This window comes from Myotis myotis, unplaced genomic scaffold, assembly GCF_014108235.1.
Source record: "Myotis myotis isolate mMyoMyo1 unplaced genomic scaffold, mMyoMyo1.p scaffold_m19_p_1, whole genome shotgun sequence".
Classification (NCBI taxonomy): domain Eukaryota; kingdom Metazoa; phylum Chordata; class Mammalia; order Chiroptera; family Vespertilionidae; genus Myotis; species Myotis myotis.
The window spans coordinates 49,967,817-50,256,174 of NW_023416313.1; the positions used below are offsets into that span (position 1 = coordinate 49,967,817).

At 43.0% G+C, this 288,358-nt stretch overlaps 4 protein-coding genes and 4 pseudogenes across 12 annotated transcripts; 2 read left to right on the top strand and 6 right to left on the bottom strand.

The window, feature by feature from the left end:
- The first annotated feature begins 4,603 nt into the window (after positions 1–4,603).
- Positions 4,604–99,448, top strand: SEPTIN11 (septin 11). 6 transcript variants are annotated; one of them, XM_036337210.1, is made up of 11 exons: positions 4,604–4,792; positions 56,511–56,625; positions 65,316–65,511; positions 73,682–73,868; positions 76,543–76,704; positions 81,398–81,494; positions 85,044–85,212; positions 88,115–88,247; positions 90,777–90,964; positions 96,678–96,745; positions 98,643–99,448. In XM_036337210.1, exons 1-10 carry the CDS (start codon positions 4,766–4,768, stop codon positions 96,700–96,702), a joined length of 1,299 nt encoding a protein of 432 aa, XP_036193103.1. In that variant the 5' UTR covers positions 4,604–4,765; the 3' UTR covers positions 96,703–96,745; positions 98,643–99,448. The 6 variants fall into 6 exon arrangements, with proteins under 6 accessions (XP_036193103.1, XP_036193114.1, XP_036193132.1 ...); XM_036337221.1 differs by having other exon boundaries at positions 99,301–99,448; XM_036337239.1 differs by lacking the exon at positions 96,678–96,745 and having other exon boundaries at positions 4,605–4,792.
- Positions 99,449–105,550: 6,102 nt separating this feature from the next.
- Positions 105,551–128,073, bottom strand: CCNI (cyclin I). 2 transcript variants are annotated; one of them, XM_036337261.1, is made up of 7 exons: positions 127,543–128,072; positions 120,800–120,956; positions 117,365–117,493; positions 114,265–114,339; positions 113,981–114,121; positions 113,124–113,354; positions 105,551–107,121 (listed from the first exon to the last, which is right to left on the bottom strand). In XM_036337261.1, exons 2-7 carry the CDS (start codon positions 120,911–120,913, stop codon positions 106,678–106,680), a joined length of 1,134 nt encoding a protein of 377 aa, XP_036193154.1. In that variant the 5' UTR covers positions 120,914–120,956; positions 127,543–128,072; the 3' UTR covers positions 105,551–106,677. The 2 variants fall into 2 exon arrangements, with proteins under 2 accessions (XP_036193154.1, XP_036193163.1); XM_036337270.1 differs by lacking the exon at positions 120,800–120,956 and having other exon boundaries at positions 127,543–128,073.
- Positions 128,074–189,714: 61,641 nt separating this feature from the next.
- CCNG2 (cyclin G2) lies at positions 189,715–198,349 on the top strand. Of its 3 annotated transcripts, none has more exons than XM_036337280.1 (8): positions 189,715–189,843; positions 190,744–190,881; positions 191,529–191,666; positions 192,747–192,997; positions 193,182–193,260; positions 193,349–193,447; positions 195,736–195,941; positions 197,257–198,344. In XM_036337280.1, the coding sequence occupies exons 2-8, from the start codon at positions 190,744–190,746 to the stop codon at positions 197,378–197,380; spliced, it is 1,035 nt and encodes a 344-aa protein (XP_036193173.1). In that variant the 5' UTR covers positions 189,715–189,843; the 3' UTR covers positions 197,381–198,344. The 3 variants fall into 3 exon arrangements, with proteins under 3 accessions (XP_036193173.1, XP_036193183.1, XP_036193192.1); XM_036337290.1 differs by lacking the exon at positions 189,715–189,843 and adding an exon at positions 190,392–190,632 and having other exon boundaries at positions 197,257–198,349; XM_036337299.1 differs by lacking the exon at positions 189,715–189,843 and adding an exon at positions 190,644–190,664 and having other exon boundaries at positions 197,257–198,349.
- Positions 198,350–218,555: 20,206 nt separating this feature from the next.
- LOC118673198 lies at positions 218,556–219,252 on the bottom strand (annotated as a pseudogene).
- Positions 219,253–236,357: 17,105 nt separating this feature from the next.
- Positions 236,358–240,755, bottom strand: LOC118673783 (annotated as a pseudogene).
- Positions 240,756–242,042: 1,287 nt separating this feature from the next.
- Positions 242,043–243,413, bottom strand: LOC118670217 (pre-mRNA-splicing factor RBM22-like). The gene has a single exon (XM_036337314.1). It carries the CDS (start codon positions 243,391–243,393, stop codon positions 242,131–242,133), a length of 1,263 nt encoding a protein of 420 aa, XP_036193207.1. The 5' UTR covers positions 243,394–243,413; the 3' UTR covers positions 242,043–242,130.
- A 9,235-nt stretch (positions 243,414–252,648) lies between these two features.
- On the bottom strand, positions 252,649–256,609 carry LOC118674391 (annotated as a pseudogene).
- Positions 256,610–273,769: 17,160 nt separating this feature from the next.
- On the bottom strand, positions 273,770–274,625 carry LOC118675077 (annotated as a pseudogene).
- Between the last annotated feature and the right edge of the window lie 13,733 nt (positions 274,626–288,358).

Genomic DNA, 288,358 nt, shown 5'->3' on the forward strand with positions numbered 1-288,358 from the left:
TATTCTTTCTCCATTGAATGATAGGCTTTTCAAAATAAGTTGGCCATAGGCATTTGAGTTTATTTCTGATCTGTCAGTTCTATTCCATTGATCTTTATGTCTATCCTTATGCCAGTACGACACTATCTTGGTTACTGTTGCTTTGTAGTAAAATTATAAATCTGGAAGTGGGAGTCCTCCAAGTGTTAGCTATTCTGGGTCCCTGAATTTCTATATGAATTTTAGAATCAGATTGCCAATCTTTACAAATTAGCCAGCTAAGATTCTAATAGGGATTGTGATGAATCTTTAAATCATCTTAACACTATTAAATGTTCCAATCTATGAACATGAGATGTTTTTTCATTTACTTAGATTTTTAAAGATTTCTTTCAATAGTTTTGGGTGAACATTTTACAGTTCCTTTGTTACATTTATTCCTTAGTATTTAATTCTTTTTGATGCTGTTGTAAATGAAGTTGTTTTCTTTTTTTAAAAAAATATATTTTATTGATTTTTTTACAGAGAGGAAGGGAGAGAGATAGAGAGTTAGAAACATCGATGAGAGAGAAACATCGATCAGCTGCCTCCTGCACATCTCCTACTAGGGATGTGCCCACAACCCAGGTACATGCCCTTGACAGGAATCGAACCTGGGACCCTTCAGTCCGCAGGCTGACGCTCTATCCACTGAGCCAAACCGGTTTCGGCTGAAGTTGTTTTCTTCATTTCATTTTTGGATTCTTCATTACTAGAGATGTTTTCTAAAGTGCAAATATGTCACTTCTATGCTTAACCTTCTTGATTCTTCATTTGCCACAGGATCAAGTTCTAAATCCTTAGCATGACAATAAAGGTTTTTTTAGCCCAGCCCCTAGCCTCATTTCTATTCCAATGCAGCTCAACATTTATTGATTATACCAGACTTTGTGCTGTAAGCTGAAATACAAATAAGTTCTCTTGCCTTGAGGCACTCAGAGCCTAGTAAAAGATGTATATAAGTATGATCACTTCTCAATTGCCCAACTTGTCTTGTAATAATAGCTATGGTGACCATAAGTCCTGTTTTTTGCCTATCGTCTTAATACATTAACCGTCTTTTTTCAATCTCCAAAGTTTCCAAGTTTGCGCACTAAATTATAGGTCACTCTAATTATAGCATACCTATGTTTTCTCAGTTAACTCTGAGCAAAACAATTCTGTGAAGGACTGAATCTGTTAAGGTCTTAGCAGAAATGAGATGGTACATTCTCAATGGGTAATTTGAGTAGAGTTTCATAAAATGACTATTTGCAAGGGTGTGGGATAAACGTAGCAAAACCACGAGGAGTTTACTCTGGATTATCCTAGGGAAGTAACTGACCTTTGGTTGAGGAATGCAGCCAGGCTGCAATGGTGCCATAGCAAGGGAGCCTGCGGAACCCATCCTATTCTCTTGTTTGGGATGTCCTCCTTGCTCTCCTCCCTGTTCTGCTTTCCTTGGTGAAGCCTTTTGTGTTTTGACAGGAGAGTGAATAGCTCCTTGTACTGTGCTTTTTTTTTTTTTTTTTCTGTACTGTGCTTTAAACTCCCTTAATTCATGGATCTTTTCTAGGATTTGGATTACTTATCAACGTTGTTTAAAGATCTCTCAGCAGACTGTGCACTGACTAATAGTTGAAGAGGCATCCTCATTTTAAAATGTTTAGTTCTTAGCACAGTGCTGGGTGCAGAGTTAAAAAGGGAATTTAACCCCTTAGTAACTCTACTAGGGAGGAACTATTATTAAATAGATTTTAAAGATGAGGAAATTGAAGCACTGAAAGGTTAAATAATTTGCTCAAGGTCACATAGCTATGAAGTGGTTTTAAACTTGGGTAGAATGGTTGTGGAACAGTGGTTCTCAACCTGTGGGTCGCGACCCCTTTGGCGGTTGAACGACCCTTTCACAGGGGTCACCTAAGACCATCCTGCATATCAGATATTTACATGACGATTCATAACAGTAGCAACATTACAGTTATAAAGTAGCAACGAAAATAATTTTATGGTTGGGTCACAACATGAGGAACTGTATTTAAAGGGCCAGAAGGTTCAGAACCACTGTGTAGAATGATGTTTAAATAACTTCAGAATGAAAACTGACATTCTGAAATAGCCTTTATTGCCCAACAGTAATTAAATATTTTTATTAAATATATTTATGCCTATCTGGCCCCAAAAGTCAGGGAGGTGGAAATTTAAGGCATTGCTCCTAGTTAGTGAAAAAATCAGGCAGAACCTGGGTAAACTGTAATGATTTTGTCCTAAAAGAGTTTCTTCAAACAGTTGAGATCATGGAATAGGTGACTTTAAGCTTTTATGATGAGAATAAACTAACCTACCCACCAAGGTAGGGAATTCATACTCTTACCTAAACATCTAACCAGCTGTTTTCAACATAAGCATTTACAAAGTAAATAAAACTAAAACAATTAACTGATTAAGTCCTGCAGTCTGGTCTGGTCAACAGAACACAGAATGGAGAGTTGGTTCGCGATCACCATTCCATCCGGTTGGGAGTCTGCAGAGCAGTCTTTTCATAGCGTTACCCGAGACCTCATGTCCACAAGGGCACTGAGGCTGTCTGATCCTCCCTGTGCGAGAAGGAACAAAATGCCGACATACAGAGAGCAGCAAAGGGAAGTATTTCCCTTCCTCCTCCCTTTGCATTGCAGCCATCCACGTGGTCATCTTAACTCAACACTTACTGAGCACCTACTCGCAGTGGTTCTCAACCTTCTGGCCCTTTAATACAGTACTCATGTTGTGACCCAACCATAAAATTATTTTCGTTGCTACTTCATAACTGTAATGTTGCTACTGTTATGAATCGGAATGTAAATATCTGATATGCAGGATGGTCCTAGGCGACCCCTGTGAAAGGATCGTTCGACCGTCAAAGGGGTCGCGACCCACAGGTTGAGAACCGCTGATACCGTATGCTTCACATAAAATGGTGGACCATGTCTCAAAAGGTTTGAAGGCTAGGGGGCAGAAATTGGTCAAAACGGAAGAGGTTAGTGTCTGCAAGTCTGAGTCCGCCCACAGACCTAAGAGGTCCCCTTTCGGAGCCTCTCGTCTTTCACTCACGGCGAGTCCGTGAGTCATACTCTCATTCCCGAGGGTCCCACCTGCATCCTGCCGGTGGGATCCAGCCTGGGTGGCCTGCAGCCCTTCGATCCCTCCTGGGGTAACCCAGCGTTGGCCTCCCAGCAGCTAGACCCCTGCCCGGAGTCCACTCACCGAATCCTGCCTCCCCGCCCATCCCCGAAATGGCAGGAGGGGCAGCGCAAGGCCCCCAAGAAATCTAGTTCCTGGAGGTCTCAGGTCAGACTCTGGGGCGCCCCGTCTAAAGAGGTGGTTTGCTTTGACCTAATTCCATAGGCCGTGGACTTCCCCGCGGGCGCACTCCCGTGGGCTGATCATGGTCCTTCCCCGCCTCCCCACATCCCTGCTCTTCTATCCAACTGGTTCCCTTCCCGGACCGGTCGCTATCCTGTCACCTTGTCGTGGCCCCCTCTCTGCGGGGGAATCCATAGCACCTCGGTCATACCCCGCTGCCGGGCCTTGGCCCCGGCGCCGCACCACCGGACAAACAATGGAACTGAGTTTTGCAGGGCACACGGTCACGTACCCCAACATCTGTTGGAAAAATTCCTTCCCTACGACGGGGGCGCTTCCCAGTCCCACGCGCCCGGAGTCGCGCAGACACCAGTCACCCGCCGGGCGCCGCTGCCGCAACCCCAGCCGCCACCCCCGCGCGCGCCTCCGAGTCGCCGGGTCTGTCTCCAGCGATCACATAAGGTCCGCTAAGCCCCCGCGGGTGGCCAGCGGGCCCCGTTACACCCGGGGAGGCCTCGGCCCTACGCTCTGGGCCGTCCACAGCGGCACGAATTCTCCAGCGGGGAAGTCCTCTGGTTCCTCTCCAGCCGGCGGTGTGCGCCGTCCACATCAGCAACTGCTGCGGCCTCTTCCTCTCCCTGAGATCCCCTACCCCGCCGCATGTCTCAGCGACAGCTCCCGGCTTCCAGCTCCCCGCTTTCTAGCCTCTCCCTGCAGAACAGATCTCTGTAGGAGCAACTCTTGGGGGGCTGCCCAGGCCCACCTCGGTCGCCCATGTGTCTCCCCGGTGGCCCGCACCCTTTCCGAGCCGGTTCCTCCGGGTGGCGCGCGCTTGCCCCGGGCTAGCTTTGCGCGAGACGCGGTCCCCGAGCACTTTTCTGCCCCGCGTCCCTTCCCCCTCTCGCCAGCGGCTCAGCTGGCCGCTCCGCCGAGCGCACGGCGGGACCCAGGCTCGGATCTCCGCGCCCCGGCTTTCCTCGGGCTCCAGCACGTGGTGGAACGGGTGGTGGCGGCCAGACCACCGGCTGGGAGGGTCTTGGTGGCCAGGAGAGGGTCGCTTCGGGGGGAGGGGGGGGCCCGGTTACATGCCCGGAGGGCAAGCCTCGCGGTCTGAGCCTGGGGGCCCGCCCACCACACTCCTTCCCGTCGACCTCAGCCCCGGCGCGAAGGCTTCCCCCCCTTTGTGGGGAAGCAAATGGTGCCTTCCAGGCGAGTGGCCATGTTGCTCTAATAAAGCTGGAGGGGCGGCGGCGTGCAGGCAGCAGACGCCGCTGGCCGCGCGCGGGAGCCGGGCGCGAGCAGAGCGCAGCCGCGAGGGAGGCGCGGGGGAGGCGAGCGGGAGCCGGAGCCGGAGCCGGAGCCGAGCGGCAGCCAGTGTTGGCGGGGAGCAGCCGGGCGCAGCCGGAGCCGGGGCGCAGCCGCGATGGCCGTGGCCGTGGGGAGACCGTCTGTGAGTGCGGGGGCCTCGTTTCCCTGGCCCGCTCCTCCTCCGGCGCGGGGTGGTCCCTGCTTTGGGGCGGGTGCCGGCGTGAATCGGGGGGCCCGGGCGGGGGCTGTGAGTGTGTGCATGGATTTGGGCGCGCGTCTGGGGCTGGGGCGAGGGCGAGGGCGAGGAACCCCCAGGCTTGGCCATGGCGTGATGCAACAGTGTCTCGCCTCGTTGCGTCCCGATTCCCAGGACGTGGTAGGAAAGGGACCTCTCTCCTATTTTCCCTTGAGGAAGATCCTTGTAGCCACGGTGTTCCTCGGCTGCCGCCCTCCCCGCGCGCACACCTTTTCCCTCGTGACAGCGGAGAACGGCACTGGGTGCGGGGGTTTCCTCCCGTTTCCTCCGCGTGGAGGGGCGGCCGGGGCATGGGGATGCTTAGCCCAAGCCCCGTGTGTCACTCGGTGGCAGAAGCGGGTCCAAAATCAAGGGGTGGGACTTGCGTGGTGGTTTCCCCGGTGCTTTGTGAGATCCCGGACACCCCCAGGCATCCACCCGGGTGACCGGGCCCTGCCCAGGATGTGCACAAAAGCCCTGCATTTACACACAAAGTTTTCAAAAGGCCCCCTTGTCGGGTGGGTGGAGGTATTAGAATGCTCTGCGGATGGAAGGCTGGGGGCGGCGAGCCGAGGAGGCGGGGACGCGAGGAAGAGGAAGGGAGGGCGGGTGCGGGTGCCTGGAGAATCGGCTGCCCCTCGGCGCGGAGCGAGGGAGCGAGGGAGGGAGGAGGATGCTCCAGCCCCGGGTTTGCGGGCGGGGCAGGGGCCGCGACTCCGGCCCGGCTGGGCTTGGAGGGTGCGGTTTCAGCCGGGGCTCCGCATCCCGGGTGAAAGGCAGAAGGGGCGGCGGCGGCCTTTTTCGTGAAAGGAGCCGAGTGGGGTGGGCAAGGCGGAGTCCTCTTTCTTTCTCTTTGCCCGTTTCTTTGTCGGTATTCAAAGTCCACTTTCGCCCCACCGACTTTGGGGGCACTCCCCGCGAGGGTTTTCCGGCTCTACCCGCTCTCTTTCCATTTCCATTTCCTTTTCTTCGCCTACTCGTTACTGCGTAGCTGCAGGTGGTCGCTTGAGCAATTCCGTAGACATAGACAGAAGTCCTTAGGAGATACTAGAAACTCAGCAACTCGGAAATGCCGGCTGTGCTCTCAGACACCCGGCTCCTTCTCCTAACTCCTGCTCCGATACGCACACTCCCCGGCCCTCACCGCCACCCCCACCCCGGGAAATTCGGGGGATTCCTCACTTTGGTGATTTCGCCGCCAAGATGTTTTCAGAGACATTTTCCGTGGCCAGAAAATGTTCAGTGGTCATATTGAAGTGCACCTATGGGTCTTTCAGGCATTTAAAGTTAATGACATTCTCTTAAGAATTCAGATTTCTTGCACACAAACTGTACTCTTGATAATTAGTGGTCAGAGATTACTGTTATTGAGGGAATTTGTAGTCTCTGGGCTAATCTTTTTTTTTCTCTCTTGTGAGAAAAGGGGTCCAGAGAGGTCAAGTTTGTCTGGTGAAATTACACTACTTATTTCCAAGGCACAGATTCCAATAACTAAAATAACAGTATCTACTCTAGATAATTGGAGAGCATCTGGGAATGCAATGTTATGTGTGTGTGTGGGGGTGGGGGGGGTCTTTTTTCGGAATACCTATTGCTGGTGCATTTTTGAGGCATGGGGAGGTAGAAGAAATAATTTGCTGCACATTGTCTATAAATTAGTTAGTTCATATATGCCAGTTAAATAGGAACAGTATGTGGATTTAAGATTTAGTTGTGTGGCCACAATCATATCCAACACCAGGTCTGTCAACCAGATGTGAGCTTAATCCCACAGAATCCTTGCGGAAGACCTCGCTCATGCAAATAATAGAGGTTTTTAAAAGTGTGTGCACGGAGGACGTGACTGCTTTCTCTGCACATTCCCTTTTGTCACTGGAATTAAGATTAAATTACGTGCAGTGTAAAAACAGAAGACTGCTTTCTTTGACTGGGTTGTGGTATGGGTGATCAGGAATTGACTACAAAGTTGAAGTCTTTTCATGTATTCCCGAGGAATCATTGAACTGCTTCACTGTGTTGTTCACTCGGTAAATGCCCTAAGTGTAGTGTCTGCATTTTGTCTTCTACACAACCCCAGTACGTGTAGATTCTCCAAACACAACCCTGAGAGATCTACATTGCATCCTTGTTAGAATTCTCTACCCCTTCTGTTCCCTTATCTATTCTACGATTAGAACAAAAGAAAGAGTGTGGAGAGAAAATAATCACTCAGGAAGTGGATCTGTGTGTGAATGGAGTTTCTCTAGTTATTTCTTTAGAATTTGATCTTTCACAAAAAGTTGTTTAGGAAAACATGAGCATATCTCCGTTCCCTGAAAACTGCCTTCCTCATCCAGATGGAAGGAAAGTTCATTCAGAATAATTGCCCTCAATTTTAGACATTCTTGAATTTGAACATTTCAATGTGATATCCCAGGTATAAATATGACCTTTTACTGGGCAAAAATCCTTATATGACAAATGTAATCACTTCTCTTATGAAGTGATTACAGTAGTCCCCCCCCTTATCCACAGTTTCATTTTTTGAGGTTTCAGTTACCCATTGTCAACCTTGGTCCAAAAATATTAAGTGGAAAATTCCAGAAATAAGCAATTCATACGTTTCAAATTGGCCCGCCATTCTGAATAGCATGATGATGGGCCATTTGCTCAGTCCCGCCCAGGGATGTGAATCATCCCTTTGTCCAGTTTACCCATGCTGTATGTGCTCCCTCCCCTTAGTCACTTAGTAGCAATCTGAGTGATCAGGCTGACTGTTGTACCACAGTGCTTGTGTTCAAGTCACCCTTATTTTACCTAATAATGGCCCCAAAGCATTCAGATATGCAAAGAGAAGCCTTAAAGTGATTCCTTTAAGTCAGGGAAGTGATTTCAAGTCAGGGATGGGAACCTTTTTTTCTGCCAAAGGCCATTTGGATTTTTATAACATCATTCGCAGGCCATACACAATTGTCAACTAAAAATTAGCCTGCTATATTTGGTCAAACAGTTAATTAACTCACCCCTACTACCTTGGCAGGGCCAGACCAAATGATTTCTCAGGCCTTAGTAGGCTGGTGGGCTGGACCTTCCCCACCCCTGCTTTAAGCGGAAGGATGGAAGTTTTCAATATGGAAAAGAAAAACCATCTTATGCTGAGGTTGCTAAGATCTACTGTAAGAACAAATCTACCCATGAAATTGTGAAGAAGGAAAAAGAAATTCATGCTGAGAGCTCACACTTGCATAACTTTTATTACAGTATACTATTACAATTGTTCAACTTTATTATTAGTTATTGTTAATCTCTGACTGTGCCTAATTTATAAATTGAACCTTATCACAGGTATGTATGTAAAGGGTGTCCCAAAATTCACGCAAGAAGTAATTTTGATAGAAAACACAGGTTTATAATTAAAAATTGTAAGTTATTTATTGATTCATAAAGTATACAGTATAGGGTTATGTATGGAATAGCATATCGGATAAATGGCCTCCACAGCACAAAAAAACTGGATTATCTTGTCTCGATAGCGAGCACCATTAACTGTTATTGCCTGAGCAGCCGCATTTTGGTCATGGAAAATTTCAACAAAAGAGTGCGTATGTGCCAGCAAAGCTGTGGAGGCCATTTACCTGATATGCTATTCCATACATAACCCTATACTGTATATTTTATGAATCAATAAAAAATTTACAATTTTCAATTATAAACCTGTGTTTTCTATCAAAATTACTTCTTGCGTGAATTTTGGGACACCCTTTTACTATTGGTGGTTTCAGGCATCCCTCCCCACCCCCCTCATAAGGGAGGGATTACTTTACATTTAGTTGTAACCATTTAAACCTCAAGGCTAAATCCAGATGTTTCTTAAGTGGCTTTGTTGTTGGCTGGAAAACAAAAGCTCCAGTTTAGTGTGATAGTCTTTATTTGCGTCTTAATCTTATCCCTTAGTTTCTCCATTTCCCACAGGTGGTTTTGGGCTTGGCTCTGAGAAGACCCTGAAGCACATCTGTGGTTTCCAGCGTGTAACTGACGATTAGCAAGAGCATTTCTCCCCCAGGGATGTGTCCACATTTTGGATGAGTTAGTATTTTTGCATCCAAGCCCCAGGGCGGCTTTTATTTTTATTTTAAACAGAGCATGGTAATTACTCTACCTGGGAATCAGGCTTTATGTAGCCGGTCCACTCTTAAGGTGTGGAGCTCACCCAGTTACAGAGTCTAGGAGTTGACAGGAACCTAAGAGCTCATTTGGCTCAGCTTCCTCCCCAGTGCGGAAATACTTATTCCTAGCAGAGGGTATGTGTTTAAACTTTTCCAGTGGTGGACATTCCCCTATGATACCCTTCAAGAAACATGTTTAATTCTTTTTCTGATGAGCAAGAAGAAATTGAAAACTGAGTTCATTCATTCGCTCATTTATCAGTGGACAAGAGAAATTCCCTTCTTCCCTGGAGCTATTATTTTCTGAGAGATTTAATGTCCCGTGCATTACAGTGGCGGATGTAAGCCATTTAGGGAGAAGGGAACTATTTGAGTGAGTGGATGGTGATGTGGGTAAAGGATCTCATAGGTCTGAGGATCATTACATACAGTTCCTGAAGATACGGTCTGTCTTCAGCAGGGGGAATATGGGGACTGACAACGAAATGTTATTTTCCCTTGTTGTAAAAGTGCCATTTCTAGACTTGAGGATGTGGCCCACATGGAGAAAGATTAATGGAGCTGAAAAAAGTCCAGGGAATGGCCATCCAAATGAAAAAGGGGCTGTCATGCAGGGGGAGGTTTTTAAAAATTAAAACTCTTTAATCAGTGATATAAATTATACACATTGAGGCTTTATAAGCAATTATTAAGGAATCCAAGAGGTGTTTGAGGTGCAGTGATCTCTCCTTTTAAAATCTTTTGAAAGCTGTAGATTTTTTTTGTCTTTTAAAATATCTTTTTAAAAAATATATATATTTTTATTGGTTTCAGAGAGGAAGGGAGAGGGAGAGAGAGATAGAAACATCAATGATGAGAGAGAATCATTGATTGGCTGCCTCCTGCACACTCCATAGTGGGATTGAGCCCGCAACCCAGGCATGTGCCCTGACCAGGAATCAAACCTTGACCTTCTGGTTCATAGGTCGACACTGAGCCACACCGGCCGGGCTAAAATATCTTTTTTTAAAAATATATGAACTGTGGGCTTTATCCCCAATGGGTGGCGTGCAGGAGGCAGCCGATCAATGATTCTCTGTCATCATTGATGTTTCTGTCTCTCCCTCTCCTGTCCTCTCTGAAATCAATAAAAATACATTTTTAAAAAATGATATGATTTCCTTTAACTATAAAAAAAATGATATGTCTACATCACAATGAAAAACAGACCCTAGGAATTGATTAAAATAAAATTACACATATCCTACCAGCCTGATATAAAAAGCTCTAACTAGTAGATTGTTAGTGTATTTTTATTAACTTTTGAGGTTTGTACCAGGAAGCACAACCCATTTCAAATGAACTGCTGCTTAGAAACCACACTGTGTGCCGGTGTGGATCGTGTCTGACTGTTCGAACACTCGTATAATGAAGGAAACAGATGCTTAGCGCTTTCCCAGAGGCCACCCTGTGTGTGTCCAGACAAAGGAATGAATGATTTGGATGGCCTGCTTTGATTGATTGCCAGAAGACCCAGTGCGCATACCCGATGGTGATGCCACTGCTGGTAATGATCTCAGGGTTTAGACTCCCTGTGGAGCAGGCTACAGTTAGTATCCTGTGCCTGTGTTTCTCTTTATAGGACCTTAAACTTGGTTAGAACTGAGATACGAGGTGTGGGCTGCTCTTGGATTTTTATTATTTATTGAGAACTGTTTCTTGTAGCCTTAGACCTGTGCCTATTGGGGCAAGTGAAGCTGAATCATTCTCTAAACAAAGACCCAGATATACAGCTTCTATTCTTTTCCCCAAGGAGACCTACTTTACAATATAATTGATACCCCCGCCCCTTTTTAAAATCCAGATTGACAGAAAACTCCCTTCCAACTAAACAATACCTCTCCTGACCCATTCAAGCCTGCTGGCAGCCCATCAATACAGCCGCTGTTGTACATAAAAACAATACTTGGGCTAAGGTGATACAGACCGACTTCTAAAAAGAATTTGCTGGGTGATCTAAAGTCAAATGTGCATCATCAGACCTGGCCTGTGGTGGAGATCGGGAGTCTGTTCCCTGACAGGACCAGAACCAAGGCATTAGAACTTTTTGACTCGAGGGCCACAATGGGTTCTTAAACTGGACCGGAGGGCCGGAACAAAAGCATGGATGGAGTGTTTGTGTGAACTAATATAAATTCAAAGTAAACATTATTACATAAAAGGGCACAGTCTTTTTTTTTTTAGTTTTATTCATTTCAAACGGGCCAGATCCGGCCCGCGGGCTGTACGGCTGCATTAGAGCCACCTTTATCCAGGATCTGTGCCACTGAGTCTGAAGGCCTTGTTCAAGTAAAAGGACACATTCTCTCCACCTACTGAACTCTGACCCGTGGAACAGAGTGTGCCGTGTTGATGGAGGGGACAGGCTGAGGTGGAGGCGTCCTGCTCCAAAAAGAACATCTCTCGTACCCGGATGGAAGCTTTGTTTCTGCAATTTTGTTTGTTTTGCGTTTGAAAAATTGTGGTAAAAATATGTAACATAAGATGTTATCTGCTGCTTGCTTTTGGTGATTAAGGAACATTCCTTAAGGAAGAATTTATGGTTTTCTTATTCAATTTTCTTCTTCTTCTTCTTCTTTTTTTTTTTTTTTTGCATTTTCTTTTTTCTGTTGGCTGTTTTTTTTTTTTTTTTTTTTTTATTGCTTAAAGTATTACAAAGGGTATTACATATGTGTCCATTTTTTCCCCCCCGCCCTAGACAGTCCCCTAGCCTCCCCTGTCCCCCAGTGTCTTATGTCCATTGGTTATGCTTATATGCATGCATACAAGTCCTTTGGTTGATCTCTTGCCCCCCTACCTCCTGCCCCCCAACCCTCCCCGGCCTTCCCGCTGCAGTTTGACAATCTGTTTGAGGCAGCTCTGCCTCTGTATCTATTATTGTTCAAAAGTTTATAATGGTCTCTATTATCCATGAATGTCAATTTTCTTCTTATAGAGGTATAATCACAATGATATAGGTAGGTTAGAAATTGCAGAACAAAACAACCTTCAATAGCCAAACACATCAATAAGTATTCTTGGCTTCCTAATCCATCTGCTTTATCAGATATTTCTTGTGTACTTTCTCTGTGCAGGGGCTGAGGTTATGATGTTAAGTATTTGAGAGGCTGTCATCAAATTTCTCTGCAGGACGAGTAAGCAATAGCACTTAGCAAGGAAAACAGGTGGAAAAGTGTTCCAGGCCGAGGGAACAGCATGCACACTGAAAGGGCGAGGAGTACGCCCTCCACCTTGCCCCAGGGTAAGGGCTATGCCCTTCATCTTAACTTGGCCATGTGCTCAGCAAGCTTCTTCCCGGAAGATAGTCAAGGGAAGTGCACGCCATCACTATGACCACATCCTGTGTACTCACGCCTGGCCAATCAGCAGGGCCCACAGTCCTTTCTCCTCCCCTTACCCCAAACCCCTATAAAACCTCTCTCCACACAGAGTTCTCTCTCTCTCGGCCACTGGAGCTTACCGTTGCATCGGTGAGTGTGGCAGGGGAGCCAAACCTAGGTTTGAAATGAATGACTCTTTGCTTTTGCATCGGACTCGCTGGCTCCCTGTGGGTTCTTGGGAATCATGAAATCTGGGCACAACATTTGGGGGCTCGTCCGGGATTCCCAAGACCATCGAGGGACCCCCGATCCGAAGAGTCTGACTGACCGCGGTATGTGTGTGTCGTTGTATGTTCTGTTCAGTGTGAGCTCGTTTCTGGAATCTGTAATTGCCTGAGGGGTCTAGGCGGACGCGCCGTGAACGACCACAGGCAGGGGAGAGTTGGAAGACGTTCCGCTCCCCAGGAGGGATGGATATGCCCCTCACCCCAGGAGGGATGGATATGCCCCTCACGAGGGATGGATATGCCCCTCGCGGATTTGAGACGAGGCAGGTCGCTCCTGCCGGTTTGGCGTAAGGCCAACGTCTAGTTGCTTTCATGGAGTTGGAAGCCTGTATTTTCGGGCCCTGTTTAGTGTTCTGTGTTTGTACTGGATGGATGTTATGGGATGGACTCAGACTGCACCTTTGGGTATTGTGATTGATCATTTCAAGGAGATTGGGGGAGGCTTTAGAGCTCCCTCAGGAGTTGGGAAGTTGTTAGGAATTGAATGGATTGTTTAAAGTCTGAATGAATGTCTGGTGAAAGTGTGGGAGTGTGGAGGGAGGGGAATTGCCCTCCCCCCTCCTTTGTGTGGCGGTCGGGCGGCCGCCTGAGTGAGGGTATGTGGAAACAGGTCACCCCCTCCCCAAGTAAATGCGTCTGGGACTTCTGTGCACGTGTTAGGAGAAAAGCTGGCTTAAAACTAATGTGCGCACCGTCCGTTTTTGGATAGGGTTTTGGGCTAGTGTATTTAATTTGCTACCTAAGATTTTAAAAAGTTCTGCAATATAATGTTGGCCATCTATCTTTTAGGGGTTTTGGTTTGCTCTTTCCTTGTTTATTGTGAGAATGAGGAAATCATCCTTTCTGTCAGAGAACAGTTTAGACCGCCACAATGTTGAGCTGCCTGACTTGGCAGCCGCCATGTTGGCCGCATGGCATGCCGTGCCCCTGGGGGCCGCCATCTTGGAACAGTAAAGGCCCCTCCCTCTGACTTAGTCAATCACAAAAGGAATGTCTGCTCACTGAGGCAGGATGGGATTTCAGGGGTGGAGTTTTAAGGCGGAGTTTTACTAAGGAAATGCAGATGGGGCAGAAAGTGTGCCTGCCTCCCAGATTTATTTAATACTAAATTAGCAATCATGGTCTTAATATAATTTTAGTGGTATGATAGACCAATGTTTTGAGCAGTTGGCTTTATAAGGGCCGACAATAGAGCTTGTATTTCTTAAAGGGCTTGTAGATAGAGAATTGAAAAGCTTTTACAAATTCATAAATGCATCCAGGATTTCTGTGCACATGTAAAGGAAAAGGCCAGTTTAAAAACGAGTGCGCATAGTTTTGAGCTGAACTTGACCTTTTGCTGTGTACAGAATAAAAACCCGAGACTGTTTTGGCCTTAATAGTTATGGGTTTGCTTCTTGAATTCCCCAGCAGGAAAATTGTGACCATTTTGAAATTTAGCAGCTATGCCAGGATAGCAGTAACCCAATTTCTAAAGTAAAGTACAATTATTTCAGGTAGAAACTGTGGTTTAAAAGTTCTAGCTACCTGGAAAGCATGGCCTTAGTATGATGGGAGGAAAAAGAAATGTTAAATGGATGGTAGACCAGTGAGCTGGGACTGGTCACTGATGGTGGATTATGAAAAGGGCTGGACGTGGCCTAACTTCTTCCTTGGTACCCCTGAAACGTCTGAGGGTACTTCTGGCCTTGGTTTTCCAATGTGTTAAATCTGTCGATTTTGTTGTTTCGCCGAAATCCTCTTGAAGGACATTGAATGGTTCTTTCCTTCCTCTTTAACTTTTGGGGGATTGTGTGAATGGATTACTGATGTAGATTATCAAGAATCTCTAAGGTACTTGTCCTGTATCTGGAGGAATGGCTTCTAGATGGTATTCACCATCTCTGGGACTTCCGGAGGGAAGTCAAAGCTCGGACTGGCTAAGGGTTCGGATCTGGCCTATCTTTTAAAAAGGTAGAAAAGAAGCATTCCTAGGCAGTTTTCTACTGCCTCTGTTCAGGGACTTGTTCTGTATCTCGACACAACTGAAACTGATTTGTTGGTATTTTGTGGTATAAATGTGGCATGTACCTCGAAGTTCTTAATGGGGAATGTATCTAGTTATCGTGCCTATTTAGTCTTGATTTCCTTGTTCAATATGAGTACCGTTTCTATCTGGATGAGACATAGGTCAAGAATCCTGTCCTGGGATGTGGGAAAGGGAGGCCTCCACATCTGTTCCTGTCAGGCCCCCATCAGGGGACTTGGGTGGTGTTCCTGTTATCTGCTCAAGATCCCAAGACTGTAAAAGTACTTGTTCACTGAAAGGGTGTATGTTTGTATGTCTACTTGGGTATAATTATTTGTTCATGTAAGTGTGGAAGTCTGTGGGAAAAAAAGGCACACGCTTGCCCCAAGAGCGCTTGCTCTCTGTCAGAGGTGGATTAGGCCCGCCTAACTAGTAAACATCTCTGTCTGTTTGTTTGCTGGGAACTTTGATTTGCTATGTGATATTCAGTGCTGGGTTGGGATTTTGGAATTCTGGGGTAGATTTAAAAGGTATTTGTGGCTTTTCTAGCCTGATTGGGACATTTAAGGGTGGGGCTCACAGTTCCTCAGGGCAGAGATTCCATGGGCCCTTCCCCCTGCCTGTGCTGAATTAAATAATACAGGCCAGTGTCATTTAGCTTGCTGGTTAAAGGAAACCAATGGGCCTTAGAATCTGTAAAGGTGGGCAGGAATGAAGCTGGTCAAATGTACTGCAAGGGTTTGGTACCTGTTGCTGCTAGCAAAGGAGGGGCTGATACCCACTTCTAACGCACTCCCTTGAAAGAGGCCTGGTTGCTGCTCTGCCACAAAGGGAACTGATAGAAAGGCCAAAAAAAAAAAAAGCAGAGCGCTGTAGCTGATAAACAGGGTTACCTAGAAGCCATCAGGACTTTGACTCAGAGACTGGCGAGGACTGGGTGGCTTTTCTTTAACAATCTCTGTCCTTGAGAGGGCTCCAGAGGGTGCACGAGGACATTTGGCCGCGCCTCCGCGACCAGCCCAACCCCAACTCCTCATCAGCACAGACCAGGAGATTGGGTCCACGTCAGAAGGCACCACCAGGAGATCCTAGAGCCACGTTGGAAGGGTCCCTACACTGTGGTGCTGACGACCCCCACCGCTCTCAAGGTAGACGGCGTCGCGACCTGGGTCCATCCGGAAAGACTTCATCACCAAATGGAGCATCGATCGAGATCAACGCAACCCGCTCAAGCTCAAGCTACGGCGTGCTCGACCTGCCTGATGCCGGTAACATGACTTGGGATCACTCCTGTCACCAGGAGCCCCCACAATACTGTGTAATAATGCCTGCATCTTCATGGACATGGATCCAAAGAGACAAGGACAATTTATAGGATCACATGTTTAGTAGCAGAAGATTTGGCTGCCTGAAGCGGCCATGATGCCAATATTATGTTTCATTGTATTGATATGTTATATTAACCTTTGATTCTTTTGCAGGTTTGAATGTATGTTGGCTGTCCTGGAAGGGAGCTGTGTGGGGTGACCCCCAAAAGTAAAGGGTGCCTAGCTGCCAAGAGGGCAGGTGCCCAGCTGGGCAGGGAAGGGTGCCCATCAGGTTTTGGTCTCTGTTGAGAGACAGCTAACAGTTGGCAGCCTGTAATACTGTCTTGCAGGCCTGAGTCACCATGCCCATGTCAGGGTTAGTAAAGCTGGAAAAAGCCTGTTTAGAATAGAAGGTCTGAGGCATGGTTATGCATAGAAAGAAGGTTTTATGCCAACAGTTACTGTTTTGTTTTAAATCCATGAAAAGGAATTAGCAAGGAAAGTCAGAAAATCTTAGAGTAGATCAGTATGTTTTTCTCCTTATGTAATTCCTCCAAAATCTGGCAATGCTAAATAAGTACGTTTCTTTGCATAGATTCAGTAAGACTGGTTCCTAATAGTGGTTTTATTAACGGAAAACTTTGACTGGAGTATCATGTTTCAAAGAGCCCTATCTGAGCTCTAAAGACTTGAAGCCAGTAAAAATGCCACGAAGAAAGCCTGGTATCCTGCTTGGGAGCCCTGAAGATGGCTGGCGCTGGAGCGTCAGGCTGATGCCCTACCATCACTGGCGGTTGGTAAGAGTAGAAGGGGAGCAGTAAAGATGCCTCTGCATCCCTGCAGAACCCCACACACTCTGGGCCGCAACAAGTAGGAGGGCTACTGAGATGGGCCTTAAAGCCTGGAACGTGGGCTCAGGTGGAGTTGCTACAGGTGAGGGATTCACCTAACTCAGCAGATACTGCAGGCAGGCTTGATGGCAGCTGGATGGCTTGGCTTCCTGGCCCTACGGGGCACATTAAGATTCAACCATGAAATTCCAGCAAAGGTAGTCAGTTACCATTCTTGTTGTGTGTATGCAAACATCAGGACAGTAGATAAATTAATCTTGATTTGGCTTTTTGATAGCCATGGAGGAATTTTAAGAAGAAAAATCCTGTTTCAATAGAAGTTGTTAAATCTAAAATGGTTTCTTTCCCTTCCACCGGGCCATTTGTTAAGCTTATAGGGATAGTTCAGTTGATAGTTCTGTGTGCCCAGTATGGGCCTCTAGCAATGGTGGAATAGAAATGCAGTCCGTCTCATGATTGAGCCGGAAGTTCCAAGACAAGGGGGGAATGAAAGGGCGAGGAGTACGCCCTCCACCTTGCCCCAGGGTAAGGGCTATGCCCTTCATCTTAACTTGGCCATGTGCTCAGCAAGCTTCTTCCCGGAAGATAGTCAAGGGAAGTGCACGCCATCACTATGACCACATCCTGTGTACTCACGCCTGGCCAATCAGCAGGGCCCACAGTCCTTTCTCCTCCCCTTACCCCAAACCCCTATAAAACCTCTCTCCACACAGAGTTCTCTCTCTCTCGGCCACTGGAGCTTACCGTTGCATCGGTGAGTGTGGCAGGGGAGCCAAACCTAGGTTTGAAATGAATGACTCTTTGCTTTTGCATCGGACTCGCTGGCTCCCTGTGGGTTCTTGGGAATCATGAAATCTGGGCACAACACACACAGCTCTGGAAGGGAGGCAGAGCCTCAAGGAAACCCAGCGTCGCTGTGACATCAGTGTTCAGAGGGGGCACAGGGGTGAGGCTGGGCTGTGGGAAGAGCCCGCACCATGCAGCATTCTCCCAGACGTATGCATGGGTCCCACACAGCTCTTTACATATTTTATATTCCATCCACCCCTGTCCTTCAGCCTAGGGTATCTCAGGTTCTTGGAATTGGTTGAGGGGAGACACTGGAAATCTGCAGGATTTCCAGTAATTCTCCAGGATTCAGTACAGTAGAGGGGAAGTGGCAAAGGATCAGGGAAGTTAGTGCCTTTCATGGCCACATTGGCAAATTGAGCCCTTAAACAATAAAGGAAGTGAGGATTGAGGAACTGCACAAAGAGAAGGAGGCGGGGTCCAGTGACGGGAGAAAGTGTGTGTATTAGGAGCCTAAAGGAATTGAAGGCAAAGAGTATGATTATCCCTATTGTTCAATAACAGCGAGCTTCCAGTAGTATCATCCCCACGTCAGTGATGGGTGGTGGGTGACCTTCAGGAAGAACTTCTGTGCTGCTCACTGTGGCCCCAGCTCTGGGACTGTGCTCTCTGGAAATGGTTTTGAGGCCATTAGGACTTCGAGCTGCGTGACAGAATTATTCCCCTTGGGATGCTTCTGAACCAGTCCTTTCTCAGCCGTCTGTTCCTAAATGCGGACGCATCAGCTGGCACCCTGCTCTTCTTTGTTTTCTCTCTCCTGAGCGGCTGTAGTATATAGCATTTTGGTTAAGAATGTGGGTTTTGGAGCCAGTCTGCTGGGGTTCTGGGGAATCGTCTCTGCCAATGAACCACCTTTGGGGCTTTAGGCAAGTGACTTACCTTGTGTACCTCACATTCTCCATCTGTAAAATAATAACAGTCTAACAGTACCTCCCTCAAAGATTCATGGGATTAAATGTTAGTATACAACATGCTTACAATGATGCAGGAAATATTTGCCCTCAGTGAAAGGCATGCAAATACTGAAATAATAAGGGCTTTAAAAAAAAAATTCTTATATTGACTTCAGAGAGAGGGGAAGGGAGAAGGGGAGAGAGAGAAACATCAATTGGCTGCCTCCTGCACGACTCCTACTTGTGAGCAAAGCTGAAAGGGCATGTGCCCTGACGGGGAAAGGGAATCGAACCAGTGACCTTTCAGGGCATGGGACAAGGCTCAACCAACTAAACCACACCAGCCAGGGCAATAAGGGCTTTTAACTGAAGACCGGGCCCAACGCAGGAGCATTTGCCCCTTCTCTCCCGCACCTGAAATGTGCAGTCTTGCCTTTTTTCAGTCACAGCTGACCTTTGAGGCTCAGCTCAAACATACTCTCTTCTCGAGGCCTCCAGCTCTTAAGTGTCACTCATAGTATTCTGGAGCTCCTCCCACTTTCTTTAAGTTACATTTTTAAGTAAAGAGGAATTACCAGATATAGTTGTGGATGTTAAAATATCTCATTACCATATGCAGCATGCCCTTCTAGCCTTGAGCGCACTCCTGTGTGCTTACCCTGTGTTGCCAGACCGAAGGATGGAAAAGGATTTGCGGGAGGGGACTGTGTTGTGCACCCTCACTAAGAAACATTTGACCGGATGGGTGAAGAGTGATCCTGTGGATGGATTGGATGAGACTTGTGCTGGATGAGACTTGGGCAGCCCACATCCTCGCAGTCTACTTTCTTATTCCAGCTGTTGCTGTGGGAATTTCAGGCAGGTATCTGTGGATCAACAGCGTTGGGCCCCAGGCTTCTCCGCTGTAGCCACGAGGGTTCTGCTGAGCTCTTCTGACCTATGTACATATCTGAATGTCTAAGGCAGTGGTTGGCAAACTGCGGCTCGCGAGCCACATGCGGCTCTTTGGCCCCTTGAGTGTGGCTCTTCCACAAAATACCAACTTCTGCGCATGGGCCACGAAGTTTCAATCGCACTGTACATGTGCGCCCACGTGTGGTATTTTGTGGAAGAGCCACATGTTTGCCATCCGTGGTCTAAGGGAGTCACCATCCCATGGGCCAACCGTAGACTGATGGGGATGGAAGCTGGTGAATAAATACTCCTCTCTTGTCACCAAGTCTGACAATTCTGAGGCACAATCTGGGCGTCCCACATGGGCCCCAGCCAGCAGGGGTGATTATACATCCATATGTACACCCCTAGGATGGCTGCCTGTCCTTTCCTGATACGCTGTTCCCAGTCCCTACTCCTGTTTCTCTGGATCACATCTCAAAATAGCTACATGCATGTATGTCCTTGTCTCAGGCGCCTGCATTTGGGGGAAACCGAGGTGAAAACACCTTGTTTCCTGGTTTGGGGCTCTTCTTTTCCCTTATGCAGATGAGGGAGCATGAATGTTACTTTTGTAGCATACCATGCTACTCTGGACATTATAAAAAATAGGCTCAGAATGAACTAATCTTTTACCACATTTTTACAGTTTATTGGAGGCAGACTTCAAACTGTTGTAAAAACTAGACTCAGAAAAGGAAAAGGCTGGCTATATCACCTTAACTTTTCTATAATTTTCATTTCTAGTTCCTTTGAATGGAACTCTTCACCGTCTTGTCAGGATGGAAGTGATTGTTTCCGAGTGCCTAGTGCCTAGTTTGTTCTGTAACTTACCCATTTCAAATCGATTACTTTTTATATATTTTAGAAACTAGGTACAGAGTATATGGGGGGAAATATGTTTTTGATACATGAGCTATGAACTTGTGCCAAAGCGTAACACTGCTTTGAAAAAAAAAAAAATCAGAGAAAGTTTGGGCTTACACTGTCTGATTAGATTAGGAAAAAATGAGGTAATGATTCATGAAACAACATTAATTAACTAATATTGAGCAATTTTAAGGGCCCAGATTAATTTAAGTATCTGCTTGAGAGTTTGTAGGCAAATTTTTAAAGTATCTCTTCACTTTGTATCTGCCTAGCCCAGAGGAGATTTCTAATAGCAATTTCAGAAATTGTATGAACCAAGCTGATTCATTTTTCAAATCTCCCCAAATTTGTCACCTTTGCTCTACTCTTAGAGATTTGGTTTGAGTTTTTTGGTGTGGGTGGGTAATCTAAGATTATACCTCTGCCTGATGGAATGACTTAATTATTTATCTATTACGTACCTCTTTGTTTGCAAAGCCATTTCAATCCTTAGTCAGCCTCTTAATCACTTCTGCCCTGGGGAATGTTGGCTGGTCCACAGTTGAACAAATTTATTTCTGAGCCCTCTAAAGAAATCTGTTAGTTGTTGCTAATCAAATTTGCCCCATTCAGAAACCAGAATTCCAAGGTATTTTATGACCTTAAGGCTGAAAATTAAATTAAGATATGGTTTCAGCCATTGACATGACTAATAATTAATTTGCTGCCACTAGCTGCTATTCCAAAGCTGGCTAAAAGCTGTGTGGAAGAAAATCTGAGTCTAAATTGGGTTTCATAACCTAGTCAAAGCTGAGGTGATGAGGACTCTTAGTGACTTTATGTAGTAGAGATTTATACAGGCATATTGTGGAGTTAGGGATACTGCTTAATATTACTAAGTCTTCTTTCTTGAAGAACTTGTATTTTATTCCTCAGTGGGTTTTCCTATTTCCCATTCATTTAGTCAACAGCATTGAGCCCCAGCCAGCACCATGCATGAGTGAAGATGTCTAAACCATATTCCTTCTCATTCTCCCACCAAATCAAGCCAGAACCAAAATCTATTTTTGGGTATATGGATCTCCCTCTTGCTAAGATTCAAAATCTTGGAATATGTTTTGGCTCAGGAGTGAGTTAGCAAGTTGTGTTTGTCCTTCCCACCACCCAGCCCTCTTCCCTTTCTGTAATGTAATTTGAGGAGTGCTATATAGATAACCCCAACTTTCTTTCCTCCTACGCTACCATTAACAAGCTATTCTTTTGGTTTAAGGCAGGGATAAAAAGGCCACACCAAAGGAAACTGAAAAATTGTATCAGAATCAGAGGGACTGTTTTCAAAATCTCTGCTAGATTAATACGTGTACTCCATTCCTTCAGAGCATACTGACTGCCCACAGCATTCCAGATGCCTTTGGCTTGCAGACTACTATTTTCTTTTAGGACACACATGCATTCCCGTCCCCACATGCTAACTGGATCAGTAAGCAAGAACCCATGCTTACTGGGCCAGTGGTTTGTTTCCAAACCTGCTCATGTCAGCTATAATAATCATCACAGTGGCATAATTTAATAATCCATGAGCTATTAAGTGGGAAAATAGAGTTGCTTCTAAATAGATACTTTGGGAAGATTTTTGTAAAGTTGAGAGTTTTTGCTACTTAAAACTGCTGTGAAGGTAATATGGTTAAAATAATTATTAAAAGTTGGACAAGAAAATTAAAAATCAAAAGAGTCTGCCTTTAGTTTGCATTGAAGTGATTTTAAATTCTGGGTCCACTCGAAAGAAACTAACTGGAAATCATGGATGATGCCTATGGGTTTGTACTAGAAGGACATCCCTGATTGGAATCCCTCCAGTTCATTAGGATGAAAATAATGTTGGCCTTAAAATTGGTGAATGAATGTGTGTTTATATGTTTTTAAGGTGAAATAAACTGTTTAGGCTATAACTATTATTTTTAAAATCCCAGTCTTTAAATGCTCTTTTAGATAAATTACTTAATCCCTGCTCCTAATAGTTATTTTTCTAACACACAGGCCTCTACCCTGCGCAGGTAGAAGGGGGAAAAGGTTGATTAATATTGTTCTCCTGAATTGAGATACAGATATCTCTGGGAGAGTTAACTCACTTGACTTATTTACTTCTTTTACACTTGATGTAAATGGTTATTAGGTTTCTTTGTGGAGTTTTTGTTTGTTTGTTTGTTTTTCTCTGATTTCAGAGTGGAAAGGACACTAAAAACATTGCCTGTTTAATCAGTTTCTCTTAGTCTCACATGTGATTTTGGACACAAAATAATCTCATTTTGGAAAGTCAAGGTTATCTTGTGATCTTTTACATTCTCTCTCAGGTGCACATGAAGACACACACTCAAAGATGTACTCACTCTGTCAGGGAACTGAAACTCTCATTGGATGTAGATGAAAGCTTGGACCACAGTCTTCGTAGTCAGCCTTCCGGGATTTTTGGATTTTTGTGCCTTGACTTTTTTGGCCCAAATAGTTCATTCCAGCTATCCTTGGATAATCTCCCATCAGCAATTTGATTTAATTTTTTAATCCTAACCATGAGAAAATCGTGTTAAAACACACACACACAAGTACATAGGTGCTTTTCTGTTTCAAAATAAAAGAAGTGGGAGGAGAAGACTTAACAAATTGGAAGCTAAAATGTGTGACTTCTCCATTTTTGAAACTAAAACTGGAGTCATTTTTCATGGGTTTTTTTTGCCTTTAAATATACATTTGAAATGTCGCTGCTAATTTGCACATTGACTTCACCACTAAACTCACTGCACACACTGCAGTGATGTCCTAATTGAAGTGCAATTTCACACATTTTCCCTATGATTAGATTTCAGTAGGTAAAGGTTGGTCTTCACAATAACCCTGAGGTAGTTTGATTAGATTCTTGACCCAACCCCTTCAGCACCTATTTGATGGATCTGGATTCAAACTTACCCAAGATAGAAAGTGATGATCTTAAGGCCAAGTCTTCTGACTGTTGGCTACATCCTCTGCTTACCAGATGGAGATGCTGTCCTAGCCTGCAGAATAGCACTGTCCAACGGAACTTCCTGTGGTCACAAGAATGTGTTACCACTGCCTTGTCCAGTTTGGTAGCCACTGGCCATATGTGGCTGTTGAATACTTGAAATGTGGCTGATGCAATGAAGGGATTAATTTTCTACCTTGTTTAATTTAAATTTAAATGGCTTTAGTGAAGCTTTAGGAGTATAATCTAGAAGTATTGATAATCTGATTTCTCTCTCTCTCTCTCTCTCTCTCATTATTTTAGAAAAACTGTTTTATTAAGGAAAATTCCAAATATATACGAGTAGAGAGAATGGTATAATTATATCATCCATCCAAATCTTTTTTTATTTATTTGATTTTTCAATTATAGTTGACACACAATATATTAGTTTCAGGTAAAACGTAGTGATGAGACATTTATATACCTTAGTAGAGGCCCAGCGCGTGAAATTTCGCGAGACCCAGACCCACCATGCGGGCAGGACCCAACGGGCCTGGGGGGAGGGACCGAGAGGTGCGCCAGCACCTCCTGGTGATCGGTTGTTTGGTTGTTCTGCATTATGGCCCACAGGCCTTTTATAATATAGATGAAGTGATCACCCCAATAAGTTTAGTACCCATCTGATACCATACATGTTTATTATAATATTATTGACTATATTCCCTCAACCTTCCTAATGCCGCAACCCTTTAATACAATTCCTCATGTTGTGGTGACCCCCAACCACAAAATTGTTTTTGTTGCTACTTCATAACTGTAGTTTTGCTACTGTTATGAATCGTAATGTAAATATCTGATATGCAGGATGTAATTTCATTGTTACAAATTGAACATAATTAAAGCATAGTGATTAATCACAAAACCAATATGTAATTACATATGTGTTTTCCGATGGTCTTAGGTGACCCCTGTGAAAGGGTTGTTCGACCCCCAAAGGGGTTGCGACTTACAGGTTGAGAACCGCTGCCCTATGCTATTTATATCTCCACCCAACCCAATGTTGTATCATCTATTTCTCCTCTCCAACTTCCTGTCTCCCCTCTGTACTTCTGCCCTCAAGTTATTTTGAAGTAAATCCCAGGCATAGTCCTATTTTTATTTAAGGGCTAAGGTGGTGAGCTGGCAGAAGGAAGAGGTACTCGGGGATCTTCAAATGTATTTGTGAATTAAAAAAAAAGACCTGAAGTACAGTATATGGACGGTAAAAGTTATTGTTTCACAACAGGTAGTGGGTATAGAGATGAGGGATATCTGTATGCTTGACATAGTTTATCACCATCATCCTCATAATGAAAAACCAGGCTTGAGCCCAGAGGACGGACCAGTCACTGTGCCAGGCCTTGCTTACGTGTGCTTATATTGAACTTTGGGTTCATGGATCATTTAAACATTTAAACATTATTCCTATGCAGTATTTATCATTGAGCTTTACTGAACGCCAACAGTGTTATAGAGTCTTAGGAATTTTAAGAGGTGGAAAGCAAGCTGAGGATCATTTGGAGCCCAATCTCCTTGGAGCACTTATTTCCAGAGGGTGGTACTGGATTTGAGTGCACGTTGCATGGCGCAATGCTTTCTGTCATACCCAGATTGACTGATTGGCTGAGCTAAAACTTGCAGCACTAAGTCCCTCCTACCTAGTTTTTAAAACGGCCGATTTTTCTGACCACTTTTAGAGCGCAGATGTGATTTCTAAGTCTGCTTTTGGTGTTGTAGATTATCCTTGAGGGAGAGAATTGTTTTGTAATTAACTGGTATAAAGAAGTCATTTATGAAATGGTATCTTTTGGGCTAAGGATTTATGCCTATTACTGGCAGAGATTGTTATAGAAAATGCATGTGTGTTTTCACTATTTCTGTTTATAAAAGAAACCCTTGTAACAAGCATGTTTTGGTCATGTGGATATTTTGAAGGAAATAATGCATCCATGATATTTAAAGAGCTTTTTTCCTTCGTAACATAAAGCAAAATTGTTGCTGTGCTTTTGCAGTTGAATTTAGGAGTTAATAATGATTTTTCTTCCTTGTGATAGAGTGCAGAATATATAGTCTAAATTTGGAGCCCTGTCCTTAGGATCTCAGGTATGAAGGGGAATGAATTTGTGATGGTCAGAGGATCTTGTATCATCAGAAATGCTCCCAGGCCCTGGCTCAGCTGTCCTATTGATGGAAAAGATAGTATGCTTTAGAAGGAGAGTTATTAGAAATTTCAGCAACATTCTGAACAGTGGCCTGCCTGGGATGCTATGTCTTCTCCATGGTCAAGTCTCTGATAGAGTCTGCCCTTGGTATTCCCTTCATCTGTTAACCACGGTCTTGGGAGAGAGGAAAAAGTGATGTCTAGTCTTATCTACATTGCAGCTTACTTCAGGTTGCTTTTATTCCTGATTCACGAAGATGGTGAATAGTTAGTGAACAAGTGAACACCCTACATATTAATGTTACCACGACTCAAGACGTGGGCCATTTTTGCTAATCATATTCCTGTGTAATGAGCCTTCTTATCTTCACTTGACAAGAGATATTTGAATCCATGTAGGGCCAAGAATAAGATTTAGGAAGATGTTTTGTCAAATCAGTTGCTCTGTCCTTTTCATTGCAGGGGAGAGACAAGAAACTATTAAGGCTTTTGAAATGACTGTGACCTGATTAGGAAAATATAACAACTATTTTCAGCAAAGAGGGCAGAAGATTAGTATGCATAGCAGTGTGTGTGTGTGTGTGTGTGTGTGTGTGTGTGTGTGTAATGTATTAAAAGCTTATAGATTTTGAAAAGCTTTTATAATCGATCAAATTTAAATCTAGCAATACCACATTTTGAAAAATATAATTAAAAATTCATGTCATCTAGATCTCAATTAATGCTTACTTATTCTTCGTTACAATTAGAAAAATGCTTAACTTGCTATAGCCATAACATTAATAAGAAATAGAGGTTTACCTTCTGTAATCCCATTAAGGTAGTTCATGATCAGTGGTTTATCACACAGCTTTGGAAGGCCTCAGTGTGGTTCTGGATTGGATATTTATGCCATGGAAAGGATAGTAAGGGAGGGAAATACAGAAACCATCTTTGGTCAGAGGGAGCATCAGTTGGCTCATTTATTTCAGGGAGGAAAGTATCAAAAGGGACAAGGTTCAGATCTTCAAACTGCTGTAAACGGGCAAGCACAGACCACCTCTTAACTCTGGATGGTGAAGTGAGGACCTTAGTGGTGCCATCGTTTTCAATTTTTCAAGAGAAAATGGACATTTAGAGTTTGAAGTGACATTTTCCCATCTGAAAATGTTGGCAACTAGATCAAATATTTTTAAATAGTGTGTGGGCCACATAAACATGTTTGTGGGCCGAGACTGCCAATTTGCAATCTGATTTCCACTGGAAATAATTTATTTTTCTTGTATTTGAATAAAGAAACCATTAAAGGGTTTTTTTGGGGGTGGGGTGGGGTGGGGTATGCCTTTTAGAATGTTTTAACATTTGAACACTTTAAAACACTTTTTTTTGTTTTTGAAACAGAAGTGAAACAATTGCTTAAACTCTGAGATGAGAGTGTATAGATTATTGTTTGAGGGCAGCATCAAACCTTTTCAGTTGTCTCCTTAACAGGGTGTCTCCAAACAGGTTTGAGCTGTAGGAGACCAAGCTGGGAGAAGTAGAGCCAGAGTTGAGAATTACACGGCTGTATAGGACCCAAAGCAGAGAGAGTGGAGGGATTGTGAGTGTGTGCTTGCCCCCAGAAATGTCCCTCTGCAAAGATATGTGCTATATCTAGTGAAGGGGGTGGGGTTTTTTCTTTTTGGTTGAGATCCAATGACAGTTAATGGCTGTTCCTCACAGGCTGTGAAATTATTTATGAGCTGGCAGTAGTGTGATGTAAAATGCAAGTGGATATAGGTAGGATATGGTCTGTTACCCCAAATTCCAATAAATTGTTAGTGCTAGAGCCAGCAGGGGCTTTAGAGGTCACCTGAGATGAGGAAACTGAGGCTTAAATTTCTCATTAACCTCTCCCCGCCCCTTTTCTTTCCTTGCTTCTTCCTGCCTATTGAAGAATGTATTTTCTAGGAAAAACTTGTGACAATTAGAGAGTCTCAGGAAAACGAACAAAAAAAGCAGATATTTAGTAATCAGCATATTTAGAAAACATCTTCCTAGCAGGTTGATTTAGCTTTTTTTTGTAATTGTTACAAGTTTTATCAATAAAAATGTTCTTTTTCTATGAAGTTGTGGTACCCTTACTTCTTAAAGCCTTACTCTTCATGATGTTTTTGAGAAGCAAATAAACCAGTTAGCTCATCAGAGAAATGTGGCGAAATGACCTGTAATTCTGCAGAATTTCCTAGTGGTAGGCTAAATCACACCAAGTCGATGATTTTAGCTGTTTCTGAACTACAAAACTGGAAGTTTCATATGATTCAAGATAGTAACTTGAGCAAAAGGGTAGTGAGGAGTATTGGGTATCTATCTGGGTTTTTTTAAAAAGACATCCTTGGGAAAAGCAACCAAGTGAGTTGCTCAGTTTAAAAGGAATAAAAAAGGTAATAAATAAATAAAATAAAATAAAATAAAATAAAATAAAATAAAATAAAATAAAATAAAAGACATCCTTGGCATTTTACATGGTCATTGATCATTCAGTCCTTCTCAGTTTATCCTGCTCAGACTGTTGTGTCCGAGCATTTTTACTGAGAAATGTGGAATCGAAAGCTCCGTGTGCACACGTGGAACAGTCTTCCTTCCACGTGTTATGTTTGGCTTGAAAAGCCTCCCTTGTCTTGAAGAAAAGACTACCCAGCTAAAGTCAGATGCTGGATTTGTTTCTCATTTTTCAGGCCAACAGAAGCAAGTTAGAATGGAATTCTTGGTCCAAGCATAGTACTTTGAAGTGCAGTTATATTAATATTACACCTCTTATTGAATATGTGAGACGCATAATTGCCCTGCTATTGTAATTGAACCCTAATTCTGACTTGGCAGTGGTAGTTGGGGGTGGGGGTGGGATGAGGAGGTGGAAAGGGCCCAGAGAAAGCATTGTCAACTTTAGACCTTTTCTTCTGCTTATTTTCTAAATTGAATCCACTGGTATTGGCTTTGTCAAACCAACTTCTGTAGAAGTGCCATTTTCATATTTTGGAGGTCACAAATATAACTATAAAATAAAGGACATTTGAGCTCTACTCTGATAGTTAGGGAAAAAGTTATTTGAGAGATGTTATGACCTCTGAATCATATCTAAGACCCCTAACCAAATAAAATAAATATTTTGACTTTTGGCATCAAGGGAATTCATAATAAAAGTATGCATGCTCATTTTTCTTAAGAAATTAGGAAAAAATCCACCCCAAATCAAATCCATAGGAGAAAGCCAAACCCTACCTACCAGCTATATGGCTCATCCAGATCAGCACACCACAGCTGAATAAACACAACCATCCCGAACAGCAACTTGGCAGTGGACTTTCCTACACTACTTTGAACCAGAGGGTTTAGTTAGAAATTCGTTTCTGACATTTCAGACCCCTTTTGAACTATGAGTTTAAAATTCGAGTGCTTACTCTAGTTCTTAAAAAGCATTTCATAATATTTGTTTATGAACTGTAGAACTAAAGGGCCCCTTTATTGGGATACAAGGTTTTCCAAGGGAAAAGGTATTGGAGAGGCTGAGTCTGTTTCCCTTTAATTTGTTTCTGAAAAAAGGCCCTTGGATACCCTGCTCTCGTCAGGATAAAAGCTCCCTTCTCCAGGATTTCGTGCCCGCCCTTCCGTGACTCAGTGCCTTTCCTCCCATAACCCCCTTTGTGCTGCTTGCAGGGCTGTACACATCCCCTTCTTTCCCACTCCTGTCTTTGCATCACCTAAATGCTGTTCTCCTGGCCGCTCCTCACTGCTCACACCTGCTTACTCATCCTTCCAGACTCCAGGCTTTCCCCTCACCAGGCTTAGGAGGACTAGTTTTCTGAATTCCCATTTATCTTAGGCTCCCGTGATAAGCAGCTATCTTGTTGTACCAGAATCATTTTAATGCCTTATTCATTTTTGTATCGTAAATCCAGCAGAAAATAGTTCCTGGCTCAAAGGAGCTCCTCAGTAAATGCTTCAAAAATAACTGTGCACAGGTTTCTACTTTTGCAGAAAGCCTTAACCAGTAAAAATTACTGTGGCATAACATCCTGGGAGGAATTCTCAGTTCTTGTTAGTTAATGGTTTAACACATGATAGAGGGAACTCAGGAGGGCTAAGAGGTGACCACAAATGCAGTGGGCTGGAGATTTTAATTTTCATTTCGCCCGTTTCTTGTCTCAGACCATATGGTGTGGGTTGTTCAGACCATACCAATGGGCATTGACAGAGCGTAATATAAGTTACTCCTGTCCACCAGGTATATGGCAGAGTGCCTGGGGAAGGCAGCCTGGTCAATGGTAGTTCTCTTGGATGCTGTATTCATGGCCTTCCCCTTGTTTACTCTTCCCAATTATTGAAATTACATGTATAGCAATGACTCTTGAAACTATCCTGTATGGAAATTAGTGGGCTGCTTTCAGTATTTTCATTTTTATCACTTTTATTACCTTCTAGAGAGCTGGCAACATGCTTGCTGGAAATAGTCTGAGAAGGGGTTATTCAAAGGTGTCTGTGGTTTGTGGGATTCAGGCGAAGACTAAGTATTTACATTTTAGAAGTTTATATATGATAGCGATATGTATGTCTTACATAAACATGCTTAAATGACTAGCAGAATTGACATGGAACTGATAAGGAAAACATTTTAAATATTATCTATTATGAAATTGCTTAATGTGGACAAGACTGTACCGGGTGCTTTCTGTAATCTCAGTTGTGAAACTGTAACAAACCTATGATAATAGATTACTGTCCTCACTTTGCAATTAAAGAAAAAGAGACTTAGAAGAAGCCTGCCCCAAAGTTATTCAGCTCAAAAATGGCAGAGCCGAAATTTTTACTCCTGACTGACTTGTGGCCACTGTTTACGACACTTTTCCACACTGCGTTATAGTTTGTTTTAATGACAGAGAAATTTTTCCAAGCCCGTCACTTAAGATATTGACATTTAAATATTAAATCTAAACATGGCACCACAGGTATTATGCAGACCTGTCTGAGATGCATGTTGGTGATTAGGCAACACTAGTTATTTTTTAAATTTAAATCATTTTAGCGATTGTTCTGGAGCAGAATGTTACAGGGGTTGTTTCAGCTGACTGCTTCTTAAGTATGATCTTTGAATCTTGTCTGGGTGTAGCACAACATTTATGAACATGCCGAGACTTTTATGAGCTTCTTAGAAGGGTAGAAGTTGCTTTTGGGACATTAGGGGAAAGAAAACTGCCTTAAAATGGATCCAGTGTTGGGGTGCTCAGTGATGCACTGCTCATCATTTTGTTGTTGTTGTTGTTGTTGTCGTTCTTGCTTTAATCCAGAATGCGTTTATTGGGATGGTTCCCCACCCTTCTTGGTTCGGGTGTTTTAGGGCTGCCTCCCTCTGCAGGAGCAGCCTCTGGGAGCCTTGCTTTCCCTCCTGTCGGCTGAGGAGGACAGTGGAGCAGCCAGCACAGAAACCACCGCCTGTGCTGACTGAGATGGTAGTGGGGTCACAGCATCCGCGCATTTCACCTGTGACCTGGGAACTGGGGCTCTGCGGGCGCTCCCTCTTGTGCTTCCTCTGCTCCTCTGGGGAGGGCTGAAGGAGAGCATGGGGAGGTCAGCACTGCCGGAACAGAGGTATGCTGCTCATCTTAACAGATCAGAACGAGTTCCAGCTGGTTTGGCTCTGTGGGTAGAGCGTCGGTTCGATTCCAGTCAAGAGCACATGCCGGGGTTGCGGGCTCAATCCCCAGTTGGGGACATGCAGGAGGCAGCTGATCAGTGATTCTCTCTCATCATTGATGTTTCTGTCCCTCTCTCCCTCTCCCTTCCTCTCTGAAATCAATAAAAAATATATATTATATATATAAAAAAAGATCAGAACGAACCAATGAGGGTCTGGGTGTAAAATGTCAAGTTGTCACAGTGACTTTTTTATCCAGCTTCACCTGGTCCTTTAAAAAATAGGCCTTTTAAAATATGGGGAAGTAAAATCACTTTTCTAAAGTAATTCTGAAGTAAAGGTGGCCAGTGGCTCCACGAGAGTCAGCAACCTCGACATGGCTAAGCTATCCAGCTTACTATGACGACTACGAGGTCGGACATCTTTTCATGTGGTGGTTGCCATTTGCATGTATTTCTCTGTGAATAACCTGTCCACATCCCTGCTTTGCCTCCCTCCACTCCCAACTGGACTATTTCTTTCCATCTCGTGTGCAAATAATTTCACCCAAGTCTGCCCTGTATCTTTACTTTTGTTTTTGGCATCTTGTTGTAGAGAAGCCTTAAAGGTACCATCTTCCTTTTGATTTGTGTTTTGGCGTCTTTTTTTGTTTTGTTTTTTTAAACTAGTTCACTCTTCACTGAAGCTCATTTAATTGTGTTTTACAACTGTTTTGACTTTTGCTCAGTAATTTAGTGGAGACAAGAATGCAGCAGAGACCATGCCTCCTGGGGGAGGTGTCCTGACTAATAAATTTTGGAACAAGTCAAAGTGGAGACAGAAAGGGAAGAGCTTGGAACATGAAAGGGAACAGAGCTGAAAAATCCAGTCCTTTAGAGAGGCCCTGGCATTTAATGCACTGGGATCTGAAGAAACTTTTGTGAGATAATTAACACCTAGCTTGTAATTAGCATTTGAGGACACACTGTGCTAGATGGAAGATAAACGAGGGAGCCCTTGAATTAGCAACAGGGTGGTTCACTGAGTTAGAAGTTTATTGTTTTGGAGGAGAGATCCCGGTTTAACTCATTTCAGTTGGGTTATGCCCAGGCTCATAGATCAAAGTAATGTTCTGGTATTGATAATAGTAAGTAGTATTGAACACTCCCTCTGAAGGAGCAGGTACTGTGCCTAAGCGCTTTATGTACATTATTTTATCAATACATTTATGAGAAGGTGCTGTTATGATGTCATTTTACAGATAAGAAAACAGGCCCAAGGAGGTTAAATAATTTGCCCAAAGCCACACTGGTTGTATGTAAATGGGACCAGGTTTGAAATCAGTTCTCTCTGACCTCAGAGCCACCCAATTGGATTGTTCCACATTTTTAAAAATAAAAAAATATATTTGATGATACTGAGTGATAAGCCCTCAAAGTCCATGATTGTGCCTATTCTGCTTTTTTTTTCTTTTATATTTTATTGATTTTTTACAGAGAGGAAGGGAGAGAGATAGAGAGTTAGAAACATCGATGAGAGAGAAACATCGATCAGCTGCCTCCTACACATCTCCCACTGGGGTTGTGCCTGCAACCCAGGTACATGCCCTTGACCGGAATCGAACCTGGGACCCCTCAGTCCACAGGCCGACGCTCTATCCACTGAGCCAAACCGGTTTCGGCCTATTCTGCTTTAACATCAAGTTCATATCAAGCAACGGAGGGCATGCCCGGAGCTAGCTGCTCTTAATGGAAGTGAGAAACTTTTGCAAGACTCTACACTTGAAACCCTTAAAAGGAAGAATCAAACCCCTGCCCCCCGGGTCCTTGCTTTTCTCCTCTGGCTTTGCTTCCTTCTGCCAGCGTGCAGCATGGGTCAGTCTCTCCTGCCCAGGCCTGGCCTTGCTCTCCCGCCGCCCTTCCCGGAGGCAGGTCGCAGGTAAACCGACCCGTTGCTGTGGTGCAAGGGGGTCGGGTGGACCTTGTCAGCGGGTATGTATGAGACACACACGCATGGGAGGCCACCACACAGGACACACGTGAGGGCAGCAGCATGACCGCCTCCTGGGGCTTCTTCATCAGACCACCCCAGACAGAACCTTCCACTTGAGTGAACACACGGCACATATCAAGCAAACAGGGCAGAAACAAAAGGGTGTTTATATGGAAGAAATGCTGCGGCGAGTCACCGACATGATTTCACAGTGGGGTAAAAATACCGGGTTTGTTCCATACTGGCCCTGAGACCTCGGGCAAGTTTTTTTTTTTATATATATATTTTATTGATTTTTTTACAGAGAAGAAGGGAGAGGGATAGAGTTAGAAACAGAGAGGTCGATCAGCTGCCTCCTGCACGCCCCCTACTGGGGATGTGCCCGCAACCAAGGTACATGCCCTTGACCGGAATCGAACCTGGGACCCTTTAGTCCCGCAGGCCCACGCTCTATCCACTGAGCCAAACGGGTTCAGCATCGGGCAAGTTTATAACTCTGTGACTTAATTTCTGCATCTGTAAAATGGCGATCTTACCAGGTTGTGGGGACTTAAACTTTAATGCATGTAACACACTTAGAATAATGCCATGCATACAAGAACCTTACGTATGTTAGCTAGTTTTATACATTTAAAGCAATAACTGATGGCGAACCTATGACACTCATTTTTTTTGGTTGATTTTTTTTGTTAAATAGCATTTAAATATATAAAATAAATATAAAAAATGTAAGTCTTTGTTTTACTATGGTTGCAAATATCAAAAAATTTCTATATGTGACTCAGCACCAGAGTTAAGTTAGGGTTTTTCAAAATGCTGACACGCCGAGCTCAAAAGGTTCGCCGTCACTGCAATAAGCTGCTATTTCCAGACGGTGGTCCTAGTACTACTACTACATCAGTGAAATTCATGGACATCTTTATCTTCTTATCTCTGACTGTTTTGGTGAATTGATGTCACTTTTACCCGCCCTTGTGGATGAAGGCATTTCTGTGGTCTGTGGAGAAGTGGGGTTTCTTTGAGCCCCAGGAATGCTGCCTCTGGCCTTTGGGCTGTCCTCTGCCCCCACGGCCACCTTCTCGGATCACTCGGGACCTAAAGAACTGGGTTCTCACTCTTTTAGTATCAGTGGTGATTGGAAATCTGGATTGAAACATCCTGGATGTCGGTGCTGACTCTTCCTACTTCCTCTTTCCATTGCCCTCTGCCTCCTTGCACTGACCCCTCAGCTACTTGTTGGCTGTTTGCCGCTGGGGAAACCATGGTGGGTCCTTTTACTCTGTCCTAGATGCTGGGGAGGCACAGCGAACACCACGTGCGGTTTCTGTTGCTTGGGGTTGTCATAGATTGTCAAGAAGGAGGGACTTTAACATAGATTGTTAAGGGATTTTTAATGTAGATTGTCAAGAAGGAGGGACTTTTAAAGAAATCATCTCATCCAGCTCTTTCATTTTGCAGAGACTATAGCTGAGACCCAGGAGAGTAAGTGGCCTCCTTACAGCCCACAGACTCCAACCCAGAGCCAAATCCCCTGACTTTTGCTGTTACTACAAATCCAAGGGCAGAACAACTGAGGCAGTCTAGATAGCTTGTTTGTCGGCAAATTCTTTGAGGTTTCCATTGCCCCGTGGGGAAAACCCAAACTCCCCTCCTGGTCCCTTACCTCTCATGTTTGGGACCATGGCCACTGACTAATTTGTGGTGATGAAAATCTTAACAGTTTGGGGGCTGCGCTACAGGTGCAGCGAATCAGGGTTCACCTAGGTCCTCACTGCCACTGGGTATTTGTGGTGAGCCACCCTTCGTAAGAAATGGGAGCCCTTGTAAAAGCCCCCGGAACACAGCCCAGGTTACTGTGGGTGCTGCTTGTGTGGGGCACCTCCAGCCTGTGGACCAAAGACGACAGACCACACAGAACACTGTCCGAAAGCCTCTACCGTCCCCCAGTGCTTACTGCGACCGTGTCTGTTTGGGGCATTTTTGGTTGGTCTACTTTATACCAAAGCAGAGTACTTAGCCATTCCCATGAGATTTTGTTGTAACTTCCATCCACTTCTGTTATTATTAAGCTTAAGAAATATTTCCTTATTAATCCATTAAGAATAATAATTTCATTACATGGTAGCATAAGTAACCATTTTATGAAATATAAAGTAATTACATAATGCTTCAAAAGAAAACATTAGTGAGCAATGCATTGTTTTACATTTTTCTTTTTAATACCTGATTTAATAGAAGACAGTCTTCAGATCTGCTTCTCTCCCTCACTCTGGTGCAATGTATGGTTTGGTTGAAATACCAAACAGATCCAGCTTCACAGATACGTGGTTGGGAAGCTTCCTGAGGAGGTCCCAGGGCCTCTGACCACACGTTACTCCCTTAACGGAACTCTCTCCGCCTCTGTATCACCATCCATTTCCCTCTAGGGACGAGCATTGAGTTTCCGGATAGATGGCATGGAGAAGGAAGTGGACACTAATATTATTTTGACTTTAGGACTCTGTGCTGAGAGTGGTGTGTAAGGAAACACTCTAAAGAAAGACCGAAAAAAGCCTCAACGCCGGTTTGGTTCAGTGGTTGGAGCGTTGGCCCTCGGACTGAAGGGTCTTGGGTTTCATTCTGGTCAAGTGCACTTACCTCTGTTTCTTTAAATTTATTTAAGTTTAAATGTGACTTTAAATTTATTAAAGTTTGATTTAGGCTCCATCCCCAGCCCCAGTCATTTTTCACTTCCTGTCCGTGTGTTAATGTAGAATCTGAGGCTTGTGATTCTCTCATTGCTGTATGAATAAACGAAATTGGAGACTCAAGCTCAAAGATGGGGCTAGAATCATGAGTTCTCTTGGTATGGGCATGGTCTGGTGACTGACCTGCCTCCACGCTAAGCCTTCTGTGTCACAGTGATCCAGGCCCATGAAGGGCTGGTCGGTTGTTTTGCTTTCTGTTAGGTAATAGGCTGGTTTTGTGGTCTTAAAACTATCCTAAGTAGTGCTGCTTGGACAGAGTAACCCACTGTTTGACTTGCATTGGGATCCACTCCCCTGCCTGTTGTGCCTTCTCATTTGGCTCGAGTATTTTATACCGCTGTTTTGATGACTGGGTACTTCTAGCGCGGTTTCATTTGAAGCCTGATAGCCACTCTGATGTAGGCTCTGGCAAGTTTTCTCCTCCTTCCCCCTCGTGAGTGATAAAATACCATAATTTAAGAAGCAGCGATTGTTCATGGACCCTTTCTCCACAACCCCTCTCCCCGCATCTCATCTGCGTTACAGATGGTGAAACGGAAGCCCCGAGGAGTGGTAGGGCCTGCCACTTACAGCAGAAACTGGGTTGGAAGCCCCGGAGGATGTTTCGCTGTGGAATGTCGTGGCTGAAGGAGCTTTGTGTGTATGTGTGTGCTTACTTGTTTTAAGGTGGATTGATGCAGCTACACAATGTTATGGAATTAAGTGGAGGGAAGACTGTAGTATTCTAAAATCAGAAAGCATTGGTGGGAGAGAAACTTCGACCCTAGGAAAAAGCCCAAGAGGAAGCAATTACCATTTTTTTTTTTTTAACTAGAAGAGGAGAAAGTGATATTAAATAACATGTGACTTTAAATTTATTAAAGTTTGATTTAGAATGCTTTGCCATTTGTCGGACTTACAGAAATATTACTGCCTAAAGAGATAACCCTGTGATATGTTTTCACATGATTGCGTAAACTATTTGTAATTTCCTCATAGATTATTAGGAAATAAGAAAAACAGGTATTTTGTGTTGGTGCCACAGTGGCCGATGGCTTAAACATTTGTCCCAAATTTCAAGCTGCAGAGCCCTGCACATAAAGGAATGCGGTTAAAATGCCTTCAGAGATGGGCGTCTACGTAAGTATTATATTAAGTGAAACAACGTAAGTGAAATTGCCAGCTCATGCCTAGCTCAGGACAGGCTTTACAGCTATGAATATGAATATTAGTTTCCCTGCGGATGAGAATATTATCAGCTTTAAAAGACTTACTTTTTAATATTGGCTCGGAAAAAGTGGATCATAGTATTCTGTCAGTGAATCAGTATTTTTTCCCTGGACCCAGTCAATAGTGTGGCGAAGGCTTGGGAGGGGCAGGTGCAGGGAGGAGGGGGTCATTGGGGAAAACAACAACAACAACCCAGAAATGGACATCTGTAATACTTCCAACAATGAAGATAAATTTTTTTAAAAAAGAAAAAGATAACAAAGTAAAAAATAAAAAAGATAATTCTTTCTTCTGTAGTCTAAACTTCAGTAATCTGCATGATAAAGCTCTTTAGCGTCCTGCTCTACATAGGATGAGGGAATGAATCTGGAGATGTTCTCTCATCCCACAAGATCTTTTAGAATAATTAAGTTGGTAAAAATGGCTTGCTAGTTCTTTGCACATAGTAGTACGTAGGGGTACAGGAGATATTTCTTCCTCTCTAGCCCTTACTTCTCAGTTTTGGGGTTTTTTTATGGGGCAGGGGATACAACTATTTCTGGATTTGCTCGTAGTGGTCTATGAAAAGCAGAGGAGGCAGTGATAGGAGTTTCTGATGTGAGTCCTGTGGTTTGAAGTAGTCAGGACTGCTAGCTGCATCCTCTCTTCATCTCTGATGCATTTTCTTTACATCTTCTGTGTGAGCTTTGATTTTTCTCTGCAACTGCTTTTTTATGGCTTTGCCAGAGTAAATAAGAAAGGAGGCTTGATAATCTTTGCTTTTTACACAAGTGAGAGTGATTGCTGCAGGCTGCTCAACTTTAATCTGTAATGTTTAGGTTAGATTGTGCCTTCTGTGTGAGAAATATAAGAAACCCACTCCAGTAGTTGATGGTGGAAATGCATTGCTTCTCAGGTTCTTTATCCTCTTGCTTTCTGCTCTCCCCACTCCCCTTAGCCTTCCCTTGGTTTTCCTTATGTATTCCTGCATGGTGGCTTAGGGCCATGTGCATGGTGGCTTAGGGCCGTGTGCATGGCAGAGCTACCTCTCCTGCTGTTTCCAACATTGGGAGATGATCACCTCTGTAGTGTAATGCACCGTGTGTGGCTGTGAATGTCCCCTGATGACCAACACACACATATATCACTCTGTGGTTCATAAAAGGTTGACTAGAAGTAGCTTTTCTGGGCTCTCGGGCCTTGCTAATGTAGTGGCAAGGGCTTTGAAGGCAGCCTGCCTCACTTTGAACCGCCACTTAACTTGCGGCATGACCCTGAGCAGCTCAATTTCTGAGCTTCAGTTGCCTTGAATTATAAAATGGGGATAATAGTACATACCTGAGAGGTGATGGTGAGAGAAAAGTGAGTTCAATGTAATGTACCCAGGGTCGGGCCTGGAATGAATTAGTACACACACAAAGTCATGTACAGCTTAACGACAGGGATGTGTTCTGAGAAATGCATTGCTAGGTGATTTCATCATTGTGCGAACATCATAGAGTTCACTTACACAAATTTAGATGGGATAGCCTACTACATACCTAGACCCGTGGTCGGCAAACTGCGACTCTCGAGCCACATGCGGCTCTTTGGCCCCTTGAGTGTGGCTCTTCCTAAGCCTTAGGAGTACTCTAATTAAGTTAATAACAATGTACCTACCTATATAGTTTAAGTTTAAAAAATTTGGCTCTCAAAAGAAATTTCAATCGTTGTACTGTTGATATTTGGCTCTGTTGACTAATGAGTTTGCCGACCACTGACTAGGCGATATGGTATAGACTATTGGTCTGTAGGGGAGGAAAAACAATTTTCCCTTTATCCTTCTGGGTTCTTGCTGAGATATTCCGGTAATAAAAGATTAACAGGAGAAAAACAAAATTTAATAACATGCATACAAGGAACAGACCCAGGAAAACTGAGGATTTACTTTTTTTTTTTTTAATGGCTGAAGCCACCATCTTAAATACCATCTTCAGCTGAAGACAAAAGATGGGGGTGGAAGGAGTCAGTTATGGGAGGTTACCCCAAAAAGCACAGTGAACCAGGTATGATTGTTACCCACACATTGATGGTTGTCTTCTGCATTGATAAGAGTTTCTAGAGATAAGGTCGTCCCCCTCTACCAATACAGGGAGGGAGACACCCTCACAAATGGAGATTTCTCATATAAATAGTAAAGTTACATTACAAAGGGTAACTTCTACTTGATTTTCAGAGCTTTTCCCAGGTCTACTGGTTTTTTGTATTTTTGTTTGTTTTTAATTAACCAGCGAAAGAAACGTTTTGGGGTGACAAATTCTGTTCCCCTACAGTTCCTAGGCTAGAAACCTGTACAGTATGTTACTGTCCTGAATACTGTAGGCAGTTGTACACAGTGGCAAGTGTTTGTGTATTCAGTGCTCTAAGACAGTAGTACAGTGGCTGTGATGTCACTAGGTGATAGGAATCTTTCAGTTCCATTATAATCTTGTGGGACCACCATCGTATATGCCATTCATCGTTGACTGAAATGTCATTATGTGGTGCATGACTATATATTCATTAATACATACATACATACATACATACATACATACATACATACTAACTTTAGCAGAATAATTTTCCTAAGAGCAAGTGCCACTATGATGTTAGACCTCTAACTAGGCCACGTTAGTTGCTGCTAAGTGCTGGGAAGGGATCATACCGAAGCATGCCGCTGAAACACTAGTGGCTCTGTCTCCTCCGTTCTACAAGGCCTCTTGGACTTCACCTCCTCCACCAAACACACCTTAGCATTCTAGCTCATAATGAATTCTCCCTTCTGTATGGCCGTTGTTTTTTATTAGGGGAAGGAGAGGCAGACGGTTCACTCTGTGAGAACTGAGTCTCTGTATTCATTCATCCTAAACATACAGTAGTGGCTACATGTGACATTGTGGTAAATCAAGTTCAAAGTAAATGAGTAAGATGGGGTTTGAGGAATAGAGTGAAGAAATAAACTAGAGTTACTATAGTCCAGCTGCTAGATTACTAAAATGACGTAGGTTGAGGTATGGGGAAATGATTCTATTCTTGTTTCAACCAGCCTGGAAATGTAGACTTTTGAACTTTCCAGTCCTGCGTCAGTGCCTGGATATACATCAGACCACCTGGCACCCATCACCCAGACTGCCTGACATCTGACTAATAACCATCCTGGACCAATCTGAGAGCTAAGAACGCAGGACTGATTCTTCTCAAGAATGCCCTTTTCACTATAAGAACTCCTAACTTTTCTTTTTCTTTGGACACCTCTGGGCTTTTGCCCAGTTGTGTTTCCCATTTGCAAATCCTAAGACCCTTGAAAAAATCTTTATCATTCATTTCTAGCCACAGCCTCCAGATTCTTTTGAGTTTATTTGATAGTTTCCTGCCCTCAAGAAATTTACATTCTTCGGGGGGCCTGGCTAAGTGTACTACTAGGTGCAGGATGTGACAAGTGGCCCAGATACAATGAACATTTGTAAAATACAGAGCAATGGTGTTTAATTTTAGGGAACAGGGGAGGCCAATGAAGAAGATGGCATTAATGTCTGGAATTTGAAGAATGGGTAGGATTTGACAGGAAGAGTTGAGGATGGAGGCATTCTCTGTGCAGAGGTGAGTGTGCTTTGAAGAGAATCAATTGTTCAGCTTAAGGTATGGGTGGTGATAGACTTGGAATCTGGCAAAACTGGTTTGAATGCTGGCTCTGCCATTTCCTTAAGCTTTGGCTTCTTCATCTGTGAAATGGAGCCAATAGTAATCTGCTTCATGGGGTTATGAGGGTTGAATGGGAAGATTTTTTTTTTTTAAAGGTCCAGGTATGGTGATTGGCAAAGGAGTGCCCAGTAAACTATTGTTTATATGATGGTTGTGGTGGAAGGAGGAAAGCGTTGAAACGTTTGAAGGGCAGACCAAGCATGGCGGTCTTGGAGTATCTTGTTCATTTTTTGCTAAACTGCACTTAACATTGTGTTTTTTACGTAAGTGTTCAAAGATTGCTTTTTGGTTTATTGATCCAAGAGAAGTGTTCAACCCCTGTCTTTTGACTTCTCTGGTCAAAGAAGTGGTAGAGCCTGTTCCTTCTTTTCCCTGCTCTGAATATTTTTTTAAGCTTTTAAAAAAATACGTTTTTTTGTTTTTTTTTTAAATTTTAGAGAGAGGGGAATGAAGAGGGATAGAGAGATAGAAACATCAATGAGAGAAACATCGCTCGGCTGCCTCCTGCATTCCCCCTACTGGGAATCAAGACCACACCCTGGGCATGTGCCCTGATGGGGAATCGAACCAGGGACCTCTTGGTCCATGGGGTGACACCCAACCACTGAGCAACACTGGCCAGGCCTTGCTCTGAATATTTTAACCTTCATTATTTGGGTATTTTTAAAAAATACCAATCTACTTTCCATCTCGATCCCAGAATCTAGGTGAGATATGAGGAACATTTGTTAGTGTTCTGCTCTCCACGAGGAGTGAAGCTTCACTGACTTCTCTGTCCATAGACACCTGGTTTTATAGTGGTTGTTCCCTGAGTGTGTAAGCGAGCAGCCAGATGACTTGTGGCTGTCACACTGTCTTACTGAATTATTAATATCCGGGCTACAGATATTAGGAAGTTGGACTGCGTATCCTGGAGAATAGCTGCCAAGCCTATTTCCTTTCATTGGTGGTTGCAGTTGCCACATTGCACAAAACCCACTCCTGGTAATAACCAACCTAAGTCTGTGCCGTCGGTGTAGTTGTGGCCAGCGGGGTCTAACTCTGTGCAGCCATGATTACAGTCAGATAGATGGCCTGACCCTCACTCTGTGGGAGGGATTTGAGGCTTGGATTTTTCTCAAATCCTAGTGGCCCAAGTTGTTCTTCCTGTTTTTTGCCCATATAATTATCATTTATTTCCTCCCGCCCGCCCTTCACTTTTACTACCTGCATGATAATTATTCAAATGAACCACTGGGCTTTGGAAGAGTTTAATGGCAGCTACTTGGATCAGTGCCTACGACTTTTGCTAATTCTGTTTTCTTTCACCCTGGGTCTCATTTAGCTTTCTGAGTGTCTCCTTCCTACGGAATGTATGAATTGCAGCAAGGATCTCTTGCCAAGCTATAATCTTTCAAGTTTCGATTTCAGCTTAATGCCTCCCTGTAATCATGCTGTCAAAGGCTGTCAGAGACGTAGTCCCATTCACATATCCCATAACTCTTAATCTATTAATCTAGGAGCGTTGAGGTGGAACTGGACCCCCTCTCAGTGTGAAGTCTGTGCTTTGTGGGAACAGCATGCATGAAAATGTAACCTCCGGTGTTTGTTGCACATATTTTATCATCTATTTTTAAGAGCTGCTGGGATTTTATAAACAGATGGTTGTCCATAGTAGAGGTTTCCCAGTGTCCTACTTGGGCCCTACTTGATTATTCAGAAATACCAGGATAATGATGGTAATGAAATGCCTCTTTAAGAGACACTGGACAGGGGGAAGGGACTGTGGGAACATTCTCTTGTGGCAGCATGTGAAAAGAAGGTTTGTTTTGCCTTAGCTGATGTAGACAAGAAAGCCTGCATCTGAAATCATCCATCAATAGGAAACATTTGAGAATAGAGGAAAATTGTGATACGGCCTCTTGGGCCTGCTTTCCTAAGCACACCAATATGTATGAGAAAACCCCTACACCCCGTTTCTCCTACAGCTGGGTGGATGCTTCTATGATGTGTAGTCAATCTTCTGTACGACAGCAAGTTGTCTGTTCTGCTAATGGCAGCATTTATTTCTTAGAGGTTAATTGGTTCTATTTTTTTTTTTTAGAAGAATAGAGTAAGGAAGAAATAAGAAAGCTTTAGCTTGATTAGAATGGCAGAAATTGTAGCCATAACTAATGGAGTCAATCTGTTAAGTTCTCTGCAAGATATGCATTCGGTGTTTTAATGCTGGGAAGGACGTTTGTATCAAATAGCTTACCATTTGGATCCTTGCCCAGGCTCTTAATCTGGGTTAAAACCTTGGCTAAAAGGCAATTCTATACTCGAGATTCTTTGGGCTGCTGCTCCGGTGGGAAGATATGTTCCTAAGTAAGTGCAATGGGTGGTGGGAAACAGAAAACTCGTTCATGATGTGGCTGCTCAGGGATTGTTCCTACATCTCTTCTGTCCCTCAGCACTGGGACACCCCGTGACAGGTGCGGGCACACGTGTTTAGTTATGTATTGCTGATGTGTGTCTTTAGCATGCTTCACTTTAAGGAATATTTCCAATAGACCAGCGGTTCTCAACCTGTGGGTCGCGACCCCTTTGGCGGTCGAACGACCCTTTCACAGGGGTCGCCTAAGACCATCCTGCATATCAGATATTTACATTACGATTCATAACAGTAGCAACATTACAGTTATGAAGTAGCAACGAAAATAATTTTATGGTTGGGTCACAACATGAGGAACTGTATTTAAAGGGCCAGAAGGTTGAGAACCACTGCAATAGACTGAAATGTGAATCAGTTTTGAAATCTTACGTCCTCCATTCTTAATTCTTCTTCTTCAGTTTTTCCAGTCCATTGCTGTCCATGCGCTTTAGACCTCATTCTCCTCCTGCTGCCTCCCTGACAGGCTCTCCTCCCTCCTGTCCTCCCATCTCCATTCCTCCTCTGCAGCCACCCAGATCGTCTCTACCTTCTCATGACTGGAGTCAGGTCTGACTCCCTCTAAGAAAGCCTTTCTTTTTGGCTCTGGTCCCTGTTGCTCTCTATTGTCACACCCTGATAACCTCTGTACTATATTTCATCATCAAACATGTTGCATTTGTCTTCTCTTTTGTCGCAATGACATTTCTCCCTAACAAGACTTAAGTTCCTTAAGAAGCTTTTGCATTTCCTAGAATTCTTGTTCCTCAGGACCCACCTAACTATTTGCAGTTTACTTTCATGACTTCCTCCAAAGGCAGGGTGACTCTCCAGCTGGTTAGCTGTTAGCGGCCTTATCAAATGTGGTGTAAAACAGTGTGGAAATGCCTAACTCCCAGAATAGTGAGTATGATGGGGCAGCATTCCCCGTTTAGGGTTGTTCCGGCACAGTTGACTTGAAGATGTGACTATCTTGGCTGGATCTGACCTAATCAGTACCTTAAAAGGGAATAAGGCTCTTCCTGAAGAAGGGGATTTGAAATGTGAGAGGGATTCTCTGTTGCTGCCATTGATGCTGAGGTGGCCGTATGACTAATGACTGTGGGTGACCTTTCCGGGCTGAGTGCAGCCTCTGGTTGACAGCCAACAGGGAGAGAACAGACTCAGTCCTACAGCTGCAAGGAATTGAATTCTGCCAACAACCTGAATGCGCTTGGAAGGGGAATTTCCCCCAGAGCTTTCAGATGAGAACTCAGCCTGGCCAGCACCTTGCTTTCAGCCTGTGATATCTGGAGTGGAGGATCCAGCCATACCATACCCAGACTTCTGACTTGTAGAACCAAGAGCTAACGAATAGGCTTTGTTCCAGCCACCAGGTTTGTGGTACTTTGTTACATGGCGATAGGAAACTAAGACATGCCCCAAATTTATGTCAACAGCCTCTATTCCAGCCCAGTGGTGTTTCATCCAGGGCTGCGATTAGGATGCTGTGAACTCTTAGAAAGGCCGGAGTATTTTCAGCAGGATTGTTTAGCAGTGCTGGCTGAGTGATAGCAAATGCTAACGTGTATGTTTATTTTCTAAGAATGTATTTACCGTGGCTTTGGCCATTTTTTGGTGTGGGCCCTTAATTTCCAGGGGCTAGAAATGTACCCCTGCGCTCAGCGATGTTGTTGATCAGCCCGGCTGAGGAACTGAAGATGCCTTAGGAGGAGGAAGTGGCCAGGTTGTGACATCCCCGGTGCTTTTGTTTATGGTTGCCTGAGAGCTGGTTTGGATTTGTTTCTTCTTTCTCAGAGACTATCATTACAAGGCCATTGCAGTAACTAAAAGCCCCTTCCATTTTCAGAAAGGGACAGAAATAAACAATATCTTTCCAAAAGGAAGTGGCTCATTTATATCTGTTGATAGAAATGGTGGCATCGGGAAGGAAATGTCCCATCTATATTTCATCCCTTGATGATGAATGCATGTGGTGCCTAGGAATATGTGAACTGAGCCACAATATTTCTCAGATAGGAAGCACTGAGGAATTGATGTGTGAATATGAGGAGTCAAACTGTACTTAAAAGTTGAGAAAAAAACTTCCAACTGATACGGGTCCCTTAATTATCTTTGACCTCCTATTCATCACTGTTTTGAAAAAGCTTGTCTGAAAAAAATAGACCACACCGTAAAGGCAGGGCAGACGGGACAAAAATGACCCAAAGGAGCAACTGTGAGAATTAGGTTGGTTTTTCTCCTCTGCAAGATGATAGGTGCTGTGTTTGAAATGGGTTCGGATTATTGGGGATCGTGCTGGAAAGCCAGAGGGCTTTAAACTGACGGGTGACCCTTCTTGGCTGTCTCCTTAGCTCTCCTCGGTGGCTAGCCCAGCGAAGGGTTTCTCACCATCTCTGGGATGTAGGGGTGTGAGAGAGCAGCTGGAGCATCTGTTTCTAATCGGATCGTGCCTTTATAAATACTTCTTGCCTGTTTGTCACATTGCTTCCCTCCCACCCCCGTCTTCTGTGAGTACTGCCGAGTGTGTGAGTCCCTGGAATGCACATGTGGGCCTTGTCTTCCCAAGCACGAGCCTTTCTGCTGATCAGCACTTTGTAACGTTAGGCTGTTCCAGGCATTCGTCACTTGGACTCAACAGCAAGACTGGTCCCTGGAAACGTAGGAAAATGTCTTTTGTGTTGTGGTGGTGCTCATTCTCAGCTCCCAGTTAAGTTGAACCTCTCAGTGTTTTTACACTGACTTTTAGAGAAGCATCCTGCCTGTAAGAAAACAGTGCTCCCACGTTTTACAGTTCTGGGATTGTCGCTCTTGGGGTGACAACCTGGGGCTCGCTGTTATGTGAGAAACCTGATATCTGATGGGGCAGAGGTGAACGCCGATGAGAGACACCAGCAAGTTTTCGGAGGAGGTGTGGACAGTTACTGTTTTACATGAAGGTGGGATGTGGAGAAGACAGACACGAGACAGAACTGGAGGCAGGCGTGGAAGAAGGAGAACAGAAGCAACACTGTTTTTTCAGGCCTTCGGTGTCAGGCTTCTCTCCACAGCCACTATGAATTCTTCTCTTTGAAGCAGGCCCAAGCGTAATGGAGAGAAGGGTGGACTGGGCCTTGGGGTGCTGGGTGTTGGCCGTGGTTCTCTCTCCACCTGGCCCTGTCAATGTACCTGCCTCCTTATCCTATATAATAAAAGGGCAATATGCAAATTGACCGAACAGCACAATGACTGGTTGCTATGATATGCACTGACCATCAGGGGGCAGACGCTCAATGCAGGAGCTGCCCCCTGGTGGTCAGTGCGCTTCCACAGGGGGAGCGCTGCTCAGCCAGGAGCCGGCTCACGGCTGGTGAGCGCAGCGGTGGTGGTGGGAGCCTCTTCCGCCTGTGTGGCAGCGCTAAGGATGTTCGACTGAGGGGTCCCGGACTGCAAGAGGGCCAGGCTGAGGGACCCCCCCCCCCCCCAAGTTCACAAATTTCGTGTACTGGGCCTCTAGTCTGAGAATAAGGAGGTTGGAAAATAGAATTTCTGAGAAACATCACACAGGATACAAATTTTGGTGCCGTCTTATTGGGGGCAGTGTTAGCAAATGGGCTCAGAAATAGAAGTCAGCTGGTCAGTTAAGAGGGTTGGTGGGAAAGGTTGACCACAAAGAAGGTGTGATAGGCGGTTACTGCATCTGGCTGTAGAGGAGAAAAGCTAACCTGGGGCAGGTATCTTCAAGAAGTCTTCACTCTCCAACTCAGAAGATAGTGCAGGGTGTGAGGTGATTGGTTCAAGCAGTGGGCTTTTCCTTCTGCAAGAGGAGGGGGGACTGTAAATTTATTCAGACTTTTAACAGTATTCATACCAATTGATATTATTCTAGGGCCTCTCCAACGTGTCAAAGTAGATGTTGCCATTTGACATAAATTGAAGTAGGACAGATTTGAATTGAGAATGGGGGTGGGGAGGCTGAGTCCCACTAGGAGATGCTGGCCTCGAGATGGCCTGGGCCGAGGATACACAGGAGGGAGACGGGGCTGTGACTGGGCGTTGCTAGCCCGTGGTTGGTCACTAAAGTCACCGGCAAGGAGGAGGCCATCTAAGAAAAGTGTGTCAAGTGTTAATTCTCGCAGCAGCCCCGTGAGACAGTGCTGGGAGGCTGACTTGGCCTAGGGCAGAGCTGAACAAGGGCAGAGTGGCCCTGAGTCACTGACTTCGTGTGCTAACCACTTTCCACGGTGCTGTCCCTCCTTTCTGCCTACTTTTATCACTTCAACGTGACTGGGTTCTGCTATTAGAAAAACTCATATTTTCCTCGTATATTTTATACCCACCTATTCGCTGCAATGAAAATTTCAGGTTTATCTCCTTTAAAAAGAGTTTTTACTATTTACTATTTATTGTTGTTATTAGCATTCCCTGACTTTTAAAATCTCACTCTCGCCCTAACCGGTTCGTCTCAGTGGATAGAGCGTCAGCCTGCGGACTCAAGGGTCCCGGGTTCCATTCCGGTCAAGGGCATGTACCTTGGTTGCGGGCACATACCCAGTAGGGAGTGTGCAGGAGGCAGCTGATCGATGTTTCTCTCTCATCGATATTTCTAACTCTCTATCCTTCTCCCTTCCCCTCTGTAAAAAACCAATAAAATATATTAAAAAATAAATAAAAATAAAATCTCACTATTTAAAAGAAAGTGTGAGGTAGGTGGTTTGGTTTTTTTGTGTGGGTGGGGGAGGTAATAATTCAAATATTACAGAAACATTACAATTAGAAAGTAAAATTTTTCTATAATCCTACCACCCCTAAAGAAAAACCACAACACCACATTATTTTTGCAAGGATCTGGAAAAGCAAATTTTTCCCCTCCGTTGGCAGTCTTTCAGAGAGAGTTTCTTAGAGACGGCACTTGAAATTGGGGCAGCGACTCAATATTAATCGAGATCTTTTCTGGTTATTTGGTGGTGTTTTCTCGGGTGGCTTCCTCGGTCTGGCAGTCAGAGCGGATGTCCCTGGCTCTCTGACTTGGGAGCTGTCCCCTTGGTGCCCCTTCTCAGTTGTAGCTTCTAGCTGGGCTGCACTCAAGTTCTTTCCTCATATGGTTTTCCTCCTGACTATTCCCCTCTTCTTCCTGGCTCTCTCTATTCTGCTGCGTGTGTGAGACAATTTCCTTGGGGGTTTTCTTGGCTCCAGTTTTGGGATTTCGTGGTATAGATGACAAGCAGAATAGCAAATGTTGTCCCAGTCATCCTTAAAGAACATGATCCTCATTGGTAATGAGATGCCTCAGACATTGATGTTATGAAAGTTCCCCCAGCCATGCCTAGCCTTGAAAATATCCCGATGCAGGCTTCATAGTTGTGGTTTGCGTTGATACTTTGCATTCCAGTGTTTTTGCTTTTGCATGGGAACTAAGGGCGTTTCCCTTCTTCCCTCCAACTTTCCCTTCTTTAAAAGAGACTATGAAACCAGTTCAATACTCTCTAAGACGTGCTTATGTAAGAGTATGTATTTACAAAAGTGAGCCATCAGGCACTTGGGTAAAACTTAGCTTCCTGGGCTGTTTGTGAGGCTAGAATTTCTCCAAATCCTGGCAAGTGGCCAGTGGTCAGTCAGGGATTTAATGTGAGAAGCAGCATGTTCTCTTTGCTTCTCTTCAAAAAAGGGACAACCTGCGATGAAGGGACATGACCTTTTCTCCGAGTGGGCATCGTCTTTATGGAGAAAAGACAGAGAGCAAAGGGAGGGTGCCCCACGGTTCCATCTCAGCTCCAGTTAAAATGGGACATTCATTTTCTTAAGACTTGAGTCTTCGTCCTTTCTGTCCCCTCCCATTAGGCAATGCTTGTCAGAAGGACTCTCTATTTTCATCTGAATATATAAAACTTGCATATTACCTGTGCATAGGCGTTATCTACTAAATTAATAATATTTAACAACGCTGCACACATACGTGTTTTTACATACTACATAGACTGGTGGGTTCACTGGAAGAATGACCAGTTAATCCCCTAAGTTCTAAGGTTGCATAGTACCCGGTACCTTGGATGGCTTATGGGAGCGTATTTGTGACTACTTGATTAGCACCTGTGTGTCTCACTAGCCTGTGAGCTCCGTGAGTTAGGAGTGCTTTGTTTTCTCACCATCACCTCCTTAGCATTTAGCGCAGTTATCCAGCACATGTTCGTACTCAATACATATTTGTTGAATGAATGAAAGCATGAGTAAAGGTTTACTTTTCTTCTTGAAGACAGATGATTAACTTACTCAGAAAGAGTTATTTCCTGTTTTGTTTTGAGGCTATAAACCCACTCTTCAAAAATCTTGTGGAAGGCTGCAGGTACAGCTGAAGGAAAGCAAATGTTTTGAAGCAGGGCATTTATAGAGAGTGGGTTTATAACTTTTTGAAACCAGGTCATAATTATTATAGTTAAACACGCAAAAATTAAAAAGTTGGGTGGGAAACACGGAGTTACGCACACAGATTTCTGTTAGGTTTGGAGCTTCGCAGGACAGCTGATAGAAACTCCCTTTCAAGGGTCATTGAGAAAGTGAGCCGTCTTGATCTGGCAAAAGAAAATAGACAACCAGGAATTTTTCATCCCGTGTTGGCTTTCCTCAAGCAAAATGTCAGATTTAGATTTATGCATCTCTGACTTCCAGCCTCAAGCAACCTTAGAATTCACCTTAGAGCCAAAGACTTTGCTTAGAGGTCGTTTCTTTAGATCTCCTCATTTAACAGATGAGAAAACGTAAGACCGGGGCGTAAGTGACTCGGATCAATGTAATGACCATAAAATGAGGCGTTGAGAAGAATGGAAGCAGCACCTCTTGTCAACAAAAACCTCCAGCTCTCTAAATGAATGTGAAAAAGAAGTAAGCTCTTAAAATTAAAAAACAATTTAAATTTTTTAAGGGGCAAAGATCTTTCTAAATTGTAATATCCATCTTTGAAGGTAAAGATTAGGTCTGTTGTTTTCAGCATACGTTAAAACATACATCACCTTGGTAACATGCCCTGGCTTCCGCCGGCTGATAAGGATCAGCTGCTCTCGATGAGAACCACATCTCCCGAGGCCTTCGGTTGTAAAAGTAAAGAAGGATAGCGCTTCACTTTTGAGTTATGGTGACTAGAACCCATCTGGGCACATTTAGTGGGTTAATTTCAAGAGGCTCCAGGCTGGATTAAAAGAGAAGATGGGGGTCCAGGATGGTTTCCAGCTTGAACGGCACCCTGAGCAGGAGCGGGGGGAGGTCTCTGGCTCTCCCCCAACTTTGTAAATGACTTTCCTATTTAGGGTGGACTTTCTCCTTGCTACAATCCCCATGCTCTCTTCCATTTCCTTGTTGTTCACTCTGTTCTTTCCTTTGGTTTCTCCTCCTTGGGGAATCTGAAGGCTTTGCGGATCAGCCCTGCTCCTGGCATGCCCAGCAGCCTCAGGAGAGCCCGGGTTCACTTCAGACTTTGAAATCACGGCCTTCTCCTCCCACCCAATTTAGGGGAAGGAAACCCAGGTTTCCTGAGGACGGTGAAAGGCTAGGCACTCTCATACTTGCCATTTCCTTGGCCCCTCCCAACAACCCTGCCAAGTGCTTTGTTTTTACTGATGGAGAAACAGAGAATAAAGCAAGTAGGAAGCAAGGCTGGGGTTCAAACCCATGGCTGTCTGAGTCCCAGCCTTTTGCCATCCTGCTTCGGGTTACGCAGGGTTCGGGATCGTGGAACGTATTTTAAAGCAGCATGTAAGCGTGCATGCACATTCTCATATGATTTGCTCTATCGCGATTTCAGTAATGAAGTCAGCCTGGCATCTTCTGAAACACTTGTCAGTGATACTTATCTGGAAGCCTCCCGCCAACTGGACTTCTGTTACCTTGGTAGATTTGGGAGCGCTAGCCTTCCCAAATGGCGCCTTCTGATTTTCCCTAGCTTCCCACCCCCCCAAGTATCATCCCAGAGTTGAAGTCATGGCATTTATTACTGTTACTCTGGTAGCTTTATCTTTACTTATGTCCTTCCTCTGTCACTACATCGTACCCCTTGTAGAGGCAGGAAAAGTGTTCCTCAGTGAATAACAAAAATAGCATATTTTGCTCCCTTGTGCTTTGAGCAGTGAGTATTTTTAAATGAACAAATAATTGTATCCATGTGGAGATGCTCTGAAGAGAGAAAAATGAGATTGTCAAGTTAAAGACTGGTGATTTTATGTTACCCCACAGAATTTAGTCACAACCCATTTCAAGGTAGAAGGGGCAAACAAATCATCTAAGTACAAAACTAGGTAGATAACAAGTGGAGGGAGGACTAGATCAATTAAGGTCTTCCTACTTAGTGGCTTCATGTTGGTCAAAACCAAGCCTTATATTATTGGCTTCATGTGCCATAGTTGTGAAAATCAACATCTAGTCTCAGCCTTGCCAGAACCAGTGAAAATATCCTTGGAGCTTCTTTGCCAACACTAACTCTTGACTTCCACCTCTTATAGTCACCAACTTTAGAGAATGACAAGGTTAGAATATTTTCTCCTTTCTGTTTTAACATGTTGGATTTTTATAACACTCAAATCATTGTATTGTCTGGGGCTACCGGAAACTTAGATCAGTGGTTTTCAACTGCTGTGCTGTGCTGCAAGAATTTTTTTTAAAACATGCAATACTGCCCTAGTTGGTTTGGCTCAGTGGCTAGAGCGTCGGCTGCAGACTGAAGGGTCTTAGGTTTGATTCTGGTCAAGGGTATGTACCTCGGTTGCAGGCTCGATCCCTGGCCTCTGTTGGAGTACATGCGGGAGTCAACCAATCGATGTGTCTCTCTTACATCACTGTTTCTTTCTCTCTATCCACCCCCCCTTTCACTCTCTCAAAAAAATCAATGGAAAATATCATCAGGTAAGGATTAACAACAAAAACAAATATGCAATACCTGACTATTTAGTCAGGCGCACAGACCTCTTTCCCCCTTCTTTTTTTTTTTTAATTTTTTAAAAACTATATTTTATTGATTTTTCACAGAGAGGAAGGGAGAGGGATAGAGAGCTGGAAACATCGATGAGAGAGAAACATCGATTCAGCTGCCTCCTGCACACTCCCCACTGGGGACGTGCCCGCAACCAATTTACATGCCCTTGACCGGAATTGAACTCGGGACCCTTCAGTCCGCAGGCCGACGCTCTATCCATTGAGCCAAACCGGTTAGGGCCCCCTTTTTTTTAATTAAAAAAAAAGGACAACAGCCAAGGTAACAATAGCTGTCCAGTGTGGATGATTCAGAATTATACCGTGTTTTGGTTTTTTTGTCAGATCGGCAAAAAATATATTTTTTGCTGTGCCCCACAATTTTAGTAATTAGTTTGTGTGCCGTGAGATGAAAAAGGTTGGAAATCGCTGACTCAGATTGTGAGATAGCGGTGACTAACGGCACATTTCAGCTCCTCGGTATACCAGCTGTCTGACTTTGGGTAAGTCACTGAACTTCTGTGCTCTGGTTTCTCATCTGTGAGTTGGGATTGGGTAATAATAGTAACTGCCTCATAGAATTGTTACGGTACATGAACTAGTTCATTCATGGTTAGCGCTTTTCTGGAACGTTGGAAATGGTCGATAAATGTTAGCTGTTGTGATGATCATGGAATACACAAATAGCGTGAGACACCTTTATGCCATCATTATTTTCTTTTTCTTGATAAGGAGCATGTTTACTGAAATTTCATAATGATGACAGTGATGGGGATAAATTTCAGTGGGATCTAGAAGGTTTGGTTATGTAAACGTTGGACCTCCCAGATGGAGGAAATGGTGTGCGTGAACTCTGACCCGAGAAACCTGGGATTGTCCCAGGAAAGGGGAGGAATTCAGGTGGACTGCAGTGTAATGTGCTCCATGGGGAGCAGTGAGCAATCCAGTAGGAATAGAGATTTGGGGTTAGTAGCCCCTGGAGGTCCTGAGATGGCAGGCCAGGGTTTGGGACTGTGGGCCTTTGAGTACTGAGATCCCTTTGCCGGCAAGGCACAGAGGGGATTAGAGGGAACAGGACCTGGGCCAGGAGACAGCTGGGAGGCTGTTGAATTTGTAGGACTAGAGAAGAGGAGGTGGCATTGCTAGCACTTCGGAATGGATACAGGGGGTAGGTGGGTCTCAAGCATAGGTAAGTGCCGTTAACAGGCATAGGGAACTCTGGCGTAAGGGTGGTTTAGGATAGAGGAATATGATTTCAGTTTGATGGATGTCAACTGGAGGTACATACAGATAGGACAACCCCAAAAAAAACACCCCTTTGATAGAAATTCAGAAGTGAATGCAGGCAAAGAGATCAGCTTCAGAGATAAAGCGCCTCCGTTCTGAGAGTGCTAAAGACAGAACAGAGGAGATTGCTGGAGACCACGCCCACAGGCTCAGAAGGAACCCCACATTCTTTGGACAGAAGCGCTGGAGTGCGGGGTTTGATTCCGCTGCTCTGTGCGAGTTAAACCTCTCCTCACATTTCCTACGTGCCTTCCAGTTTTTCAATCTGTTCATGGACCAAAGGAGAAATGCCAGTTTCCCTTTTCCCCATCACATACTGAGGGGCAGTAACTCCCAGGATTCCTTTAATACTGGGCCGAGAATTAAATTAAAATGGCATTATAACATTTACATATTTTTTTGTTACAAAGTTAGAAGACGGAGACTCTGAAGACATACCTTAAAATTTAAAAAAAAATTTCAGGACCAAACTGTTTTATAACCCTTCATTTTGTGTGTGGTTTTTCCGTGGATATAAAAATACTCAGTGGATGTGGGGGTGGTTTCTCGTATTTTGGAAATGGTGAGAATATGAGATGCTGAGCACTGGGTCCTGGGATGAGAGCTATAATTACTAACGGATCCTTTACCAGGATTGGCTCCTGGGTGGATATCTGAGTTTAAAAACCCAACCCTCCAGAATCCCGAGCAATGAGCCACTTCCCCTCCCGATCCCTGGAAATTAAAACTGTGGCGGAGAGGAGAGGGAAGGTAGGATGATGGTTCTTCTGGGCCTAGTCTCCTCTTGTGCCGTTTGCCGAGTGTGCGAATCAGGGATGTGACTGAAATGAAGGCTGGTGTGGCTTCTCCTAGCCTGACACACAGCAGCCACTGCACAGCTGTGATGGAAAGAGGTCTAAATATAACCCAGACTCATTTCAAATCCTCCTCCCCCAAGTCTTGGCGGATGTGGTACACGCCCTAAAAATACCTGCTGTCTGAACCTTGAGGTATCTGAAGAGGAAGGGACGGGTGAGGGTGTGGTATTTGGGGGCGGACGGGCCAGCTACCAGGCCTGCTGCTGCCTGGGGCCTGCTCCGGAAGCTGTTGGTGAGCTGCCCACCGTGCCATCCTGTTCAAGGATAAGTGCCCACTCTTGAGGCTCGTATTCACTGTTGGCAGGTTTCAAGGAAACTATTCATAGACTGAGCATCTGTTCTCTGTCCCATTGACCTCAAGCCTGCAGCTGCCACCATGGTATTCAGGCAGCATGATGGCTTTCAGTCTTGTTCAGAGAATCAGGATTTTAGAGCAGGCAAGGACCTTAGACATTATATTGTTCATAAAACAGTCCCTTAAAATCACTACGTTCAGGGAATCATATTTCTCTGCCTCTGTAGTGACCCTGGCGATTTGGACGTGGAGTCTCAGTCCCAGATTACTAAAAGAAATCCCTCCCATCGTTATCTAACACAAGTAGGCATAAAGAAAACCTGCATTTTATTTTTTTTTAATGTTGACTAAGTGACCCTGGCCAATGCTTTTTATTTATTTATTTATTAAACTGTAAATTTGAGGCTCTTTTTTTAATCTAAATTTTAGCATTTTGAATATAAAGTTCATTGGCAACATAGCCAGAACACCAGGAGTCGTGTTTTCTTTTTTTTTTTTAAAAAAAATATATTTTATTGATTTTTTACAGAGAGGAAGGAAGAGAGATAGAGAGTTAGAAACATCGATGAAAGAGAAACATCGATCAGCTGCCTCCCGCATATCCCCCACTGGGGATATGCCCGCAACCCAGGCACATGCCCCTGACCGGAATCGAACCCGGGACCCTTCAGTCCACAGGCCGACGCTCTATCCACTGAGCCAAACCGGCTTCGGCAGGAGTCGTGTTTTCAAGAAGTCTTTCAGTATCCAGTTTCTGGAATGCCAAGCCATAACTGTGGTATTGTAACTGAAGGACCATCGCTGACCTCTGCTTTCCTGGGAAGGAAAGATTTCGCAGGTCATCTCCAACACCCTTGGGATGCCTTCAAAGTCATGGAGGCAGTAGGCATCTATATATATAAAAGCCTAAGCGACTGTTTGACCGGTAGCTGTGACGTGCACTGACCACCAGGGGGCAGACGCTCAACGCACAGGCATGGAAACATGGAACAGACTGATGAATCTCAGAGGGAAGGGAGTCGGGGGAGGGCGGGAAGAGATTAACCAAAGATCTTACATGCATACTAGAGTACTGTTGCATGGTTTCGTGCACTGGTGGTGTCCCTTGGCCTGGCCTGCGAGGATTGGGCTGAAACCCGCAATCCAACATCCCCCTAGGGGTCCCAGGTTGCGAGAGGGTACAGGCCAGGCCAAGGGACCCCACCAGTGCACGAATTCATGCACCGGGCCTCTAGTCATTTTATAAAACAGCATAACTCACCCAACTTTTGAAATGTATAACTGCCTAATCCCGCCTCCTTCAGTAAACTCTGAGATGGTTGGATGAGGAGCCTGGCTAGGAGCCAGGTAGAGGAGAGCAAAGAAGCCCTAAGAAGCCTCCCCAGCTAATGGGGGAGATGGGATCAGTTCATGTGCTGAGTAGTTTTAAATATGCGACATTATGGCAGCTGCAGAATTTCCATAGTTGTAACAGGAATGTACCCTCCACTGTGAGCGTCTCGGAGCTTCTTCCATGTAACTGGAAGAGTGTTATTTAGTTTTTACTGTGGGTTGAAAGTCATTTGAAAGTTTTTCTTGAGTGTTCAAAGCTACCAGAATGGCTGGAGTTTTTTATGTCTCGTACTACGTATCTGAAATAGTCACCTCTAGAAGCTCAATTTTCCCTGGATCAGTGCACGTGTGACCGGGAGTAAGGTGTGCTTGAGACCATTCACTTGAGAGTGGATGTGATTTTGTGGAAAGAGCGTGGCTTTGGATTGTTAATCTCTTCAGTTGTGTAGAAGCCAAGGAGGGTGTGGGTAGAGAGGCCAGCTCTTTCTCCCAGGCACGCCAGGAAGAAAGGAAGGGAGAGGGTGTTGTCCGCACGTGTGGTACCCAGGTGGCGCAGTTCATGGATTCTCAGACATTTCCCCTCTGCAATTCCAGAATGAAGAGCTCCGAAACTTGTCCCTCTCTGGCCATGTTGGATTTGACAGTCTTCCTGACCAGCTGGTCAACAAGTCGACTTCTCAAGGGTTCTGTTTCAACATCCTGTGTGTTGGTAAGTGACTCATCACCTGCTGCCGGGCATGGAGTCTGACCTTCAGCTGGCAGGTGCCTGTGCGAGAGACTCATTTCAAGGAAATAAGCAGAATGACATTTTCACTTTTTTTTTTTCTTCATTAGTAAAGCAGGACAATAATACCCACTGTCTATATGTCCCACCGTTACAAAGATTCTTGTATTTGGGTACATGCTTTGTAAGTTTTGTGGTGTTACTCAAACTGTTTTTACTTAGTGGTCAGTTTAATGTTGTTATTAAATCATTTATTTTCATTTTTGATAGGGGGGGGGACTTAGATCCTAACTAGACACTAGTTAAAAGCAGGAACTGAGATGTACACACATAGTAAGACCACTCAGAAGCCTGTTAAGCATGTGTTGCCGGGGTCCCTAACTGCAGTGCACTAGTTACCTCCATTAGGGGTCTTTTAAAAGATATTCTACCTACAGTAAGTAAAATCTGAAACTACTCTAACTACTTTAATAAACGTACAGTGTTTAAAATGTTTGCTTTGAGAGCAAAGACAACTTAAAATTTTGCTTCATGTTTGAAATAAACTTTCTGCCCAGTTGTCAGATTAACCTTTCATCCTTAAAGTTGGAATCTAAAATTGACCTAAATTTATTCCTGGTAGACAAATGGCAAAGGTCAAAGAGATCTGGCTTACTTGTATCCTCAGTACATTTTATTCATAGCCTTTAAAACATCACACATTAGCCGAGGCCACTGGCTGTGGTATTTTTCTTCTTCTCTCTGGTCGTATCCCTTTTAAGCCGAGAGGAGGAAGGTAGAAAAGAAGGTGGAAAGGGGGAAGGCAGAAGTACAGATCTCCTGATGATCTGAAGCAGAAATGCTCCTGGGACAGATGATGGCCTTTCCTGCGACAGGCTGAGCCGCAGGGCAGTGGTTTGGACGGCACTGGTTTGTTGCCATTGTCCTCTGGGCATGGACCCCCAAGACTTCACTCTGAGGTAGAGCAACAGGAATTCTGCGTTTCTGTAGAGCCCAGTGGACACGGGCTTGGCAGAATGTACCAGACTCACTTCTCTTGTCCAAGGAGAGTGAAATGAATTTAGAGAAGGCATGCACTCCATGTAAGAACCACCATTTTTTAATATGATCCCCATGGGGGGGAGGGGCAGGTGTTTCCCTGTTTGGAAGTTTTTGAACATGTTGCATGCAGCTGCTGCACTGGGTGCTCATCAGCAGAAAGCCACCATTGATCGGCACACAGACCGGCTCGCTCTCTGGCGTGAGGTCCGGGACCAGGCAGCCAGCTCTCCTGCTTGCTTTCTCCTTTTCCCTACGTGAAGTGAAGCCGCTTAAAATTCAGCAGGGCGCCTCCTGAGTGGCAGCTAGTTCTACAGCGTGGCATAAATGAATTGCCTTTTCTCTTACAGTAAATGCTGCTTGCAGAGCCTGCAGTTCCTCATTAGCATAGCAATTTGTTGGCAATTTGTTGATTTTTTTTTTTCTATTGAAAAGTGGGCTGAATTGTAGGCTGATTACTATTCTGGCTTCTCTTTCCTGCCTCCCCCAGCCTCGTCTTCAAAATCAGCTTCACAAATACATGTGAGAGTTATGTCCCAGCCCCTGCAGGTTGGGGAACTTTCCGGGGGCACTGGGCTTGCTGGGCGGACCTGGTTTGACAGGGTATATGGTGTGAAGTGGGTGTGTGGGTTGTTCCTGGGCTGACCCCTTGTGTTAAATAAGTAGCACAGGTATGATGCTGGTCGGAATTCCTCCCAAGCCACGTCCGTGCTGCCCTGTTGGATTTGCAGAGCAGCTGCTATTTTGACTCACTTGGGTGGGTAACAATACCTATGATTCTTAGATTTTTTTAAGATTCTGGTTCTATTCTTAGCCATGTTTAAAATTAGTTTTTCAAACTAACAAAAATAGTACATACTTTCTGTTTAAAAAAAACAACCCCCTCCTTTCTGTTTTTCACGCGCATTTCCGTTCCACAGAAATAACACTGAAATCCTTCTAGAAACTTTCTACATCGTTCGGTACTTGGAAATTATTTTTGGAGGCTTAAGAAACAACACCAATTTATTACTATTAGTATTATCTTGTGGTTCTCTACAAGGTCAAGATGTGTCCCCCTGGGCTCCATTCAAGGCATTGGCAGGACCACAGTCCTTTCCAGAACCTCTAGGACGGCGGTTGCCAACCGGTTGTCCGCGGTTCACTGGTGGTCCATGAGGTCCGAAAGGTTGGCAACCACTGCTCTAGGGGAAACTACATGTCCTTGCTATTTTAGCTTCTAGTGGCTCTTGGAGCCTCCATTTTCAAAGCCAGCAACATTGCACTTCTCTCTCTCTCTCTCTCTCTTACTGCTCTTGTAGTAGGAAAATTTCCATGGAGAATTGCTAAAATCCAGTTTAAACTCAGTTAAGACGCTTCCTCAACCCCCAACACTGAAAAGGCCATATAGTGAATGGTGGCCTAAGTCCTCAGGGAGGGAGATGGGGTAAGCCCAGCTCCAAACACAAGGGGTTCCCATGGGGAAGAAGACTTGACCAGAAGGCAGACGGGCATGAGGGAGGCACACACTGGCCAGGTACAGCAGCTCTTTCACAGTTATATACGAACTTACTAATGTTGGTTTTAGAGCTCATGCGGCTCATATTCTTCTGTGTGTGTGTTTTTAAAAAATATATTTTTATTGATTTCAGAGAGGAAGGCAGATGATGGAGAGAGAGAGAGAGACATCAAAGATGAGAATCATTGATCGGCTGCCTCCTGCACGCCCCACACTGGGGATGGAGCCCACAACCTGGGCATATGCCCTGACCAGGAATTGAACCGTGGCCTCCTGGTTCATGGGCCAAAGCTCAACCACTGTGCCACACTGGCCAGGCTGTGTTTTCTTTTTCTCACTCCACAGTAAGTCCTGGCTGCCCTTCCCTGCCAGTATTTCAAGCCAACAGATTCTTTTCCATAACTCTTTGGAGCCCTTTGGTTAGAGCCAGCATTAGCTCTTTGGGACACAGGGGTGTCAGCATTAATATTAAGCATACTTATCCTCAGAGAGTGGAATGCATCAAATCTTTTTACCATAAATATTTTACAGCAAAATATCTGTGTAAGAAAACAACTCTCTGCCAATCAATGGTCCATCTATTTTTAAAGTAAGAGTCTGTGAAAAAGGGTTCTAGCTTTTGACAGTCCTCAGAGGAATTGGTGTCATATTTAGCTTAAGAGCATCCATGGTACTTTCTTTCCTCCTTGTCATCCTACTATCTATTTGTAATTTTTTACACAGTATGTATGTGTTTCCTGTTTATAGCACCATTAAATTATTTTCATGTGGTAAGTATGGAAGGGACTTGAGGATTTTTAAAAAAGTTATGAGCGTAGTAAGGAAACTGATGATGTTTCTCAAAATTTGTTTTGTGGCAAGGTGTACTGTGTGTCGCAAACAGAGGAAATGAACCGGGGCAGAAACTAATCCTGGCAGGAGCTTAGTCTAGTTTTAGAGGCACTGAATTAAATGTCTGTTATCAGCATCCATCTCTGTTGAGCTCTGGAAAGAAATGTAACCAAGAGTGAGAGAGTAGTGTTCACTTAACCGGGAAGAGAATTCTTGAAGCTAAACTGGGTACCAGAACACCTGGGAGTTCATAGTTCCCTCCCTCTCCATCTTGCTTGCAACACACTGAATCACCCCAAAGCTGCACTTTGGTGTAAATGAAGCCTTTTCTGTCTTCCCTATGCTGTATTACTCCAGGAATGCGTTTGCCTTTCAGCCAGCGGTCAGAGCATGGAGGAAAGCTGTTCAGCAGATATGTATTGAGCACATGCCATGTGCCAAGTATGTTAAAAGTTTAACAATGACAGATTTATAGTATCTGTGACACACAATTTCAGCTGGACAACGGTTCTCCTGGGGGCTTTCAGAAAAGATAAATCCCCACATCTAGGCCTAGGTTCCTGAGGGTCCCCAGGTCAGTGGAATGGACCCAGGCGATGCCAAGTGTCACATGCTTTTCTTTCAAATCCCTCCTGCAGGCTGGTGGGATTAGCCAAAGCATGTTTCATCAAAGGCGATTCTCTGAGATGAAATGACACAGCTTAGGTACATAGCTCTCTGGTTACCTGGCTCCAACCAAGAATAAAACGGAGACTCCTTAGAGCAGGTGGCAGACCTTCCTGCACAGTGACTTGGCTAGTCATTCCAGTACTCAGCCTTGGCCATCAGAGTAAAAATGCTGCATCGTAGAGCAACTATTTGGTCAATCTATAGTTCCCTTCTAATTAATTAATAATATATAGTCCTTCTGCTTGTTTGTTGTTGTTGGGTTTTTTTGGCTTGTTTCTTCTTTCAATGTCCAACTAAGAGCTTGTAGATTTAAGTAAGCCTGAGATGAGAACGGAAGAGGCGGGGCTGCTTTCCACTGTGATGTGGGTGTCATGCTCACCAGCATCGGCGGGAGCAGAAAAACAGAAGGGGGCGGGCACGGGACGGGGGGTGCTTCAGAAGTAAATCTCTAATTATTCTAATAACTAAGCATTTAGGTAGATGAATTTACAACAGAAACACACACACACACACACACACACACACACACACACACAAAACAGCACACTCGGAAAAACCTACCAAGTGGCAAATCTCAGTATAAAAGATCATCAGGATCATTTTTCTTTCCAATTAACTTTTAATAAAGGCCAGGTATTCTGCTGAGGAGTTTGGAAATGCTTCAACGTTGATGTTAGTCATTCATTTTCTCAAAATATTGTTACCGCTGTTTAATGCGAATTGGAATCTATGCCTGGTAGGCTTTCAGTTACTCAATTAGAATGAACAAAAATATTCTTCTCAAAGGCAGAGACAATGTCCTCCTTTTGGAGGCTGCAGAGAGGCCTCAAAAACTAATGCATTGAAAACTCTCCTAGTTCTAGGATTGCTTTTATTCCAAAAGCTGTCATTTCTTACTGAACTGCTTTTGGTGAATCACACTGCTTCTGAGTAGATGTATCTAATTACAGCTCTGAAAAGCACAGAGCATAGAAATGGAAAGTAAAGCACTTTGAAATTTAAAGGAACAGTGGTTTTTCCAAACCATTGATTAACCCTGTGCTGTAAGTGGGGCCTGGAATGCTAATTGTTCTTAATTTCCTCCCTAATGTAAATGATAAATTACCTTAAAAAAAAAAAAAAAAAAAAAAAAAAAAAAAAAGCTTGGTGTTCCTGATTGACGCGTGCTTAACTAATTCTCAGCCAAGTCAATGAGATGGTAATTTCAGTCCTGTTATGGTAACCGAGAGTCCCTACCAGGGAAATTGAAGGCTTTATTGCTGTCCTGAGGGAAAGAAAGTTGAATGGATCACTGTCTACAGACAGAACCTTTACCTTATAAGGCAGTACTGCTGTCGTCCCTTTGTCTCTGGCCTGAAAATAGGTAAACCGTGAAAAGAAGTTTGCTGCACTTGAGAAAGGTACACATGTACAGGTATGTAAAATGCCTGGAGTACCTACCGTATCAGATTGCCTACCTGATTCTAAGTATCTTAAGAGTGGGAGCCCTGTTTTGTTTCTGTATCCATTACTCAGTAACTTTGTTTTGCTCAAAGTTATTTTGTTAAGCCATGAATCATGGATATGAGCAGCGTTGAACTCTATCATGTTATGTTAGGGAGCACAGACTAGTATAGATTACTCTTACTACGGGTCTTTTTGGTAAGAACACTCAGGAAGGTAAGGAAGACAGGAAAATGTCTCAACTGCTACACAGGCAGACTTCATGGAGATCTGGAATGACATTCAGGATGTTACCGAAGTTCACTCAGTGTCTGCTGTCTCTTTTTAGTGACCATTTTATGCCCAGCACCTATCCTTGCCACATAGTAAATACTCAAGTATTATTAATGACTAGAGGCCCAGTGCACAAAAATTCCTGCACTGGGGAGGGGGGTTCCCCTCAGCCCGGCTTGCCCTCTCTCACAGTCCAGGAGCCCTCAGGGGATGTCCTACTGATGGCTTAGGCCCGCTCCCCATGGAGAGCCTAAGCCACAGTCTGGCCTCCCTCTGTGGGAGGCGACCGGGCTGATTAGGGGAAAGTGCTGCCCCCATCACCCCGCTGCTGCTGCCACTGCTGGCCATGGCAGCTGCCTGAGCCCCGGGCCTTGCAGCCACTGTGGCTTTGTCTGGATGGATGTCCAGAAGACATCTACCCTAATTAGCATATTACTAGCATATTACCCTTTTATTAGTATAGATTGAATTTCAGACACTAAGCTCTATTGTGTCTATCTGCTCTCTTTCTCCTATATTCCCAGCTAATGGTCTGTCAACATCTTCAGTTTCCCTGAAGCCTTTGCTGCCTCATGGCTTCTGCTTATTCACTTCTCTCTGTATAGCTTTTCTTGTGCCATTGTCATGTGTGCAGATTGTGTATCTCTCACTCCAACTGCCAAGGAGGGGAGTTCTGATTGGATAGACAGGTCACTGCCTAGGATGGGGCACTGTCTCAGAGCATCATGATTAGGCTTCCGTGGGTGCCTCTGTTCAGGGGGCTAGCCCTGGTTTAGTTACCTGTGGTCACTAGGTATAAAGCAGCCGTGGGCAAACTATGGCCCGCGGGCCGGATCCGGCCCGTTTGAAATGAATAAAACTAAAAAAAAAAAAAGACCGTACCCTTTTATGTAATGATGTTTACTTTGAATTTATATTAGTTCACACAAACACTCCATCCATGCTTTTGTTCCGGCCCTCCGGTCCAGTTTAAGAACCCCACTGTGGCCCTCGAGTCAAAAAGTTTGCCCACCCCTGGTATAAAGTATTGTCCTGCTCATAAGAGGAATGTGGTTATGGCGGACACTTAGAATATTATTCCCATCATAATAAATTAGAGTCTGATTGGTATTCATTCAGTCATGTTCCAGGTCAGATTCTATGGCATGGGAGAATACCACAGCAGGCTAGTTCGTCGTATTCCCAGAACGGGGCACAGAGCTTGGTGTACAGAGTAAGCAGTGGAAAAATACTGGCTGAATGAAGGCTGAAAGGAGAGGAAATGCTTTGATCTTGTATGTATCCGGGGCCCGATGGGCAAGGTCAAAAAGGAAGGCAAACATACTTTACCAACTCATTCTCTAAGTGAATCATTGTAGTCAATGGCAAACCACACAAGGCTGCTCCCTAGAGAAAGCTCACATCCAGAAAAACGCCATCCTCCTTCACTTTTGCTTTATGTTGGAAAACAGTGAGTAATATGGAACTTGTAATTAAGTGGATTTTGCCATTACAGTGGGAGACTTGCCTCAGGGCTGTAAATCCCAGAGTTCCTTTTTCTCCATGCAGTTGTCACCATCCTGACAGGCATCATCGAAACCCGTTAGAAGAGGACCTGTTCCTGGGATTTGCTGGAAGGGCTGCGGCATATTAGCATGTTCAAATTGAGTTGGAAACCTAATTGGGAGATTTTCCAAATTCAAAATAAAAAGACTTTCCTATGGATAACATTCTTTGATTTCTATTTCCCCTTTTCTGCCACCACATATTGAATCACTAACACCAGCACCATGACAAGGGTGGGGTGGATTCTTTCTCCTTGCCAACTATTTTTGACTCAGATTTAATTTGGAATTAGAATGAAGGAGAATTTTGCTTGGTTTTATGATGAAGATCGGGCTAAAGTTCTTTGTAGCTCCACATTTGTGTCTCACCATTTGATTAGTATAGTTGAACCAGGTACCTGCCACTCTGCTCTGCACATATTAGGGTCTCGGCAAACTTAATGACTTAAATTATCAAGGTGAATTAATAAGGCCACTGTCGCAGGTCATCTAACATGATTCAGTTTCATTGTTTCAGGCATCACTCTGAAACTGGCAGAACTCTCTAGTAAATGTTTACCATCTGGACTCCAGCTGAATAGGAAAAGACAATGAGGACAATATAGAGGATGCACACAAATTCATAACTATAAGCGGAAAATACTGGGCAGTCCGTTTTTTCTGTAATAGGAAAGTCAGGATGCTTTGTTGGCTCAGTGTAGGTGTTCGTCACACAGACTTGGGTTAGAACCCTGCTCTGCCACTGAATAATGTGACTGCAGGCAAGTTACCTACACCCTACCTGAGCCTTCGTGCCCGGCTGTGAAACGGAGGGGAACAGGAGCACCTGTTTGCTTCATGGAGGATTGTGATAGGGTTTAAATAGGTCACGCGTTGGAAGCTTTGGCCACAGCGCCTGGCACAAAGTCAGCACTCAGCCACTTCGTGGGCGTGTGATTGTGACTGTTACTCTCCAAAGTGTTGTTTTGAAAATGTAATTCTTTATGACAGCAGTACCTGGTATCCGATAATTCAGTATAAATGGAATATGTCTCTTCCTAGTAACAGAAGTTCAACAGCATGATTTCCTTGAGGCAACAGTTTTACACACCAGCAGTCAGGAGAAGAAGAGACACCCTTTACGTCTTTGTAATGTACACACAGGCTGTTTCTCTAGAGCCAAAGAAGAGTATCTTGATCTGTAAGTTCAAGATCTCTTCTGCTCAGTAGTTTCTAAAACTAATTATGACGACGTTGCTAGGGAGGTGTTCGATAAAGCTCACCTGGGAAGAACTGTCTTTTCGTGGAGGGATCCCTGGTGGTAGTGGCTTTTTTAGAAGTTGTACACACATGGTCATGAGGCACTGACGTTCTCCGATTCCTCCCCTGTGGTCATGTAGGTGAGACGGGCATCGGCAAGTCCACGCTAATGGACACTTTATTCAACACCAAATTTGAAAGTGACCCCGCTACTCACAATGAACCAGGCGTCCGGTTAAAAGCCAGAAGTTATGAGCTTCAGGAAAGCAACGTCCGGCTGAAATTAACCATCGTGGACACTGTGGGATTTGGAGACCAGATAAATAAAGATGACAGGTATATCTTGGGATTTTGGTGGGGATATAAATGGATGAAGCAATAACATGACCCATCCCTGGTAAATTCAAAGGCTGAATGTTCACGGATGATGGTAGTTGGTCCCACCGTATTGATGAAAAGATGACACGTTCTTGTCCTGAGACATTTTCTTAAAGTCAGAATCAGCCTGTGTAATTGATTCCAGCTAGTGTAAGCAGAAAGGGGATGTGTTAGAAGGGATAAGGTAACTTATGGCATTTTTCCAGGAGGGCTATGGAACCAGGTTTGGGGGATTTCCCGTCGGGAAAATCAATTTAAAGGAACAGAAACATACAACTGCCCCACCGGACAGTTAGCGGAAACCCCTACCGCCAACCACCTTGTGGCCCTGGGCTAGGTCCCTGGAACCTCCACCAAGTGTGTCCAGATAACTAGGGGCCTCCACCATCGCTGCAAGAACCCTTCCCCTGTGTGACTTCTGCCTTGGGTTGTTCCTGAACACCCTAAACGAAGGAAACATTTTTATGAAAGATCTGTTGGGAAAATCTTAGTTTCTGGCTGACTACTTTAAGTGTTCCATTTTATCTCAAAAGAAGTTTGAGAAAGTTAAAATAAAACTGTCCCAGGCCCAAAGATGTTTCCAGGAGGGGGCTTCCAGAGACATTTTTGAGCGATGACAGCATTGTGGGAATAGAACACCAAGTCAACAAATGATGGTGTGTTTACTTAGAGCTCAGAAACTTCATTAGCACCAGGGCTTTTCCTGTTTGGTTTTTTATTCAAAACTATGTATATTATATACATGTGTTTTGTATAAAGGAACTTGAACTATTTTTTTATCTAGAAATGCGCATTGCCTAGATAGGTGGGGGGAGGGGCAAAAAGTAGGTTATAGTTGTTTGTATGGAAAAGAATATAATAATTAATAAATAGTAATACAAGAATAAAGTCTGTTTCATGCACTCACAACTGAAAACCTACTTTTGCCCACCCTGTATTTTAACTGTCGCATATCTATATGAGCACCGCGGTGATGAAGAAGAAATACTTAATTCCTTATATAGCTGAGCACTGAGCTCTGTTTTATCTATAGAGCAATTTAAATGCTCTTCAATAAACACTGTCCGGTACTAACAGAAGAACGTGTTAGATATAGTGAGAGATGTTATTTTGCTGGTCAAAATGGACTGTCTGTACATTGTGTAGGGGTCGGGGACAGCTGAGCTCAGACCCTGCAGCTGAGCAGTTGCTCTTAACTTACGACCTCAGTGCCAAGCAATGATGGCGAGGTTACTGCCTGAAGGCTGTTGGTAATGCCAAGTGGAGTGGATGAAGAGAAAACCCTGGCGACCAGGTAAAGAGCACAGGTGCCTTGTGGGAGCCCGGGAGAGAGCTGGGGCCCCTGGTCACTGTGCAATCACAGTGCACACTCAGAGCAAGGCGTGTCTCCGTCTCCGACCCGCACGGTTTCTCCCTGGGGTTAAAGTGCGTGCACACCGTTGGGAAGGCAGCAACTGGACCTTTTCAGGATCCCTTTCTGCAGGAATGCGACTATCCTCCAGCATCCTGCGACTAAGATTCCACGTGCTGTTCTGGCTCAGAGTCATGCCTCAGTCCTGCCCCTACGTTGTTGCCCACCTCTAACCAGGGACTTTGCCTTAGGCGGGTGGGTTTGCACTCACCTGCACCGACCAGCAAGTGGCTAGTCCTGTGCCGATCCTCATCGCTGCAGCTGGAGGCCTCTTTAAGAAATTATCTGACTCATTTGGGTCAAATAGTAGTTTCCAAGGAGACTTAGAAGAGAGGAAGTATGATATTAACCTAACCTAGATACCAAATATTTTTTTTCTTCTGAAATTTCTTGACAGCTGTTGCATAACCTCTTTCAATGGCATTTAGAACTCTGTGCCCCAGAAGGCAGTGTGGACACTATGGACTGTAAACCCAAATGACTACTGTTTAAAATAGTTGTTCAGATAGGCCCTGCATCCATCCAAAAATTGGAAGTGGGATATGCATTTTTGCGTTGATACGTAACTGTATGGTAAAGGATGTGCTGTTTCTCTGAACCCATGATTATTTTACTAGTGTGGGGATTAGGCAAGCTTTTCTGCCATTGATGCAAGACCTCAAGAATGTCCCAGTTTGTTTATATAGGCTTCGGACATGTCAGCATTCCAGCAGCATTATCTGCCTGGGACCAGGCTAGCTAGAAGGAGGCAGGAAGAGAGATCTGGTAAGGTTTCCTGTTATGTTTAGCACGATTAACTCTTTTTGGATTAAGGGCTTCCTTGTTTTGTTGTCTGTGCTCTTCAGTGAAGAAGGAAAGGGGTCTGGAGAAGAAGGAAACCAAATTTTGCTGTAGAGCTGGAAATCGAATAATTAGCCCTACATGTGGGAGGTGGAGACAGACTGTCAATGGCTTAATAACTAGAATGGTAAACAGCCCTGCAAAGCATGGGTGGTTGAAATTCACTTAGTGAGAATCCTCAAACTCATCAAGTCTTCATCAAAGTTATAAAAATGGAATTGAAGTAGACTGTTTGGTCTTTGAGTTCTAATTTTTTCTTTTGACACTTTCTGGTGAAGGTAGTTGTGGGGTAACGAAAATTGACTTTGGTTAACAGATAGCAAAAAGAGAGAAAAATACATGGTAGGTGTCTGGTCATCTATAAAATGGAGAGTCAGCCCTGAATGATGGCATTGGCTATTTTGCAAGAATGATCAGTGGGTGGATAAAAAACATTGTGTGAACATTTATTCCATCAGCTTCATAGTCAAACATTTGCCCTTTTATTGTGTTTTTAATGGCTGGAGGTATGTGAAAAAAATGAGTGGTGGGTAAAAGGGAATAGCCCCATGCCATAAAAGGAAATCATGTGAAAATGGAAGGGCTAGATATGGTGTGCTCTCCCCTCCCCCCATTTCCTCTGATTTATATAGCTACAATCCAGAGATGTTAGAATTGGCCAAACAGAATATAAATAGGTGTCCTTTCTATAAGAATGGAAATGAGCAAAAGGCAAAATAGGGATTCAGCGTCCTAGTCTTTGCAACTGAAATGCTGGTAAGGGGAAGTGGAAAGGAGAGGAAGACGGGGCAGAGGATCTGTGTGAAGGGTTGTGAACCAGAGGATAAAGCCTCTGGAGCTATTTCATCACCGTAATTAAATCTTCCACAAAGGACTAGTGATTTTGGTACATAGTTCTCCTGGAGTACATTTTTTATTAGGTTAGAATGATGCACAAAATGGATGGGCTTTTGTGGGGGGGGAGGTAGGCGGGGGGACCCGAGGTTTTTGACTTGACCAGCGGTGTGGATGGAGGTGCCGTTCGCTGTGCTGAGGAATGTGGGAAAGTGTGGGTTTGGGGGCAAGATGAAGTGTTTGATTTTAGACGCATTTAGTTAGAAGAGCACCTGGAGACATCTAGTAGGCAGTCGGATGGATCCGTCTGATGCTCAGGTGAAGGACCGGGTTGGAAGTAGACATTTGTGAGTCATCATCATCAGGTGGATGGCAAGTGAAACAGAGGAAAAGCTGTGATTTTCCAGGGAGACCATTGAGAGAAAAAGGAGAAGATGGAAAGATTGGCCAGCACTCTGCAACAGGAAGTCAGAGGCGGCCCGAGTGTAAGAGAACAATAGAGTTTTTTGGCTATATTGAATCCAGGGCAGAAAGCATTCCTCACTTGAAATGGAGAGATGAAGGGCCTGACTGGCATGGCTCTGTGGTAGATCATCAACTGATGAACCAGGAGGTCACGGTTAGATTCCAATCAGGGCACATGCCCAGGTTGCAGGCTCAATCTCCAGTAGGGGGCGTGCAGGAGGCAACCAATCAGTGATTCTCTCTCATCATTGATGATTCTCTCTCTCTCTCCCTCTCCCTCTCCCTTCCTCTCTCAAATCAATAAAAATATATATATTTTTTAAAAAGGAGAGACAGTCTGTCTTCCATAATCTTGGAGCATCAGAATCAAACCAGAGGCTAAAAGGGAAATTAATAGAAAGCAGAACATGCTTGGACAATGGCTGGGGAGGAGGTGCTGAGAAGCAAATTAGGAACTGGGGAGCCAGAAAGGAGCAATTGCTGTGAGCTGCTTTTCCTCCCCTTGGGGCTTAGAGGGTGCTGGGGGAGTATCTTGATTCCCCCAACACATGCCTCAGTGTCAGGAGACTGAAAGACCAGGCCCCGGACTGACAGGCATCATGGCCCTCATTGGAGGGGCCGGGTCCCTCCCTGACTGGGTATGAGCTCAGTGGCAGAGCGGTTGCCATGGAACCAGGTGAGGGTAAAGTTCTCTTGTTTTTTTCCCCCTTGTCTTTTAAAAATGTCAGGCATGCTATTTTTTTTTAAAATATATTTTATTTTTTACAGAGAGGAAGGAGAGGGATAGAGAGTTAGAAACATCAATGAGAGAGAAACATCAATCAGCTGCCTCCTGCACACCTCCTACTGGGGATGTGCTCGAAACCAAGGTACATGCCCTTGACCAGAATCGAACCTGGGACCCTCTACCAACTGAGCCAAACTGGTTAGGGCAGGCACGGTATTTCTTATTTGTTGTTTCTTTTTTTTTTTTTTACACTTAAATTTTTTTATTTATTTTTATTTTTTTAAATTAAATCCTTATTGTTCAGATTATTACATTTGTTCCTCTTTTTTCCCCCCATAACTCCCCTCCTCCCAGTTCCCGCCCCACCCTCCGCCCTCACTCCCCACCCACTGTCCTCATCCATAGGTGCACGATTTTTGTCCAGTCTCTTCCTGAATCCCCCACACCCCTTTCCCCCCCAAGAATAGTCAGTCCATTCCCTTTCTATGTCCCTGATTCTATTATGATCACCAGATTATTTATTCACTTGATTCTTAGATTCACTTGTTGATAGATGCATGTTTGTTGTTCGTAATTTGTATCTTTACCTTTTTCTTCTTCTTCCTCTTCTTAAAGGATACCTTTCAGCATTTCATATAATCCTGGTTTGGTGGTGATGAACTCCTTTAGCTTTTCCTTATCTGTGAAACTCTTTATCTGACCTTCAATTCTGAATGATAGCTTTGCTGGATAAAGTAATCTTGGTTGTAGGTTCTTGGTATTCATCACTTTGAATATTTCTTGCCATTCCCTTCTGGCCTGCAAAGTTTCTGTTGAGAAATCAGCTGACAGTCGTATGGGTATTCCCTTGTAGGTAACTGAGTTTCTTTCTCTTGCTGCTTTTAAGATTCTCTCTTTGTCTTTTGCTCTTGGCATTTTAATTATAATGTGTCTTGGTGTGGTCCTCTTTGGATTCCTTTTGTTTGGGGTTCTCTGCGCTTCCTGGACCTGTAAGTCTATTTCTCTCACAAGGTGGGGGAAGTTTTCTGTCGTTATTTCTTCAAATAGGTTTTCAATATCTTGCTCTCTCTCATCTTCTGGCACCCCTATAATTCTGATGTTGGTACGCTTGAAGCTGTCCCAGAGGCTCCTTACACTATCTTCATATTTTCGGATTCTTTTTTCATTTTGCTTTTCCAGTTGGGTGTTTTTTGCTTCTTCGCATTTCGAATCTTTGACTTGATTCTTGTGCTCCTCTGGTCTGCTGTTGGGTGTCTGTATAATATTCTTTATTTCAGTCAGTGTATGCTTAATTTCTAGTTGGTTCTTTATCACAACATCGAGGGTCTCATTAGATTTCTTGAGAATCTCACTACATTTATCAGCGGCTTCTAGACAGTTCTTGAGAGACCTTAAAAGTGTGGTTCTGAACTCTATATCCTCCATGGACAATTTTGTCCTGTTTCTTTGTCTCCGCATTTTTTATGCTTTCTTGGTGCACCCCCTAGTGGTCTTTGTGCACAGTCTTGTTGTAGTTAAGCCTTGATTGTTGTCGGCAATAGTGGGGGTGATTTGACCTCCAGCCTAACTGGCTATGAGAGTCAGCTGTGTCTGCAGTGGGAGAGCTTCTGTGCTGGATCTCTAGGGCGGTGCTAATCTAGCATTTGTCTGAGGCTATTTGGCAAATAGCTCTGTGCAGGGCTTGGGCGGGGCGGGTCCCTGGGGATCTACAGGGTGGGCGGAGCAAGCAGTTATGGCTGCTCTCAGTTCCGTCCCTAGGGGCTCTGCCTCACAGAGTCCCAGCAACCATTGCAAACCTCGGAGAGAAAGCTGCCTTCGATTTCCGACCGAAGCCAGACAGTCTCGCTTCTCCCGTTTGAGTCTGGGTCCCTAGAGACTCGCCCGGATCTGGAGCTCAGAGTCTGAAACTCCCTCCCGTTTGAAAACAACAACCTCGCCCTCCGCCGCCAGCCTGCTCTGCACGCACTCTGCACCTCAGTATTTCACTTCAGCACTGCGCCTCCTCTGAGTCTGGGTATGATATTCTCTTTCCTCCTAGTTGTAGAATTTCCACTCAGCCAGCCTTCCTGTGGTTCTGGATGATGTCCGTTCCATCTTTAGTTGTTTTTTGAAGTGGTTGTTCGAGGCAGCAATCTCCGGCGTTGACCTATGCCGCCATCTTGGTTTTCCTGTTGTTTCTTATATGACAGTGAAACAGTTATATCTTACTTTTATGTGCTGGTCCTTCACAGATATTAGCTCACTCGTTTACCACAATAGCTCTCTGATTTAGATACCATTTTTGTCCTTGATTTATCTATGAGGAAACTAAGACACAGGGAGCTTTAGTAACTTGCCCAAAGTCACACAGCTAGTAAGTTGTAGAGTAGACTGTGGTCTGAGGTGGTCTAGCTTGAATCTATGCTTCTAACGGCCATCCTATATAACGATCCTGGAATAAAGATGAGGATTACTATTGTTATATAATGCCTGCCTATATGTTAAAATTGAAAAACAGAAGACTTATCACTTGCTCATCCTTTTCATTGGAATTTTGCTTGCCATGATTGAGAACTTTATTCCTACTACTGAGGCACATTCCACTTTTTTTTCTTTTTAACCTCTAGAGACTTGTCTGCTTAAAATGAACCAAGGGTTTGTGATAAGTTTCCAAGGAAAAGTGTCATCAAAAGGCTTTTCTGACAGTTTTGGTTTGAGTCATAAATTTGTTTGGTGTCTTTGTTTTATTTTTACTTTAGTTTTTTGTTTGTTTGTTTTTCACTTAAGGTGTCTGCTGTCATCTTCATTTTGAAAGATATATAGTTCCCTTCCAGGGATTTCAGTTAATTTATAGCCCTGGGGCTTAGTGTTGGAAGGTTTTTATGTTTCTGAAAGCTTAAATCACTCCTTAGCACCGTAGTAAGTTGGGGATAACCAGCCTGTTGTATTCCCAGGAGGCCGGTCTCGCTGCTGCTGACCGGCCTCTCCTGGGCAGCGGGTCCCCTGAGGCCCAGAGGAGCTCACGGCTTATTCACAGTGACCTGTGTGCCACCTGATGTGCTTTTAATGGCTGTGTTTACGGTCAGTTCATCGAATCACACAGAATCCCCCCAAAAAAGATTTGAATTACAACTTGGGGAGCAGAGGGTTATAAAATGTGTCTTCAAATCGTAACATTTAGAGTTGGAAAGAACCTAGAAGATCACAGTGGTCCAGGCATTTCAGTTTATAGCTGGAACCCTGGAATGTGCCCAGGGCTTTATGAGCGCACAGAGAACCCCTAACCTTTGGAGGCACAGCCAGCGGCCCAGGCCGGGGCTCCCAATAGGAGGCGTGCCATGTCCGGAAATTACAGACCAGTTTTATTTTGTGCACCAGTGTCAGTCAGTTGGTGCGCGCTGTCAGAATCACTTTGTTGGGACAGATTTGGAGGCTCAGTTTTGCCCCAAGAGGAAAGAATGCCGCCACCTCTTAGCAATATCTTCAGGGGTCCCACGGGGGAATTGACCGCATGCGACACTTGTTTATTGGCTGTTTTAGAGGATGCCTGTTAGGCGGGACGAGGATAGGATAGGAAGGAGACCGTCCCAGGTAGAAGAGCTAGTGTGAGCAAAGGCGTGGAGGCAGAGCTTGGTGTGCGAGGCTGGGCCAGAAACAGTGAGCCGGGTGGTATGGGACTGAAGACAGAAGGCCCCGGATGCAGGGAATCGGGCTTTAGCTCTCGGGGCCGGGGGGGGGGGGGGGGGGGGCGGGGGGGGAGGGGAGGGGGTTGACATTCCTGAAGCCTTGCACCACGCTGAACTGCCGGAGAGCCTTGACTAGAAGCACGCTGATTGAAAATGTGCTTTAGAAAACGTTCTTCTGCATTCCAGCTACAAGCCCATCGTGGAATATATCGATGCCCAGTTTGAGGCCTACTTACAAGAGGAATTGAAGATCAAGCGGTCTCTCTTCAACTACCATGACACCAGGATCCACGCGTGCCTCTACTTCATCGCCCCGACTGGGCACTCCCTGAAGTCCCTGGACCTGGTCACCATGAAGAAACTGGACAGTAAGGTACTCACCGCCCGTCTGCTGTCCCCCCCTCTCCTGTCAGCTCACCTTTGTTCCAAAGCCCCCATGCATTCTCTGCTTTCAGTGTACATTTTGTTTTGTTTTGTTGTAAAAACATTTTTTAAAAACAGTTATGGGTTCACAGCAAAACTAAGAGGGAGGTACAGAGATTTCCCACATACCCTCCCCCCCATGCATAGTCTCCCCCATTACCAGCATCCCCCTTCAGAGTGGTACATTTGTTACAATTGATTAACTGCGTCGATACATCATAATCCCCCAAAGTCCATAGCTGACATTAAACTTCCCTCTTGGTGTACACTCTGTGGGTTTGAACAAATGTGTAGTGACATGTATCCATCATTATAGTATCAGGCACAGTAGTTTTATTGCCCCGAAAACCCCATGCTCTGCCTGTTCGTCCCCCAACCCCATAATTTGTGTTTTCTGGTTTATCGAACCATAGGGTTGAGCAATGTGAGAAAAATGCTTCAAAACTTCTCTGGATGTTAGGAGAAAACAAAAAAACAAAGCCATGTAGCTTTGTTACAAAGCATTTTTAGTTCTTTTTAAATAGTTTATTGATTTTTTTTAGAGAGAGGGGGTGAGAAAGAGAAACATCAATGAGAGAGAAACATCCATCAGTTGGCTGCCTCCTGCAAGCCCCCTCCTGGGCATTGAGCCTGCAACCTGGGCATGTGTCCTGACCAGGAGTCGAACCGGCAACCTCCCGGTACACAGGACAACACCCAACCAACTGAGCCACACTGGCCAGGGCTATTTTTATTCTTAAATTAGCATAGTGTATGGTCTGGTGAGTTGGGAAATTACTTAGTGGAGACAGGGAAATGGTCATATGAGGGGTTAAATTTAGGGAGATTGAAACATAAACCTATGATTTCTTTATTTCCTTAAAAACTTTCACTAAATCTCTTAAAAGGTTTGGCTTTAATTTGAAGTTTAGAATGAAAAAAGTTGATTTTTTTATCTGTGTGATAACAGTCCATCGTAGATGTTGAAGCTGACTGCACCCATGAGTTGAAAAGAAGTGAAGTCCTAGTTGCAGTTTGATCCCTGAGCTTTCCACATTGATAACCTCTCTCTCTCACAACATTTGAAGGAAGGAGCTGATCTGCATTTCAGTTCATTTAATTTTCCATTTTGGGATAAATGGAAGGTAATAGATTTCTGAAATAAATCAGCAGCAGACGAGAACAACCACAGAACGAAGCTATGGTATTCTCTCCTTTTGAGTTCAATACAAAGTCTTATCAAACTGAAATTAAGACTGTGATAATTTCAGAAAAGATTTGCAAGTCCCTGGGAATGAGGAAAAAGAGACCTTAAGTCTAAATCGCCTGGTTTGCATATCTGATCAAACTGGCCTAAAAACAGTGGCCCTCTGCCATTTTGTCTGTGTGGATATTAACTGAACAGTCAATGTGTACAGAAGATAGCCCGTGTGAGCAGCCAGAGTTTCTGTTCCTTAGGTCCCGATCCCAGTGTCCCACCGTTTCTCTCTCCGCCGCCCCCCCCCCCCCCCCCCCCCCCCCCCCCCCCGTCAGTGATGTGTTTTTGTGTTTAGTCTGCCACTTGCTGGAGAGGAAGCCCAAGTGGGATGAGATTGGGAGCTGGTTGAGGAGTAGGTTTTTCTACCAACATGTCATCTCATTCTGGTTTATCAAGGATTTCTGATTTGGCTCTTGGGATAAAAGGAGAATCAAAGGAATGCAGACGGGACCTGGAAGCCTCCCTAGAGACTCTCCTCTGGCCAGGACGGCTTTCTCACGGAGTCCGTCCCTTTTCACCTGAGCTGGGTGGAGAGCAGGGTCCCAGGTATCGGATGGCAGCATCATCTTATTGAAGCCTCGGTACCGACCAGGGAGTGGAGGAAAGTTAATCTTAAAAGTGAATTTTTAAGAATGTGTGCTGTGGACAGCGCTGACTGAAGCTGGGAGACGAATGTCCCACCTCAGGGTCGGGGCTTGCCCTGCAGGACACCTTGGCTCTTCGGGGCTTTCTGCTGCTGTTGTCCAACTCCCCTGGTCCAGGTAACCGATACTCTGAAAGCGAGCCCGGCCTCGGGCATAGGTCTCCTTCTGGCCTGAAGGAGTTGTGCGATCGATGGAAGCTAACTTTCAAAAGAACTGGCTGGTGTGATTTTGAAAAGTTTAAAAGTAGGTGAAACCATGTTTGTTTTGGTTAATAGTTACGTGCTCCCCTCAGGTTATCAGAAGGACAAAAGGATGTTTCCTGCATAGAGGTGAATATTCCACTGTTCTAACTAATGAAAACTCTGTTTTATACTGCAAACTACTGCCAGGAACGTGCAAAAATCAAGGTCCTAAGGAGCTGGGAGGGGCCTGAAAGGAGTGGCTGGTTATTCAAGGATAGGCGTCCTTGTTATCGCCTGTTCTCATAGAGCAGTGTCCTGCGGAAGCGTGAGGTAGCCCAGGAGAGGAAATGGCAACTGTGCTTCCAGCGCCAAGATGAAGAGAAAGTGTTCGCAGGTGGAACTAAAAGATTATCCCATGTCATCTTAATTTTGCACCTCCGTCAAAGGTCCTGTTGTCAATATCACCTCTATTCTCCAAGTGAAGTTTATACATTTTCACTTATCTGTTTGCTATTTTTATTCGTCTATTTTTCTCACGTTGGAATTGTGTCTGTTTTATAGGTGAACATCATCCCAATAATTGCAAAAGCTGACACCATCGCCAAGAACGAATTGCACAAATTCAAGAGTAAGATCATGAGTGAACTGGTCAGCAACGGAGTCCAGATATATCAGTTTCCCACAGATGAAGAAACGGTGGCAGAGATCAATGCGACCATGAGTGTAAGTCCTCAAGTGAGAAAGGACCAGGCAGTGAGTCTCCAGCAGGCTTTTCTTCGCATCAGCATTGCAGAGCGACTAGGGCACTAGACTGGGAACTTGATGTCTTCCGTGTGGCCTAGCTCTGCCACTAGTTCCAGTCATTTAGCCACTGTGCTACTCAGTTCTCCCATCTATCAAATGGGAGAGTTAAGCAAGGTGGTCTCACATTTCCTCCCCACTCTAACAGTTACGATTTCTACAGCAGAACTTGAAGGGAAGGCCAGCCCAGCGCCGTTTCACACAGAGCAGCTTAAGGGAAGCAGATCTCTGCTCGCTGTGCCAGGGTAGGCAGACACATGGCCACCTGCCTCGCTTCGCTTCTGAGATTGGTTCCTGCCTCTTCTCCCCTTTTTTTTTTCCCCACCCTTTCCTGAATCATTAGGTAAACCGGCAGTTGAGGGTGTAATTTCCACATCACAGGGAGAAATTGGTCAGGAGATTAGTGATTAAAGCTGCAGCAATCTAGGTGTGCCTGGGAAATCATCTCTCCTGGCGAGCCCCCATCCGGCCGAGATAGCCGCAGCGTCCCCCTGCTCTCTGTGTATCTGAGCCATGGCTCAGCTCTGAGCCACAGTGGCTGTGTGTATCTTTTTTCATCGGGAAATGGGTAACTTCTGTAAAAGCAGCATTCTTTGCATACACACTGTGGATGCCCAGTAATGGTCTTTAGAATTCTTAACATTGTAGATGACCTTCAGTGAAGTGTAATTAGCAGCTACCGAAGAGCCTGGCCTTACCCAAATGCATGCTAACATTTGATTTCGACATGTGCCTAGTGGCAGAGGAAGCCAGTCTAAATTTTCAAATTTGTGGGAGGTGAAAGTATGTCATGAAAAACTGTCTAATCCCATCATTTTTAAATGTACTAGTGGCACTTTTAAAAATTCACAGGCTTATTGAGATATGATTGATATACTATACAATTGTTTTTCTAGTATATTCACAGACTTGTGCAGCCAATGCCACAAACAATTTTAGAACATTTTCTTCACCTCAAAAAGAAACCATATACCTTTTAGCTGTTCATTCTCTAACCATCCCAGCCACAGGCAACCACTGATCCACTTTCTTGTCTCTACATTTGCCAATTCTGGACATTTTCTAGAATGGGAGTCGTGCTGAGGTCCATCTAGAGCAGTGGTTCTCAACCTTCCTAATGCTGCGACCCTTTAATACCGTTCCTCATGTCGTGGTGACCCCCAACCATAAAATTATTTTCGTTGCTACTTCATAACTGTAATTTTGCTACTGTTATGAATCGTAATGTAAATATCTGATACGCAAGATGTATTTTCATTGTTACAAATTGAACATAATTAAAGCATAGTGATTAATCACAAAAACAATATGTACTTATATATGTGTTTTCCGATGGTCTTAGGCAACCCCTGTGAAAGGGTCATTCGACCCACAGGTTGAGAACCGCTGATCTAGAGGATTCAATGACTTGGTCAAAGCCAGGCCGTTAGTAGCAGCCCTGAGATTTCAACCCAGACCCCGAACCCTAGCCCTGTGTTACGTTTGGCCTCCTTCTTTGGGAGATCAGGTTACTCCACAAAACTGCCTCTTGTTTCTTTGGCTCGGCATGCGGACTTTTCTGTAGAGGGCTGTTTCATTTAGGCAAGATTTCTTCCTTACAGTAATCCCACTATGACTAGGACTTTGGAAGCAAATGTACCTTTCTTCCTCTCTGGGGCTCTTACTGTATGAATTTAAAATTTAGGGATCTCATCAACGCAGAGCTCCACGCTGCCCTGTTCTGGCCACACGCGGAGTTGTCGCCCTGGCTGTCGTCCTCCTGTGGCCAGGACAGTAAGGTGCTGGAAGAGCCTGGAGTGCAGATCCTTCCTGGGAAGCAGGCCCAGGGGGTGTGAAAGGAAGGTCGCCATTGGGAGAATGACTGGACTCATTCAAAAGACAGAACCAGAACTGATGGGCCAAAGAGCAGAGAGGGGTTTGGGCCCATATGGAGTTTGACTGTTGGCACCACCGCAACACAGCCAACACCTGATCGAAGTGGTGAGTTCCCCTCACGAGTGGTGGGTGAACAGCAGATTCCACTTCAACTCACGGAGAAGAGATAACTTGGAGGGATTCCTGTCCCGGGTCAAACTGAACAATACGTAAGGTCTCTTCTGTATGTCACGTTGTATTGAGAACTTCATGGTATTAGTAGCACCTGGCATTTTTGACATTTAGGGAGCATTTACTATGTACCAGCTACTGTTTGAGCCTTTCCATTTAATCTTTACAACAATCCCCCGGGGGGTACTATTATTTCTACCTCACATCCTGAAGACGGCAGCCATGCACCTAAGGTTGCACAGCCGTCTGTGGTGGAGGCAGGAGCTTCGCTCTGGAGCCGACATCCTCGCCCTTTACGATACCCACCACCGAGCAGAGCAGTGTGCTGTTCATGCCACTGTCTAGGACTCGGGTTGTGATGCCACGTGTGTACTCCCCATGGAACTGCGATTCGGGTGTCCGTGTGGGATTCAGGAAGGAACATCTAATTCTCTCTGTCTATCCCTCCCCATTCTTTCCAGTCGTCTTGCACGGTCAGGAAACTAAATTTGTGTTCACTTCCTTGGAAAGGAAACACCCATGAACGTTCCGCTCTCTTTCTCCCTTTATCAGGTGAATAGCCATTCCCAAATTCATCTTGCTCTTTAGCAGGCATTTTCCTTTCGGTCTTCATTGCCAACCACCCCTGGTGATGAAATGCCGTGTGAAATGTGGGAGGGGCTCCCTTGGCAGGTGCCCGGTCACTCTGCTTGCGTGGGAGAAGCATTTTCCGTGGTCGTTAACACCAAACTGTGGCCAGAAGGGTCCTGGTGCTCCTGAGCTTCGGAGAGCACATTTGAGTTCCAGACTTGGAGTCTGAGAAAGAGACGTGCTTTCCTCCTTCCTGTGCAGGCTGAGACAGATGGGAGAGTGTAACTATCTTGAGCAGCAGAAAACAAACACCACTTGGGCAGCCTGGGTGGAGGGTTACGCCAGGTTCTCTGTGGGAGAGGACTTGGCTTTAAAACATTCCTCCTTGCTCCACTTATCTGCAGTGGAAGGACCCTGGGTCAGGGAACCCTCCATCATAATTCTCAGGGCAGCCATTTCAAATGTTCTTATTCTTATATGCTAATAGAAAAGAGAGAGAATTTCTGTCCATCCCCCCTACCACCCCCAATGCAGCCGTAGCTTCCAAATGAACCACGTGGAGCAGTCGGTTGTCTTGACCACCAACCGCTTGAGGTAAGTCCAGGTGCAAGGCCTGAGCCAGTAGTTTGGGAGAGCTACGCTGTGTTTCTGGCTTGAATTTTGTGCAGCAGTCAGCCACCTGAAGCAGTGCTGTGGAACAGAAATATGAGCCACACGAGTAATTTAACCCTTTCTAGTAGCCACATAAGAAAAAACTGAAAAGAAACATAAAATTAATTTTATAACTTATTTAACCCAATATACACAACATATGATCATTACAACATGTAATAAATATAAAGATTATTAATGAGGTTTTTTTCAAAGTCTGAAGTCCAATGTGTATGTTACATTCATAAGACATTCCAACTTGGATGCGTACCTAGTGACTCCTAATATACTTAAAAGTTTTTTAAATATAAAATAGATACCCAAAGGATCATTTTTCTTTAACACTTGCGTCCACATTGACAAAACTGGTTTTTTCTCTTTGTAGAAGATTTGAGTTTGCAGCAAAGTGAAATTCCGTTTCTTGATTCCACGAGCCCCATTTCAAATGTCCGAGGGCCACATAGATGAGCAGCTACTGTATTGGACAGCTTGTTCTAAAGCTTACTGTATAGTTGCAAAGACCCATACAGTGTCCCCATGGATCTAGCTCAGATCAAATATTCAGAATGGATGTGGACAGGTAGGATGCCCACACACTCACATGCACGCATGCGTGCGACTGCAGCGTTTCCCTCTTCTACCTCCCGGCTGAGCAGGGGCCTGAAGCAGCAGGGAGAGTATAGAGGCAGGTGGAAAACCAGCCTTCACCAGAGCTGGGGAGGATGACTGCAGCAGGTCCTTAAATAACAGCACTTTGTTCACCGTCCTTTCGTATAAGTTTGATGAGTGAAGGAAAAACTGTCTCCTGACCAGGCCCACTGTCTGTGTGGAGTTGTCGTGTTCTCCCCACATCTGCGTGGGTTTTCTCTGGATACTCTGGTTTCCCCCACTTCCCAGGGGTGTGGGTGTTGGGTGAACCGTGTGTATCTAATTGTCCCGGTCCGAGTGTGGGTGCGGGTGCGCCCTGTGGTGGAAGGTGGGCGTCCTGTGCAGGGAGGGTCCCCCCTGGTGCTCTGAGCTTCCGGGAGAGGCCCTGGCCACCCTGGACCATGAACTGGAATCCGCAGGTTGGGAAATAATGATCTTACTTGTTTTTATTAATCTTTCTTCACTGTATGTGTAGCTCACATGCATTTCCATGTGTAGAAGTATTTGGGTCTTTGTAATTTCAGTGATGTTTTTGCGACCAGAAATATGCCATAGGAACTTAACTCTTATTGATGTCAATGAAACTCGAGTAAAACGATCTCATTTTATGGTCGTTTCACTTAAAGTTGCCGTTTCTAAGAACTTGTTGACGACGTTCAGTGCGGACTCATTGTACCCTCCATCCTTGTGTCGTTGGCAGGTCCACCTGCCATTTGCCGTGGTCGGCAGCACTGAAGAGGTGAAGATTGGCAACAAGATGGCCAAGGCCAGGCAGTACCCGTGGGGCGTGGTGCAGGGTATGTGTGCAACAGGGAAGGGATTCTTCACGTTCAACCCCTGTGGTGACTGACCACGTTTCTCCCTCCCCACCGTGTTTGAGGAGCTCCTTAATCGTGGGCAGGTGGAAGGGAGTGGCAGGGTTGTACACCTGGCAGTCGTGGAGGTGAGAAAGAAACAGCGACCAGGTAGGACGATGGTGACAGTGGAGAGAAGAGGCTGCAAAGCCCTAGTGCCAATGAGGCAGCCCCTAAAAAATGGCTTGTGGGAAATTCAGTATAAATTCCTGTTAGGAGAGTTCTTCCCTAGGGGTCTGAACCATTTTCATCACTAAAGCATAAGAAAGCTGCAAAGAGTTTCTTGCAAACAAGAGAATGCTTATCTTTCCATACCTGTTCATCTCTGGGAACATTGTCCTCCAATTAAATGTTATTTCAGGCCCAGCCGCCATGGCTCAGTGGTTGAATCTTGACTATGAACCTAAAGGTCATGATTCGAGTCCCTGTCAGAGCCCAATCCCCCGTGTGGGGCGTAGAGGAGGCAGCTGATCAGTGATTCTGTCTCATCATTGATGTTTCTATCTCTCTCTCCCTCCCCTTCTTCTCTGAAATCAATAACATTTATTTTGAAAAATAACAAATGTGATCTCAGTAAATATCTGAGAATTAAGAGAATGTCTGACCTATTTTTGGTGCTGGGAGACATGACCACAGTCTCTAACCTGAAGAAGCTTCCCAGACACCAGCTTGATGGGCAAGGACTCTGTCACCTGCCCTTGCCGTGTGTTCTGAGCAGGGCGTCCAACGCTGTAAATTAGCACGATGGCTCCAGAAAGGTCCTTCATTGGTTTGAGATCTGTGAGTCCTATGTTTCCTTTGTTCAGAATAAAGGCAATAAGTCTGTGAAAAGTAACAATGCCTTTGAGATCCTAGGAAAATTACGGTTTTTATGAATCTTACCAATTTCTCTACCATGAGAAAATTTTCTTCGTAGTGTTGTTGATAAATTAAAAGGAGGTAGTATATTAAAAATCCTTGCCGTAACCGGTTTGGCTCAGTGGCTAGAGCGTCGGCCTGCAGACTGAAAGGTCCCAGGTTCGATTCTGGTCAAGGGCATGTACCTTGGTTGTGGGCACATCCCCAGTGTGGGGTGTGCAGGAGGCAGCTGATCGATGTTTCTCTCTCATCGATGTTTCTAGCTCTCTGTCCCTCTCCCTTTCTCTCTGTAAAAAAAATCAATAAAAACATATTAAAAAAAAAAAAAGTCCTTGTGCAGCTCCAGACAGCATGGAGAAATAGGCCTGTCTTTTTCTTTTATTATATATATGAGGCCCGGTGCACAAAAATTTGTGCACTTGGGGGGGAGAGGGGTCCCTCAGCCCGGCCTGTGCCCTCTCGCAGTCTGGGACCCCTCGGGAGATAACGACCTGCTGGCTTAGGCCTGCTCCCGGGTGGCAGAGGGCAGGCCCAATCCCTAGGTGCAGCCCCTGGTCGGGCTCAGAGCAGGGCTGATTGGGGAGTTGGGGCACCGCCCCCTGTCATGCACAGAGCAGGGCAGATTGGGAGGTTGCGATGCCACCCTCAGTCATGCTCAGGGTAGGGCCGATTGGGGGGTTGGGGCACCACCCCCTGTCACACTCAAGGCAGGGTCGATGGGGAGGTTGCGGCGCCACCCCGTCACGCACAGAGCAGGGCCAATAGGGGTTGGGGCGCTGCCCCCTGTCATGCACAGAGCAAGGCCGATCAGGGGGTTGGGGAGCTCCCCCCTGTCACGCACAGAGCAGGGTCAATCAGGGGTTTGGGGCGCCGCCACTCTCACACTCAGGGCAGGGCTGATGAGGAGGTTATGGCTCTACCCCGTCACACACAGAGCAGGGCCCGTGGGGTGGGGGGGTTGGGGCGCTGCACCCTGTCACACACAGAGCCGCAGGGCGATCAGGGGTTTGGGGCGCCTTCCCCTGTCAGGAACAGAGCAGGGCCGATAGGGAGGTTGTGGTCCCGCCCCCTGTCACACACAGAGCCGCAGGGCGATCAAGGGGTTTGGGCGCTGCCCCCTGTCATGCTGATCCCGGTGGTGGGAGATCTCGCGGCTCCGCTGATCCCGGTGCTGGGAGGCATATTACCCTTTTACTATATAGAATAGAGGCCTGGTGCATGGGTGGGGCCGGCTGGTTTGCCCTGAAGGGTGTCCCGGATCAGGGTGGGGGTCCCCACTGGGGTACCTGGCCAGCCTGGATGAGGGGATGATGGCTGTTTGCAGCTGGTCACACACCCTTCAGGGTGGGGGTCCCCACTGGGGTGCCTGGCCAGTCTGGGTGAGGGGCTGAGGGCTGTTTTCAGGCTGGGACTGAAGCTCCCAACTGCTCCTTTTTTTCTTTTTCTTTTTTTTTTTATTCTGAGCCAGCTTTAGCTCTGAGGCTCCAGCTATTAGGCCTCCGCTCCTGAAAGCAGGTATCTGGTTTGTTTAGGTTCTACAATCGAAACTCTGTATCAACTCCAGCTCTGAGATCCCGGCTAGCTGAAAGCTGGTTTCTGGGGTTTTGTTTAGCTTCTATGTTTATAACTATGTTTCAAACTGCCAGCTCAGAGGCCGGCAAGGCAGGCGGGAACGTTGGTTTCCTCTGTCACTGAAGCAGGCAAGCCTCATGTTAGTTTCCAGCTGCCTGGCTGCCGGCCGCCATCTTGGCTGGCAGTTAATTTGCATATCTCGCTGATTAGCCAATGGGAAGGGTAGCGGTCGTACACCAATTACCATGTTTCTCTTTTATTAGATAGGACTAGAGGCCTGGTGCATGAATTCATGCATGGGTGGGGTTCCTCGACCTGGCAAGTGATCGGGGCTAGCGGGCAGGTGGATTGCAGAAGGTTGGTCGGCTGTGGGAGCTTGGCTGTGGGAGCACACTGACCACCAGGGGGCAGCTTCTGCATTGAGCATCTGCCCCCTAGTGGTCAGTGCGCGTCATAGCAACTGGTCATTCAGTCACTTAGGCATATATATATACACATACATTTTTTTAAATTGATTTCAGAGAGGAAGGGAAAGAGATAGAAATATCATTAATGATAGAGAATCATTGATCTGTTGCCTCCTGCACACCCTCTGCTGAGGATCGAGCCCGCAAACCAGGATGTGCCCTGACCAGGAATTGAACCATGATCTCCATGGTTTGTATGTGGACCACTGAGCCACACCTGCCGGGCTAGGCCTGTCTTTGACGCCAGACATCATGGTGTTTGAACATAGACTCTGCTTCCTCTGTGTGAGCTAATCCATGCTTCTGTGTCTACAAAGCAGGAGTCATTATGAAGAGTAAAGACAGTATTTGTCTGTCTCCTCCCACAGTGCCCTGCACTGGGCAGGCACGCGGCAGTCACTCCTGTCGTCAATATTCTGGTCAAAGTCAGAAACGTTGTCTTCATTGGGAAAGTGAGGTGGATCCAGTAGAGGATCATCCGGTGGCTTTGGGAGATTTCAGGAGCAGTGGTGACAATATCTTGGAAACATTCCCCCTGATTATCAGTGACTGACAGCAGCCCCACCCTCCACTTCCCCTCCCCCATCTCTTGCAGTGGAGAATGAAAACCATTGTGATTTTGTGAAACTGCGGGAGATGCTGATCCGCGTGAACATGGAAGACTTGCGAGAACAGACTCACACCCGCCACTACGAGTTGTATCGGCGTTGTAAGCTCGAGGAGATGGGGTTCAAGGACACTGACCCTGACAGCAAGCCCTTCAGGTATGCGGCCACCTGGCAGTCAGGTGTTCCAGGACAGGGGGAAGGTGGAGTGTTGTGAGTCAGAAGTGCTTGTTGGGTGTTGGGTTGAACTGTCAGAGGAAAGCACCTGGGAGGGCAGGAGATCTCATGTTGCCAGGCACTGTGGCAACCACTCTATCTGGATTGTCTACCGTCGGTGTCGTTGCTGTCACTGTCATCATCCTCATTTTACAAAGGAGGAAACTAAGGCACTGAGGTGTAAACAACCAGCCGAGGTCCTACAAGTAGGAAGTGACTGGGGCAGGGGGAGAGGTTTTGAACCCGTGCCCTTAATCGTTACACTCACAGAGGCACAGAGCCTGGCCTAGGCATTTACAAAGGCGCAGCTGCGCCCTACAGTTTGCCTCATTCATTTTTGCCAAATCGGTTTGACTTCCCAAGCTTGCTCTTTCAGAAGTGCTCTATTAGCTTCCAGTGGTTTGATGCAATTCTGACAACAAATGAGTAGGAAAGGGGATAACTTACAGAAAACTGCTTACAGTCCACATCTTTGATGGATGGAGATGAAGAGGCAAAATGTGAAGGGGGAAATATGGAAATTAACGCATAATTAGTGGCTTAGCAAAGGTCCACGCCTTGTCAGAGCCACATATGGGAAGGGGCGTCCTGGGGAGGGTGCCGGGCCTGGTGAAGTGTCAGTGGAAGGGGGGCTCCCACGCCAGGATCGCAGGAAAGGATTGCTCTGTCCAAACCGAGCCCTCGCAGTTTCTTCATGTAGCTGTGCAGTGTATCGGCTCGGTGTCTCTACCGACGGGGGAGAAGGAGGGTGTGGTACGGGTCCTCAGAAAAGACTATCTTCCTCCTCTTTTGTGGCCACTATAACTCATACTCTGATACCTGGGAGCAAGCGGGCCATAGTGCCTGAGGCAGCCTGTGTGCGGGTGGCAGGCTCCAGGCCCCCAGATCTGAGCTGCCCTGGGGCGGTAGGGGTTTTGGGATTTGCTGTAGAGGTAGTTTGGTAAAGTCTGGGCTGGTCTCCTAGTACAGTGCTACTGTGGTGCTGTGAGGTGTGTAAGAACATTGATAATAACAAATGGAGACCCCAACCAAAAGCTTCTAACCAAGAGGTTAACCTCTGACCCAGTGTGCATCATTTAGTCCCATCCTGGGGGCTTGTAAAACTGGTCTTCTTCAACCACAGGTCACTTTCCGAGTCAAGATAGAGAATGCCTTTCTGTGAAAAGTTTCATTAAGCCTTGAATTGCATTGACCAAAACGTAGTCCCTACCAAATCAGGCCTACTCTGTGGGTTTTAAACCGGATGAAATGGTTTTTGGGTTGTTGTTGTGTTTGTTGTTTTTATGAATAGAGATGGAACAAAAAAATTTCACTAAAATCTAACTCATTTGGCCCTCTCCTTCATTCAGATCCAGGCAGTGCTGGTGAGCTAGGGCAGAGGCAGTAGTCTGGGTGTGGCCCTGCTACCACTCAATTCCTCAGCCTCTCTGGGCCTCAGTTTCCTCATTTGTAAATATCACTATTAATATTAGCCAACATTAGCATTGGTCAAATTTGCTTTAGTCTCATAAGATAATGTGAAAGCTAACCATACCTCTGGAATCTCAAACACAGGATTGCTGATTAACAGAGAGTGTTGATTCTCTTGAGGGCAGGGGAACTTACTTTAATCTACCAATAAAAGCATGTATTGTAGAAGTAGAAACAATCCTAATTCAGACATTTTCTAATTGTTTAGTCCTTTGTATACCTACATGGGTGTGTACTTGCACCACCTGGATGTCCCTTTGCTCCTTCTACAGGACAAGTGTGCATGCTGGGGTGCTCTGCGTGGTGCCTAGGGTCACCCATGGGTGCTAGCCAGTTTGGAGTCAGCACGTTGGATGAATGTGGCCCACAGGTTAAGGTGGATAATCCTGCAGGCCCGTGTTACTGTGACAACTCTTGTTCCCAGGAAACTAGAAGGGAGAAGTAGCAATAGCACCTTATAAAATGCCAGCAAATACTTCTCTGTATGGGTGTGGGTGTGGGATTTCTTAAGCTGTGTTACTGAAGGTAATGTTTCCATAAATATATTTGTTCTGACTTAGAGATCAAGCTGAGGCATGGCATTTGATTTAAAATATTGGGCTCTACGGCCTGCAGGATTATCAGGGGGGGGATGGGGTTTAAAATAAAAATAAGACTCCTCCCCGCTCTATTATGATTGGTAATACAACTTTAAAAGTAGCAATTCTGTGAAATACCTTTAGGTACCCTATTGGCTCTGTAGATGGTTCGCTGAGTCTGTTTTCTAAACTGGGGACAGGAGGGAAATGAGTGGGGGAGGGTAATATTTGTAAAGCACTGAGTGCTTTGCTCACTTTGCCGCCATTCATTCCCAGAATCATTTCCCTGGAAGGTAAGTCCTGCTGTGTCCACCCACATCTTATACAGTGAGGCTTAGAGGCTGTGCCCTTGTCTAGATTAGTCAGTACCTCGCTATGGCCAGAATCCAAGCCTTGATCTGTCTGGCCCTAGTACTCATGCATTTCTCTCCCTACACACACCACCTCTCTCTCCTAAAAGTCTTAATCATATCTTCGGGGTCTACCTGGTGTGCTGATCTGGAAGATGCCGCCCAGCCCAGCCCAGGCTTTCTGTGTGTGAATATGTGCGATTAGACTTGGCCAGCAGGAGACAGCCCGTTAGTGCTGCCCGGTGCTTATGGACTCATCCTTGTTCTTGATGCACTTGTCTTTCTGGTCACCGCAAAACTAGAGGGGAGATGGTGCTCTTTTCTGTGTCTTTGACATGGTAAATGGCAGCCTTATCTAATTTTTGGAAGATGGTGGGTAGAAATTCTATGAACTGAAGTTTCTTATGCAATTTTATGACACTGTCCTTGTTTGTGACTTTTGAATAGTCTTCAGGAGACATACGAAGCAAAAAGGAATGAATTTCTGGGAGAACTTCAGAAGAAAGAAGAAGAAATGAGACAGATGTTTGTTATGAGAGTGAAGGAGAAAGAAGCTGAACTTAAAGAGGCAGAGAAAGAGGTAAGCCATCTACCTGTCCTTTTTCAAGGGAGAGAAATAAGCAAGGTATTTTATTAATACTTCACATTTTATGAGACTTCATGCTGTTCTGAGTACCTTCTACAAACCTTTTATCACTTGCATGGCATACTGTCCTAGCAAGAAAAGCAGATCAGATATTCTCATCCCCATTTTACAGATGATAAAACTGAGTTATAAAGGTTAAGCAATTTATGCAGTCATATACCTAGTTAATAGCAACGCTGAAACTAAAACTCAATCTTAGGTTTCCAGACCTGGTCCCATTTTCTTTGTACCTCTGTATTTCCTCAGTATACATGTCTTGAAATATGAGATTTGAGATTCTGTGGTTATTATTATTTTCATAGTCTGTCAGCCAATTCAGTTAGCTGAACAGTGGATGGCCCTTCGGCACTGATAGGTGATGGTCTCTGTATACCAAGTATGTCAAACTCGAGGCATGCAGCCCGCCAGCTGTGAGTTTGACATGCTTTCCACTGTACATCTGCTCACACTTCCCTCTTTGTGGTCATGCACGCTCTACTCCAACATCCTTGACTTGTCTTATTCCCCATGACCAGGCCAAATTAACTGCTTCCTAGAGGTTCCCATGGATTTCTGCTATAACACTCATCCCAAAGAGAGAGGGAGAGAGAGAGTGGTCACTCATCCTATTGAGAGAGAGAAAGAGACAGAAATATGTTTGCCCCCAGTGATAGATCATGAGTATCTTGAGCGCAATACATTTACAAATAAAACTGCTTAATTAATTTCCTCACCTGCTGGGGTCCAACCCCAGCAGGTCCAGGGGTCCCCAAAGGTGTGGACGGAGTCGGCGAAGAAGGAATGACAATGGAGACAGCGTTCAGTTGATCAGCAGCCTAGCCAGGATCTCTAGCCAAGTTCTGGTCAGGATCTCCAGTGAAGTTCTGGTTAGGATCTCCAGCCAGGTTCTGTGTCCATGTTCTCTTGCTAGGTTCTCCAGCCAGGTTCTCCAGGTTCTCCAGCCAGGTTCAGTCACCAGGTTCTAGTCAGGTTCTCTTGCCAATTTCTGTAGTCAGGTTCAGTCCAGGATCTTTTGCCATGTTCTCTCCAGCGAAGTTCTTCTGTCTTTAGGTTCTGTGTAGGTTCTATATTCTTAGTTCTGTGTTCTAAGCTCTGTATTCTAAGTTCTGAGTCTTGCTGTCTTGTTACATCTGTATTTATACCAGTTGATTCAATCCTATCAATCTCTATTACAAAGGTTAGGGCGTTTCTTATCTCCATTCCAGGGAGTAAAGATTATGTAGCTTAAGCATGATTGTTCGTAGTTAAAGTGATTAATTACCCGCCTGGCACTTAGTTGAGGGGTTTTATTCCCTCCCTAACTTCAGGGGAAAATCCCTACCTGGGGAAACAACCTTTCTCAGAGACCTTGGTTAAAACACATAGTGCCAAGAAGGTGAGCAAACATATTAAGAACAGTATGCCATATATGCCAGGTCCCTTGAAACAGCAAGCATGGACCGGCTCCCGGCACTCACCATCCCCTTTTAATTGATCCTGGTAAAGACAACTGAAACTTAGAGCCCTAGCTGGTTTGGCTCAGTGGATAGAGTGTCAGCATGCAGACTGGAGGATCCCAGGTTTGATCCCAGGCAAGGGCACATGCCCAGGTTGTGGGCTCGATCCCCAGTAGGGGGTGTGCAGGAGGCAGCCAATCAGTGATTCTCTCTGATCATTGATGTTTCTATCGCTCTCTTCCTCTGAAATCAATAAAAATATATTTTAAGAAAAGACAATTGAAACTTAGAGATTAAGAACTACTCTTACCACTAGGGTGAGTTTCTTATTAGGAGCATGGATATGCTTTTTACAATGAATATGTATTTTATTATCAGAAAACTAGAGGCCTGGTGCACAAAATGCATGCACTGGGGGAGGGGGTGTCCCTCATCCAGACCTGCGGCCTCTCACAGGCCAGGGCCCCTCAGGGGATGTCTGACTGCTGCTTAAGCCGGCAGTTGGACAACCCTCTCGCAGTCCGGGATCCCTTGCTCCTTATTGCCCACCTTCTCGTTGCTCCTTCGCACTGCCATGGAGGCGGGAGAGGCTCCCGCCACTGCCGCTGCACTCGACAGCTGTGAGCCTGGCTTGTGGCTGAGCAGTGCTCGCCTGTGGGTCTGTGGGAGCACACTGACCACCAGGGGGCAGCTCCTGCATTGAGCATCTACCCCCTGGTGGTCAGTGCACATTATAGCGACCGGTCATTTTGGTCGTTCTGCCGTAACAGTCACTTAGGCTTTTATTATATACAAATGTGCAAGGGTCCCCTTTAGCTCCGCAGGTCCAAGTGTCAAAGGAGAACAGGGCTCCACAAGGTGCTTTCCTGTCTCTGCATGGCTCTTCCCGGAGCACTGGCCACTGCTGCGCTTCTGCAGTTAGAGCACAGGCAGCAACGTGGCGCAGGCCTCGTTCTGAGCAGGTCCAAGTCACCTCACACCGGTCCCCTTGCTACTCCCTTCACCAAGCCTGTCCTGTCCTCTCCAGCTCCACGAGAAGTTTGACCTCCTGAAGCGGACACACCAAGAAGAGAAGAAGAAAGTGGAAGACAAGAAGAAGGAGCTGGAGGAGGAGGTGAACAACTTCCAGAAGAAGAAGGCGGCTGCCCAGCTGCTGCAGACCCAGGCCCAGCAGTCTGGGGCCCAGCAAACCAAGAAAGACAAGGATAAGAAAAAGTAAGCAGGTGTCCCCCGGTGCTGGGGCCTCTAACAGTTTATTCCTCTTGCATGTCTCTACTTCTCCCATTTCCAGACTGGAAACTGGTCTATTACCAGGAAGATCCACGCAAGTATTTTCTCTACAGTGCAGGGAAGAAGATACAGGTTTTTAAAGTATTTCTAAAGGGTGCACAACATTACTTTATGAGGCTTGACCACATGACCCCGCAGTCAGGACTGGGCTCACTTTTGTCTCCAGTCTCGTCTTCTGCACCAACACTAGGACTTTGGGGAAGACGGTTTATTTCTCTCACGACCCTTTGGAGACGGTCCTCGTGACTCCTGATAAAGAGCATCCTAAAGTTACGATGGTCACAGTTATTTTTCTAGTCTGCGTTGTTAGGCTTGATAAGCCGGTCATTGATCCCCAGATGAAAGATTTGGAAGAACTGCTAGTGGCCACTAGTTTTCCTCTAAATTCAACAAGATGGTTAGTTGTTTTCTTGGGGAAATGGGGTCACAATCCCATCCAGTTAAGCCCACCCGCAACAACCCTCAAGACACGCCTGTACCCACGCACAAAACAACGTTTTTAAACATGGCTGCGGTTTAATGAGCCAAAGGTCAGAGCCTGCTCTCATGTCGGTCACTTCCCGCGATGCTCCAGTGGCAGCTCCAGAATCCACCGGAGCTTGGGCCTTCCTTGTCATTCTCTGGTGATTTGAAGCTCATGTCAAATCCTTTAAAGACTAGACAGTGCAGTTTAAGGCATTGGCTGCCGGTTTGGCAGGAGGCTCAGGGTCAGTGAGATGCCTGGACAAGCTGTGTGGGGCCGGATGGCCACCCGGGGACACTGCCCTGCTTGGTGCGGGCAGTGCTCTTAGGGCAGCAAGAGGACAACTCGGAATGTGCTTGGGATTCCTGCTCTTCATCCCGAGACGCTAACGTTCTAGGGGGAAAGCTGACATGTAAACCATGAAAATGGTGGCACTTGAGCAGGCAGAGACCCTTTTTTTAAAATATAGAAGATAGGATTGAGTCTGCACAGGAATTGAGACCTGCCATAGGGACTGGTCACGTGTCTTGGTGAACAGACGCCCCCCCCCCCCCCCCCGCCCCCACTTGAGGAATCGTGTCACGAAGCCCGTGGTAGAAATCAAATGTGCTGCTCTGTGACCCACGGAGAGAGTTTTCCATTGTGCTCTGCAAACTGGACCAGCTCGCAGGCCGCAGAGAGTGCGTTGGGAGAGCAAAGGGCAGGCACGTTTTCTAAGCAATAGAGAGGCGTCAGTGTGGAGCAGGTGTGGTTCTAACGGGGTTGGTACAGATCCGAGTGATGAAAGGACTCCAAGGGCCAAAAACAGTTCTGCTAGGTGAGTTCTGGCTAGCGATGGCCTCGATCATAATCTAGTTCAGGAAAGCGCTTTGTAGCTACACACACCGCAGGGCGTCGCCCCTGGCGGTGACATTCCCGTGCAGAGCCAGTCCAGCAGCCGCTGCAGTGCAGACAAACGGAAAGCCATTTGACATCAGACCTTTGTGGATCCAAACTCACCCCAGACAGAAATAGGTATAGGGGTGTGTGTGTGTATGTGTGTATGTGTGTGTGTGTGTCTACATCTATAGGCTTGAATGAGACAGAAAAAGCTGGTGACTCACAGCTTAGGAAACCCAAAGTTAAGTCTTTCTTACCCTGAAGCACTAATGTATGTAAAGGTATATATTTTAGAACTAAAAATGTTTATAAAAGACCAGCAATGTTCTAAGGATATTTCACATATACTGGATGTGCCTTTAAGCAATAAAAATCCAAGAGCTGATCGGTATTGTGCCTCCATTAAAAAAAAAAAAAATCTATCTAGTAACAGACTTCCCAGCATAGGGAGGTTTTTCCTGTTGAGCATTTCAGGTTATTTTCTTCCCATCCGTGGACCTCAGCGATGTCTAATGCTCTCAAGTCATGTGAAGTATGTGTGAATTCTACTTTAGCCTTATGTATATATTCTCATTTATTATTCGTGTAATTAAGCTTAATTTGGTGCGCAGGTTTTGTGCCTGCCAATGGCATGTATTTTTCGGTAACTTCTAGGTTCCCACCCTCTTCCACACTTTACCATTTGAGCAGTGAAATCCACTGCCAGTTGGAGTCCTGAAGTGTAAAATTAAAACAAAAACAAAAGAAGCACCACTCCTCTGACTGCCAGCGGAGAGTTTTGGGGAGAGAGGACCACAGAAAGACAGTAGCCAGGGTACCCAGGGCAGCACTGAAGTGAATGGAAGACTCTCTTCCACGTGCAGCCGCGGGCGATGCTGGAGTCACTGTGCAGCCACCAGGAGCTGGCCTTGTTCTAGGGAGAGGACAACAAAGAGATGCTTATTTATTCACCTGCTATGTTCCCGCCTCAGAGCCTGACTCCGTGTTTCTAATAGTTCTAAATTCTGTTTCTTTCTATTTTAATGACATGCTCCCTTTCTAACGTAGGTAAGGCTTTATCCTTCTCCTTGACCTGTAGTGGCATGAGATCATATAACATTTCCTAAGATTACAGACACAGTAGAACTAACCCTGGCACTGCCATTAGCTGGACCCCACCTCCTATCATCTCTGGCCACCAAGTCACTTTCCTTGTTGGCGGCTACACCGCACGGGTGGGACTGCCCGACGGTAAGTTGTTCAGTGGACAGTGTTCATCTTTTCTGAGAAGCGTGCACAACTGCCAGCAGCCATTTGCTGGTTACGATACATCCATCCCAAAAGAAAGTTTTAAAATTCATCATTTTAAAACTGTACCTGGCTGGCATCTGATAACTATAGTTTATACAATCATCCACTCACTTTTTATTTATTTTGTATTGATTCTTGCTAAGGAATGAAGTTGCATGATTTGGACTTGCCTACAGTTAGACATGTGGATCTGGGATTTGGCACTGCCTTGAACCTAAAAGAGGGGAAGGCTCCTGGCATTGCTATAGCAGTAACCACATAATGGTTGTCCTTTTTCATTTCCTTCCCAAGTGGATTAATAGCATGTCCTCCATCCACTATATTGCAAGCCCCAAGTTAATTATTCAAAGTCATTAGTAGCAGATTTATTCTCTTACTCCAGGAGCTCAGAAATGGGAGCTGCAACTCCTATTTAGTACAGATGTGATACCCAAATCGAACACAATAGATAATGGTTTTGTGTTATTGGATAAAATGAAAATCAAACAGTAAACCCTTCCATTAGGACATGTAGTGGTTTCACAGAGCCACCTGTGAATTCTAAATTACATGCAAATGGAAACTAACCACGTGTTCTTTAATTCAGTATTAAAACGTTGCTTTTGCTTGTCATGTAGAATAGCTTACTCAGATTTTTGGTTTCAATTTCTGTCAATTCCATAATCATTGCATGAGCAGTCACCATCACCGAATGCTGGTGCTGGCGCTCCTAATTTCCCTTTATTTTTTTGTTATTATTTCTAACTTTTTTGTTTTGTTTTTTAACTTGCAGTGCAAGCTTCACATAAAGCCTGGCAAGCCAAGGATGGTCCCGCATTCACCTGCTTTTGCAGTAATATTGTATCGCTGCCATCTGTGTCCTTTTTTTTTTTTTTACCTTTCCCCAGATACCAATAACTCTTAACTCATTTTGCTGAATGTTGTTGGGTGCTGGAAAGTGATAGAACAAGGGAATGACAGCAAAAGCTCTGTGCAGCTGGACTTGGCCTCTGGAAGTAAATGAGTTGCCTTTCATGCCTGTTGTGAGTGGCGGCAGGAAGCATGCCTGCTACTTGTATGTTGCTTTGGACGGAGGGAAGGAGGGTAAATTGCTACACGTTCGTCTGACAGGAAAACTCACCGCCTCAGCAGCTGAACCATAAACCTGAATATCCATGACAACTTACTGTTCTTAATTATTCATGATGGCAAAAGCCCCGAATTCACTCTCTGTCTCTTCTCCACACCCACCCCAAACCCAAGATAGCTTTGCACGTAGGCAGGCCAGTGGGTAAGCTGTATATGACTTTTAAACTTGCATGGATTGCTCATTGTTATAATAACATTATTTGGTCTGGGTTGTGGGTCTGTTCAGACTGACTGTCTCTGCTTATGGCTTTAAAAATGTGTCTGAACCCCTAACTCTCAAATTCTGGCCGAGTTGAACTGTAAGCGGATCAAGGCTACACTGATAAAAGTGAACATAATCATAGTTTCATAATCAGCAATCTCAAAAGTCGGATAAAGCAACATTGCTTAGCAGAAGCTACTAACGGTGATAGAATTAGCAATCTTTCATAAACACCGAAATCTGCTCTCAGTGGGCTGAGAGGAGGACCTAACACCTGATGTCAGGGATTCGGAACCTCCAATAACATTTTTCAGTAATCATGAGAAGAAAATTTTCAGAAATCCTTCAAATAAAAAATGTGTTGTAAATTGTGTATCATCTGGAGCACAAATTTGAGGGTGAATTGTCAATTTCAGGTAGAAATGGGAAGGAATATCACACAAACCCACAAGTCAAAGAAAGTAGAAACTCAACTTCACCACCAACCTCCTTGCATAGGGTCCTTTTGCTATTTGGCAATAAAGGGAAGAAAAAATATTACAGGTGGTCTTTCAAATCCAGTTGTCTTGAAGGAATTTCCTCACCTTTCCTTTCACAATTAGCTCACCTCCCTCTTTATGCCAATCAATGAAGGTTAGGACTAACCCATATGCCATGACATAGGCTACCCCCCATTGTTGTATGGAAATGGGCATATGTAATCTTTTTTCCATACTGTTCCTTTATAAGGCTTATCCTTTCATCTTGATTTTTCCCCCTCCTAATAACAAGATCCTACCAGCTTTCCCTCTAACTCTGTAGTCTCCTGTTCTTACATGAAAGACTGCATTTCTCATGAACTCGATGCTTTAGTATTTCCTTCGGCATTTTCCTTCTGGACTTACTCGTCCTACATAAATAGCATGGAGTGCACTGCACCTCCCCTGACACACACACACACACACACATTTTTAAGTCTATAGATGATTCCAGTGAAGATTATTTTTCCCTTCTCTTGGTCCTCAACCATACTCTTAGGGGAAAGGAATGGTCTTCCATGAACTGATTTTGGCTTATTTAGGCCACGTTAAGAAATTGGTTTCATTGAAGCACTAACGAAGCTGGGACAGAAACTGCAAACTAGGAGCAGCATTAGTGATATAGGGACAGGTTTCAGGGTAACTGGGCCAAGGTTTCTGTTTTTTTCTTTTTTTTCTTTTTACGATTCTAGTGTGATGCTGGCTGTGGAGCAGCGGCTATCGGATAGCTTGCTGATTCTAACCACGGGCTGAATTTGCTCATTTGCTTGCACCAGACAAAAGCTTGAATCCTTGTGTTGTATGCTTGTCCCAACCGCTGCTTGTGTGAGCATTTTTGTGCTTTGTAACAGAAAATACACTTCCAAATTCTCAAAATGCATCACTTTAAAATCATTTTTAGAGCATCACTAAACCCTCTTTAAAGCGAGCCTAGCCGTGGAAGGCATCCAGCTGACTTTGATTCCAAGATTATTGATTGATTTTTTCCATTAAATTTTCACAATAAGATAAATCATATGGAGAGTCAGAGAATAAAAAGCCAAAAGAAATATATAGTCTAGAGAAGCTTTTTAAAAATGCGTTGCTTCTGAACTTTCCCTGGCCCTGTTTGGTTTGTTATTGCTGTCCTTCTTTCTGTATCTGTGCCTTTTTTCACAGTAGCCCTTGGCTCTGCACGGAGTAAATGATACCCTCCAATCTAATTGGATGTGCTTTCGCCTTTGCATGTAAGTACGGTAGTAAGAAACCTTTGAGATTTTTCTGACTTTAAAATTAGAGAAGCATATGGGATAGGTGGATTTTTTTTTTTTTCCTTTTTGGAGGGGGAAAGGGAGGTAATGGTTTGAGAAGCTTTTGGTTTAAAAATAAAAGCTAACTATATTTAAAATGGCCAATTTTATATCTTTTTTCATGAGAAACACATAAATTCAGTTTTTCTTTGATATCAGTATGGAAGCCAGAAATTACTAGTCCCCCACCACACAGCACTGTGGGTGTCAGCAGATATATTACAGAGGGCCCTCGGTTCTATGTAAATACAGTTAGAATGAGAAACTACCACCTTCCACTGGAGAAAACCAAGAGGAAATATTGCTTACGCTAGGCTGCCTCGATGGCTGTTTAATTTTTTGTGATCTTGCTTGAATGGCCTGGCCCTCGTGCTAACTGCGGCAGTGATCCCCTCTTTTGTTTAAGCCAGGCGGCCCCAGCTGGCCCCTCCCCACACCTCCTGTTCAATCATAATGGCCAACCTTGTGCCTCTCCTGGACTTTAGATACCGTAGTAGCTGTGCACGCAGTAGGATGTGGTGGGAAAACATGTATGAGAATTTATTGGGAGGTCAGACTGTGTTTTCCAGCTTAGGCTCTTTATTAATTGGTCAGGATTCTGTCCAGAAAGGGCACCTCCAACGGGGACAGTTAATGGAAAGCTGGGCGCAGGCTCCTTATCTTCCTCCTCTGCTTTGTAATCAATAAAAGCAATAAAAATATTCTTCACGTCTGTGCACCTCCAACAAACAGACTTGGTTTCCTCGCTTCCCTGACATATCCATGTGTTTCACATACAGTCTGATTGGGCTTTTCAGCTGTTATCACCCTTGTCATACTGTCTCTGTGTGGTCCGACCAAAGCTGTCCATTCAGACCATCTCCTGTTTCATTTGCAAGTGTTTGACACTGCCAAGTCTCAGCTTCCAAAAGTCATGGTTCCATTAACAGAATATGTATGTATGACTCCTGAGTGGAAATTATGACCTACAAAGTCTAGATTGTATGTAGGTATGAAGGGAATTTTTTTAATAAATTGGAAATTAAGCTGTGAACAGCATTAGAACTTTGTCTATTTCTTAATTTTAAAATATGCTGATATGCCTTAAACTGTAGTTGTAGATCATTGTCATTTTGCTATTTGAAAATAACCAATGTGTTTCTAAAACTGTTGTGTAATCTACTTTCAGTGTTAATGCAAAATTGTCATATATGTAAGCTGCATGTTTGCCTTGTCTTTTTTTAAAAAAACTAAAATAATTGTATCGATGTGAAGCATATCATTTTTTCAAGTATGAAGGTAATCACTTAGCAAACATGCCCAGTAATATGGTGTCTGTTACGGCAGGAGAGTGTGGCCAGGTAATCTATGCATATATCACTAGTGCCAACACACAGCGTGGGGGGAAATATATTTTTACCCAAACATCGTGTGCCCTTTTGTGAGTTCTTTTAGTCCCTGTTTGATATGCATGTGCACCCATGCTGATTACACGGGAAAAAAAGAACAGGGAAGAGGCCCCGGCTTCCCTGCCTCGTCTGGTGGGCAGCACCCATTTTGCCAAGATACCATCTGGTGTCCTGTGCTTCAAAGGCCGTCTCTACCACTTTCTCCCCCATTCCCAGGCCCTTCCGTCCTGGCCAGTGTCCCCTGGTGCCCACTGCCCAGGCCCAGCGGAGGCACCTCTTCGTGCCTGGCCTTTGCTGCCGGCTCTGCTGCGCTCACACCTGTGCTCGGGGAAGTGGTCCCTTTAACTGACACTGCTGTCCTCTCCCAGTTCGTTAGAGAGACACTCTTATTTTTAAGCCTTTATGAACCACATTTGAATCTGAACTTTCTTTTTTCTCTTCTGTAGCTTCTTCTTTATGTAACCATCCTGTTGACAAGCCCTACTCTCTCCTAATGGACATAGAGCATTAGAAGAGCAGGAGCTGTCTGTTCACACGTGTTGGGGAAGAGTTACCTCATCTCCACCATCGCCTCCTTTTAAAGTCTGGGTTGAATATTTCACTGTTGTTTGTATTTGTCAATTTCTGTTTACAAGCCACTACCCATAGTGGTTACTGAAGTGACTTATCACTACCAAAAAGTTATACTATTTACCAGGAAATCGAGTGAAACAGAACTGGGGCCAAGACCCAACGTGGCCCCGTGTTGGGACTCTCTTGCTTAACAGTCAGGTTCTTGACGTTGCTGTCCAGGAATTCACAGACTGAAGACAGCATGTGCCCTGACCTGAGGCGGCCCCACCTGCAGGGTTCACAAACTTGACCTCATGTTAACGCCATACCTCTGCCCCATGAATGACATTCTGAACAACCCCATTAGGACCTTCTCAATCATAAATCAGGCCATGAGATCTGGGCAACATTTTTCTTCCCTTTGTTAATTTTATGGGTTGTTTTGGAGTTTGGGTGGGTTTTTTTCTTAAATATTTGGTATTGCATGAACAGAGATGGCTGCATCTTTTTTTAGTTGGTGTGTTCTACTGATACAATGTTTTTATTTTTCAGCTGACCATCTGCCTCTTGAGAGAGAGAAGTGGGCATCCTTCCTTTAAATTCACGAACTTCTGTTGTTTTATTTGACTCTTTTTCTGTTACCTGCATCCCTTATTGTTTTGGGTTTGGGATTCTGTTTTGGAAAAAAAAAAAAAAAAAAGCCAGTTCTGCTTTATGTATTGGTTATTCAAACTTAGGTCTGGTATCAAAATTAAGCTAGTTTTAAGCTCAAGGAGAAATTTAAATGAAGTCACAGAATTCTCTTAAAATGGTCTCATCTCAGACATGCATACACAAAAAACCTTTTGCTGTCAGAGGTTTGGACCTACATGTTTCAAATGTGCCAGTCCTGGGTAGATGCTTTCCTGCCTCTGGGACTCAGTTTATATTTAAAGGGACCTGACAATAGCGTCCTGGTCCATCCCTGCCTTTGTATTTATGTGAGGCTCTGCTTTACCTTCTGTCCAGAGCTATGTCTTGGGCCCTGGGGAGTGAACCCTGAAAAAGCACCCAGCCCGTCCCAGACAACAGCCTCGTTCGCAGTGGTTCTGATCCGGTCTTCTCAGAATTACCAGGTGGCTTTAAGTTACCCTGTAACCTCACTACTCGTCTATAGTTTTTGCTTGTTTCCATCATTTTTCAGCCCCACAGTAGGCAGATCACAAAAACGTTGTTGGTGGCACGAGTTGCGTGCGAAGATCCTTTGGAATGTCCCCTCTACTTAAGGATGGTGACACAGGCTTCTGTCGGAGGGTGAGATGAAGGAACAGCCCCTGCCTCTCGAATCATTGAATTCTTGGAAAGAAGTTTAGAGCAATTAGATGAGCATGTTTTTTTTTACTTAGACACTTATTAAATGCAATAGTCAGATTCATCTGAGTCACTAAATGATCAAATTTTGAGTAAAGAACCATCCCTTCAAGTATAACCTGTAAGGATAGAAATCTGCTAGGGACCAGGAGCTGGAGGGGGAGGATGGGTGGTACTCATTTAATGCTAGAACATGACAAATTAACATACCAATTATATGGTAAACTATTGCCTGTGAAACCACTGTTGTAGTCACTAAGTACAAAACTTTAAACTTTTAAACTTATTTTTAATATTTTAATATCTTTACCCTAGCACTCATTTTAAAAACAAATTCTGCATTCGGTTGTAGACATTCATTTTTTTATTTTTTTAATATATATTTTATTGATTTTTTACAGAGAGGAAGGGAGAGAGAGATAGAGAGTTAGAAACATCGATGAGAGAGAAACATCGATCAGCTGTCTCCTGCACATCTCCTACTGGGGATGTGCCCGCAACCCAGGTACATGCCCTTGACCGGAATCGAACCTGGGACCTTTCAGTCCGCAGGCCAACGCTCTATCCACTGAGCCAAACCGGTTTCGGCTGTATTCATTTATTGACCAATATTTAAAACTCAAATTAGGCAGGATATTTTAAGTAGAGAGATATGTAGTCTATTGTTGCTATTCCTTTTTTTCCTTTTTAGACCTCCGATTAAAGGGAGTGTAATAGTAATCATCTTAATGAGAGGGATTAGGGAACAAGCTATTATAAGTAGACTAGAGACCCGGTGCATGAATTTGTGCACGGGTGGGGTCCCTTGGGGTGGCCTGCAGAAATGGGCCCCAGCTCACACCCACAGCCTCGCAGCCCCGCAGCCCCGCCTGGCACCCCACCTTGGCCTGATGCCACCCCCTCGCCTGCCCCACCATCCCACCTGCGGGGCGATCCCCTGCCTGGCTCCCTCAGCGCCCCTTGCCGCTGCTGCTAGTCACTGTCTGTGGAGCAATCGGTGGGGCAATCAGGCCCCCACTCACACCCGCCTTGACCTGGTGCCACCCGCTCATCTGCTCCACCATCCTACCATGGTCCTGCTCTCATCGGGGCCCATCGGGGCTGGCAGTGCCTCCACTGATGTCTGCTGCTAACGCTGTGTCACCTGCCATGTTCTGCGCAGCCCCTTGGTCATCAGCACACATCATAGCCAGTGGTCGAATGACTGCCCGAGGGGATAATTTGCATATTAGGCTTTTATTCTATAGGCTTGGCCTCTGCTCAGTTACGGAGGAAAAGCTGATCACGGACACACACCACTGGTTTAATGCACTGCCATCTCTCCATTTAGCCGGCATTTTACTTCAATGGAATTCCTTTTCTCAAGTGCTGATAACACTGGTAGGTTCTCAAGTTCTGGCTATGAAACCATCGCAGAGCTAATTATCAGTAATAAAAATTCACTTATTCCATGGTATACTGAAAAAGCAAGAATTGATCCCCAAAACCTATTTGCATTGGTAACAAGCTATTCCCCATTCAATCTTAAAAAATATTACTCAGTTTCAGATACAGCCTGTGCTTTATTGCTCCAGGTGTGGCCTGGATGGTCTGCCAGATACTGCCACAGCATTAGTAGAGATTGATTTCCTGAATCAGTATGTGCTGAAGTTGGGCAGATAAAATTAGGTCATCTTTCTAATATGGTTGGCCAAACTTTTTCCCATCAACTATACCTTTAAATGAAACTTCCTTCTTAGTTTTTAGTTTTTTGGTTTTATTTTTGCCTATCGTTGGCCCAGCTTATGGGTAAAAAGTTCCAATATCTGAAAAAGGACATAATTTTCACTATTCAAATGATGTTTCTACACAAAACCTTTTGCTTAGCAGATGACTTACCTTTCCACCCTGGAGATCGGCATTGATGGCATGCAGCTCACTTTGAATACCCTTGTACTTGAATTCTGAAGGCCATGGTGTTTAGTCCTTGTGATTGACCCATTGGGCTTTCAGAACAATCTCTAGCAGGCAGCTGGCACCCCCAAGGCTGGTGAGGGGCGAGGATATGTTCATTGTGAGTCTAGGTATCCACTCACCCCTCTCTCCAACATAACTGTTCTGACAAGTAGCTATATACAAGTGAGATCTTTTGGTTGTCAGTGGGACATTTAGGTGAGATACACATGACTCACATCTGGCTCATACTCAGCGCCGTGAGTTGAATGACATTTTCAGTTCGCTGTGGAAACTTTTCAAAATTATGGCATCTTGATAGATCAGAGGAGGCAGAGGCTATTACATAACAAGGTTGGTCCCTGTCCCACAAGACAAGTGTGTATGGCGGGGAGGGTACAGAAAAACATTCTGTATAGAGCTTGGCTCAACCACACATTCTCTGTACAATACTTTTAGACCTCTCCTTGCCCTATTCCCATCCATCCACCCACCTTCCCCACACCCTCACTCTTTCCAAATACTTTTTTATTCTATATTCAGCATTAGGCCTACATCAGGTGCTGGAGATATAGTCAGGAACCATGAATTGCACTCTTTCCGTATACCTTATAAGCAAACTTCTCGAGTAAAAAGGTAAGCCCTTTCTATGCTAAATTGCTGGATAGATCATATTCTGAAAAGCAAAAGCATACCACCACCAATTGCTTTTCAGTAGTTGCTTGTTTAAGGTTGCCTTTTATTTTGCAGTGTCCTCTTGCCCAAATAAGCTGTTTCTGAGAAGCCAGTTCACTAGGCCTATGCTATTCTTTGTCCCTCTGCTGTGTAACAGAGGTCAACAATTCTGGCATATTGTAACGTGAATTTGTAACTGCAATTGATGTTGAATATTGCCTTGCAACAAGAGATGAGTGTTCAACTACTCATTCCCATACAGTAAACCAAACAACTCAATTTCTCCCAGAAATTTAAGATGTTTCATTTTCCTAGAAGCACCATCTAGTGGCCAAAGCTCAAGACAGTAACAGGTGTAGGAGACACTGTATTAAACAGTTTAAAGCAGGGGTGGGCAAACTTTTTGACTCAAGGGCCACAATGGGTTCTTAAACTGGACCGGAGGGCCGGAACAAAAGCATGGATGGAGTGTTTGTGTGAACTAATATAAATTCAAAGTAAACATCATTACATAAAAGGGTACGGTCTTTTTAGTTTTATTCATTTCAAACGGGCCGTAGTTTGCCCACGGCTGGTTTAAAGGCTAATTTAAAGAATTCTGGAGGCTTCAGAAGTAATTATATTAGAAAAAATTTAATGGTATCAAATATAAAGGCTAAAAATTTGAGATGAGTTGGACTTTGAAACTTGTTAAAAAGTCTTAGCTATACGGCATTGGACAATCATCCAACCCTCAACTTGATAATGTGCACAAGGCATACTATCTCCCAGGATGGTTGTGGGAACATTTGGCACAGTATCTACCCTTTCCAGTTGAAAATGTACAAACTGCTTAAGGATGAAGATAGCGAGCTCCCACCATGTTGGCCAAGCATTGGTGACTGAATCACATTTTTAGTGAAAGGCCACTGTGCTGCTTTCTGGTTTCAGGAGCTCTAGACTGAGTAAATGAGGCAGCTTGAAAATCCAGGTATGCAGAGTGCAGAGGACACGCACACATGTTGGTTTAACAGCACAGGAGAAAAGAAAAAATACTTCTTGGGGTGGGGGGCAGAAAGCAATGTCTAAGTTCCCTCAATGGTGGGAATGCAGGCTTAGATGCTCATATCAGCTTGACTGAAGAGCTATGCTCTAGTTCCTTCAGAGCCAGAGGCATAGTTTCAAGAACATTTCTGACAAGTCAGTTGTATCTGACATTTGGGGCACCGCCCCTTCCCAAACCTCCCCTCCCCTTCCACACTAATATTAGACATCACCTGTAGATAAACATTTAGTTCTCCACGGATAACCAACTTTATACCAATCTTGCAAAAAGAATGAAGTACATATTTAGCTTCTCCTAGTTTGATCTTCGAGGTACAGCATGCACTTTTCACTTTTTCTATTGAATGATTTACGCCCATCCAGTTTATTCCCTTACCTTTGCGCAGGCTTCAAGGAAATGACAGGTTTTCTAACCACCAGGAGGCACCTGATAACTATGAACCATAAAGGTAGTTTTCAAATCTTGGAAGAGAATAGTTTATGATGTGATACCAAGATTTAAGTCAAGTAACCTGGGATAGGCTAATGAGAATAGTTTCAGGTAAAACAGGATCTAATTTAATATAAATGTTAATGGAAGTTCCACATTGTTCAAGAATACTGTGCTTTTTTGTCCCAATCCATGAGTTCAAACCCAAAGTTCTCCAAGAGCCCAGGTTTATGGGAGAGTGCTCAGAAAGGTCTGGTCTCCAAAGTACTATCATTTAATTGACTATGGATTAAATAAGCTTTGAGGCGTAACAGCTAACCATCCCTATTTAGTTACCCATGAAAGCAATACTATATTCCAAATGAATTTATCAGCAATTTTTTAGTAAGATTAGAAAACTTCAAAATCAAGTAATTAAAATCTTCTTGTCACTAACTTCTGTTCAAAGTAGCTACTGAACTACAAATGAAATATTCTGACCCTAGACACTATGTTATCACTAGCTTTTTACATAATAAAAAGGTTACTCATCTGTTAAGTAGAGGTGGGGGGAATTTAAGTGCCACTTACTTTACAGAAATGGTGAACATGTACTTGTACACTTCTTCAAGCTCCCACAATTAAGAATTAAGAAACACAACAAGAGATTAGGAAAAATGGGATATTTTAATGTGTATCTGCCAGTCTCTTGCTATTTTCACCCAAACAGTTCATTCTTTTATCTTCCTTCCTCCCTTTACTTACACATAAGTAAGTTTTCACTTTGACTGAATTGTAAAGTCATAAGCAGGTAGGGAGCCAACCCTATCCTAAGAATTTGAAGAAAGTCAAATGCTGACCCGAGAATAATCGTTCTCTGCTAAACTGGAACAAAATCAATAGGTTAAAATGCCATATTATCTAGATGTGGATCTGTGCCTGCTCTCGAAAACAGTTCCATTAAGATGAGAATTTAATGTCTGGAAGGTCCACAGTCCACCAGTGAGAAAATAACATAAAAGAAAAATTATGTGTCAAAACCCTACATCCTGCCCGGTGGTATGGTTCGGTGGTTGAGCATCAACCTATGAACCAGGAGGTCACAGTTCGATTCTGGTCAGGGCACATGCCTGGGTTGCAGGCTCAGTCCCCAGTGGGTGGTATGCAGGAGGCAGCCAATCAATGATTCTCATCATTGATGTTTCTGTCTCTCTCTTCCTCTCTGAAATATATATATCCTGCATCCTTCATATTTAAATCCCTTCCTTCATGTATTATTTTCTATAAAACACATTCTTAGGACTTTTATCATTTTCCAGTTTAAATAGCAGTGCCTAAGCAATCAAGAACTTGCACTTCTTCACAAGCAGAAAAAAAAAGATGACAACAAGGTTAAGGACAACGTTTTATTGCTACCAGAGGCTTTTATCATCATCAATACATGGCTGGTTCTGGCTGCAATACCTTCTTCAGACTGCACAGGGAGCTCAGATTATAGGAGTCACTAAGAGAAATATAGGTAGGCTTGGGAGGCAGGGAATAACTTTTATCCAGAAAATCCTAATAGCTTAACATAAAACTAGGGAACTAAATTCAGTTATTACATGTCACAGACCCAATCATAGAGCTGCCCCAACATCACGACAGTCTCCCTTCTGATTATAGAGTGAAAAGGAGCTGATAAATTACAAAAAAATAAAATCTAAATTTTAGTTGTTACATGTTTCTTTGATAAGTACCTCAACATATTTATCACAAATTTCTTATCCAAATGTCAAAAATGCTTTTGCAAATCTAAAAGTATCCTAATTATATGACACTTTTCAGTTTAAGATCATCAAAAATAAAAATAATTTTTTTTCCCAAATCCTAGAAACTGAAATGAGACAAACACAAAAATCAATGTGGCAATGTGAGTCCTTTTTCTATTATCATCTCTGATTCATTTGGGGCAATTTTGAAGTACCTTTTCAGATTAATTTGAATTTGAATCATGGATTAAATATGGCTGTCAATCTGAAATAATCTGTTCACTGAATTGCTAAAAAAATAATTTTGAGGGTTTCCTAATCAGTGGAAGTCAGGCTATAGATCAACATGCATAAAATTCATTAAGTATTCAATAAGAAAGCAAGCAAAAGCAAGAGGAAAATTAAGTCAGGACATGGGACAGGGTTTGCTAGCTATCAATTTTGGGACTTAAAAAAACACAACACTGAATATGAATTTTTAACCTGGGGAGCCTACATTACATTTTAGCAGAGTAAATGGCAGAACTGACAAATACTACAAAAAAATTTTTTACTTAAAATTGTTGGATCTTTTGAATTTTATACTTTTATTTGGTCTTTAAGTGCTTAAATAATGTTGAATTATAATTAGCCACACTAATAAATGGTTTTGTTTCTTTTCTGGCTCACTTCAAATCAGCCTGACTCAGTATATACCTTCCCTGGTCTTCCATGTTCCTGCTCCCAGAGTAGTAGACCTCAGCTTGCACTTAAAGGTAACACCTGAAGCTACATGACAGACACAGGCTGCAGAGGAGGACAAGGGGAAGCATGTCCCTCCTGCCTTGACAAATCAGTGCCACACACAGACCCCACATTTTCTGAAGCATTATCTTCATTATAGAGCCGTTTGATTCCATCATAGAAGTCATCCACTTCCATTTCCTCTACTTTGCGTTTGGCAGAGGCATGCTTGCACCCACTGGCAGCTGGGAGATGATGATAGAAGGCTGCTGTACCTCTGACTGGCACTTCTGGTTTGCTGTTGTCCTTGGAGAAATCTGGGCCTGGGACAGAGGAGGGATGTAATCTGTACGCTCCTTTGTCACAGTTCACCAGGGTGTGCTTGAGGGGACGGTAGACATAAACGGAATTTAGAGGCAAGGAAGACTGCAGAGTAGAAAGGTGATGTGCCACAAGCTCCCGACAGTGGATCAACTGGGAGCTATCCATCTGGGATGGGGGGGGAGGGAAAAAAGTTGGTAATTTAATTAATAACATCGGCTGCTCCATCATCTTTGCTGGCTGCGTTTCTATCCTGTGCCCTCTGCACCCCAGCTTCCTTTACTCACCCAGTATTTTCTACCTCAAACCCATCTATTCCTCCAGCTTACCTATCATCTTAGGAATCCTGCCCAAATTCTGTATTTTTAATATAAATATCTTTGAAACTTGAATTCTGTATTTGCAATTGTATGCTGAACATCTTCATGAAAGTAAAATCGATTCTCTCCTGTTCAATGCTACATATCCACAACTGCTTTTGTCCAGTCCACTCCCCTGCCTCTTCTAATCTCTTCAGTGATTAAAATTAAGAATTTAAAGAAGAAGCCAGAGGCAAGAAAAAATTTAAATAAGAAATAGGAAAGGCTTCCTGGCCTTGAGAATAATTTAAGTATTTTGCTTTTTAGACAGTAAGTGAGAACTTTTGACAAGTCATATTTTTGTAGAAAAATAGCAGGCTTGACAACACTGGGAAGAAATGATTTTGTTTAATTTGGAGTTACACTAATTCCTTCTTACCCTTCAGGACAGTTCAAATATCAATCCTTCCTGAAGCCACCCTTGACTCCCCCCAGCCTTTTACACACCCAAATTCCAGAAACATCTGTTTCTATATCAACCTGTCATCAAACTCAACCACATTGTATCAGCATGATCTATTTAAACATTTAACTTTTCTATTATAGACTATAAGATTCCAAGATCTTTTGGAAGGCCTTCAAAATCTTACCTCTGGTAAAGAGTCATTAGTCTCAGCCCTCTGTTCTCTGTAATTATAGCTGTACTCAAAATAATCTTCCTCTAGCAACATATATTTCTTCCCTATTCAAAGTTCTTTGGTGGCACCCCAATGCCTACCAGCAATAAGCTCACTTCTTTAGCTTGCTATTAACAAGGTCTCCACAATCTGACCCCAGCCTTCTTATCCAGCCTTATTTCCTAACATATCCCAATTTGTGCTCTCCATTCCTGCCAATGGGCCTGCTCTCTATTCTGTACAAATCTTGCCCTTTCTTACTTTACTCTTACTCAGCCTGTTTCTACTTGTTGAAATTGTATTACCTACCTATTACCTTCCAGGTCTGGCTAATTACCACCACCCTCCTGGAAGCCTATTTAACTATCAAAGGATCACTTTCTAGTCATATACTTCATAAGCATTTTTGGATATTTCTTAACCAAGTTTTATTCACATCTATATAACCTGTAGCACACAAGCATGACTGTTTGCAATACCACAGAAAAATAACGAAAAATAACATACTCTGCAAGAACACATTTGGTCACAGATTCTTTTTATCTCTAAATACATTCATTACTTGTTACCCAGGAAAACAGTGGAACAAAGCACACAGAAAAGGGATGGGATTTCAAAGTTCCTTAAGATGATTGGTACCCTAGCCAGTACTTCAAGAAGCCAACAAAAAAGAGGTGATAGAAATAAAAGAAATTGGAAAGTGAAAAAAGACTATATGTAAAAATGATTTCCAAAAAATAAGTACCTAGCTTAATAAATTGTGCTTTAGCAAATGAGTGATACTTAGTGGCCTAGAAAAGTAAAAGTACTATAAATATTCTACTGCTTTGATCATTAGGCATAATACCACAGCAGAATTAGGAAAAGAGATGAATTTCAAGTAAAAGGAAGACTATGTCATTATAATCTTTCACTGTGAAAAAAAAAGTAAGTAAATGGGTTGTTATAGAGATGAAAACTAGCAGAAAATTATACTATTAGCCCTAGCTGGTGTGGCGCAGTGGATAGAGCGTCGACCTATAGACTGAAGGGTCCCAATTTGATCCCAGTCAAGGGCACATGCCATGGTTAAGGGTTTGATCCCCAGTAAGGGACATGCAGAAGGCAGCTGATCAATGATTCTCTCTCAACATTGATGTTTCTCTCTCTTTCTCTTTCTCTCTGAAATCAATAAAAATATGCTGTTTACTAGTAAAAGTGATACAACTAGAAAGATATGAGAGATTAAACACTGAAAGTTTACAGGATAGACATCCAAATAGTTTACTGCTGGAAAGGGGGAACAGAACAGAAAGACATAAGTAATAGGTTCAGACGGATCCAGGTTCACTGCACAGCATGAAGCTCTGAGAAATCCTACCAGAACAGTCTGATCTTAGACACCTTCAAGAAGAAGTGGGAGACCCTAGTAAGTAAGGGGGGTCTGCTTCTTTAACTCACTACTCTAATTTTTATATTATACCACAGCAGGGAACATCTACTTTGAATTTGGGTAAGTTTTAACATCCTAAGATTATCAAGGAGGGCCAAATCAGTCAGGAAAAGGAGGACACTGAGGATAGCCACAGAATTAGAGTAATGAGAGAAAGGGTATGAAGAGAAAAGGGTTTAGGCATCTCAGAATGTTGACCAACAGGTAGCATATGAGCTAATAGGGGTGGGGAAACTAGGAGGGACAAGAGGGAGCTTGTCTTTCAAACCAGGGAACACTCACTGTACTTTTAAGTCTGGAAGGAACACAGGCAGAGCTAATGACAGTGGCCTCTGCATAGCATGAGATATCTGTGATGGGCCACTGGCAGTCCTCTCAACCCAGAGCAAAGGGAAACATGTCAGACGTAATTCTGGCATGATCTCACCAACATGAATTTCCTATACCAGAATCAGAAATCCAGAAGGAATATCTGATATTACTATGGCTTTGTCCCAGGTCTAATCACAAAGATTACCTAAACACAGGCGAGTGTAGCAAAGACAGAACTGAATCTTGAAGAATCAGGAGCCATCAGGTTTGGGCCACAAGGGTTGGCCACCAATCCAAGATGGTTTTAGAGAACTGCTAAGATCAAGTCCCAAAGTCTCTAAAAGTTTTCTGACCTTGTGTTTAACTATCTCCCCCATTGTTACTTGAATACTACATGGGGCAGACGTTCTTTTTAGAATCACTGTATTCCCAGTGCCTAGATCATAGAGTTCCCAATAGATGTTTGTGGACTATAACTATTTATATTACATAAAAGAATGAAACAGTGGTTTTCAAATTATGTTCAAACAGCTTACAGAAGGGAAGAGGCCATACTGAGTAGGACTCTGGACCCAACAGGTCTCTGCCCTAAACACATATAATCAAGTGATACTTTTCTATTTTGTATTCTGGGATTGTGTGTTGGGGGTGCTGATTTTGTTGGGGGTGAGGGAAGGGGTTCTAGTTCTGAAAGAAACTCTAAAAACCACTGGACTCGAATCTTTAAAGTTTGTGTGGTATTGAAACAGCACCATGTTTCTGTCTACTTTACTACTAAGGAGTCCTGTGTATCTCTGAAAAAGTCCCATGTTCCCTGGACTACAGGATAAAATAAAGGAGTTGAATGAAATTATTTCTAAGAAGATTCCTTCAATTCCAAGCTTATGATACTCCTTCAGTAAAGGGGGAAGCTAGACTCAGCGAACACTTCCTTCTTCCAGCACCAGACTTATGAGAGAGAAGCAGCAGCTTCTCCAGTGTTCTTCAGTAGAGAGCAGCCCTCAAAGCTATGGAAATACACATGCTGTTTACATTCTTTTTATCTATGCTTCAAAGTCTGTCCTTTCTCTGTGACAGTAACACTTCATATAGCAAATTTTCTGTGTGCTAGCTTGGGAATAGGCACAGAGACCAAATCAAGTGGCATTGAGAAGGATGTCACTTGTTCCAATAAAAAAAACCCTATATAATAGAAGCTCAATATGCTTAGTGTCCGGTCGTCCATTCAATCTAAGCATCATATGCTAATGATATGCTAAGGCCACTCAACCACTCGCTATGCCATGCACTGACCACCAGGGGGCAGGCAGTTGACCAGTTGCTATGAGGTGCACCAGGGGCAGACGCTCAGATGGGTAGGTCAGCTTGCTGCTGGGGTCTGGCCAATCGGGACTGAGCGAGAAGGGCCGGACATGCCCTGGAGCCCTTCCGCAGACCCTCCCCCACTGGCCAACCTCCTGCATCCCTCCCCAGACCCAGTCATGCACTGGAGGGGTCCCTCGGCCTGGCCTGCACCCTCTCACAATCTGGGACCCCTCAGGGGATGTTGGAGAGCCAGTTTGGGCCCGATCACGAAGGCCAGGCCAAGGGACCCCACTGGCGCATGAATTCATGCACCAGGCCTCTAGTAAAATATAATATAGGCGGCTTTCTATTAATGCCACTTCCCTACTGCCACAGCCTAACGTAATGTAATATAATGTAATGATTTAATATTCAATTTCATTTTTCCAACACTCTAGGTAGGCAAAATAAATTTTCTGTGCTACACTATTCATATATATGGTATGATTGATGGTTTATGATAGTTTCTAAAACTTCTCACAAAATAGCAACTTTCTCCTAGGATTTACTTTCATTATAGCATTTATTTCAATAGAAATGAACACTTCTCAATTATTTCAACCTAACATATGCTATTAAAAGAATATATCTCACTTGTAAAGAAGAAACACCCTTGTTACACTAACACCACATGTCCCAGAAATGAAGAACAAGCTGAGCCATGCTAAAAACAGTGGAACAAAACACACAGAAGAATGGTGGTGCTCTGGCTAATGTGTTGCTCTGATCACTACCCTTTTCATAATGTCTTTCTCTGCTCACAAACTAGGGCCTGAAATTCTCAAAGCTAAGAGGTAGCCCTAAGGCACTTCTTGTATGTCTGCTGACTTCTACAGCTCACATCTATAACATCATTAGTTATAACTAATTTACACAAAACACCAAACTCAAGTATTACTCTCATTTTTCTTTTATAATATTCTTATAAATTTTATTAACACATTGTATGCGGGAAACGTGTTTACACGTTTTACGTATTTATACGTTCTACCAGTGTAGTAGAGCGCGGGACACGTATTAATACGTTTTTTATAGACTAGCGGTAGAATGCGGGTAACGTATAAATACGTAAACTAAAGTTATCGTTAACTTTACTGAACGTTGCCATTTGCGCAAAAAATTAGCAAAAATGGCCCGCGCCACCTGTTGGTAGTTTTACTACCCGCAAACAATGTGTTAATGTAACTGTAGCCTCTTTACTAAAATTAGTTTCTATATTAAAAATGTTTTTAAGCTCAGAATTTAAGCCTTTTCTCTAAATAAAATCCAATAAAACAAATCAGAGTAACCACTGCCAAATGAGAACAGGGACATATAAAGGGAAAGTAAGTTCATAAGTCTTTTACAGATTCAGTTGACAGGAGTAGGTTTACAGATCTAAATTTGTAAGTTCTACTTGGTCACATGAGTAGAACTAAAAAGAATTCTCTTGAAGTAATTAGTAACATATAGCACCATTACTAACTTTCCACTGGAATGAGAATTTTCCCACTAAACCGTTACATTTTATATAGATGCCGATAAAAATTTAAATGACCCATAACATTTTATACCAATTTGCAAATACAAGTGATGGACTAATCTCAGGCAACAACAGGAACTACCAGGACTAAACCTCTTTCAGAAAGAGAGCTTCACCCTTCCAAAAACTCTGGTACAAATACTTCCCTCTCTAACCAACACTAAATTATGTGCTTGTCTAAAAAAACAACTTCTTACAATTTATGTTTTTGATGCATCTTTTATAAAATGAGTAAAGTACTGTAATGAAACCTACAAATGCAGCTAGAAAGATTTTTCATATAAAACTAAAGGAAAATATATAATTGAAAATCATATTAACTTTTTCAAGATTCTTAAAGTTTTAAGTAATCTAGAAGAAGGGTTTAAAGTTTAAAAGAATCAAGAAAATACTATATATAAGTTTTACAGGAATAAAAAAGGCTAGCCCATAAATTGAAAGTGTAAATTACTTTACCTTTATCTACTCTTAAAAATGGTTTGCCATTTTAAGATTAGAAATGCCTCTTAGTGTTATAACCATCTGGTAACCCTATTTATCCAAGTAAGAGATATACTTGAAATGAACACTATTTAGACACCTACCTGTGCTTTTTGAAGCAGTTCAATTGTAAGAGGAAGCCAATCAGGAATGAGTTTCTCCATTTCCAAACTAACCATGGCCAGAGCAAGCATGGATCCTTTGAATTGTAGAAATTGGTTGCAGGCCATACAGTGAAGTAGTTGCTTGGTTAGGATTGCCAAATGTTGAGATGGGCTCAGTTTAGGCAAACTGAAAAGTAACTGAGGCCTAGTTGATACTGCAATGGCATGGAACTGGTGGGAAAAAAAAAAATCACAAGATCATCATTCTAGTTTTACTTAAATGTCTAGGTAAATTATGTATAGAAATTGATGAAACTTTTAGTGTTACTCAATTTCAATTTTGATGTTAGCTTCAGTGATTTGACATACACCTAATTTCTAATTTTTCCTTAGCTATTTGCAGTAAGTTCGCTTTTCCTAAAATTCTGAACAAAACAAATGATCAGGCAATCTACTTTTCTAGTTACTAAAATAGGATTATATCCTATATAATAAAAGGTAATATGCAAATGGACTGAACAGTGGAATGACTGGTTGCTATGACATGCACTGACAACCAAGAGGCAGATGCTCAACGCAGGAGTTGCCCCTGGTGGTCAGTGCACTCCCAAAGGAGGAGCACCGCTCAGCCACAAGCCAGGCTCACGGCAGGCGAGCATAGCGGCCCACCTCCGTGGCAGCGCTAAGGATGTCCGACTGCCGTCAGTCAGACATCCCGAGGGCTCTCGGACTGCAAAAGGGTGCAGACCAGGCTGAGGGACTGCCCCCCACTCTGCCGCCCCGCCCTGAATGCATGAATGTTGTGCACTGGGCCTCTAGTATTCAAATAAGAAACTAAAAAACTTAGGTATATTTACAATGTGAAGAAAATCCAATGGTGTGGCTGTGTGAAGGTCCCAATTCAACTTATCCAAAATAATTCTCTCCATCCTCAGAATTTCAGATGAAGAACATCCGCAGAAACTGTCTCTTGCCAACACCTTCAGTACTGGAATTCTCTATCCAAACCAAAGAGGGACAGGGAGGAGAGGACAGAAAGTTTCATTTTCAACTTTCATTTTAATAAACAAAAAGCAGGTGAACAAATGGAGAGAAATATTCAAAAAAGAGACATAACTAATTTTTAAAGAAAAACATTTACCTCATCTTCCTCAACAGTCTTGGCAGCTAGGAAAAAACAGCTGATTGCAATACAATTCAAATATTTTGGATGGGCCTAAAATTATAAAGAGCAAAAAAGCAACTTCAGTGATTTTTTCAAAAGTTAAGAGTTTATTTTAAAAAACTAGATATGCAGGTAAGACAAGTATGCATATATTCGATGGAAAGCAATCCATTTGATTCCCACCCATTGCTTTCTAAGATCAGTTCATTTTTAACTTCACAACCCTAGCCATTTGATATTCTATGGAAATACCAGCATCATTCCATTGCTGAAAGTTCAACCAATGTTAGTTAGCCTAAGTTCAATTCTGTCCAGCAGAGAAGAGCTTGATTTTAGAAGACAATTTTTAATTTAATAAATAAAATTCTCCAAAATAAAAATGTTTGTGTATGTGTATTTTTAAGCTAGTTTTATTCTCTTTACCTATCCCATCAGTAAAATTAACATACAAGGTGTTAGGAGAATTAAACAGAAGAAAATATAAAAAGAAGGTTATTAATAAATTTCAAGTGCTTTTAAAAAATTATAGGATGATAGCAGACAAGTAGAAATGTTTTAATTATTAATGTGCACACACACAAAATTATATATTCAAGTTCCATAAGAATGAAAGGATCCTAAATATATATAGAATCAATCAGTGGGTTAAAAAAAGTTCTTAGGTTTGACACCCATAGTAGGGCTGGAATTTGCCTGTTTTCCATATCTACAATAAAGTTGGTCCACTTTCTACCTTACTGATAGAATAAGGGTTTGCCAATCCAGCATCAGAATCTAGTTTTAAATAACCAAAACAATTTAGTACTAATTATATTGTATGACAGAGGTAAGTTACACAACACAAAGAAAGCCTGTGTCACCGTGTATTTTATACTTAAACATTACATTCATTTCTGTGAAACTGGGGAAGCCTTCTGATGACCATAGTACAACCCTGATTAACTAACTTTTTAACAAACATGCCAATAACCATTGCACCTCAGTACAAGTGGCATACTGTCTAGGAATCTTAGAATCCTCTGCCTGTATGAGATAATAAAAGATGGTTCAATACTATCAATATTTTAAAATAATCACTAATACTAATCAGTTAATACAGTTCAGAAAGTACTTCCATAAATACTGTCATGTCTATTACATCTTTTTATAGATGAGAAAACAATGTCAGAGGTTAGAGACACCAACAAGTGGTCTAGGAAGTGAGCCAGATCTTGTTACTAAGATAGTTTTCCAGGTTCCCTCATTTCCCCATGTGTACAACATATCAAACCCACATCTATGAGGTAATTGGAGTTCATTACAAAGATCCCAACAGTTACTAACTTCAAGTAGGCAATGCAACCCCTAAATCAAGGGCACCAAAAATAAATTTAGAAATAAAAAGAATCCCAGCAGCAAACGTGCGATTTTATTTTTCAACTAACAGGTCTCAGTCCTGGATGTACATCGGGATGTATTCTTCACATACAAACATGCAGATCTCACTTACTAGAGATTCTTTTAAACATACTTTTAAAGAGCTTCATAGCACTTTATTCTGCACAGCTAGGATTAAGGCTCCATTCTTTGCTGTAGCCCTTTTATTTAAATTTTATTTAAAGTTTAAGTGCCTTTATTTAAACTATGAATACATTTTAGATTGTTTCAATATAGACTAACCATCTAAATAACAGTACTATATCTGATGCTAACAACATTGACAGGCCCCATTAAATAAGAAATATGAAAAAATCAGATTATACTTGGCAAAATTCTGTTTTAGAAACTTGCCCAAATCAGTTTAAAACATTTAATAAGGTCAGTAATAATCTTTTCTATAATAAAAGCTACAATAAGTTCATGAATAATTTTTGAAGAATATATGACCCAAGAAAGGACACTGACCTTAAAAGCATCTTTCTCTGTGAAAGGGAGGTTAGTTGTTATAGGGAACCAGGATGGAGGGGTGGGGGACTTGATACTGAGAAAAGTAGGCATCTCAGATAACCCAGATTTTAGGCAATTAGTATCATTGTAATTAAGGTTTTTTAAAGTCTCTTAGGAGTATTAGTTTGAAACATAAAAAGGTAACTGAATAGCCATCCAAATGGCTTCTATGTTGCATACCTAATAAAAAAGAGTATAGAACCCTCAGTACTGAATTCATAGTTCCCCCAGCTTATATAATCCTAGGCATACACATAACAACTGAATGCTTTGTAAATTTTTTTATGCCTTGCCATTAAATAAATGCTAACTTTCTGCTTTGAATCTGTTGAGGGCCCACTATGACTGATTCTGCATAATATAACCAAAGATATACCAACAGGATCAATATAAACCATATTCATATTATTTGCCATTCAACAAAAATACAAGTTACTTTATGGCAGTTCAGTTCATCTTGTTATGCTCCAAATGTATGCCTCTAGAAAGTACATATTGTTCAGAAAACCAGACAATATTCAGTAAACAAGAAGTGACAAAGAAAAATGTGTAATAGGCTTATACTTTTCTAGTTTGATTCACTGTCCACATTAGTACACCAATATGTTAAAAGATGACTAAACATTCTGCCAATGCTATATGGTTTGCATTAAAATCAGGAGATCAAAAATTTCATAGGTTAAGCATAAGTTAGGAATACCTGTAGCAAAAAAATTACACAATTAGAAACATTCCTGAAAATTTAAAGCAATAAAAGACAGCATGTCGCCAAAACCGGTTTGGCTCAGTGGATAGAGTGTCGGCCTGCGGACTGAAGGGTCCCAGGTTCGATTCCGGTCAAGGGCATGTACCTGGGTTGCGGGCACATCCCCAGTGGGAGATGTGCAGGAGGCAGCTGATCGATGTTTCTCTCTCATCGATGTTTCTGGCTCTCTATCTCTCTCCCTTCCTCTCTGTAAAAAATCAGTAAAATATATTAAAAAAAAAAAAAAAAAAAGATAGCATGTCTTCGTACAGGTACACATATCACATCCACGAAGATTTTCCTATTCCTTTCCATCTTACAGAATGTTTACTAATACCCCCAGTTTAGCATATAAAGCCTCAAACAAGAGGCTGCGTTTAAGTGTATTCTAAAGTATTTAATTACCTTTACAGTAGCTAAAAACCTGTCCAAAAGACTGCTAGCCAGAGCAAATGTTTCTGGGTAAAGGTTGAATTGGTACTTGAGTTTGGCCAGCCACTGAATCACTTCATCTCTCTGGGATGGAGAAACATTCTATAAGGGAACAGTGAAAACATAAAATTAAAATAAAACAAGTAAAGTTTCAAGTTGTCATCAAGAATATGTTTAGAATTCTCTCTTATAAAAGGTTAGCAAGTGCTATGGAATAGTGTTTATATATTAAAAATGTTTTTAAGTTTTTTCAAAATCTAGCAAATAAGATAAATGAAGATAAAAGTTTATATATTAGTTATAGCATTTAACATCAATTTCTAATATTCTAATTCTTTATTAAATAAAATATTCACTATGTTATCTCACCATCTATTGATAATTAAATTGAGGTTTTCAGGTAATATAACATTTTTAGTTTAGGTAACACTTATTCATTTTGAAATTAAGTTTTTCCAATTCTTGAGAATAATGTAGTGAATTTTTAAGACAACAAATAGTCATTAAATTATCTTAGGAAATATAAATAGATTACAATAACAGAATGATAGCCCATTAAAAACAAAGCTAGCCCTGGCAGGTGGCTCCGCTGGTTGGAACATCGTTCAGTAGATCAATTGTGAGGCAACCCATTGATGCCCCCCCCCCCCCCCCCCCCGCATCCCCTCTGTAACATATCCTCGGGTGAGGATTAGAAAAACAAAAAACAAAGCTAAAATCAACAGGAATAAATAAAAGACATGAGGGACAACAGACAAATTACATTTTAAAATGATAAAAAAATATGAAAGAAGAAAAGTCACCTGAACTAACTTACCACTGGAGAGATTACACAAACACAAAACATATTGTTTCAAACCTCCTATATCTTATTTTTTAACTGCTGAGTATAGGCTTAATTTTTAGAAGGTACACACTTTAAAGCAGTAATGGTCTAGATGTCTTTACTCTTAAGTTTTGAAAGCACAACAAAAATAAAACAAAACAAGCCTGGCAACACTTAATCTACTAATAATAAATAAAACAACCATGAGTACTACTTCTGCCAGGTAAACACAACCAAGTACAGAAATGACTCTGAGATTAGAAGAGTATTTTCAGTGAGTATTCCAAACAAGTAAAGGTTTAATCCAACCTTTTGCTTTTCTCCAATTCCCTCCTTCTACCTTTCTCTTCCCCCACCTAAATCCTACTTCAAGGATCTCTCACAATTCTCTTAATTTGCATCCCCTAACCCTCAGTTTAGGATAGTGGTTACACAGAATGTTATAGACTTTTTTTTTTTTTTTGGTTATAGACTTGTTACTCCCTTTCTATGTGCTCCCATAGCACTCTACTTTCCTTATGAGATAGCATTACAGTTTCTTGGTGATTTGGCTGAGTTCTCTTGGGGTAGGTTTGTATCATTTTTGTTCACTGGCATATAATAGGCTCACAGTACACATTCATTAAATGAACATTGATGATCATTTCTTTATAATTCATCCAGGTTAGAGACATTCTTTTATATAATAATAGCACTTTTAGATATATGATAATTTTGTCACATGACTTTTGAGGGGATTAAAGACTGGTCAAAGTGACATACACTTTTTTTATTTTTTAAATATATTTTATTGATTTTTCACAGAGAGGGAGGGAGAGGGATAGAGAGTTAGAAACACTGATGAGAGAGAAACATAGATCAGCTGCCTCCTGCACACCCCCTATTGGGGATGTGCCCGCAACCAAGGTACATGCCCTTGACCGGAATCGAACCTGGGACTCCTCAGTCCGCAGGCCGATGCTCTATCCACTGAGCCAAACCGGTTAGGGCGACATGCACTTTTAGATATTTCCAATTTATTTTTTCAAGTGCTTTTCTTTTTTTTTTTTTTTTTTTTTAAATATATTTTTTATTGATTTTTTTACAGAGAGGAAGGGAGAGAGATAGAGAGATAGAGAGTTAGAAACATCGATGAGAGAGAATCATCGACCAGCTGCCTCCTGCACATCTCCTACTGGGGATATGCCCGCAACCCAGGTACATGCCCTTGACCGGAATCGAACCTGGGACCTCTCAGTCTGCAGGCCGACGCTCTATCCACTGAGCCAAACCGGTTTCGGCAAGTGCTTTTCATATACAAACATAAAACAGCTTCAAGTTGTTTATATAAAGACGGTTACCATTATTTTGGAACTCTTAAGGAATCTTAAAGGCCATCTAATTATTGATTTTCAAATACAGGATCTCAAACCACTGGGCTACCAGGCAAATCAGAATCATTGAGGAGGCTCCTTACAGTGCTTCCAGGCCCCACCCACACCCACTGGGCTTGCAGTGGCATCTGTGGAAATTTGTATTTTTAAAAGCTTCATAGTTTTATTAATATGCATTCAGTTTATTAATATAATTCAGTCTAACCACAAAACTTCAAAGTTCTAACATCTCCGATAAGTGATCCTCTGCTTTGGATATTTGTTCATTCCACTGTGGAAAAGCTACATAAATTATTGGAAAGTTTTTCTTCACTATATTCACAATATTGTCTTAAATTGAATCTTAAACTGCTTCTTTCTAGTGGTCACTTGGATTGGTTCTAGTTCTAGCCACTGGAGTAATATAGAATAGAGCCATATCTTAAACAATAGCCCTTTAGTTAATGACGGGTGTTACACCCACAGAGTCATCTCTTTTCCTGATTAAACATCCCTTGCTCTTAAACCGTTTTATGTTTGACATGATTTCCCTTTTACCATTCCAGTTTTTCTTTTTCTAGATATATTCTTTTTAGTGTGTTTCTTAAATTGAGACATTTCAGTTGTTGTCATTAATGAGCAATAAAGTAAAACTATTACCTCACTTTGTCTTACTAGTAGATTGGTTATTTCATTAATCTAACCCTAAATTTTGTTTTGTTTTGGCAGCAATGTCATGTTGACTTATACTGAACTTTTTTTTTTTTTAAAGGGTATATAACCAACAGTAATTGAGAGCTCGACTGGCTATCTCCCTAGAAGCTTCCAACATTGTATTACCTTAGTAGTTTACTCAAACTCTTTATAAATATTCAAGAAATATAGTGCAATTTTTTTGTTCCCTAAAGACAATGATATATACTCAGCTTCCATGGCTAGCTATATATGTAGAAAAAAAGGCAGCTTACTACTGTAGGTATTGACTATGAGGAAAGAAAACAGACATACCTATCTTCCTAAAGCTGTAATTCGAATAAAAATAAAACAAGCAAACAAAAACAGTTCGTTCTTGTTTCAGAATAAAACAAGGAGATATTTCTAAAATAAAGAATAGAGCATTTCCTTTAACGGTACATATTTCTCCAATGCATGTCAAGACACTATATAGGACAGCAGTACACTTATTTCTAATAAAAGTAATCTATCTAGAGTAAAGAGAAATATCATTACCTGGTTTGTAGGCATTTTCGGCACATTTACCTTCCACATCTGAGCTTCCCTAGAGATTGCCTTTTCCAAAAGGAAAGACAATCTCTGGTTTTCCAAAGGCCCTGGAAACTTCATGATATCCTTTGGTTCTGCCTGGTTCCCAGCTTGATGTAGCTACCTATAAAATAAAAGACAATACTCTTTATGTAATTATAGAATAAGTATAACAATGTATAAATATGCTGGTTCTTATTAAGCAATTCATAAAACAAAATAAGAATATTATGAGGCAGTACAGGATTTTATAGCTCTTTAAAATATATATTAAAAATTTACAATAGTTATCTAATGCATTCTCACCTTAAATTGGAAACTCAGTTATAAAGAGAAAACATAACATGGCTTTATGATTGACAGAACCCCTAGAGTCTGATCAAACTATAGTATTAATGTGTCAAACTGTGACGAAGAATTTTAAGTCGAGTTTTTTATACTAGGAATTCTTAGAAGTAGTAGTCCCAAATATTCCTCTTAAAAAAAAAGTTACATCAACTACATTAAATCCAACCCACTGCCACTTAATCAGTATGAAACCATCACTTAAGTAGGAAACTATCTTTTTTAAAATTTTTTTTTAAAATATATTTTATTGATTTTTTTACAGAGAGGAAGGGAGAGAGATAGTTAGAAACATCGATGAGAGAGAAACATCGATCAGCTGCCTCCTGCACATCTCCCACTGCAGATGTGCCCGCAACCCAGGTACATGCCCTTGACCGGAATCGAACCCGGGACCCTTCAGTCCGCAGGCCGACGCTCTATCCACTGAGCCAAACCAGTTTCGGCCTTTTTTTTAATTTTAAAATTTTTGTTTTTCATTAATTCTCATGGTTCAAAAATACATACAAATAGCATAGAGTAAAAAAAGGCATTATGAAACCATCTTGAATTGAGCTTCCAATACAGTGTCCTAGCCTCATATGTGAATATTTAAATTAGAACTGAAGTTAAAATATAACTCCTCAGTCACACTAGACCAGGGGTGGGCAACCTTTTTGTGAGTGCGTGCCAAAACCAGAAAAATCTGACTCAAAATTCTTCTGCGTGCCAACCCTAATTTTCTGAGAACATGTTACACCTACTTGATATCTCTTAAGGTGTACATATGTGAAGAACCTTGAAGAAATAATAAAATTCATTCGAGCGACAAAAACACAGTATATGACAAAAATACATTTATTTTTTAATGTATACATGTACACTGATAGTCCGACAGAAAACTTTATGACTCCGTTTGACATTATCAGTGGGACTTTTGCTGCTGCATCACTGATGACAGAGATTTTACATCAGGTTTATATTTTGTGACCTTCAGAGATATGCACAAGCTACTACTTTCATCCGTCAGGCTACTCCTACTATGAGACTTAACAAAATTCATCACTGAGAACAAAGATTCACAAGCGTATGTGGATGAAACCGAAAACACTGGTCGGATCTAGGAAGGCAAGGAGAGTTAAGGCAGAGGCATAGAAATTGCTCTTCCCCTCTCTCGTCAATCCATGTCTATGGTCTTTAAGATAACTTGTTATGTAAAATTATTTATTTATCTAAGATGCACCTACACTGAATTTATCCAAAAAATAAAAAAGTCAATATTAAGAAAAACATTGTAAATGGAAGACTAAGAGAGGGTTTCGCATGCCAGCAAAAGTTACTGGCGTGCCATGTTTGGCACGCATGCCAGGGGTTGCCCACCCCTGCACTAGACCCATTTCAAGTGCTCAAAAACTCCAAGTGACTAGCAGATATTACATTGGACAATACAGAAAAGGAACATTTGTATCAATGCAGTAAGTTTTATTGGGGAGTGTTGATCCGAAAACTCAATAGTAAGGTGACTGGCACTCTAAATCAAGCAGCAAGTTTAAAGAGCCACAGTCTAAATCAGTGTAGGGCAACTGACAGTCCAAGAGAAATGTCTAAAAAAAATTTTTTTTAAGAGAAACTATAGATTTGAGAGTTATGACTGTGTGTAGATAACTGAATTGAGAATTGCTTAAGAATGAGAAAACTTAAATAGATTTGATGAAAGCTAACAACTGGAAAGATAACTTCAGAAAACTAAAAAGATTATGCAAGAAGGTAAATGTAACTATATGCCACAGTATTAACATAGCAATAATAATGAAAACACTAAACAGGATTTTAACAAACATTAAAACTATGTTGGGAGGATAAGGGGTGCTGAAAGACAGAATGAGAGCTATATCTTTATACTAATCTAAAATGCAAAAAATAGCAGTAAGGCAAGTTATTTGAAAACAGGATCTTAAATACCAAGAGAAACAGGTAAGAACTAATAGCAATTAACCTTTAGAGGAAAGTGGGAGAAGCCCTGCAGCAGGGAAATGCTGGTTTTCATTATAAACCTCATATAACTACTTCAGCACCTCAACTATGTACCTGTATTCTGTATATGCTTCAGGGTTTGTTTGTTTTCTAATTTCAATGTCTAGAATTAACACATGGAAAGTTACAAACTTTTTATATAACTAGAGGCCTGGTGCACAAAATTCATGCATGGGGAAGGGGGGTCCCTCATCCCGGCCTGCACCATCTCCAATCCTGGACCCCTAGGAAGATGTCTGACTGCCTCTCGCAATCAGGGACTGCTGGCTCCTAATGCTTGCCTGCCTGCCCCTAACCACCTCTGCCTGCCTGCCTGCCCCTAACTGCTCCCCTGTGATCTGATCGCCCCTAACCGCCTCTGCCTCGCCCCACACCCCAGACCCAGGCTGGCCACAGCTGCAGGGGACCGTGGGTAGGTGGCTTCGCCCGGGCCTCAGCCACAGGTACCCAGGACCGCGGGGCAGGTGGCTTGTCCCTCTCCTGGGCTGCAGACACTGGTGCTTGGGACCGTTGGGGGGGTGGGGCGCTGGCTTGTCCCTCTCCCAGGCTGGAGCTGCAGCCACTGGCGCCCGGGACCACAGGGCGTGTGGTTTGTCTCTCTCCCGGGCCGCAGCCTGGCTGGTCCCCATTTCTCTCTCCCCAGTGTTGAGTCTGAGCTGTTATGGCGTGAGGCCATGATGACCATTTGCACATTAGCTCTTTATTATATGGGACTAGAGGCCCAGTGCAAGAAATACACGAGCGGTCCCGGACTAGGAGAGGGCACAGGCTGGGCTGAGGGGACACCCCCCACCCCCCACCCCCACCAGTACATGATTTTCATGCACTGAGCCTCTAGTTAGGTTATGTAATGTCTGGTCACTGGGGTGTATACCTGAAATATAATGATCTATGTCAAATGTAACTGAAAATAAAAGATGATTTTTAAAAAAGTAAATGTAGCATTGTTAAATTTACTAAAGTAAATAACTTTACTGTGATTCTGTAAGAGAATATCCCTATTCTTAGGAAATACACACTAAAATTTAGGAGTAATGGGCCATCATGTATGCAACATACACACACATACATGGGGGAGGGGTGACAAATGATAAAATAAATAAGGTAAAATGTTAAGTGAATCCAGGTAAAGCATTTCTTTTTGAAATTACTTAAAAGAATGTAGAAAAGCGGAAAAAAAAAAAAAAAGACAACTTATGTAAGTAACTTATATTAGCAGGCTATTGTTTACATTCCTTTTTTTCTCTTAATCCTCACCCGAGGATATGTTTTTATTGATTTGGGAGAAAGAAACATCAACCAGTTGCCTCAACCAGGGATTGAATCCACAATCCCTGACTGGGAATCCAACCCAAAACCTCTGTTGTATGGGATGACGCTCCAAACTGAGTCATGAGGCCAGGGCCTACATTCCATTTTTAAGTCTCTAGTAAGACAGATAATACAATACAATGGAGAAAGCACTGGCTTGAGTTTTCTTTCTTTTACTGGCAGAACGCAGACTATTTTCTAATAAGTAAAACAGATTGAGTTAGATCAGTGGTTCTCAACCTTTCTAACGCTGCGACCCTTTAATACAGTTCCTCATGTTGTGGTGACCCCCAACCATAAAATTATTTTCGTTGCTACTTCATAACTGTAATTTTGCTAGTTATGAATCGTAATGTAAATATCTGATATACAGGATGTAGTTTCATTGTTACAAATTGAACATAATTAAAGCATAGTGATTAATCACAAAACAATATGTAATTATATGTGTTTTCCGATGGTCTTAGGCGACCCCTGTGAAAGGGTTGTTCAACCCCCAAAGGGGTCGCGACCCACAGGTTGAGAACCGCTGAGTTGGATGAATAATGAATCCTGCTAAGGAATAAAATACAAACACTTAAAATATAATTTTATTGTTTTAAGTAATAAAAGTTATCGTTGTATCTTGTTATATGCATACTGTTGGTTACAGCCAGAATTCTGAATGCTCAGAAAGAAAAGTCTCAAGGAACTAAAAAACAAAAGACTATATTCTGGTTGGCATATTACACTTCTAACTTTATGATAGTTTCTTTCACATTTCTTCTCCCATTCTTTCAATTGCTACTTCTGCTTCTTTCTCCATATTTATCAAATAGCTTACTGTCTAAGTGCAGTTTATAAAATCCTTATTTTACAGCATAAACTAAATTATAAATCTATATATGGGGCCTCCCGCTCATCTGAAACTATTGCAGTGATGGATATATAATAGAAACAACTTCTTTAAGAGAGAATTATATTTACTGTCATTATAACACCAACCCTATTAATAATTCTGTACTGGTGCTGACTTCTGGATCTTAAGTTCATCTTCTAAGTTAGATGGACTTATTAATGTAACTTATACAAGAACCTCATGTTCTAATATACCGCCTTGACTTTATGCCCTTAACTTAATGAACTACATTACCTGTAATTCCAAAACAGGCTGCTCCCTTTCCCAATCTCCATGCTTTTCCACAGTTCTTTCAATTTACACTTGTTAAGTAATTAACAAGTAAAAACAGTGAGGGCACCCTAGCCGGTGCTCAGTGGTTATAAGCCCACAGGTGAGGGTTTGATCCAGGTCAAGGGCACAGGCCCTTGATGATGTACCTCTGGGCAACCAATTGATGTTGTCTCTCTCACATAGATGTTTCTGTTTCTCTGTCTCCTCTCCCTTCCACTCTCTCTCAAAATCAATGGAAAATAATATCCTCGGGTGAGGATTAACAACAAAAACAAAAACACTGAGTGCTACCTGGCCAGGTATTATTCAAAGTACTATGCCATATTAACTGATTTAATCCTCACAAACCTTATGAAGTTGGTAGTATTATTAAGTTCATTTTAAAGATGAAGAAACATGCAAAGACATGTGAACTCTTTTCATTTTTAAAGTCTTATACAATCAGAATAAACCATGTACACACACTGTGAGCTTCTAATCTTGACCAAAAAATGTCTTAGCGCTCCATTCTAACCTACTGGGATGTCACACTGCCACATAAACTCAATCATCTATAATGCAAATCACCTTTACCGCGCCTTCCCAACACCCTAATTCTACCAGTCTGCTCTTCGTGAGTATTAAGGTTTTCCTGGTCCAGAAACTCAGACTCGCTCATCTGGTCCCAGGTTAGCGGATCTAAATCCTGCCCATTCTTTCTTACGCTGTGTATCCATCCCCTTCGGCTGGGCTGCCACAAATGACCTGCAAAGCTAGAAACAGGTAACACTACTGGTTAATCTTGTCGACAGATTCATTTTCAGAGCAGAGACTACCAGATGGCTCGGGTTTAAACTGTGGCCACTGGGTTCTAGCGGTGTCATCTACGGAAGAAGTTACCTCTTTTGGGGAAGCCTCAGTGTCCCTCATCTGTGAAAGGAGACTCCTCAGTGAAACCTGCCTCCAAGAGTCCTTGAGGATTCAATGAGCTGCAAACCACTCAGAACCGTAACTGTCAGGTAAGCCTCAACAAGTGTTACTGTTATTAACATCGGATCGCAACCTCACTGCTGCTGAAATGCTGTGGCTCCTCAACCACAGGACAAAGGCTAAACGGTTGAGCGTAACATTCCGAGGTTTTCCATCTGCGTCCATCCTGCCTCCCGGGATACTTCCCGCTGTTCTGCTACCCAATTCTCAAGTCCTTCCAGGGTGACGAGCTATAGAACCTAGAGCTTGGCAGTGGCCCTTCTTCCCCTTTTTTCTAAATTTCGCTATTTTTATCAGCCCTTCAGGGTGCAAGTCAAATCTCACCTCCTCTTCAAGTTCCCCCGCCCACACCCTGGGTAACGTTCCCGTTCCCCTTCTTCGTGTCCCGGCAGCACCGGCGGTCCACCCCGCTCGCTTGGCAAGCGCCCCGCTCGGCCATGGAAACCCTTGGCACTGTAGGCGCCGGGGTCTAAGGGTGGGAGTGGGAGTCCCCGTCTTTGTGCAGGAATGCAGGCTCGCGGAGCCTAGAAAATGAGCGACCGGGCAGTCCATCTGCAGTCCTTACAAAAAAAGTTACTCGGTGACAAAAAAAAGGGGGGGGGGCAAAGGGGAACAGAACAGGGCTGTTGGCAAACTGGGCAGGTGCCGAGTTGTTCTTGCGTGGAAGCGGCGAGGGAGCGTCCGGAAGGTCCCCGGGGAGGCGCAGGCGAAAGAGGGGGGCTGTGGCTGGCGCGGGGACTGGCGAAGGGGCGGGGGGGAGGATGTGGAGGGAGGGACGATGTTATGAGCGGGGGGCGGGGAGGAGGACCTCGGCGGGCGCAGCTCCGGGTGCTTCCCGGTGGGCGGCGCGCGCGCGCGCGGGTGGCGGAGACCCGTGCAGCCCCCAGCCCCGCCCGCTCACCTTCTCCTCCTCTTCCTCCTCCCGGGCAGAGCTCTTCGCCTCGCAGTGGTGACGCGGGGTCATCCGGGGTCCCGCTACCACCTCATCTTCCTCGGCGCGCGGCGGCGGGGCGCGCGGGACCAGGACCGGGCCGACGGAGGAGGGAGAAGAGGGGGAACCGGGCCGGGGGCCGGGGGCACTGGGATTCGAGCAGGACGCACGGCTGCAGCCGGTGGGTTGGTCAGCGAATCAGTTCCATGACGACCCTGGACCTGAGGCCGCCAGCGCCGGTCTCGCTCCTCCGACGGCCACCGCTAGTGCCCGGGTGGGGAGGGGGCTCCCTCTCTCCATAGGGCGGCGGGGGCCGGGGAGAGGCGGGGAGGGAGACCGGCTCTGCCCCTGCCCGGGGGAAGCGCCTCCAAGGGGAAATGGTGAAAGGGAGGAAGGGGAAAAAAGGAGAAAAAAAAAGGAAGGGGAAGGGGGGAAAATAAGAAAAAGCGAGACCGAGGCGCTGCCGCGTCCGCTCGCGGGGAAGGCTAGGGAGGGAGGAGAGGGAGAAAGAAGTGCCGGCTCCCTCGGCTCCGCCCTCTCGCGGACCGATCCCTGAACAGCTCCCGCCTTGTAAACAACACTGTATAGGACTCTCTTTCTACCCTCCTTTCCTTCCCCGTGCAGCGAACAGAGGAATCCGGGAAAAAAGCTAGGCCTTTGGAAAGGATCTGGGAAAGCTTTGGCACTGGGGCAAAAGGCGAGAGAACATCTCCTGTGGGCTGGGGAAATCCCAGGTGCGCGGACTCGTTTCCTTGGAGGAGCGGGTGTTCCTCCGCGCGGTGACGTCAGCGCCCCTTTCAGCTCCGCTGGCGGCGGCCGGGGAGTGCGCTGCGCACGCGTCCCGGGAAGAAAGGAGCTGCGCGCTCCGCTGGGGGGTGGGTTTGCTTCGAGCAGAAGCTAGAGCTGCCTGGGCTTTTCCGAGCTCGCTTGTCTCTGGGGCGAGTAGGAGAATATATATACTGTGTAAGGATATTGTGTTCTTTGTTGACCTCGCAAAAACAATTGTGTTCTCTTCTCATTGGCGTGTTGAAAGAATTGCGGTGTTTTCTCTGCCACATCCTGGGTGGGGGGAGATTCTCAAGCGCTTTAGAAATGGGGAAATTTGGGTGATCATATCCTTAAGCATCTTTTTGCTTAAGGCCTCTTTGAAGACGGTAAATTATACTGCCGAAGGCCGGGAACCTACTTGGTAATGCGCCAAGGAAATTCTATCCACGTAACCAACCCATCTGAGTATTTCAGACTGGATTTTAGTGCCAGGCGTTTAACAAGTGTGTGGCGACATATCAATGTGTTTTTATTTGGGGCTCTTTTACTCACCTATGGTAATTTTGGCTCATCTTTTGTTTTAATTATAAAAATATTTAGAATTACAGAAAGTTTTGAAAAAGAAAAGGGAAAAAGACTCCTACTCAATTACTTACGGACGTAGTCTTCGTTGTGTTTGTCATATGTTGTCTCTTATATGCCTATTCGAAGGCATTGAACAAACTTGTGTTGAGCTTATTCAGCGGGCCAGCCTCAGTGCTAAGCTCTACCAAACTGGAAGTAACCGAGACAGAAATAGAAAGAGCTCCTGCCTTAATGGTGGCTACAATCTAGACGTTGAGCTAATTATCACTATCTAAAATTGCCCAGTATATTGATTTGTTTACGTGTACATCGTCCTCCCTCCTTAGAATATAAGGTCTTGGATGGCAGGGACCCTCCATGCTTTCCACTCTTTATCCCTGCATGGAAAAGGCTCTCCGTGTTTGATTACTGGCTGAATAAACCATTACAAGTATCAGAAGTATTAAGATGGAAAATTGCAGGCTGCTATGGAAACACTTCAACCTAGCCTAGTTAGGGATATAAGAGAGTGTTTCTTTGAGGAAGTGACATTTAAGAAGAGACTTGAAACCACTGGGCAAAGAAGTGGGGAAAGAGTGATACAGGCAGAGGAAACAACATTTGCAAAGGCTCGGAAGCTGAGACAGTCTGAAAATCTCTGAAAGGTAGTATAGCTGGCCCTCAGAGAACCGAGGGGGAGAGAGCAGAGGTGTATAGGGCCCTAGGACAGAGCAGGGAGTGGGCAGCCCAGGAAGGATTTTAAGTGGTTGTACATCCTGCTTTTTTCACTTTGTGTAGCCTTTTTTCCATTTCACTATGTGCTCTTCTTTCTACAAAGCCAACATTTTACTGCGCAATACTCTTTGAGAATGTGGCATTTCTGCATAATACCTCTGAGAGTGTAGCATAGTTACATTGTTGGGCCATGATTTTAACTCCAATAAAAGTAATATAAAATACACTCTTAGGCATGTAGCCAAGAGGAATGAAAACATGTCCACATAAAAACTTGTACATGAGTGTTCACAACAGCATTACTCATGATAACCAAAAGGTGAAATAGCACAAATGTCCACCAGCTGATGGATGTATAAGATAAATGTGGTATATCTATATAATGGAATATTATTTGGCCATAAAAAGAGGTACTGATATATGGTATAACATGGATGACCATTGAAACATATAATATACAGTCTTTTGTGATTGGCTTCTTTCACTTAGCATAATTATTCTGTTTCCATGAAATGTCCAGAATAGGCAAATCTGAAGAACAGAAAGTAAGTAAGAGTTTAGGACCTGGGGCAGAAATGGGATGGGGGATGATAGCTATAGGTGTTGGGTTTCTTTCTTTCTTTTTTTTTTTTTGGTTAATCCTCACCCGAGGATATTTTTCCATTAATCTTTTATAGAGAGTGGAAGGGAGGGGAAAGACGGAGAGAAACATCGTTTGGTTGCCTCCTGCATGTGCTCTGACCAGGGCCTGTGCCAGGGAGGAATCTGCAACCAACCTATGTGCCCTTGACCAGAATCAAACCTGGGGCACTTTGGTCTGCAGGCCAGTGCTCTATCCACTGAGCCACACCAGCTAGGGCTATTGGGTTTCTTTTTGAAGAAAATGTTCTGAGATCAATGTGGTGATGGTTGCATGATTTTGAACATACTAAACCAGCGGTTCTCAACCTGTGGGTCGCGACCCCTTTGGGGGTCGAATGACCCTTTCACAAGGATCGCCTAAGACCATTGGAAAACACATATATAATTACATATGGTTTTTGTGATTAATCACTATGCTTTAATTATGTTCAATTTGTAACCATGAAAATACATCCTGCATATCAGATATTTACATTACGATTCATAACAGTGGCAAAATTACAGTTATGAAGTAGCAACGAAAATAATTTTATGGTTGGGGGTCACCACAATATGAAGAACTGTATTAAAGGGTCGCAGCATTAGCAAGGTTGAGAACCACTGTACTAAACCATTAAGTTGTACACTAAATGGGTGAATTGTATGAAATGTCAATTATATATCAGTAATGCTTTACCCTAAAAAAATGAAAGAACAGAAAAAAATACAATTAATATATTTAGGTATAACCTTTTTGGATTACTTCTGGGTCCATTGGTATTTACAGTTTTAAGGCTTTTGATGACTACCAATTTGCCAAATTACTTGGCAGAGGGGTTGAACCAATTAAGATGTAACTTGGAACATTTAAGAGCTCCCACTTCATTACATAGTTATCCTTTTTGAAGTTCAGGTTTATTAAAACTGTCTTGCTGTCTGTGAGATTGCCAGTGACAATATAATCTGCAGTGCTATAAGTATAATTACAAGTAATTAATAGGTGGTAAGGAACAAGTTCCAGTTGTCCTAACCAAAAACATGGACATTATTTTTCTTCACTGTTCACTCATAAGATCTTTTAATCAACATCTCTTTTTTCTTAATAACTGTAAGATTGCTTTTACAATGAATTGTAGTTTTAAAAACATAGAAAGCCTTTGCAATACCCTAAGAAAATAAATGAGGTATATAAAGAAAACATTTATATCATATACTGGTAAAGAATTCATATTTTTTTTCATTTTTAAAATATGTTTAGGAATGTTTCCCTTATGTCCTACATAGTAAAAATAAACTACATTTTTACATAGTATTTTAGAATAATAATAACTAAAATATATTGATTGCTGCCCTGGCTGGTATTACTTAGTGGTTAGAGCACCGGTTCTATTCTCTGTCAAGGGCGTATGAGAAGCAACCAATTGATGTGTTTCTCTCACACTGATGTTTCTGTCTTTCCTCTCCCCCCCCTCCCTCCCTTTCACTCTCTCTAAAGATCAATGGGGAAAATATCCTCACTCCTTGGGTAAGGATTAAAATGTGTGTGTGTGTGTGTCCTACATGCCAGGCATTGCACTACGCACTTTTATTGCCTCCTCTCCTTTTATCCCCACAGCACTCCTCTGCAGAAGGATTTTTGTTGTCCCCATTTTACAGAAGATACAGAGATCAAGTAAATCCACACAGCCTGGAGAACCACAGCCAGGATTCAAACCCAGCTTGTGCTTTCAATCACTACCCTTTACCGCTTCACCCGTGGGTATTTCTGGCTTGCATTAAATCTCAAACAAAAATACCCTGTGGTTATTTAATCTTAGAACCAATGTTAAAACACACACACATTTTTAGTAAGCAATTTATATTTGTGTTGCTGGAGAGTTGAACTTTGCTTGGAAAGGGGTTATTAAAATATTCTTAGTCATGTTTTTTTTCATGACTGGAATATTGAATCTTGATGTATGAATTGCCTTGCCTCAGTTGCGGAGTGGGGGAGTGAGGAAGCACCTGAGAAACAGTGTGCTGTCAGAATGAGGCTCTGTTCTGAAATGCAAACCAGGGTAAAGTGACACCCTTCAGAAGTCCAGGACAACTAAAGGGAACCAAGTTGATGGGCACAAACAGGTTTGCTAGCCCTAATCTTTCAAGACACTGCTTATATTTTTATGACTTCAGAAGACCAGGCTATTTAATTTTTAATAACAGAAATTTCTAATCTCAGTGGTCTTAAATGAAATTTTTAGGGTAATATTTCCAGCAGACACTCTGTGAAGGTAATCTCTTGTAGCAAATACTAAGGCCCACAAGAACAAAGGAAGTGATTTATCCTATATAATAAAAGGCTAATATGCAAATTATCCCCTCGATGGGGAGTTCAACCTGGAGTTCGACCAGGGGGTGGGGCCAGCTGGCCAACTGCCCGCAGCCCCTTCCCCCGGCTGGCTGGGCCAATCACCCCGATCCGAGCGGGCCAGCTGGACCCCATCTATGCATGAATTTGTGCACCGGGCCTCTAGTTATCATTATAATCACTTACCTTTAGCATCTGCCAACAGAGAGGAAGGGAAAGGGAGAGAGAGAGAAACATCAATGATGAGACAGAATCATTGATCAGCTGCTTCCTGTACACCCCACACTGGGGATGGAGCCCACAACCCCAGCATGTGCCCCAACTGGGAATCGAACCCCGGACATCCTGGTTCACAGGTCAACGCTCAACCACTGAGCCACTCTGGCTGGGCAAAGATCCTTCTTACAGCTTTCAAAATATTTGTTTTCATTAAACTCTACTGAGACAGAATGTAAGAGGAATAAATCTCCCAAATAGATACCAAAAGAAAAGGAGTCCCCATTCACCAAATAATATAAAGACTTCCTATTTACTCTTAGGAAGTTTGCAGAGCAAACAAGTCAAAAATCTAAAATAGGAAATCTCAAGCTGCTTTCCAGACTTTGGCCAGCTCTGACTGTAAACTGGCTTTGGGCTTCTCCTATTTAGGTTCTTATTTAGACAGACCTCCCTTGGAGGGGTCATTGGTCACATGCTTTATTAAGAGGAGCCCCAGAAGTCAAATAGCAGCCACCTATTTGAATTTGTAAATCTAAAGCCTTCAGTAGAAATACTTCTTTTTTTGGTGCTGTTGGAAGAAAAATACAGCATTGAAAAAACACCATTTACTTTCACAAATTGTTTTAATTCTTGAGCCACCAAATTTAGCAAATTCAGAAAAAAAGAATTTTTTTTTAGATATTATGTAATTAAACTACCAACACTATTTCTTGTCGAGTATTTATGGAGAAGGTGTGGAGAGAAAGGTAAACATCTTCCAAAGTGTATTTTTAGTCCCTTCACAACATGTGTACTATCAGTGAAGGAAAATAATTATGTTTTGGGAATCAATTTAAATTATCTATAATCAAAGTTTCCAAGACTTCTTTCTCACACAACTAAGCTGTTTTTATCACCAGTCAATGATTTATTAAATATTTGAGTCCCAATTGCATCCTGGGCCAGGCACTGTAAGAGATTCTAAGGTGATTCATATATGGTTCTGTTTATAGGAAACTTATTCATCCACTCATTCTTTAATTCAGCAACATTTACTAGTTGTATGACCATAATCAAATTAATCAGCTCCTCTATAACTTGACCTCAGTTTCATCATCTGCAAAATAGGGGTAATAGTAAATCTCCTAGGTTTTTATGAGGATTAAATAAGACAATATTTATAAAAGGCTTAGAACAACATATAAGACATAGGAAAAACTGATTGTTACCTTAACTATTGTAAGAGTTCTTTATGTGCCAGGCTTGAGTTTGATTTTTTTTTTCTCCACTTAATACAATTGCAAAGGAAACAAGAACCCAATAAAAACATTGTTAATATAACATGAAAAGTTTTATTATAGTTATATGCAGGATGCTAGGGGAAACCGAGAAAGGAGACATTCAGGGTGTTGGTGAGGGAAGTCTTTTATAGACTTGAATTGAATGTAGCATTATTTGCTGTGCAACAAATTGCTTTAAGACTTAAGCTGTGAGGCTCACTGTTCGTCCCAGGAGTACCTCCGTGCCTCCATCCCCCTGCCCTTCCCCACAGGCATGCATCTCCAGTGGAGAGTTGGTCCTGGGCAAACCCCCTGAACCTGTCCCCAGGCCCCTTTTGTTTGACTTAAGGCCCTTTTGTTAAAGAGCCCTGCCCAGGCTCTCCTGTGGCTGCTTCTATGTCAAGCCCTTTATTTTTTTTTGTTAATCCTCACTGCAGTACCCCAACCCCCCCACCCCTGCCATTGCTTTTCAGAGAGAAAATGGAGGGAGGAAGAGGCAGGGAGAGAGAGAGAGAAAGAGAGAGAGAGATTAGGTGGCATGTAATATATAGCTAGAGAATTGAGGGAATTATTGTTATACTCATTTTAAAGATGAAGAAACTGAAGCTTAGATAAAGTAGCTTTTCCAACATATACAGTTAGTAAATGGCAGATACCCTGAGCCCATATTTCTGATTATAGAATCCACTAGAGGCCTGGTGCACGAAATTTGTGCAAGGGGGGGGGGTGTTTCCCCTCAGCCCAGCCTGCATCCTCTCCAATCTGAGACCCCTTGGGGGGTGTCCAACTGCAGGATTAGGGGATCAGGCCTAAACCAGCAGTTGAACATCCCTCTCACAATCCAGGACCACTGGCTCCTAACTGCTCACCTGCCTGCCTGCCTGATCGCCCCTAACTGCCCCCCCTGCTGACCTGGTCAACCCCAACTGCTGTACCCTGCCGGCATAATTGCCCCCAACTGCCCCCCCCCCCCGCTTGCCTGGTTGCTCCTAATTGCCCCGCCTGCCAGCCTGGTCACCCATTACTGCCCCCCCTTCCGGCCTGGTTGCCCCCAACTGCCCCCCACTGCTTGGTTGCCCCTCAGTGCCCCTCGCAGCTGGCCTCGTCATCCCCAACTGCCCCCCCTGCAGGCCTGGTCAACCCACACAGCCTGCTTGTTCAGTCATTTGGTCGTTCCTCACTAAGCCCCCTGCCAGCCTAGTCGCCCCACGCAGCCTGTTTGGTCATCTGTTCGGTTGTGATGGTCACTTAGGCTTTTATTATTATAGATGATATTATCACTACCTGTATTAGGTGGGGTTTTCCAGAGAAATAGAACTAACAGGATGTGTCTAGATCTATATCCATATCTATATCTTTGTGGAGAGAGATTTATAAGGAATTGGCTCATATGATTATGGAGACTTAGTAAATCCAAAATCTTCAGAGCAGAGTGACAGACTGGAGACACAGGGAAGAGTTGCAGTGTGAGTCCAAATGCAGTCTTCTGGCAGAATCTCTTCTTGTTGAGGTCCAACCCCAGCAGGTCCAGGGGCCCCCAAAGGTGTGGACAGAGTCGGCGAAGAAGGAATGACACAGAGGCAGTGTTCAGTTTTCAGTTGATCAGCAGCCTAGCCAGGATCTCTAGCCAGGATCTCCAGCCAAGTTGTCTTTTATTGTCTTGTTACATCTGTATTTATACCAGTTGATTTTAATCCTGTCAATTTCTATTCCAAAGGTTAGGGCGTTTCTTATCTCCATTCCAGGGAGTAAAGATTATGTAGCTTAAGGGTGATTGTTCGTAGTTAAAGTGATTAACTACCCGCCTGGCATTTAGTTAAAGGGTTTTATTCCCTCCCTAACTTCAGGGGAAAATCCCTATCTGGGGAACCAACCTTTCTCGGAGAGGTGACCTTGGTTAAAACACATAGCACCAAGAAGGTGAGCAAACATATTAAGAACAGTGTGCCATATAGGCCAGGTCCCTTGAAACATATGCTGTGCAGATGTTTCTTCCCTGCAGCGACTGTGTCAAGCAGCAAGGATGGACCGGCTCCTGGCAAATTCCCCCTTTTTTATTTTTTAAATGATAGCACATGTAAATGTTTCTTCCCTGATGCTGGGGTTGGACCCCAACATCATCTTGCTGAAGGGAAGTCAGTCTTTGTTATATTAAGGTCTTCAACTGATTGGGTGAGGCCCACCCACATTATGAATGGTAATGGACTTTACTCAATGAGCACCAATTTAAATGTTAAATCTCATTTAAAAAAATAAACATGATGAACAAGAGTAGATCCAGAGATACATGTCAAGGGAGGGGGGTTTAGAGAGCAACCAAAAGACTTGTATGCATGCATATTAGCGTAACCAATAGACACAGACACTGGGGCAGTGGGGGCTTGCCCAGGATGGGAATGGCTGGGGAGGGGGATGGTTAATTGGGGAAAAAGGAGACATATGTAAAACTTTAGGCAATAAAAAAATACTAAAATAAAATAAACAACAACAAAAAACTTCACAGAAACATCCAAAATAATTATTGACCAAATATCTGAGCACCATGGCCTAGCCAAGATAACACATAAAATTAACCATCATACACCCTATACAATAGTGACAATTTGGGGTGGGGATTGCAAAGGGCCCTGAATGCCATACTTAGCAGTTTCTTGGACTTATGCAGATTAACTAGTGGCTCTGAGAGACATTACCTTGAATATCTGATATTGGCAGAGGTCTCTCCATAGAGTATTGTAATTCCTTTAGAGAAAGTATCTTAGAATATTTATCTGTTGTGCTTGATCGTCAATCCTGTTTGATGAATGCCAAATCTGGTTTTTATTAACATTATATTTAGACTTTCAGTATTTTCCCTTTCAGTCCATATATTTTTAGTAATTTTCCTTTCACATGTTTCAAAATGATGAGTTTCATTTCAAAAATATTTTTCTCTGCTATTATTCTCATATTTGGACCTTTTCCTCTTTGCTTCTTCTTTCACATTGATGCCTTCTTTCAAGGCTTCCTTTTAGCCATGCCTCCTACCAGAGTGAAATGTGAAACTAGGAAGGAAGACAACAGTATAGGTGGGGAAAAGTACCCAGTTTGTAGAACAGCTGGACTTGGTGATTTAAAAGATATAAATATTGTTTAAGCCTCATTTCTTTGCAGACAGTACAAAAAAAAAATAAAAAAGCTGTTTCAACCTTGCTGGTGGAAATATTTCTCTTTGTAGCTAACATAGAGCAGGAAACTTCACATTTTTCTTGTAACCTCAGAATTAAAATTGCACTGGTTCTAGCATCCTTTTTTAAAAATATTTTTTTATTGATTTCAGAAAGGAAGGGAGAGAGATAGAGACATCAATGATAAGAGAGAATCATTGATCGGCTGCCTCCTGCACACCCTCCACAGGGGATTGAGCCTGCAACCTGGCATGTGCCCTGACCAGGAATTGAACCGTGACCTCCTGGATTATAGGTCAATGCTCAACCACTGAGCCACACTGGCTGGGCAGGAAGCTAATCTTTTTTTTTTAATTAAATCTTTATTGTTCAGATTATTACATTTGTTCCTCTTTTTTCCCCCCATAACTCCCCTCCTCCCAGTTCCCGCCCCACCCTCCGCCCTCACTCCCCACCCACTGTCCTCATCCATAGGTGCACGATTTTTGTCCAGTCTCTTCCCGCATCACCCACACCCCTTTCCCCCCCAGGAATAGTCAGTCCATTCCCTTTCTATGTCCCTGATTCTATTATAATCACCATTCCTTCTGTTCACCAGATTATTTATTCACTTGATTCTTAGATTCACTTGTTGATAGATGCATGTTTGTTGTTCATAATTTGTATCTTTACCTTTCTCTTCTTCCTCTTCTTAAAGGATACCTTTCAGCATTTCATATAATCCTGGTTTGGTGGTGATGAACTCCTTTAGCTTTTCCTTATCTGTGAAGCTCTTTTTTTTTTTTATTGCTTAAAGTAATACAAAGGGTATTACATATGTGTCCATTCCCCCCCCCCCCCCCGCCCTAGACAGTCCCCTAGCCTCCCCTATCCCCCAGTGTCTTATGTCCATTGGTTATGCTTATATGCATGCATACAAGTCCTTTGGTTGATCTCTTACCCCCCTACCTCCTGTCCCCCAACCCTCCCCGGCCTTCCCGCTGCAGTTTGACAATCTGTTTGAGGCAGCTCTGCCTCTGTATCTATTATTGTTCAAAAGTTTATAATGGTCTCTATTATCCATGAATGAGTGAGATCATGTGGTATTTTTCCTTCATTGACTGGCTTATTTCACTTAGCATAATGCTCTCCAGTTCCATCCATGCCGTTGCAAATGGTAAGAGTTCCTTCCTTTTTAGAGCAGCATAGTATTCCATCGTGTAGATGTACCACAGTTTTCTAATCCATTCATCTACTGATGGGCACTTAGGCTGTTTCCAGATCTTAGCTATGGTGAATTGTGCGGCTATGAACATAGTGGTGCATATATCCTTTCTGATTGGTGTTTCTGGTTTCTTGGGATATATTCCTAGAAGAGGGATCACAGGGTCAAATGGGAGTTCCATTTTCAGTTTTTTGAGGAAACTCCATACTGTCTTCCATAGTGGCTGCACCAGTCTGCATTCCCACCAGCAGTGCACAAGTGTTCCTTTTTCTCCACATCCTCTCCAGCACTTGTTGTTTGTTGATTTGTTGATGATAGCCAATCTGACAGATGTGAGATGGTACCTCATTGTTGTTTTGATTTGCATCTCTCAGATGATTAGTGACTTTGAGCATGTTTTCATATGTCTCTTGGCTTTCTGAATGTCCTCTTTTGAAAGGTGTCTATTTAGGTCCTTTGCCCATTTTTTGATTGGATTGTTTATCTTCCTTTTGTTAAGTTGTATGAGTTCCCTATAAATTTTGGAGATTAGGCCCTTATCAGAAATGACATTGGCAAATATGTTTTCCCACACAGTGGGTTTTCTCGTTGTTTTGTTGATGGTTTCTTTTGCTGTGCAGAAGCTTTTTATTTTGATGTAGTCCCATTTGTTCATTTTCTCTTTAGTTTCAAGTGCCCTAGGAGCTGTATCAGTGAAGAAATTGCTTCGGCATATGTCTGAGATTTTGTTGCCTTTGGATTCTTCTAGAATTTTTATGGTTTCCTGTCGTACATTTAAGTCCTTTATCCATTTTGAGTTTATTTTTGTGTATGGTGTAAGTTGGTGGTCTAGTTTCATTTCCTTGCATATATCTGTCCAATTTTCCCAACACCATTTATTGAAGAGACTATCTTGGCTCCATTGTATGTTCTTGCCTCCTTTGTCAAATATTAATTGAGCATATTGGTTCGGGCCGATTTCTGGGCTCTCTATTCTATTCCATTGATCTATATGCCTGTTCTTGTGCCAGTACCAGGCAGTTTTGAGAACAGTGGCTTTGTAATACATCTTGATATCTGGTATTGAGATCCCACCTACTTTGTTCTTTTTCAGGATTGCTGCAGCTATTCGGGGTCTTTTTTTATTCCAGATGAATTTTTGGAGAGTTCGTTCTAGATCTATGAAGTATGCCGTTTTAATGGGAAGTGCGTTGAATTTATAGATTGCTTTGGGTAGTATGGACATTTTAATGATGTTGATTCTACCAATCCATGAACACGGTATGTTCTTCCATCTGTTTATGTCTTCCTCTATCTCTTTTTTCAACGTCCTGTAGTTTTCTGAGTAGAGGTCTTTTACCTCTTTAGCTAAGTTTATTCCTAGGTAGCTTAATTTTTTTGGTGCGATGGTAAACGGGATTGTTTTTATAATCTCTCTTTCTGAAAGTTCACTATTGGTGTAAGGAAGCTAATCTTAATATGTTATTCATTTGAACTGTGTGATAGCAAAAACTAAGACCCAAAGGTCTAACCATACAAAATACTCTTTTGCTCAATCCACAGAGAAAATGGGCTCCTAATTTTGACCCAAATCTTATTTATACTTATAACCACTTGCATTTTAAAGCAAAAAAATTTACATACTTCAAATTCACAACTCTGAAGCATAATATAATTACATTTCTGAATCTAAAATGTCTTATGAATGTTTTGAGGATAAGGTTGGGTAAGGAGGAAAGATAATGCTGGAGAAATACGATGAAAAGAATTAACCTTTATGCTAAAGAAACTGCAGTATTCTATGGGACCTTCCTTTCCTCCCACAATATCCGATATAGTCTATCATACCTCTCGGAGAGGGCTACTGATCAATATTTATAGATCCTTTGAAACTTGCCCTCCTGACCACGATCAGGAATTTACAATATACATATAAATAGGTAATGAATATTAAAGGACTGATTTGAATGCCAAGTCATTTATTTTCACCCAGAGAATTGTTGAATAGAACAATAGACTTCCTTTGACAGCTACTCCCACAGACATTATAATATACAGGTGGAGCAGAAGTATGTTTACAGTTGTGAGTACATGAAACACAGAGTTTATTCTTATGTTATTATTTATTGCATTATTGCATTATTTATTACTTATTGCATTATTTTCCAACAACTATAAACCTCTTTTTGCCCCACCCTGTATGCACCATATTCCTTACTGTAGAAAGTTACAGTTAAGGTCATGAACATCGAATCTTATCCATATGAAAACAACAAGGCTATGTTACTAATAGTATTGCTTTTATATTTATACATAATATCTTGCTATTTGCCTTTACCTTTAAAATACATTACTGCTTTAGTTTCTAAAACTGTTCAAAAGTCAAGTAGTGCACAAAGTTCTCAATCACTGAATTCAAATTGAATTTATAAAAATGATAATGTCAAGTAGGTTATATCAAATTTTATAAGTTTGATATACACTAAACGGAACCAAGGCAAAGTATAATTTCCTATGCTACCAAAGTCAGGAACCTTTATCATAATACTAAAATTATTCCTAATGTTAGGAGTTAAATTAGAATAAAATCCAACATTAGGAAAGATTTTTCAAAAGAAATTTTTGAGTAGGGGGCCTTCTTGGAGTCAACCATTTTACACTTAAATATAGGGTGTCCCAAAAAAATGTATACACACACTTTGAATAATTACAAAGGCAGTGTTTATTAAAACACATTTCATTTTCAAAATTGAGCTACCAGCTGTTAAAGTGTATACATTGGGGGGAGGGCACACTATATTTAGTAAAGTTTGCTTTACTACATATCCTCATCTTCCATAGCAGCTGGAGAGGGTTTTTTGAGCCACTAAAAAAATTAACGAACTTTCATTCAAATACTTATTGAGCACCAACTTTGGGCAGGGCCTGACAACAAAACCAGGAGGTAATATTACAAACACAAGTACAGTGGGGCCTTGACTTATGAGTGTCCCGAATAACGAGTTTTTTGAGATACCAGCTGTCTCTCGACTGATTTTTTGCATTGAGTTGATAGAGTAATTTGAGTTAACGAGCTCCTTAACGAGCTCCATCTCGGCACGAATTAAACTCGTAAGTCAAGGCCCCACTGTATGTCTTTTGGGAAATACTGTATGCACTGATCATAATGTTAAGAAAAAACTGAGCATAACTATGCAAATATTTTATGTAACAAAATTAGAAATTTCTGTATACTAGTGCATCTGGAATGAAATTACTCATGAAGTCATAGAGCTCTTAATTCAGAGGACATTTTTAAAATTTGTTTTAATATCTGATTGGGTTTGTGCTAATTTTCTGGGATTGGACAAAACTAGATAGAAAGGAAACAAATGCCCTAAAACTCATAGGCAACTCTACCATTTTCCATTGATCTGAGATGAAATTTTTCTGACATAAGTAGGGCAACTGCTTCTCACTGCCTTTTAAATAATGAGGATCTTGGCCTTTAGGCTCTACTAGGTTATACATTTTTGGAGACCCCCCAAAATATTTCTTCCCCAAGGGAGACAAAACGCCTTCATCATTGGGAAACTATCGCTTGTCAACTATTTTGTGCTTTTATTCTTACTTCATCTAACAGTGAACTTACTTACAATTATACCTCTCCTCACACTTTCCTAGGTATCTTAAGAAATAGAGTTCCCACTTTTCTACATAAATGCGCTCCTTTATTCTAAGATCCTATTAAGATGTTAGTGGATCCAGCTCACCCCCCAGGCCTCTGTTTATTGCTCATGTTGTGGGTTCATTGTGTGGTGGTATATCTATCATCGCTCTAAACGTGTTCTGTGTTATTCTAGATTTGGGTCAGGTTTCAATATTTGTGGAATTATCTGAAGGGTCTGCATAATGATGGCCTTATTTAGGATACTGGCCAGACAGTTGAAGCAGCAGACTCAAAAATACCGAGGTACCAAAGTGGTGGCTCTCTAGAGAATCCAGCTCCGTCCATCTTGCTGCTTCCCCATCCTTAGGGAGTTGGCTTCATTTTTATGCCAGAAAACGGCTCACATCCTGATTCCAGCCCACTTGAAGGGAAAAGAGTGAAGGAAGCACCTGACTCACAACCTGCACACATCACTTTGCCCACATTCCGCTTACTATGCTATATTTGGATCCAGCTTACACTATTATTAGTACGGAAGATAAAGGCTATTGAGAGGATAGTTAGCAAGCTCGACCACACACTAACATGATCCAGATCTCTTTTAAAAAGGCTTTTAAAAGCAACAGCTTGTAGTTGGTGCTTTGGCTGATGTATCACTTCCACCCTTGTTCCCTTAGGATCCTGTCTAGTATTTGGAGCAGCAGGTGGAGAAAAGTAAAGAAAAGCTTTAAGATCTGATCTCAGTCTGCTGTACAGTGGTACACCTGTACTGACTGTCACAGCAACAAGTGTAACTCTGCACAGAGGGTTACAAAGAGCCAGATTATTGCTCTTTCACCACCATACCTTGAATGTACATGAACACTATAACGTGTTAAAATTGTAACTTATAGCCCAGCTGGCATGGCTCAGTGGTTGAGCATCAACCTATGAACCAAGGGGTCACAGTTCTATTCCTGGTCAGGGCACATGCCTGGGTTGCGGGTTCAATCCCCAATAGGGGGCGTGAAAAAGGCAGGCAATCAGTGATTCTCTGTCATCATTGATGTTTCTCTCTCTCTCTCCCTCGCTCTTTCTCTCTGAACTCAATAAAAGTATATATATTTTTAAAAGATATAACTTATACAAGTAGGACAGTGAAGCTGAATGTACCCCTTTCCCATGTGGCTAAAATCACAATAATTTGAATGGCCTTCACTTAATGCATTGTAGGTAGGGAGTCTTCTTGTTTGGGGCCCTTATTACCATAGCTCAATGCCCTGTTGACTTTGAGCCTCCTGCTTCTTTGATGCCCACCAGGCTGACCTTCAACACTCTGCTTGCATCCCACAGGAAGCCCTGTAGTCTCAGCACATTTCACAGGATGTGCTTCCTTCCTTAACTGCTCTGCACACTGTGGCTGATAAGTATAGTACACCATTGTCTTGATTGGGGATCTCTGTGGATAGAAACAAAAACTGCCTCAACTCAGCTGTATGGGTGTAGCTAGAAGGATATTTACTAAAGGATATATAAAATAACATGGATATTTATCACAGGGATATCAGGGAATCTAATTTCAGAATGTAGTCTTATTTCATAGAAATGGAAAGCCATTAGACAGGTACTCTTTCTGGGATCAATCAGACGATCTCTCATCTCTGTTTCTCTAATATGTCCACTTGTTTCTTCTCCTCTTGCCCATCAATTTCTAATCTTTCCAAGGCTTTTGAGGTTCACCCAGTTCTCCGCTGAGGCTTTCATTTGCCGTGATGCCATGTTTGCCTCAATGCTCCCATAGCTGAGAGCTCCTCTGCACAATGTGAACAGCCTCAATCTCTGTATTTTGGTTCATCTTCTGAAATGAAAACATCTAATTGGCTCAGCCTGAATCAGATGCCTAATCCCTGGTTCAACCAGTTGTAGCCAGGAAAGTGGAGTCACCAAGGCACGTATAACCAAAGGGTAGAAGGCAGATTCTCTTAGAATGGGCTGTGAATGGAAAGATGACTGATACATTTAGTATTTAGATATATTAATCCAAATTAATACATTTTTTTTTAATACTTTTAACCCCAGCTCAAACTTTCGGCAGAGTTAGTGAAATAATCTGAGAGTTAAACGTGATTAGTTACAAAATACCATCTAACTAAATACCTTAACTGTGATTCCCCAAAGGGCACTACAGTTCCCATGACCAGATAACTTACTGCCTCCCGCCTTCATCCACTCACACTCAAGAATTGGCAACTGCAGCCTCTTCTACAGTGGTATCCGATTCTGGAAATGGGGGTGTATCTAAACCCCTGGGCTCCTTTTTATTTTGGACACAGCTTCTTTTGAAATCTTTCATGGTTTTTTAAAATCATGTTCCTTTAAGTTACATAATCTGTGAGTATTATTTAGAAATAAAAATGTACATTACAGATTTCCCTAGAGCAGGAGTAGAATGAAGTTTCCATGGGGCTTAAAGCTCATATAGTTTAGAAGACTTTTTTCTTCTTTCTTTCTTTGTTATTGTTGTTAATTCTCACCAGAAGATATTTTTTTCCATTGCTTTTCAGAGAGCATGGGGGTTTGCCAGAGAAAAAGAAAGAAACATGGGTGTGAGAGAGACACATCGATTGGTTGCCTCCCACGCATGCCCCGACCAGGGTTGGGGAGTGAACCCGAAACGCAGGTATGAGCCTTTGACCAGGAATTGAACCTGAGATCCTTCGGTGAGTAAATCAATGCTCTAACCACTGAACATACTGGCCAGGGCTACAGACATTTTTAAAGAAAGAAAATGAAATTATCAAGACAAAATTAGGTATGAAATTGATTCTCTATTTCAAATGAAAAAAGAAACATGAGAGGTATCTTTTTAATAAATGGTTGTTAAATTTCACTGGGCATAAAAATAACATGGCAGTCTTATTAAAATACAGATTCCTACACAAGGAAGCTCACTTTCACCACTTTTTTTTCAACATAGTATGGAATTTCTAGTCAGAGCATTTAGGCAAGAAAAATAAATATCCAAATAAAAAAAGAAGAAGTAGGAAAATTGCGTTACGGAGAAACCAAGATGGCAGCATAAATAAACACCTGAAATTGCTGCCTCGCACAACCACTTCAAAACTACAAATAAAAGACAAAACGGACATCATCCAGAACCACAGGAAGGCTAGCTGAGTGGAAATTCTACAACTAGAAGGAAAGAGAAAAGCACACTGAGACTCAGAGGAGGTGCGGAGTAAAGTGCAGAGGTATGGAGGCGCATGTGGAAAGGGCTGGCAACTGAGGACACAGTTGTCTTTTTCATTTGGGAGGGAGACACATGCTCCCGCTCTGAACTCTAGTTCCCGGCAAGTCTCTGGGGACCCAGACTCATACAGGGAGAAACTGGACTGTCTGGCATTGGTCGGAACTCGAGGGTGGCTTTCTCTCAGAGGTGCTTGCAGCGATTACCGCAGGATACTGAGACACGGGGCCCCTTAGGGCAGGGCTAAAGATCAGCCATAGCTGTTTGCTCTGCCCTGTTGATTCCCTGAGACCCCGCCCCACCCAAGCTGTGCGCAGAGGCTTTTGCATATGAATGACCTGGCCCTTTGCAATCTAAAATTACCTAACAAACTGTAGCTGGGTCAGAGAGACCCAGAACATCCGAAAGAAGGCCCAAGGCCCTACAGCAGCTTGCATTGCTTCACAGCTGGGCCTCATCTGGGCACCTCCAAACCCCAAACAAAGAAGAGGAATCTGCAGATCTCTCCATAGCTCCTGCTGGGTAGCCTCAGACAGAAGCTAAATTAGCACCTCCTTAGAGATCCAAGAGCCAGTGTACCCAGTGGTCAGAGTGGGACCATCCAGATTACAACTCCTCAGATCCATAAGGGACACACTCAGGGGGCAGACTCAGTGAGCCCCAAAGCCCCACTGAAGCAAGTCTTGCCCCAGAAGGGTGTCTCCAGCACAGAAGTTCTCCCACCGTAAACACAGTTGATTCTCACAGCCAGTTGGCCTGGAGGTCAATTCCTCCCAGTGATACCTACAACAATCAAGGCTTTATACTACAACAAGACTGTGCACACAGCTCACAAAGGGGTGCACCAAGAGTGTCCACCTCAGGTAATTGGGGAGGCTGAGCCACTGGGCCCTATAGGACACCTAGCACAGAAAGCCACTCTATCAACACAGGGAAGCAGCTAAAATGTGGAGACAAAGAAACAGGTCACAAATGACAGAAATGGAGGAAAGCAAACTATTGGATATAGAGTTCAAAACCATGGTTATAAGGTTTTTCAAGAATTTTCTAGAAACCGCCGATAAATTTAGTAAGACCCTCGATAAATCTAGTGAGACCCTTGAGGATATGAAAAAGGACCAACTAGAAATTAAGCATACACTGACTGAAATAAAGAATAATATTCAGAGGTCCAACAGCAGACAAAAGGATCCCAAGAATCAAGTCAAAGATTTGAAATATGAAGAAGTAAAAAACACCCAACCAGAAAAGCAAAAATAAAAAAGAATCCAAAAATATGAAGATAGTGTAAGGAGCCTCTGGGACAACTTCAAGCGTACCAACATCCGAATTATGGGAATGCCAGAAGAAGAGAGAGAGCAAGATATTGAAAACCTATTTGAAGAAATAATGACAGAAAACTTCCCCTACCTGGTGAAAGAAATAGACTTCCAAGTCCAGGAAGCGCAGAGAACCCCAAACAAAAGGAATCCAAAGAGGACCACACCAAGACACATCATAATTAAAATGCCAATAGCAAAAGACAAAGAAAGAATCTTAAAAGCAGCAAGAGAAAAACAGTTAGTTACCTACAAGGGAGTACCCATACGACTGTCAGCTGATTTCTCAACAGAAACCATGCAGGCCAGAAGGGAATGGCAAGAAATATTCAAAGTGATGAATGCCAAGAACCTACAACCAAGATTACTTTACCCAGCAGAGCTATGATTCAGAAGGTCAGATAAAGAGCTTCACAGATAAGAAAAAGCTAAAGGAGTTCATCACCACCAGACCAGTATTATATGAAATACTGAAAGGTATCCTTTAAGAAGAAGGAAGAAGAAGAAAAAGGTAAAGTTAAAAATTATGAACAACAAATACATATCTAACAACAAGTGAATCTAAAAATCAAGTGAATGAAAAATCTGATGAACATAATAAACTGGTGAATATAATAGAATCAGGGGCATAGAAAGGGAGTGGACTGACAATTCTCGGGGGAAAGGGGTGTGGGGGGTGCGGGAAGAGACTGGACAAAAATTGTACACTTATGGATGAGGACAGTGGTAGGGGGGATGGTAAGGGCAGAGGGTGGGGTGGGAACTGGGTGGAGGGGAGCTATGGGGGGAAAAAGAGGAACTGTAATAATCTGAACAATAAAGATTTAATTTAAAAAATATAAAAAAATAAAAAAGGAAGAAGTAAAATGGTCCCTATTTGCAGATAAAATACTATATATAGAAAACTCTAAAGTCTCCACCCAAAATTGCTGAACTAATAAACTAATTCAGTTAAGTTGTAGGATACAAAATCAATGTACATGCCTGGCCAGCTTGGCCCAGTGGTTGAGTGTTGACCTATGAACCAGGAGGTCACGGTTCGATTCCCTGTCAGGGTTGCAGGTTTGATCCCCAGTGTCAGGGGTGCAGGAGGCAGCCAGTCAATGATTCTCTCTCATCACTGATGTTTCTATCTCTCTCTCCCTTTCTATTCCTTTCTGAAATATATATATATATATATATATATATATATATATATATATCTCAACAAAATGAGGAAGCAACCTATAGAATGGGAGAAAAAATATTTGCAAAACACATATTCAATAAGGGGTTAATATCCAAAATACACAAAGAATTCAGCTCAATAGTGATAAAACAAATAACCTAGTTAAAAAAATGGGCAAAGGACTCAAACAACACATTTTGAAGACCACATTTTGAGATTAACTAAGTGAACACTGTAGTGAATTAAGAAATTTTAAAAATATGTTTTTATTGATATCAGAGAGGAAGGGAGAGGGAGAGAGAGATAGAAACATCAATGATGAGAATCATTGATTGCCTGACTCCTGTACGCCCTCCACTGGAGATAGAGCCCACAACTCAGGCATATGCCTTGACCAGGAATCAAACTATGACCTCCTGGTTCATGGGTCAACACTCAATCACTGATCTTCACCAGCTGGGCAATTAAGATTTTAATTTTATATTTTTTGTACATTTACTAAGAATTCCAATTATCACTGTGGGGAAGAATACAAATTTTGTATATAAGCTTTAAGTGGAATTTGTCATCAGCTTATATTTTTATTTAGCTGTTTTACAACCAGAAAGAATAAGTGAATGAAGAGAAGAAAAATCAGAAGCTTTAAAAGATAATAATGAATATCATAATATTTCACAGGATATTTATATTATTTGGGGGGAAATGCCCCAGAAATGTCATTTTTCCTTATCATGAAATAAGAAATAAGCACATTAATACTAAAAGTAACTTTTAAAAAAATGAGATTTATTTTTTTAAATGACTCCTAATACCACAATGATTGTATTTTATAACATATTTTATATGTGGTTCTTTATACATGCTTATGATACATGTATAATGCATGTATGTACACAGATTTAATAATAATATAAACAAACTTTGGTTAATATTATGAGTTAATAGGGGTTTTTTTTAGTGATATAATGGTCAGATTAACTTATTGCTAATATGCATAAAGTTCAAAACATGCATATCTGAAGAGCTTACTTATACTAGTATATTTATTTGTGATAGAAAAAATCAGTTAATGGAGTTAACTGAATTAATATACAAAACTAATTTGACAGCCTAAATTGTGGTACTCAAGCAAAATCTTTGTGGAATTCATATTTGCAATTAACGAGTTCCTAAGTTAAGAAAAAAACCACAACAGCCTGACTGTATAGCTTCAGGGAATGTCTGTTAGGTAAATTTAGGGGACTTCCAGAGGTAGCAAAAGGAGGTGGGGAAAACCATAGAATGATCACACTTTTCTGAAAAGTGGAGCTCAAACACTTGAGACACAGCCACGTCAGAGACTGGTTCCTCCAGAGTGACCAGGTCCTCCTGGACCGTGAAAATAAAGGGCAAAGGTATCACCTCAGAGTTGGGAATCAGAAATCAGATTCTCAGGGGGTTGGGAGCATAAGTCAGCCAAGGATAAGAGTTCACTAGAATAGAGCTTTCTTGGAACATGAATCATGCTTACTTTAGACACAAAACTTTCCAGCCCCAAATGGAAAAAAAAAGAATCGTTCTTACTTTATAAACACTACCTCTCTGCCAGAAAGTTAGGAAACCACAGTGCGGTCCAAGCCCGGAGGCTCAGTGGCTCATTTGCAAAATTTCCTTGTTTCACTTGCTATCAGTTTCTCCCTGGCCCTGGGCCAAGCCCAGGTTCTCAGCCCTACCACTGTGCTAAGGACAAAGGCACTTCTGGAGTGTAGGCTGCATTCTCAAGTGAGTTGGGTTACCTACTCCAGGTAAGTCAGTATGTCCCCAGAGAGTCCTTGGGACACAAAGCGTAATGTCTCAGATGAATGCAGCCCTGCAGTAGGCCTGCTTCAGAACCTATCATTAGATAATCCCATAGCTCACTGGTTCCTGGAAAGGTTCCTGCATGAGTTTTAAAGCTATAACAAGATTTACAACCTTATTTTAATTGCAAACTTGAGCACCTACAGAACGCTCTGTTTAAATCACTAATAAACCCTTGCTAAACTGAGTGGGATTGTGTTCATTCCTGCAGTTGCGCTTTTCCATAGTGTGGTCAAGTGAAATTCTAGGCTCTCAAATATAAATTTCCCAATGTGGTGCCTATTCCTGCAGGCTTCTTTTAGACCAAGCATGTCAAACGCGCGGCCTGCGGGCTGCATGTGGCCCACAACGAATATTTTTGTGGCCCAGCCAATATAACGGTATGTAAGAAATGTTTTAATAAAAATTTCATAACTTAATTTTTACAATATCCTGTTATACATAATTATTAACAAACTACAATGTTCACTAGTGACTGATTACTATAATCATGTTACATTCGTTTCCCTTACGTACATTTCTCTCCATTAATACTAGCAGCGAATATTTAGCAGCTGATTGCCACGTTATTAATAGTCTTGAACTGACCTGTTTGGTGTGTGCAACAGGAAATATTTCGCTTTAGGAGAACAAGAAAAATAGGTTTATTTGTGTTATGCTTATTAATTTGTGCAGTTATTCAGTGTCTGGTAAGTTAATGTTCAAGAAAAAAATATTAATTTTTATTAAAATGTTCTATTATTTTATGTTAAAGATTATTCATTTATTTCAACCCTTTGTATTCAGCATGTCTCTACTGAAATAAACCTACGTTTCTATGAGAATTGAAGCTTTTGTTTTTTTTGCGGCCCACATAAACTTAAACCTTGTTTATTTGGCCCGTGTTGGCCTTTGAGTTTGACATGCTTGTTTTAGACAGTACTCTTGTATTTGCCACTGTTATTTAGTGGTAGGCGGTTAGACAGACATGAGCAGAGCAAGGACGATGGGCCAGGTACAGAAGGTCACCAGGGTGGAAAAGCTCCAGGTGCATAGCAACAGACCATCAGTTGTAGGGTAGACCTTGCCCCCAGGGTGACCTTTCCTCCCCTAGCATATCACTGGTCATGCGGTTTGGGCCCACCCTTCCTCCCTAGCAATAACATCTATGCCTCAGTTGTATTTCAGCTCCAGGCCCAGCTAAGCAATAAAACCAGCCTGGACTGATGTCAGGACAAGCTGCATTGAATAATGACACTCCCCAACCTCCCCGCCCCACCCCCTGCCAAGGAGACACCTGGGAAATTGTTGAATATTCTATTGAGATCTCCTGGGACATCCCCTAAAATCTCCACCCTTAAAACCCTTAGGACAGAGGACCCAGGGTGTGTGTGTGTGTGTGTGTGTGTGTGTGTGTGTGTGTGTGTGTGTGTACTTTCATTTCTTTTTGTTTATTTTTATGTTTGTTATAAATACTTGAATATACTTTTAAACTTTTTCTGTGATTTATTATCAACCCTGTTATTTCTGTGTTGGTTTCTATTGACTGATTATTTCTCTTGATTATCAGTTACATATTTGTTTCTTCACATGTCTTATATTTTGTTTGGGTACTGGACTCCATGGCTGTTTGTTATTAGGTATTCACATTCTGATATGTTTTTATTATAGCTTGAGTTTTGTTTTTATTGATTTTAGAGAGGAAGGGCAAGGGAGAGAGAGAGAGAAATATCAATGATGAGAGAGGGCCCGGCTGGTATGGCTCAGTGGTTGAGTGTCACTCCATGAACCAGGAGGTCACGTTTGATTCACGGTCAGGGCACATGCCTGGGTTGCAGGCTCATTCTCTGCTATGTGGTGTGCAGGAGGCAGCCAATCAATGATTCTCTCTCATCATTGATGTTTTTATCTCTCTTTCTCTCCCTCTTCTTTCCTCTCTGAAATCAATAAAAAATATATATTTTTTTATATTGAACCGTGACCTCCTGGTTCATGGATCTATGCTCAACCACTGAACCACACTGGCCAGGCACTGTTGTCTTTTTTTTTTTTTAACATCTAAAATAGATTACATGTTGCATAAGATTCATGAAGGTTTTAAATTACTCAAATAACATAGCAACTTAAAGCAGCAACAGGAAAACCATCAGAGAGTCTATATTCAGTGGTTATATATTAGGATATTTAAAATTAAAAGACCACTATTAGTCTGTCTAATTTTTAGAATTTTAGTTAAAAAAATATATACTTAGAAAACTTAAAAGAATCATTATTTGTTACTCAAATTAGTTCAAATTTTTTAACGTAGACAATGAATTGATTTTCCTCCATGGAAATCTTATGGAGGCTTTTCTAAATCTTTTGAATTATTTTTGTAGGTAATAAGATATACTACAGAAACAGATGGAGAACCAAAAATAAATATGGTTTTATCAAAGCACGTTGGAATTTAGGAAGTCAGAGTTTCTGTTCCTTCAGACAAAAATTTACCTTCATTTATAATTTACCCAGGTTGAATGAAAAAGTCCTCACAATATGTGTGCAACACTGATTTATAAGAAATCTATATTTGGTCATTCAGATGACCAAAATGTATTTCTCATATATATTTGGGCTTCATCCACAGTTCAAGCTACAGGTCCCAGAACCCTAGGAATTTTCCTAAGTGTGAGTGACAAAGGTGTCTTTTGTTATGTTAAGGAGGTAACTTTGGAAAGCAGGTAAGGAGGGGTGCTGGTGGCCAAGGGAGCCAACCTTGTGATTACAGGGTTGGAGATTTCCGTTGTTTCCCCACTCCTACCTGGGGTTGGGAAGAGGACAGGACTTTGAGCCAATCACCAATGGCCAATGTTTTAATCAATCAAGACCATATAATGAAGCCTCCATAAAAACCTGAAAGGACAGGGTTTAGATTGCTTCTGGGTTGGTGAGCACATGGAGACTGGGAGAAAGTGGAGCCTCACTACAAGAGTGCAGGAGAGCTCCCCACCCTTTCTCCACACCTTGCCTCATGCATCTTTTTCATTTGGCTGTTTCTGAGTTACAGCCTTTGATAGTAAACCGGTGATCCAGTAAATAAAATGTTTCTCTAAGTTCTGTGGACTACGCTAACAAATTAATGGAATCCTCTCTGGGAAAGTTTGGAGGCTAAGAAAGGAGAGGGTTTGGATAGCGGGTTTGAAATATGGACAGGAGCTAAATCTTTCAATGGGTAAGATTCTCATGCTTGAGAAGGGACAAGCCAGCAGAAACCAACTTTCCTTTCTATTTTTTTTTATATATATATTTTATTGATTTTCTACAGAGAGGAAGGGAGAGAGATAGAGAGCTAGAAACATCGATGAGAGAGAAACATCGATCAGCTGCCTCCTGCACATCCCCCACTGGGGATATGCCTGCAACCCAGGCACATGCCCTTGACCGGAATCGAACCTGGGACCTTTCAGTCCGCAGGCCAACGCTCTATCCACTGAGCCAAACCGGTTTCGGCCAACTTTCCTTTCTTCAAACTTATTCACCATCCCTGCCATGGTATGAGAGATGGTCTAGTGGAGTTCTCCATCTGGCTCTGTCACTATATAATGATAGGGGTTGTGCAACTCTCTCTCAAGAGCATCAATTTTTTTTTTTTTTTTATTTTTTTTTTATTTTTTTTTTATTTTTTAATTAAATCTTTATTGTTCAGATTATTACATTTGTTCCTCTTTTTTTCCCCCCCATAACTCCCCTCCTCCCAGTTCCCGCCCCACCCTCCGCCCTCACTCCCCACCCACTGTCCTCATCCATAGGTGCACGATTTTTGTCCAGTCTCTTCCCGAATCTCCCACACCCCTTTCCCCCCCAGGAATAGTCAGTCCATTCCCTTTCTATGTCCCTGATTCTATTATAATCACCAGTTCATTCTGTTCATCAGATTATTTATTCACTTGATTCTTAGATTCACTTGTTGATAGATGCATATTTGTTGTTCATAATTTGTATCTTTACCTTTTTCTTCCTCTTCCTCTTTTTAAAGGATACCTTTCAGCATTTCATATAATCCTGGTTTGGTGGTGATGAACTCCTTTAGCTTTTCCTTATCTGTGAAGCTCTTTACCTGACCTTCAATTCTGAATGATAGCTTTGCTGGATAAAGTAATCTTGGTTGTAGGTTGTTGGTATTCATCACTTTGAATATTTCTTGCCATTCCCTTCTGGCCTGCAAAGTTTCTGTTGAGAAATCAGCTGACAGTCGTATGGGTATTCCCTTGTAGGTAACTGAGTTTCTTTCTCTTGCTGTTTTTAAGATTCTCTCTTTATCTTTTGCTCTTGGCATTTTAATGATGATGTGTCTTGGTGTGGTCCTCTTTGGATTCCTTTTGTTTGGGGTTCTCCGCGCTTCTTGGACCTGTAAGTCCATTTCTTTCACCAGGTGGGGGAAGTTTTCTGTCATGATTTCTTCAAATAGGTTTTCAATATCTTGCTCTCTCTCATCTTCTGGCACCCCTATAATTCTGATGTTGGTACGCTTGAAGCTGTCCCAGAGGCTCCTTACACTATCCTCGCATTTTTGGATTCTTTTTTCATTTTGCTTTTCCGGTTGGGTGTTTTTTGCTTCCTCGCATTTCAAATCATTGACTTGATTCTTGCGCTCCTCTGGTCTGCTGTCGGGAGTCTGTATAATATTCGTTATTTCAGTCCGTGTATGCTTAATTTCTAGTTGGTTCCCCAATATAAGATCGAGGGTCTTATTAGTTTTCTTGTAGATCTCATTAAGTTTATCGGCGGCTTCTAAACAGTTCTTGAGAGACCTTAAAAGTGTGGTTCTGAACTCTATATCTTCCATTGACAATTTTGTCCTGTTTCTTTGTCTCCGCATTTTGTTATGCTTCCTTGGTGCACCCCCTAGTGGTCTTTGTTTGCAGTCTTATAGTTAAATCTTGATTGTTGTAGCTAATTCCAGGGAGGGTTTGACCTCCAGGCCAAGTGGCTATGAGAATCAGCTGTGTCAGCAGTGAGAGAACTTCTGTCCTCTAGGGAGGTGCTAATCTGGCGTTTGCCTGAGGCTATCCGACAAATGCCTGTGTGCAGGGCTTGGGCGGGGCGGGTCGCACAGGATCAACAGGGTGGGCCGGAGAGAGCAGTTATAGCGGCTCTCAGTCCTGTCCCCAGGGGCTCTGCCTCTCTGAGTCCCAGCACCCGCTGCAAAGCTCAGAGAGAAAGCTGCACTCGCTCTGACCGAAGCCAGACAGTCCCGCTTCTCCCGTTTGAGTCTGGGTCCCTAAAGACTCGCCCGGATCTGGAGCTCAGAGTCTGCGACTCCCTCCCGATTGAATACGCCAACCGCGCCCTCCGCCGCCAGCCCGCTCCGCGCACTCCGCACCTCAGAATTTGACTTCAGCACTGCGCCTCCTCTGAGTGTCCGTATGCGTTTCTCTTTCCTCCTAGTTGTAGGACTTCCACTCAGCCAGCGTTCCTGTGGTTCTGGGTGATGTCCCTTCCGTTTTTTGGTTTCACTTTTGAAGTAGTTGTTCAAAGCAGCAAACTCCGGCGTTAACCTATGCCGCCATCTTGGTTCTCCAAGAGCATCAATTTCTAGAGAGGAGAATGTGAGTTCTATCTAGTCCTTGAGAGAATAGACAACAATGTAAGAAAATCTTTGAAGTACTTAAGATTTCTCTTTAAAGGTCTACAGACTTTCTGTTTACTTACTTCCAAAGTAGACTATGCCTTTTACTCCTGCCTCCTAACCCAACTTTCCCTCCCACTTCACACATTTAGTTAATCTGCACTCACAGTGAGCTTCTAGCCTCCAGAATCAACCTCAAAAATTCTCTCCTTATGTCAGTTCCCAAAGCCCCTCTTTCCTTTCTTCAAGTCCAACCTTCCTCAGCTCCGGTGGAGTCAGATGATTATTCATGAGGTAAATACCTGGTATAATTTGTGGTTATAAAAAGACTTTATTAATGCATAATTTAATCTAGATGTAATTTATGAGCAAACGTTTTAATTAGGCTATTAATCCCATTACAGTGTTTGGGTTTATATATCGTTCACAATAAGACCTTTGTACTTTCCTCATTGGTTCTTACTCCCCAGTTTTCTATGATTTGATGCTTTCAGTTACATAGTTTCAATACCAAGATACTTTGGTCAATTTATCTCTATCCTTTCAAAAAGTTAGGGCTTTCTTGGACATGGTCCAGCCTTCTGCCCTATGGCATGCATGGTCAGATGATTGAAAATAGGAATAAAGGTTGTATGAAACCTAGAGGAGAATTAGAGAGGCATTTCTTTTTGTACTGTTAGGGAGTCCAAATGAGAATTAAAGAGGCACTTTGAGAAGCCCAGGGCCCTCTCTATTGAGGGAGCAATGTCCCTTTGCTAGTAGCCTCATCAGATTCCACCCCTTAGATTCCCCTTGCCTACCCTCTGATAGACACATGCAGAGTGAGATCACTTTGCCCATGTGCATTAAGATGATCGTAGCTCTTCTCTATCCATAGCAGAGTGTACGAGCCCAGTATCTCAGGATTCTAAGATTCCAGGAATGTGTTCTTTTCTCCAAAGAGCAGAACTTCCAGACTCCCATCTTCAGCAGGAAGGTGCTTTAGATAATTGTCACAATGTGTAACATAAACAGGCTTCACATAAAAAGAGAAGATGAAAGATGTAGCCACAGGTGAAGTAAAACAGACCATCTTAAGGATTTACTCCTCTCCTTTTCCAGAACTGGAGGCTTTGAGAGGTTCAGTGACTTCACTTGGGCATCTGATAAGAGAGCAATAAGGCTAGGATCTCTGGGTCCTCAAGCTGTCCTTTTGACCACAAGACCCGACGTCCTTTCTCTCCTATTGATATGCAGAGAAAAATGTCAAATATAAGCAGGTGGGGTGGTGACAAGAGCATGAAGGAAAACACCATGATGTTACTTAACAAAAGTACGAAATAAAATCTAAATTTAGAAATCGCTTTGTAAACTCAATAGGAGGCTCTCGTTGTGTAATTTAAATGAATGAAACAATTTATTAAAAATGTACCATCTGCTAGGCACTGTGCTAAGTGCCAAGAACAGGAAAGTGTACAGAATGAAGTTCCCCCTGTCGTGTGTTAAAAATCATCACTGAAGAACAGTGAAGAGTTGTGTGGTAGACATTGTTGCCAAGCTCATGTCCCTTTTGTAAGCTGGGGCAGCCGTTGGTCAGCCGCTGCCAGTGCCTTGGCTAAGAGCTCAGACTTGTGACTTTCTCCAGAGACTTGACCTTGGCTACGTGGATCCCTTTCCTGGAGACTCCTCTCCTATCCAAGGGGAACCAAAGACTGACTCCTCTTCACTCTTCCATATGCTTCCCTAAACTTTTACCTGGGACCATATCCTCACTCAGCTCTTTCTGATCCTGCTTCTTCTCCTCCTCACGGGTTTTTCCTAAAGAGCATTTACTCAATAAAGTACATACACTGGAACCCCTTTCTTAGGCTCTACTTCCAAACCCAACCTAAGACAACTGGTGCTGCTTTAGGTTACTGAGCAGTTTCCTACATGCATTGTCCAGGGTAGGATTGGTAACATTATGCAGGCCTATAAAAGTTTTAATAGGCCCCAACATTTTCTACCATCTATTGGACATGTAACGTGCTACCTCACATTCCCTCTGTTTTTCTCCTAAAGACTATTTTTCTCCACATTTTTCACTGTGACCTTTTAGTTAATATTTTTGGCACTTAAGAGATTTTTTTTTTGGGGGGGGGGGACTAAATTAACATAATAGGACAATAAATATGTATGTATTTACATGAATTATATGTGTTTTAGCACTTTCCCACAATTATGTGGCCATTAAAGCCATTTTAGTTAAAAAATGTTTTTCTATGATTCTTATAGAATAATAGAGTAAAAGCCATCTTGCGGAAATGGAGTCATCCTTAGTAAAGTTCTAACAAGGTGCTGGGAGATTCAGCTATTGTATTCCTTATTACATCTGAACAAATGAGCTTGTGACTGTATGATAAAGAACAGTATTAAAACAAACCTTATTAAAATTAAATTTAGTTAATATAATGCCAGTTTTTATGGTGGACAACTCCTGCTGTTCATTTTGCTGAGTCTCACAGGCTGGTTCCTCTAAGCCAGTGGTTCTCAACCTTCTTAATGTCGTGAGCCTTTAATACAGTTCCTCATGTTGTGGTGACCCCCAACCATAAAATTATTTTTGTTGCTACTTCATAACTGTAATTTTGCTACTGTTATGAATTGTAATATAAACACCTGATATGCAGGATGTATTTTCATTGTTACAAATTGAACATAATTAAAGCATAGTGATTAATCACGAAAACAATATGTAATTATATATGTGTTTTCCGATGGTCTTAGGCGACCCCTGTGAAAGGGTCATTCGACCCCCAAAGGAGTCGCGACCCACAGGTTGAGAACCACTGCAAGCAATCATATTTTCCTTTTTGACTCTCCTATGTAGTTAAGTCATAAATATTCCACTATCAAATTCTTAAATATTAGTAAATTGGGTTAAATTATTAGAGACAAGATTAAAATATTAGAGTCATAATATCTCCAAAATATGCTGCTTCCCCCACTCTGCAGAGAGTGAATGAGTATTTAAGACAGAGACAAGGCATGGTAAAGAAAAAAGTCATGGCCATTTTGCAGGCAGAGGCGGTGGCAGGAGCCCAGCGAGCGGTAGCTCCCTGTCCAGTTTTGAGCTTGGACCTCGACAGCACAAGGAAATGGAGCTCAGTGGCGTGTAATGGAAAGCATATGGACAGGGCCACGTCCTGGCATTTAGGTGCTAAGAGATGGTGCTTGTGCGGCTCATTTCTGCCTGAGAATCAGGTGCTCCAGGCTCCAGAGAAGCCAGCTCTGATCCCTGGCTTCCTCCTTGAACAAGCTTTCTCTTCCAGTCACTGCAGCCCAAGGACCACACTGCCTGCTTTCTCTTAATAATGGGTATTGATAAGAACACTACATTCAACCTGTTAACATAAAAACATTCAAACCTGTAAAGAATTTCTGTGAGTTTATTTCAGCCAATCTGTCGACATATGCCGGAAAGCAGAATCTCGACAGATTTGGGATAATGCTCCGGAGAATGGCGGGTTACGTCTATTTTTATACATTGCAATCAAAGGAAGGGACGTAGGTGGGTTACATGAAACCCATTGGTGATAGACCAGAAAGGTGGGAGAAAGCAAAGAGGGGAAACCCCTGGGATTGGATAAAAAGCAAAATGATAGACACATACTTAGGTGGGTGCAGGAACAATTAACATGATAACAGTGAAGGTGTCTGTCCTGGTGCCCATGCACATTGGGTTGTGCCCCACGGGGTCCAGAAAAAGGGAAGTTACAAGTTACCCAGACATTTCAAGGGTATGCTATTATAGATACAAAAAGACAGATAGGCTCAGTTAAGGTAAAGGTTGACCTTGTCAGTGAAGATACCAACCTAGGATGTAACTACCCACCATAACTGCTTTTGGTTAAAGTTTAATTTCAGACCATCCTTTGTGGTTACTTTAGGTCTCTGAGTTTGCCAGACCACCATGCAGGCCTTCCCTGAGCTTGTCAGGTCAGCATGTGGCCCCTTTTGTCCACATACTGAAGGCAAATATGAAGAAGTGAAGCACCCCGCTTTCCTCACCCTTCGGGTAATAGCAATCCCTGTCTTCCTTTCTTTTTGAATCACTCTAAAGTAGTTTTTGTATTGAATAAACATAGGATTAGCTTTAACATTCATGTTTTCCGTGAAGGTTAAGGCACTTGAAAACCAAATGCTTTTCCCGTGAGTCAGTCTTCAGGAGCCCGTTGGCCAACTCCAGTTTTGGCCCTGCTCTCTGCCGGGAGTCACCTGGTGGGATTAACTCCAGGAAGGAAGCATGTGTTGTGGTGAATGAAGTAAAGCTGGCCAAGTGCTTACTCTACACCGGAGGATGTTGAAGGTTAAGTTTATCTCCAAAAATGTGTTCTTTTTTCTTTTTTAAAATATATTTTATTGATTTTTTTTTTACAGAGAGGAAGGGAAGGGATAAAGAGTTAGAAACATCGATGAGAGAGAAACATCGATCAGCTGCCTCCTGCACACTCCCTGCTAGGGTTGTGCCCGAAACCCATGCCCTTGACCGGAATCAAACCCGGGATCCCTCAGTCCGCAGGCCGATGCTCTATCCACTGAGCCAAACCGGCTAGGGCAAAAATGTGTTCTTTTGAAATAGCCTGTAACCCACCATCAGACTTGTATTGTACGGTGGAATATTGAATGATAACTTATTGTTTGGAACTCAAATGCCTGTGCTGTACATTATGGCAGCAGTGTCCAAGACAGAGGTAGTTTTATTGACTGACAAGTGATATCAGTCAGCTAAGGCTGATGACATACATTCATTATATTCAGTGCTAGTATTTTCCAGATATAAGATTATGACTTGATGTGTAGAAACTTACCTAAAGTGTTGGTTTAAAAAGAAAACCACTCTTGAAAGGTCACGATGGTGGTGTAAGTAACCACAACCACATCAAAATTACAACTACACTACAGAACAACCATCATTCAGAACCACCTAAAATCTGACAGAATGGAAGCTCTACAACTATAGAATTAAATAAGAAGCCACAATGAGACTGGTGGGAGGGGCAGAAAGCAAAACGGGCTGGGCTGATACCCACGTGTGGCATTTTTTCATCGGGAGTTATATCTTGGCCATGGAGATCCCCTGGGAAGAGCAAGGAGTCCGAGCCCCTCAGCACAGGGTTCCAGTGCCAGGAAGAGAAGTCCCTGTAACTTTGGGCTATAAAACTAGTGGGGATTGAGGCTGAGGGAGATGGAGGGCTGCTCAGATTCCCAGGCAGTACCTCTTAAAGGGCCCATGGATAGGCTTACTGGGACTCACTCCTTTTGAGCTCCAGTGCTGGGGCAGCAGCTTGAAAGGATCCAGGGACATACATGGAGGAACTAATTGTCTGGCATCAGGGAAAAAACTGGGCATCAGCTTTCCCCCAGATAAAAGTGCTGGCAGAGGTCATTGTTCCTTTGCTGAGACCTCGCCTCCAAAAAGACGCCAGGCAGGTGCCATATCTGAGTCTCCATCAACCTGGCCTACACTATTCGGCCTGCCCTGGTAATTTCCTGAGACCCTGCCCCATCCAATTTGCAGCCTCATCTAAGCTGTTTGCAGTGGCTTTTACATATGATTGGCCTATCCTGGCTCAGGCTTCAGACTTTCCTAAAATCTCTCAAACAAGTAGCAGCTGGACTCAGTGTGCCCCATACCTCTTGATAAGTGGTTGCAGGCCTGGCACTAGCAGCAGCTTGCCAAGGTACACAGCTTGGCCTTGCTTGGGCACCTCCAAGCCCAACACAAGTAGCAGCCATCTGCAGATCACTCTGTAGCTCATGCTGGGTGGCCCCAGGCAGGGTACAGGCAGTAGCTGTCTTTGCACCTCCTGGGAGGCCCCAGAGCCAGTGCACCTGGTGGTCAACTTCAGACCATGTCAGATTACAGCCCTACTATATCCATGGGCAACACACTCAAGGGGTAGAGTTGGTGAGCACCAATGCCCCACTGAAGCAAGTCCTGCTTCATAAGGGCATTTCCTGCACAGCAGCTCTTCCTCTGCAGTTGCAGCTGGTCCTCACAGCCAATTGGCCTGGAGGTCAATCCCTCTCAATAATGCCAACAGCAATCAAGGCTCAACTACAGTAAGACAGTGCACACAGCCCACATAGGGGCACAATTAGACTATCCAGCTCAGGTGACTGGGGAGGCTGAGCCACTGGGCCCTATAGGACACTTATTACACAAGGCCACTCTACCAATTCCAGGGCACATAGCAGCTTTACCTAATACATAGAAGCAAATACAGGGAATTAGCCAAAATGTGGAGACAAAGAAACATGTCACAAATGAAAGAACAGAAGAATCTCCAGAAAAATAACTAAATGAAATGGAAGCCAGTAAATTACCAGATACAGAGTTCAAAATAATGGCTATAAGATATTAAAGAAACTTAATGAAAACTTCCAGGAACTTAGTGAGAACTTCATGGAACTTAGTGAGAACATCAACAACAACAAAAAAGCACTAGTCAGAAATGAAGGATACACTAACTGAAATGAAGAATAATTTACAAGGAATCAACAGAGTAGAGGACACCAAGAATCAAATCAGCAATTTGTAATATGAGGAAGGAAAAAACACCCAATCAGAACAACAAAAAGGACAAAGAATACAAAAATATAAAGATAGTGTAAGGAGCCTCTGGGACAACTCCAAGTGTACCAACATTCACAGCACAGGGGTGTCAGAAGCAGAAGAGAAGGAACAGGAAATTAAAAACCTACCGGAAAAAATAATGACAGAAAAATTTACCTACATGATGAAAGAGATAGACTTACAAGTTCAGGAAACTCAGAGAGTCCCAAACAAGATGAACCCAAAGAGACCCACACCAAGAGACTTCATCATTAAAATGCTAAGAGTTAAGGACAAGGAGAAAATCTTATTTTTTAAACAATACATTTTTATTGATTTCAGAGAGGAAGGGAGAGGGAGAGAGAGATAGAAACATCAACGATGAGAGAGAATCATTGATCAGCTGCCTCCTGCATGCCCCACACGGGGGAATTGAGCCCACAACCCGAGCATGTGCCCTGACCAGGAATTGAACCATGACCTCCTGGTTCATAGGTAGAAGTTCAACCACTGAGTCACGCCAGATGGGCCAAATAGAAAGTCTTAAAAGCAGCAAGAGAAAAGCAGTTTAGTTACCTACAAGGGAGTGTCCATTTGATTGTCAGCTGTTTTATCAACAGAAACTTTACAGCAGCGGTTCTCAACCTGTGGATTGCAACCCCTTTGGGGGTCAAACGACCCTTTCACAGGGGTTGCCTAAGACCATCGGAAAACACATATATAATTACATATTGTTTTTGTGATTAATCACTATGCTTTAATTATGTCCAATTTATAACAATGAAAATACATCCTGCATATCAGATATTTACATTACGATTCATAACAGTAGCAAAATTACAGTTATGAAGTAGCAACGAAAATAATTTTATGGTTGGGGGTCACCACAACATGAGGAACTGTATTAAATGGTCACGGCATTAGGAAAGTTGAGCACCACTGCTTTGCAGGCTAGAAGGGAATGGCAAGAAATATTCAAAGTGATGCAAAGCAAGGATCTACAGCCAAGATTACCCAGCAAAGCTATCATTTAGAATTGAAGGTCAGATAAAGAGCTTCACAGATAAGAAAAAGCTAAAGGAATTAATCACCACCAAACCAGTATTACATGAAATGTTGAAGGGTCTTCTTTAAGAAGAAGAAGGAAAAAAAGACAAAAAATATGAACAATAAAATGGTAATAAATACATATCTATCAACAATTGAATCTAAAAATCAAAATAGACAAACAAGGAATCTAATGAACAAAATGAACTGATGAATAAAATAGAACCAGGGGCATGGAAACATGGAACAGACTGATAAATCTCAGAGAGAAAGAGGGTGGGATGGGAAGAGATTAACCAAAGAGCTTATATACATACTAGAGGCCCGGTGCACAAAAATTTGTGCACTCGGGGGGGGGGGGGGATCTCTCAGCCTGGCCTGTGCCCTCTTGCAGTCTGGGACCCCTCGGGAGATAACGACCTGCTGGCTTAGGCCTGCTCCCAGGTGGCAGAGGACAGGCCCAATCCCTAGGTGCAGCCCCTGGTTGGGCTCAGAGCAGGGCCAATTGGGGAGTTGGGGCACCGCCCCCTGTCATGCACAGAGCAGGGCGGATTGGGAGGTTGCGATGCCACCCTCAGTCACGCTCAGGGTAGGGCCGATTGGGGGGTTGGGTCACCGCCCCCTGTCACACTCAAGGCAGGGTCGATGGGAAGGTTGCGGCACCACCCCCTGTCACGCACAGAGCAGAGCCAATCAGGGGGTTGGGGCGCTACCCCCTGTCACTCACACAGCAGGACCCATCAGGGGGTTGGGGAGCTCCCCCCTGTCATGCACAGAGTAGGGCCGATAGGGGAGTTGGGGCACCGTCCCCTGTCACACACAGAGCGGGGCAGATCAGCAGGTTGGGGCACCGCCCTCTATCACCCACAGAGCAGGGCCAATGAGGGGGTTGGGGTGCCGCCACTGTCAAACTCAGGGCAGGGCTGATGGGGAGGTTATGGCTCTACCCCGTCACACACAGAGCAGGGCCCATGGGGGGGGGGGAGGGTTGGGGTGCCGCACCCTGTCACACACACAGAGCAGGGCCGATCAGGGGGTTTGGGTGCTGCCCCCTGTCACGCTGATCCCAGTGCTGGGAGGCCTCGCGGCTCTGCTGATCCCGGTGCTGGGAGGCATATTACCCTTTTACTATATAGGGTAGAGGCCTAGTGCACGGGTGGGGGCCGGCTGGTTTGCCCTGAAGGGTGTCCTGGATCAGGGTGGGGGTCCCCACTGGGGTGCCTGGCCAGTCTGGGTGAGGGGCTGAGGGCTGTTTTCAGGCTGGGGGTGACTGAAGCTCCCAACCACTCCTTTTTTCCTTTTTTTTTTTTATTCTGGGCCAGCTTTAGCTTGAGGCTTGGCTCCAACTCTTAGGCCTCCGCTGCTGAAAGTAGGTTTCTGGCCTTTGCTTACAATGTTGTGATCCTGCTGGCTGAAGCCTGGCGGTATTTGTTACAGAGTTTCTTAAACTGCAGGCTCAGAGGCCTGCAGCCGCAGGCGGGGAACGTTGGTTTCCTCCGTCACTGAGGCAAGGAAGCCTCATGTTAGTTTCAAGCTGCCTGGCTGCCGGCCGCCATCTTGGCTGTCAGTTAATTTGCATATCTCGCTGATTAGCCAATGGGAAGGGTAACGGTCGTACGCCAATTACCATGTTTCTCTTTTATTAGTGTAGATATGCATTACCCATGTACATAGACAATAGGGTGGTGAGGGCCTGAGCTGTGGGGGGCCTGGGCTGATCCAGGTGGAGGAGGGAATGGGAGGAGGAACATCTGTAATACTCTCAAAAATAAAGATTAATATATAAATAAAATTACAACTTAAAAAAAGGGAAAAAGTCATGACTTACTAGAAACAGTATAGTAGACTTTATTCAAGAGGGGCTACTTCAATGGGATGTTTGTATTAGGGGAAAAAGATCTGACCTCCAACTCCAACAAGGACAAGTGGGATTTATAGCCAAGGGGGGGCTGGGGTCAGTGGATAAAATAATTACTAGGAGAAAACATCACGATAAGAAGGATTCTTGGTGGAAGAGTCACAGAATTCTTGCTGAAGGCAGGCCAGGGTGATAAGATATTAAGGTTTGGGAGACTTTTGCTAAACTGCTTTAACAGGATTCTTGCTCAAATGGATTTTACAAAGACAAAGAGGAAAGCTCAAGATCTGGCCTAGTCCAACAGAGAGCTCCTGTGAGCTCCTGGTTAAAATTAATTCAAGAAGAGAGTCTTTATCAGTAGTAACCAAAAGTCTATCAAGTTAGTGCAATAATAACCTTTGGTATGGCCAGCTGCTGTTCTAAGAGCTTTGCAATGTTACTTTGTTTAATCTTCACAACAATCATACGAGCAGATAATGTTATTATCCCCATTTGACAGGTGAAGAAACTAAGGCACAGATAGCTTAACAACTCTCCCAGAGTCTCCCAACTACTGACTGAAGGATTTAAATTTAGGAAGTCATTAAATCCATTGTCTAATCACTAAGACATACTGCCTTTTGGTGTGGAAGACAAGGAAAATTAAAGCCTAAGATCTGGCTATAGATGTTATAGCTGAGAGAGTGAGCTGGAATGTCTGACAGAATAATTTATAATCTCGTCTCACTGGTTACTGTACCATAGTTACAGACAGAATTTTAAATTAAGTAGGTCAGTTTCTAAAATGATTTGTAGCCCCTTAAGTGAAAAGGGAGCTGCAAGTACAAGTAATACTTGTTACAATGTATGTATACACCAATGTTTCCTTAAAAAACACACCAAAAAACAGTTCTTACTGGACACTTGTAAATTTGCATTTTGAGGAAACAGAAACTGCAAATATTATAAAATTCTCATCTTTAAAAACTCTCAGGGCTTATTAAAAAAACAAACTTGTTTATTCTTTAGGGTGTTAGAAGGCATTGCACAAATAAAGACATCTTGATATTCTGCATTTAATGTCTGTTTTATTTTTTTAAATATATTTTTATTGATTTCTTTTACAGGGAGGAAGGGAGAGGGATAGTGAGTCAGAAACATCTATGAGAGAGAAACATCAATCAGCTGCCTCCTGCACACCCCCTACTGGGGATGTGCCCACAACCAAAGTACATGACCTTGACCAAAATCGAACCCGGGATCCTTCAGTCCGCAGGCCGATGCTCTATCCACTGAGCCAAACCAGCCAGGGCTAATGTCTCTGTTTTATAATGTTATTTGTTATGCAAAGAACAGAGTACAACTATGATGTGAAAACCCAGTGACAACAGTTACACAGCAGATCTGCAGAACAAGATTGCCAGTTTGGAATGGAAACCGAAGGAAAGGTCAGGTCCCACATCTTAGAAGAAATGGGTTGCGTGGCAAGGAGTACAGTAGTAGACCTCCTTTCTTAATGTACCTTTTCCTTTTTTTTCTAATCCGCTCAAGGTTGTTGCTGTCATCAGAATCCCTCCTCTAAAATACGAAATTATATCTAATTAACATTTCTCTTTGGTTAACAGTATCACAGGCCATTAAAGCTCAGGCACAGGTGACTTTTCCAGCTGTTATCATGGAGCAAAAGACTGTGATAGATTTTGCTTGAGTGAAAGGAAAGTAACAGGTCTGGAATGGAGACATTGCATGGGGGTGACCAGCCCAAATCTAGTGACAAATTGGGCTCTAAGAAGCATAGGCACATGGTAGAGGGACATCAGCAAAGGGAGAGATTTCTCAAAACATATTTTGACATCGCTGCTGAAGGTCAGCATTTATTTTTTATTTTCTGAGGGTGGTGAATCTGGAATGTTATTTTCCAAGGTCATGAGATGGAGCATCATCCATTTGGGATCACTTAAGAGTTGTTTTGTTTAATGTGGCGGAGGTATATGGTTCATACTATCAGTGGACATCTTCTGGAATCAGCTACTATTAATAAATAGCCTCCATCTAACTGCCCCAGTCTAGGGATCCAAGGTGATTAGACGAGCTCCCAAATTATTATTCCACCATCATTTCCATTTTTATATAAGGTGGTTCCTTGACTCTGCCTCTCAGCTGCAATTCACTGCACCAAGGATGAATATTTAAGCAAAGTTAGGCCAATCAGAGCACTTTCCTTATGAATTTGGAATGGAGATGGATGAAGAGTAGGGGGAAGAAGGAAAGGAAAGGAGATTGATTCAATTTCCCAGCGAGGTAACCCAACGGGACCTGCAGACTCAGGAATTGCAAGGAGCCTTATTCTGCCAGACAGGAAAACAGAGGACGCGAGGGTGCTAGGAAACTAGGACAGAAGCTAGGACAGAAGAACGCAGAGGTGACTCGGAGAAACATAGAGACACAGAGGAAATCCAGATGTGGCTCTTTCTGAGGCTGAGCATTTCTTAATGCTTCCAGGAGATATCCCTGTGTCTTAGAATAAATTCTCCTTGTTTGTTCCATTTAATTCAATTGGATTTGTTTTTGTAACTAAAAGAATCCCAACTGGATACACCCCTTTCTCTTATCTCCCTAATGCTATGTAGTTCAATTGTTCTCTATTTGAACCAGGAAGCAAAAGTTAACAAATTCTTCAACTACATAGCTCCCTCTGACTTGTGGCCTCTATATGAAAATCATGTCAACCTTGTCATTTCTCATGGCATCTGACGTGTGGGAGCATAGTTGGTGCATATACTTAAATCTAGAAAGATGGTAAACATTGAGATAATGATGTGAAAGCACCTAGCACGCCTTCCCCGGTAGAGTTAATTAGGCTCCAAGGGAAACAAGGAACAGAGACTCATTACTTTAAACAAAAAAAAAGTGGGTTTTTGGAAAGGCATACAAGACAAAAGGAACCTCAGCTAAGAGCTGAGGCCTGGCAGAGCGATTCTAAGAACTGGATTTTCTAGTTAGCCTTTCAGCAGCAGAATTTTGTTGACCCTCCACCATCATGGTGACTTGATTCCTCTGTCTCTGATTTTACTGCTTCTGCCTCTACTGACCCACTTGCTCACTCTCGTTTCAGCCCCCTTTCTCTACCTCATTGTTACTCCTAAGTCACTGTGTCTCCTTTCTTGTAGCTTCAGCTTATTAAAGCTTTTTTATGCTTGTGACCTATTATCACCCTGACTACCTTACCTGGGTGTCATTTTCTCTCCAAGCTTCTTCCCCACCTACACTTGACAGATTCTTTTTCTTTGGTTTCTTTAATTCCCCCAAAACTTGGCAAGAAGGAGTTTGCTTTCTCTGTTTCAGAAGAACTCTTGCATTAATGTCCTCATAACATCCCGGTTACTATGAACCTCTCTGTTGCATGTCTCAGTCCAAAGTCATAGCTGGATGGTAATAAGGATGATGGGTGTTATGAATGAGCCATATGGTCTCATAATAAATCATGACAGCCTAGAGCTGCCTCACCAGGGGGGAATATGAATATGATTCACTTGTTCAATATAGCTCTCAATAAGTTTTTTTCTTTCTTCCTTTCCTTCTTTCTTTCCAGTGTAGTGACCTGCAGAAATAAGCTTTCCAGACCTGTACAATCTTTCACATTTGTATGGTCCTTACAGATATTGCAAACTTCCCAGAAGAGGACTTGTGGCTAGATATTTTTTTTCAGTTGTCTTGTGCAGCACTTCTCAAAGTGTGGTCAATGGTTTCCTGGGGAGATCCTCTTGAGTCTGTGAGGTCAAAATTATCTCTCTATATAAAAGCCTAATATGCAAAGTGTCTCCTTGGGAGTTCCACCAACCAGGAGTTTGAACGCTCACTATGACGTGCGCTGACCACCAGGGGGTGGCGCGGAATGAAGGAAGGCCCCAGCCAGCAGCTGGAAGCTGGGAAAGGGAGGCCCTGGTTGGCAGCCAGCAACCACTAGGGACCTTATCTGTGCATGAATTTTATGCACTGGGCCTCTAGTTTTTATTATAATACTAATGCTTATAATACTGTTTCTCCATGTTGACATTTGACTAGTGATGGAAAGCCATGGTGGTTAAAATTGCTGGCATCTCAGTATGACTCAAGGCAGTGGCACTGAATTGTATTAGGAGTCATTTTATTTTTCTCACTGTCATGCACTCACAGTAAAAACCAAACCATAGGAGGGAAAACAAAGCCAGTTTGCCCTGAGAATGTCCTTGATGGAGCAGTAAAAGTATTAATTTTATTGAATCTTGACACTTGATTACATACTTTTAATATACTATGTAAAAAATGGTAAAAATACATAAGCATTTTTGTTGCATACTGGAAAGTACAATAGTGGTCTTGAGTAAAGCACTTGCAATTGAGGCACAAGCTGAACTAGCTGCTTTTCTCATGGAACATGATTATTTTAATAATATATTTTATTGATTTTTTTTTTACAGAGAGGAAGGGAGAGGGATAGAGAGTTAGAAACATTGATGAGAGAGAAACATCAATCAGCTGCCTCCTGCACACCCCCTACTGGGGATGTGCCCACAACCAAGGTACATGCCCTTGACCGGAATCGAACCTGGGACCCTTCAGTCCGTAGGCTGACGCTGTATCCACTGAGCCAAACCAGTTAGGGCTGGAACATCATTTTTACTTGAAAAACTAGCTGACAGTAAAACTGTGGTTACTCAGATTTGGGCATTTGAAAGACAGACTTTTTATTTAAAAATGCATGGCCCTGGGGAGAAACCAAGATGGTGGCATAGGTAAACACTGGAGATTGCTGCCTCGCACAATCACTTCAAAAATACAACTAAAAGATGGAACGGACATCACCCAGAACCACAGGAAGGCTGGCTGAGGGGAAATTCTACAACTAGAAGAAAAGAGAAAAGCATGCCGAGACTCAGAGGAGGCGCTGTGCGGAAGTAAAATACGAAGGTGCGGAGGTGCATGCGGAGCGGGCTGGCGGCTGAGGGCGTGGTTGTCTGTTTCAATCGGGAGGGAGTCTCAGGCTCTGAGCTCCAGTCCCGGGCGAGTCTCTGGGGACCCAGACTCAAATGGGAGAAACGGGACTGTCTGGCATTGGTCTGAACTCCAGGACAGCTTTTGCTCTGAGGTTTGCAGCGGTTGCTGGGACACTGAGAGGCAGAGCCTCTGGGGACGGGACTGAGAGCAGTCATAACTGCTTGCTTGGCCACCCTGTTGATCCCCTGGGACCTGCCCTGCCCAAGCCCTGCACAGAGGCATTTGCGGGATAGCCTCAGGAAAATGCTAGATTAGCACCTCCCCAGAGGACAGAAGTTCTCCCACTGCAGACACAGCTGATTCTCACAGCAAGTTGGCCGGGAGGTCAAATCCCCCTCAGTATTACCTACAACAATCAAGGCTTAACTACAACAAGACTGCGCACAAAGACCACAAGGGGGTGCACAAAGAAAGCATAAAAAATGCGGAGACAAAGAAACAGTTCACAAATGACAGAAATGGAGGATATAGAGTTCAAAACCACACTTTTAAGGTCTTTCAAGAACTGTCTAGAAGCCGCCGATAAACTTAGTAAGGCTCTCGAAAAGACTGGTGAGACCGCCGATAAATATAGTGAGATCCTCAAGAAATTTAATGAGACCCTCGATGTTGTGATAAAGAACCAACTAGAAATTAAGCATACACTGACTGAAATAAAGAATATTATGCAGACTCCCAACAGCAGACCAGAGGAGTGCAAGAATCAAGTCAAAGATTTGAAATGCGAAGAAGCAAAAAACACCCAACTGGAAAAGCAAAATGAAAAAAGAATCCAAAAATATGAAGATAGTGTAAGGAGCCTCTGGGACAGCTTCAAGTGTACCAACATCAGAATTATAGGGGTGCCAGAAGATGAGAGAGAGCAAGATATTGAAAACCTATTTGAAGAAATAATGACAGAAAACTTCCCCTACCTGGTGAAAGAAATAGACTTACAAGTCCAGGAAGCTCAGAGAACCCCAAACAAAAGGAATCCAAAGAGGACCACACCAAGACACATCATAATTAAAATGCCAAGAGCAAAAGACAAAGAGAGAATCTTAAAAGCAGCAAGAGAAAGAAACTCAGTTACCTACAAGGGAATACCCATACGACTGTCAGCTGATTTCTCAACAGAAACTTTGCAGGCCAGAAGGGAGTGGCAAGAAATAGTCAAAGTGATGAATGCCAAGAACTTACAACCAAGAATACTTTATCCAGCAAAGCTATCATTCAGAATTGAAGGTCAGATAAAGAGCTTCACAGATAAGGAAAAGCTAAAGGAGTTCATCACCACCAAACCAGGATTATATGAAATGCTGAAAGGTATCCTTTAAGAAGAGGAAGAAGAAGAAAAAGGTAAAGTTAAAAATTATGAACAACAAATACTCATCTATCAACAAGTGAATCTAAGAATCAAGTGAATAAATAATCTGATGAACAGAATGAACTTGTGATTATAATAGAATCAGGGACATAGAAAGGGAATGGACTGACTATTCTTGGGGGTTGGGGAAAGGGGTGTGGGTGATGCGGGAAGAGACTGGACAAAAATCGTGCACCTATGGATGAGGACAGTGGGTGGGGAGTGAGGGCGGAGGGAGGGGTGGGAACTGGGAGGAGGGGAGTTATGGGGGGAAAAAAGAGGAACAAATGTAATAATCTGAACAATAAAGATTTAATTAAAAAAATAATGCATGGCCCTGCCCTAGCTGGTGTTGCTCAGTGGATAGAGCATCCCAGGTTCGATTCTGATCAAGGGCACATGCCCGGGTTGAGGTCTGGATCCCTGGTAGGGGGAGTGCAGGAAGCAGCGTATCTTGATGTTTCACTCTCACATCAATATTTCTCTCTCTCTAAAAAAATCAATAAAAATATTACAAAAAAATAAAAATGCATGGAGTGAAACTCTCACTTAAAGAAAAACAACTGATGATGTTTATTGCCAATGGAAAAAAATGATATGAAATACATGTTTTGGGAAACTTGCATTCACCACTGTGAACTTGATTCTTTACTAATGAGATTTGTGATAATATTAGTGAATATCATTTTTGACATTATATAATGAAGTATGTCAACCTTTGGAAGATCTGCATAACTTGATGAAGGAATAATTTCCAAATGACCAATGTTTTATGTCACAAAATCATGCTGGGTAAAAGTTCTATGCAAAATGGAAGATAGGCCAATGGACTTAATTGTAAGAGAGTTAAAAAGCTCATTATATAGTTTCAGATTCCACATTATAACTAACCTTTAAGAAACTTCCACTTTTTGCCTGGCCGGCATGACTCAGTGGTTGAGCATTGAACTATGAACCAGGAGGTCTTGGTTTGATTCCCAGTCAGGGCACATGCCCAGATTGTGGGCTCGATCCCCAGTATGGGGTGTGCAGGAGGTAGCCGATCAATGATATTCTCTCATCACTGACGTTTCTATCTCTCGCTCCCTCTCCCTTCCTCTCTGAAATCAATAAAAATGTATTTTAAAAAACTGCCACATTTTGAATTTTAGTGTAGTATCAAAGAAAATATTCATAGTTATATGGAATGGCTATTAAAATACACACTTTTGTCCGGCTGGTGTGGCTCAGTGGTTGAGCGCCAACCCATGTACCAGGGGGTCGTTGGTCAGATTCCTAGTCAGGGCATATGCTTGGGTTTCAGGCTCCATCCCCAGTAGGGGGTGTGCAGGAGGCAGCCAATTAATGTTGATGTTTCTCTCTCATCAATGTTTCTATTTCTCTTTCCCTCTGCCTTCATCTCTCTCAAGAATCAATACAACCTTCTGTTCTCTGCCACTGTAAAAAAAAAAAAAAGAATCAATACAAACATAAAAGAAATATACTAGTACACTCCTTTCTTTTCTAATAACATATTTTGTGTGGGGCCAGATTTTCTTCATTTACTATACTTAAATAAAAACAACATACTACAACAGAATGAATTTAGAAAGAGAAATGAGAATCCAGACATTAAAAGATTTGCCAAAATGTAAAACGCTCCTCCTCTCTCTAATTGTTTTTTATTCAGGAAAATACAGTTATGTTTTATAAAAGTGTTATTTATGCTAACAAGTAGTGGGATTATCATTGTTGTTATCTTTTTAAAATATATTTTTATTGATTTCAGAGAGGAAGGGAGAGGGAGAGAGAGATAGAAACATCAATCATGAGAGAGAATCATTGATTGTCTGCCTCCTGCACAGCCCCTACTGGGGATCGAGCTACAGCCCAAGCATGTGTGCCCTGACCAGAATCGAACTGTGATCTCCTGGCTCATAGGTTGACACTCAACCACTGAGACACACAGGTCAGGCATCATTGTTATTTTTAATGGAACCAATAAATTAAAATTTTAAGAATTTTTTCATTCTAATTTCTAATGCTATAAATATTTATAGATATAACACACATAAATAAAGTTCTTTCAGGTCCTCAATAATATTTAATAAGGCAGTGGTACGTTGGACCTGGCTGGCACTGGCTCATGAGAGCAATTGTGTGGATCTCTTTCCAGCTCTGTGTTCAGTGACAGTCAAATGTGGTACATATTCCCTCTAAAATCCAGAAAAGATCTACCTAGTGCTTCTTTAGCAGTAGATTGAATAAAGAGCAGCTTTATCTTTCTCTTTGGAGGCGATATCTTGAGATGTTCCATACCATTTGATTCCCAGGAATTTCATGTGGATAATGAGCCCCTGAATTGTCACAGGGTTTATCTCCTATTTTCTGGTTCACATATGTCTTACTGAATCATAGAAAATACTACTCTCTGTTCAGGTCCTGATGAGGTCCAATTGATATAATGCCATTAGTGCAAATAAAGGAAATTGATTATCACAACAAACCCATATATGAAAGGAAATACATTGTTCGATCTGAAACAGAATGACAGTGTATATTTTAGAGTCATTGAAACCAAATAATCGGGCTTCCTCAGTTGCATTAACAGATAAACAGGTGTATGGTTCCCAGTACTTGTACAACTGGCTGGGATAAGATCAGCAGTTGTCATGATTTAGTGGCTTCTGGGAATACACAGTGCTATGTACTTACTGGTAATGGACAAATGAAACAATACTACTTGGTTTACATTACTATTGTTCTGTGCACTACACACTACAATATAACAAACATTTTGAACTTTTCAACTGTGTCCCTTTAGTTTTTTTTTATTTTTGTTTTTAATGGAATCACATAAAGGGTTAGCATCATTTGGAGCCAGAATTGTCCCATACAGCTGTCTGGTTTCTCTAACATGTTGCTGATCTGAATTTGGGTCATAAACATTTTGGAGATGTCTTACCTCAAGGCCTGTAGGGGAAAGTGAGTTAAGCCTGTGAGAGGTAGCATGTGGCTTTTCTCCATGGTAACCCACTCTGTCCACCTCTCAGAAAAACATAGAAAAAAAGACAGCTGGGTGCAGATAGCCAAAGGCATTTGGTTGTAGAAATGGGTGATAAGGAAGTACATAGTACAGATTTTCAAGGACAGGGTGATATGAAAACCAAAGCAAAGAGAAATAAATAGGTCATATGATTGAAGTTGTCCTTGTAAGAAATAAACAAGCAATGTTAATCCTTATCCAAACATTTTATAGAGTGTAATATTCATCAGAGTATACTGATACTGATCCCTGGGCTTTGCAACAATATTCTTTGCATGTGAAATTTGCTTATGTAATTTGTGTCCAGGTTGGTTCACCCAGTTACCTAATAAGGACAAGGGTCAGTTTTCACATTGGTTAGCTAGCTCTATACAAGAAAAGATTTGTACCTTTGCCATAGCTGTGTGTTATCCAATTCAGGACTCTCCCAAGTTTGGTATAATCTATTATTATTATTATTGAAAGAATTATTTAAAGCAATTTTTCTCTTTATATGGGTAATAAGATAAGTAACAATAAGAAATAATAGTTACCCTTACCAAGCCCTTACCATCTACTCTGTGCTAAACCTCTCAATATGTATTGTCTCATTGAGTTCTCATAAACGACCATTTTCAGGTAAGGAAACTGGCTTTAAAAAGTTGCCATATAAGCCATTTTATTCTCAGAAGCAAATATCTAAGGAGGCACACACACTCATACACACATGCACACACATGTGCCCCCCTACTACATGCATATGTGTGTATGTGTGTAAGGAAAAAAAAAATTCAAAATATTTCTTTGTAACTAAAGAAATACTATTTCCTTGCTCCCACTTTTTGTGTTAATACACAAGCATTATGTATTTATGTGCTTCTGTGTACATGCATGAGTCTGAATATAGGTTTATGTCTGCATGTATTAATTTTTTTAAAAAGCAAAGCTTTCTCCTATATGTGGAAATAATAATTGTATGTTTAAGTACAGTATAGTCTTTAACTTTATAGAATACTAGAGGCCCAGTGTGTGAAATCGCACAGCCCGCCCACCTGCCCGCTCGGCTGATAGGCCGCCAGCCTTGCTGCGATCGGAGCTTGTGGACTGCAGGGGAGGGACTGAGAGGTGCTCCATGCACTTCATGGTGACCAGTAGTTTGGTCGTCCCGGCGTTCTGGCGTTAGGGCCACTGGCTTTTTATAATATAGATATCCTCCAAAGTCACGCAACCAAAAGAATTTTTACTGTGCATCTGCTCTGTATTTAGCTTTATATAAAAAGGAGGATAGAGAAGTGTGTCATTCTGGCCCTTGTTTTGAAGTATTATGAAAATAGGTAACATGTGTTGGTAAAGATGTGTCATATAGAGCAGAACTCTTGCCAAGAGTTGATGGGAGTGGAAATTGGTTCAAGTGCTCTGGAAACCGGTTAATGCTGCTCAGTCCAGTTGAAGATGCTCATGTTCAGAGACCCAGAAGTCCATTCCTAGGCATTTACTAGAGAGAAACTCTGGGATGTGTGCACAAAGAGATGGGGAAAACATGAATTGCTGCATTTTTGTAATAGCAATAAATTGGAAAGATTCCCGAAGTCCTTCTACAGTAGAATGAACAAATAGAGTGACATACTTGTTTACAATGGAACATTACATAGCAATAAAAATTGCTATGGCTGTTGGCAAACACAGACAAAGCTCCGAAATATAATGCTGAGCTGGGGAGGGCAGCAAAAGCTGACAGCACCCGATATTTTCAGGGGGCTCCCATTCAGGTCCTCTCCCAAAAGGCACAAACAAACAAACCATGATGCTGGGGTGGGGTGGTGTGGGGGTGGGGGGTAAGTCACAGGCCCAGGCCAGTGTGGCTCAATTGGTTGGGCTTCATCCCATGCACTGAAAGGTTCCTGAATTTGGGTGCATGTGGGAGGCAGCTGATTGATGTCTAGATGTCTTGCTCTCACATTGAGTTTCTCTCTCTCTCCCTCTCTCCCTTTTCCCCTCTCTCTAAAAATAAATTAAATATTTTTTAAAATAGGGATTATTATTTTAAAATAAGTCACAGGAAAATATATTCAATGCAGTTCTACTTATATAAAATTATAACACTAAACAATATATTATTTAGGGATATATACAAAGTAATCTATTTTAATTAATTTATTTATTAGTCCTCATCCAAAAATATTTTTTGCATTGATTTTTAGAGACAGTGGAAGGGAGGGAGAGAGAGAGAGAGAAAGAGAGAGAGAGAGAGACAAAGAGAGAGAGAGAGAGAGAAAGAGAGAGAGAGAGAGACTGATTTGTTGCTTCCCACACATGTCTATATTGGGGCTGGGATCAAACCTGAAATCCAGGTACATGCATTTGACCAGGAATCCAATCCATGTCCCTTCAGTGTGGGGCTCTAACCATTGAGTATACCAGCCAGGGCCAAAGTAATCTATCTTTAAAAGAAAAGGAATAATTAACTGAAATTTGTTACCAGGGCTACTTGTGTGTGGGGGGGCAGATAGGGGGGGATGTGGTCTGAAGAAGGCATCCGGAGGTTTCAAAGCTAAATACTATATATTATTTATCACCTTGGGTGGTGAATATACAATTACTTGTTTTATCAATAGTCTTTAAATTGTTCATAACCTGTATATATATTTACTTTTATGTATATTGAAAATGAGACTAGAAGATTTTATATCACCTCAATAACATTAGTTGTGTTAGATTCTTTGGTTATAAGGCATCTCTGTCTTCCACGTTTTCTGTAATGTGTTTTGATTATTTTCACAATTAAAATATATTAAAGTAATTCATTTATAGGGAAGTGGCAATATTCTCACTTAGCCTAAATAAGTCACAAAACATAACTTGAAGTAGTTTTATCTTTAGCTAGAAAATGAATTTCACAAATATTTGAGAAACGTAGGTGTTAAAAGAACATCCTGAAAGTGGAAGTTCTACTGACACCTACTTCCGAGTAGCTCAGATGCTACTAATCTGTTCTTAGGACAGAAGCTGTTCACTTTAAAAAATGAATGTAACATTCTGAATTGAAGGGAAAAGACAAAGTCACATCGCAGAAGTAACTTTTTCAGAAGCAGCCAAGAATCACCTCCTCTATACAGACTTCCCTAATCTCCCTCCCCTCCTCCTGAGATAACTCTTCGCTCCCCATCTTGCTGCTGGACTTTGTTCACGCTCCTGTGATGGCCCAGGTCACATAGCAGCGTTGCTGTTTGCTGACTCAGCTCGCCCCCACTCGGCTCTGAGCTCCCGGGGGGGCAGGGTCTAACCATAGCCACCGTGCATCTCCTGTTTCCACCGCTGCACAAGTAGCTGCCAAGCCACTGTTTATTAAGCTGGACAAAAGAAGCAGCAAAGATTTCAAAATGCAGTAAGGGCTGTGTTTATGAAACATGGCTACGGAAACCTGCTTATTCTTGGAAGCGAATCTTTATGCAGAGTGATTCAGTACCTTTCTACAATACTTAAAGATCTAGAGATGATATTATGTCCACCATAAAAACTTACAAGCATTGCCCAACACAATAAGCACAATAAATTGGTAACTTCTGGGTACATGACAGGAGTATTCTCTACATATCCAATTTCTCCCCGTCTCTATCAGCACAAGCTGTAAAGCTCAAACCTGCTATTTTAATTTTCTTTATTTTTTTAAAGAATGATTATATATATATATATATATATATATATATATATATATATATATATGTTGATTTCAGAGAAGAAGGGAGAAGGAGAGATAGAAACATCAATGATGAGAGAGAATCATTGATTGGCTGTCTCCTGCACCCCCCACACTGGGGATTGAGCCCACAACCCAGGCATGTGCCCTGACTAGGAATCAAACTGTGACCTCCTGGTTCATAGGTCGACACTCAACAACTGAGCCAGCCGGCTGGGCAAAATTTTTAGCAGTGAGTGATTGGAGGGTCTTGACTTCCACTTAGCATGATGGTATGCATGTTCTGCAAATAGGAGAGCAGAACAAGCCATGGTAGGGCAATCAAAAGATTTGCTGATTACAATCTTCTGTAATAAAGACAAAAAATGCTTCTGTGTAATAATATGGAAAACAGCTCAAATGCCTGCAAAATAGCCCTTATCAGGGCCAATAGCAGCACAGCAGCAGTTTCTCTCAGGCACCTAAATATCTGCAAACTACTAGGATAGCACACTCACATGATGTTTCAAACACCCTTAAGAGCTCTCTCTGTGATATCTAAAGAAAGGCTGAAAAGACAGAGCCTCTTTTTTTCTTCTGCTGCTGCTTTCCTGTGCTGAAATAATTGGCCTGCTTTGTTAGAAACATGTTAATCCAAAACTTCAGGCGAAGGCAGTTAATCCTGGTAGACCTGGTCTCGAGCTGGACAATGTCTTTTCAGATTAGTTTGATAGAGAAAGTCAGATTTTTTAAAAAGTATCGCCACTTGCTATTGAAGAAAAACAAAAGAACACACACACACACACACACACACACACGAATGCAGGTGAACAATTTATTGATGAAATTTCCTAATGAAACATCCAAATCCAAATTGCCATGGTTTAGGCTCACCTAAACTACTGATACACCATTCTGCATGAATTTAACAGAAGGGATAACTAAATGGACCAAGCTTATGCCCAATTTGGAGTTTTATTTTCCTTCTTCCTGAATACCAGAATCATAGTGGTTGAGAATGCAGGTCCTAGAGTCAGATTGCCTGTGCGTGAATGCTGATTCCACCACTGTCTGCCTGTGGATTAAGTTACTTAAACTCTCTGCATCTGTGCAATAACACCACTTGTGTGTGTTATGGGCATTAAAATTATGTCAATACCTATAAATCACTAAGCACAGTTAATTATTGATTACTAAGTGTGGATTTATTGGGAAGCTAATAAAATTTAGTTTCAGGGCCCCTCACATGCATTAAGTTCTTTCTTTTTTAAAATATATTTTTATTGATTTCAGAGAGGAAGGGAGAGGGCTAGAGAGATAGGAACATCAGTGATGAGAGAGAATCATTGATTGGCTGCCTCCTGCACACCCCACAGTGGGGATCGAGCCCACAACCTGGGCATATGCTCTGACCGGGAATGGAACCATGACCTCCTGGTTCATAGGTCGATGCTCAACCACTGAGCCACACCAGCCGGGCATGTGCATAGATTCTTTCCAAAGTCTCAGGATGAGCCCTGGCAGTGTTCACACATAAATTGTTTTGAGTTTTGCAAAAGTAAGACATTTTAACTGCAATCAGTTAAAGCTGCTGTCTCTCTCCATGTCAAATTCTACTGTACCATTTTCCTCTGTGTTTGGAGGGGCTTAAGTGCCTGCCAGTATTTTTGGGATCTGGCTAAGGGGAAGCTGAGTTGGGGACATATCATTTTAACTGAAATGTGGAAACACATTTTGGGATGTTTCAAGAAAACAATTGAGAAATCATAGATTCCTAATTTGAATGTAATAGAAAGGTGCATTTTTTGGGGTCATTTATAAGTACTCTTATTAAAGAACTAAGAAAATTCTGATAAAAATATAGGGGGTCTCCCCAAAATGTACACACACACTTTGAATAATTATAAAGGCAGTGTTTATTAAAATACATTTCATTTTCAAAATTGAGCTACCAGCTGTTAAAGTGTGTATACATTTTGGGGGAATACCCTGTACATGATGAAATCAGTGGAATGGTTGGACATCAAGAAACTAATTGTAACAGATCTCCCCCCTGCCCAGATCATCCAAAAGCAGAATTTCCTTAAAAGAAGAGAGAAATTTCTAGTAGAACTATAAGATAGGCTCTTAGATAGTTTGATACTCTAGTTAGTGAAGAGAAAGGAATTGTGTCGGTTGGAAAAAATAGAGATTTCTTACAAAATACTGACATTGACAAAGATAAGATAGAACTCAAAATATGCTTCTGTAATAAAGAAAGAGACAACTAGCTACCTACTGAATACAGCCAGTTTTCACTGATGCCCTGAATTTTTACAACTTATATATGAAAAAAACTTGATAAAGGTTTTCTCAAATCAGACATCAATCATAAAATATAATTTTTCATAGTTATAAAACTGAAAGAAATATCTTTAGTAAATATCAATAGCCATGCTAGAGGAAAAACTAAATTAAAAAACTTTTTTACTCTATAGAAAACTATATTACAATATTGTTATCTTATGAAGAATTGATCATGGGGATTTAATGGGGGGGGGGGGGATGAGGACACATTTGTAATACCTTAACTAATAAAGAATTAAAAAAAAAAAAGAGTTGATCAGAGATTTTTTAGCCAAAAATATTGGCAAAAGTTTTACAGCCATGTGTCAGGCAGCTTATCAATAAAAAAAATATCATGACACTTCCTAGATTTTTTATTGTTGTTTTGTTTTGTTAATCCTCACCTGAGGATATTTTTCCATTGATTTTTAGGGAGGGAAATATCAAGGGAAACATTGATGTGAGAGGAACACATTGATTGGTTGCCTCCTGCACGAGCCCCAACCAGGGCCTGGGCTGGGGAGGAGCCTGAAACCAAGGTACATGCCCTTAACCATAATTGAATCTGGACCCTTTGGTCCACAGGCTGACACTGTATCCACTGAGCCAAACCAGGGCCATTCCTAGATTTTTAATGTTTGTGAGTGTAAAGATTTTATTTTCAGAGATAATCCCTTTCATATGTCCCATCTGACAGACTGTTTTTACATGGTGACTGAATTCCTCTCACGGAGAGGTGGAGTCTGTGTTTCTTCCCCTTGAGCCTGGAGCAGCCATGGGCAAACTACTGCCCGCAGGCCGGATCCCGCCCGTTTGAAATGAATAAAACTAAAAAAAAAAAAAAAAGACTGTACCCTTTTATGTAATGATGTTTACTTTGAATTTATATTAGTTCACACAAACACTCCATCCGTGCTTTTGTTCCGGCCCTCCGGTCCAGTTTAAGAACCCATTGTGGCCCTCGAGTCAGAAAGTTTGCCCACCCCTGGCCTGGAGCCTGAGTAGACTTGTGACTGTGACTGAAGGAATGGTGAAGATATCCAAAGATATCCATGTCATAATCCCCAGAACCTACTAATATGCCATGTTACATGGCAAGGGGGAATTAAAATTGTAGATGGGATTAAGGTTGCCAATCAACTGACCTTGAGGAAGAGAAATTATCCTAGATTATCTGGGTGAGCCAATGTAATCACAAGGATCTTTATAAATGGAAAAGGAAGGCAGAAGAGTCACAGTTGAGAAAGATTTGAAGATGCTGTGATGCTGGATTTGAAGATGAAGGAAGGAACCATAAACCAAGGAATGTGGTGGACTCTAGAAACTGGAAAGGTAAGAAAATGTACTTCCCACAGAGCTTTCAAATGGAACGCAGCCCTGCTGACACCTTGCTTTTAGCCCAGTGAGACCCATTTCAAACTTCTGTCCCTTTGAACTAGAAGATAGTAAATTCATTTTAAGTCACTAAATTTGTCATTTTTCTAATAATAATATGAAATTAGTATAGAAGCTATGTGACTGCTGAAGCTGGTTCATAAAAGGAGATACAGTGGTCAGCTGATTTTCTCCGAGCCTTGTCACCATGCCATGAGGAAGTGGAAAGATCACACGAAGAGGCCACATAAGTAGGTGTTCCGGCCACCAGACTCAGCTGAGGTCCCAGCCTGTGGTGAGCATCAACTCCAGACACGTAAATTGTCCACAAGATGACTGCAGCCCCAGGCACCCTCTGACTGTAACTTCATGCAAGACCCTGAGCAAGGATTGCCTAGCTGAGCTCAGCCAACCCCAGGACTGTGATGCTAATAAATTATTGTTGTTGTTTTACGCCACTAAGCTTTGGGTGATTCATTACACAACAATAGATAACTGGAGTGAGTACAGGTCAAATCTTGAGAATTTATCATTTTTCTGGATTTGTCTCATTTAAAATAAATATTCACTTTCATATCTAATTTTGTATTTGTAAATTCTGCTCTTCTCCCAAGATAGAACCAGACCTGCTCCAAATTTAAAGCTTCAACTACCCTTATTCCCCTCCCCCAAATCTGGTTTTGCTCCTTCCTGTAGTCACAATTTCTTCTTCAGAAGGTGGTTGAAAAACATAATAATATAAAAAAATTACAGACCTGAGTATTGATCTTTGAAATGAACCAATCTTTCTTTTCAGAAGTTAAGAAAACTTCATTTTGAAGACATTTTAAGAAGTTGTTTTTCCCTTTTTATTGAATTTATCATCACTTGTTAACAAAATTATGCAGGCTTCAGGTGCACAATTCCATAACACATCATCTGTACACTGCATTGTGTGTTCACCACCCCAAGTAAGAAAAATGTTAATGAGAGCAAAATTTAAGCTTTTATTACTTACTCATATTACTTTAAATGTCAATTGCCTTTTCATTTGAGATCAAAATAAGATATAATTACTTTCACAGAAAATAAAAACTTCCTTTAGGAATAAGATATGTTTAACAGATGTGTCCTAAATGACTCTTTGCCAACAGTGTCAACTTCCCATAGCACTGTGATGTCAAGATAGAAAATATCAGACTTAGGTTATAGTTCTTGGAACACATCATAAAAGAAGAATGTGCTGGAACACATCATAAACGAAGAATGTGTTATGTAAATAATAATGTACAGTGTCCCAGTCTGGGCCACTTAAAGCATATTTGCTTTGGCTCAGACCCATCATTTTGAGATAATCAGCTGATTTCATACCCTTAGTTGCACTCTTCTTTGCCCCTCTTTCCACACCATTTCAGAGCTACTCCATGATCTCAGTTGATTTTTAGCATAACAGAAAAAGCTCTGGATACTGAAGTAACGAATTGGGCCACAGAGTCTAATGAGCATTGAGTTCCCAGGTTTCAGAGAGAGTTTGCATAAATCTAATTTACTTGCAAGGCTAGTAGAAGTGGGAGGGGCTAAGCTGGCTGGCTGGAAAAACTCCTGCCATGGTCATTCACTTAGCTCTACAGCAGTGTGGATAATTCCCACAATTCCAAAGCTGAGCACATCCATCTCTGGGAATTAACTGTGTTGTGAATATCACTAACCTTTGCACAGATAAATATAAGCTCTCCTGGGAAAGATACAGGATGTTCCATCATTAATAAGAGCAGCAGCAGCAGCAGCAGCAGCAACAATCCTATCTAATAGAGAAACATGGTAATTAACCATAACTTCGCTACCCTTCCCATTGGCTAATCAGTGAGATATGCAAATTAATCACCAGCCAAGATGGCGGTTAACCGCCAACAAAGATGGCGGCTAATTTGCATCCTGCAGGCAGGGTGGGAGAGCGCCATCCTGCCTGCCCCGCTGCCATCCGGGCCTGCTATTTGCGACCCGGGTGGCAGGCGGCCCGTATGGGAACAGGCCCAGGGCTGGTGCAGAACCCTACCGGCCATGCCCACAAACGGCCCTCCAGGGGGATCCCCAGACAGGTGCTAATGCACTGATCTGCCACTGGCCATGCCCACAAATGGCCCTCCAGGGGGATCCCCGGCCAACAGGTGCTAATGCACCAATCTGCCACTGGCCATGACCACAAAGGGCCATTCACTGGGATCCCAGGCTGGCAGGTGCTAATGCACTGATTTGCCAAAACGCACACCTGGGCAGCCTTTGCCCTGCATGAACTATGCAGCCGGGAGAGGGGAATGGGGCCGCTGGGAGCAGGGCAGGAACTTCCTGGGGTTGGCCTCAGGCAGCTCAGAGCAGAGTGCGAACTATCCCCGCTGGTAGCTGCTTGCTCATTCACTTACTTGCTCATTCATTCACTCATTCACTCATTCACTCATTATTCACTCACTCAGCAAACCCACTCAGGTCCATGGCAGCAGGCCAGGCACTGAAGTTGAAGCAGGATAAGACAGAGCTATGTCCTCAAGATGTTAGTAATTCATTAGGGTGAAGCAGGCACATGAACGAGGCAGTTGTATGAACAGATGCAGTGTACTGGGTTCGGTGAGGGCTATAACTAACACCGACTTTGTTCTCTTGATAAAATGGGGCCTCGGGAGCCAGGTCGCCCAAGCCTGTAGGCCTGTGCCTAGGCCAGGAGTGACTGGGGTCCTGGAACATGACAGAGAGTGCAGGTCGGGCTGAGGGGTCTGGCCCCACTCCTCACCCTCACCCCCGAGTGCACAAATTTTTGTGCACTGGGCTACTAGTCCTATATAATAAAAGGGTAATATGCAAATTGACCCTAACAGCAGAATGACCAGAACGACTGCTGGACCAGTCACTATGAGGCGCACTGACTAACTTTTGGTTCCTTTCCCCGGCTGGCAAGCTCCGATTGCCTGATGGCCACCTGTGGCGGGGGTGTGGGCCAGTGAGTGGGTGGGAACAGCTGACCTCTCAGTCCCTTCCCCCAGCCATCAGGCACTAATCACCTGATGGTGAACGGGGAACCGGGAGTGAGTGACGGTGGGGGGTGGGGCTGGCTGCAGGCAGCTGGGGAAGATGGCCCTGATTGCAGGGCAGGCCTAGAGACCGTACCCGCACACGAATTTCGTGCGCCAGGCCTCTAGTGTGTATATATATATATATATATATATATATATATATATATATATATATATAAAATTGTAAAATGTTGGATTTGCTAATTTCATCAGATTTGAGGTCCTGTCCAGGAGTAAGTCAGAAAGAAGTATATATGAGATGTTCACTGATTGCTGGAAGAAAGGGATTGGTTTTGCAGGTAAATTGTCTCATTCTTTGAAGTTCAGATTTAAAAAATGAGTTCTTAGTTGAAAAATCTGAATCACTTCAAGATGGCACCCTGGGTTAGGTTATGCCTTTCCTGTTCCTCACCCTCCAACATAGTCCTGTTTCCTGTGCAGGTTCTGTTAGCAACATTAATCTAAGCAGGAAGTGTGGGTGGCAAACCACCCTTACTGACAGAAAACAGCCGAGGCAGGGAGCCAGAAATAGTACAGGGAAAGGTGGAGGTGGGACTCAGGTCAGCTTTACCAGCCTTGATGCAGAGGTTCTTTCCTTTCTGGGCTGCTTTGTATCAGATTCCTCTGAGAGGTCAGGACGATCCCTTTTTCCCCCTCCTTGAAGTCACAGCTCTGTCAAAGCCTAACAGCCCCCGTGTACATAAGAGCACCTTTACGAATGTTTGCATTTCATCTTTACACGTGAAGTAGAGACAACTACCCCCTGGGGTACCCCCCCCCCCCCCCCCCCGCCATTTGTTTGTTTGCTTTTTCAGATTAGAAAGCTGAGGCTTCAAGCAATTAAAATTACTCAAGGTACTCAAGGTACTATTTCCAGTGAGTTGGAAAGCTGGGACTCAACTTCAGGCATTCTGATCCCTCTGCTAGAGCTTTTGCCCTACACCTCAGAGATACCAGGGTACATTCTGGGACTGGGTTTTATTTATCTAGTTTTGTATCCCTGAGGCCTAGTACCATGCCTGGCATCTAGTGTGGATTCATTCAATGTCTGTTGAATGAAAAGATAGGATTTATTGTCTAAAACCACCACCTGTGAGGAGAAAGATATCTCTGGAAAGTTGTGAGGGAGCTGTGATGCCTCGTGAAGTTCAGGGAAGCTGAGTACAAAGCATTGAGGGAGCACTGTAGCAGCCTTTGGGAACGCCCTATTTTCTCTTCTAGGTAGAAGCAGGAGTGTGAGTAGATTGAAGGACACTCCTCAGAGTCAAGAATTCGCTGAAAGAAGGCATTGTTTTCTCCTCTGTGGGTGTGCCGCTGTTTGTTTCCTGCTCTGTGCCCACCTTCTGTTTCATAGTCTCAGATGTCACTGAGGACAACAGGGTCACTGTCAGGCCTTCACAGAGTTATTGGGGGCAGAGTATCACCCAATCCTGCTGCACCCCTATCACTGTGCTGCAGACCAAGTATCTTATAAGGAAACTAGAGGCTCGGTGCACAAATTTGTGCACAAGTGAGGTCCCTTGGGTTGGCCTGCAGGGATCAGGCCCCAGCTCACGCTCCCAGACTCACAGCCCCAGCTTGCACTCCCAACCTCAGAGTCCTGCAGCCCCTCCTGGCACCCTGCCTTGGCCTGGCACTGCCCCCTCATCTGCTCCACCATCCTGCCCGCAGGGCAATTGATCAGGGTGCCCCCTCTCCCTCCCCCTGCCCAGTTCCCTCAGTGCCTAAGAGCCGGGTGGTGGTCCCGCCCCCCGCCGCCACTGCTGGTTGCTGTCTACCAGGTGAGTCTGTGAGGTGATGGGCAGGGGATTGGGCCCCCGTTCGCACCCACCTTGACTTGGTACCGCCTGCTCACCTGCTCCACCATCCTGCCACGGTCCCGCTCTCCTTGGGGCCAGCAGCACCTCCACTGCTGCCTACTGACAGTGCCTTGTTGCCGACGCCTGCCATGTATTGCACGGTCCCCTGGTGGTCAGTGCACGTCATAGCGAGCGGTTGAACTCCTAGTGGAACTCCCGAGGGGACAATTTGCATATTAGGCTTTTATTATATAGGATAAATCCCCTCAAAGTCCTTTCTGGGGACTGCCAAGTTTCTGATCCTTTATTTTGTATGTGTGTATGTTGCAGGGAAGTTGCCCTCAAGAAAACTTAGGGAAGACAGAAAGGTAGTTGACAGGTAAAGGCAGATTAGCCTAAGGGTAAATGCTTATTTAATAAATAACACCTAGAGCTGCAGCACAATAAGCAAAAGTGATAAGGACAGACAATAGAGCCTGGAGAAAGACTGTCATTAAAAAAAATTGAAACATTTAAAAAATTAAAAATATATTAAAAATAAATAAAAATCAGCAGAGTAAAATGAGAAAACCAGCATCATTTACTACCCCAAAATATCATAATTGTTAAAAAGAACTGTTTGGGGAAAGAAATAAAAAGGATGATGTAATTACTGAACCAATATTTTTCCTTTTTACTTTTAAGAGATTTATTTTTTTTATGTTTTAATATATTTTTATTGATTTCAGAGAGGAAGAGGGAGGGAGGGAACAATAGAAACATCAATGATGAGAATCATTGATCGGCTGCCTCCTGCACAACCTACACTGGGGATCAAGCCCACAACCTGGGCATGTGCCCTGACCGGGAATCAAACTGTAATCTCCTGGTTCAGAGGTCAACACTCAATCACTGAGCCACCCTGGCCGGGCTGGACCAATATTTTTTAATGATTGCTTTTCTTTACCTTAAGAAGATAAATGGACAAAAGTGGAGATAGGGCTCCATACTGGGCAATTTAACTAGTCTTTTCTGTACTGAACAGGGCCTACCAGGAGCAGGAAATTCAACATCATTTGCAAAACTTTCTTGTCTTACTCTTAAGAGAACTGCTCACCATGCCAGAGGCTGGCTGCCTGTGAAAGGATATATAAAATACTAGCTATGCAACATGCAGTATACATTTTGTATAACTTTGTAACATTTAGTGAACCAAACAAAGGACAACTTTTACATCATCTCTTCCTTTTTGTCTGATATGTTATTATTTTAGAAATCTTCTACCACGTAATTTTAATTTCTTCTTTCACATCACTTATTTTATACCTTATGTTCCTTTTCTATCTTTGCCCTCCTACTTGAAAAAAAGTCCCCATCTCCTTCATGTTTTGGTCACAAACTGTGTTCTCTCATGTTTTCCATCCAGCTGCTTTCTGTCTCTCTCTGGACTCTGTCCACTGAGCCTCTTTACACACTGTACAAGGAGGCCTCATCTATGTAATTCTAATCTTAGCTCTATTTTCCATCTTGGTTGCAGCCCTCATTTATGTTTTTCAGCACAGATTTCCAGCAAGAGGTTTGTGTCAAATAAGAGTCTTAATAATGTTTAAAAGATTAAACGAGTATTGAACAAAATCACGCAAGCTGTAAATCCCTTAAAAGCAGTCTTTTAATGTAATTTTATTTCCCCAAACCCTGAACAAGGCCCCAAGTCTCTGAAGTAAGAGGATTAGCTCTTGAGCTCCCCTTCCCCCAGCTGCTCTGAGCTCCAGATGTCTGCGTCTAGTTCCAGCTCACAGGCAAAGGGATCTATTCCTAAAATTCCTTTGCCGCTCGGGAAAGAGGAGAAAGCTGCTGCTGTCTTATGTGACTTCTCCTATTTTACAAGCAATGAGACGATTCACAGAAGACATGCAGGAGAGCAGAAGAGAGGGCTCTGTTCCTAGGGGCTTTCTGATTATTTAGATTAGAACTCAGAACGTGCTATCTTCTGATTTGTGTGTTTGGCTGACCGCGGTGGAGACCGGAAGAGGGAGAAAATAAAGAGAATTTACTAACGATGTTGAAGGGACGTCTCTCACATCCCCCCAAAGATATCCCGTGTGCAAATGTCTCCAGTCTCCTTTGCTTTGCTTTTTGCACCGCCTCAGGAGAGGACACGTGTCACCTTTTAATAACGCTAATCATAATGGACAATAAATGGTAATTTATGGGTGACCAAGAACCTCTCAGAGCCTTCATTAAAACAGCAGCGCAATTACCACCTCTGGGGGTACACTATTACAATGATTACACGTTTATGTGCCCTAGTCAATGTGCACCGGTACATTTTTTTTTAAAGTCCCCTCACTGAACATGTATTTTTTATTACGGAAAAATTTCCAAGGACACACGAGTAGAAACCCTCTTGCACCCATCTATCGCCCACCTTTAACAACTCTTTGTGCAACCTCGTTGCACCTCTCTTCTCTCCATTTTTTTCCCCCTCTTGGTCCGAGAAACTTTAAAGCAAAGACCAAAGTGATTGCATTTTACTTGTCAATATTTCAACAAGCATCCTGAAAATTCTATACCAACTTGATTGGTTATCGCAAAATGGACCCACACAACAAAATAAAGAAGAAACGTAGAGAACCCTCCCCTAGGTTCCTGCAGCTCCTGCAGCCGTCCAGGCTCAGAGCCGAGCGTGGCCCTCCCGGGGGAGGGGGAGGGGGGGCGGGCGGAAGCGCGGACCCCATGCACAGGCCCACGCATTCCTCCAGAGCTGGGGGGGCCCCCTCCGCCGGGCATGCGCATTCCAGACTCCAGCGTTGCTAAGGCCCCAGGGAAGACTGAGGAGCAGAAGACGGCGAAAGCCAATCAGAGGCCTCCAAGACGAATCAGTCAGCCAATCTAGATTCGAGAGTGAAGCAGGTTCTCGGCATTCGGCCAGCATCCAATCAGAGAGCCGGCCACTTTGGGCGGATTTTTCAAAACAGAGGAAACAAAACAAATCAGGGACCTTTAAAAGGTGCAAAGCGGTTAGAAAGGATCTCCTTCCGCGCCTCAGCCCTGCCTCTCCCTTTCTTCCCCCACCGGGTCTATCGCAGAATAAAGCCGACGCCCACATTCCACCCTCCGCCCAGGAACCGAGGGGGAGGGGTGGCTCGGGAAAGCAAAGGAGAGCCTCGGCGGCCCCCAAACCCGCTGGGGACCGCGGCTGAGAGGCGGGATTATTTTTCAAATCCTGCTGAGAAGCGAAGAATCCCTCCGCGGCGCGTCACGTGCCCCGCCCCTTGGGGGCCTGGAGAGCCCAAAACAAAAACAAGGGGTTTGGTTGGGCTTCGCGTCGGCCGTGGCGGCTGTGCCCGTGGAGGCTCAGGGCTGGGGGGTGGGCGCTGCGCCCCTGGCGGGTGGGCGCGCTGGGAGCAGAATGAAGCCGGGGCTGTAGGGCGGCGGTGACGGGGGGAGGGGTCGGATGCGGGTCCCGGGCCTCCGCTGAGGCGGCGGGTCCGCGGAGACAGGTCCGGACGCCCCGCCGCACCCAGTCCCCGACGGACCGCGACGCCCGGCCGGTGGAGGCGCGTCTCCGGCACGGTGAGTGCTCCTGCCCGGGTTTCTTTGTTCGCGGTCGGGACTCGGCGGGGGCGGGGTGCCCAGCCCTCGGCCCCGGGAGCGACTCCGGTCCTGCCCCAGCTCCAGCTTCGGGGCAGTGGGCGCCGGACTGGGGCAGATGCTGGTGGGACGCACGGAGAGTCCGGGAGGGTCCGGACAGTCCTTTGGTGCGCCTCCCCCCACCGCCCGTTTTGTCACCGGCGTTCGCTGGGGTGGTGCTTCTTGAATTGACAGCCCGGGGCCCCGCACAGTTGCGGAACCGGGGCATCCGTGGTCGGACCGCTGTTGTCGGGACGCGGGTGGGCTGGGCTTTTGTCTCCCCCTGGGTCTTGACCCCCCTCGGGTGCCACCGGCGCCGCCGTCGCGGACGGGGAAGGCTCGGGCTGGAGTCCAGCTAGAGGGGCTCGGCGGCCGGGCCCCCGGGAGGGGAGGGCGGGGCGGGGCTCCGGAGTCTCCTCCCTCCGCTTCTTTGTTCAGTCGCGAGACTTGCTCTCCCTGCCCCCCTATTGTGCAAAGCTGGCACCCCGGGGCCCGCGGCAGGAGCTGTGCCCGGGGCATCCCACCGGAGAGAGACCCCGCTCCCCCGGCTTCGGGTGGGGCGGGCCCTCGGGACACCGCCGCCCGGGGACGTTTTCCTGGTGGTGAACCGGCCGGGCCGACCCAGACTGGCCGGCCGACGTCACCGCGCCCCTCCCCGTGCCACACCCCCCGGTGGGGTGGTTGGATCTCGCCGGGGCCGGGCCGGGCCCCTCCGCGGCTCGCTCTCGCCAGGTGTGTGCTCGTCCGGGCGCCTCTCGCTGGAGGTATTTCCTGCCCTTTCCCCCTGACCCCCGTTCCCGCCTCCGCAAGGACCCGCCTAACTGTGTGCTGTCTTCGCTGCAGATGAAGGATTTGGGGGCCGAGCACCTGGCAGGTCGGGAAGGGGTCCGGCTCTTCGGATTGTTGAACCTCTACTTGGAACAGGAACAGCGGTTCCAACCGCGAGAGAAAGGGCTGAGCTTGATCGAGGCTACCTCGGAGGTAAGTCGCCCGGGAACTTGCTGCAGCTGCCGAGAGGGTAACGTTTCTGTTGTTGTTGTTAAGTGGAATCAGGACTGAAGACGGGCAAGTTTCTTCAGACCAACGTCGGGCTTCCTGGAGGACGAAGATACATCTTACCCCGGGTCAAGCGTTTGTGTCTTAGCAAGAATGAGAGTGATGCTGACCCCGGAGAAGTGTTTCTGCAGATGTGGCGCTCCAGCCTCAGCTCCGGGGTGGGAGACTCCCTGGGCATCCTGCAGTTCCCTTGTGGAAATGCCCTTTGCCTGTGAAACACTTGTTGTAGGTTCTCAAATAGTTAATAAACAGACAACAAAAACCCCATAAAGCAAGCAAGTAACCATCTATGTCCATTACAGGGAATCGAACTATATTTGCTATGACCCTCTGGACGTGTGGCACCAGTTCATTTGGTGAACTGCCTAATTCTTTTGAGATGTACATGTTTAAAAAGCAATGATATTTACACTTTTTGTAGCGGAAAAGTGTATTGCTTTAGTTAAATATTACCCTTTGCCCCGTATTCTCAAAGGTTATGGGAAAAAATTACCTTATTTGAGTTGAATCTGTGTGTATTATCCATTTAGTTCTAAGAAATAGTAAACTTGGGCTCTTGGTTTTCATTGCAGAATGATAACACTTTGTGTCCAAGATTGAGAAATGCCAAAGTAGAAGACTTAAGGAGTTTAACCAACTTTTTTGGATCTTGCACTGAAACTTTTGTCCTGGCTGTCAATATTTTGGACAGATTCTTGGCTCTTATGAAGGTATTTAATAATTTTTTATAAATCTTGATTTTTCTATACCCAGTGCCTACTACAATGGCCAGCATAGGAGGGTTCGATAAATATTTGGCAAATGAATGTACTTACGTCACCATACATAAACACTTTTAATAATTGGAACTATGATCTTTAGTGTCAGATTAAGACTACAAAATCAAGTGTATTGTATTTTAAGTTAGGTTTTGCTGTACGTCTTACATGCCTTCCCTTTGAAGGTTTAACATAGTGAAGACTACTGTTTTTTAGGTAGTCTCTATATACCAGTGTGTATACAGTCCTTACTGTAAGGTTTTCATCTCCCATCATGTTTTTGTTGGAGCCTAGATGTTTTTAATACTGAAACATAAGTGGAAGTATAACAGTCTATTAAAGGTGACCAACTGCCTCTCCTGTAAGTCTGCTCGGAGCAGGGAGTCACAGTCTTACTAACAATTACCAGCAACTGTTAGAGAAATGTGGTGATTTTTCTGCCAATAGGATGCTGTCAGCTGCTGGGTCAGTTTTTAGGGCACTGAAAAGAAAAGGGCAGCCATCTGCCCATGGCAGCTTTTACATATGCTTCACTGCACAGCTGATGCAATGTTTCTCTTGGGCAAAGTTTCATTGAAGTATGGGATGATTCTTAGAGATAAGTAGATAAGAAGATTAAAAGATAAGTGGATATGTTATTTTTATATCCAAAGAAGTAGTTTATTTTCTAGGAGTTGAAAGCTTCATGTTATTTTGGGAGAGAATGTACTTTTACGAATTTCATGAGTTTGAAAGACCAAGTATAGGCAGTGTTAGAAACTTGGCTTTTGAACTTGTATTTAATTATTTTTATCTGCATTTAAATAAGTTAATTTAAATGCCCAAAATGCCTTTTATTTTAAAGGAAGGTTAAGACAGTTTAAATTGTGAAAATGACTAAATATAATTGTGGGTAAAAAAAAGTACAGGGATGCAGCTTGTTTGTGTTCTGTCTTAAAAGTAGGGGCATTACTACAGTATTCTTAAGTGTCTGCCTTGCTAAATCAAGTAACAATTGTTTAGAAGAAGACTTTTGTTTTTTTTGTTTTTCAGGTGAAACCTAAACATTTGTCTTGCATTGGAGTCTGTTGTTTTTTGCTGGCTGCTAGAATAGTTGAAGAAGAATGCAATATTCCATCCACTCATGATGTAATCCGGATTAGTCAATGCAAATGTACTGCCTCTGACATAAAACGGATGGAAAAAATAATTTCAGAAAAATTGCACTATGAATTGGAAGCTACTACTGCCTTAAACTTTTTGCACTTATACCATACTATAGTATTTTGTCAGACTTCAGAAAGGTCAGTGGGATTAAAAATAAAAATTTTATACTTTAGATTGCTATAGCTAACAGTAACGAAGTAGAATGCCAGTGAAGTTTATAGTTTTACTTCCTCCAAACTTTTTAATGGCAAGTCCTTAAAATTGTTTACGTCTTTGGAAGTTTAGTAAATAAATACATTGTTTTTTCTTTTCATTGTATAGGAAAGAAATACTGAATCTTGATAAACTAGAAGCTCAGCTGAAAGCTTGCAACTGCCGGCTTACCTTTTCAAAAGCAAAAGTAAGTCAATTTCTTGCTTATATGATTCACAGTTTCTGTTTTGAATTAAAAAATGTTTATTTTACTTAACACTTTTTTTTTCTTGTAGCCATCTGTATTAGCTTTGTGCCTTCTCAATTTGGAAGTAGAAACTTTGAAATCCATTGAATTATTGGAAATTCTTCTGCTTGTTAAAAAACATTCCAAGGTAAATATATTCAGTTCTTATTCTTTAAAGCAAGTTTTCTTCCTAATATTTCACTTTGTTTTTTTTCCCCTGTGGTGACTTAAACATTAAGTAATACTTTATGGGGCTCTTAACTTTTACACTCACTTTTTAAAACATCTCAAGTGTTGAAGTTCTCAAAATGCAGTTTTGACCCAGACAGTATTAAACTGGAAGGGAATCCTGTCCTTAGCCTAGCTTCTTTCTGCATTCAGATGTCCCTTCTGTAGTATTCTTGCAAATTGGTAATACAATGGTCTGCTCTAAAATACACACTAGGAAGTAGACTTACTAAATACACTGATGGCATCCCATTACATCTTTAGGGCTGATTCATCCCATTAGTAGCATTTCCAAAATAACATTAGCTTCGTTTTTCTTTTTAAACTCCTTAGGCCAGCCCAGTACATTTTTGGCAGTCATAAAGGTGTAAAACAACTATAAAGGCACAGTCCCTTTTCTTAGACTTAGAGTCTAGTTGGAGATATATGGAACTTAACATGTAGTGGTATGTTCTGTCATTTATTCTGTGTCTGAGATAATACTGAACGTAGGGAGTACTTTGGGGTTTTGTTAGCAGAAGAGTAAGGTATGCCAGGAGAGGCACTATTACTGGGAAGGTGTAGACCAAAAGAATCTTAGTAGTGATAGTTTGGGCAGCAAAGGCTTATTATAGCCAGGAAGCTGGTGGACTATAGAAGGTTTGGGAATTACGTTAGGGTAGGCTTGTAGATAGAATGTCTAGGTGATAGTCACAGGAAGCTGTGAGAATATCTAACTTGAGTGGTTTTGGAAGTCAAGCATGGAATATGAGGCAAGGAGCCACAAATGATCAGTATTTGGAACAAATGATAGAATGTTGGTACCAATGGAGGAAATTTGAGAGAAGTTAACTTGTGATCAAAGAAGTATGATTTTTACCTTCCAGGTGGTAGATGTCTAGCAGGTATTTAGCAGTCTGGAATAAAAATTCAAGATAGCCCTGACCGATTTGGCTCAGTGGATAGAGCATCAGCCTGCAGACTGAAAGGTCCCAGGTTTGATTCTGGTCAAGGGCATGTACCTTGGTTGTGGGCACATCCCCAGTAGGGCGTGTGCGGGAGGCAGCTGATCGATGTTTGTCTCTCATCGATGTTTCTAACTCTCTATCCCTCTCACTTCCTCTCTGTAAAAAATCAATAAAATATTAAAAAAAAACACACACAAAAACTCAAGATAAATCATAGTTGGAGATCAAGAGTTGAAATTTCTCATGAAATAATAAAGCCTTAAGAAACTTGGAGTCTTTTGCTTAGAGGTTGGTTGAAATTATGTTGGTTGAGCTTTCAGTGTTGGCAGTTTCACCATTAGGAGCCAAGTGAAGGAAGGTACACCTGACAGGTAAGAGCACTATCAGGTTGGGAAGAGGTTTTCAAGAAGAAGGTAGCCAAGAGTATTGAATTTTGATGAGAGGCCCATTATAATGGGAATTGAAGGAGGTCATTGGATACCTAGGAGATGATGTTAGTAGAATGAGAAGGGAGTGGTAGAAGCCAGAATGCAGGGGGGTTAAGATGTAGCTGGAATGGTGGCCAAGATGCTATAAAATTGTCTTCTGTTTGTGCTAAAAGTATTTGTGAAGTATTTTGTTTTTAACAGATAACTTCTAGCTTGTGTTTTAGTCAGGAATTTATTAGTTTTAATGTAAACCATTTATAATTTATCTGGAAATATCCTCAGTGAAAATTGATTCCGTGAAATAAAGTGGGGCACTCCCTGGTCGTGGAGAAACTACGCCCTTTTGGGGAAATTCCTCTTCTGTCACACTGCTAACTTCTTCATTAGCATTTATCTGGTATCTTAGTGTAAATGCATATTTTTAGCAATCAAAAAATGCTTTGTTACAGAAACCTAAATTATTAATTTCCTTTGCATTGGGACTGTTAAAGAATATACTTGATAATTGATTTAGTAACAGACAAGTGTTTTTAGATCAGTGTGTGTTCTTAATAGGCAAAACTTTCTATGTATTGAATCCTATGTAAATTATCTATACCTTTGGTGCTCATCTCCTAAACCAGTGGTTACCCATATTTGACTTCACACTAGTATCACCTGGAGAGCTTTAAACAAATTTTTGATTCCCATGTTATACCCTACATCGATTAAAGAAGAATATCTGGGGTGGGAGCCAGGCATCAGTATTCTTTTAAGGCGTGTAGGGCGACTCCACGGCACAGCACGGCTTGGGAACCACTATTTTAACCTCTTGATTAAAATATTTTTTTCAGGTTAATGACACTGAATTCATTTACTGGAGGGAGTTAGTTTCTAAATGCCTCGCTGAATATTCTTCTCCTGAATGTTGCAAACCAGATCTTAAGAAATTGGTTTGGATTGTTTCAAGGCGCACAGCCCAGAATCTCCACAACAGCTACTATAGTGTCCCTGAGCTGCCAACAATACCAGAGGGGGGTTGTTTTGATGAAAGTGAAAGGTAAGCAGATTCCTTAACTGATTAGACTTGCCAGACAAACTATACTCAAAATGGGACCCGGGAATATTATAAGGCATCAGAGAAAGTCCCTAGTCTAATAGCATCTTTTCTTCAGGTGAGAAAATTAGCCAGAAACAGTTAATTATTAAAATAGGCTAATAATTTAGAAGTGTGCTTCCCCTCCCTCCTTTTTTAATAGTTTACTTACTTTTAGAGAGAGGAAGAGAGAAGAGAGTGGAACATCGATGGGCTGCCTCCTGCATACCCCCTACCGGGAATTGAGCCCACATCCTGGGCATGTGCCCTGACCCATGATCGAACCAGCAACCTTTTGGTGCATGGGACAATGCCCAACCGAGCCACACCAGCCAGGGCCCCCATTTTTCTTACTAAAAACAAACAAAACACCATGCTGTACATTATATTCCCAAGATTTAAAACTGGAAGTTTGTACCTTTTGACCATTTTTACCCACCAAACCCCTCTTTTTGCCAACTACCAATCTATTCTATTTGTGAATTTATGAGTTCTGTTTTTTTCGTTTTTAGGTTCCATGTATTAGATTAAATAGAATGTTGTCTTTCCACTGACGTTTCGCTCCTCCCCTTTAAAAAACTGGTTGTTTCCCATCTCCTTTGCTCTTTGAAATATAGTTTTAGTTTTTTAAAAAAGTGAAACAACATTCTGGGCTTTTCAGTGTTAGTAAGTATGAATTCCTAATGTGGTCTGTGGGAAGAGGCTGTGGTTAAAGTGCCTGGGGGTGGGGTGGGGGGGAGGAACCACCACCACAAAGGTGGCAGAATTCTGTAGATATTTTTACAGTTTTGTCAAATGCCATTGTCTTTTATTAAGTTAGATTGTTTTATATGGTAGGGATAAAGGACCAGAAGTTCCATTTCATAGTTTATTGGTTTTTTGGTTGGATATTGAATTTATTAGTGATACAATTATTAATGCAAGAAAGATGGCGAAATCATGCCATAGGAGATATGTTGTCCTTAGCCTGCATTTATTGGATCTAACTTACTTAAAATTGTACAATTAATTGATGATAGAGTTATTGGTACAAGAATAATAGCTTGGCAAATAGTAATTTGTTGAAACCTGTTAAGAAAATCTGTATTTTCTAAGGAGATTATAATAGAGTTCAGTTTAGGAAGTCCTTATAAGTTAAATTTTCTCACTGTAAAGCTTAAAGTTTGAATATAAAGATTCTGAGACTAGAGATACTTGTTTAGCAGTTTTATTTTGTCTGTAAAACATTTAAGTATATTTAAAATAATGGACTTTGCTTTGTCTCTTCTTTTCTCTTTAGTGAGGACTCTTGTGAAGATATGAGTTGTGGAGAAGAGAGTCTCAGTAGCTCTCCTTCCAGTGATCAGGAGTGCACTTTCTTTTTCAACTTCAAAGTGGCACAGACACTGTGCTTTCCATCTTAGAAATCCTACTGTTCTGTGTCAGAATTTAAAGTGTGTGTACAGGTTTCCAAGCAATAAATGGGGGAGTAGGTAGTTCTCTGGTCCAACCCCCATCTAGGCAGGAACTGCATAGACTGGAATATACCTACTTTCTATTTATTATTCAGATCAGATCTGGCCTATTTTCATATTTAATCCTAAGCCATCAAATGGGTTAGTGCCTCTTGAACAAGTAACAATACTTTAGACATTGGCACTTTATTTTTCTCGTTGATCTTTAGCTACTTGGGGGAGGAGGGAAGGTATTGATACCTTCAATTTTATTACTTTTCAAGAATTTTTGAAGATGAATAGTATAGGTAATCTTAAACTTTTTATAAAGCCTTCAGGTGTCTTTATTTAAACAGATTGGGAGTGGGCCAGTACTTCCTTAGCAGGGAAAATGGATAAACCTTTAATGGTTTATCTTAAGTCACTCCCCTACCCCCATTCTCAGAACAGAGAATACTAGTATACTCTTAAATGTCAAACACCTTCTTTGTTTCTTTTTTTAAATAATCACTTACCTGTTGCCGACTCTATAAACTTGGGAATTATAATGTTGCCATATCTGTAAATTTTAGTATGTAATGTGTTAGTTGAGGTTTCTGCCAAAGCAGAAATAATCAACAGGCTATGGTTATTAGGTAATTGCATTCCTAATGCCTAAGTATTCTCAGACTGTAGTATTATTTTAATGTTATTAAAACAATCCATAATCTGATAGTTTTGCATGCACCTGTGTTAAAACAGTGCAGAAGGTTGATCAGAACTAGGTAACTGTGGAATTGTTAAATGTTGATCAAGTAGCACATTTTATCTCATTTTCATATATTAAAAAAAGTCTGCATGATTACATTTTACTTCCTTTGTAATTTACATTTCAAAAATAATGGTATTAGTGTATGGGTGCCAAGATTGAATATAGAGTAAAAAAAAAAAAAAAGGAAAACTTAAGTGTGTGTAGTGTTACAGTTTTGAGCATATCTGTGTGGTGGTACAGCCATAAGAATAGGGGACTTATAAACTCTGTACACATGAAATTCTGTACAGAGAATTTTTAAATTTTATAAATTGTATATGAAAATGTAAATCTTAAAAAAATGTACATAAAAATACTGTATTTTTTTACCTTGTGTGTGATAGTCTAGTAATTGCATGTAAATATAATTTATTGTGTATTCTGTATTATAAATCAAACATTGATGACTTACTTTTAATGGTAAGTCAACATCCATTGGATGTTTCCTGAAGTGGATCTTAAGTAATAATGGATTACAACTCAAAATAAAAATATTAATGAATTGTACTCCTTGTTTGCAATCATACCTTAATTTTTTGGTAAAAGAAAAAGTGCTTGCCTTATTTCAGTAGGGAGGCTTGAAGTGAGGCTGGCGTGCCTTCAGGATAAGCCCTCTCTCTGTCTGGTAACCAGAAGTCCTCTCGGTAAGATTTCCTTATCACAGTTTGGCCCATAGCCTTGGGAGATACTGAAAGTGAATCTGTCATTTGAGAATTGACCTCTCTCTCAGATGGACTCATATTAAACAAAATGCCTGGTAATTTATAGTGAAAGGCAACAGGTATCAAGTAGACCAGAATACTCAGGTTGGCAGATTAGTACAATCTCTGAAGACAAACCAAATTCTAATCAGGTTTCTTGGTGAATCAGCATGTAGGGTTGGTGGTGGCTGTGACTGAACCCTGCCAGCCTCTGGCTCTGGACCTCTTTTTCTAAGCCTTTGGGCTTGGCTTGTGTTGCAAGTGGTGGTTTTGGTTTTGGTTTTGTTTTTGCATAGGTTTCCCATTGAGTTTGACTATAGACCTTTGTTTTCTCTAGTTGATTAGAGAATCATATTCAATGTAGTTTTCATGTGATACCTCTTCTTTGGAGATATGGGCATGTTTTCCTACTCTGCTAGTGGAGAGTCCCTGCTTACATATTTTGGTAAATAGTAAACAATATATTCTGCTTTCAGGTGTTTTTTTAAAAATTCTCACTTGGGGTTACTTTTCCATTGATTTGTAGAGAGAGTGGAAGAGAGAGGGAAAGACAGAAATATTGATGTGAGAGAAACACACTGATTGGTTGCCTCTAGCATGCGCCCTGACCAGGGTTCGGGCCGGGGAGGAGCCTGCAACCAAGGTACATGCCCTTGATCGGAATAAACCTTTAGTTCCTCCAGGGTTTTGTTACTTTTCGTACTAAATTCTCTTTCTGTGTGACTCTGTCCACACATAGCTTCATCTGTTCTCCTTTCTGGTTTTTAGTTCATGTTGTCTAGAGCTCTTTACTCTCAACCTGCTTAGTCACAACTGGCCATCCAACTTGGAGGTTCTGATTACTCCCAGACCTGCTCTTCCTGTATAATCTATCTTGGTGGAAATGTATTCTATCTACTCAAGTAGGAAACTTAGATGATATCCTAGTCTCCTCCCACCTGTTTACTGGAGGTCACCATTGGTACGATTTCATTTATACTTTACTGGTATAACTGTCTTTTTTCTGCCACAGGTTTGATTTAGACCTGCATACTTTATCAGCAGGGTTGCTACAACTTACTGATCTCAGCCTCCAGGCTTACTCCCGATTCCTTTGTTGCCTGGGTATCATTTAAAAATATGCAAATATGTCTCTCTGAAAAATTGCTCAATAGGTACCTCAATCAGAATAAAGTCTGTATGATGATATACAAGTCCTTTCCTCACCAGAACACTACACCTGTCTTTGGCCTTTTTGTTTTTCCTCTTCCCACAAGGTAACTGAAAGCTCTGTGGAAGATGGATTGGAGCAGGTAGAGGTGAGTAGGAGGGCGACTGGTCAGGAGTTGTGCACAAATCTAAGAGGTGATAAAGGACTGAACTAAGGCAGTGGCAATGGGAATGATGTGAATGATCCCACGTCCCGCGTGGTTCTGGGTTTGGGATCTGGAGAAGGGGCTGCACGCAAATGAAAGGGACGAGACAAGAAATAATAATTTGGAAATATTGGGGCCAGGCGGGGAAGCCCAATGCAAGAGAAAGTACTTCCACTGGTGCCCAGCCTTGCCAACCTTTTATTCAATTTTGGATACACATCTAGCTCTTAGGCAGATAATTGCGGTAATAGACTATCTTAAAGGTCAGTAAATATTAGATGTACTCTGATACTATCTGGTCAGGAGATAGCTTGACCCCCATTGTCTGGACTAAACCATCAGTGCATAGCTTTGGCCCTTGCCATGGGCTCAAGGTTCACCAGCATTCAGGGATCCTTGTTTACACTTCTCTGATAGTGAAGACAATGGGTGGCTTCCTGCAGAATGAGGAAGAGGGAGGAATTGAGAAGCACTGTCTATTCTCTTGAGGCATTACTGGGAGACTCAGACAAGTCTAGGAGCCTGGTTATGCCCTCCTCGGGGCATTCAACCAAGTGGCTTTCCCATGACTGGTGAATAAAATAGAGATTTCAGACTCCTGCACCATTTAGAGTAGAGGGAGCGAAAGCTACCATTTTGGTCTCATATTTGCTCCTTGACTTGGCAAGAGATTTGGCTTTCCCGGTTTTGATTATGTCATTTCCTGGGATGTGGTGTGCACCCTTTGCTGCTTTTGCTCTTGTACACGCCGAAGTATCACTGTCTAGTCCAGCCGTGGGCAAACTACGGCCCACGGGCCGGATCCGGCCCGTTTGAAATGAATAAAACTAAAAAAAAAAGACCGTACCCTTTTATGTAATGATGTTTACTTTGACTTTATATTAGTTCACACAAACACTCCATCCATGCTTTTGTTCCGCCCTCCGGTCCAGTTTAAGAACCCATTGTGGCCCTCGAGTCAAAAAGTTTGCCCACCCCTGGTCTAGTCCCTGGTCTCCACCAATTTGACGTTCAGAAAGTGAATTTGGACAAATAATGTGTTTTAATCCCCTGCCACACTCAAGTGAATACTCAGGCAAAGTATAGAGGCATTGGTTGCAGAATACTTCTCACATTTTAAACCATTTTCTTTATCTAGGATCTGACTTTTTCCTTCAATTCCTTTCACTTCAATATTGGGTTTAAAATAGGACGTTCCCCTCTGCCTTCCACCTTCCCTTGTGCATATGCAAATTGTCAGCTTATTGAGATAACCAACTTGTGTGATTCTTATATCGACAAAGACCATGTATTTTTCATTTCACTTTTGAACTCAGGTTTTCTAATTATTTGTACCAGAAATGGTCAACAATGTACCATCTTTCTATGTAACAAATCAGGTTGTGTGGTCGTTTTCCCAACAGTTAATGAGCCTTCCCATCCCAGTGCATGAAGAGTGCGCTTCCCATCAAGAGGCGGAGTCTATTCCCCTTGAGTTTAGTTGGCCCTCTGCCTGCCTTGCCTACTACAGTGCAGTGGAAGACGGTCCGTGCATGCCCAAGCCTCGGCTTTAAGAGGACTGGCAGCTCCCTTTATCCCTCTTGGCAGCCAGCAGAGTTGCTCAGGTTGGATAACTGAGAAGATGAGAGGTCGTGTGGAGAGAGGCTCCTGACATGCGAGGCCATCTCGCATATTAAAGCCTCAGCTAAGCTCCCAGCTGAAGTAACCCGCAGAGTATCCTTAACTACATAACACAGAGAAGAGGAGCCATCAGCTGATCCCAATCAACCCAGAGACTCATGAAAAATAAGTTGTTTTAGGCCACTAGATTTTGGGATGGTTTCTTACACAGCAACAGATAACTGAGACAGGTTGCTTGTTTACAGTCAAATGATGGTCATATCTGAGAGGTAAGATTAACAGATGATTTTTTTTTCTAATGATGCTTATCTGTGGTCTTCATCCTCCCCTGAAATGGATTTGAATTATTAGTGTATTAACAGAATATAGAATGAACTTTTAAAAATACTGATGATGTCTTTTCCTTAATTAAAATCTTTAATGGCTTCCCAGTGCTCCTAGGCATCAAATTCAAACCCCGTACCATAGCTTACAAGACGCTGTTTGATTTGGTCCCTGCTCCCTTCTCAGGCTCACTCGCATGGCATTCACATACACACACACTTTCCAGCCTAATTGTATTTTAGCTCCTCCCACTCTCCATGCTTTTGCTCACTACCTGACTTCATGCACACTGTTTCACCTGCCTGGAACATTTTCCTGTCATCCCCAGTAGGTAAAATCCTACTTATCACATTAGGAGTTACTTCATTCACTCATTTATTCACTTTTCATTCACTTACCAGATATTTGAGTGCCTTTTCTGTGCCAGGCATCACACTAAGTGCTTAAAATATAAAACCAAACAGAATGCACAGTGTCCCTGTCCTCATGCAACTTACATTCTGGTGGCAAATAATTAAATTCTCAGGAAATAATAGAATTTGTTAAATCCTCACCCAAGGATATGTTTTTTTTTTGGTTTGATTTTTAAAATATATTTTTATTGATTTCAGAGAACAAGGGAGAAGGGAGAGAGAGAGAGAGAAACATCAATGATGTGAGAGAATCATTGATTGGCTGCCTCCTGCACGCCCCCTACTGGGGATCGAGCCTGCAACCCAGGCATGTGCCCTGACAGGGAATAGAACCATGACCTCCTGGTTCATAGGTCCACGCTCAACCACTGAGCCATGCCGGTCAGGCGGAAGGATATGTTTTTATTGATTTTAGAGAGAGAGAGAGGAATGGGGGGAGAGAGAAAGAGAAAAAGGGAGAGAAACATTGCTCCATTGCCTCTCATGGGAATTGAACCCATAACCTTTTGGTGAACGGGATGACGCTCCAACCAACTGAACCACTTGGCCAGTAAATAATATAATTCTTAAGGTTGTGATGATGTTTTCTTCCAAGAAATCTTCCTGGAACGCCCCAACTTTCCTCTTCTTGTCAGTGCTGCATGTCTTCACATAACTCTATATTTTCCTAGCAGCTAATACCATGTCTGTCTGTCTCCCATGTCTGCTTACCTTACCTGTCTGCTCTGGGAAGGCAGGGGCTGTTTTGTCTTTCTTGTTCATTGTTGAATTCCCAGCTCCCAACATAGTATCTGGCCCAAACTCCTGCAGTTACTGGTAGCAGGTAACTTCACTGACCACTTAATATGTTCCAGGCACCTCACATGAATTGTTTAATTCTCACCACAAGACAAGTACTACTATTAGTTCCATTTACATATGAAGAAACTAAGAATTAGAGAAACACTTTAGCACAGATCTGGTAGGTAACCAGGCTATAATTCAAACCAAGCCTGTCTGCCAAACCCTACACTTAACCACAATGCTAAACTACTACCCAAACTTTGATGGTACTCATTAAACAGTTGTATAATGCATGAAACAATAAAAGTTCTTATAAAGAATGTCCTACTCATAATACCTGTAAAATAAACCACAGTATTTTCCTGCTCAATTTTCAAGTGCTCTCACTCATAGAAAGAAAAAGTGGCTAAAATTTAGAATTAAATATCTTTAACTACCCAGGAGTCAAATACGCTCATGAGCAAATTCTAGGTAGAGAAGCCCTAACTGGTTTGGCTCAGTGGTTAGAGCGTCAGCCTGTGGACTGGGGGGTCCCGGGTTCGATTCTGGTCAAGGGCATGTGCCTTGGTTGCAGGCACATCCCCAGTAGGGAGTGTGCGGGAGGCAGCTGATCGATGTTTCTCTCATCGATGTTTCTAACTTTCTGTCCCTCTCCCTTCCTCTGTGTAAAAAATCAATAAAATATATTTTAAAAAAAAAATTCTAGGTAGAGAAGATGAAGCCTCATCAAAAGCTGGGGATTTTAATTTGCCCTGGGAATGTCTTCGTACTCAGGCTTTTGGGCCCTTCCCAACCCTTGTGTGTCTAATTCCTTTACACTTCGGTAATAGTTTATACTTTATCATTATCTTGGGTCCCAAGGCCCATAGTCATTTGGTGATAAGGAGGGTGGAACTTTGTAACAATAGAGGACTGTTTTGTTGAACCCTTACTTGCCCTTTGCCTGTTTTACTGTTATCCAACATACTCCTTGACTGCTCTGGGATTTTGCCAATAATTATTTCATACGTTTGCAGATTACCCCTTGTCTAAACTCTGAGCTTCTCATGAGAAGAGACTGTGTCTTCTGCGTCCTCTATATCCTTTAACATGCCTAGCATAACGCTGGGACATATGCCAACGTTTTTTTACACGTGTCACACCTGACTTTCTTTTCCATTCTTGATCTCAGCAATTCATAGTTGGGAAAGGTGAACTTCCATGCATGCAAGGACGAATTCACCCTCTCCAGTGTTAAGATTTCAAATCATTACTAGGGTGTGCAGGGGGACATAACCCACCGCCCCTCTTACGTGTACCTTATTTGAGAGTATGATGTAGTGATCAGGAACACAGGCTCCTAACTGGACTGTCAGGATTTGATCCTGGCTTGGCCACTCACTATCTGACTTGACTGTTAACTAAAGTGTTTCTGCCTCAGTTTCTTCATCTGTAAAAGGGGTCAATAACATTAGCAACCTGTGCTGGATACGGAAATTTGCTACCTAAACGCCTGACGACTGGGAATGTGGTTGGCACAGAGCCTTCCACTGACAGCCCCTTTAGAGATGCCCACCTAGGGAGCAGCCTGACCCAAGGTCATGCTCTGTCCAGGAGGGACCACATCTAGTGATCAGTTAAGGTGGGAAGAAATCTAAAGGCTTGGTCACTTTGATATAACACAGGACCACCTAGATGGGTCATTTTGGTCTCAGAGCTCCCTATGGGGTTGGCTGAGGATGCTTCGTGGCTCAGTTCCCTCCCAACCTTGCTTCCTTCCCCTCCTTGCCATGGCTGTTGATCCTAAAGGCATTTCATAATGAACATCCTGCACCCTAGCCTTTGTCTCACAATCTGCTACTCGAAAAACATCAACTGCAGGACTGACTCGTGGGGTCACTGTGTGTATTGAATGACAGGACAATGATTTGGAACAGTGCCTGATATTATCACCAATAAATATTAGCTATAATCATTATTACCTCACTTTTGTCTATATCCTCTTACTTCCCTGCTGAGATAAAACTCAATTATTTATTCCACTATTAGTGAGCTACTGTGATATGCTGAGTTTTGTTTGAAGCACTGAGGATGCATAAAGGAATCAAAGCATAGGTCTTACACTGAGGAAAGGCAGACACATCAATTACCAAGCAGTGGAAGAAGCACAATAATAGAAATATGTCCATGGCCCTGTGCTAGTGTCCTGGCCTTGTTTCTGCATGGATTCTCTAATCTTCCAGGAGGAACTAGAAAGCCATTTGGTATGATGTCGGTCAGTCCAGGGAGGTCCTCTTCACAGTGCCCCTCACATCCCTGTCCCCCCTAGTTCATTCTGTCATCCCCATTTCTTTTAGCTAGAGATGTTGAGTCTGGATAAAAGGTAAATATCTCCAACAGGGTTTCAGAAACTGTGGTTTGGGGCTGAGCACCCATTCGCAGTGAATGTAGTTTTGTTTTTTTTTTTTAAAAAAATATATTTTATTGATTTTTTACAGAGAAGAAGGAAGAGGGATAGAGAGCTAGAAACATCAATGAGAGAGAAACATCGATCAGCTGCGTCCCGCACCCTCCCCACTGGGTATGTGCCCACAACCAAGGTACATGCCCTTGACCGGAATCGAACCCGGGACCCTTGAGTCCGCAGGCCGACGCTCTATCCACGGAGCCAAACCGGTCAGGGCTGTGAATGTAGTTTTGGGCAAGCACATGTGTTATTTTGGATACTCCAGAAAGCAGATGGAGTCAGAGTGCAATAGATTTATCGGGGGGTGACACCTGTGAATGAGAAAGGAGGAGGAAGGAGGGTTGGGCAGGGAGAGCCTGGGACTGTGATGCAGGTCTGACAAGACTCAGCCAATCTGGGACGTGGGAGCACAAGTCGCCTGTTAGAAGAACCCCATGGGGATGGAAATGGCGAGGCCCAGCACCCCCAGTGCTCAGGCGCTGCCTGCGGATTACTCAGGAAGAGTGTGGCTTCAGCTGGAATGCTGAGGTGGCTCTTGCAGGGCTGCAGCCGGAGGCTGATGGCTGCTGCCCTCTGGTGAAATGGCAGGTTCTCTCTGGAGGGAGATCCGTGCGGGGATCCTTGTGGTGCACCTCCATAAGCCCTCTGAGAACTCGATTTTTAATCCGAGAAGGGGAGATACTAAGAACTGCAAAAATTCTTGACAAGAACACTCCATTCAACCCCTTGCACTAATGGACTTGACCAAACGTTTACACGGCTTCTAGCAGCCCAAGGTGTTATCCCTGGGGCAACCCAGCCTCCTTCTGAGTTCCTGTCTGGAAAAGTTCAGGGCTGTCAACAGAATTGACTGTTTGTTCTAGCCAATACCTGACAGCCCTTTCCTAGAGCATTTACCAAAAAGGGCTTACAATTGTGAAACCTTTTTCTGTCCCTCACTGATGAACATGCAGTTCCTGTAACTTGGGGTATCTTTCTTGAGGATCTGAAAGCCATGCCTTTGAAATATAATCATCAGGAAGGATAGGGCCTCTGTCTCCTAGTCTCCGTGGGAAGATAGAATTCCAACTTCCATAATTGCCAGCTTGTAGACACAGCTGGCCTATCACATTGACACTCACTGGCTCTGTAATTTTTCATGGAGCCTCTGCTTGCTTCCCCTCCCTTAGCTCTCATTTCATCCTCTTTATGTTCCTTTGAAACACCCAGTCATCTCTGCCCCAAATCTGAAAGGAGCTTAGCTCTCTCCTTTGGTCTTTGACAATTCTAAGACCTGCCTTTCCTACCTCCCAGGGCTAGGAGGACTGAACAAGTTAATGCAGAAGATAAAAGTATTTTGTAAACGGCAAAGCTTTTTACAAATACAAGTGGTTGTCTGTGCAAAGACATTGCATATATTTTCCCGAGAGAGTGTTTTGAAAAATGCATCAAAATATTTTTCTGGCCCTGGCTGGTTTGCTTAGTGGTTAGAGAGTTGGTCCGAGGACCCAAGGATCTTGGGTTCAATTCCTGGTCAAGGGCGCATGTCTTGGTTGCAGGTTCAATCCGCAGCCCCGGTTGTGGCTTGAGCAGGAGGCAACCAATCAATCTCAGTTGATCTCTCTCTCTCTCTCTCTCTCCTCTTTCTTCCTCTCCCCCCTCCCTTCCATGCTCTCTAAAAATCAATGGAAAAAATATCCTTACTCTGTGAGGATTAAAAAAATTTTTTTTGTTAATATATCTTTCCTCTAAAAATGTAAACAATATAGAGAAAGTGGATAAGGCTTACAATGCTACCCCTCAGAGATACTACTCTCAACAAAAGGATATTTATCATTTCATTCTCTTGATGCAAGTATAAACACTTTTTTTTTTTTTTTACATAAGTGCAATCCTACTCTATATACTCTTCTATAATCTACTTCCCTCATTTAACAATATATGGGGCATATGTCAGTGTCAATCGATATTATTTTAATGGCTACAGATTGGTTCATTGTATGCTTATGTGATAATTTATTTAAGATCCCCTTCTAATGGATGCTTACATTGCTTCCAATTGTTCAGTATTTTTAATCAAAGCAGCAATAAACATTCTTGTACATACACTTCTGCTTACCCATGCAATAATTTCTTTAGGATACATTTCTAGAAGTGAAATTCCTGGGTCTATTCTAAGGGAATAGACATTTAAAATTTATATTTGTTGACCTGTTCTCCTGAAAGGTGATACGGATTTGCTCTCCCATCAGTAATGCATGTCAGTGAGTTTTCTTATTTCTAAACCAGAGGACTTTGCTGGGGATGGGGGAGAAGGGCTCAGAAAAAGTGAATAAGATCATTAGATTCCTAAAGGGTTCAGAGAAAGGTGTCATTAAAGGGGATGGGGAGGGGACGGGGGAGAAGCATAGACCCCAAAAGCTGGACTCAGAAAGTAACCTGCTCAAATATTTGAGTCTGCCTTCTGTTTGGTCCCAGGTCCCAGCTCGCACTCCTAAGCCACCAAAGCGCTGGCACTCCTTTTCATAGGATGCGGCAGGCAAGCAACAGCAGCGGCATCCCTCGGCCTGGGCAAGCAAAAGCTTTCTGCACAGCCTTGGAGAAAGCCCTGCCTGCAGCTATGCCTGCCTGGCCCAAGCTCTTGTCCCATCTTGCACATTAAAGAGAAGCAAAGCTGACGTGTCCATGAAGGCAAAGTGCTCAAAGGCTAGACAAGCTGCCAACCCTCAGAAGTGGTGCTGTGCCTGAACTTGGGGCCTGGCTTCAGGAGCAGACATTTATCTTGGTTGCTCTAGGGAAGCCTTTAATGCTACTTCTGGGTGGGGCATTGGGGAGGAGGATAACAGGGAGCCACATTTTACCCGCCTCTGTTCCTATGTTGCACCAGCTGCCAAGACTCTCCCCTTTCCCTCTCTCTTTCCCCCCCTTATTAATTTTTCTTAAATTGAAAATATTTGAGTATATAAGTTTTACCCTAAACTTAAAATCCTAATTGAAAGCTCATCCGTTATGTATTCATTCTAATGCCACAAATGTCTTTATGATATACATTCCCTGTCAGCTGTTGTCACAGGCGTTTCTATTTTTCACATTCCTCCAGAGAGCGAGTTCCCTTTCCCTTCGCATCTCACACTAAGCAGCTTTAGAGCACAATCGCGCAGCTGCTGAACAGCTGTTGTCTGGACTCAGGGCAGGAGCCCTGTCTGAAGTCCAGTGACATAGCTCCTTTATGCAGCGTCCAGGGCTCTGAGTTCCAGAATAGACAGGACTGCTCAAGCAAGAAGTGAGGGGGTCCCCCAAGAGGTGCTCTCCTTTGTGTGGGGAGTGGAGAGAACCGTGTGTTTGCTTTCCCAGGGCCAGGCCCAGGCCCAGCAGATTCTCAGAACTGTTTTATCTTTGCTATTAGAACAGTGATGCTATTAGAACAGTGATGGCGAACTCCATGCTATTAGAACAGTGATGGCGAACCTTTTGAGCTCGGTGTGTCAGCATTTTGAAAAACCCTAACTTAACTCTGGTGTCGTGTCACATATAGAAATTTTTTGATATTTGCAACCATAGTAAAACAAAGATTTATATTTTTGATATTTATTTTATATATTTAAATGCCATTTAACAAAGAAAAATCAACCAAAAATTGAGTTCGCGTGTCACCTCTGACATGCGTGTCATAGATTCGCCATCACTGTATTAGAGGAACATGAAAAAAAGATGGCATTGAGAGAAGTAGGTCTCATTACACATTTCCTCAACTCATTAGTACCCACTACTCCTGGTGTGTTTAAATCAGTGAGATTTTCCACTCTTGAAGGGCAAGTTCCCTACCATAGTCAAAGCCATGCAGTTATGCTCAATAGATAGATATTTGTGATTTTATTGCTTGCAGAAGCTAGAGAGGGCCCTGAGATGCTAAAGAGGGAAGCTAGCTGGACATTAGGGCAGAGCTCATGGTGACAACACTCTTGTGGGGTCACCAGAGTTTAAGGTTAGAACCTCATCTCTGCAGGCCGAGAGCTGGAATCTAACATAGGGAGTAGAGGAGATTTTAGTGAAAGGAAGTGTGTGGGGGGCCGGATACCAACTAGTTAATTTATATGAGAGGATTTCCCTTCCTTGGATCTAGAATGTTAATGTCTGCCATCAAAAATGCTAACATTATGCCCTTCCTGCTAGCGGAAGAGATGAGGAGCTAATCCTATCAGCAAGCCCATGCTTGGAATGGACTGAGAACAAACAGTGGGCTTGGCTCTGTGCATGGTGCCATCCAGACCTGATGAAATACAGCGCACCAAACAGCTTTCTCCAGTTATTCTGATGGGACTTTAAAGAAAAAAATCTGTTTTTATTGATTTTTTTTAGAGAGGAAGGGAGAGGGAGAGAGAGATAGAAACATCGATGAGAGAGAAACAATGACCAGCTGCCTCCTGTGCACCCCCTACTGGGGATTGAGCCCATAACCGGGCATGTGCCGTGACCCGGGAATAGAACTGGTGACCTCCAGGTGCGTGGATCAATGCTCAATCACTGAGCCACACCGGCCGGGCAGGACTTGGTTTGTTTTTGTTGTTTATTTGTTTTTTTACTCTGTAGTCATTCATTTCCATTGCTACCACAGAGAGTTAATATCATCCCTTACATTTTGATCTGATTATATTACAGAAGGCTGTAATTCCCCTTCAGAAACTTTATATCTTTTCTCAAAGTCCTGAGGGCCCCCTAAGCAATCATTTCAAAACCTACTCTGCCATTCCACATTCCAGAAGAGCTTTCATATTAAGTCTTGGGAATTTGTAGTATTATGTTTCCAGTAGACTTTAGAGTATATTTATAGAATTGTAATTTTTAAAGATAGTTCAGAATTTTCATATACATGAGCTTTTTTAGAAAAAAAAAGTACTAAATGTAGAAATAAAGATAGGCATGCGCATTGGTTTTCTTCTACCGATAGCGAAGACAGAAAAAACAAAGGGTTCAGGAAGAGGGAACACTCAAACACTGACAGAAATGTAAACAACAAACAAACAAACAAACGCGCGCGGAGGGAGAAGCAAGAGAGAAAGAAAGGAAGCTGCAGAGGACAGCAGATGATGTAAAGGGGGTGCGGTGGGGATGAAAATATGGAAGGGAGAAGAATTAGCTGTGGAAGCCAGTGAGACCAAGCAAATTCGGTGTGGGACAGCTGTCGGAAAAAGCTTGGACGGGGAGTGAGGAATCTTGGGTTTTAATCCCCTATCTGTCAAAGCTGTCCGACCTAAGCACGTTACTTACTGCTCTGGAGCTAACTTTCCTCTCTATACGGTGAGGGGGTGAGCCAAGTGACTTTCTGAGGTTCACTGTAGCTTTGCCATTCTCATTCCAAAAGTTAGAAGAGAATGCTAAAGCAACTCAAGACTAGTGTCTTCTGGGAAAATGTTTCTTAAATCCTCGACTAGGGGACTGTCATTATTTCTAGTGGAAATCTTTTTAAAAAAAAATATATATTTTTTATTGATTTCAAAGAGGAAGGGAAGTAGAAAAATTAATGATGAGAGAAATCATTGATTGGCTGCTTCCTGCTTGACCCCGCTGGGGATGGAGCCCACAACCTGGGCATGTGTCGTGATCGGGACTTGAACCATAGTCATCTGCTTCATAGGTCAACACTCAACCACTGAGCCACACCAGCTGGGCCTGTAATCTTTTTTTTAAGATTGCATCCAGGCCATGATCCAATCAAGTCTGTCTTAAGCTTTGGTTTATATGCAATCCAGTCTGCCCTGAGTTTGGTTAATTTTTACTTATAAATAATTATGGTGGGAAAATATAATAATAAGCATTCATGAATGGGAATGAGCACACTCAATACAAATACAATCAGAAACCAAGATAAGGATGACGACCTTAATACAGATATATAGAGAATGTGCTGCAAGTGTGCCTGGTGCAGAAAGAGTCCCTTTTTGGGCAACTCCATTATTTTTCAAGCCCTGGTGAGAGAGAAGCCATCTCAGGCGGGCAGTTCCATCAGTAGACGGGATCTGAGAGTGGCACCAGACAGTGCTAAGCAGCATAGATTAGTAGAAAATAAGCCACATCCATATTTAATATCCAGTGTATGTAGAGAGGCTATGCTGGTCTAAAAAGTCTCTGAATTTGTATTTCATGGAGGATCGAAAGCTTAAAATATTTAAGTTGTAAAAAAGCTCTGATGAATGATTTACTCATCTCTTGGTTTCTATCTCACCTCTTCTAACTTTCTCCTCCATCTTTGTTTAATTTAAAAACAGCTTCCGTGAGCTTCTTGGGAGAGTGCCTGTGCCTTCTTCATTGTGGTATGCCCAGTGTCTCATGGAGTCCTGTCACATAGTAGCTGCTTAATAAATGGTTGAATGAACACATAAACAAATGAAGCTACTTGAGGGTTTCTCAGAGGAAGTTATGCTCTAAAAGTGATGCTATTTTAAGGACCGACAGCAGGATCCTATAATAAGTAAAAGGGAGGGGCAGTGAGACTTCCTTTTTACTCTGAGAATTAATATTGTCAAGTCAACACATATTGGAAGAGAGCAGGTATTTGGAGAATTTCCTTAAAGCAAAAACAAAACAAGCAAACAAATGAAGAAAAAAGAATATAGAATGTCTTCTGGGCCCCACGGTGGGGAAAGCAGGGTGTGGCAATAGCATTCCATGTGGGAATCAACATGGCTAAGAAAGCATAAACCAACAGAACAGGAATGATTTGAATGGAAAGAAAAATACAGGAGTCAGAGAATCAGAGATCAACTTTCCAGCGTTTACCAGTGTAGGCCGGGGGCAGAGACGTCCTGTGTGAAATGAGAGAGACAAGTATCCACATTAGGAACATCCTCACAGTGCAAATGGATCAGTCAGTGTAGCCTAGCTTGTTCTGGTCCTATATTCTTTTAGCACAAATATCTGATTTCCACGGAGACTTCCTTGTAGGGAACAGCTATACAGACATAGCCCTTTGTTGTAAATTCAGCTCCTCTAGGAAGCAGATGCTGAGATGGAGTTGGAGTACAGAGGTTTATTGTGGGGTGGGGGTGGGTAATGGCCATGTAAGATAAAGGGGGAGGAAAGCAGGGTTGGGCAGGAAAAGTCTTCAGACCACAATGCACCTGTGAAAGTAAATGGGCAGGGAGCAGAATTGGGCAGGGAGAGCTTCAGGCTGTGCCGTGGATCTGAACCAGTCTCTACCAGCTGCATAGGGAGCTCTGGACAAAGACAAGAGGAGTCCCACTTTGGGCCCACGCGGCCATCCCTGGTACTCCCAGCTTGGACAGTATTGGCTGAGGGGTACATAGGAGAAACGAGGCCTCAGCTTGAACATGTGGTATACCCTGAAGGCGCTGTCGCTAGAAGCTGTCGGCCAAATGCCCTTCTTGAAGCTGAACATGCTGCCACGTTATTCAGAGCCGTTTCCAAATCTCTTATTTTATGAGGGGCTTCTGGTCAGCAGGGCTTCTGGGAAGCTAACCAGGTAAAGGACAAGGCGTTGTAAAGAAAGTATTCTCCCCTCCCCAACCAGCTATTTGTTTTCTGATTTTGAATGCAGCATTGATGTCTGGGGTGGTAGACGTCTTGTTAGCAGGAGGCCATGAGCAAACATGCTGAAGGATATACTTCCTTGACGATAATGATAAGACTGCTTTTTCTTCTTGTTGAATAAAATATCAATAGTGTTCTGGTTTAATCCATTGTTTTGTTTTCCTGTTATTTGAAATTAACTGATATACCCATTGCCTGGTTCCCATAACTTACAGCATATATATATATATATATATATATATATATATATATATATACACACACATATATATATATAAATTTCCATCTAATGTATCTTAATATAAATTAGTAAGTTGGCATTTTGTTTGATACATCAATTTCTTGTTATTTTGATATCCACTGAGTACACTGAGAAAATAGTGTTAAGGCCTGAAAGGCTAAAGACTAAACCTGGAAAAGGATGGTATGTATGCCCTCAGTGTCCTTCCTGAGCTTGTGGTTTACAATCTTATCAAGAGGTTTTGCATTTATTCAAACCTCAGAGTAAACTAAGGTTGTAAGTCCCAGTTAGCAACAATTAAAAAAACACACCCTGAAGTCTCTAACCTATTTGATTGGTTTTTCTGCAGTGAAATAATGAAGCAAAGCCTGTACTTCTTAGGTGAATCTTAAGGTTTGATTAATTATAGTCTGTGGGACAGTATGAGTTCTATAGACTATGAAAGTCAATGAGCAGTGTCTAGGGAGATGACTAGTGGATGCAACTTTTTCTTATAGAAGACTATTAAACATTGTGTCAGCCTTCTTCATTAATGTACTAGCACCCGTGAGCAAATTTGTTAATTGTCACATTGGGAGATAGAGTCATGGGAAAAGGATACAGAATAGTTAATTTAAAAAAAATGTTTTTATTGCGTTTAGAGAGAGAGGAAGGGAGAGGGAGAGGGAGAGGGAGAGGGAGAGAGAGAAATGTCTATTGGTGTCTCCCGTACATATTCCAATGGGGGAATGAACAATCAAACTGGTGACCTTGTGGTGCATAGGATGATACTTAACCAACTGAGCCACACTATCCAGGCCAGAATAGTTAAACTTTAAACATGGTTGAAGGAAGTATGGGTGAGAATGGAGACCACGTGGAGAATACTGTATTGCTGGGCTGCGTTAGAGGGAATTCTGGATATCTGTCCCCTCAGTGAGTGAGCCCTGGACACTTGAGAAATCTGAGGAGCAATATTAAGAAGTGAAAATGGACTGTTTTGATTTTCTCATCTGTATCACTCATCATCAGATGACACAGTGAAATTAGGATAATTTAAAGAGGATTTAATAAGAGGACTATTTTCAAAGGCGAAGGTGGGATGTAGGGAAAGTACAGGGATAGTGTAGTGAGTCAGAGCTAGAAACATCAAAGCTGTAACCAAATTAGGCCCAAAGAAATAAAAGGAGAATATACTCAATGGAACCCCAAAAGGGAGAGCTGTATAGAAAACTTGAGAGAGGATTTGTGACTTTGGTTGAGGGGGCATAGCTCACCTGAGGGTGGGATCCGGGGGAATAAATATCCCAACATCACACTTCTTCCCTCCAGTCTCTTGAAGGGATCCCCAAGGACAAAGAGAAGATACTCTGTCATTTCCTTTGGTTATACTTTTGTAGAGATGATGCTGAACACCTCTAGGACTGAGATAAGGAAGAGAGATAAGGAAACTGGGTCTGAAAACGGTGTTACTTATTCCTCAAAAAATTGAGAAATTCTGAAAAACACCGATACATAAACCTCCAGTTTTTCAAGTAATACTTGGATTCAGCAGGCTGTGTCAGAAGGTGCTGAGGAGGGTATTTGGAAATGTATCTTTGGTTGGTATTGAAGGAAGAAGAATTCTCATTTCACTAGTCAATTATTTCATCCAAGAAATAACATAATGGGAACATATGTGGAAATGAGCATTCAAGTGTTGAAGAAAAAGGAAAGTGAGACCAAGTAGGAAGAAGAGGGAGAGCACTTACAGAGGGAAGCAAAGCTTTGCAGAAACCCTATTTTTTTTAAAAAAATATATTTTATTGATTTTTTTACCGAGAGGAAGGGAGAGAGATGGAGAGTTAGAAACATCGATCAGCTGCCTTCTGCACATCTCCCACTGGGGATGTGCCCACAACCCCGGTACATGCCCTTGACCGGAATCGAACCTGGCACCTTTTAGTCCGCAGACCGACGCTCTATCCACTGAGCCAAACCGGTTTCGGCTACAGAAACCCTATTTATGACTCATTGTCCAGAACTCTGCCACATGGGTGGTGGGCACCCCTACCTGTGAGGGAATCTGGGGAAGCAAGAGTTTCTACTCGGCACATTGATGCTCTGAATCAAGTCAGGTTTCTGGTAGAAAAAAGAAAGGGCAGTAAATATTGGGCCAGCAACTAGTAGCATCTACCACCTTAGAGAAAACTAGGACTCAGGGATGTGAAGGAATAACCCCCCAAATTCATAGTTATTAAGTGATGAGTCTGGGATTCAAGATCTTCTCTTTTAAGATCAAAGCAAATGCTTTTGTCCACTTGTCTATAGAGTTGTAATGGAAGGTTGGTTCTGACCTTTTACCTTAAATTAACATGTAGCATCATGAGAGACCTGGTACTTATTAGATATTTATTAGGTATTTACTAGATACTGGTTCTTATGAAAGGACTGGTATTTATCTGTAGGTAATGGTGGCTTTGGACATATGGAGAAGAAAAACAGGATATTTTTAGGAGATGAATTAATCTCATCTGGAGTCAGAAACACTGGATATTGGTTCCAGTTTTGACACTGACTTATGACTTAGATAAGTCACTTACTTTTCGATGTGGCATTTTCTTACTGTCTATAAAATGGAAGTAATAATACCTTCTCAAAACTTACAGGTGATGTCAAATGTAATGACAATGTTAGCAAATGTTTTAATATCTATAGGTAAAGTATTTTAAGAAGTCCAAGAAATGTCATAGCAGCATCTTTAACCATGGTGCTCATCAAGAACATTCCAGATAAAGGCAGACCGTCACTCCTATTGAATGAAGTAATATTACCATCAAAATCTAAGTGCCCAGAGATATTACTGTTAGGAACATGCGCTACAGACAATACCAATGCTTCCTCTTCCTCTTCTCTTTGGAAAGAATCCTCCCCCTTTTCTGAGCTCCAGGACCTGAAGGAGGCCCACAGAGAGGATCAAGTGCAGGAGGAGCTGCTGCCAGGATCATTGCAGGGGGCCTCTTCTAACATATGGTGTTCTGAGGAAACTCTGTGGTTTCATATGCCACTGTTAGTCTCATTTTAAAAAGAAAATGTGAAAAATACCAGTACAACTGGCAGCAGCTATTGTGGTACCCAAGATGGTGGGAATTGGGGCTGAAAATCAAGGGAGACTTGTGATCACAAATCTAGAGTGTTTTGTTGCTGGTAGCTACCCAACTTCAAAAAAACGCCTCAATTTGCAGGTTTTTATTTTAAAAAGGTACAAATGCTCCCTTGTTCAATGCTTAAAATGAGTTAATGTATTCAGACTAGCTGCTGAGATGATCCAGAAATATAGGTTGCCTGAGCTTGAATTCTGAATTCTAACTGAGCACTTTGGGAAAGTTACTTCATCTTTCTAATCTATTTCCTCATCTGTAAAGTAAGAGAGTAATAGAAGCTTTCTTGGGTTAGTTTCGCTAGGTAAGTTAACTCACATAAACCCATTGGCACACTACTAGTATATATTCCATAAATTCTAGCTCTTACATTAATATTTATAAGCTACTAGTGGCCCGGTGCACAAAATTTATGCACATTAAAAGGAAATTAATTAGAGGAAATATTTTAATATTGCTATTTGTCTTTTCTCTATAATAGAAATGTCAGAGATGAAAGAAAATTAGTAAAGTATATATGAAAATCTTCCTCCTGTCAGAATCTGGGGCGCGCCACGGGACCCAGAGTCAAGTCCCCGCCCATCCGCACGCGCCTCAAAATCGCGCAAGACCCAGACCCAGTCAGCCCCACTCCCATTGGATGAGATCCAGACCCAGCCTGCCCCACCAGTCAAGACCTGCTTGGCTGGGGGTCGGGGGGGGGGGGGGGGAGAATGCAGCCTCAGGGCCCCTGGTGCACACTGGACAGGGGGGGTGCACCCTCAGGTCTCCCGGCCTGATGCTGTGGCGGGGGGCGTGGCCTCAGGTCTCCCGTCAAGCCCTGCCAGGCGGGAGGCACAGCCTGAGGTCCCCTGGCCTGGGCAGGGGCTGTACGCTTTGAGATCCCCGGTCAAGCCCTACTGGGCAGGGGGTGCAACCTCAGGTCCCCCCCCCCCCCGGCACCATGCAGCCTCAGCTCCCTGCTGATTACGGCTTGTTATGGCAACCCCACCTCTGCTGTGGGCGCAGCCAGCTTGTGATGGCATGAGGGTTAATTTGCATATTACCTCTTTATTATATAGGATAAAAATTATGTAGCATTGTTTCTATATTCAGGGAGGTATGTCCTCTTACATGCCCACCTATCCCTCTGCTATGTCAGAGGCATAATGAAATGAGGCAGCTTGACTAAGTTTTGAATCCTGCCCTGTTTCTTTTTTGTTTTAATCCTCACTTGAGAATATTTTTCCATTGCTTTTTAGAGAGAGTGGGAGAGGGAGAGACAGCGAGAAAGAGAAACATTGATGTGAGAGAGACACATTGGTTGCCTCCTGCATTGGTTGCCTCTTGACCGGAATTGAACCCGGGACCCTTCAGTCTGCAGGCTGATGCTCTATCCACTGAGCCAAACCAGCCGGGGCCTGCCCTGTTTCTTATAACACTGTACCCTTCATTCAGTCACTTTACTTCTCTGAACCCCCGTTTCTTGTCTGTGTAATTAAAACACGCGTCTTTCTTCTCAGACCCTTGTATTTGGCAGCCCAGTTAGTACCCATCTTGAGGTCAACTCAATCCCTTTACTAATTTACACAAGAAATCCACTCACACTGACCTTATCATGATTTATTTTTTTATTCTTACTTTGGATTTGTAATTCAGGGGAAGCTATCTTACCACACAGAATACCCACAATTTCCCTTGAAAAATTTCCATTAGGTTTCTCTCTTCCTCCAAGTCTTTCTTTCTAGTCCCCAGCCATTGCCTTCCTCTTAAATCTACCCCAATAGTGCGTCCCACCCCGTGCTCCTTCCCTTTCCTCCTCTATTATCCAGATGGAGGTGCTTCTTCTACAAGAAACCTGGGGGCCAGTCTCCTGCTCTCGCCCTTATCACAACTGGCTTATCAAAGCAGTTCTCCCGCCAGCTCTGATGCAGTGCTTTAGGGCAGGGGTCATCCTTCTCCATTGTTGTCTTGCTTCTGGGAGGTGAAGAGGAGGCTGGCTGCTCTGCGGTACCTCCAGATCAGTCCTCATTTTTTCTTTATTTTCTGTGTCTGTGTGTGTTTTGGTGGGTTGTCATCCTCAGAGCCCCCGGGTGAATTCAGAGAAGGGGTGTGCGCCCCACTGCCCTTATCCTGGCCCCCTTGGTCACATACCCACTTCTCCCGAGTCCTTCGGGGCGGTAATGCAACACGTGGTCCACTCGGATGGTTCACCCTTTGATCCTGATCCCGTTAAAATTGTCCACGGCCAGAATGGTGCTCCTCTGGTCTTCGTAGCAGAGGAAACAGAATCCCCTGGACCTCCCGGTCTTCTTGTCCCGCACCAGATGGATGCTGTCGACCTCGCCATACTGCGAGAACACACAGAGGACACTCCCCTCCGCCAGCCCGTAAGGGAGGCCGCCCAGGAAGACCCAGGCGCTGTCTCTGTACTGGGAGCCCCAGGACCCTGCCAGGGCCGGGGCCGTGCCGAGCTGGGCCTCGCGGTTGTTCAGCTTGGTTGTTCAGCTCATGGATCAGCTTGACTTTGGTTAAAGGGTTCATCTCCGCGGGGTGGGGTTTCTGCAACAAACCTTTCTCTTCTGGAGCAGCACCCAGGCCTCTGCTGCCGGCCAGCCCTTGATGGGCATCCCTGCGCCGAAACTGAAGGAAATGGGGCCCGCCGAGGGTTTTGGCTGCTGCACAACACCCTCTTCGTCCTCCGTCCACTGGCCTCTGTCCCTGGCCGGCGCACTGCACGCTGGGAAGGTCAGTCTGGGCTCAGTTGTCTGGGCCCATGACCAGCACTGGAACTACTTTCCCATGAAACACTGCGGCGTGAGACGCAGGAAGGCAGAAGAGGACCTGGGAGGTGATTGTTGCTCTTTTGCTTCGTAGAAGCTCGTGGAGCCAGGCGCAAAGGGGCCTGTAACTCTTCAGGGAGGCGGGCGTGGGAGGACGTGGCCTCGTTCCCTCACAGAGACATGACGCCAGGTGTAATACGTGTGGAGCTCTGGGTTCAAATATTAATAAACTAGAGGCCTGGTGCACAAAAATTTGTGCACTGGGGGGGAGGGGAAGGGAGGGTCCCTCAGCCCGGCCTGTGCCCTCTCGCAGTCTGGGACTCCTCAGGGGATGACCGCCTGCTGGCTTAGGCCTGCTCCCCAGGGCATTGGGCCTAAGCTGGCAATCAGACATCCCTCTGGCAGCCCGGCAGCCCTTGGGGGATGTCCACTTGCCAGTGGGGAGCAGACCTAAACTGCAGTCGGAAATCCTTAGCGCTGCTGAGGAGGCAGGAGAGGCTCCCACCACTACTGCTGTACTGGCAGCCATCAGCCTGGCTTGTGGCTGAGCAGAGCTCCTCCCATGTGAGAGCGCCCTGACCACCAGAGTGCAGCTCCTGCATTGAGCATCTGCCTCCTGGTGGTCAGTGTGTGTCATAGTGACCGGTCATTCCCAGTCGTTCTGCTGTTAGAGTCAGTTTGCATATTACCCTTTTACTATATAGGATAGAGGCCTGGTGCACAGGTGGAGGCCGGCTGGTTTGCCCTGAAGGGTGTCCTGGATCAGGGTGAGGGTCCCGCTTGGGTGCCTGGCCAGTCTGGGTGAGGGGGTGATGGCTGTTTTCAGCTGGTCACACCCCCTTCAGGGTGGGGGTCCCCACTGGGGTGCCTGGCCAGTCTGGGTGAGGGACTGGGGGCTGTTTTCAGGCTGGCAGATGACTGAAGCTCCCAACCTCTCTTTTTTTTTCTTTTTTCTTTTTTTATTCTGGGATTTATTTACCTTCTATGGCTGTCACTGGAACTGAGAGCTGGCTTTAGCTCTGAGGTCCGGTTCCAGTTCTGAGACCTCGGCTGCTGAAAGCAGGTATCTAGTTTGTTTGGGTTCTATAATTGAAACACTGTTGCAACTCCAGCTCGGCCGGCTGGCTGAAAGCATGGGGTTTGTTTAGCTTCTATATTTGCAATATTGTTTCTTAGACTGCAGCTCAGAGGCTGGCCGTGGCAGGCGGGGAACCTTGGCTTCCTCCATCACTGGAGCAAGCAAGCCTCCTGTTCACTTCAGCTGCCTGGCTGCCGGTCGCCATCTTGGTTGGCAGTTAATTTGCATATCTCGCTGATTAGCCAATGGGAAGGGTAGCGAAGTTACGGTTAATTACCATGTTTCTCTATTATTAGATAGGATAGAGGCCCCCTGCTGCAGAGGTCCCCAGTCCAGTGGGGAACAAAGGCAGGCACCGTCCTTGGGGCACAGGTCTGCACACCAGCTGCACTGAGTCGCGGGGCGCTGGCTGGGAGCGCGGTGGCTTGGCGGCTGGCCAGGAGGCCTGGCTCCAGAGGTCTTCGCAAAACCACGCTGCATCCTTGCCCTGGCTGGTTCGGCCAGCGGGTGGAGCTGGGAACTGCACGGTCCCTGGTTCAGTTCCGGTCAAGGGCGCATGCGCGGGTTGTGGGCTCATCCCCAGTGTGGGGCATGCAGAAGGCAGCCGACTGATGATTTTCTCTCATCATTGATGTTTCTCTCTCTCTCTCTCTCTCTCTCTCTCTCTCTCTCTGAAATCAATAAAAAATATATTTAAAAAAGAAAAAAAAACACCCTGTTTGGGGGTCTCTTTAAAATTCTAGTTCCATTTTTTGTGTTCACACTGGCTGCTTTTCTTGCCTAACTTTATACCACTTTCCCCTCACCTCTCCTGACCATTTATGTTTGTGTTCTGTTCCCAATCCTTAATCCATTTTTACCACGTTGCTTTCATCTCTAGTGGATATTGAATATTCTGGTTCCCCCTTTCCTTATGGCATCAGCACTTTATGTCTACATACATGTTCTTGCTCAAATATGTAGGACCATGGTGATGGTTATGTGAACAGTAGATGAGGGTCATGACTATTTAAAATGTGTGGATGTGGAGCAGGAACAGTAGCAATAGTAGCTAAGCCTTCATACCATTGCTCTGAATGCTTTCTATGTCCTGGTTGATTTATTCCTTAATACTAACTGCCTTATGAGGTGGTTTCATCACTTCATAAAGAAAAGAATTCTGAGGCCAGGAGGTTAAGTCAATCTTAACTTTCTCAATCTCTCAACTTAAAACAAATAATTTCCTAAGTTGTCTTTGTGTAAATTCAACTGCCCTTACAATGACTTTTTATAACACAATTATAGAGCAAATGTTTCACTGAATGCTTAATATTGTAGTTAAGGGCTAGGTGTCAAACCAAATTTCCAAAATAAACCCAAACCACACATAGTGAGGTAGATGTCATTCCTACCTTGCTGAGCAGGAAACTAAATGTATTAGGGGAACAAGAGTCACTTCCTGTATCACAAAGTCCGATATGTTTACTTGTCTCATATACACTGACTCAAATGTCAACTGTGGGTAATAGGGAGCTCCTACCATTATGTGAACGGAAGTTTTTGGTGTGGCAAGATGACTGGTTAAGTGTCATAAGCTTAGTCATGCATGTTTGCATCAGACTAAATGACCACATAGACAGAAAAAGGTGGAATAAATGTCATAATAATTTGGGACATATCTTCCTTTTTTAAAGAAATAATTTTGAGAGTACGTTAATTAAAGCTGGAGACAGTGAAACAAGGAAGGGCTTAGGATAGAAGAAGCAACAGGAGAGAGACTACACGGCTGGTTTGGTGCTCTAGAAATGTTATGGGAAAGAAGTGAGCCAAGGTGAGGCTGCTGCCAGCTTACTGGAGAAACAGAGAAAAGGGGGACAGATTTGGGAGGTTAGCCTGGGACAGGCTGCTGCTTCCCATCACTCCCCTGATTGCCAGTCTTGTGGGGTCCTTTAGAATTTAGGAGATTCATGCCTGTGGGAGATTATAGGGGGGAAGGGAAAAGTGCTCCCAGGGTGCCAATATCTTGCTCTTGTTTCCTCTTTTTGTGGCTTAACTCCATGCAGTAGATCTCTGGGATGTTTGAATAACAACAACAACAACAACAACACACAGTTAAGGTTTGCTGCTTGTCATGCATGATTAACACATGCATGTACTTAATTCTCTTATTTAATAGTAAAATCTAGGTTCACGTAACACAGCGGTTCTCAACCTGTGGGTCGCGGCCCCTTTGGGGGTGGAAGGACCCTTTAACAGGGGTCACCCAAGACCATCGGAAAACATATATAATTACATATTGTTTTTGTGATTAATCACTATGCTTTAATTATGTTCAATTTGTAACAATGGAATTGGGGGGTCACCACAACATGAGGAACTGTATTAAAGGGTCGAGGCATTAGGAAGGTTGAGAACCACTGACTTAACAGAATACCTGATTCAGTGAAGCAGTTAGCACCTTTCACCTGATAAACTAGAATTGATGTGGAAATCTTACTCTGAGGTATTACAGCAGTTTCTACTTCCACTGACTAAGAAAGCATTCAAATACTGGCCCAGTGTCAGATAAATTAATCTCAACTAATCAGTCGTAGGTAGTGATCAACTTTTATAGGTGATGCATAGAAGCTAAGTCTATTATAAGTCTCCCTTATAAGAAGCACTGGGATTTTTGAACCCCAGGTCGCCTTGCAAAGCCATATGCTAGTTCTACTGTATGCAGATGTGATGGGATGTTTATGGAAACGCCTCCCTCATCCCCTGACTCACCTTACTGTTCATGGCTTTTATTCTACTTCCTTATGAAAGGGTGGTTAACACCTTGCCCTTTGTTTTCCCAAATAACTAACCCAGTTGTTTCACTCAATGACCTGTCTTCCTTCCTAGCTTGCATTTTCAAGTCCTCCCACTTTAGTCCTATTAAGATTGTTCTGTGTCTTCATATGGACTTCTGGTATGTTGCCTTCTTTAATTTATCTCAGTATTCCAGTTGCTGGCTCTATTCCTGGTTACTTTGTCTATTTTCCCAAGTAACAATCTTATAGCTCTCTTTGTAATGCCTTTCTAATAAACCTCAACACAGCATGAATCAAAGTATCTACTCTGCCCTGATATTGGAAAGGTAGAACTTGGGTAAATTAATAATGACATAATAAAGAATTAGGTAATATTAATTAGGTAATTTTTAAAGAATTAATATGGTGGAATAATATGCCTTAAATTTACGAGTGACTTTGGATTCTCCCAATTGCCAAACAGCAGATGGGAGTAAGGGGATAAGCCAGAAAAAGTTTTGGGGCAATCTTAAGCTTAGATTTCTCTTTAAAAAAACACACAACAACACAACACAAAACAAAAAACTCAACAAGTAACCTTTGCTTTTTTCTCATAAACACACAACACAACACAAAACAAAAAACTCAACAAGTAACCTTTGCTTCTTTCCTTGTCCAGACTGATATGTTCCCCTTCACTTCAGAGATTTAAATAAGTTGGTAAAACATGCATTAATAACCACAAATTGATGTAGCATGAGTTGAAATTTGTGTTTTGACTTTATTCTCACCAATTCTGCCATATTAAACTCACCAATTTAAGTAGCTGCCATATTCTAAGATGGGTCCCTCCCATTGACTCCCTTCTTTCTGAATCAGTCTCTGGTATCTGTTAGAGGCTAAGTCCTGGGACTGGGTGATGAGACAAATAATGTCAAACTCTACAAGGTAGTTTGAGACATTCGGCTCTGAATATGAGCAAGTTCCACAACTATGCTGCGTGACTTGTCCTAACTATTTCTAACGAGCTCAGAAAACAGCCAGGTGTCACCTTCCCTCTGGAAGGCTGTATGAAGTGGAGAACAGTATCTTCTAGTGTACTCCAACGAAAAATATTTCCCTCTATCTGTCTCACTGTGGTAAAGCAAATCCCTCTTAAAAGTGGCAGTAGTCACACTTTCAGCCCTAAACTTCAGGCAAATCAGTAGAAGCAGTCATGGTTTTTTTTAACTTAAAGCTTTCCTCTTTTTCTACGGTTACTAGGTGCCCTCTGTTGGAAGATGTGTTTAAAGCTCTAATTAGTGGTAGGGCCCTAAAATGCTCAAATAGCAAGACCCTGTGTGTTTAATCCCTGAACAGAGACCAAGGCTTCTCAAACATGAGGCCATGACATTAGACCCCCCCTAAGTCATCGCCCTGTGGCCTTTCCTTTGATATGTATGTGGCATGGTCTTCATTGTTGGGGCCTTTCCTTGTCCAGACTGATACGTTCCAGATTGTTTCTTATCCCAGGTTGATACTTTTGAGGTTGATATTTATCAACACTATTTATTCCTCCATTCTGCCCGCCAAAGGCTAGTTGCTTTGTTTTCATTTGCTCAAGATATTTGAGAATGGGTAGAACTGGAAATTTCGAGCTGGTTGGGGCCCTGAACACCAGCTTCTGATTGGTCTTCAAAAAAACATATTCTGCCCCCCCCGCCCCCCAAATAATATTTTCCTATTTTTTAGGTGGAAATTTTAGGACCTGGGGCAAATGAGATGACAGGAGTAAAATGGTTAACTTTCTAGGCAATAATCATTTTTATCAAATGAGTTTAGTAGGCTGGAGTGGCCCAGACTGGTGCATCTCAGACTATCTGGTGTAGAACCAATTTGTTTCTAAATTGTCATGGGCCAACATCTTATAAAATACGGTAAAATGAACTATCAGGAAAAAAAAAAATAGGGTGGTTTGGCTCAGTGGATAGAGGGTCGGCCTGCGGACTGAAGGGTCCCGGTTCGATTCCGGTCAAGGGCACGTACCTTGGTTGTGGGCACATTCCCAGTAGGGGGTGTGCAGGAGGCAGCTGATTGATGTTTTTAACTCTCTCTCCTTCTCCCTTCCTCTCTGTAAAAAAAAAAAAAATCAGTAAAATATATTTAAAAAAAAAAAGAAAAGCAAAATTCTATCAGACTTAATAGACATAGAACTAAATTTTTATGAACATAATCAGAACAAAAGGGGAAAATACAAATTTTCTATTCATTACAATAATAGGTGACTAATAAAAGAATTACAATTGCAGAATGATAGGTTAGTGTTATCAAGAATTAAAGTATAGTTATTGCACTAAATGTTCTTATGCAGAGTGAGTACTGTGCATTAGTACTTCAAGTACTCAGTTTTTAATGTGACACATTGCTTCTTAAGTAGTTTATTTTTAAAATATTTTAATATGATTTTTATTGATTTCAGAGAGGGGAAGGGAGGGGGAGAGAGAGACAGAAACATCAATAATGAGAGAGAATCATTGATCAACTGCCTCCTGCAAGCCCCCAGCTGGGGATCAAGCCTGCAACCTAGATATGTGCCTTGACTGGGAATCAGACTCTGACCTCCAGGTTCATGGGTTGACACTCAACCACTGAGCCACAGTGGCTGGGCACTTCTTAATTTATTGAATCTAGGTTGGATTGATAGCAATGCTACTCAAAAGGGGTAATGTAACTAAAGTACGTGTTTTATTTTAGTAATTGTTCTTGTAGGGAGACTAGTTTCATAAGATGTGTTGATCAGAATGGAAGAAGACTTTAAAGCCATCACAGCAGGCTCTGCAGATACTTAGCCAAAATAAATAAAGGAATCCTGTATTTTAAAAACTTATCTTTGATCCTTTATTGCTAGCCAGTTACAATTAAATCTATGGTTATCTTTCTGCAAAATAAATGGACTCCATGTCTGAATTTTTTATGGAAACCAAAATTCAACATGTTTTAATTCATAAGGTCTTTGATTGTCTTATAGATATGCAGTATCAAGACTCCTTACTTCATTGATAATTTGTCATATTATGTAATGTAATAACTTTATTGGTTCAAGAGTGTAACTTTTATTTTTCCTCCTCTATTGTACCCATTTTGATGGTTGGAAGACTGCTGGTAGAGAGCAGGAAGGATGTAGAAGGCCCATTATCTGCTTATCCACTTAGATCATTCTGTCAATTAGGTTATCTCTAAACACTGGAGGTTATAAATAAATGACATTAACTGTTTGGAGCTATAGCTTTTGGAGTCTTAATGTGGTTGAGGAAGGACTAAAATTTATGACATGAACCTTACAATTTTTGGAGAATTAAAGTTGCCAATTTTTCACTATGGAAAGATTCAAAAGAGGCTAAATCCTAGGGATAGCTACATTTGGGAGGCCATGCCTCCAAAATTCCTTGAGGGACTATGCTAAGGTGTGACTTGAGGAGTTCTAGCCACCTCCTCTTTCTCCCATGATACCCCAAGTCTGTCCTCTGCTCTTGGACAATGCAATTGGTTCTTGTTTAATTACTATGGCTTGATCCATAAACATGGTTTCAAGCCATAAGTCCATTTCCATGTAAACCAGGCTCTCATTCCCTAAACTCATCCTATTTGGAATTCTGGAGATGCTGCTTTCCCATGGAATAGCCTGAACTTTGCAGGGAGGTGACATGATTTAGACATTAGAACACTGACTTGGCAGCTCAGTCTGAGCTGGCGTTCTAGATCTTCTGACTGTATAACCCGCCTCAGATGTCTGGTTATAAATAGATACTATCCTGAAACACCAATCAGAAAGAATGTATGCATCCCTATGCTCACAGTAGTATTATTTACAATAGCTAAGATCTGGAAATAACCCAAGTGCCCATCAGTAGATGAGTGGATAAAAAAGCTGTGGTACATTTACACAATGGAACACCATGCAGTTCTAAAAGAGAAAGCTCTCTTATACTTTGTGACAGCATGGATGGGCTTGGAAAGTATTATGCTAAGAAAAATAAGCCAGGCAGGGAAAGACAAATATCATATAATCTCACTTATATGTGGAATCTAATGAACAAAATAAACTGATGGAGAAAATAGAACCAGAGGCATGGATACACGGAACAGACTGCCAGAGTTTAGAGGGGAGGGGAATTGGGGGGACTGATGAAAGAAGGTGAAGAGATTTGCCAAAGAATACATATGCATAGCCCATGGACACAGACAAGTGTGATGAAGTCCAGAGATAGGGATGGAGGAGGCTGAGTGGAGGTGGGTAAAGGGGGTAAAAATGGGAGACATCTGTAATAGTGTCAACAATAAAAAATACTAATAGTATTTCAGAATAAAACTGTACAAATGGAGAATGATTTGTATAGGTCTCCTAAAGGGAGTTGGAAAGGCTATGTCAAGACCAATAAAAAAAATTATCCCTTAGCCAATGGTTGTCATAAATATGTTTACTAGTGTAAGTGCCATTATTCAAAGTGGTGCTTTGAATATTATGCCTGGTGTTCTAACATAATCCTATATTATGCAAATTGTCCCTTGACTGGGAGTTTGACCACTTGCTATGATGTGTGCTGATCACCAGGCCTAGGGACCGCACCCATTGACGAATTTCGTGCACTGGGCCTCTAGTGAACTAATAAAAACTTAGAGAAGTTAGGAAGCTACCATCACTCACGCAACTTCTGTCTAAGAAATGATAAACATTAAAATAAAGAAAGATGAGTAAAGCAAAATCTGCCAAGTGATGTCATGACTAATGCACCAGCCCTTGTACTAGCAATGGTAGTAGGACTTGTCCAGGCACCAGTCAGCCTGTATCCAGTTAGCCTCCAATCCAGAGACAGATCTGAATCCTGGCCTCCCTCCCTTGGCAGTCTGGGTTCCTTCAGCCCACTTAAATTTTATATACTTGGTGATCAGCCTCTGCTTGAGGTACGATGAGTACAGTGATGGTGGCCACAGGTAGATAGATATATCCAGGATAGTCATGAGTTTGTCTGAGTAAATAGCAGAATGTAATGGCAGATAAAACATGTGAAGACTAGATGAATCTAGTTGGCCCCAAGAAACTGTGGTGGTCATTTGACAAATAGTGAAATATTAGGCTTAGAGGGATGAGGATTAACTTTGGATGCATATACCTCCGACATTACATCAATGTGAGGTAAAGTTAATATACATGTTGTTAAAGTAATTAAAAAGCCCAGTCTAGCTACCACTTCTGACTTGGATGGTATCTTTCTTTCAAATAGGAGAATGTCTACAGGCAAATACAAGTTCGTATTCACAACTGGTTGTATTTTCCTGCTTCAATATCTAGTTGGACACCAGACTTCTATTAGATTGTGTTCCTTGAGAAACAGATATACATTTTGGCAATGTTGATGGCAAGAACAAGAGCCAAAAATCACCCATCAGGAATCCAAAGTCTCCCAGGAATGGGCCTTCCTCATTATCCCTGCTTCACTCAGGTGTAGGTTGGAAACCAGCCCCTTGTGCTGACAGCTGTACTTTTCTACCTGAGTCCACAGAACAGCAACTCCATGATTCCCATAACTCTCTCTTTCAGAGGGGAAACTTAAAGAGGATGTTAGTGGGATGAGATACAGCTCTTTTTGCTGAAGAGGGTTTTGGATCACAACTTATACCCTTTTCTCCCTCCTTCACCCTTCACTACCATCCCAGTTGAGGATTGGTGGTTTACTTGGTGTTAGAACTCCAGCCTTCTTCATAAAGGGTCTGGACTTTTACTATTCATAAATTTTCTAGCCAGAGCTGTTAAATGTGCCTGAATTATGGGGAAAGAAAGTAGGAGGTAATCAAATGAATCACCTGGGTTCCACACTCTCTTACCTGCTCTCATTTATTTTTAGAAAAATATTTTTATTGATTTCAGAGAGGAAAGGAGAGGGGGAGAAAGAAACACCAATGATGACTGAGAATCATTGATTGGCTGTCTCCTGAACACCCCACATTGGGGATTGAGCCCACAATCTGGGCATGTGCCCTGGCAGGGAATCAAACCATGACCTTCTGGTTCATAGGTTGGCGCTCAACCATGGAGTGATGCTGCTGGGCACCTGCTCTCATTTAGAAGTAGCCCAATCTTCTGATCAGAGTCAGTGATCCCTGCAACAGTGATTACTAACAAAATGACCCAGAATGTCATTTGGAATGACATGGACTGTTCTTGACATCACCTCCTGACTCCTGGACCCAAGTATTTTTTTCAACTTCCTCTGAAGCTAGCTGCTTCAGAATGGAATTATGTGATATGTCCAATGGACCCTCTGATTGGGGGGCCAATCTGCACCTTTTCTGTGAAGTGAGTCCATTGGTCACATTGTTGCTTTGCTCTTGGGTATCCATGCCTATCTATTGTAAAAACCAGCTGAGGTTCTACAAGTAGAAGAAATGGTGTAGTTGAGGTTCTGCCAGTAGGAGAAATGAACTCATACCAAGATTAGGAATATATCATGTGAAAATGAACTGTTGACTTTTTTCTTACAGAAAGACTTTAGTAAAGTCAAGGCAGTCAACTTGCTACCGAGTGGCAAATAGGTTTCCTTAACAAATAGTGCTCTAATTGAGATGTAACATTCCATTGTTGAGTTTGGGCTTCCAGAGGCAACCGTGGATTGTCTTTGGAAAGTGGCATTCCATGTAATTGGGTCCTTAGAGCCTCCATCCCTGCAATGATGGCCACTGCATTCATTTGCTCTTTGGTTGATGAAGGCTGGCTGATGTCAGCGGGCAGACATTGTTCAGTGCCTCTCCCATGGTCAGGGTTTCTAGTGGCTTGTTAACACGTGATTTGAAAATCTGCATATCGGTATATCCATATGTCCTTTCCTAGACTGCTTTGTCTAATTTTGTAGTCCTTTTCCATCCATGCCACTGCTAGGGATCAGTATACATTTTCTTCGTGGGCTGCTTATCATTCAATTTATAGTTGACAGCAGGGGGAGCTGTCAATTAAGTAGTCTCCCCTAAGTAAGGGGCCAGAGAAGCAAATTTTCAAGGCTGCCACAATCCTGGAGTACAGCTAAGATTGGTATTTTTGTTTAGATAGCATTTGGAACATAACTCTGTTTCCTAATCCCAAAACAGTGTTAGAGATGCTGACAGGGGTTCTTAAATGACTGAAGAATCAAGGTATGTGGCTCGGGAATACCAGCTTTTGGTATCTGGCTTTTATGACAAGGGTTGAGAGGGAGATCTTTTATTTGATAATGAGGAATGTTTGATGTAAAATTGCAGTTCTCAGTTACTGGCAAATTTGGAAAAAATAAGCTGGCCCTGATCATTGCAGGTTCTGATCAGTACTAGTTGGGCCTGATGGCAGAATCCATGTTCCATGTAGGTTAGGAAATGAGGACTGAGTGACATCTGACAGTTTCGGGCAGAGGAGGTGGTGAGGGAGATGGATTTTTTATCCAGTTGGTAGACCCTGACCTCAACCTCTGTTTCTTTTCTGAATAAATGTTACGAGTTATCTATCATTGTTTTTGTCCTTCACAGTGAGAAGGAAATCAATAGTGACATATGAATGGTCTAATGTCTTATTCTAGGATTCTGTGTAGCTTTAGCTAAATTTGAAGGCTTATCTTTCCCCATTTTCTACAGGCAAAAATTCTAGGGCTAAGAAGAACTCTATGAGATGTCTGTACAAACATGTCTGGGCTTAAAGGACATATGTGTGCCCTCTCTAGCCTTTTGGGTCAGTGTGCCAAACTGTATCCATAGTTGTGAACTTCGATGTCAGGGGGAGTCCTAGACCATAGGCAGGCCTATGGTCCTGAGTGATGGAGGGGTCTGGGCCCACTCAATTGCAGGGGCACCTGGCGAGCCACAGGGGAGCTATTATTGAGCCAGTTCTGGTGTTACAAGTTGTGGAATGGTGTATTATTGATGTTACTGCTGTGCTAAAGCCATAATTTTAAGCTACACTTCAAACTGGTCAACTCATGTTTTGTGGGTCAGGCTGAGACTTCCCCTTGGTTACAGATCCTTGAGAGAAGATCATTGGTAGAAATGTTGCCTTTTGTTTGTCAGTTTGTCTTTGGGGGAAGCAAAAGCCCATCTCCCCGTGCAGACCGAAAAGGGTGTACTCTGCATTTATATGGAGTGTTCTATGAGAAGGTCTGCCTTCCAAATGCTGTCACTCAGAAGCCAGAAGCAGTCAAGCAAGGCAAGTCTGCACCTGATGGCTCCATAGCTGTTCTGCAGACCCCAGCTTATTTGACTAGGAGGGTCAGCTTATTTGACTAGGAGGGTCAGATAGCTCCCATTGGGTAGGCCATGGGAGCTGGTCTTCCTCTGTGAGCAAAGTGCTTGTGGAGTTCAGAAACCATGAGATTTCTGACTCTGTAGGACATTGATATTAACTAATTCTCTAAAATTGATGCCTTAAGTTGTGGGGGTTCTGAATATCTCTCCTATCCTGGCTGGAAGTGCAGGTGAGGGAATCAAATAAGACTCAAGGATGACCTGTCGGGTAGACGTGCTGGGACTGAATTCAGAGTTTTGGCCAGAAGATGGCAGCATTCAATCATACAGGGGAGCTCTGTGTTCTCTGTGCCAGTGAGGTGAGTTTGAGAGGGCTTTCTGGGTAGAGGGAACCAGTAGTGATGGACTTGTTTGTCCTAATGGATATCCTGGAAGGGGGATAGTTTTGGGAAAATAGAATGGGTTAAGTGAAAAAGGAAAATGGATTTCTGCAGACGATGCAAAACATAAGCTTTTTAGGGGGAAAGAAGACAGATAACCTCTTGGGGAAATTAACTTAGAAGAGACAGGAGAGCCAAGTGCCTCATAGAAGCAGAGTTAGCTCTTGTCATGTCAGTGGCACACACCTAGGTAAGTGGACTGAGTGTGACAATAGCCGAGGATATCGGGTGTTCAGAATTACCTGTGCTTGAGCATCATGTTTCCTAAACTGTAAATACACTTCCCTATGCACAGTTTCTGTCTATACATCATCAAACAGAATAATGTACAGCTAAGTGTGTCTTCTGTGGGCTCATCACCTTCTAGGATACGTCATCACATACCATTCTTTCTTGAACATAGGAGCTTTCTAGATCTCTGGGACATCTAATTTTTCTCATGTGGGGAAGATAAAGGATAGAGCACAGTAAATTGAATAATCGGAATGAACACATGACTCCATTCTGATATCTCCTGGTGGTTAAGGGGAGCTATTAAGTGAGGCAAAGTATGTAGATTACCTGGCTCAGAGCAGGGACTAGAAGGGTGGTGCCTTGTAATATATGGACAGTAAATCAGGGATGGTGGTGTAGGGACCCTAACCAGAGTATACTGGTTGTTAAAGAGTTAGAGGCCCATTTGCCACCCACATGTGCAAAGGCAGTTTTACTGTATACACCGTGCAGGCATACCTTTCTGTAATCCCAATACTGATTCCGCTCTTGGACAAGAAGCCTCTTTTGTCTGAGTTGGTATAAAACTGTGTTGCTGAACAGCCGGTGTGCGGCTGCTTTGTGTGTATGTGTGTGTGTGTGTGTGTGTGTGTGTGTGTGTGTGTGTGTGGTGGCTATTTTGAAGAACTGCTTTGTCTGATGGCTCCTATGTTAGCAACAGCTACTTACAATAAAGTCTCTCCTATATGCCCGTGGCTGCTCATGTCTTTTTCCAACTCCCGGCATCCATAGAGGTCCAGTTCCTGGCAGGGGAACTGTGACCTGACTGGTGGCCACATTAGTAGTCCAAGCTGAGCCTCTGCTTCTGTGGTAGCCAGCTCCTTATTCTGGGGAACGTGGGTGCCTTTAAGAACAGGGCCTCAGGTTTGTGTTGGCCTTGGCTTTGAAGAATGATTAATTGTGGAATGTTGGCTGGCTTCTGTACAGTGAGGATTATCGTGTGTCTTGTTTTGAACTGGACTGTCTGGTATATAACCTTTCATCCAGGAAATCTGAGAAAACACTGGCATAAGCATGTGGGTGGGAGCTTCTCTAATTTGATAAGCTTTTCTTTTATAATATTATTAGATCGCGTCCAAGCAAAGTTATCATTGACTTGGCCAGCAGGAGCAAGTGCTTCCTTTCCTTTGGCTCGTAGGCATACTTTGGTGTGGTTCCCAATTCATCTCTCCGTTATTTATGCATTTGAAATGCCGCAGTAGTGTTAACCATTTTCCTTCTATGAGGTACCCTTTTTTAGGACCCCCCACATGGCATATCCCCTTTCTTCTTTCTTCCTTCTTTTCTGATAACAGAAGCAGCAATCTTTGCTGGCTAAAAGCAAAGATTCTAGAGCAGCGATTCTCAACATGTGGGTCGCGACCCCTTTGGCGGTCGAACAACCCTTTCACAGGGGTCGCCTAAGACCATCCTGCATATCAGATATTTACATTACGATTCATAATAGTAGCAACATTACAGTTATGAAGTAGCAACGCAAATAATTTTATGGTTGGGTCACAAGATGAGGAACTGTATTTAAAGGGCCAGAAGGTTGAGAACCACTGTTCTAGAGCCAGACTGCTGTGATTTCAATAAAGCTCTAATACTTAAAGGCTGTGTTACCTTGGGCCAATTATTTTTCCTCCTATTGCTTAGATTCCTCCTATGGAACATAAAGACTAATAATAGGACTGTTGTGAGGATAAAATGAGACTATACGTATAGTATATAGAACAGATATGGGCAATAGTAAGTGGTGTATGAACTATTCTAGATGCTTTTTGGACATATTATCAATCAGCCCTCACAAACAATCATAGGAGTAAGCACTATTCTTACCCTAATTTCACCGACGAGGGAAGTGAAGCTTAGAGAGTTTAAGTAGTGTGAGGTCACATAGGCAGCAAGCAGTAGAGCTGAGAATTAAACCCAGGTTTTTCTGTCTGCCTCCAAAGTACACGTTCTAATTTCAATTTCTGTCTCCCACAGAGAGACACTTCTGTTGATGCTCTCTGGCTACCTGAGAAGAGGACCTCCTTTCTCCTGACTACTGGTATGTGAATACTCAGGATAAAGTGAATGGCTTGAATTAGTAAATTCCCAGAAAGCACTGGTAGCAATCACAGGAATTAATAAGTCAAGTTGTTCCTAGTTGTATATTGACTACTGCCTTAAGACTTGGTTACCTCCCAGTTCGATTTCAACTAGCTTCTCAGCTCTCTGACCTCCACCCTCCAAGCAGTTATGGGATTATCAAGCTAAATGTGCTGCTTCTCAACCTTTTGCTCCAAATGACCCCTAGCTATGTAAAACTGCATCCAGCAAGTTGGGGGGGGGGGGGCGAGGAGGATTGGAGAGGGCCTAGTTTAAAGGAGTCTGCTATAAGCTTTCTTGAAAGGCTCACATGGTATCCTAAAGGTTTATGCAGATTTTGAAAATTTTTTCGTGTTATTTTTTCTTTTAAGTAAATGTTTTACTTAGGAATAATTTTAGATTTACCGAAAAGTTACAGAGATAATAAAGAGAGTTCCCCATGGCCTTTACCCAGTTCCCCCTATGTTAACACCTTATATGCCTATGCTACATTTGCCAAAACTAAAATATCAACATTTATACATTACTATTAACTAAACTCCAAACTTTATCTGGATTTTGCCAACTTTCCCACTAACATCTTTTCCAGTTCCAGGATTCTATCTAGGTGCCACACTGCGTTTAGATGTCATATCTCCTTAGTGTCTTGTGGTCTATAGCAGTTTCTCAGTCTTTCCTTATTTTTCATGACATTGATTAACTTCTCAGGATTTTGTAGAATGTCCCTCAATTTTCTTTTGTCTAATGCTTTTCCCATGGTTAGATTGCGGCGATGGGTTTTGAGGTGAAGTGCTTTTCTCCTCACATCATATCAGGGGGTACATAACAGCAACAGGAATTAGCACTGGTGATGCTAACCTGGATCACTTGGCCAGGGCAGTGTTCGCCACGTTTCTTCACTGTAATATTATCATCTTCCCCTTTTCCTACTCTGTTCTTTAGAACTGTGAGTCACTAAGTCCAGACCACACTCAAGGGGAGGTGAATTACACTATACTTCCTGGATGGAGGAGTATGGATTATACTATTTTAAAATTCTTTTGTAAAGAATCTTTTTTATGTATTAAATAAATCATTCATTTATATCAGTTTGGATTGCTATTGTTGTAACATAAAACAGCGCCTTTTACCTTCACACCCACAAGTGGAATTGACTTTACAGAAACATGTGCATCCTGAAGAGTCCCATACACCTCGCCTGCAGTTTGAGAAACAGAGACAAAACCCAAAGCCACACTAGGTCACTTCCTTGCTTTCCCTGAATCATAGGCTTTAACACTTGTGAATTAAAGAATAAAAGAATGACACACGCTAGTGAGCAATAAAGTAGTGTTATCTGAGGTAAAGATGTTTGACTCTAACACTAGTGTCTGACCAAATAAGGGCATACCTCAGTGATAATGGGGTTTTGATTCTAGACCACCACAATAAAAAGAGTACTGCAGTAAAGTGAGTTGTAATCTTCCTGCTGGTGGAAGGCCTTGCCTTCATTCAGTTTTAAGAAAAGCTACACCTGTGAAGCACAATAAAGTGAAGTGCAATAAAATGAAGTATACCTGCAGGCACTCATTTCTGATTTTGAAATTCCTTAGGGCATGCTAAAAATCTTCCATATTAAGACGCAGTGCTAGCCCTGGCCAGGGTGGCTCAGTGGGGCATCATCCTGGGACCAGGAGTTTGCCAGATGATTACATGCCCAGGGCTGCTGCTTGATCCTGGGGGGTGTGTAGGAGGCAGCCAATTGATGTCTGCTCTCACATCATGTTTTTTCCCTTCTCCCACTCCCTTCCTCTCTCTTTAAAATCAATAGAAATATTTTTTTTAAAAAAGAACAAAGTGCTAGAGGGGCAGTTGCTTCAGCCTTTCTTTGCATATGACTCTAACTATTCCCTCAAAATATGTCTTTAACAACTCAGAAGCTTTTATACCGTTGTATAGAAGCAGGCAGGGGAAGCAGAGCCTCTTTAAAGAGAAGGCCCTGGGCAGCCAAGCATCCCCACACTTGTTTTCACTTGCCAGAAGTCAGGGACCAATTGTAGAGCTGAAGTAGATCCTTGGCATTCTCTTTGGTCCACACCCAAGGAGAAGGCGGGGCTTTGAGTATAAAAAAAGACCAAGTCTGTTAGGAGGGAGTGTTGCTTGCTCTGGTGTTGTTGGGTGTGGCGTGGGGCATGGGTGATGTAGTCCAAAGTTTTCTAGGCTTAAAAACTTATCTGATGGTTAGGAGGGGTCAGTGGAAATGAACCAAACTTTTCACAGATCTCAAGGGAAATTTTGGTTAGGTTTCTTTAGAAGTGAAAGATGAATAAAGAAAAAGGAAAAGAGAATCTAAGCAGACAGATTGAGGAACTGGAAAGAAGGGAAGCCAGTGTGTGCGCAGACAGAAAATAGGTGGTCACTGTAACTGCCTGAAGTCATTTTATCAGGCATGTCTTCTCTTCCTGGAAATAAAAGGGGAAACTTTTCTAACTATTGGAGTTTCTAAAAGGGATTCACTTCTTAAAGCTTAAAATTGAATCTTGAATTTTGAAATTTCTTCTCTTGTGCTCAAATCTTTCTAGAAGTCAGCTGCTTTTTGACTTCTGTTCAACTTCTTGCATAAAAGATACTTCAGCCCTAGCCGGTTTGGCTCAGGGACTAAACGGTCCCAAGTTTGATTCTGGTCAAACCTCAGTTGCAGGCTGGATCCCTGGCTCTGGTCAGGGCACATATGGGAAGCAACGAATCAATGTATCTCACATCAATGTCTCTCTCTCTCTCCCCCTCCCTTCCACTCTCTCTAAAAATTAATGGAAAAATATCCTCAGATGAGGATCAACAACAACAAAAAAGTTCAGCAAAATCACTCTTCCAGATATCATACTGCAGTTTGATAAATCCCCTTTAGAAGAAATACATAGGTTTGGAACTTCCATGCTTAAAGGAAACTCAGTAATCTTATCTCGCTTTTTTTTTTTCATGAAAAGTTTCTAAATGCCTTCTTCTTCTAGCCTTCAGTTGTATCCTAAAATATCTATTGGAGAGAAACTCCTCTTTAGACTTGGCAGAAAGTGAGGAAAAGCTAGCTCCCCTCCTCCTTGCTTTAGAGACTAAAGGTTGATTCAGCTTGGATGAAAACCATGGGGGAAAAACAAGACTATTTTTGAATTAGACTTGTTTGAGAGGAGAAAGTGTCCTTTGAGTTGTTAGTGAAGAACAGAACTAAAGTGAACTTCAGTCATCATGCAGCTGTTGAACCCTCTTACCCGGGAGTCAAGATCTTCACCTTATTCCTTTTGAAAACAGCCATCTAATCTGAAAATAATCTAAAACCTGTGGGCTGAAGCTTACCTTCCACCTGAATGTGGAGGTGGGGAAGGGGGAATGTATTACATCATCTTAGGCTCTTCGTTCAGTCTCATACTTGCTCACCTGAGAGCACTCTTCTGTTAGGTAAATGGTCAGTCGGGACAGGGAAGAAACTTCATCTGGTTAGACGGTGGTTACCCAGAGCACTGAGAATTGTGAGGCTTTCTTGAGGTTATCTGGAGAAAAATGTCATAGGGAAAGGGGATGATGTGGCATCTTTGAGACATTCATCAAGAGCATACTAGGTGATGGATACGTTTATTATCCTGACGGATGATTTTATGGCTGCTATACGGCAAATTGTATTGCTGTTTCTCCGTCAACTATATGAACAAAGGTGTTTCATTTTAAAAATCGCACTATACCAAACACCTAGGTCTTCCTGCTTTTAGAAAAAACCTGGACAAATGGAGAAGAAGTAAAAGAGTAAGAATGTGTACCTGTGTCCACTGTATGAGTGGAGAGTTACATTGCTTACACTGTCTGTGTGAAAGAAGCAGAGTTTAAGGGGAAGAGCAGAGACCTTGCCTTCACGTAGATTCCTTGCTTAAGAGAAGTGTAGTTCTGGGTGGGAAAGCATAGTTGGACAAATAATTACTTGGCATATGAGATCTAGGGTCTTGAAAGTCCCAGCCTTTCCAAACAACAGTGCTAGTTAATGGTGATAACTAGAACTGGGGTGTCAGGACAGGTGGTGTGGTAGGGTTCTACAGGAAGAGGCCCAAGGGCAGTGCTGCCTGATGCTGCTTCTCCTAGCTGCCTAATATCACTGAAAACCAATTTCTGACTACTCACCCTGTAGAGTTCTCACCTGTAATTGTGTCCCTTTACTGACAGCAACGTTTCTCTGCTTCCAGGAATTCCAAAAGTGAGCGGACTAGTGATTTAATTCTGTCAACCAAGAATCTGGTTAAATTTAAGTGTGAATTCTAACATACTAAATGCATGTATGGCATGCTTCGTCTACTAAACCCCTCTCCATTTCTGTAAATTTATTCAACCACTATGAAAACAAAGTAAAAAAACAAGCCAAAAAGTTAACTTATATATACAAAATTACTTTAAATACAAAATCCCCCAATGGATTATTGGGCAAAGAGAACAGTACTAACTTCCCAGTACAATATTAACAGTGGAGACACTGAAAAGTTCACCTTTCCCACCTTAGAAATGCAGAGCAAAACAATTGCCATCCACTTTTACCCAACTAATCAATTAAGGGCCTCCCACCTGCAGGTGAGTTCTATAAAACTATATGTGGTTGGTGTTAACTGCATAAGGGTTCTGGAGAGTCATGTAGCTCTATATATTAAACTATGGTACGAGGGTTAGGAGGAGACAAGTTTATAACCGCAATTGGAGAAGAGGTAGAATAAGAAGCTTCTTAATTGTAACTTTCTTTTAGAACAAGACATGGGCTAGGACATGATTCCCCGCCTAGGCCATAGAAATTTGGCTGTGCCTTGGGCCATTTCTTCTGTGTGGACACCTCTCTGAACTTGGGTCTGAAGTGCTTTCTGCCTTCTTTCTATCTACTGGGCACAGTACAGCCTGAACCTTTTATATGTTCTCTTAAAACTTGTTTGACTAACTCTTAACTCAAAACCCTGACTAATCCTTAGGGGGTGGCCTTAACTGAAATTCCAAGGCTAGTCTGGATTCAGCTTTCTGTAGGTTACTGCTTAGAACCCAGTGTTCACCTAGAGCAGCTCAACACCAGTGGCTACTTGCCCAGAGACTGGTATAGCCATGTGTCATATTTCTTAGCACCAAATCTACCTGAAATTGTTTATGGTCAAAGATAGCTATTGCTATCTGAATTGTACTATGCTACTCAGACAAGACTAAGCCATGAAAAGGGGGTAGCAGGAAAACTCAAAGGTGAAGGAATTTAATGATAGAAACTGCAAACAGGTGAAGTAAAACCTGTGCCTCCGGGAGAAGCTATTACGTTTCCTTGGAGGGATTTGTTGAAGGCAGCTGTCTGTGATTGTAATTATCATGACCTCCAACCCCGTATACCTATATGGAGGTGAGACCATATTAGATGTTGTAACTCAAGCCACTGGCTTTTGAACCTCCTTTTGTGTGGAAGAGTATCACATGGCGAAGTAAGAGAAAGTTGCTGTAGGAGCAGCAGGAGAATGTACAGAACCCTTTCTCTAGCCTACTTCCCCAGCGGGCTCAGAATATACAGGGTACTGGCGAACACAATTTGAAAGTGCTTCAATAAAATACTTCATCTTATGAAAGATGCTCACTCATTTTTTATTAAAAACTAAAGCCAGTCTCTATTAAGAAAGACACCTCAAATAAGTGATACCGGAAATAGATCAAATAAACTGCTTGTCATTCCATTCATAGTTGGTTTGTAGTGCAGCTGGAAGAGCTGTCAGTTAACTAGTCTCCCCTAAGTAGGAGGTCAGAGAAGCAAATTTTCAAGACTGTCACAGTCCTGGAATACAGCTAAGATGCTTTGAAGTTGGGATTCTTGTTTAGATAGCATTTGGAACCTAACTCTGTTTCCTAATCCCAAAACAGTGTTAGAAATGCTGACAGGGTTCCTTAAATGCCTGAAGAATCGAGGCATATGGCTCAGGAATATACCTGCTTTTGGAATCTGGCTTTTATGACAATGGTTGTGAGGGAGATATTTTATTCGATAATGAGGAATGTTTGATGTAAAATTGTGATTCTCATTTACTGGCAAATTTGGAAAAAATAAGCTGGCCCTGAGCATTGCAGGTTCTGATCAGTATTAACTAGCTGGGCCTGATGGTTCTTACCTTTATTCTGGGACTTCAGGCAATATTCAACCCCTACAGCTACCACAAATGCAGCAAATCCCCATTTAAATCCTTTTAGTAATTCATCAACATAGGACACATTGTTTGTTTGCAAAGCCACCCATGTATCTCCAAGCTTCACTGTGGCCCCACAGATCCCTTAGCCTGGGTGTAGCCATCTTCTCCTGTACTGTACCTTCTATCTTCCATTGTTTATAATCTGGAAGTTGCATTCTATTATGACCATGTCCATGTCCATGTTGGGCCATGTTTGACAGCAATCTGACCTCTCAGGACATTCAGTATTCAACCTGGATATTAATAAAGTAAGGAAATAAAGGAACTCAGACATTAACCATAACCAACTAGGGAGCTGAATCAAATATTAAGCCTAATAAACGAGGGAAGTGGAATCTGCTTCATTAGAAAGCTCGTTCTATTAAGCCTGATTTACCAGGAAGCTATAGCATTTACGGACTCATTTACACACTCCAGGAAACCCTGCCCTGGAGATTTAATCTTTGGAGTGAACAGGGAAAGTCTCCCTGCAGCACGAGGGCAGTCTCAGGATTATGGGGGAGGAAGAGGGGAAGTTCCCCTGCTGGGGACACCAGCGGTAGAAACCAGATGATGCAACAGCACTTGCAATACCCGTGAGCAATAGCCTTCAAGATGGTTCAGGGGGAGGTGCTGCTACTCTTGGACATGCCCAATAGGAGCCAAGCTGGCACCATCAATCTCGCCTGGGGAAACATTGGATTGGTTAAGGGGCGGACCCAGCAAAGCCCTAGAAGCTTGGGAAGTTGATTGGTTATTTTGAAAAAGCGCCTGGCCTTTCCCAAACCCTAGATGATATAATTTCAGCTAACAAAACTTTCTCTCCCGCCGCCGGTCTGGTAACCTGCCCTCCACCCATTGGTTAGCCCCTGCTCTTTCCTTAGCAGCCATGTGGCCTTAGCAGCTGCATGGCCTCCAAACGCAGCTTTCAAGGGGGAGCCTGGGTACAGCCGCCCAGCAAGGAATCCCAGCCACAGACGAACAACGCACAACGCTGTCTGGACAGGGACTTGGGATGGCTTAGTAGCTGCCTGAGGCCCTGACAGCCCTGGGACTCCAAACAGGCCCCAGCCAAGGCGCAGTGGGAAAAACAAGCTAAGCAAGCATGATGGTGATAAAGAGGATGTGACGTCAGAAGTGTTAAATCACACTTATGCCACTACAATGATTAGTACTAGTAATCTTTTTTTAGATGATAAAAAGGAAAACACCGAATGGACATAAAAACGGTCAAAAGATTCTTTCCGCAGGTTAATGCCCCCCCCCCCCCCCAAAAAAATACAAAATGAACATATGATTGGGATGGAAACTCCATTGGATATTCCAATTCACCCCATTGCTTGCTCCCCATAGAAGGGGAACAGGCATTAAGTTTTATTAGTAACGTTATAGTAACCAGATGTGCCAATGGCAGCTTATTTGAGGTCCATCAATCAAAGCATGGCTATTGTTTTCTGACTGCCCACATCTGAACACATTCAGCTACTATGGAAACTACAAAGGAAGGAAAAATATATTTATTCCAAGATTCGTTTACTGGGATTTTTAAGCGCCCTGTCTTCTGTAGAGCCCCAGAATGGTGATAATGTGCTAGGGGCTGCTGTGTTTCCCAGCATGAGCTCCCATTCTCTGAGGGTCCTGAGAAGGATAGTGGATTGGTCCTGGAGCCCTCATGAAAGGAGGAGGTGGTCCCATTGGGTGGAACATATGTGGCCCAAAACCTGGGGGTGGGGGTGGGGCAATTCCAGGGGGTGGCGGCAGGGCGATGTTCACCACAGCTGGAGGGCCACTGGGGGGCAGGTTGAAGTAGTTGGCAGAGGCTTCTTCCTCTGCTGCAGGAGGAGGGGGAAGAGCTCCTGGCAGGCCTGGAACAGGCTCCAGCTTAATGCCAGAGTCTGTGGTTCCGTCTTTCTCTTTTTCTTTTCCTCGGGCTGCTTGGGACCTTCCCCATTGCACATTAAGTCGACGGCCATTGACAATTAGCTTATTAAAGGACTTCTCCGCAGCCACTTCAGCAGCCTGCCTTGTGGCAAACTGGATGAAAGCACATTGCTGTCTCTGCACCACGGTGATCGTCCGAATCTCTCCGAACTGGTAGAAATGATTTCTTAGGTCTGTCTCAGTAATGGTACCGCCCAGACCACCAACATATAGTGTGGTGATAGTCTTGTCCTCTGGCGGGTCCAAACGAGGCATTGTTGAAGCCCGCTTTAGAAGCTTATCTGCCACAGGGTCATTGATTCCATAATATCGGTCTTTAATGTTCTGATCGGCAAGGGGGTCATCTGGATCTGTAGGCTTCTCATGTCTGTATGGACATTCGTCTCCTCTCCTACATTCTCCTTTCACCCAGAAGGAGCAAATGTGGGGTCGATTCCTTTTGTAGTAGGGTGTGGTCCTTGCCAGTTTGAGCAGCATGTCACTGGTGGATGTGGCTTTCCCCAGCATGCCAACTGGCCGTGTTCCATCAGAGTTAGAAATCTCCCTTTCCATATTCTGTGTGTAGTACTCTTTGTTGACATCTGATTTTGGCATGTCATCCTTAAAAGACAGCCCTGCATCACGAACCTGGATGGGCAGGCCATACTCCAGATCCAAGAGGCAAGTCTGACAGACATTCTTCAATTTACTACAGGTTTGGCACACTTCAGTCTTCTTGAAACGCATGCGGACTCCGGGACACCAGCGAAACACTGTGAATGGTCTGGCACAGATTTTGCATTCCTTCCCGTACTTTTCTTTGGTCATTCGGATATACGGGTTTTCTCCCAGACACGTCTGGCACAGGATGGGGAAGTCCGCATCCTCCCAGTTCTGCCTGTTGTAGGTGTTGGAACCCAGAGAGGTCGCCATCTTGAGAGCGTCCGGAGGCAGCCGCCGCTTCCAAGTTGGCAGATAGGACCGTCACAATCCCGTCAGGTCCCTATTCCAGTTGATTTTAATTCTGTCAATTTCTATTCCAAAGGTTGACACGGAGACAGCATTCAGTTGATCAGCATAGCAAGTTTCTCTAGTCAGGTTCTCCAGCCAGGTTCTGTGTTTTATTGTCCTATTACATTTGTATTTATACCAGTTGATTTTAATCCTGTCAATTTCTATTCCAAAGGTTAGGGCGTTTCTTATATCCATTCCAGGGAGAAAAGATTATGTAGCTTAAGCGTGATTGTTCGTAGTTAAAGTGATTAACTACCCACCTGGCACTTAGTTAAGGGGTTTTATTCCCTCCCTAACTTCAGGGAAAAATCCCTACATGGGGAAACAACCTTTCTCGGAGAGGTGACCTTGGTTAAAACACATAGCGCCAAGAAGGGGAGCAAACATATTAAGAACAGTACGCCATATACGCCAGGTCCCTTGAAACATATGTTGTGCAGATGTTTCTTCCCTGCAGCGACTGTGTCAAGCAGCAAGGATGGACTGGCTTCCGGCATAAGTGGGTATAAGAGAGCCTTCTATGGAGCAGACCAGAATGACTAAGTAGCAGGTATGCCAAGCTCTTGCCAGAGCATTAATATCCAGAGATGGCCAATCTCTGTACCACCTCACAGTGACCATCCTTTTGATGCTTGGGAATTGTCCTTCTCTTAGTATGGGTGCTACCTCCCAATTGCCATGAGGGCATTGCTGTCCAATAGAGATACAGTGTGAGCCACTTATCTTATTTTAAATAGTTTATGAGCCATAATAAAAAAAAATAAAGAACTGGATGAAAATTTAAAATTCTTGTTTGTTTTAGACCATTCCCTGATGCTGTCTGCCCTAAGAGGCTTCGGACCATTTGAGCCTTCAAGTCTCAGCTATTCCCACTTCCTAGTTGTAATTGTATTTTCATTTAGAAACTTCTGGCCTGGTTAGAAATTCCCAGCATAATTAGGGAACTGCCCCAAAGACTTTCTGAGGATTATCTGATAAACTATTCATGTTTCCTACAAGTTTCCAACTTTTAGGGAACTTGTAAATGTTCCAAATTTGTAAATGTTACAAAAGGCACAGTGACTCAGTGCACCCATTTTTCAGTGGCTAAAGGTTTTTTTGGTTGCGAAGAGGTAGCATTTGTCTTAGATTGGCTGAGAGTTAACAATTGTAGATTCTTATGCCAGTTGGTTGAAGAATAATAGAGAATCTAGAGAAAATGCATTTTCGATGTGGCAGCAGGGGCTGGATCAGCTGTGATGCCAGCCAGTGCCCAAACAGTCAACAGAGCCAGAATATTGGCAGCCTTCATAGATGTGAGGGTATCCTACAGGCTGTTGCACTGCTATGCGGGGTCTTCTTACAGGCACAGGGAGAGATAATCCTATAGGGAGAGATTATTCAAGGCAGCTGTTCACCTTGACTGTTCACCTCCAAGGGAAGGTGAGAAAAGCCAGCTTGCAGAGGATGAGTGTAGATGTGTCCGCATGAAGAAGTACCAGTCTTCACCACAGGTGGGGTCTGTGCAGAATGTAATCAGGGAAGTCTTATTGTTTAATTCTGGGTCTAGAGTTCTTCAGTTCTTTGGAATAGAATGGAAGTATATTTGACTAATGGTTGATTGCTCGGTGACCCAGAAGAAAGCTTATTCTCTGCCTCACACTGGCAGGAAGATTTTGAGTGAGGCCTAACCTTGAGTTGTAGATTAGTGGACTGTCTTAAAGTGGACCCACCCCACAAGTCCTGCACTCCCTTCCCCCATGTCAGGTGTGAGCTATAGACATGAAGGTTATAAATCTGTGTGCTTACGAGATAATTCTAGAAGCTTAGGTTCTTGTACTAACTCACAACTCGTGTTTTACTGCTAGAACTACTTCCCACCTTTGCTGGAGTAGAGCTATTCTGCCTGACAGTTTTATTTTCAAATTTAATTTTTACCTTTTTGTTGTTGTTGTTTGCTTGTTTAAAGACTGCTAGACTTAGTAGCAACAGATCAGGGTGATGCGGTCCCAGTGGAGTGGGAGAAGCATAAGTACTAGCTCTTTGACCATTCCCTGATGCTGTCTGCTGTAGAGGGCCGCCTGGGAGGCACCTAGGCATTTTCTTATAATTATTGTCAGCTGAACTCAGAGCATAGGCAGAGCCATGCCCTGGGAACATGCTTCCCCAATAAGGCTGGACATGTTAATCAGGCAGGGGCGGAACTAGATATGTAAATCTAGGCCTTTAAAATAAACCTGCTGTGTGGCTCAGCCCACTTTTTGCCGCCTCTCCATCAGAGAGGATGGCGCCCACCTGGACCCAGCTTAAAATCTATTTCTGCGTCTTGGTCTTTCTTTAATTTCTTAATCTCCAGCTCCTCCACTCAGCAAATGGACTGTTTCCTTTTCCATGCGGGACATGGAAAAGAGAGAAACAGCCCCCCACATTTGGCGCCCCCCCAATAGGGACTGAGTACGGAGGCAAGAGAAGAAAGCGAGGGGGTCACTCCCAGAAGCGTGTGCACACAGACTTAAAGGAATAAGGTAAGGGGAGTGTATTGTTGTGAATTGATATGAAATAGCCAGGTGTAAAACGTGGGTAATCCTCAAAAAATGCTTTAAACTATGCTCTGTTAATTGTAGTAAAATTCTTGATTTCTTTCTTAAGCTTTGTTGATGAAAACCTGGGAAAAGGTTAGAAAGCAGTTGTGTGACCAATACTCAGCAAAAAGTCCAGAGAAAATTCCTATTTTAATTGGTGATGGCCTTGATTCAGCACAGGAAAGTTTAAGAATGTCTAAGTGGGGTGCAGCCACAGCCTTACAGCCTGGAGTGGAAGGGTGCAAGTCTCTAAGAATACCCTCTGCACCTCCTCTGCCTCCACGTGTAAACTACTTGTAACCAAGTAGAAAAGGATTAAAGGAATTTCTCAGCAACTGCCAATGATTCTTTATCTTAAAAAATCTTTTCTTTCCTTAAAAAAATAAAAATAAATAAAAATTGAAAAATAAATAAAATAAAAAGAGTAAATGCCAGACCATTTCTGAATCTTCCCCCTAAGAAACAAGGAGGTGGGGGAAGCTCACAGGCCATCCAATATGGACATCATTCCTCAAGAAAGCCACTTCTTCGCCTCATCTTCACCATTTTTATCCTTTTTTTTTTTTTCCAGCTAATGACTTAAAGCTTTTACAAATTCATAAATGCATCCGGGATTTCTGTGCACATGTAAAGGGAGAAGGCCAGTTTAAAAATGAGTGCGCATAGTTTTGAGCTGATCTTGACTTTTTTCTGTGTACAGAATAAAAACCTGAGACTGTTTTGGCCTTAAAAATGGCGGAGATGAACCTAAGAAAGAAATACAGGCTGGTTTTCCAAGGCAATTTAAAATAGCTCTTTTGAAATTTCCCGCCCTGAGGCAAGTACCACCAGGAAGTTGATAGTCAAGTTTACTTGTGAATAGCTATGGTGTTGCTTCTTGACTTCCCCAGCAGGAAAATTGTGACCATTTTGAAATTTAGCAGTTATGCCAGGCTTATTGGCTGGAACCTTAAAACTTTTAAGTCAAATCATCTAAAAGTATTGAGATTTATAATATTGAAATGTTGATCTGAGTATGCCTAGTATGAAGTCTAGATGATAGAAGTTAATCTATTAATTGAAAATGCCTTATATTTTATTTGAAATGTATCCTTAAATGTAAAAGTATTGATTTGAAAAAATGCTAAGTATTTAATTTTCTACCTAAGATTTAAAGCTCTGAAAGTTTAAGGTCTCTTTTTTGCCATTAAAAAAGTTTAAAGTTACACCCTTTTTTTATGGAGGGAAGGGTAGACATGCCCTTCCCGTAGCATGTAGGTAATCCAATTCCCGCCAGCAGCCATCATTAGGAATGTTAATTTGCATTTCAATGGCTACACCTTTTGCTAGACGACCTTCCCAGAAAAGATCAAGCGGCCAAAAGGTGGCTCCTTTGAAATCAGCTTTCCGCCAGTAGTCATTTTTTAATACAAGCTTGCTTCTCAGTTTCCCCGTGCAGAAAAAACATGGTTTAAAGTTAATTATTAGATTTTAAAATTTATTCTTAAAAATATAAAAGTGTAGTTAATCAAAGAACTGCTAATATTTGACTTGTAAGCCCTGAAAGTTTAAAGTGCAAATTGAATTGGGAGAAATTAATTAAATATCTAATGTATAACTTGTTTTTGAAAAAATAAAATGTGTTTTCTCTTAAATGATTGGGAATTCAAAATATGTTACTCATTGGTCTGATTTAAAAAAGAGGATTAATTTTATGATCTCAACTGAAAATTTTTTAATACAAAAACCAGTTTAAATTTGATTGATATTCTTTAAGATAATTATAAAGGGTATAAACAGCTAATGAGATTTCTGTTTGTCTACAATATAATGTTGGTCATCTACCTTTTAGGGGTTTTGGTTTGCTCTGTCAAAGAACAGTGTAGACAGCCTCCACTTTGAGCTGCCTGACTTGGCAGCCGCCATGTTGGCCGCATGGCCTGCCGCTCCCCTGGGGGCCGCCGTCTTGGAACAACAAAGGCCCCGCCCTCTGATTTAGCCAATCACAAAAGGAATGTCTGCTCACTGAGGCAGGATGGGATTTCAGGGGTGGAGTTTTAAGGCGGAGTTTTACTACAGAAATGGAAATACGGATGGGGCAGAAAGTGTGCTTGCCTCGCAAATTTATTTAATACTATTTTTAAGAAAATATTTTTAATACTTAATAAATTAGCAATCACGGTCTTAATATAATTTTAGTGGTATGATAGACCAATGTTTTAAGCAGTTGGCTTTATAAGGGCTGACAATAGAGCTCATATTTCTTAAAAGGCTTGTAGATAAGAGACATTTTTAAGTCATCTTAAATTCTCAGTAGAACCATAGTTATACATATATCATAAACAAATAAAGAGTAATTGATTCCATGGTCAGGACTAGGTCCTATTATGTTGAGAACTGCTTTTAAATGTTGAAAATTTTTTAATTAGATATGTATTTGACAGTTTTTCCCAAGTGCAATATTTCAAAATATAATATGCTTGATTGCATAAGAAATTTCTGCCAAATAAAAGAAAAAATTGATTTATTAGTAGCAATGTCTTTATTTAAACTAACAAAAGCACCACGCCGCTGCATTTTAAATTAGGCTGGAGGTGGGGCAGCGTTTGCACCTCGTGTATCAGACATAAAATTACTAAATTTACTAATCTTTGTAAGCAATTGAATCCTAGTAAAGTAAAATTCTTCTAAAAAGTTACTGAAGGCTTCCCATGATCCCTCTGTATATGCAAATAAGCCAAAAGGGAATGCTGTTTAAAAATATTATTTTAAATTTAATAAAAAGGAGAAAGTTTAATATTTTGAAATATCTTCCACTAATATTTATAGGATAATCTAATGATTTGCTGTTAAAATATCAAATCTGAAAATAAGTACAGTCACCATAAATGTTTAATTACTTTGACTTGAAATACATGGCCTTGAGGCACTATCAGGCAAGATCCAAGAAGTAATCCTATAGGTTACTTGGTGTAAAAGAGAAAGATTTTTCTTTTTTAAGTTGAAGTTCTCCAAGTGTAATCCAGCAGGAAGAAAAACCAGACAACCAACAGCCCAGAGACCACCTGGGGCATGGTAAAGTGAAGTATGGTAACTCGAACTCAGGTAAAAACTGTAAGTTTCATATTGGTCTTAGAAGGCACATTTTTCCCTTTACCTGGGAAAGACAGCACAACTATCCCAAGGTCAGAGGGCTCCAGTTAGTGTGTCAACTCAGTGTTCTGGAGACCCAAAACTGTAATTTAAATAACATGCCTAAGTTTAACCTAGGTCACCAAAGACTCTAGATAATGTGTTTACCCAAAACTATAGTTTGGATGGCATGCTGTCTCTGTTTCTGTAAATTGCATTTTTTTGCAAACTAGGTTCCTCATTCCAAACCTCGAGACGGCCCATTTAAAATTGAATTGTCATGACCTAGAGCAAAGAATATTCTTACATGGTATTATTCTACAAGTTTTATTAATAATTTTTGATGCTTTACAATAGTATATTGTGCATTTATCCCAAACAAACTTACAAATAATTCAATTAATATTTAAGGACATGAAGGGATTAATTCCCTCCTGGGAAGGCACTTAAGCATTCTGTATTGACCTCTCTTGACCTTTTTGCCAAGTGGATTTCCTCTTCTCACAATCCAATTGTCTGCAGCTGTTATCTGAGCTCTCCGTTCAAACTGAGATCATGAAATGCTGGTACTATGGATCTGTCTCTTGCCCAATGGCGTAAGCTGGGCCCTCTCTGGAGAAGAAACCTGGGTTCCCTATGATAAATGCCGGGACCCCACCAACAGGCGAGGGGTTCCAAAGGCAGTTGCTGGGCATGGGGGCCAGAGGGACATAGGCTACCAAGGAGGCAAAACTGAACCTCACATCACCCTACTTGGCCCAGAGATGGCTGGTAGTCAAAGACGGGTAAGACCCCACAGGGTGGGGCGACCTAAGACAGGCACAGTCGGGGGCCAGTAGGACAAAACTTGGGGTTCAACAGAGGTGGGGCACAGATCCTCACCCCCCCCCCAATTGTGCAGGGGCTTGAACACTCGCCCCTTCTGAGGAAGGTCTCCTGTCCCCATGGCTGCTTCTTGCTTCCCATGCCCAGCCCAGATCAGGAACCAAATAACAGAAGAGACTTGGTCCAGCTGAAAATGGTACCCAGAAAAACAAAGGCTTAGTTTAACAGACTCTAAATTTAAATCTAGCCTAACAACAGAAATGCTTAAGCCTCCTCAAGGATGTAAAGTGATCCTTTCAATTAATATTTACAGTGTAAATTAAGATTATTGTTAAAATATTAAATTTGACAGCAAAATAGTTGTTAAGTTTTCAAATTAATTAAATTTGGCTAACTTGAAATAAGTAATTATTCAAAAAGTATTAACCAAACTTTTCATTTTGTGGTAAAATTGCTTAACATGCAAAAAAGTTATCTAGACTGCATTATATATTTTCCAAAAAGGCTCCAAATTAAATTAAAAAAAAGGGGGGATAGTGGAAAAATATAGTGGAAAAATGCCATGTAAGAAAATAGATCCTATAACTAAATTAAAATTTTTTCGTTAGCAAGACACCCAGAAAAAACACATGTCAGGGAAAGCCAGGAGATCATTTCAAAGAAAAAACCCCAAGTAAGGTTTTTCCTTTAACCTTTGGTCGAGAATATGTTTGTATACTTTCAGAGAACAGTTTCAAGACCATGTGGATTCCTGCAACAACAGATCCCAACTGATCAGATTGCTCCAGCCACAAAGACAGGAGAGACAGTTCGAAGATGGAGATGGTGAAGACGCCTTGTCATGATAGCAGTCAGCACCTGTGCATTGCTGCAGGTTGCCCAGGAAGAAGGAGCAATGCAGCCAATTCGGGTGCCAGAACATTACATCCGTCACCATAATGGACTCAGACAAGCTCCTGTGTCCATTCACTCAAAAGGACTAAGTACTGCCCTAATGACAGCAAAGGGGAAGAAGAAAACTGAAAGATGCAAGGGACTGTTGTGCCAATATGGAGTCATCTGAAGAAGTTAACGACTGAAGCGCAACAGATTGTGGAAAGGCAAGAAGTTGAAGCTACTTCTTCAACCATGTTCCTGCTCATGCTAGCATCTGTTAACTGCCAGTCTTCTGCAAAGTCTTGCGCAGCCAAGTCCAAGGACTCTGAGTAAATATACACCAGCAGCAAAAGAGACTTATTTTTTCATTTAGTAGCAAAAATGTTAATATGTCCATAGTTCTGATTTCTCATATTGTTGTTTTGCATTGGCATTGTTTTATTATTTAATAGTCAGTTTTGTTCTTAACGTTCAAATTTTGAAAATGATAACATGTATGTAGTGTAGTTTTTGCATTTGCATTGTTTGCAATTGTTTTAATTCTAGAGCCCTACTATTAATGTTTAAAATTTTACTTTTATTATAGTAGCTTAAAAAACAAAAACGGGGGAGATGTAGAGGGCCGCCTGGGAGGCACCTAGGCACTTTCTTATAATTATTGTCAGCTGAACTCAGAGCATAGGCAGAGCCATGCCCTGGGAACATGCTTCCCCAATAAGGCTGGACATGTTAATCAGGCAGGGGCGGAACTAGATATGTAAATCTAGGCCTTTAAAATAAACCTGCTGTGTGGCTCAGCCCACTTTTTGCCGCCTCTCCATCAGAGAGGATGGCGCCCACCTGGACCCAGCTTAAAATCTTTTTCTGTGTCTTGGTCTTTCTTTAATTTCTTAATCCCCAGCTCCTCCACTCAGCAAATGGACTGTTTCCTTTTCCATGCGGGACATGGAAAAGAGAGAAACAGCCCCCCACAGTCTGCCCCAAGAGGCTTTGGACCATTTGAGCCATATATCCTTCTGGGCCCTAGAGGCCATCTGTGAAGAAGATAAGAATCTGCTTACTGGGTACTGGATGAAGGGCACAGCTTAATTTGAAGTCTTGCTTTTGCCTCCCAGTTCCCACTCCTCCCAGTTCCCACTAAGAGATGTCTTAGAGTTGGACACTTGGGTGATAGTCCAATATTTATCACTACCTTATGCTAAGTCTTGGTGAACTATATACACTGGATAATTAAAAAATTGGAAAAGACTGCTCTGGCTTAGATACTTCTTTTTTTTCTTCTTTGTGTCCAGAATTTTAGAGTTGACTCTTGCTGGTGAAGGACACCTTCAGTTTTGTCCATTCTCCCACCAAAGCCTAAAGGCAAAACTCTTAAACACCTAATTCTTTGCGAAAAAATTACCAAATAACTTTGCAGACTATAGAAGAAAGATTGGCATTTTTTCCTTTGGTTCTGGGGAGAGGGCTGCTTATATTTAACACTGATCAGGTAAAGAGGGGAGGCTGTACCTCAGATCCGAGGAGATGCTTGCTCTGAGCAGTCTGCGGTGGGCACAGGATGACCAGGGCTGGCAGAGAACAGGCTGGCCTGCCCTCATTCAGGCAGCCATCTGAGCAGTGGCATCTAGAAAGCCCCACAGTGGCTACCCCCATGGACTCAGGGAAGGGCTGAGTGCTGCCTGTTGAACATGTGCCGCAAGGTTACATAATGCTCTGAGTTGGGATTTTGGAGACTTCCAGTTTGTGTGGGCAGGTACTGGAGAAGGGGAGGACAGAAGTCAGCCACTCTTCCCCCACTGCCTTATGCCAACACAAGCTGCAGATTAGTAAGCAGCACCTTCATGCCTGTGGTGACTGTTACAGTGGAAGTGGCAGGGTCCAGCTTGTAGGTGTTGGCATCTGCCTTTTTATATCGATCCCGAAAAACATGAATGCTCCCATTACAGCTGGCGATCTTCCAGAGGGGTGGGGTTGAGCTCCAAGCCTCAGGAAGGCAAAGTCGGGTACAGCTGTCTAGCAGGGGATTGTAGCATACCAGGGAGTCCCCTTCAGCCACGATGAACACCAGATCCTTATGCACAGCGGCATGCACGCGGCCGGCAAAGGGCAGCACACAGGGCTTCTTGTAGCACTTGTCTGTCTCTGTGTCAAAGCACTGGATGAGTCGGGAAGGTTTGGTAAGGAAGTCCAGGTCATTCTCCTCCCCCGCCAGTAAGTAGATGATCCTTTTGAGATTGGCTCCAGCAGCCCCTCACACAGCCACCTCTAGCTGTGTTGTCTCTATCCAGTTGTTATAATCTACCTGGTAATAGATAACTGCATTGGAGAGGGTATCCTGCAGTGTCTTGCCACCCAGTGAAAATATAGCATTTCTCTCGGGCACAGACACCATGGTGTGCTGGAGCCGGTCCCGGGGTAAGGGCGCACACCACTCCCAGTCCACAGTGGCGTTGTTATACTGCCACATGCGCCGTGGGATGGACCCTCCTACCACGTACAAGTCTCCACCATGCTTGCAGGCTGCAGTGATCTGGTGGCACAAACTGTTTTGGCCACGTCCACTGATGGAGTCATCTTCAGCACAATGAGTGGGTACGAGATGACTCTTTCCCGATCAGGTAAAATGTGCACGTTCTCCCCAATTTCCTTCAAGCTACTCTTGAGTGACTCTGCAAAAGACTCTCTTTCTTTCCTCTTTATTAAAATCGATCCAGGCTTCTATTGCCTCTGTTGGGTTCTGTGAACATGGAACTCCATCAGAGATGATATCAGTGAGTCGGTGGTGGGGCAAGTGGAGAAACTCCTCTGTGTCTTGCAGCTGGGCGAGGTGGGCCTTAGCACAGTGCTTGGCAGCAGGGTAGAGCTCAGGATCACTTGTGCGATCTGCCAGCCACATCACCTGAAGGCAGTTCCCCACCTGCACGGTGGGGGCCAAAAGCCGAGAACATTCCTCAAAGAGAGATTCAGCTGACACATATCTGACACCTCATAAATTCCCTGCAGCTCATCAGCTCTAAGTTTCACAGTCCCATGGTAGAGATAATCAACCAGGAGCTGGAAAACAGACTCACTGACATCCTGCAGCACAATCACCTGGTTGTGGGCCTCCTTCAGGTTGGAAGTGAACATGGACCGGAAGAAGCAGCTTTGAGCTGAGAGGACCAGCCAATGGAGCTGAAACTCCCGGCCTTCCACTGAAATGGTGACGTCAGCAAACAGCTCTTCCTCCAGACACAGTTTCATGATGCCCTGAGCCACACGGCCTGAGTGTGACCGATCTTTGAAAGTGTAGTTCACAAAGTAGTTTTCATCCATTAATGCTCCAGGCCCCTCTGGTGATTCCGTGGTAGCCAACTTCTCTCTCTGCCAGTTGTCGTTCCGATTCTTTAGGGTCCTCGCCTTCTTTCCAGATTCTGCCACACCAAGCTAGGGCCACGTTCACCTCACAGTTTTCCCACCTGCTTCCCTTCCTATCATTCTGAAGCCTGGATCCCAGAACCTCTGCTTTTTAGATACTTCTTTATGTCCCCCCACCTTCTCTGTCCTTCGGGGGACTTCTCTAGACCACTGTTGCCCTTGACCCTGGGCTTGGCAAATCTTCCTTAACTTACTTTATTCATACTGGGCCAAAAGCAAAAAAAAAAAAAAAGGCCATTCTGGGCATTTATAGATGTAGTTCCTGTGTATCTTCATCCTTCCTTACCTGAAGGTTGAGACTGCTTATTATACTTTAGATATCTGCTGAAGTGCTGCTGTCTCAGCTTTGTGCCATATTTCATTTCTTGCTTACCACCCTCTGTGCTACCCCCCACTTACATGCTCTATTTGTGACCATATATTCATTTATTAGTTCACTTTCCCCCACCAGACTGAGCTGTGTCATGAAGACAGATCACATCTCTCAATGACATTCAATATTATAATGTACTAGAGGCCCAGTGCACAAAAATTTGTGCACTCGGGGGGGGAGGGGGGTCCCTCAGCCCGGCCTGTGCCCTCTCGCAGTCTGGGACCCCTTGGGAGATAATGACCTGCTGGCTTAGGCCTGCTCCCGGGTGGCAGAGGGCAGGCCAAATCCCTAGGTGCAGCCCCTGGTCAGGCTCAGAGCAGGGCCGATTGGGGAGTTGGGGCGCCGCCCCCTGTCATGCACAGAGCAGGGCGATTGGGAGGTTGTGATGCCACCCTCAGTCACGCTCAGGGTAGGGCTGATTGGGGGGTTGGGGCACCGTCCCCTGTCACACTAAAGGCAGGGTCAATGGGGAGGTTGCGGTGCCACCCCCTGTCACGCACAGAGCAGGGCCCATCAGGCGGTTGGGGCACCGCCCTCTATCACCCACAGAGCAGGGCCGATCAGGAGGTTGGGGCGCCGCCACTCTCACACTCAGGGCAGGGCCAATGGGGAGGTTATGGCTCTACCCCATCACACACAGAGCAGGGCCAGTGGGGTGGGGGGGGGGGTTAGGGCGCCGCACCCTGTCACACACAGAGCAAGGCTGATCAGGGGGTTGGGGCGCCGCACCCTGTCACACACAGCGCCGCAGGGCGATCAGGGGGTTGGGGAGCTCCCCCCTATCAGGCACAGAGCAGGGCTGATCAGGGGGTTGCGGCACCTTCCCCTGTCATGAACAGAGCAGGGTGGATAGGGAGGTTGTGGCCCCACCCGCTGTCACACACAGAGCCCCAGGGTGATCAGGGGGTTTGGGCGCTGCCCCCTGTCATGCTGATCCCGGTGCCGGGAGGCCTTGCGGCTCCACTGATCCCGGTGCTGGGAGGCATATTACCCTTTTACTATATAGGGTAGAGGCCTGGTGCACAGGTGGGTGCCGGCTGGTTTGCCCTGAAGAGTGTCCTGGATCAGGGTGGGGGTCTCCACTGGGGTGCCTGGCCAGCCTGGGTGAGGGGATGATGGCTGTTTGCAGCTGGTCACACACCCTTCAGGGTGGGGGTCCCGACTGGGGTGCCTGGCCAGTCTGAGTGAGGGGCTGAGGGCTGTTTTCAGGCTGGGGGTGACTGATGCTCCCAACCACTCCTTTTTTTCTTTTCTTTTCTTTTTTTTTATTCTGGGCCAGCTTTAGCTTTGAGGCTTGGCTCCAGCTCTTAGGCCTCCGCTGCTGAAAGTAGGTTTCTGGCCTTCGCTTACAATGTTGCGATCCTGCTGGCTGAAGCCCGGCAGACTAAAGCAGGTTTCTGGGGTTTTGTTTAGCTTCTATATTTGTTACATAGTTGCTTAGAATTGCAGCTCAGAGGCCTGCAGCGGCAGGTGGGGAACGTTGGAGTCCTCCGTTACTGAAGCAAGCAAGCCTCATGTTAGTTTCAAGCTGCCTGGCTGCTGGCCGCCATCTTGGCTGGCAGTTAATTTGCATATCTCCCTGATTAGCCAATGGGAAGGGTAGCGGTCATACGCCAATTACCATGTTTCTCTTTTATTAGATAGGATAGTTCCATGTTTGAAACATTCATTTGCTGAACTAGCAGAGAGGAAGCTGTGCATTAGATGATATCCTTGCTGGTCTTGCTAGAGATTTTGGACATTATCTTATACATAATAGGGAAGCTATTAAAATAATTTAAGTGTAGTTGTGTAACTGGACAATCAGTGGGTCCTGGCTGCCCGTTACTACTTGAACCAATTCAGCAGAGACAGGGTTGAATCACATATGAGTGTTTATTCCAATAATGCCGGCTGTACGGAAGAGCAGCAGGTCATCTGCTGAGTGTGACCGATCTTTGAAAGTGTAGTTCACAAAGTAGTTTTCATCCATTAATGCTCCACCATAAACCAGTTGCTTATATTGGGTAGAAGATTGGGGTGAAGATTACATGGAGAAGTAGGCAAAAGGGTATGCCAGATGGACAGTTTAGAGGTAATGAGGGCTAGGAATTTGCAAAGGGCTAGGGGTCTTCAAAGGGCTGGCAGCTCTGGTTTCTGCAATAAGGTTGTTAATCTTTCCATGATAATAGGCAGCTCCAGGATAGGGAGGATGGGCTGCATTTCCAGGTGAGCTCTCAGGTCCTGCGTGCAACTCCCAGCCAGGTTAGAATGGGCTTTTCTTAATCAGAACAAAACAATCATGGTTAACAGAGCATGGTTAATATTTCTTAAAATTATAGCTGCCCCCAGTATTCTATTTCTGCCCCTAACAGTTGGTTGACAGAAGGTATTTGATATGCTCAAACTTCATTTTAAAAATTATTGTTGGCATTTCATAAAAAAGGGAGAATGGAGTGAGCTGTGAGTCCTGCTTGGACCAGTGTGGCAGGATTGAGAAGGGAGGAGATAGACTAGTTAGAAGAATATTAAAAGGCATAATCAACTGGATTTGATGGCTAGGTGTGTGAAAAGTCATTTCACAGGACTCCTGGGATTGTGAGCAGGGATTCTGTGTGAATAGTGGTGTCATTTACTAGGATAGGGCATCTGATCTCTATGTCCAGAGACTCATATTCTCAAAAGTGAAATCACATGAGAATGGAGACTGTAGAGGGTGAGAGAGTACCTCTGTGGTCTTTTATTGAATGTCATAAACTTAACTTCTCTCCTTTTGGTTAATTCACTAATATTTAATTCAATTCCTCAAGGAAGCATTCCCCAATTCTTTTTTTTAATTGAATTTAATTGGGGTGACATTGGTTAACAAAATTATGTAGGTTTCAGGGATATAATTTTATAATACATCATTTGTGTATTGTATTGGGGTTTTTTTTTCTTAATTAAATCTTTATTGTTAAGATTATTACATTTGTTTCTCCTTTCCCCCCCCCATAACTCTCCTCCTCCCAGTTCCCACCCCACCATCCGCCCTCACTCCCCACCCACTGTCCTCATCCATAGGTGCACAATTTTTGTCCAGTCTCCTCCTGCATCTCCCACACCCCTTTCCCCACCAAGAATAGTGAGTCCATTCCCTTTCTATGTCCCTGATTCTATTATGATCACCAGTTCATTCTGTTCATCAGATTATTTATTCACTTGATTCTTAGATTCACTTGTTGATAGATGCATATTTGTTGTTCATAATTTGTATCTTTACCTTTTTCTTCCTCTTCCTCTTCTTAAAGGATACCTTTCAGCATTTCATATAATACTGGTTTGGTGGTGATGAACTCCTTTAGCTTTTCCTTATCTGTGAAGCTCTTTATCTGATCTTCAGTTCTGAATGATAGCTTTGCTGGATAAAGTAATCTTGGTTGTAGGTTCTTGGCATTCATCACTTTGAATATTTCTTGCCATTCCCTTCTGGCCTGCAAAGTTTCTGTTGAGAAATCAGCTGACAGTCGTATGGGTACTCCCTTGTAGGTAACTGAGTTTCTTTCTCTTGCTGCTCTTAAGAGTCTCTCTTTGTCTTTTGCTCTTGGCATTTTAATTATGATGTGTCTTGGTGTGGTCCTGTTTGGATTCCTTTAGTTTGGGGTTCTCCGTGCTTCCTGGACCTGTAAGTCTATTTCTTTCACCAGGTAGGGGAAGTTTTCTGTCATGATTTCTTCAAATAGGTTTTCAATATCTTGCTCTCTCTCATCTTCTGGCACCCCTATAATTCGGATGTTGGTGCGCTTGAAGCTGTCCCAGAGGCTCCTTACACTATCTTCGTATTTTTGGATTCTTTTTTCATTTTGCTTTTCCGGTTGGGTGTTTTTAGCTTCTTCGCATTTCAAATCTTTGCCTTGATTCTTGCGGTCCTCTGGTCTGCTGTTGGGAGTCTGTATAATATTCTTTATTTCAGTCCGTGTATGCTTAATTTCTAGTTGGTTCTTTATCACAACATCGAGGGTCTCATTAGATTTGTTGAGGATCTCATTAAGTTTATCAGCAGCTTCTAGACAGTTCTTGAGAGACCTTAAAAGTGTGGTTCTGAACTGAATATCCTCCATTGACAGTTTTGTCCTGTTTTTTTGTCTCCGCATTTTTTTATGCTTTCTTGGTGCACCCCCTAGTGGTCTTTGTGTGCAGTCCTCCTGTAGTTAAGCCTTGATTGCTGTAGTTAACACTGGGGGGATTTGACCTGCAGGTCAGCTGGCTGTGAGAATCAGCTGTGTCTGCAGTGGGAAAACTTCTGGCATCTAGGGAGGTGCTAATCTAGCCTTTGCCTGAGGCTATCTGGCAAATGGCTCTGCGCAGGGCTTGGGCGGGGCGGGTGGGTCGCTCGGGTTCGGGATCAACAGGGCGGGCTGGAGGGAGCAGTTATGGCGGCTCTCAGTCCTGTCCCCAGGGGCTCTGCCTCACAGAGTCCCAGCAACCGCAGCAAACCTTGGAGAGAAAGCTGCATTCGAGTTCCGACCGAAGCCAGACAGTCCCGCTTCTCCCGTTTGAGTCTGGGTCCCTAGAGACTCGCCCAGATCTGGAGCTCAGAATCTGAGACTCCCTCCCGATTGAAAGCACCAACCGCGCCCTCCGCCGCCAGACCGCTCCGCGCGCACTCCGTACCTGAGTATTTCACTTCAGCACTGTGCCTCCTCTGAGTCTGGGTATGATATTCTCTTTCCTCCTAGTTGTAGAATTTCCACTCAGCCAGCCTTCCTGTGGTTCTGGATGATGTCCATTCCGTCTTTTAGGTGTGTTTTGATTTGGTTGTTCAAGGCATCAATCTCCAGCGTTAACCTATGCTGCCATCTTGGTTCTCCTCCCTCATTTGTGTATTGTATTGGGTGCTCACTATCTCAAGCCAAGTCTCCTTCCATCACTATTTAGCCTCCCTTTACCCTCTTCTACCTCTCCCCACTCCCTATCCCTCTGGTAATCACCATACTGTGGTCTGTCTATGAAGTTTTTTTCTTAATCCCTTTACTTTTTTCAACCAGCCCCAGTTCTTTAATGAGATTGGATCCTGTCATTTTCTGGGAGGAGCGTCTCTAGAATTTAGGACCTTATTTGATTCCCTAGCAGGGTAGTGATTGGTATAGTATTGTGCAAATTTTTTTTTATTTTAGTAAATCTTTATTGTTCAGATTATTACATTTGTTCCTTTTTTCCCCCCCCATAACTCCCCTCCACCCAGTTCCCACCCCACCCTCTGCCCTTACCCCTCCACTGTCCTCATCCATAGGTGCACAATTTTTGTCCAGTCTCTTCCCGCATCTCCCACACCCCTTTCCCCACCAAGAATAGTGAGTCCATTCCCTTTCTATGTCCCTGATTCTATTATGATCACCAGTTCATTCTGTTCATCAGATTATTTATTCACTTGATTCTTAGATTCACTTGTTGATAGATGCATATTTGTTGTTCATAATTTGTATCTTTACCTTTTTCTTCCTCTTCCTCTTCTTAAAGGATACCTTTCAGCATTTCATATAATACTGGTTTGGTGGTGATGAACTCCTTTAGCTTTTCCTTATCTGTGAAGCTCTTTATCTGATCTTCAGTTCTGAATGATAGCTTTGCTGGATAAAGTAATCTTGGTTGTAGGTTCTTGGCATTCATCACTTTGAATATTTCTTGCCATTCCCTTCTGGCCTGCAAAGTTTCTGTTGAGAAATCAGCTGACAGTCGTATGGGTACTCCCTTGTAGGTAACTGAGTTTCTTTCTCTTGCTGCTCTTAAGAGTCTCTCTTTGTCTTTTGCTCTTGGCATTTTAATTATGATGTGTCTTGGTGTGGTCCTGTTTGGATTCCTTTAGTTTGGGGTTCTCTGTGCTTCCTGGACTTGTAAGTCTATTTCTTTCACCAGGTAGGGGAAGTTTTCTGTCATGATTTCTTCAAATAGGTTTTCAATATCTTGCTCTCTCTCATCTTCTGGCACCCCTATAATTCTGATGTTGGTACGCTTGAAGCTGTCCCAGAGGCTCCTTACACTATCTTCGTATTTTCGGATTCTTTTTTCATTTTGCTTTTCCGGTTGGGTGTTTTTTGCTTCTTCGCATTTCAAATCTTTGCCTTGATTCTTGCGGTCCTCTGGTCTGCTGTTGGGAGTCTGTATAATATTCTTTATTTCAGTCCGTGTATGCCTAATTTCTAGTTGGTTCTTTATCACAACATCGAGGGTCTCATTAGATTTGTTGAGGATCTCAATAACTTTATCGGCGGCTTCTAGACAGTTCTTGAGAGACCTTAAAAGTGTGGTTCTGAACTGAATATCCTCCATTGACAGTTTTGTCCTGTTTCTTTGTCTCCGCATTTTTTATGCTTTCTTGGTGCACCCCCTAGTGGTCTTTGTGCACAGTCTTGTTGTAGTTAAGCCTTGATTGTTGTAGTTAATACTAGGGGGATTTGACCTCCAGGCCAACTGGCTGTGAGAATCATCTGTGTCTGCAGTGGGAAAACTTCTGGCATCTAGGGAGGTGCTAATCTAGCCTTTGCCTGAGGCTATCTGGCAAATGGCTCTGCGCAGGGCTTGGGCGGGGTGGGTGGCACGGGATCAACAGGGCGGGCTGGAGAGAGCAGTTATGGCTGCTCTCAGTCCCGTCCCCAGAGGCTCTGCCTCTCAGAGTCCCAGCAACCGCTGTAAACCTCAGAGAGAAAGCTGCCCTCGCGTTCCGACCGATGCCAGACAGTCCTGCTTCTCCCGTTTGAGCCTGGGTCCCTAGAGACTCGCCCAGAACTGGAGCTCAGAATCTGAGATTCCCTCCCGATTGAAAACGACAACCGCGCCCTCAGCTACCAGCCCGCTCCGCGCGTACCTCCGCACCTTTGTATTTTCTGCACTGCGCTTCCTCTGAGTCTCGTATGCTGTTCTCTTTCCTTCTAGTTGAAGAATTTCCACTCAGCCAGTCTTCCTGTGGTTCTGGGCGATGTCCGTTCCGTCTTTTAGTTGTATTTGTGAAGTGGTTGTTCGAGGCAGCTCGTATTGTGCAAATTTTGAATGCCTTGTACTTGTCCACTTCTGGGAAATTATTCTAAGGAATTAGAGTGGCAGAGTAAAAATTTAGATATACTTTCCACCCCTATTATGCTAATTACCATTATAAAACTACATTAGAAACAGGAATGCCTATCTCCCAGCATCCCATCAATTTGACATGGCATTCCCTAATCTTTGCTTCCCTGAAAGTTGAAAAATGAGAGTATATATATAATTTTAATAATTTTTTAATTTTTCAGTTATAGTTGACCTGCATTATATTCATTTTAGGTGAACACCTGTGACCAGACATGTAACTAAGTGATCATCTCAATAAATCTCATTTTATCCCCATGATTATTCTGTAACAACCAATTTGTACTCCTTAATCCCTTCATCTTTTTCACCTATCTCCCAACAGCCCTCCCATCTGGCAACTGTTAAAATATTCTCTGTATCTATGAGTCTGTTTATGTCCTGCTTCTTGATTTGTTTTGATTTTTAAATTCAGTTGTTGATAGGTTTGTATTTATTACCATTTTATTCATATTTTTTATTCTTATTCTTAAAGAAGACCCTTTAACATTTCATTGAATACCAGTTTTGTGATGAACTCCCTTAGCTTTTTTTTTTTTTAAAAATATATTTTTTATTGATTTTTTACAGAGAGGAAGGGAGAGAGATAGAGAGTTAGAAACATCGATGAGAGAGAAACATCGATCAGCTGCCTCCTGCACATCTCCTACTGGGGATGTGCCCGCAACCCAGGTACATGCCGTTGACCGGAATCGAACCTGGGACCTTTCAGTCCGCAAGCCGATGCTCTATCCACTGAGCCAAACCGGTTTCGGCAGCTTTTTCTTGTCTGTAAAGGTCTTTATCTGACCTTCAATTCTAAATGATAGCTTTGCTGGGTAGAGTAATCTTGGTTGTAGGTCCTTGCTTTTCATCACTTTGAATATTTCTTGCTGCTCCCTTCTGGCTAGCAAAGTTTCTATTGAGAAATCAGCTGACAGTTTTATGGAAGCTCCCCTGTAGGCAACTAACTGCTTTTCTCTTCTTGCTTTTAAGATTCTCTTTGTCTTTAACTTTTGGAATTTTAATTATGACATGTCTTGGTGTGGGCCACTTTGGGTTCATCTTGTTTTGGACTCTGCACTTCCAGGACCTGAATGTCTATTTTTTTTTCTTTACCAAGTTAGGGAAGCTTTGTCATTATTTCTTCAAATAGTTTCTTGATCCCTTGCTCTCTCTCTTCTCCTTTTGGTACCCCCATAATGTTGGTATGCTTGAAGTTGTCCCAGAGATTCCTTACACTATCCTCATTTTTTTTGGCTTGTTTTTTTCTTTTTACTGTTCTGATTGGGTGTTTTTTGCTTCCTTACATTCCAAATCACTGTTTTGATTCTCAGCTTTATCTACACTACTGTAAATTATTCTTCCTGTAAATTATTCTTCATTTCAGTTAGTGATTCTTCATTTCTGACTGGTCCTTTTTTAGGCTGTTGACTAGTCCCTTTTTTATGCTGTTGAAGTTCTCATTAAGTTCATTGAGCATCCTTATAACTAGTGTTTGAACTCTGTATCTAGTACAGGGGTGGGCAAACTTTTTGACTCGAGGGCCACAATGGGTTCTTAAACTGGACCGGAGGGCCGGAACAAAAGCATGGATGGAGTGTTCGTGTGAACTAATATAAATTCAAAGTAAACATCATTACATAAAAGGGTATGGTCTTTTTTTTTTTTTTTTAGTTTTATTCATTTCAAACGGGCCGGATCCGGCCAGCGGGCCGTAGTTTGCCCACGGCTGATCTAGTAGATTGCTTCTCTCCATTTTTTAAGTTCTTTTTTTTAGTTTTATTTTGCTCTTTCATTTGGGATATTTTTCTTTGTCTCATCATTTGGGCACTCTCCTTGTGTTTGTTCCTATGTACTAGGTAGAGCTGCTACATCTCCCAGGCTTGGTAGAGTGGCCTAATGTAATAGGCGTTCTGTAGGGTCCAGTGGCACAGCCTCCCCAATCACCCAAGCTGGGCACTCAAGGTGCCCCTCCCCCCCGCCCCATGTAGGCTGTATACACCCTCCTTTTGTAGTTGAGCCTTGATTGCTGTTGGCATGTCAATGGGAGGGATTTATCCCAGGCCGGTCAACTGCAAAGACTGGCTTTGAACACTGAGGAGGATCAGCTGTGTATAGGCCCACCCACTGTGGGGCTCTGGTGCCCACTGTGTCTGGCTCTTGAGTATGTTGCTTGTGGAGATGGTTGGGTGGTGCTTTGATGTTCTCTGAAGCTATCCACTATGTATGCTGGCTCTGGGTCCCCCTGAGAGGTGCAGGCCAAGGTCAGCCACAACCTGTGTTCTGCCCTGGGCTGCCTGGCATGAGCTACAGAGTGATCTGCAGATGGCTGCTACTTGTTCTTGACTTAGAGGTGTCCAGGTGAAACCAGGCTGTGAACCAAGGCCAACTGCTGCTAGTGCCAGGCCTGGGGTCACTTAGCAAGAGGTATGGGGCACAGAGTCCAGATGCTGCTTGTCTGAGAGATTTTAGGAAAATCTGAAGAATGAGCCAAGAGAGACCATTTGTATGAAAAAAACAAAACAAACAAACACTGGAAACAGCTTGGGTAGATCCAAAATTTGGGTGAGGTGGGGTCCAGCACTGAAGCTCAGAAGAAGTGAGTCTGAGTAAGTCTGTGTGTGGGCCCTTTAAGAGGAACTGCCTGGGATTCCAGCAGTCCACTGTCTTCCTCAGCCTCAATCCCCACTGGTTTTTATATCCAGAACTTATAGGGTCTTTTTTCTTCTTGGTACTGGAACCATGGGCTGAGGGGGCCTGGTGTGGGGCTGGGACCCCTCACTCCTCAGGGGTAACCTTTACAGCTGAGATATTCCTTCAAATTTTTACTTGCTACACGTGGGTGTGGGACCAGTCCCTTCTGAGTCTCTGCCCCTCCTACTAGTCTCGGTGTGGCATTTTAATTCCCTAGTTGTAGGACTTTCATTCAGCCATATTTCAGTTGGTTCTGAATGATGGTTGTTCTGTAATTTTGATGTGGTTGTGGGAGGAGGCGAGTACCGTGTTTTGTTCTAGGATTTTGCAATGAGAAAGTCTGAGAGGGCATATTTCTTTGCTTACTTGTGAATTTCAGTAAGCAATGGCTACTTATTTTTCTGTAAATTACCTATGCCTGTCTTGTACAATTTACCTTTAAGTGTTTTGTTTGTAAAATTTTTGAATATTGGAAATATTAGACCTCAGTCTGTTCCCTCATTTTTTTCTTTACCAGCTTGACTTGAACTCCTGATTTTTACTGTATTGAATTTTGTGTTATTTACATGTATCACTCACTGGGAAAAAAAAAAATTTGGTCTCTTCCCTGTCCTTTACCCTAGAAATCGTGATTCCTCTTTCTAAAAAGAAAGCATTTTTGTTACCTCCAGACTTTCTACACATATGCTTAATTTTCCACAAAGTAGAATGATAGTACAAACATTATTTTATGCCATAAACTTTCAAAATAACTTACAATTCTTTCTAATATATCTTGGAGATATTTTCCCATCAGTTACAAATAGAGCTACCTGTCTCACTTTGGGTTCTCTAAGAGTGGAATGTGAGATCAGGGGGTTAGTATCTTTTCCATGGTGGGGTTTTTTTATAGTTGATAATGTGTAATATTGTCCTGGGTATCTCATTGACAAAACAAATATCTAGCCTGCTGGCTATAGCCCACATCTGCCGAAAAATCTCTACACTGTCACAAGAAGAGTTTAGCCCACTGGGCCAAATATTTCTACACAAGTAAATCTTAGCTGTATCTGTCCAAATCTAGCCCTTCAGAGTTAATCGGGTGTTCTTATTGTCAAACCAAGCTCAATCTCATGTCTGAAGTTAAGGACTTGTTTGGGCATTTGCTTAAACATCTCAAAGTCTTAAACTGCCTGTTGTAATAGTCTGATATAAATTAAAATAATTATATACCCTTGTTAAGTCAATGATCCAAACAAAAAAACACAAGCAACTGATTTTGGAATTTATAAAACTTACGTTGACTAAGAAAATTATCACTTTAAAAATATTCTTATTGATTTCAGAGAGGAGGGGAGAGGGAGAGATAGAAACATCAATGATGAGAGAGAATCATTGATCAGCTGCCTCCTATGTGCCCCCTACTGGGGATTGAGACCGCAACCCGGGAATATGCCCTGACCAGGAATCGAACTGTGACCTCCTGGTTCATAGGTCAATGCTCAACCAATGAGTCATGCAGGCTGGGTGAAAATGATCACTCTAATAGATAAACTAAAGCTATGGCAATTCAGAACAGAGAGAGGGGGAACTATCTTTGGGGGTTTTTCTCCTAGTTTCACAAGAGCTGCTCCTTTCGGGAGCTGCCGTGACTTTCCTGGTGGAATCCTGGTTTGCGTTTCTCTAACAAATTGTTTATTAGTTCTGTCTTTTTCAGAAGAGCACGATTCAATGAACTTTTACCCAAGGCTTGTTCAGGGGCCAGACTGCTCTTGGTTGGATTATAAGAACTAGTCTTCGGTTCATTTTTGGTCCATAATTGAGGATGTGGTGACTTCTCAGAGTCCAGTACAGTTTGGGACAAGTTCTTTGTTCACCTCTTTTAGAAAGTAGTGTAAGGACTCACCCTCACCATGGACATGTCCACAGAGTCTGTGCAGTATTTCCTTGACCTGTCACCCCCCAGTTCTCCTCGACAGAGGATGATCCAGCTTGTGCTGTTGCTGATGGTTGCTGGAAGGCTGACAGTTTGGGAGAGAAGAAACACATCCTGAAGTCAGTCTTTTGCCCAAAAGTTTTGGTGGCTCGAACTTTGGCAGCTGGGACCCTTAATGGCAGGGCTGGGCTGATGTTTAATGCTGATAGGTCTTGTAGATTTAACAGGCAAAGCAACATGGTTGGCAACATCCTTTTGGGGTCTAATATTAGATTTAGAAGATGGAGGATTGGGGCAATTCTTGGCTTTTGGATAAGGCTTGCTGTTTTGGCACTTCAGTTTTCCCTTGGCTGCTCGGTATTCCTGGAGCTTTCTCTTCTGCTCTTCCACAGCAGTGGAGATCCCAGATCACACCGTTCATGTTGGCTCCTTAAAGTCACAAATTAAATAAAGAAAGGTTACTTGGAAAATCATTTTATTTTTCCCCCAAAGAATTTCCTTGATATATAATGACACTCAAAACTGGCTGCAGGAATTAATCTACATCTTCAGTTGTGTCAAATTTCAGTGAATGCTGTGTGATTGGTATTGATTATTTACTATTAAGCAAAGATCCCAGGGCAGAAAATGTGAAGGAAGGGAATTTTAAATTATTTATCTCCAAAGGGAGATCTTTTTTTTTTTTAATATATTTTTTATTGATTAAGATATTACATATGTGTCCTTGTCCCCACGTTACCCTCTACCCCCCCCCCCATGCCCTCACCCCCCCCGTTGTCCGTGTCCATTGGTTAGGCCTATATGCTTGCATATAAGTCCTTTGGTTGATCTTTTCCCCTTACCCCCACCCTCCCCTACCTTCCCTCCAAGGTCCGACAGTCCAATCAATGCCTCTCCATCTCTGGATCAGTCCTTGTTCATCAGTTTATGTTGTTCATTATATTCCACAAATGAGTGAGATCCTGTGGTATTTATCCGCTCTCCAGTTCCATCCATGCTGTGGCAAATGGTAAGAGTTCCTTTTTCTTCTTCCTCTTCTTAAAGAATACCTTTCAGCATTTCATATAATGCTGGTTTGGTGGTGATAAACTCCTTTAGCTTTTTCTTATCCGTGAAGCTCTTTATCTGACCTTCTATTCTGAATGATAGCTTTGCTGGATAAAGTAATCTTGGTTGCAGGTTCTTGCTATTCATCACTTTGAATATTTCTTGCCACTCTCTTCTGGCCTGCATGGTTTCTGTTGAGAAATCAGCTGACAGTCGTATGGGTACTCCCTTGTAGGTAACTGACTGTCTTTCTCTTGCTGCTTTTAAGATTCTCTCTTTATCTTTTGCTCTTGGAATTTTAATTATGATGTGTCTTGGTGTGGTCCTCTTTGGATTCCTTTTGTTTGGGGTTCTCTGTGCTTCCTGGACTTGTAAGTCCATTTCTTTCACCAGGTAGGGGAAGTTTTCTGTCATTATTTCTTCAAAAAGGTTTTCAATATCTTGCCCTCTCTCTCCTTCTGGTACCCCTATAATTCTGATGTTGGTACGCTTGAAGTTGTCCCAGAGGTTCCTTACACTATCTTCATATTTTTGGAATCTCTTTTCTTTTTTCTTTTTCGGTTGGGTATTTTTTGTTTCTTTGTATTTCAAATCTTTGACTTGATTCTTGGGATCCTCTTGTCTGCTGTTGGATCTCTATAAATTATTCTTTATTTCAGTCAGTGTATGCTTAATTTCTAGTTGGACCTTTTTCATGTCCTCCATGGTCTCACTATACTTATTGAGGGATTCATTAAATTTATCGGCGGTTTCCATAAAACTCTTGAAAAACCTTATAAACGTGGCCTTGAACTCTATATCCAGTGGTTTGCTTTCCTCCATTTCTGCCATTTGTGACCTGTTTCTTTGTCTCCGCATTTTGGCTGCTTCCCTGTGTTGATAGAGTGGCCCTGCGTGCCAGGTGTCCTGTAGGGCCCAGTGGCTCAGCCTCCCCAGTTACCTGAGGTGGACACTCTTGGTGCACTCTTGGTGCCTTGGTTGTTGTAGGATCACTGGGAGGAATTGACCTCCAGGCCAATTGGCTCTGAGAATCAGCTGTGTCTGAAGTGGGAGAACTTCTGTGCTGAAGACACCCTTCTGGGGCAAGACTTGCTTCAGTGGGGCTTTGGTGCTCACGAGTCTGCTCCCTGAGTGTGTCCCTTATGGATCTGAGGAGTTGTGTTCTGGATGGTCCCCCTCTGACCACTGGGTACAGTGGCTCCTGGATCTAAGGAGGTGCTAATTCAGCCTCTGCCTGAGGCCACACAGCAGGAGCCACAAAGAGGCTCAGCTGTGAAGCAATGCAAGCCGCTGCGGGGCCTTGGGCCTTCTCTTGGAAGTTCTGGGTCTGCCTGGCTCAGCTGCAGTTAGGTACATTCACATGCAAAAGCCTTTGCCGCAGCCTGGGCGGGGCGGGGTCTCAGGGAATCAAAGGGCGGAGAAAGCAGCTATGGCTGATTCTCCGCCCGGAGTCGCGTGTCTCAGTGTCCCGGTAACGGCTGCAAGCACCTCTGAGGGAAAGCCACCCTCAAGTTCGCCCGCTGCCCGACAGACCAGCTTCTCTCCGTATGAGTCCTGGGTCCCCAGAGACTTGCCAGAACCGGAGTTCAGAGCAGTCGGGAGCTTGTGATTCAAAAAGACAGCTGCGTCCTCAGGTGCCACCCCCTTTCCGCGCGAGCTGTACCTCTGCACTTCACCTCCGCAGCTCCTCTGGCTCTCAGCGTGCTTTTCTTTCCTTCTAGTTGTAGAATTTACACTCAGCCAGCCTTCCTGTTGTTCTGAATGATGTCTGCTCTGTCCTTTGTGGTATTTTTCAATTGTTGTGGGAGGCGGCAATTTCCCGGTGTTTATCTATGCCGCCATCTTAGTTTCTCCCTCCAAAGGGAGATCTTTTGATGCTACATGTATCTCATCTTTCCCTTCTAGCTGATAGGAGGAAGAGGCAAGGGACATTGGGGTGTGTGTGTGTGTGTGTGTGTGTGTGTGTGTATGTGTGTGTTGGGAGGGGGTGGGGCAAACTGTGCTGTCCAAGGCTGCATTCTTACTGATCCAGCTGGCTTCCTTTGTTTTCCAAACAAAATTTAGCCAGCATACTCTAGAATTGCCCCTCTATTTCTGCCAATTACTTCCTTATCAACATGCATCTCTGGTTACCTAAGATCTCAGCACTAAAATGCCAAAAACCCTGATGTTGCAAGTATCAACCAAGACATGCTTCAGTTATCTCTGTCTAGCTTGTGGCATTAGGAATGAATTTCCTACCTAGACTTTGAATTATATATGCCAGACAGATTGACGGGAAACACAATGTTGGGAGAAGCGATATGCGATGAGCCTGAGAGGCATGCCCGTAGGAACGTGTACTCTTCGGGTATACTAAGAGGGCAAGGCTCTGGTCATTCTTGAGCTGGGCCAATTCTCAGGGTTGTTTGCATTGAGCAACTCTGAAGGGTGACGTAATGTCTCCCTCTAGGTAAAAGGGCAGGTTTATTTACTGCTTGCTATAAAATGGTGGATGCTGCAAGTTAAGTGTTCCTTTGTTGTATGCAAACCCACTGCCTGTAACATCTATCTAGGCCAGTGATGGCGAACCTATGACACGCGTGTCAGAGGTGACACGCGAACTCATTTTTTTGGTTGATTTTTCTTTGTTAAATGGCATTTAAATATATAACATAAATATCAAAAATATAAATCTTTGTTTTACTATGGTTGCAAATATCAAAAAATTTCTATATGTGACACGGCACCAGAGTTAAGTTAGGGTTTTTCAAAATGCTGACACGCCGAGCTCAAAAGATTCGCCATCCCTGGCCTAGGCCCTGCCACATCTTTCCCATGGGACTTAGGGAGGTATGGGGACCTGGCACCTACATGCTCATGTTACTTGTTGTGCTATGAGTAACGAAGTCCTTTCACCTCGGAGTCTTTGTTTCTTGCCAGCATTCATGAAACAGTGACAGGCTAGCCTATTAGCTTGCAAGTCGGGTAAAATTCCAAACCCTGATGGGAACTCAAGGAGGTATGATGTCAAACATAGAATAGGCAATACGTTGTAAGATAAGTACTAACATGAGAAAGTGGTATATCTGAGAAACTGATAAGACATTAGAAAAGAAAATGCTTCTCGTGGAAATGAGATGAGAATGGTACAAAAATGAACCTTGGAATTTAAAAGTACTGTGCTTTGTGAAAGGGGAATCCAACGGCTGTTTCTTGGCCCGAAGTAAGTTAAGTGGTCGTAATTTAAGAGGCCACCAAGTCAGGATTACCTTCCACTTTCGAGGTTTGTGGTGGCATCAGAAGTCTGGTTGGAATGTCTATGACAGAAGTCCTTGAACTTTGGATACTGGTTCCTAACTAAGGGTTTTAGAACTTTTGGGGGACTGGAAAGGTAATGGAATTTGTGAGCCACGTTTTTAGCATTTCAAAGTAGCTAACTGTACTTGTTTCCTTGTGTAGCTTTTTGACATAAATTCAAATGCCATGTTTCGTTGCTTTGTATTGGAATAGATGTGAGAACACTGATTCTCTAGTGTTGATCAGAAGTTCTAATTGGCAGTAAAAGCGTTTCAGTCTTCTCCCACTTTAATGTTTATATGTTGATGGCATATATAGAGAAGCTTATTGTCTAAATGGATCATGAATTAATAACGGGGTCCCTAAATTGTGGGGCACTTCTTGGGAGCTTTGGAATTGGTCTGGCAGTGTGATGTGACATGGCTGATCCAAGCTTGATTTCACTCTGTTTTTGTGGGGAAGGCTAGTGCAGCTGTGTGGGTAATCAATGCTTTCTGTCTCTCTACTAAGAATAATCTCTTGCTTTCATGATTCATGGTTTCATGGTTTCAAAAGCCCTTGCTTTTGACCTCTTTATGTTGCAAGGCACTAACTTAGTCAAGTAACTTCAAATTATAGACTTAGTGTGTGAATAGGGCATAGCCATAAGAACTATGATGAAAAGGCAGGGGCTATCATAGCTCTCTACCCCGGGGGTTGTCAATCTTATTCTGAAAGGGCTGGGGCGGGGGAGGGGAGGGGGCGGTACACACTTCAGGCTTTGCAGGTCGTACAGTCTTTGCCTCAACTACTCAACTTTGTTGTAGTGTGAAGCTGCCATAGTCAACACATAATCAAATGGGTGTGCCTGTATTCCAATAAAACTTAAACTGGGAGTGGGTTGGATTTGGTCTAGGGGTATTAATTTGCTAACCCTGCTATAGATAGCTCTCCTTCATGATCTTGCAGATCTTTAACTGCTTCCTTCTCTTGGTATTTCTCAATATTCCTTTTTGTGCCAGGATGTATTAGTTTACTGATCATTCTGTAAATCAATCACCCTAGGTTTAGTTTCAGACAAGATTTAATGCAGTAAATACCAAACGCTCCAGGTAATTCAAGCAGGAATGTAATGCAAGGAATTAGGTCTTTACCTGGTACATAGTATTTAGAAGGGTCCGAAGGAGCTCAAACTCGGGGGGGCGGGGGGACAGTACTGGACTATTTTCAAAACCGTACCAGTGGAGCAGTGATCCAGAGGCCAGAAGCAGGCGCCATGCCGACGACCACTGCCCCCGAGTAGCTACCAGATCTCCCCCTTTAGTTTTTTAATATCTACTCACAACCTATTTACACATAACATTCCCAACAGCAGCAATAACTTGTTTCTGTCTATCGAAATGGGAACCCAAAAGTATCCTTTCTTTCCCCAAAAAGGGAGATATATAGTCTCATTGTGTTATAGAAGCCCTGTTTTTTCTTCATAATCAGGAATATTAGGGCATGTGGCAAAGAAACTCATTTAAAAACTATAATGCAATATTGTATCATATCCCATATTTGGAGGGGCCCAGTCAAAAAACAGAAACCATACCAATTATTTGAACAGAATTTAATCACAGGAATTGGTTTAACAGATACTGGTGGACTTAAAAGATAAAATAAAAACATGAAATTAATATATATATATATTCACAGGAAATAGCTTTTGCCTCTAGGGAAGGCTTCTGAATATGTATTTTGATTACATAGGCCTAGTAATACTCTTATTGTCTTATCTATTTCACCTTTGGAAACATGGTGGTTGTATTAGCCATTGCTCTGTGGGTCAGGGCCAGTTAGCCCTTGCAGCTCTGCTGCCTCGCACAGTAATTACGTCCACCTTGCTTCCGCCAGTTAAATGCTGACCTATTGCTGCTGCTGTTTGAGAACTCTGTTACTCACTGATGACAGCCAGCCCGTTCTAAAGCAGTGCTCCCTTCTGTCATCAACCGTGGCCTACAAAGGACAGCCAACACTGAGTTTATTAAAGACTCCACATCTCCCCTTGCTAGCATAATTCTTATTTTTTCAGTTAAGGGTGTATCTTCCAGGCCCTCCTGGGGAAAAGAAGCCCTTTTTTGATTCCCTGGTCTTATCTAACTCTATTGTAGCTTACCCAAATCTGAACCCTTGACTATTTCCTCAGTACTCAGCCTGCAGCCAATAAGGGGGAAATACCAGATATCCTTCGGCAATCTTTTTTCATGCTTATATAGGACCCTATTAGGATGGCTCCTTTATCTTTAATAGGATGTTCAGAGTCCTCTTTATGGAATGACTAGTCCCAGCTACTAGGGGGCTGTTAGTAGTCTCCAGCTCTCTGCTCTTTCAAGTTTGCCCTAGCTGCAGAGACAGGCCACTCTAAGGTATAACCTTCCACATCTAAGCATCTACTGTATTGCAAGTATAAAGGCCCAGCCATTTGGGTCCACTGTGGGACAACTCTGAGTTGTATATCCTCCAGAACTCTCTATGGGACTGGCTGAGTTCCCCCCCCCCCATATGCACTTTATTTCCAATTTAAAAGAATAAGAAACAAAATTTTAACTAGAATGGCATAAAAAGGATGGCCAATTTATAGTCTTCATGTTTACCGATACCATATAATACAAAACTTCATTTAATTCTGGTAAGGACACTTTTGATAGCAATCTAGAAGCATTATGGTTTTGGTTAAATCAGCTGTGGGCAAACTACAGCCCGCGGGCCGGATCCGGCCTGTTCGAAATGAATAAAACTAAAAAAAAAAAAAAAGACCGTTACCCTTTTATGTGATGATGTTTACTTTGAATTTATATTAGTTCACACAAACACTCCACCCATGCTTTTGTTCCAGCCCTCCGGTCCAGTTTAAGAACCCATTGTGGCCCTCGAGTCAAAAAGTTTGCCCACCCCTGAGTTAAATAGTGGTTTAACTTCATTAATTTAAATCAGATCATGAAAACCTAACCCCTTTCTGAAATTTCCTTTTCTATACAATGCTGATCATTGGATCTGGTCTGACACAGTTTAGGAAGAACTTAGAATGCAGTGCCTCAAAAATTTAGTCAAACCCTAGTATGTGGTAAGCACTGAGCTAGATACTTTATAGAGAAAACCATAATTATGTTACAGCTACTGAGGTACAAAGGCCACCTCCAAGAAGAAAAACACAAAATATATTTTCTGAAGGAAAATCACAATTCCCTTCTTAGCTAGTCTCTTCCTAATTTTTTTTTCTTTTTAAATTGCTCCTCCATCCACAGCTTTTCAAGAAGTATCCGGTTCTGATTATACCGTTTCACTGCTGGATAAGACGGATTCTTTTTTTTTTTTTAATATATATATTTTATTGATTATTTACAGAGAGGAAGGGAGAGAGATAGAGAGAGTTAGAAACATCGATGAGAGAGAAACATCGATCAGCCGCCTCCTGCACATCTCCCACTGGGAACGTGCCCGCAACCCAGGCACATGCCCCTGACCGGAATCGAACCTGGGACCCTTCAGTCCGCAGGCCGACGCTCTATCCACTGAGCCAAACCGGTTTCGGCAAGACGGATTCTTAAATGGAAGATGCCACTCTCTAAAAAGTTCTTCGTGTACTTTCTCAGGTGGCATAAAATGACACTTCAAGAGTCTTTTACCAAAAAGGGAGTTGTTCATTGTTTCACCAACTATCTTGGCAACATCTTCAGATTCAAATTCCACAAAGGCATAGCATAGCCTCTGCTATTTCCAGTCCTTTTACTTCTGGACAGCCTGAATCTCATAACAGTGCCAAACTGGGAGAAATATGCTTGGATCTGGGTTTCATAAGGTGCTGGAGGTAGGTGGCCCCCATAATTACTCCAGGAGTAAGTTTTTCTTTTTCCTGCTTCTGTTTCATAGTTGCGTGCTCACGGGCCTGAGCCACCTCCTTGTGAAACTTAGTGTCCTCCTGCGGGTCCAGGGACAGGAGCGGCTGGGCTGGGCCTGCGAAGACGGCCATGCCACCAGTGCCAGCGTCTGAGTCACAGAGCTGGCTGAGGTCTTTTTTTTTTTTTAAATTGACTTAGCTCCCCTCCCCCCATTTTTTTCCCTTTATTGATTAAGGTATTACAAATGTGTCCTTATCCTCCCATTGTCCCTCCATCCCCCCAGTCCTGCCCTCACCCTCACCCCCTGTTGTCTGCGTCCATCGCTTATGCTTATATGCATGCATACAGGTCCTTTGGTTGATCTCTCCCTCTTACCCCCACCCTCCCCTATCTTCCCTCTGAGGTTTTAGCATCTGATCGATACTTCTGTCTCTATCTGTTTTTGTTCATCGGTTTATAAGGTCTCCATTGCAGTTTGACTTTTCCCTCTGACTAATTCTAGTACTTACCCTGCCCTTCCATAAGCGTTCATCCCTAATACCTGCACACCAAATTCTATCTCAACATCTATCGAGACAACCCCACCTGAGATGTTGGTGTCAGGAGTGGTCCAAGAAAGCAGGTGATAATATGGTTTTCAGTGTAGGCTGGATTACTCACTGTCCAGCTGGCCATGAGGACCTTGTCATTGGTGGTGGATGGAGCACAGCCCTATGACAGTGCTCCGATTATTAAGTGGTATTTCTGGTGAATGTGTACTAGTAGAGGAAAATGCATTAGCTGATGTAATACATAGCATGCTTGACAAGTATCAGAGGAATAGTCCTTATTCTTATTTTTATTTTGGCTAAGCTCCATTGCCATTGGAGACCCAGTGTCATTATGGCTTCCTTGTCATCATAGTCCTGGCCAAGGCTCGGCGTATTAGGGTTCCATTTTGTCCCTGGATCAGCCCAGTGGTCATGTCCTTAGTCCCCGAATATACTGGAATTGACACTTGGCATTTGGAGCAACCCCCACATTGAGTTCTTGGGCTTCTCCACTGTGATAGCTTTTGCCTAGAGGCCAAATAGAAAATGCTGTAAACCCTTCCAATGGCGAAAATAAGTGCCACACTTAAGGATCTAAGTGATGCAGGGCTGGTGGTCCCATCATGCTCTATTTAATTCACTAGCCTGGCCCCTGAAGAACCATATGGTTCCTGCAGGATGGGATAGGTTGGCTCTAGAGAAAGAACAGGGTAAAATATGACTGGAAGCAAGGATGTGGCTGGGAATTAAAGGGAGGTATCTCTGGAGTCAGATGACCTGTGACAGGTGACTGTACCTTAAGTCACTCCAATGAGCTCAGTAATGTGGCTTCTAGGAAAGGCAGCAGAAATACTTGCACAGGTTTGCAACCATGGGTCCAACTGAGCAGAAAGACTTCTGTTCTTCATCTCTTAACTCCTTCTCTTGACTCTCCAGTTGAGGATCTTGTACCAGGGGAGGGAAGAAAAGAGTAAACATACTTAATATCCCACCACCAGAGGCTAGGCCCTATATCCCACCTCCTTCCCTATCCTCATCTCAAACCTGACCTGTTGGTATGAGTTTTATACTGGACTGGATTCAGTCAGGTTGCTTTAAGTTATTACAAAAAGTTATGAGGTTATCTAGGAAAACAAGGATTGGACACAGTATGATTGAGGTCAGAGAATAAAAGAAAGTAACAACATTCAATTCTGTACTCCAGAGTTCAGATAGTTCAGTAAACCGATTATGAATGACTAGAGTCTATTTCCTTGCTCATCTTCCTCAGCAACAACTTCAAAACTCCTCTTGCCATGTCTCCTGCTCAGTTTTCTTGTGTCTTCTCTGCTCATCCCATCCCTGGATAAACTTACCTACGTTTGTTTCCTTTCTTCTCTTCTTTCCTCTAATCTCAGAGGATATCTTGGGTTCAAGGCCAAGTTTTCTAGTGTTCTTAATCAACACCTCCTACCTAACAGTAGACTTCATCAATTATGCATTCTCTTCAGGTCTTCAAACTTCTACCTGCCCCCTGTGGCTCTTTCTCTGTCCATAAATAAGACTGTCTCTTTCCCATCTGAGAGTACCACCCTTGATCCTATCCACCCCCCCACCCCCAGCCATTGTCCTTTCCCTTCTTTCTGACTGAAACCCCAAAATGGTACTTATTTTTCTATTTCCTTCCTACTTCTTATCCTCTACAACTTGGCTCAACACCATACAACAAATTACTAACTTTCCCAATCATTAATGGGTGCATTTCATTTATGTGGTATTAGAAAAACTGACTTTTCTCTGATTATTCTTCAATGATGGTAGTTTTTTAAGTGCTCACCTGGCTAGGCTGCAATCCTAAGTTATCCAATAAAACACTTATCTAGGTGTTGTAAAGGTAACATGATTAAATCCACAATAGGTTGATTTTTAAGTAAGCGACATTATTTTGGACGATCTGATGAGTCTAATTCAATTTATTGAAAGGCCTTAGGAGCAGAGCTGGGGCTTCTCTGGTGGAGAAATTCTACCCCCAGACAGCAGTTTCAGCTGTACCTGAGTTTCCGCCTGCCCTTCCTGACAGCCTTCCCTATGGATGTTGAACTTGCCTCGCCAGCTCCAGTCATGGCTAACTAGTGCCTCTGAATACTCCTAAGTCAACTACACATGGAGAGTGAGGTCCTGGAGGAGCAGGTATTTGCTACTGTAGCACATTTTTGTCTAATGAAGAAGTATAAGAGGGTTGGCTAGATACTTCTGATGGCCCTGGAGAAAGGAGAAAGAAAACAATGAGCTCAGGAATTCAAATTCCCAATCAAAGCTTTGTATAAAACAACCTGAACACTTTCATGTATGTCCTAAAAGAAGCCTTCATCTGCTGTAGCTGCAAGGCCAAGACTTCTGAAAACCCAGCTCAGAGTCACAACCTATAAGTGGTTGAAACCCAGGGCAAACATGATTCCCTACTACACAGTGTCTCTTCTGTTAGAGCAGAGGTGGGAAACATCTGACCAGAGAAATCATTTGGTCTGGCTCTGCCAAGGCATTGGGGATGAGTTAAATGTTTGACCAAATACAGCAGGCTCATTTTTAAGTTGATAATTTTGTATGGCCCACGAATGATGCTATAAATATCCCTGGCAGAAAAAAGGTTTACCATCCCTGTATGAGAGTATTGATAAGAAATGGGATTCTAAACGTTGGTGTGGGGACATTGGGGCCAATCCTAACAAACCGGGGACATCAAACCCCTAAATTCTGCCCAGTCTTCTTTGCCGGTAGAAGAAGCCCTTCCACAGCCCTGCCTAAGAAGGTTGGTGCTTCTTTGCTTGAGGTAGTCACCTTGCTAGGCACTGCTGACTCTCCTTAGGATCTAGCCCTGCCACTTTTCTGCTTACTAAACGTAGAAAGAAACTTGACTCAAGACCCAGGAGCTCCCAAAGGGTGAGGTACAAGGGTGACCCATGAAGAGGTATACTATACACAAACATAACTGCATGCTTTTGCAACTCCTACTCTAAGGAGAATGTAGAAATGGATCTTAAGGGTGTGGGATTATAATGGAAAGAATATAGAGTTGGATCAGATTGAATCTATTGATATTGGCTGACTAAACATCTCTCTCTATATATAAAAGCCCAGGGACCAGAACGGTGGAACCACCAGAATGACTGGAATGACCAGTGGCTATGATGTGCAGCCTGTTCCGGGCCCCGATCAGGCCTCCCCTGTGCTGGCCCGGCCCCCGATCGGCCCCCCAACACCTTGATTGGGGGTGGGGCTGGCTGGCCAACCGCTGCGGTCCCTCCCCCCCGCCAGCCTGGCTTGATGGGCCCCCTTGAGGTGGGCCAGCTGGACCCCACCTGTGCACAAATTCATGTACTGGGCCTCTATTATCCTATATAATAAAAGCCTAATATGCTAAGTGTCTGGTCGTCTGGTCGTCCGTTCAACCAATCAAAGCGTAATATGCTAATAATATGCTAAGGCTGCTCAACCGCTCGCTATGATGTGCACTGACCACCAGGGGGCAAACAGTTGACCAGTCGATCAGTTACTATGACATGCACTGACCACCAGGGGGCAGTTGCTCCAACTGGTAGGTTAGCTTCCTGCTGGGGTCTGGCTGATCGGGACTGAGTAAGACGGGCCAGACATGCCCTGGAGCCCTCCTGCAGTCCCTCTCCAGCTGCCCAACCCCTCACATCCCTCCCTGGCCCCAATCATGCACCGGTGGGGTCCCTTGGCCTGGCCTGCACCCTCTCGCAATCCAGGACCCCTCGGGGGATGCCGGAGAGCTAGTTTCAGCCCAATCCCACAGGCCAGGCCAAGCGGGCCTCTAGTATTAACTATAATCACCATGTATACATTATATTCTCCAGACTTATAAGTAGAAGTTTTACCCTTTTTTTATGTAGATGTGTTAATTTATTGTTTACATATTAGGCAGTTTAAAAAGAATAAAAATCCTGCTCCCTAGAACATGAGAAGACAAGGGAAGGCACTGTTATACAAATGGAATGTATGAACATAAATGAGCCGAAGCACGTGACTTTCAACCACATTCATATGACAGCTTTAAAACGATCTAAGCTCTTACAATGGCCAATTACTGATTTGAAAACATGGGCCCGGTAGAGGATAAATGCTATTTAAATATCAGCTCAAAGGCATAAACAATTTTATTACGGTATTTATGTGTGTGGGGAGAAGAGAGCTGTTTACTGCATATAACTATCTTGTTTCAGGGGACATTATTTAACAGTTAAGTTTTTATATTACAAAACAAGTTTAAGTATTAGTTATTTTAGAAATACCACTGGAAATATAATTACATTAATTATACTAAAAGAACATAGTAAACTAGTTGACAAAATTTAGCTACCTTAGAGAAAATCTTAATCTGTTGAGATAGGCAATATAGGATGTAGCTTTCTGACAAGCAGAAGGCAACATCTATTATGTGAATATTATAAAAGAGTTTACTGCCATCAATACTTAGGTAACTTAGCCAACTCCTGAACTAAGACATATGAAGCCACAACAAATACCCCAGGAATAATAAAATCCTTAGAGATAGGAGCTGAAAGTTTCTTTGTCATTGCAGAATGCTCATCTTTGACTTGTACAGGTTTTCTAAATGAATGAGCCTTAGATTGAACAATTTGGCCACGGTAAGATCCAAGCACAGGTTTCTGAGCACGTTAGCATCTTGCTTTGGTTTTTCTGTAGTCACTTATTTCTTTTTATTATTGTTTTTAATGTGAGATGCTTGGCTTAATGTCATACGTTGACCTTGGTGATCTTTTGTAATTGGTAACAACTGCAAAGTTTGGTTATTATTCTCCAAGTTATATGTATCAGTGGCTATAGTTGAATTGGTTAATTCATTAGAAGGTTTTAACGGAATACAATTTTTCCCCGTTGTTACATTATTTTTGCTCCTTGTAGGTCTATGGATATTTTCTTTATCAGCCATTTTTGTCTTCAGTTTCAGAACTTTTGTCTCTTCTTGGACCAGACCCTCAGATGTCCTCATTCCCTCGTTTCTACTCTGAAGGCGAACTGGGCCCTCTGACTCGGGGGAAGCTGCAGGTCGCCTGGAACCACTGGGGAGCTCATCGCAGGGTGAAGCAGGAGGCTGTGTCTCCTACTAGACTGTGCCGCAATCTCTCCGAAGTTTTACCCTTTGACCAACATCTTCCCTTCCCTCAGCCCCTGGTAACCACCACCCCACTTTTCTGTTTCTATGAGTTCGGTTTTTTAAGATTCCACACATGAGATCATATAGCATTTGTCTTTCTCTGTCTAACTTATTTCACTTAGCACAATGCCCTCAAGTTTTATCCATGTTGTTGAAAATGACAGAATTTACCTTTTCATGGTGAATAATATCCCGTTGTGTGTATCTCACATCTTCTTTATCTATTCATTGATGGACGTGTGGGTTGTTTCCATGTCTTGGCTATTCTGAATAATGCTGCAGTGAACATGGGGAATTTCCCTTAGCACCGAGCAATGCCTGTTTAGGGGATGGGATGATAGAGTCATCCTTCTCTTTTTGTGCAGTTATTCAGAGGATTTTTGTTGTATGCCTCATTTCTTACGTGGATTCCAGAACTTTCCCAGAGCTGTTTCTGCTCATGGGTAACTGTAATTGTTGATCTTTGTTAGGGGACAGAGACTGGGGTCTCCTATCTTGTAATTTGGTGATGTTACTTGAGATTAAGTATGGTTTAAAGTGTTGTAGGGGCTGCCAAATTAGCACAGAGTCGACTATGGTTGTCTTTTTAGAAAAATATATTTTTATTTCTTTCAGAGAGGAAGGTAGAGGGAGGGAGATAGAAACATTAAGTGATGAGAAAGAATCATTGATCAACTGCCTCCTACACACCCTCTACTGGGGATTGAGCCCACAACCTGGGCATATGCTCTGACTGGGAATCAAACCCTGACCTGGTTCATAAGTCGATGCTCAACCACTGAGCCATAAAGGCTGTGGTTGTCTTTTGATGTGTCAACTTGACCAGGCTACAGTCCCCAGTTATTCAGTCGACATTAACCTCGGTGTTTCTGTAAAGGTGTTTTGTTGATGTAATTAAAGTCCATAGTCAGTTGTTTTAAGGAAGGGAGATTATTTTAGATAACTTTAGGGCCTGATTGAGTTTAAAGGATTTAAGAGCAGAGCTGAGGCTTCTCTGAAGGTGAAATTCTGCCTGAGGACAGAATTAGCCATGCTTAATAGTTCAAGCCTCGCCTTCCTAACAGCCTGCCTTACAGATTGTGGATTTTCCTTACCAGCCCCCACAATTGCACAACCCAATTCCTCGCAATCAATATCTTGATATATATCTTCTACTGATTTTATTTCTCTGGTTGAATCCTGGCTGACACGTATTGTTTAGTATCTGAAGTAACTTCTAAGACTATAAAAAAATTTTCCTCAACAACAGTAGTTTCAACCACTGGGAAGAGAATGAATTATACAATCTTAAAAAAAATTTTTTTTATTTAAATTATTTATTGTTTAAAGTATTACATAAGTCTCCTTTTCCCCCATTGACCTCTCCTTGGCCATTCCCACCCTGAGCACATGCCCTTACCCCCCTACTGTCTGTGTCCATGGATTATGCTTATATGCATGAGTACAAGTTCTTTGGTTGATCTCTTAAAGGTCTGGGCTTTAGTGTTGGCTGTCCTATGATTTATCCTTTTCTGCCATCTTGTGGCCATCTTTGGAAGTTTACAGTGATGACTGCTCAAGAAATGCACTTGAAAATTCATAAACAATTCTGCTGAGTCACCATCTCACAAGAAAATAGGGAATTATGCCAAGATTACAACCAGGTGAATCACATTTCTTTATTTCTCCAATAATTGGAGTTGATTAGTTAAACATGCAACATGTTACCCTCCTAGCTGAAAACATACTTTAGAATGTGAATATTTGTGGCAAGTTAGAGTTAAGTTTTTATTTCTCTATAATAAAAATTCAGAATTAGAAGAGAAATATCTTCTCTATGGGAAAGCCTTGTAAATTTATCTCTTGGGGTTCAAAGTCAAAGTCCCTCCTTTCTCACTACCCCCCTCCCCATCCCACTTAATAGGTGTTCACTGTCAAAGTCACCTATGGTCATGCTTCAGAAGGCTGAGCAAATATAAATGAACACAAAGGACTATAGAAGCATATTATTTTATAAAAATTTCATCATAAAGTACATGTTTTATGTTTTCCCTTTGTACTCAATATATCATGGTCATTCTTCAATATCTGCTCACTCCTTAATGTATGCCCAATATTCTATAGTATAAATTAACCATGATTTATTTAATCTTCTCTGTATTGATAGACAAATAGTGTTGTCCAGCATCTTGGCAATGAAAAATAATGCAATGAGCAAACTTACAACTATAGCCTTGTTCTCTGTGCCAGTATTTTTATAGAGTAGGTGACTGGAATAGCAGCAATCCCCCCCACCCCCGCGCCTTTTTTTTTTTGCTACTGATGCTGAGTAACTTGTCCAATGCCAGAAGTAACAAATCTAGCCTAGGATGTCCTTCTGACTTTTTATATCCCTATCTACCCTTCATCTTGTATAGTCATCAAAGACAAGTATGGCCATGAAAGTATTCTGCATAGATCTCCCTTCAAGAATGTCCCATTCAGCTGTTGGGAGTAATGATGGTGGACAACCTCCAGATGTTGATCCTTCAGGATCCACCTCAGCTTTTGAGCAAAGGAATGGTCTTTCTGGGCAGCCCCCAGCCAATGACTGAGCTTGGCAGTTAGAACTAACATCTATTTCTGCCCAAATGTGTGATCCTGCTAACAACAGTCTTTCACCTGCAGCTTCCTATTGGGTTGACTAAAACTTAGATCTCCATAGCAGTGGAGGCTCTCCCATTCCTGCCAAGTTCTCTCCCTGCTTCCCTTTGACACATGCCAGATATGCATAGCCATCTGAAGTCTTCTTTCCCTGCTGTGGCAGAAAGAATAATGCCCCCCAAAGATGTCCAGATCCTAAGCCCATGAACCTAGGAACATTACCGTACATGGCAAAAGAGATTTGCAGGTGTGATTACATGTAGGATCTTGAGATGGGAGGTTATCTGGATTATGTGGTCAACCCAGTATAATCACATGGGTCCTTATAAGGGAAAGAGGAATCAGTAAGAAGGAGCAGTAGTAGAGGTCAGAATGATGTGTGGCCATAAGCCCAGGAACGTGAGCTGCCTCTTAGAAGCTGGATAATGTAAGGAAAGGGATAGTCCCCTGGAACTTCCAGAAGAAATGTAGCCTGCTGATATTTTGATTTTTAGCCCAGAGAAACCCATTTTGGATTTAATGTCACTATATTACAGTTATGAAGGTTATATCTTAAGCTATTAAGCTTGAGATAATTTATTATAGCAGCAATAGGAAATTAATACGCCTACTCAACCTTGTGTCCACTCTTTGTCTTTCATAGTCATTGCCCTCAAGAAACATCATACTCCAAACTCCACCTCGGTGTTTGCCTCCTGGAGATCTCAACTAACTCAAAAGGGCTTAATGTTACCAATTTTTGACCAACACCATTTGGCAGCAAAGTTCATGAAGCCTGGGCAATAATCATCATGGCTCAGAAGTTTAAGAAGTATATCCTATCTAATAAAAGAGAAACATGGTAATTAGAGTACGACCGCTACCCTTCCCATTGGCTAATCAGGGAGATATGCAAATTAACTGCCAGCCAAGATGGCAGCCGGCAGCCAGGCAGCTTGAAACTAACATGAGGCTTGCTTGTTTCAGTAACGGAGGACTCCAACGTTCCCCGCCTGCTGCTGCAGGCCTCTGAGCTGCAACTCTAAGCAACTATGTAACAAATATAGAAGCTAAACAAAACCCCAGAAACCTGCTTTCAGCAGCAGAGGCCTAAGAGCTGGAGCCAAGCCTCAAAGCTAAAGCTGGCCCAGAATAAAAAAAAGAAAAAGAAAAAAAGGAGGTTGGGAGCTTGAGTCATCCCCAGCCTGAAAACAGCCCTCAGCCCCTCACTCAGACTGGCCAGGCACCCCAGTGGGGACCCCCACCCTGAAGGATGTGTGACCAGCTGCAAACAGCCATCATCCCCTCACCCAGGCTGGCCAGGCACCCCAGTGGGGACCCCCACCCTGAAGGATGTGTGACCAGCTGCAAACAGCCATCATCCCCTCACCCAGGCTGGCCAGGCACCCCAGTGGGGACCCCCACCCTGATCCAGGACACCCTTCAGGGCAAACCAGCCGGCCCCCACCCGTGCACCAGGCCTCTACCCTATATAGTAAAAGGGTAATATGCCTCCTAGCACCGGGATCAGTGTGACAGGGGGCAGCGCCCAAACCCCCTGATCGCCCTGCAGCTCTGTGTGTGACAGGGAGCAGGGCCACAACCTCCCTATCCGCCCTGCTCTGTTCGTTACAGGGGAAGCGCCCCAACCCCCTGATCAGCCCTGCTCTGTGCCTGATAGGGGGGAGCTCCCCAACCCCCTGACTGGCCCTGCTCTGTGAGTGACAGGGGGCAGTGCCCCAACCCCCTGATTGGCCCTGCTCTGTGCGTGACAGGGGGTGGCACCACAACCTCCCCATCGACCCTGCCTTGAGTGTGACAGGGGGCGGTGCCCCAACCCCCCAATCGGCCCTACCCTGAGCGTGACTGAGGGTGGCATTGCAACCTCCCGATCCGCCCTGCTCTGTGCATGACAGGGGGCGGCACCCCAACTCCCCAATCGGCCCTGCTCTGAGCCTGACCAGGGGCTGCACCTAGGGATTGGGCCTGTCCTCTGCCACCCGGGAGCAGGCCTAAGCCAGCAGGTTGTTATCTCCCGAGGGGTCCCAGACTGCGAGAGGGCACAGTCCGGGCTGAGGAACCCCCCCCCCCCCCCGAATGCACAAATTTTTGTGCACCGGCCCTCTAGTTAAGAAGATAAAAGGGAAAATCTTGGGAGAGAAAGGTATAGAACATGATAAGTGGCCACCAGTTTCTCAGAGCTATCCTGACCGTCAGAACCAACACATCTAGCAGCTTCTAAGGCAGAGAATTCAACTGGGAGGACAAAATTTGCTTATTGGAGGCCCCTATGGCTGCTGTTTGGACCACATTTCTTCAACAGTGCTGGTAATATTAATATCCTTCCTTTCAGAATACTAGTTTACCTAAATTAAGGGGTTTCAAGCTCAAGGAATTCTGTCTAGTAAGAGAGACATGAAAATCAATATGACTTATTGCAAACAGATGGAACTTCTCAATGGTGCTGGTGTACTATGCAACACGTTCCTGATGGCTTCAGTGACACAGTCTGTTAGTGGGAAGTGCTAATTCTTACTAGCCATCTCTGTAAATTCCAAGGGTTCGGGGGGTCTGCAGAGCTGCTCTCAGGGGACTCTACCCAAATGTCTTCCCGAGTTTTCCAAACCAGGGCCCTAACTGAGTGTAGTAGACTTGCCTTGGCAGGGCATTAAAATGCAGTTCTGCTTCTCCAACTTCCATGTCTTGTTTTGTCATGTCTATTCTCTGACTATTGGTTATAATGAGGCCCAAATCTATAAAGAGGTTCTCTGTTCTCACATTTCATCTTTAATTGCTTGGGTTTAAAAAATGTCATTAACATAACATTCGATAAGGTTAAGGTGTACAATGCTGATTTGATACATTTATACATTGCAGTATGATTACCACCATAGCATTAGTGAACATGTATCTTTGTGGTGAGGACAATTAAGATCTAATCTCTTAGCAACTTTGAAGTTTATAAAACAATATTGACTATAATCTCTATGCTGTGCATTAGATCTCCAGAACTTCATCTTTTAGTTGCAAGTTTGTACCTTTAAACAACATCTCCCCAATTCCTCCACCCCTAGCACCTGGTAAGCACCATTCTACTCCTTTTTTATGAGTTCAGTTATTTTAGATTCCACAGATAAGTGATATCACACGGTATTTGACTTCTCAGTCTGATTTATCGCACTTAGCATAATGTCTTCAAGGTTTGTCCATGCAGTCACAATTGGCAGGATTTCCTTCTCATAGATGACCAATATTCCACTGTGTGTGTATATATTCTTTATCCATTCATCTGTTGGACAGATACTTCGGTTGTTTCCATATCTTGGCTATTGTAAATAATGCTGCTAATGAATATGGAAGTTCAGATATCCTTTTGATATCCTGATTTAATTTTCCTTGGATACATACCCAGAAGTGAGATTGCTGGATCACATGATAAAATACTGTTTATTTTTTTGAGACGCTTCCATCCTGTTTTCCCTAGTGGCTAAACTAATTTATTTATGCTTTTATTGATTTCAGAGAGGAAGGAAGAGGGAGAGAGAGATAGAAACATAAATGATGAGAGAGAATCATTGATCGACTGCCTCCTGCACACCCCTTACTAGGGATGGAGCCCACAACCTCAGCATGTGCCCTTGATTGGAACTGAACCCAGGACCCTTCAGTCCGCAGGCTGATACTCTGTTAACTGAGCCAAACCAGCTAGAGCTGAACTAATTTACATTCCCACCAGCAATGCAAGAGGGTTCCTTTTTCTCTATAACCTCTGCCAACTTATTACTTATATTTTTTGTTATATGTGTTCTTTATATATTTTGGATATATATCTCAAAAGTGAATTGTTGATTTTTGCTTTTGTTCCTTGTACTTCGGTCTCATATCCAAAAAAATCATCGCCCTCACTAATTCTCTCTTCCATATGGTCTGCTCTGTTTCTAATGCATCCTTCATCTCATCGAGTTTTTTAGCTCCAAAATTTGGTTCTTTTTTATAGTTTCAATCTTTGGCAAAATACTCACTACAGCATTATTTACAATAGCCATGATATGGAAGTAACCTACGTGTCAATCCATAAATGAATGAATTAAGAAGTTATTATGTGTATATAAAATGTAATGTAACATTACTCAGCCATAAAAAATAATGAAATCTTGCCATTTCAACAACATGAATGGACCTAAAGAGTATTATACTAAGCAAAATAAGTCAGAGAAAGACAAAGACTGTATCACTTCACTTATATGTGCAATCTAAAAAACTAAATAAATGAGCAAACAAAACAAAACAAACAGACTCATATAGAATACAAACTGACAGTTGTCAGAGGGTTGGGCGATGGTGCATGGGCAAAACAGTGAAGGGGATTAAGAGGTACAAACTTATAAATAAGTCACAGGGATATAATGTACAGCATAGGGAATCCAGTATATAATATCACAATAACTGCGTGTGGTGACAGATGCTTACCAGACTTCTCTTGGTGATCACTTTGTAAATGTCAAATCACTATGCTAGACACCTGACACTAATACAATGGTGTATGTCAACTACACTATAATTAAAAAGAGCTTCACATTCCAGAATGAAAAACAAAAAACAAAAACAAAGAAAGGCATCCAAATTGGAAGGAAAGAAGTAAAACTGTCACTAGTTGCAGATGACATGATTTTAACTATATAAAATCCTAAAGACTCCACTAAAAAACTATGAGAAATAAACAAATACAGTAAAGTTGCAAGAAACAAAATCAATATGCAATGATCTGTTGCATTTCTATATACTAACAACAAACTATCAGGAAGATGAAAGTAATCCATTTTTTTGCAACACAAAGGATAAAGTACATAGGAATCAACTTAATGAAAGGAGGTGAAAGACCTGTACACTAAAAACTACAAAATATTGTTGAAATTTAAGAAGACACAAGAAAATGGAAAGATACTTTGTGTTCATGAATTGGAAGAATTAACGTTGTTAAAATGTCCATATTCCCTAAGGCAATTTACAGATTCAATGCAATCTCTGTCAAAATCCCAGTGCAGTTTTTCACAAAGATGGTTAACTAAAGAGCCAAGAATATACAATGGAGAAAGGAAAATATCTTCAATAAATTGTGTTGAAAAAACTGGGCAGCCGTTTATAAAATAATAAAACTAGACCACTATCTTACACCATACACAAAAATTAATTAAAAATTGATCAAAGGATGTCAGTCCTGAAACAGTAAAATACATAAAAGAAAACATAGGCACTAAGTTTCTGGACATCAACTTCGGAGGTATTTATGTGAATTTGATCCCAAAGACAAGGGAAACAAAACCCAAAATAAACAAATAGGATTACATCAAACCAAAAAGCTTCTGCACAGCAAAGGAAAACATCAACAAAACAAAAAGACAAATAACCAAGTGGGAGAAGATATTTGCAAGTGATGTACTTCCCACAGAGATAATATCCAAAATATATAAGCAGCTCATATAACTCAATAGCAAAACAACAACAACAACAACAATTAAAAACGAGCAGAGAATTTGAATAGACATTTTTCAGG

Coding starts and splice junctions, on each gene's coding strand:
- CCNI (XM_036337261.1), bottom strand. CDS start 120,913: ATGAAGTTTCCAGGGCCTTTGGAAAACCAGAGATTGTCTTTCCTTTTG. Junction 114,340..117,364: donor GGTTTTTAGCTACTGTAAAG/GTAATTAAATAC, acceptor TTATAATTTTAG/GCCCATCCAAAATATTTGAA. Junction 114,122..114,264: donor AGACTGTTGAGGAAGATGAG/GTAAATGTTTTT, acceptor TGGTTTGGATAG/AGAATTCCAGTACTGAAGGT.
- CCNG2 (XM_036337280.1), top strand. CDS start 190,744: ATGAAGGATTTGGGGGCCGAGCACCTGGCAGGTCGGGAAGGGGTCCGG. Junction 190,882..191,528: donor TGATCGAGGCTACCTCGGAG/GTAAGTCGCCCG, acceptor TTTTCATTGCAG/AATGATAACACTTTGTGTCC. Junction 193,261..193,348: donor TTACCTTTTCAAAAGCAAAA/GTAAGTCAATTT, acceptor TTTTTCTTGTAG/CCATCTGTATTAGCTTTGTG.
- LOC118670217 (XM_036337314.1), bottom strand. CDS start 243,393: ATGGCGACCTCTCTGGGTTCCAACACCTACAACAGGCAGAACTGGGAG.
- SEPTIN11 (XM_036337210.1), top strand. CDS start 4,766: ATGGCCGTGGCCGTGGGGAGACCGTCT. Junction 85,213..88,114: donor CCTGACAGCAAGCCCTTCAG/GTATGCGGCCAC, acceptor ACTTTTGAATAG/TCTTCAGGAGACATACGAAG. Junction 90,965..96,677: donor AAAGACAAGGATAAGAAAAA/GTAAGCAGGTGT, acceptor CTTTTTTCACAG/TAGCCCTTGGCTCTGCACGG.